The sequence below is a fragment of the Ruditapes philippinarum genome, unplaced genomic scaffold, assembly GCF_026571515.1.
Source record: "Ruditapes philippinarum isolate M1 unplaced genomic scaffold, ASM2657151v2 ctg88_1_1_1_1, whole genome shotgun sequence".
NCBI lineage: Eukaryota > Metazoa > Mollusca > Bivalvia > Venerida > Veneridae > Ruditapes > Ruditapes philippinarum.
This window is the reverse complement of record NW_026865440.1, coordinates 225,452-513,809: the sequence shown is the minus strand read 5'-3', so window position 1 is coordinate 513,809 and position 288,358 is coordinate 225,452. Positions and strand designations below refer to the sequence as shown.

The following is a 288,358-nucleotide window of genomic DNA, read 5'->3' as shown; positions in this document are numbered from 1 at the left end:
ATGAATATTTCATAATAACAAATTAATATTTCGTAACTACGAAATAATATTTCGTAATAACGAATTAATATTTCGTAATTACGAAATAATATTTCGTAATAAGGAATCAATATTTCGTAACTACGAAATAATATTTCGTAATAACGAATTAATATTTCGTAATTACGAAATAATATTTCGTAATAAGGAATCAATATTTCGTAATTAAGATTTTATATTTCGTTAAAACGAAATTATATTTCTTATTGGGAATTATTATCTCGTAAAAACGATTTCAATTCCGGGAGAAAGTGTGCAAAATGTCACTTAAGGTGTTCCGTAATTTTCAACATTATTTGTAGCTATGATTTTTTTTAAGATGTTCATTTTGTTTTCATTTATTTTGCACTTATTAAAGTATTTATGGTTTAAAATTAATATTTAATTTAATTATTTTGAAATGTCAAAAAATGTCATGTGTTTTAAAATATATACTGCAACCGACCCCCCCCACCCCCAACCCCGACGCCACCCCCCCCCAAAAAAAAAACAAACAAAAAATAACAGTATGTCTTAAAAAAGGGAAACAGTAGGAATCGAACCATAGACCTCTCAAACATCAGTCAATCACTTAACCGGCAATGCTACTGCGGTAGTAACGATAACGTTTACATTTTAAGCAGATATGACTTTCACTAACATTAGTTTTATAGTTTACTATACTCGTGGGAATACTGTTTTTAAAGCCCACTCGATGAAATAAAATTTCATCTTACACACAAACAAACAAATATCCTCTATTAATTCTCGAAAACTTTACTAACGAAATCGAAGTGGAATCTAATATTTCAATGAGTGCTGTAATGTATTCATAATTGACCGGTCAATAGAATAAGATTACAAAATAAGCAATTAGGCTGTGTATACAAACAAATAAAATATTGTTGTTCCAACATGCAAAAGCGGGATTAAGTATGCGAAAAATCACCACAAAATCTTTTTAAAGGCGACATGTGACACATTATGAAATTTATATATAAAATAAAAGATACCAAGGCTTTTCTCTAGAAACTATTAACTAAAGACATAATAATAACATAATTGCACGTATTTAAAAAAAATGAATTAAGGCAGTACAAAATTTTAAGAATATGTTTATCCTGCTTAAAACATTATCAGGATCAAAAACTCCTGTTGTAACCCAAATATCTACGACATTATGGCTCTATCTCAATCTATGAAAGTTGTTTTCTACCTTAGGTTTATATATAAAAATGTGTCAATTGAGTGTTGAGCAAACTAGGTAAAAAATAGCCAACTTACAAATTTTTACAAATCCTACTTTTTAAATGGTTACAACAACATTTCTGTCCCATTCATTTATAAAATGTGTAACTTGCTGAAATATTGAAATTAATTAAGAGCCGTTTTTCAGCACATTGTGAACATTACACATGTATGCTGCATGTAAGTTTTTTGTGTGTGGTTTTGTTTGTATTTGTTGTTTTCTGTTGAAAATAATGTCTGCATAATTCATTTTTTAGATTCAATTATAACTGCATTAAGGTATACGATGGATAAAAAGTCATCTTAAACTTAGAAGTGTATACTTCATCACATTCTTAACAAAAATTACAGAAAACACCAAATGCTACCATCTTGTTTAAAAATAAGTGACTATTTAATTTGAAATTTAAAGTTAAAGTTAAAAACAACAACAACAATAACAACGCCATATTTTCATCGAGTCATAAATTGTCTGAAACCGGGAGATTGCTATGTGTGCTTGCTTTACCATGGCAGCTCTCGAAAATTTTGGAATTCAGTCACGGTTTTGAGAAAATTCTACAAGAAGATTATCACATCATTTGATATACATTAGAATTCCGGGTACCCTCCAATAAATCCAGGATATCTTAAAGTAACAGCAAAGTTATCTATAGAAATATTACTTGTAATAAATCGAGTAATATTTACTCTGACCATATATAAAAGTCACGTGGGTTGGCTACATAGTAGAGGTGTTAAAATATAATTGTAATACACCCTTTGTTAGCCATTGAAATAGTATTTAATGTATAAAGGACTTTCAAAAATGATTATTATTCAGAGCGGGCGCTATGGTGCAGTGGTAACACTGTCTGCCTACAAATCAAGGGGTCGTGAGTTCGATCCCCCGCTACTCCACTGAACGAATAAATGACTACAAAACTGACAAAACCAGGACATTGACACAGAATAACAGCAACCATAGTATACAAGAGAAGACCTTAACGGAACAGGAAACAAGTACCGAAAGTACAAGACCGAAGACGACGACCAATAACAGAAGGAAGAACGGAGACAAGAACTGACAACAAGCGAACAGAGACGTCGACCGAAAACAGAAGAACAGAGACAGGGACCGATAACAGAAAAACTGACAACAAGCGAACGGAGACGAGGACCGATAACAGAAGGACAGAGACGAGGACTGAAAACAGAAGAAGAGAGACATGGACCATGAACACAAGAACTGACAACAAGCGAACAGAGACGTCGACCGATAACAGAAGAACAGAGACAGGGACTGATAACAGAAAAACTGACACGAGGACCGATAACAGAAGAACAGAGACAGGGACCGATAATAGAAGAACTGACAACAAGACAACGGAGGAGGATTGATAACAGAAAAAAAGAAACGAGGACCAATAACAGAAGAATTGACAACAAGAAAACGGAAACCAGGACTGATTACAGAAGAATAGATTTGGGAACCAATGATAGATGAACGTATAAGAACGAAGACGAGAACCGATAACAGAAGAACAAAGACGACGACCGAAAACAGAGACGTGAACCGATAACAGAACATCTGACAACAAAAGAACTGAGACCAGGACCGATAACAGAAGAACGAAGACGAGAACTGATAACAGAAGAACAAAGACGACGACCGAAAACAGAGACGTGAACCGATAACAGAACATCTGACAACAAAAGAACTGAGATCAGGACCGATAACAGAAGAACAATGACGACGACCGATAACAAAAAACGAGCATCAAAACCCAAGAGTACTCAGAGAAAGGTGTCTTTAATTAATGTATATTTTGCATGCACATGTTTAACCTCCTCACACATACGCAGTAGGAATCTGAGTAGTCACGTTGTATGCTTGCATAGAGTGCCAGATAAAATACATGAAAGCCCTATATCAAGCAGATAGGGCAGGGAAGAGTGAAGTGTTCGCTGCGTAAACCCTCTTATGCTTAAATGCATTAAAATTTTCAGTACTATCTTTAATATTACTTCTATATTAGTATTATATTGGCATATAGAAAAATGTCCACCATCTTGGATTATTCGGCCATATTGGATTGTTTTGTTTTTTTAATTCTGGTTTGTGTCTAATTTGTTTTTACCTAAACATGCTTTGTGACAAATTTCAGGCTTTTCCTTTCCTTAAAAGTTTTATTTGATATATCATCCATTTGATATATCATCCATTTCATGTTAAAGAAATTTGGCGCCCATTTTAGTGGTCATTTCAAATGGCCATTTCAATGGTCAAGATCAAGTTTTTCAATTTGGTATTCACTTTTACCGGATTCAGCATACCTTAAATAGGTTAAATACACCAAGATACCACTTGTACTACAAAATGCCTCTAGCATCTTATAGGGAGCCAAATTCTTAAAATCAGTCCTGTCTATAACTTGATATTACAATTTCTATATAAGTTAATACTAGTATTAACCGGATAATTCTATAAAAAACACCGTAAAGTATAAGCTAGTGATAAATATTATTGTTGCTTCTATTAAGAAATATAACATGATTGATTATTTGTTGACACTATCGGAAAAGTAGATAAATATATTCCAAACAATTAGATTTCTGGGACGTGGTGGAAAATACTTATATAAGCTTTAAAGGTCCTTTGCAAATACTGAAATATTGCAGTTGTTATTATTTTGGTGCAACAGAATCATTTTAATAACAATAAAATGAATAAATAAATTAATAATACCGTCATTGAAAAAAAGCTCTATTCTCCAGTCTTAAGTAAATGGCAACATTTTTTTATTACACAAAAACAGTGGGAGTTATTGTGGCCGAACGGTTACCTAAATAATGTCTGCATGACTACCACTCCCCTTTCTACACGCACAAAACAAAAATGTTTATCATTTACTCTTTGCTGGTCATTTGTGACATCAACGGTTGTTAACATTCACAGAAAAAATACGAGGAGTGTCAAAAAAAAATTGCTTTATTCTTCTGGCAGTGTAAAACACTATTTCAGTCGGTGCTAAGGAGCTTACAAATACTGTAATATTCAACTTGTTATGCCCTGTATTCGTTTCGGTTTTACAAAATTAACTGTTTGTTTGACTCTGATCTTAAGAATCCATTCAAATAGTTTAATGTCTGAAGACTGAACGAACATATTTATTCCTTTATATTTTACGTCAGACTCAACAATATCAAAAAGTTCAAAGAATATTAGTCTATTTCCAATGTTACCATATTTAGTTAATGTATTTATATACATTTACGTGAATGTCAATTTATTAAATGACATTTGGAATAAAAGGTACTATTTCACAACCAGTCTTGTTTTTGTCACCTTTGTTATTTTCACTCAAATAATAGATACAGCAAACAGCTTTGTGACATAACATTCCGAAGTCTGAATTTCTCTTTGGCAAATGATTTGTACAAGGCTGTGAGTGTCATTTCCGAATATAGAACATGATAAATAATAGATAAAACAATATGACTAAATAAAAAATTCTGGTAATGTATTTCTGTAACTTTATCAATGAAATATTACTAACAAAAGACTAAAGGCGTGTGTTCTAACAAAAGACTAAAGGCATGTGTTTATAGTATATTAGTAACGAGAATATCATAAACCATTGCTATAAATTTAAGTTATTACATGTATTGTCTTTTGATTTTCAATAATGTTAATCATTTTATTTCATAATACTCTGACATACATAATCATAATATAACAAAAATCAGACACTATATTAATATTCTTAATATAGAAAGTAGTAAAAGTCTAAAAATTCTGGAAAAGGGAGACCGATCCCTCGAGATTTATGATAATATATTCAACATTTATTGTCTTTGTTCGCTACAGATAATGAAAAGTGCTCACCCGTAGCACCGCCTTAAGCAGTATTGGTATTTAACGCTTAATATTGGCAGAGTTAATAATCCTAAGGGACCGCAAAGTATAAGGGTGATCAAATGAAGTGCGAGGCAATGTTTTAAAACTGCCACAAATGTCTAATTACATATGCTCTTGAGTGTACAATGTATAATTATGAAGTTTTAGAAATTCATGATTTTCTTAAAAAAAAATTCAAGATGGTCCAACTGACATTATTACTTATTTTTTTTTATAAAAACTACCAAGAAACGAAACTCATCTCGAAGAATTTAAAATTTTGATTAAATAATAGAATTTGTTAATTGTCATCAAATAAATATTTTAAGAGTTATAAATATACATATAATATAAAAATTATGATTATTGTGATCGAGCTTTAAAAACAAATTAAGTTTTTTTTTAACTGACGATTCAACCAGATTTCTTTACAGCGATACCATGTTCAATCGTTAATATAATATTCTGTAAAGAAGAGGTAAGAATCAGTCACCCCCATTAAAAACAAATAAAAAACAAAACAAAAAACAACAACAACAAAAACAACAACAAAAAACAAAAACCAACAAACAAATTAAACAACAAACCAACCAACCACAAACAAACAAACAACAACATCAAAACGTGCCATTAGTAACTTAAGTGGAATGGTTAGATTATCTAGTAAGAAGACTACACTTATCAATTTTTAAATAGTCAAACAAATTAATGTTACCTAAAAAGTACATTATTTATGGTTGTAGAACCAAATATACGAAATGTCTACCTTTTGGCATTTATTTGCATTTGGAAGTTATTGTACATAAGTGAGCATTTTGTAATTGATTTTGATTGTCAAACATATGTCTCATCATAATTTTACAGAAACAGTCTATATTTTCCTTTGCAAGTCTGATATAAACATTCGTTATTCATTATCAAGATTACATTCTCTGGTTTTGTTCAGGTGGTAGAACTACTTTCAATCTTATCAAGTCCGGGGTTATTATTTATAAAAGCCGAGATGTTCCAATTGGTTAAATATGCTTAAAATGTAACAGGCTCATTAAACATGTTAAATATGAAAGAATATAATAAACTTGTCCGTTTTATCATTAAAAATAAAATGTATAGTATTGTTACAGGTTCAAAAGTACAAGTAAATGAGATAACAATTAATGTAAGGATAATTATATTCGACTTGGACAAAATCAGTGTTATTATTTTTGTTATCTTAATCTTAATTTTTACGTCTTTATTAATATTCAATAATGATTTATTTCCGAAAAATGCAATGGAATATGTAATAATGAACAGAAATTTATCAAAAACTAAATATATCATAAAGATTTTATTGGGCACGTAAAGAAGTTTTGCGCCACAAATCATTGTATTCGAGGTTCTATTTACACATATATCTGAAATGTCTGATTGTGACCAACACATTTGCGTTCGAGAATAACATATATAATCTATTTGCGTCCACAACACCGTTTTCATTAACGTGACATTCTGTCCAGAGTATCAATTATATATTACGTCTGTAAAACTCGATTTACATCAAATTTTCGCGGCAGCCGCACCTGAGATTTCTCATAAATGTGTCTTCCATTTTTAGCCGTGAAAGATAATATTCCTGAATCTTTGAAAATGAAACAATATTTCATCTTCAAGGCTTTACTTGTAATGGGTGTTATGTATTAAGGGTGATGCCATTATTTCTCAGTGAAGAATTTTCTGGGCGACGTTACTTGAACTCAGTGAAGAATGTTTAGGGTGATGTGAATATAACTCAGTGAAGAATGTTCAGGGTGATGTGAATATAACTCAGTGAAGAATGTTCAGGGTGATGTGAATATAACTCAGTGAAGAATGTTCAGGGTGGTGTGAGTATTACTTTTTGAACAATATTCAGGGTGGTGTGAGTATAACTGTGTGAACAATGTTCATGGCGATGTGAGTATAACTTATGAACAATTATTTATGGCTGTAGAAACCGAAAATACAGAATTCAAATTTATTTGGATTTGGTTATTATTGCATCATTGGGCATTTGAAATTGATTATGAATGTGAGACATATGTTCCATCATAATTTTACCAAAAACAGACTGTATTTTCCTCTAGATTTATACAAATATATACATTCGTTATTCATTATCAAGATTACACTCACTGTTTTTGTTCACATCTAAAATTCAGGTGGAAGAACTCCTTTCAATCCGCATTAATTCCGGGTTTAATATAGGGTTAGCGCACGTTTTTCCGTGTTATAGCGTCTGCAGAATCCCGAGGAACGGTTGGTGCCCGAGCCCGGTAGGGCTCTAAAAGTTTAGAAATAAACGTACGTTGACGCTATTATAGTATAAAATTTTAAAACAGATTCATGATGTATATTTAATACAAAACACATACATTAAATCCTTGTGTTTGGACGGTATTTTTCCTATTCTACATGTTTTACGTATGCGTTTAATTTTTCCGGGGCCAACAACTTGGGAAAAACAGATGCTGAGAACCGAACGAAATTTCGACTTTTAATTGATTTAACGTAGCTTAACATTGGAGATTTATTAACTCAAGGAAAAAAACAAACATTAAATTACTCTACCCAAGACAAAACTTGACTCCAGAAATTCCTAGAATGATTTCAGATTGACGGAAGAAAAAAGAACAGTGACATCAGAATTCAAAAAAAAACCAGGAACTAAATATTATTCTCTCAAAGAAATATAAAAAGCATTTATCAATATAAACATCAATAAAACAATATTTTCTCATATTTATTTTGTGTTATCTTGTTTTGTAAGTTAAGCAGAGGGTTAACTTTTAAAAACTGAATGACAGATATTTGTTTACATTCAATGATTGACAACTGTCCATTTCTTAGAAAGGGCGACATTACCAAGATAAGCGGCAATGTCTATACGCCGTATTGCCGGCATAGTAACTTGAATACTGCTCGCCGTTATGCGATTGAGGCCCTCGAATCAATAATTTCAATATAACAAGAGCGCATGACTCTTTGGCTAACAGGCCAAATCGTCATTATTTTGTTTGTTTACTTGGCCCTGTATGTATTACGCATAGGAAAAACCGCGCTGTAACAATAGCGCGTGACTATGTTAACACATTGTTTTGGTCCCGTTATAACATGGGCAAAAGAGGGGAAAATAGCCGATTTTATGCTATAATATTTATAAAACCCGAGATGTTCCGATTGGTTAAATATACTTAAAATGCAACAGGCTCGTTGAACCTGTTCATAGACGACATGTTAATATGAAAGATAAAATTGTCCGTTTTATCAATAGAGTATTGTTACATGTTCATAAGGAGACAATAAATGTAAGGATGTTTATATTCGGCTTGGAGGAACTTTATTTCTCAAAATCAGGGTTATTATTTTTTGTTATCTAAATCTAATATTTAACATTTTTATTAATTTTCAATCATGACTTACTTTTTACGATAAAAAAATGCTATGGAATGTTTAATAAGGTACTGAAATTCATCAAAAACTAAATATATCATAAAGATTTTACCAGGCACGCAAAGAAGTTTTGTCCGACAAAATCATTGTATTCGAGTATAAGCTTCTTTTTTTACACATATATGAAATGTCTGGTCGTGACCAACACCTTTGCGTCCGAGAATAATTCGTGTTCTCTTGATATTTTTGCATTTAGTGTTAAACATATCTCATCTATTTGTGTCTATAACACCGTTTTCATTAACGCGAAAATCTTTCCAGAATATCCATTATATATTACGTCTGTAAAACTCGATTAACATCAAATTTTCGCGGTACCCGCACCTGAGATTTCTCATAAATGTGTCTTCCATATTTAGCCGTGAAAGATAATATTCTTGAATCTTTGAAAATGTAAAAGTGATAAATTGACAATATTTTGTCTTCAAGGGTTTACTTGTAATGGGTGTTATGTGTTTGTCTATTAAGGGTGATGCCATTATAACTGAGATAATAATGTTCAGGATGATGTGAGTATAACTCATGGCTTTGGCCTCTTTTTAGTTAATCGAGACAAAAGTCAATACTTACAGGCATTCTTCCATTTTTATACACGATGGTCGATGAACTACGACTCAAAAGATATATTATATTTTAATGATGCATGCAAGTTATTTCTTACACGCAACATACCGGTAAGTGGTAAAAGTACGAAGAAAAGTACGGTGAGGTACGAAAGACCGGTAGCGCCATTTCGACTTCATGAATTCCCGATTTCATCTTCATGAATTCACATATCTAACTTCGTGAATTCACGTTTTCAACATACGGAATTCATGAATTCACGATTTCAGCTTAATGCATTCACGATTTCAACTTCATGAATTCACAATTTCAACTTCAAGAATTCACGATTTCAACTTCATGAATTCACGATTTCAACTTCATGAATTCATCTTCGTGAATGCACGATTTCATGTTCACGAATTCACGATTTCAACTTCATGAATTCACAATTTCAACCTCAGGAATTCATTTTCGTGAATTCACGATTTCATGTTCACGAATTCACGATTTTAACTTCATGAATTTCCGATTTCATCTTCGTAAATTCACAATTTTAACTTCGTTTTCAACAAACAGATAACAGAATTAAAAGAAACATACAATTTTAATATATTTTTGGTATTTTGGCAATGAACCTGTGGTTATTTAGCGGCGTTACAATGTTTTTTTTTGTATATTTTGCTCGACATTCTGGGTTATATATCATAATTGCAGTACTCATAATGTTTAAATCGAACGCTGCTCGATCCGATGTTAAGGTATGTGAAAAATAGCGAATTTTAACAAAGTTTCTTTAAACTTTACTATAAGGTGCATTATTTTCAAAAGAAATCATTTCTTCTCAAGATAAGTGTATTGGTTTTTTTTGTTGATACATTTGAACAGTATCGCTTTCCGCTATTGTTTAACGCATATATCATTTAAAGCATCAAATTTAATGTGTTTCTTTTTTCAAATAAATTTTAATTTACATAACAATTCTTATATAAATTTATAAATTGGTTCAATAAATTTGGTTATATATAACTCTGTCTTTAATTCAGTGCTTCGTGATAGAAAATCATGTACAAGTTAATCTTTTGAGGCATTATATCTGAATAATTTGTGATATAATATTTACAGCCCATTTAATATGTTCAATATGACTTTATATGCAAAGCCTTATTTCTTTTCATTAAAAAACCTTTCCCGTTTTTTTTTTGTTAAGATATATGTGATGATGTTCCTTGTAGACGTCATTATATGTGCTATATGTGAACAGATGTAATCATAGAACTGTGGATTGTTCATTAAACAAACACATGTTAATCGTAGTATCATTTTATAACAAACAACATTTTGGATCAATCATGAAAAGTTTAAAAAATGTTCGAGGGCGATGACAGTAAGTATCAATCACCAAAGGTTAAAGGCTTGTGATATAAATCATACTTCAAAAGTTAAGTGATATTGTGGCAGTAAGTCTGATAGTTGTTGACACGTTAACCACCGCCTGGCTCCGTTCTATTTACACTTTCCAAGAAGCCAGTTAAAACGAAGATACCACTTCAGATACATGTGCGATTTTGACGGCCTTCTTGATAAAGATCTTATCTAAAAAATGACGATTTGAATGAAATATACTTAGAATATTTCTAGAAGGAAAATATTATATTATTATTATTATTAATGTTGTGTATTTTATTCTTCATTTAAACCTGTTTTAAATTGACACTAACATTAAAACCTTTTAGCAACAAAACGTAAATCAAATGAATGTTTTGTAATCATGAAATATTAAAGAGTTTGACATTTAAATTCTAACATTTACAATAATATATGATCACTTATATAACTTATGTTTTTGTAATATGAAAAGTATGACATTTATATTTTAACATTTTACTATAACATGACAAACAGTCATTTGTGTTCAATAAAGAAAACAGGAAAAGTAAAATGTATGTTTATGAAGTGTATTTTTAGACTTTTCTGTAACAGTAAATGGCATTCAATTTAACCTTTAAATGCCTCCAGATGGTCCAAAATATTTCCAGAAAATCAAGCTTGAGTAAAATGTACACAGATTTTAAGGAACGTAGCAGAATTTAAGATTCAAGAAACGATTTACAATTTATGCATGATATATGACTGATTTTGCAGTATTTATCGCCATATTTCTGTCGATTGATTAACGCAGTTATGCCTGCTTTTGCATTTTGACTCATTTTTGTGTAATTTACGTGGACTTTAAGCGCTGTTTGCAATGTTTTATTTATTTTTTGGTTCACTTAAAAATATTTTACTTTGAAATTCAAATACCATTTTCCAAATGTTTATGAAAATAAGCATGAATTTTGAGAAGACATGCTGCTTTTCTTTAAGGTAAATTTGAAAAAATTTACCCCAAAAATTAATTTGAGTATTTTTGGTTTTAATTTAACGTCATATTAAAAATGAAATTTAATTATCATTTGTCTCCAAACACAGTTTTCTTTTTTTTGCCTTTTTTAACCCCCCCCTTTTAAAGAAAAGAAAAAAATCAAAATTTTCTTCAATACTTTCATTAAATTTCAAAATGGTCAACCGAGAAAGAAGTAAAACTTTTAAATTATTTAAAAAGGCCCTACAGTAGGATTTACTAATAATTTAAATTTTTTAAAATATCATTAAATTTTAATGCATGTACTGACTTATCTAAATTATTTCACTGGACTATTTGCGAACCATACATTTGTACGTATGTTAAGGAATAATATAATATTGACTGCGCACATTTAACATTTGCAGCTGTTTCATGGCAATACATATAAAATTCACCTGACTTAAACCAAAACTACAAGTTATTGATATAATATATTAAGTTTGGGACTGAGGAGCAAATTTTTTAAAAAATGGGCAGGTCAGTGATTAAGGTTATTACAATAGTTTACTTGAAGTGTCGACGATGTACTGTTTGATAAGAACGATTTTTTTACGGAATCGCGAGAAACTTTGGTAATCTGGAATATTACAAAACAGCCCGTCGCCAAATGTTATCAGGTCTTGTAAATTGTAACTCTAGAAAAATCAAGTGTATAGTATTTTATTTATCGACTTTACTTCGTAGTTAAATTTAAAGCTTTCACTTGCAGTGAAAAAAGACAATAATAGTTTATTGTATATATACACATGTACTAAAGTACATCGATAATGATTAGGAAACCAATTTGTTTTTAGAAATAATATTTTGGATTCATCTATCCCGCTGAAAGAAACACCCCAACACGTTTTCTTACTTGTGCGTTTAGTCTATTGTTGGAATACTTTTCGACACAGATAAGTTCCTAAACAACTGAAACAGAAAGCTGAATAAAATGACCTTTAAAATCTCATTTAATCTGTCACAAACCAAGACGCCGCGGCAAAGACATTAGTTTTTTTATTTTCTGATCGCAGATCAGGAAATACAATGCTGACATTTAATCTCAGGAACAGCGCTTCCCAACAATACTAACAACAAAAAGTAATTCTCAAAACAGCTTAAACTTGCGACAGTGACGAATTTAGGCAGTCGACGATCGATAATCAATTTATACCATAAGTATCGGTCTTATAAGTTAAGCACCCGATATTTTATCCACGTAAACACAGCGCTATTTTTAGATTTTTGCTAAATTATTTACATCAGTGTTAAGAACAAAATATATCGATTAATTAGGATTGCCCACCCTAATTAAGAATAATGTGGTTTGCTTCAGACTATTTTCTTATATATTTCCCGTGGTGCAGGGGCTACGTTACACGTACGCTCGTTTAGGAAGCGAGACGTCTGGGGTTCAAATCTCAGTCAAGAAAACTCCTGTTTTTTTAAAGTATTTTTAGCGATTTTAACATTCTTTCTTAAGGAATTAGCCACAACATATACGTGGATAAAGTTTGACTGTCATAAAAAATGTACATAAATAATTGCATAATGCAAGTTAGAAGCTCTGGTCATGCAGAATTCCGTATGTATCAAACTAAAACTGTTATAGTAGGAAATATAAACGCAGTCGCCGCAACTCGGTGCCCTGCAAGATGAATTTTAGTATATCAAAATAAACTTATACAGGAAAATACATGCAGATACTGTACGATTTAGATTGCAAAGATCAGAAAATACCACAAAGTTTGCAGCCCTTTGATTAGATGTGCAAAAATAAAATCGATATAAAATATTAAAAATGTATGCTAGGTAATATATAGTACAAGGGTTAGGCAATGATTGTCTGCTCTGAGATTACAATTTCAGTAAAAGGTTTTGTTCAGTACTTAATTAAATATACCAAAAGATTATTGAGCACATTTAAGATTTCAGTATCGCAATTCCATGACAGTATCGCAATTTCATGAAGATATAATATTATAAAAAAGACGTATCTAATTTCTTTATTCTAAAACATTTATTTGTACGGACCAACATTTTTGACAAAGTTGCCACTGATGTTAATTACAATAAATATGATTATTTATATATATTTTTATGACTTTTTTATGAGTTTTATGTTTTTAGTTAATGAATTCTTTACAGCTGCGTAGTTGACGCTATGTTCTAATGTTACGAGAACGAAATACTTTTTATATAAACCAATAAATTATACGTCATAAACACTCTCCCAATTAATCTCTATTATAAAAACATGATATTGTGAAATTGAGTAGATTAGTTGATTAATGAAATTTCCAGGAATATATTTTACGAGTCAATTAAGTAGTAGCGGTTTTTATGATGAGTCAACAAATTGATTAGTAAGTTAAGTAATATGATAATGTTACATTTTGCTTCTATGTAAAAATATTAGTTATTAAGATTTTGACTGGTTATATGGCCCTATTTAAAGATCCTGTATGTTTTGTGATTGATATTGTTACTGTGTGTATACCACACTTGCAAAAAATTATATATGTATATAATTATGCAAATAAAACAATTTTCAAACATCAAAGAATATGTAAAATGTGTACTGCAAATATTTGTACACATTATATTTAATCAATAAATTATATGCATTCATTTCTTATTGGAAAATTTGACTTAGAATTTATAGAAAATAAATTTCTAATTACCTCCCTTTATTGACATAAAATGTTAAATTCGGTAATATCTTTGTAAATAATGCTTATTGGAATTTACAATATTGACAAATCTTAATTTGAGCATCATATTTATGAAATAAAACCATGAAAAAAATGTGTTACATGATCTTTAAACGGTTGTTTTCATACATATAGCAAATATTCATTTATATACGGTCATATAACCTGTCGAGAATCTTTATAACGAAATTATAATACAGCAAACATTTTTTTAGAGCAAAAGGTAAGAATTCTTCATAATATGACAGCAGTCGTGTAAATAAATCTATGAAATCATCACAATTAGCCAATGGAAAGCGACGCTACAAACGTGCAGTATTATAACAAGATCTTTAGTGGCAAGTATTTTCCAAAACAATAGCTTATTACTCAGTGTGGGTATAATATCACTAAGCAATCGAACAAGGTAGCTGCCGTATAAAAATAATTCTAAGGCTTTTCAAAGACAATATCAATAATCTTTAGTTAAACGAAATTATTATATTTATTATTGCACTGTTTACTCACGTATTTGTAAACAGTTTTGAGTTAATAAAGGTATGTTCTGTTTTAAAGAATGTAGCTTATCAATACAATACACCAAAGCATCAAAGATAAGACATATTATGCAAAATCATATTTTTTTAATAAAGTTTTAAATAAACATAAAAAAATATTACAAGCAATTATAAAGATTATATTATTCAGCACATTCATTAACCAACAAAAAAGGCAGACATAATATTATATATAGTGTAGGTATATTGTCTATAATTAATCTTTCGATGATGATGATGAATAGGAAAAGGTAATGTCCTGTGCTGAAATTCATATACTGGTCAGAGAGATAACTCCGACACTTGATAAATATTTTTGTTATAAATTTGTTTTTAACAAACAAGCATATACCTAGTAGTATAGGAGCAGTACAGAATGTGATGATTTTTTGAGAGTTGGTAAACTTTTTAATAATTTTCAAATAACCTAAACTTTTCTTTGCAAAACGTTCTTTTTACTAAATTACATTAAGGTAGTTAGAACTGTATTGACCACAAGCCACTGACTTGAGAAAGATTTTTGAAAAATTGTTTTTATATCAACAAAAAATAGATAAAACATGTAAGATGTAAAATAAATTATTGATGCTGATTTTCCTGTCACTTTTACATTAAAAATCAAGTGTCATCTTTATCTACTGTTGTGGGGTTAGAAGATCATGTTTTGTATACCTCATTCAAGACCTTATATGAGTACAAGTTTCTATTTTCATATGTAATTCTTGTAGTGGAATGCAAAGCCTTTAACTGAACTTTGTTAAGGTGGTTCAACATTTAAAATATAAAGGAAGATAATTAAGATATTGCAAAAAAAAATATGTGATTTAGAACAAGACCAACAAAAACAAAAACAAAAAATAACAAAAACAACAAGTACTACAAGAAGAACAAGATGATGAAGAAGAAGATGAAGATGAAACAAAGGAAATATGAAAGATATGCAAAAAGTCCTGTACTTTGCTTAAATATCACAATAATTTTTTTAACGCAGGTGACACGGAAGGACGGTCAAATGTTTTTACAAAATTGAATTATACAGTTCAAAAATAATTCTTTCCATTTAAATTAAATTGCCAATTGTGGTCTTTGTCATTTAAACAATAAAAAGGCTCTTTCTGTTTGAATGACAGATGACTCGTTTACCAATTTTAAACATAATTGTCCTGCGCATTGAACAAAAACGACACACGGTAAAATGAATAATATAATTAAATGTATATATAAACGGCGCATAAGTCCTAATGGGCCAAATTCTTTGCTTTGGCGTTTTGCATTTTTGTTTTATTGTTATTTCTTTTTTATCTTATTTTTTTTCTTATTTATTTTATTTATCTTTTTATTTCGTAGTGTGTGTGCATTTCCTTAAAATAGAATGACACTATAGCAGCAAATAATCTGTTAGCCTTAATATTAAATCTAGTCAGATGCTTAAATAAAATGGGTTATTTTTCATTATCATATATTCAAGTTTGTGATAGACATATTGTTATATATATGCTAATATGACTAGACACCTTCAAATGTACTTTTTAAGGGGTTAAAGTTTAATTGATTCAGTGGTAATGGCAGTTTCTGGCTGTAACTTGCTGTATCAAGTCGTTTGACCTTTGCATTTGAAGGCCATTTATTATTGTTTTGTCCTTTATTCTCATATTTCTAGAAAAAAATATGATTTAATTTATGTCACCAACTGGGATCAAGACATTTCACATTCCATCTTCGAGGAATTCTTTTGTTTATTTCTTTATTATTATTACAATGACAATGTATTATTATAATTACCATTATTATTATTATTATGGCTAGCGGTAAAATGTTATATGATTTTGAAATGTATTCATCTATCTATCTTTTTCAAATATAAAGTTCAAAAGTTCAATCACACGTTATTCGGTAATAATTTACCCTGAAAAGAAAAGTCATTTAAAGCTTTAACAATGATTTAAAATATATATTTTTTTCTTATCCATTTAAATATTAAACATCATATGTTATACCGGTGGCAGTCCTTTCCTATAATAAATTAATTTCTTTAATAACACACAGTATGGTATATACAATAAACTATTAATATTAAAGTATTAATTATAAAACATATATTTCCTTAACATAATCTAACATTGAAATGATTTTAATTTATTTTCATTCTTCACATTTAATAATAATTATGTATGATATGTTTTCCTCTAAGATGTAATAATATCAAAATGCCAGACGAGGTTTTTCATTTCATATTTTCAATATGTATTTGAAAAGGAAAGATATTAAGCGATATTCCATTCAATGAAAAAGCTGCTTAAAGTTACGACCAATACCAAATGTTCCTCATCAATAGATCCGTCATTTTAACATGATATTGTTCTAATTACTCTTTGGAGGTTCTCATTATTTTTAAATGATGTACTCTCGATGAAATCGTTTAGGAATTTAACCAAAATATTTCATTTTAAATGTAAGAACATTTCAGTTTGTGAACAAGTGAATTGAGCAGTGTTTCTTTGCATTTTACAGCTTAATAAAGGCTCTGTTTCCACCCGCTCAAAAAAGGGATATTATCCCATACAAAATACTAAATTTCCTCCTGAAATGCCCAGTGCACATTTTTCTCCAGAACCATGACTTAACAGCAGCTGACTTATATTAGTGAGTGACAAATTTAATTGACAGAAAGACAGAAAGCTGTCACTTAAGATGGCCTCTGCTGTGTAACATGCATTATAGATGAAACTGAAATTAAAAATTTTATAAAATTTTTAGGCAATTTATCTTCTCATGTATTAGAATTTGATTTTAGGTTTCCCTCTTTTCTGACTTATTGCGCTATGTTTTCCCCTTCAGAAAACCATAGGTTGTTTTGAAAATTGAGAAAAAAGTCATTGTAACTAATACTAGCTTATTAACTATTAGATTATAAATTCACATTTAAATGCTACTCTGTTCATAAGAATAAAAAAACTCTTATTTAAGAGATATTACACCAATATATTATAAATTATCTAATAAATCCCAGTTACACAACACCCTAAACAAAGGTTAAATGAATAAGAAAAACTGAAGAGTTAAAAGAATGGAAACCTGATAACACGCTCTTAGAAATAACGGATAAAATTGAATAGCAATAGATAAATAACAACATCACGAACATCTCAAATTCTATTTAGTAATTTCAAATGATATTAGATGATTCATTTTAATTTTGGAAGAGGTAACCGTTGTTGCTGAATCTCGAATCAGCTTCTGTAATAAAAATGAAAAGGAGAAAAAAACAACACCAAAAATACCACTGGCACTGTTCATTTTCCCCCGTCTTTTTGTTAATCTTCTTCTCCTTCCAATTTGCACTCTTAAATCAATTGTATACTCTTGTAGTAACTGTCTTGAGTTAATAAATGTTGTTATGTTCTGTTCTGAAAAGTAGGTAAACCCTTAGCATTCAAAGGCTTGATAAAGGTGTTTAATCTCACCAAGAAGGCAAACAAACTCAAATTAGCAATAATATTGCCTACAAAAAACTATTAATAGTATATAATAATAATTTGTAAAGAAATATCTGTTGCATACAAAATGTTAGATATGAAAATAGAATGTAAGATTAACGTTTTAAATATCAAACAGTAGGTAAACCCAAGGGAATGATAAAATTTTGAGAAGATCATATTAAAACCTATTTTCAGATTGTCTGAAATAGAATCTAGGGTAATTAAAAGTACTAAGTGTTATTAAAAACACTTTGATTTTAGCTAAATATAAAGTGTCTTTTCATAATAATATATCTTGGACATTATTGTCAATAAGTCTTTGTAAACAAACTCTTTTTACGTTTTTCTTTCATTTAGAACGTGAAAAAACAAAATGATATTTTGCATATGAAAAGGTACTAAATCATTACATTTAAAAGTCAAGCCTAGTTCTTACATTCACACAATACCTTAATGAAAACGAAAAGCTAACAATAGATACACAATAACGCTATTTTTTTGAAGACGCATCTACTTGTTATTTCTCGTATTTGAAATATATTTTAAAATTTTACCTAAAAGTACACGTATAATTATTGATAATTGTCTTAAATATTTCTAAGCCATACGCCACTTTACGTCTTGGACTTTATAACCGGAATTATTGTGTAGTCATGAATAAATCCGTTCAATTCCTTTGTCTTCTTACGGCACCTGAACATACCAATGCGACCAATGCGACCAGTGCGACAATCTCAATACGTGCCGTCTGATTATGGTCTGTACTATTCGCTCTTCAGTCAGAAATTTGCCCCTAAAATTGGTGAAATATTGTAGTCAAATGTGAAGACAGTTTAAGCAAAACGCACATGTAAATTATAAGAGAACAAATTAGAATGTTGCTTTTATTTCGTAACAAAATATTCCAATATCAATTTAATAGATTCAGTAACCCTGTTGATAATAGGAAATACAAACATTTTAATTTTTAGATTTAGGAGCGTCAAAATATTGCTATTCATAAACAGGCATAAACATCTGGCCTATATAATTTTTGTATTTTCTGATCGCAGATCAGGAAATACAATGCTGGTATTCAATCTCTGGCACAGAATTTCACGACAAACCTAACAACAAGTAGTTCTTAAAATAGGTTAAAACTAATGATGTAAAAGAAAAAAATTGTTACAAGTATCCAACAGGTTACAACACATTCAAAGTTTAAAATAAAGAATTGTCAAAAAATGCACAATCACAAATTACGCTGATGAATATCATTTTAATCAATGAAAATGATATTTTTAGCGATGTCGATTACCGAATACTTCAGAGCGTATTACACAAATAAATATGACTGTCGAGTAGTGGAATATATACATGTCGGACTGTTTTGGCGAGAAGATTTTTGCTTAATTATTTACATCAGTGTTAAACAACATGTTTATCGTGAAATTAATAAAGATTACAAACCCGAAGTGAAAATTCAAAATTTAGAATTATTTGATTTTATTCAGACATTTTCGTATAACGTCTACGTGGTGCAGTGGTAACGCGCTCGTTTAGCATGTGAGGGGTCTGGGGTTCAAATTCCAGTCGAGGCATTTATTTTTGTTTGTTTTTTTCTTTTTTTTTTCTGTTTTCGTAAGTGTCTTTTTTAAGGAAGTAGCCACGATATGCAAGGATAAAGTGTGGCTGTCATAAAAATGAACATAAATGATTTTTTGATGCAATTCTAGTCATTCGAAATTTATCAAACTGCAGTCGCTGCATCTCGGTGCCCTGTAAGATGAATAATAGTATATAAAAATAAACTTATACAGGAAAATGCATACATATATACAGTACGATTTAGATTGCAAAGATCAGAAAATACCACAGAGCTTGCATCCCTTTGATCTATTTTGCCGTTGTAAGGCGCGATTGTGTATAGCTATATATCTGCTGCAAAGATATTGTTTGAATTTTGAACATGAGTAAATACAAAATGTCTGTATCAAAGAGTTATGTTGGTGTATTTACATAAGAAAGACTGGCGTATGCAGAATATTATAGATAAATGGTTAAACTATGGAGGGTGATTTATGCCAAAATTACATCTTGCTTTCTTACGTTACATCGTGCTTTCTAACTTGTACATCGTACTTTCTAACTTGTACATTATGCATTCTGACATATACATCTTGCATTCTGACTTTTACATGTTGCTTTCTTACATGCACATTATGCTTTCTGCTGTGTGCGACTTGCTTAATTTTATGTTGATGTCGTTATTTAACGATCAATTATTATTCATTTGTTGATCTGGTATTTTAATTCAATAATTTTACCTGCAACTGTTTGTATTTGGGTCTATTTACTCAGCTTGAATGACAAATGTCATAAGGTAGAATGCGCATAGCCGAAAGCCGAATGCAGCAAGCATAATACAACGCGACATCTGGTGTAATAATATGTGACACCCAAATTATGCTAACAGGTGGCGCTACAGTTATATTCTCGGTAAAGTCCGTATTGCGGTTCGGATTCAGTTTACCAAGTTACGTCCCTTTGTTTTAAAATTTCCATTTGCACTCATGGAGGAAATATACAAAACGATTTAACCAATTTTTATATTTATTAATGAAACTCTGTAGGTCAAATTATATTTCCAGCTGACAATGACAAGTTGCACATTTCCAAAATTTAAATTCAACTTGTCAAAAAAATGTCTTTTTTCACTAAGTTGAAATTATTCACTAAGATGCTTTATGAATACGGCCCCAGGTCCTTGTTCACAGTGTCAGCTAAAAACTGAAGGAACTGCTGCCAAAATCAGCTGATTCTGAGAAAAAAAGAAAAAAAAGGCAAAACTGTCTAGTCTGTCAATCTGTGAGAGTTTAGCTTTAGGACGAATGATTTCATAATATTAATTGATGAGTACATAAAAACAAAATGTACAAAAAATGTCCCAAGAAATGGTTATAAAATCAAATGAATTGTTTGTCATAGAAGATATTAATAAACATTTTTTTCTACATTCTCAGTGGTGTTTGTATTGCAAATACTATTGCCTTAAGGTATAAAACTTTTTTGTTTTAAATGAGTAAGATCTGCTATACATTTCCAATATCATGAACGCTATAATTAAAGAAAACTACTAAAAAGGCATCTTCAGCCAAACATGCAATATTCATTTTATAACCATTTCTTGGGACCATTTTTGTACATTTTGTTTTTATGTACTCATCAATTAATATTATGAAATCATTTGTCCTAAAGCTACACCACGGTGCATATCTATATCGGTACCCTCTTTGCGAAATCTGCTCAAACGGTACTCTCTTTACACATGCACAGGTCATTCTCTGCTAAAAACAAACCAGCGATGGATAACAATCCAGAAAAATTCAATGTAATAAGGAAAGGAGGTTTGACACGTACAAAAGATATATACCACGGAACACTAGAATGTTTAATTTATGTGCTGATTTGTCATGTGCCCGTTTTTCATGTACTGCAACTTCACAATAAGCTACAAAAAATCGACATGTCTTGCCTCGCCCATCACCTCGACAAACTTTTCGGGCTGCAATGAACCGTGGGCTTGATTACATATGCATCATACATATTTAATATGTTCATTTACATATCATCTTCGGACAAATGGCAGTATATTGTCAAAAATAAATGTAAAATTCATAAAAACACCCTACTTTCAGGCAAAACTGTCTAGTCTGACAGACTAAACAGTTTTGACATTTTTTTTAATTTTTTTTTTCTCAGAATCAGCTGATTTTGGCAGCAGTTCCTTCAGTTTTAAGCTGACACTGTGAACAAGAACCTTGGGCTGTATTCATAAAGCATCTTAGTGAATAATTTCAACTTAGTGAAAAAAGACATTTTTTTGACAAGTTGAATTTAAAAAATCTAACGTGTGTACAAAATTAGTTTGAAAATAGGCAAGAAAATGTCCTTATTAATAAAAACACATTAAAAATGTTGTGGATGGTCACAGGTATTGGAAATAACCCATGTCAAAATTTAAGAACTTTTCAAGAGGATGAAATATTTTAATAAGAAGTTTTTTATGGCCCATGTTGAACAACTGTTCTATTTTATAATTATTTTGTTGATGAAAAAAAAAATTCTAAAACCATTGATTTGGAAATGTGCAACTTGTCATTGTCAGCTGGAAATATAATTTGACCTACAGAGTTTCATTAATAAATATAAAAATTGGTTAAATCGTTTTGTATATTTCCTCCATGAGTGCAAATGGAAATTTTAAAACAAAGGGACGTAACTTGGTAAACTGAATCCGAACCGCAATACGGACTTTACCGAGAATATAACTGTAGCGCCACCTGTTAGCATAATTTGGGTGTCACATATTATTACACCAGATGTCGCGTTGTATTATGCTTGCTGCATTCGGCTTTCGGCTTTGCGCATTCTACCTTATGACATTCGTCATTCAAGCTGAGTAAATAGACCCAAATACAAACAGTTGCAGGTTAATTTATTGAATTAATATAACAGATCAACAAATGAATAATAATTGATCGTTAAAAAACGACATCAACATAAAATTAAGCAAGTCGCACACAGCAGAAAGCATAATGTGCATGTAAGAAAGCAACATGTAAAAGTCAGAATGCAAGATGTATATGTCAGAATGCATAATGTACAAGTTAGAAAGCACGATGTACAAGTTAGAAAGCACGATGTAACGTAAGTAAGCAAGATGTAATTTTGGCATAAATCACCCTCCATAGTCTCACGTAACAGTTTTTATTTCCACAATAATAAGATGAGCCCGCATAAGTACACCAAAAACTAAAACATAAAATTTTGTATTTAGAAAGACTAGACAAAAAAGTCTTAAACCTTAGAATTTCAATAAAACATCAATAAAAAATCTGTAATCTAAGCGTAACGTCGTCAAGGCTTCATTTAAAAAATAAAATTATTATCATATAAATTGTTTCCTAAATATATTTAAAGATGAAGACATGATGTATGATATGCATTCATTAAATATTGTTGGTCTGTTACATATTAGAAGTTAAAAGCTTTATAACTTAAGAGAAAGCATATAAAAAAAGAAACCAAAAAAAACCCCACAATTTTAAAAATTTAACACCATTAAAATTATTTGTTGACTTTAGCCTTATAGCTCTTTCTTTAAAAATTTAAAGCGTAGAATGTCAATGTAATTTAATATACCTGAATATTGTAAGTAAACAAAATAAAATGACCCGGAACAAAATATTCTACTGCTATTTTTAATAGATTTTGCGTGCCTCACTCGTTTTCGGTAAAATAGATTGACACACTTTTTTATTCTAGTTATTCTTTGGTCATTTAAATCACAATATAAACGAAAACAAAACGCAAGTCACAGACATCAAATATATAGATTTATACACTTTAATACATGGTAGCAATGCTACATTTCATAGCTAATTTTGTTCTCCAGTCATCAAGCAAATAAATTAGCAATCTAGTGCGTCTTACTTTACAAGTTGGTTGCATTTTCTACAAGTGCAGTGCAATATTTTTAATTATTGGTTTAATATATACAATGCAGTTTTAACATTTGAAACTCGATATTATTCAAAGAAATATGTTTTAACAGTATGTGGTATTAACCTACAAACATATTTTGCTTAGATTTTACATTGGCACATAAAAGTAACATCACCGCAAAGCAATAGCTGTAATAAATAAAAGTAAATATTTAATCAAATTAATTTATAAATGCGTCTTATTTTGCGAACGTGGTCACATCGTTCATTGAGGCAGCCAAAGAATATTGAATTTCTGATTTTATACAACATCTAAACATTTAATACGCAATACTACTGGAAGAAATGTGGTTCCGTAGAATTAATAAAAGCACCACAACATGCATGGTCATTCGTAATGTGCCTGAAGTAATGCACGGATTAGCCCCTGGGGCACCAGTAAAGCTGTAACATCGCCATATGACATTTACATTGTTGGTGCGACGTTAAAACAAACAAAACGTCAAATAAATACCACCTAATGTATAGTACAGCATATGCTAATGCATTCTTAAGACTGAGTCGTTAGCTCGGTGTAGAAAAACACATTGAATAAGTGAAGTAGTAAAATACATTGAACAAATACAAAAGTAACATATTACCTGCCGATGTCAGGTTTTTCATTATAAAAGAATTAATGTTATTGTTAACCTGACAATGGGTAGCCCCAGACGATAGACTTAAGTAACAAGGATTGAGTGGAAATAATGTACAAAAGAAATAAAGAAGTGGAAAAAAGAATATAATCAAAAATAAAAAAGTAGAAAACAACGAAAAAGCGAAAAAAATAACAAGAGAAAACATATAGAAAAAGAAACAAAAGACAACAGAAACACATAACAACAGAAAGTAAAACACATATTTAACAAACAAATTTAGGTGTTTTCGTTTTGGCGTATGTTATAGCAAAAATTACAGAACAAACAATGATTAAATATCACTCTCATTAAAGAAATAAATAGTTTGTGTTTGTCAATGAAATACAAAATGAAATGTTGCAAGAGCTTAGTTTAATTAATCTCCGAGATATTTCAGCCTTAAATAACATAAAGAACATTGTTGACTTTCGATTCCTTCCGCACAATAGTTTCAATAATATGTTAGACGAATAATCGTTGTATGAATTCTAATTAATAGATTTGATCGAAAAAAGCCATTTTTATCATTTTAGAAAACTGTATCTTTTCGTATATATATTATTTGCAATATATACATTATGCAATTTGACTTCTGTACAGAAACGCCACATGGCCTAAATTGTGTTGGTGCACCGTAATGCCAAACAAAACAATCTTTACAGAAAACAGATAATGGAAATAAAATTTAGTAAAAATGATTATCGTTGTCTGAAAAGAACCAAATTGCATATTGTGATAAATAATGTAATGTTTAGATTTCTTTGTCTAAGCTTCGAAACAGTATAGTCTTATATTACATTACAGCAACATCAAACCTGTAATTTTTCAAGGCATGCGTCGTCGTCCACAAGGAACAACAATACGCTTCTGTAACATGCAACGTGATATGCATATAAAAATGAGAACATTTTCCGGGTTTACAATTAGTAGATTGATAACACTATAATTTGTGAATTACATATCGTGATGCACGCATACAATCTGATATTCATGACATTCACGAAGCGTTCAAGGTGTTGCACTGCACTTGTCAGGCTATTGTACTTTGTTTGTTAACTTGCAGTTATATCATACTTGGAGCATTTAAGAGCGTTTATAGATTACATTATACCTTTGTAGGCGTGGTAATTAGTACTTAAGCCAAAAGGGTTAAAGTCTTAATTATTGTATGCCTCGAACAAAAAGTAACCCAACATTTACTGCAATACAAACTTATTATCAAAAATAAAAATGACAACAGCAACTCAGCAATGAAATTGTAGGGATTCAGCCATCCTTCATCATCTCAAAATTTAACAACAAAATTATGTAAATAAAATTCGAATTTATTTAGTTCCTGCTCTTATATTCTTGTATATGGCAATCACATTCTGTCCTTACGAACCATATGCCACTTTTGAGTGAACATTTTTTTTTAATTTGTTTTTTAATACGTTAATAATTCTCTTTAAGCATTGGAATAATGAAACCCAATTAAAAGTTTTGTTCTCTTATTTCCAAGTCCTATTTTTGTATTACATGCACTTGGCAGGTTTGTCCGCTTAGCTTAATTTTTCTAGAGCATCAAATCAGAAATCAAGATGTAGTTGGCTGGATCCTCAGCGAGGAGAAGTTTCTCCGTGACAATTTCAGCTTGAACATTGAAGCTAACTGTTCGCTGATTCATAAATCAGCCGGTCACTTACAGAGGAATTAGTAATCACTTACCGGACGGGTTGATCGGCCGAAAAATATGACCAAACATGTGTTAATATCGGTCTAAAACAACATAAAAATCAAACTTAAACTATAATTATGAGTATGATTAAAAACCTTAATGAACATTGTATTGAAAAGGCAATTTGTCGTCAGATAAATAGCTAAAATTATATATGAAATAATAAAATAAAATAATACTGAACAGTACATCTGTCTACGTCCACTTTTATTTGCAACCAGCATCTAAATATAAATCGATAAAATTGCTAATTTTAGCAGTATTACATAGCTTATTTTAGCAGGATAATATTATTTATTCATTCATTATACCCAAAACATGATAAACACTATTTTTTCCATGTTCACTGCCAATAGACACATTATCACAGTAATGATGTCATGCCTGTTTAGAATACGATTGCATTCGCGCGATTTTATTCTTCTTTAAGTATGTCACGAAATGCTACATTTATAACTCGTGAATGTCTGTAAAATTCCACAAAGAGATGAACGTAATGGTTGGTCATTAAGACGAGTTAGCTGTTTTAGCTGCTAATTTGCTCCATTCAATTGTCACAGTGGTAAACTATGTTAAAAGTATATAATACACATACCCGATATAGGTTTCAGTTAGCACACTTAGATATCACGAACGACAAGGACTTTTGAATATGTGATGCACGCAATTATGACCCTCACACACTAACTCCAATATAATCTAAAATTTCATAACATTGTCATTTAAATGATTTTTACAAAAAGAAACAAAGCTACGTTCTTTCGTTATGGACATTTAGTATCAGTCACAACAACAAGAGGTAGCTAGCGATATAATTGCTATCTGTCAAGACTTTTTAAACCGACATTTGAAGGCAGCATAGAGTTTTTTTACATGAGAATCAGATTAGAAAATCATCGCTAAATGATACTTCAAGTTGCATTGTCTGTCCGAGTTTCTTTATATTTAATTTCTTTGCGGGATTTTATCTTCAACAGACCGGCACATTGAATACGGTTTAAGGCGGTGCAAGGGGTCATGAAGATGTCACATTCTTACCTTATTCCTATTGAACAGACTCAATCCATACAAAGTCTGATATCTTAATGTAATATTGTTGTTTTCATTGCTTCTGAGGAACTTCCTGTTTTCCAGATTTTTTATGTGGAAAAGTAATAAGATTTTACGATTAAATATTTTATTTATTTTCTTTTATGGTATTTATGTACTGGCGTAACGTTGGTTAATGAACAAGATAATATTTTTAATTTGACATATGATACAAGAAGCAATACAACTATGGAATATACTGGCGGAGTTTGGTCAAATTACACTGGGTTTATGAATGTTTATAAATAACAAAAACCCTAAGGATGACATATGACTAAAAGTTCATCACCTTGTTATATCAGATAGAAAGGATAGGCAAACAGAAGACAAAAGCTAGTATTCAAATCATGATTTATTCTTTGCATTGTTCAGAAAAGAATGAATTCAAATTATAACTTTTCCTTGCATTGCTCTTTTAGATAAAATATAACAAAGGAAAGAAACCAAAATATACATTTTTATTACAAGCAAACAACCTCTTTTACATATTGAACTAACAATCAATCATGCTTACATAAGATTAGAGATATTTCGAATGTTAATATCACTTTTCATTTTTGGTGATAACAATTTGAAATTGCAAAGGGAATAAGAAACATATCAGGTTATTTGTCTTTATCGTGGTCGAGGGGTTAGAGTCGATTACTTCTCATCCAGTTACCTCTCTTGTGTGGGTCCGATCCCCGGGAGAAGCTTTGGTTGTTTAGCACGGAGGAAGGTAGTCTAGTACTGGTGTAACTCTCCATGAACGATGGTTAGGAAACTACCCGCCTATATGGCTGAAATACTGTTGAGAAAAGGCGTAAAATGAAACAAACGAACAAACAAAACTGTAACCGACATTAAAAGCCTTGAAGGTATTTGTATTTTTTTCTTTATCGAAAGTTTATTGTCCCTGGATATCAAATGAAAAATATGTAGTTTTGATACTCATGAGCACCCTTCATCGTCTTTATTTTTTGTGCTTCGCTTACGTTAATATTGAAATTTGACCGTCAGGTGACACGCTATACCAAAAGTAGTAAAAAAAATATTGCTTTCCAAACGCTGGTCAAGTTCGGGGGTAAGATGTTTCTGATTTTAGTATGCGGAACGTCATATCATCCCGTCGACTAATTAGAATTTAATGGAATACCAAGGTGTTTCCCGATGGTTTTGTAATTTTATTTAGTAAAATACAATCATTTTTTTATCGTTTTCTTTTGTCACAAAATATTCGGCTAAAATTTTCGAATTTTATGAAATTCATTTACTAAAAATCGTGTAGAGCCTTTGAACAAAAACAAAATGTCAATTACGGAAAATCAACAAAAGAAAAACACACACACTGTCAATATTCTTTTTTAAACACAGAACAAAAAATGGATTAACAAGACTTTCTTCAACAAACTGATTATCTTTTTACATTACAAATTGTTGTTTTGTTTGCATGCAATATCACATGCAAATAGAGTAAAAACAAGTTGGTTTTGTTTCATAGATTGACATAAAAGTATTTAATTCTTTGGTTTTTAAATGACATAATAAGCATTATTATAACACTTATTAGAGATTGCAAAATTTTGGCACAGTTTTTTTTTCTAACATTTTATTTATTTTTTATCATTTCAGAACAATGCTCATTTTATAAAAACATGAATATGACTGCAAAGATAATTAACTATACAGATTTAATTATTGACATTGTGGCCAAGACATATCTTTCATCTTAGCCAGTTATAGTATTTGTTAAAATTCCAACATACATGTATACTTTAACACTCAACTGAATTATATCGAAATTGTACATTTCGTTTACTTTTTAAAATTGTCTTACCGACTTGCCTGTTAAATTTACATTATTAAACTCAAAGTCTTTTATTTCTATCATTTTGTTTGAAGTAAACATTGATTGTATGAAACCAATATTTAGATGTACAAGCACCACCAATTACGTGATTTGGGTGATTATATTGATTGTTATCATCAACACCCCAAATGTCAATGTTATTGTAAGTTGATTCTCTGATAGTTATATTTTATAACTATTTGCTTAATTGGATCAGTATCTTTTTCTTCTAGGAATATATGTATTTATTTAGTTTTAGTTTGTTGTTGTATTGGCCATTGTTGAGAAAGAAAGATAATAGAACTACCTAACAGATACTGTTTTCCGAATAAAGGAATTCTGTGATAGACATGTTCGAGTTGTTTATTTGTTGTTATGCATAAAATACTGTGAAAACTAAAGTAAAAAGTTACTAACAATAAATATGATTATTTTTATTTCTGGTTTTATGACTGAATGATTTTGGTTTATAAACCCTTCACAGCTGCGTAGTTGACTCTATGCTCTGATGTTACGAGAACTTAATACTTTTGATATAAACCAATTAATAAAACGTCATAAACACTCTCCCATTTAATCTCTATTATAAAATCATGATATTGTGAAATTGAGTAGATTAGTAGGTTAATGTGATTTCCAGGGATATATTTCCCGAGTTAATTTAGTATACCCCTTTTTATAATCAGTAAACAAATTGATTAGTTAGTAAAGTAATATGACAATGTTACCTTCGCTTCCATTTTATCATATTAGTTATAAAGATGTTTTGACAGGTTATATGACCTTATTTAAACGGTTATATATATAACCATTTATAAACCGTCATATAATCTGTCGAGAAACTTTATAACGAAATTATAATACAGCAAATTTTTAAGAGGAAAAAGTAATATGTCTTCATAATTTTCAAAAACAATAGCTCATAACTTCGATGTTGCGATCAGTGTGGATATAACATAATTTGCAATCGGACAAGGTAGCTGTCGTCTAAAAAATTCTAAGGCTTTTCAAAAGATAAAATAATAATAATAATGTTTATTCAAATGAAATGATTATATTTACTATTGCACTGTATACTCATGTAATTGTAAACAGTTTTGAGTTAATAAAGGTATGTTCTGTTTTAAGAATGTAGCTTATCAATACAATACACCAAAGCATCAAAATAAGACATATTATGCAAACTCATATTTTTAAATGAAGTTTTAAATAAACATAAAAAATACTACAAGCACTTATCAAGATTATAACATTCAGTACATCTTAACCAACAAAAAAGGGAGACTTAATATTATATATTTTTTGATAATGATAAATATTTAAAGTTAATGTCTTGTGCTAGAATTCATATCCAGGCGTGTAGAACAAAAACAAAAACAAAAACAAGACCAACAAAACAAAACAAGAAGAAGAAGAAGAAGAAAAAGAAGAAGAAGAAGAAAAAGAAAAGATCAAAGTAACAAAAAATATAAAAGATATGCAAAAATTCCTTTCCATTGCTTAATAATTAATTATCACAACAATTTTGAACGCAGGTGACACGGAAGAACGCTCAAATGCTTTTACAAAATTGGTAAATTATACAATTCAAAAGTTAAATACATCGCCACTTGCGGTCTTTGTTACTCAATCAGGTAAGAGGCTATTTCTGTATAAATGATAGATAAACAGTTAACGAATTAAGATAAATAGTTTACCAATGATAAACATAATTTTCCTGCGCATTGTACAAAAACGACGCAAGGGAAAATGAATAGTAAAATTACAAATTGAATGTATAAAAAAACGTCACATGCGTGCTTATGGCCAAATTCGTTGCTTTGGCGTTTCACATTTTGTTTTCTTTTATTTCAATTTCATTTTTTGTTTCGTATTGTGTTACCTTATTATAGAATGACGTTAAACTGAATCTAGTCACATGCTAAAATAAAAGCGTTATTTCAAATTATCATAATTATATTCAAGTTTGTGATTGACATATTGTTATATATATCCTTATATAATTAGACACCTTCAAGTGTACTTTTTATGGGTTTAAAGTTCAATTAATTCAGTGGAAACTGGCTGTTTCTGGCTGTAACTTGCTGTATCAAGTCGTTTGACCTTTGTATTTGACGGCCATATATAATCAAATTGTCCTTTATTCTCACATTACCAGAAAAAAATCATTATGGCTAGCGGAAAAAGATTATATGATTTTGAAATGCATTTATCTATCTATCTTTTTCAAATATAAAGTTCAAAAGTTCAATCACACGTTATATGGTAATAATTTACGCTGAAATGAAAACGCATTCAAAGCTTTAAAAATGATTTAAGATATTTTTTTCTGATCCATTAAAGATTAAACATCATATGTTATACCGGTGGTCCTTCTTTTCATAAATTAATTTCTTTAATAACACACAGTATGGTATATACAATAAACTATTAATATTAAATTAATAATTATAAAACATATATTTCCTTAACATAAGATAAAATTGATTTTAATTTATTTTCATCCTTCACATTTAATATAGAATATGTTTGTCTAAGAGTTAATAATATCAAAATGTTAGACGATGTTTTTCATTTCATATTTTCAATATCCATTTGAAAAGAAAGACAAGTATTAAGCAATATTTCATTCGAGTGAAAAGGCTATGTAAAGCTACGTCATCAACAGATCCGTCACGTTTACATGATATTGTTGTAATTACCCTTTGGAGGTAATGATGTACTCTCGATGAAATCGTTTAATTTAACCAAAATATTTCATTTCAAATGCAAGTACATTTCAATTTGTGAACAAGTGAATTAATCAGTGTTTGTTTGTATTTTACAGCTTAATAAAGTCTCTGTTTCCACCCGCCCACAAAATAGGGATAATTTCCCATATTAATTTTCCTCCTGAAATGCCAAGTGCACATTCTTGTTCAGCACCATGACTTAACAGCAGCCGACTTATATCAGCTAGTGACAAATTTAATTGACAGAAAACTGTCACTTTAGATAGTCTCTACATTATTAATTAAACTGAAATTAAAAATGTTATAAAATGTTTAGGTAATTCATCTTCTCATGTGTTAGGCTTCCCCCTTTTCTGACTTATTGCGCTATATTTTCTCCAAAAGAAAACCATAGGTTTTGAAAATTGTGAAAAAATCATTGTAACTAATACTAACTTATTTTCTGTTATATTATACATTGACATCTAAATGCTACTCTGTTATTGAGAATAACATAACTCATATTAAAGAGATATAACACTAATATAGCACAGTTTATTTAAGTTAATCCAAGTTACTCAACATGCTAACTAGGGTTAAAGGAATAAGAAAAATAGAAGAGTTATAAAATGGAAACCTGATGACACGTTCTAAGGAATAACGGATAAATTGAATAGCAATAGATAAATAATTACTTCATGTATCATCTCATATGTCATTAAGTAATTTCAAATGCTATAAGAGATGTTTCATTTTAATTTTGGAAGAGAAAACTGCTGTTGCTAAATCTCAAATCAGTATCTGTAATAAAAATTATAAGGAAGAACAATACAAAACAACAACACCAAAATACCACTTGCACTATTAATTTCTCCCGTCTTTTTCTTAATCTTCTTCTCCTTAAGCAGCATTTCCAATTTGCACTCTTAAATTAATTGTATACTTTTGTAGTAATTGTTAATAAATGTTATGTTCTGTTCAGAAAAGTAGGTAAACACACACCCGTGTTTAAGCAATCAATCTCAAATTAGCAATGATTTTGCTTACAAAGAACTATTAATAGTATGTTATAATAATTTGTAAAAGAAAAATCTGTTGTATACAAAATGTTAGAAATGAAAATAGAATGTAAGATTAACGTTTTAAATATCAAACAGTAGGTAAACACAAGAGGATGATTTAAAAAATTGAGAAGTTCACGTAAAAATTTATTTTCAGATTGTCTGAAATAGAATCTTTGGTTATTAAGCGAACTAAGTGATATTAAAAACACTTTGTGCCATTTTAATACAAAATTTCTTTTCAACATAATCATTGTCAAGAAGTCTTAGCTTAACAAACTCTTTTTACGGTTTTCTTTCATTTAGAACAAAGAAAGAAACTGTGAAAAACAAAATGATATTTTGTAAATAAAACAGTATTAAATCAGAACATTTAAAAGTCAAGTCCAGTTCTTACATTCACACAATACCTTAATTGAAAAGAAATGCTAACAATAAATAAACAATTTAACTTCTTTTTCGAAGACGCATCTACACGTTATTTCACGTTTTTGAAATATATTTTAAAATTTCATCTAAAAATACACGTTTAATTTTTGATGTTTGTCTTAAATATTTCTGAGCCATACGACCTTTTTCTTGGAATTAATACCGAAATTGTGTAGTTAATGAATAAATCTGTTCATTTTCTTCGCCTGCCTATGGCACCTGATCATACCAATGCGACCAGTACAGACAACCCCAATGCGTGCCGTCTGATAATAGTCAGCACTATTCGCTCTTCAGTCAGCAATTCGCCCCTTAAAATTGGAGAAATATTGCATTAACATTTCAAGAGAAATTTCAATCACATACTTGTCATAATCCGATAGTCATATATGAAGACAGTTTCAGCAAAACGCACATGTTTATTATAAGAGAACAAATTAGAATGTTGCTTTTATTTTTTAACAAAATATTCCAATATCAATTTAATAGATTGGGTAATGATTTCTTTTATGTGCAACCCTGTTTATGATAGGAAATGCAAACATTTTAATATCTAGATTTAGGAACGTCAAAATATTGCTTTTCATAACATCTGGCCTATATAAATTTTGATTTTGCCGTTGTAATGCGTTCTTCAAAGTGTGCATAGCTATAAATCTGCTGCAGAGATATTTTAGAATACTTACAAAATCCCTGTGTTGGTGTATTTACATAAGAAAGAATGGCGCATGCACAACGTTATAGATTAATGGTTAAACCTCTATTAAAATAGCAACATTATATTTTGTTCAGTATATATACAATATTCATGTGTGTAGAATATGACATTCTATGTTACAACCTTTTTTTCGAGAACCGATCGTCTAACATTATAAAAACATCATGATGTAACTGTTTATAACTTTTATTTTAATAATTCATAAAGTAAAGCATCATATCCTTTCAATTTTTATATTTATTTTTTTTCTTAACATTTAAAACTTAATGTATCTATGATGTGTAATTTAAATTAGACCGTGAAAAACACTTTTATATTTATTTTACTTCCTTCAAAATAACAACAACAAAAACATTTTTTTCAAAGGATTGCATCTCAGAATATGTCTTCTCTCACATAGACCAAGAAAACAAAGCCACATTTATGAGAAATCGCAGGTGGAGTTATGGCGAACATTTCGTGTAGATCAAGTTTCACAGACGTGTTATGAATGATCATCTGCTTAGAATATCACGTTAATGAAAACGTTATTTTTTTACATAAATTTATTAAATATTTAAGTCGCATTATATTCAAACGCAAACACGTTGGTGTATATCAAAGACACTAAAGATATATGTGATATCTTAGTTGCTTAAAGTTTGAATCGTTTCTTAATTCTTATTGCATTGGTTGTCAATTACGTCATAATTTCTGTAAAATATCGAGCGGTTAAGATTTGCTGTCTTATTCGAATTCCTCAAACGACTCAATACTGCCATGCGAGAAACTAAATTGTTCTATATAGGGGCAACCAACACCGGGTTTCGCTAAATCAACTTTCAGTGTATATTCAGAATATTTTTCTTGGTTTAAATCTTTAAATATTTAAACTATCAATAATTCGCTTTTAACGCTTTGTAAGATACATTTTATTTCAAGCTACAGTCACAAAAAAGGCCTTGACTTTGAGTATTGTATTTACCATTTTCTACAAAACAGTTAAAAGCAAGCAAACATTTCAAGTGAATTAATAACTTGTCTCACGTAACTTTTTTTATCCACAATAATGACACAAGCACACATAAAGTACACCAAAAAATAAAACATACAATTTTGTTTTTAGAACGCTTAGACAAAAATTGTCTTGAACCTTAGAATTTTAATGAAAATTCTGTAATCTAATAAGCTTTATGTTAAAAATAATATTATTATCATATAAATTGTTTCCTTAATATAATGTTTTTCATTTAAAGATGAAGAAATATAAATGCTTATGATATGCATTCATTAAATATTGTTGGTGTGTTACAAAGCTATATAACTTAAGATAAAACATTTAAAAAAAACAACAACAAAAAAACAACAACAAAAAAACAACAAAAACAAAAACCAAAAAACAAAAAAACATCAATAACAACAAAAAAAAAACCAAAAAAGACACGACATTAAAAATTTAACACCATTTAAATTATTTGTTGATTATTATTTGATTCTTTAGCGGTTCTTTCTTGAAAAGTTTATAAAGTAGATCGTCAATGTTATTTTATATACATACATGGATATTGTACGTAAACAGAATAAAATGACCAGGAAAAAATTATTCTACTCCTATTTTGATAGATTTTGCGTGCCTCACTTGCTTTCAGTAATATAGATTGACAAATTTCTTTCAATCTAGGTATTCTTTGGTCATTTTAATCACAATATAAACGAAAACAAAAGGAAACCACATACAGTAATATATATATTTATACACTTTAATACATGGTAACAATGCTATATTTCATAGCTTTTTTGTCTCAAGTAATCATGCCAATACATGAGCAATCTAGTGCGTCTTACTTTACATCTTCTACCAGTGCAGTGCAATAATTAATATTATTGGCTAAATATTATACAAATATGTACCTTTTAGCTGTTGAATATGATGTGATATGTACTGAAAAAAAAAATTGACTGAGGCGATAGCCGATGACAATATTAATTTTTCAGTACATATCACATCATATTCAACAGCTAAAAAGTACATTTCTGTTTTATTATATAATTAATAATTTTTTATATGGTTTATCAAATCTGCCATTTTTCATCTTGTCTAATTTTTTCATAAATTGACCCTTTCTTGTTAAAATGAGCGCATAGGCACGCTTATTTGTATTGTTGGCGGTAACTAAAATAGACTAATTTGACTCTTATATACGAGTCACTAAATGTTTATTCTGAATAATTACAACAAACTTGACATGACGTCACGTCATAGTCTCGCGTCTTTCTTGGGATTTCCAGAAATTCTATTTTTAGAAGAAGAAAAAACGGTGAATATACTCTGAAAATTGCTTGTTAGCCAATTAGTGAAATGCTATTTATAGATTATATAATAAACAGTTTTAGCATTTGAAACTTGATATTATTCGAAGAAGGATGGTTTAACAGTTTATGGTATTAACCTATAAACACACATTACTTAGATTTTACATTGACACATAAACGTTATATCATCGCAAATCAACAGCTGTTATAAATCAAAATAAATACTTAATCAAATGAACAAATAAATGCGTCTTATTTTGCGAAAGTGACCAAATTATTTCTTGAGGCAGCCAAAGAATATTAAATTTCTGATTTTAAATAACACTTAAACATTTAATACGCAATACTACTAGACGAAACATGGTTAAGTAGAAATAAATATAAGCACCACAACAGTAATGCAGGGATTATCACCAGTACCAGCACCAGTAAAGCTGTAATATCGCCATATGACCTAGACAGTGTTGATGCGGTGTAAAACACGCAACAAAAACACCAAATGTAAAGTGATGCAGCAGTTGCTAATGCATTGTTATGATTGAGTCGTTAGACTCGGTGTAGTAAAATACATTGAATAAATACAAAAGTTACATATCATCTCCCGATGTCAGTTTTGTCTTGTATGAAAGAATTATTTTTTTAATTAACCTGTACCAGACGATAGACTTAAAACAAGAATGGAGTGGATATAATGTATTTTAACATTCTAAAAAAGAAAGAAAGAAGTGGAAAAAGAATATTACCAAAAATAAAAAAGTAACGAAAAGGCGAAAAAAATAATAAAAAGAGAAAACATATAGAAAAAGAAATAAAAGACAACAGAAACACATAACAACAGAAAGTATAACACATATTTAACAAACAAATTTAGGTGTTTTCGTTTTGGCTTATGTTATAGCAAAAATTACGGAACAAACAATGATTAAATATCAATCTCATTAAAGAAATAAATAGTTTGATATGTCAATGAAATACAAAATGAAATGTTGCAAAAGCTTAGTTTAATTAATCTCCTAAATATATCAGCCTTAAATAACATAAAAAACATTGTTGACTTTCGATTCCTTCCGCACAATAGTTTCAATAATGTGTTAGACGAATAATCGTTGTATGAATTCTAATAAATAGATTTGATCGAAAAAAGCCTTTTTATCATTTTAGAAAACTGTATCTTTTCGTATATATATTATTTGCAATATATACATTTTGAAATTTGACTTCTGTACAGAAACGCCATATGGCCTAAATTGTGTTGGTGCACCGGAATGCCAAACAAAACAATCTTTACAGAAAATAGATGATGGAAATAAAATTTTATTAAAAATGAGAATCGTTGTCTGAAAAGAACCAAATTGCATATTGTGATAAATAATGTAATGTTTAGATTTCTTTGTCTGAGCTTCGAAACAGTATATTCTTATATTACATTACAGCAACATCAAACCTGTAATATCCAGGACATGCGTCGTCCTTTGTACTAACACACGGATCAATAATACGCTTCTGTAACATGCAACGCGATATGCATATAAAAATGAGAACATTTTCCGGGTTCACAATTAGTAGATTGATAACACTATAATTTGTGAATGACATATCGTGATGCACGCATAAAATCTGATATTCATGACATTCTCAAAGCGTTCAAGGTGTTGCACTTCATTTGTCAGGCTATTGTACTTTGTTTGTTTACTTGTCGTTATATTATACTAAGAGCATTAAAGAGCGTTTATAGATTAAATCATACTTTTGCAGGCGTGGTAATTAGTACTTAAGTCAAAAGGGCTTAAGTCTTAATTTTGAATGCCTCGAACAAAAAGTAACCCAACATTTACTGCAATACAAACTTATTATTATCAATAATAAAAATTACGACAGCAACTCAGCAATGAAATTGTATGGATTCAGCCATCCTTCATCATCTCAAAATTATACAACAAAATTATGTAAATAAAATTCGAATTTATTTAGTTCCTGCTCTTATTTTCTTGTATATGGCAATCACATTCTTATGCCACTTTTGAGTAAACATTTTTTTAATTTGTTCTTTAATACGTTAATAATTCTCTTTAACCATTGGAATAATGAAACCCAATTTAAATTTTTTTTCTCTTGTTTCCAAGTCCTATTTTCCTATTAAATGCACTTCGCAGGTTTGTCCGCTTAGCTTAATTTGTAGAGCATCGAATTAGAAATCAAGGTGTAGTTGGTTGGGTCCTCAGCGAGGAGAAGTTTCTCCGTGACTATTGAGCTTGAACATTGAACCTAACTGTCATGTGTTTGTTATAAATAAGCCGGTCACTTACGGAGAAATTGATAATTACTAAACGGACGGGTTGATCGGCCGATAAATATGACGTAACATGTGTTAATATCGGTCTAAAACAATAAAAAAAAATAAAAAATAAAACTTACACTTTGAGTATGATTGAAAACCTTTATGAACATTGTATTGAAAATGCAATTTATCATCAGATAAATAGCTAAAATTATATATAAAATAATAAAATAAAATAATACTGAACAGTTCATCAGTCTACGTCCATTTTTATTTGAAACCAGTTTGTTAATATAAATCGATAAAATTGTTTATTTTAGCTGTATTACATAGCTTATTTTAGCAGTATAATAATATTTATTCATTCATTATACCCAAAACATGATAAAAACTATTTTCCCATGTTCACTGCCAATGTACATTATCACAGTAATGATGTAATGCCTGTTTCGAATACGACTGCATCCGCGCGATTTTATTCTTTTTCAAGTTTGTCACGAAATGCTACATGTATTACTCGTAAATGTCGTGAAAATTCCACAAAAAGATGAACGTAATGGTTGGTCATTAAGACAAGTTAGCTGTTTTAGCTGCTAATTTGATCCATTCAATTGTCACAGTGGTAAACTATGTGAAAAGTATATAATACACATACCCGATATAGGTTTCAGTTAGCTCACTTAGATATCACGTACGACAAGGACTTTTGAACATGTGATGCACGCAATTATGACCCCCACACACCAACTCCAATATAATCTAAAATTTCATAACATTGTCATTTAAATGATTTTTACAAAGAAAGAAAGCTACGTTGTTTCGTTATAGAAATTTAGTAAAGTACTTACATCAGTGACCGCAACAAGATATAGCTAGCGATATTATTGCTATCTGTCAAGACTTTTAAAACCGACATTTGAAGGCAGCATAGAGTTTTTTAACATAAGAATCAGAGTTGAAAATTATCGCTAAATGATACTTCAAGTTGCATTAACTGTCCGAGTTTCTTTATATTTAATTTCTTTACGGGATCGTATCTTCAACAGGCCAGCACATTGAATACGGTTTAAGCCAGTGCACGGGGTCATGAAGATGTCGCATTCTTACATTATACTTCATGAACAGACTCAATCTAAACAGAGTCTGATATCTTAATGTAATATTGTTGTTTTCATTGCTTCTGAGGAACTTTCCGTTTACCAGATTTTTTTATGAAGAAAAGTAATAAGATTTTACGATTAAAATTTTATTTATTTTCTTTCATGGTATTTATGTACTGACGTAGCGTTGTTTAATAAACAAGAGAATATTTTTAATTTGACATATGATACAAGAAGCAATACAACTATGGAATATAACGGCGGAGTTTGGTCAAATTACACTGGGTTTGTGAAAGAATGTTGTTAAATAACATTTGCTTAGGATGACATATGACTGAGGATGGGGGTTATGAGATCACACAATTTCATCACCTTGTTATCAGACAGAAAGGATAGGCAAACAGAAGACAAAAACTAGTGTTCAAATCATGATTTATTCTTTGCATTGTTCAGAAAAGAATGAATTCAAATTATAATTTCTTCTTTGCATTGCACTTTTAGATAAAAATAACAAAGAAAAGAAACCAAAATATACATTTTTGTTACAAGCAAACAACTGATGATACATTAACCTCTTTAACATATTGAACTGACAATCAATCATGCTTACATAAGATTAGAGATACATTTTTTTTATTTCGAATGTTAATATCAATTTTCATTTTTGGTGAGAACAATATGAAATTGCAAAGGGAATAAGACATTTATGAGGTTATTTGTCCTTATGTAACCGACATTAAAAGCCTTGAAGGTCTATGTATTTTTTTCTTTATCGAAAGTTTATTGTCACTGGAAATCAAATGAAAAACATGTAGTTTTGATACTCATGCGCACCCTTCATCGTCTATATTTTTTGTGTTTCGCTTACGTTAATATTGAAATTTGACTATTGCAGTGTTGACGTCAGGTGACACGCTTTACCAAAAGAGTAGTAAAAACATATTGCTTTCCAAACGCTGGTCAAGTTCGGGGGTAGGATTTTCTGATTTTAGTATGCGGAACGTCATATTATCCCGTCGGCTAATTAGCTTATTATAATGAAATACCAAGGTGTTTCCTGATGGTTTTGTATATTTATAAAGTGAAATACTATGATTTTTTAATCGTTTTCGTTTGTCACAAAATATTCGGCTAACATTTTAGAATTTTATGTAATTCACTTACTAAAAATCGTGTAGAGCCTTTGACATAAACAAAAATGTCAATGACAGAAAATCAACAATAGAAAAACACACTGTCAATATTCTTTTTTAAAACTATAGAACAAAAAATGGATTAACAAGACTTTCTTCAGCAAACTGATTATTTTTCTACATTAAAAATTGTTGTTTTGTTTGCATGCAATATCACATGCAAGTACAGTAAAAACAAGTTGGTTTTGTTACATAAAATTGACATACAAGTTTTAAGCTCTTTGGATTTTTTTTAAATTACATAATAAGCATTATTATGACCATCATTAGAGATTGCAAAATTTTGGCACAGTTTTTTTGTAACATCTTATTTATTTTTGATCATTTTAGAACAATGCGCAGTTTATGAAAATATGAATATGATTGCAAAAATGCTTAACTATACAGATGTAATTTTCGACATTGTGGCCATGACATATTTATAACCTTAGCCAGTTATAGTTGTTAAAATTCCAACATACATATATACTATAACAATCATTTGAATTGAATTGAATTATAACACTATGATAGTCTTGTCTATATCTTAATATATTTTATTGATATTTGTTAAATTACATAATTTAAAAAAGCAACGTGAAATAAGACTTTTTTGTGAATTGAATATCCATTCTACTTTCTACATTCAAATTTCTTCTTTTTTGAATTCCCTATCAATATATGCAACTACAAATATATGATTTAAAGGGCCATTAAGCCTCAAAATGCTATAATGTTTTTAGTTTTCAAAGGTAATTTTGGGTGTTAAAGTTTCTAAAAAGTTATTAATTGGCCAAATATTTATTCATTTCTGTGGCTAAATAGTATTTCAAAGGGTTGATTTTTATTTCTTTTTGATTATTTTCTACTTTTTAATTCGAATATTAAAATGTGTATGTCGACAGTATAAACTGTTTTATATAATATATAAATCGTAACAATCATATTATGAATATGAATATATATTGATAAGAAAATAGTAACACTAACATTCGAGGTATGATAATATATTATTATATCTGTAATTAAATAACAATTTAAACGATTTTTTTCTTTCTGAAACAACAACATTTTTTTTCGTTTTTAAAAACATAAACAAAACAAAAACAGTTATTAATAACAAAAATGTAAAAGCAAATACCACACATTTTTAAAATGTGTTTTCCATGACAAGATTGGTGTTTTAAGTAAACGTTTAATGAATGCAATTAACAAAGCAAATATCATCACAAAATTTGGGAATAAACAAAGTATTTATAAATCACAGTTTAGCAGTCATACAAATATCAAAATAGAAAATCATATGCACATATGCATTCATATATTCGTACATGTACTTAAACATTGCGTACCAGGTAATTCTTTTCCTGTATACCCATGTCAAAAACATGTAAACTCAAAAACGTAAAATCAAATATATCAAACGAAAAATATCACAGCGCCAGAGCTTTCTGAAAGTATTTTTTATCCAGCATATTTGAGGTCTGACTTTGTAATTACCGCTATATGTGCATACGCGACAATTTAAGTGTCCATACCAAATTAATGTTTAAATTACAGTAGTTTAAACCAAAATTGTTATTTTGGTGATATTAATATACATTACCCTAAATCCAAACGCTGAAATAAACCAAACCATATATGTCGGTCAAAACTCATACAGCATTGTTCATAAAACTGTACTTATAGGTTTGAAAATATTAAATATATTTTACATAGTTTTTATATCATTTTGAATATGTACCAACAAAACATAAACATTTAAAAATTGCCTTTATCAACTATTCAACCGTCTAATTTAATGATAATCAATATTAAAATACTACAAACATCAAACATTAGTTTCCTCAAGTTTTGGAAATGCACCATCATTATGTGTGTAGGACATATCAGTCATGTGAATTGCAGATGAATTTAGCGTTTCTGACTTATCAAACGATCCGCCTAATGGTTCATTTGTCGGAGTATTATAATTATCTGTGTCCCTTGATACACCAGAATGTTCTTCCATCACTTGAGACAAACTTGTCTCCCGCAGCTGAAATGCCAAGCTACCACTTGTCCGTTTAACTAAAGGCCTTATAGGTCTGAAATATAAAAAAGAAGAATATAAACATCTATTTACTTGTTGTGTCTATATTCTGCTTGATTACCAGCTATTTAACGACCCTCAAGGATATATTTACGTTCTGCCATTTCTTAGAAATCTTGAAACGTACAACTATGTTTATAAGACCATATACTTAAGACTGTAAACAAAATGCTATATGATTTTTGCCATTTAATAGACTTGCACAAACTAGCCAAAATAAAGAAAGCATGCCAGCTTCATAACATTTCTTGGACGGATGCAATGTAAGTGTTTTTGAAATAAAAACGTATTTGAGATTCTTTAATCACATGATGTAATTCGAACAACTCTAAAATAACATCTCAATTGACTATTTTTATTTGAGATGTGTGTGCTATAATAAATAAATTAGAGATGGTTGTAGTTGATTGTAAATAAGCGACGTGGTGTGATTTTGAAGACTTACACTCTAGTCTCTCCATCATCTGCTGACAAGTCGTCTTCCGAAAATGTGTGAATCGCACTGTCCTTAGAGTAGTCTTTCTTGTTTTGTAGACGCTTTAACAAGGCAAGTTTTAGGGCAGCTTGGTGTAAGTGTCTGTGAACTCGGTCTTCATTTCTTAAAATTAAAGGCCTATATCATTTAACTGTTCTCGATTTTACGAAATACTTTAACCGAATCATTTATGTTATCCCACAAACTAATGTCTGTTTGAAGCCTGTTGTAGAAATGTTAGAATGTCCATTATCTTTATTACACTTGTTATACTTAAGCAGCCAATGCAGTATTAAATTATATTTCATTACGTTCTATCTACATTGTGTTTTGAAGTTTGCGTTTACGTGTTTGTTGTACGATGAAGTGAGGGTTTAACCTTTTCCCTTATATAAGGGTGTTTCGACGGCTTCCCCCCCTTTTTGAGGCCTCAAACAATAAAAAAATGCCCTATTTAGATCCCAAACAGTGTTATTCGTTTGAGAAATGTTGTTAAAAAAAGTTACCACTTTTTTTGGCGCCGTCCCCCATCCAAATATTACATCAGGGGTTGCCAGAAGGGGGATGTGCCCCCTTCTGTTTGGGGGGTTTGAAGGAGGCGGAGTCCCCCTCATCGCCAAGAAAATTTTGGACATGTGACAGGCTAAAAATGGCCTCAGGTCGATCTTAGGGTAACTAGTAACCGACGCTGAAAAGCCTTTTACTCTATCTCAATTCATTGAGAAGTTGCAGCACTTTGAAATCAGTTTTGATGGAAAAAAACAATGCACAATAGTGATTTTTGGCAATTTTGAGACGTCCCCCGTTGCCATGGTAACAGGAAATTTACCATTGAGCATGCTGTTACAGAGGCTATGGTGTAGTCAACATTTGTGCCAAGTTTCATTAGTATTGAAGCATTTTTCATTGTTTCATAGCAGTTTGAACTTGTTACAGGAGGCTTTTCAATGAAAACGGCCATTTTTCGCAATATGCTCATGGGGTAAAAGGTTAAACCTTGCATATTTAAAGTACAAATGGTTGTTTATTCGTAATTTTCTTGCATATTAAGACAACAAAATCCATGAAAATAAACTTTATGTTTTTTTTTATCTAAATTTAGAAAAGATTTACGTATATTAGAAATTCCGTTAATATATACATACAAGGTGTTTGTAACGATATTTGGTATTGTTTATCTAAGTTGGATCCAAAGATTGCGTTTTGCTTTGATGCGTCCAATAATGTGTGAAATAAAATAAAATTGTATAATGTGTTTACTTTACCTGCTGTGGTTATCTTTGCTGTCAGATGAGTCACTTGATTTAGATTTAAGCGAATTCGATCCCCTGACTAAAGAATCACTGCTTTTGAATTTGTCTATTGAAGATTGTTTTGTCTGATATGCAGAATCTTTCAGCGTAAGTTTAATTTCATTACTTGTTGGAGATTTTTGACAATTTGTGTAATGCTTATGATTATTTTCATCTTTGTCGACTTGGTGGAAAGCAGGATTCTCCTCAAATGCATACTGTGCACCATTATAGTCGCTTTTATCGACACGCAAATACGATTCAATATCTACTTTTACTTCAGGTTCATTATAAGTACTACTTATTCCATCAAAGTCAGGTTTTGTTTCACCATTAGCTGAGGATGAACATTTAACATTCAAAGAGTTAACAGATGATATTGGCGAAACATCTAGTTTTATCACATTATCTTGAGCGATTTCAACAACAGTATCCGATCGTCTTTGAGTGGTTATTGGTTGCTTTCGGGGACTTTTTGGTCTTGGCGATGGACTTCTTGTTTTGTCTCTGGAACTTGAAAGTGATGAATTTTCTGGGGATCCTAAGAAATGTTTATAGTGGCAACAGCTCTCCGTAGCATCCGAGACAGAATAATTATTGCAACTGGCTCGATACGTATCTGACAAAAACGACCTCATTAGTTTTGACTTACATGAGTCATCAGAACGAAAATCTATTCTCGGTGATGAATCAAACGTTCGGTTTGATATATGTCTCTGTCTAAAATCATTTTCAGAAAAAGCTTCCTTTACATGATAATGTCTATGTCGGTACCTCATTTCCTGTGCTGAACAAAGACAGGAATCACTCTCTGTGCTCGAATTTAAAGGTCTTATGCTATGATGTGACCTAGTCGGCCAATACCAGTTTTCTCCAAAACTTTTTTGTTTAATAGAGTGCAGATATTGTTCCTTGTGTAAACGTACTTGTGGATCGTGAACATCACGGGAATTCATATCAATATCTCTACTATAACTGTGATGTTTAGAACAACCACATTTTCGTCTACGTCTATGCCGTCTTTGATGGCTAATTGAACTGTGATACCCTGTAGAATGTTGTCGTTTGTTTCTACACCTATGTAACATATCTAAATCAGTTTCATAAGAGTAGGCACATCTTTCTATTGGTGTTTTCTTGCAGGATCGACACCTTTCAGATTCAAAAGACCGAAATTCACCCGACGTTGAACGTTTAAAAGATATATCTCTAATCATTGAATCTCGGATCTCCTTCCGTTTTTCGATTTGTCTCGAATCATTTTCGTTACCAAGTTTATAAAATGAGGCGCTTTTAGCCTTTGAACTAAATAACTTACGTTTAACATTTGCAGATGCAATTGTTTTTAAGTTTGATTCTTCGATTTGTGAACTATCTTGAATTGTTGAAATAGTGGTTGATGGATAGCCACTATCATGTTGATCAGATTGTTTAACTTCCGCAATGTTTTCAGTCGGGTCTATTTTAGAAACTGTGTTATCATTTGCCAAAGCAACATCTAAATTATCATCACTATCACTGATGTTTTTTTCTTCACAATTATTTTCATTGATAATTCTTATTTCAGGGAAACAGTGTGTCATTTTTACCCCTGCGTTTTCATTAACTCTCTTAGAATCAAGCATTCGTGAGACAGTCGGAGAGCCGGAATAAGAGGAAGTTTTTCTCATGGACGCTTCCTTCCTAGCTTTTGATATTCTTGATTCAAAATCTCGTATTTCTGTGCTTATTGTGTATGACCGGAGTATTCCATGTGGATGATCTTTATGATAGTATTCTACATCAATGTCGGGATTTAATGTTACAGTTCCACCTTGTATACCACAAGACATAATATCTTTTGCTTTGATTTGTAAATTGTTGTCCTGAATTGCTGTAATGTTTGGTGATAATTCTGGCTTTTTAGTATTGTAGGCCGCGAAAAGTTTCATTGCTGCATCTTGGTTTTCCTCATTTACGACTGGCGTTGACGGAGCTGTTATGCTATCCAGCTGCAAAACCAAATTAGATGCTGTGTATTTTATTGTATTTATATTTTTGCAACATCTGCAAAATCTGTTATTAATTATTGATTGCCTCACTTAATATAGAACATTGTATCATTATTAATGTATTCAATAAGCAATGTCTGAAGGTAACAAGATAAAAAATCTACTCGTATTTCCAGTATCGCGTCAAACATATAAATTTGCAAAAGAATCATTTCTGATTGATTGTAAATCTTAAGTGAAACTAAATCAAGTTTTAATCCAAGGGAAAATGTTGCTTTGCTCAAGCGGAAAACATGGAAGCAAATTTTAATAGAATAACCTTTTAAAAAAAGATAAAAATTTAAATGTATATATACTAAACGATAGAAGGGACTACTTTAAGACAGTCCATAGGGTCTTACATTCTCACGGTATATATTTGTCCTTGTTGACCACCTTGATTCCCTGTCTACAAGTGTTGGTGTCTTGAGGGAAACTGTACTAACATGTTTGTCATAGTGATCCACACTTGCAGAAGAATTATCTGTTTTAGAATTGTCGTTTTCTGTAGTATATAGAAAACGTGCTTATTTAACTTTTATCACGCTATATATCTTATAGATGGGCCGCTTGTTCATTTTTTAAAATCTGGATGAAAGCATATATGATTTTTACGCAAAATCACGGATGGAATACTGATATAAAAGCGAACAGTGTAGACCATCTTCTGGCGACGAGTTTGTGTCTGCTGATCTTGGACTTCACTGGTCGCATTGGTATATTCATCGCCACTAGCTGCCTTAAGGTTACCGAACATTTCAAAAGGGCCTAAAGCAACATATGAATTGTTCGCTTATCAGTACAATTTAAAATGTTTGTTTTTTTTGCTTGACAAAAATCATACCAAAGTATCCAAATTTTAAGAAGAATCTTTATAAAAGTACGAATAAGTGGAAGACGAAATAATTGCTAAAAACAACTAAAATAGCAAGGGAACATGTTGTAAGCGAACCCTTTACAACCTCTTCTATATTATGCGGGCGCGTTTATTAAATTACAAACCCTTTTAACCTTTCTCTTTGGATGACACAGTTAGACTATGAAAACACATACTTACACAGTTTTTGTTTAAAATATATATTTCGCCATTATTTCCTTTAATAAACGTAGTATGTATGCGTAAATTTATTGTTACATTGTTTTCTGGTTTCCTTACAAGCAAATCATTGGGTTTTACATTTTTTAATATGATGCAAAAGTGTGTGAAACTTCAAAGGTATCCGTATATTTCATTTATGTATGTTTGATTCACTGGGATTTCCCTCATAATATTAAAAATATTCGTATTATTACTGAAAGAATTGTTTGTTAATAGTGTTAAACTGGTTTTTAAAACTTTAGTTGATGATAAAAATGAAAGCTGTCCAAAGAATATTTTCTCTAAAACAACTGCAAAGTCGATGATTATTGGAATTACATTGACCACGTATTTTACATTTATTTAGTTTAGAATCAAACGTAATAATCGGCTTAGATCAACAACGCTTTTCCGGTGTTTCTTTAAAATCGACTTACCTTTAGGACTACTGTTTGAAGTTTTCTTTTTGGGAAACAAGTTTGCTATTTTCTTCCCGCATTTTCTTCGGATCACATAAGAAACACAAAAGAAGAGAACAAGGTTCAGTATTACAATCATCCCTATCCAAATTGGTTCTTTTAACAATTTCTGGCCAATGGTTAGTTTTTCTTCAGCCTTTGGTATTTCAACACTGCATTTTGCTCCTGCAATAGAAAATTTGTGGTTTAAAATAAAAAAATGTTTATACAAATACCAAAAAGAAATCAGTAGCACAAAAACAAAATATGAACATTCTTCTTTTTAAATATCGTAAAATGAAGGATTAGGAACTTTCAAGGGAGTCAAACACTGCGATGTTGTTAACTCAGTTGGACAAAACCTACGTTGTGTCTTAAAAGTACAATGATATGATATTAGGTCTGCAGCATCAGTTAAATGTTTCATAAAGCGGACCATTTGTCGATGATTACTGATTGCTGCTTTGACAAGGTACATAATCAGATTTTTTTTTAATCAGAATTTTACCTACCAGTAAAATCGTCATTACAAAGACACCCAGTCTCCGTATCGTTGATCGAAACACATCTTCCATTCCCGGAACATAATCTATAGTGGCACATGTTGCTGTCCATACTGCAAGTTTTACCCCAGTAACCGGTTTCGCAATTACATTTGTAGCCAGAGAGAGTAAGCTGGCATTTGGCATGTTTCGGATCACATGGATTCAAACCTACGTCACATTTTGTGGCTTGGCAAAACAATCCTGTAACGGAAATAGTGATATAATTTACTGCCTACCATTTGTGTTATACCTTCGTTATATGAGCTAAATTCAACACAGAACTTTAGAATTATGTGTCGGATACAATGTTTTTTACTTGTAAATACGAGTTTTATATAACATACGATTACTTCTGTTACTGTAAACCGTTGCTATTTACAGATACTTGTTATATAAAGGTCGGTAAATGGAACTTTATAACCTGACATGAAACGTTTGGGTTAAAAATGCCTCTGTATGAGCAATGTACAAACCAACAGCGAGGCGGTATTTTCAATAACTGATAAATTATAAACATTAACACAAGCATTTAGATTTTAAAAGTAGGCGTAATTGTTTTATATTGAAAGTACGAAAGCTATACACTAGAGCGTTAATAGCATTGCTGAAACATGTGAACACATGTTATACAACCTTTAGGTTCGCCTACACCTTTTCAATGTCCTTACTTATCGTCAAAATGTCATAAAATAGTTTGGCAATCATTCTCTTTAGATCTTAATTCCCATTACAAGCAACATATGACAATATATGAGCACATCTGCTTATGCTTCAAACCATATTTCATAATGACCATATGTGATCGAATGGTAATATTATATTAATCAATTGTTTTCAAGTTTAGTACATGTGTCTTTAATAAATGTCTCCGTTAGAACAAAACAAACTTTGGTTTGATTGGAATGGTTAGGAGAAAACAAGAAAGATTTGGCATATATTTTGACACTTGAGTAGAACCGCCGGCCTTCCTTAAACTAGCTGCAAGCTTCCTCGCATGAAAAACTACAATGTTTCTGACGAATGTTCGAAGAACGGCGTTGAGGGCCCATTCAGGCTATATCGTATTTGATTAATCCGAGGTGAAATATACCTGTATATTGGGCTCCACATTTACACAAAAACCGCCCTGTAGTAAGATTTGAACACAATCCACCATTTAAACACGTATTTTCGTTGCATTCATCAAATGATCCATCTGTCTGTTTTGTTTTGTCTAGAAAGAACGGATCTGAAAATAACATTGAATATGCATGTAAAAAATGACTACAACATATTTTTTTTTGTTTCAGTATTGATCAAGTGGTACATCGACACTGTAATGGCCGGATGACAAAACCTTGAACTTTAATGTTTTTGCTAGCTTCTCCTTTGATCTTAATTTCGGGCACTAAAGTCTTATGTGTATCACACGTCAACCATAAAATTTCTAAGGAAGTTTCTTACTTTCTTAAAAGAATGGCAAACAGCCCTCATAAGTTTCGTTTGTTTAATAAGTCTAATTACTTATATACTATATCCATATATCAGCCAGCACAATTGGTTTTGTCGGGTTTTACCTCGCACCAACACAGTATAGGTCATATGGTGACATTCCAGCTTTACTATTGGAGGAGCTCAAATTTATTGATTTTTTTACCTTTATCTATGGTTTAAAATAATTATTATTCTGATTAATAGACATTGCATACAAGTGAACCTCGTTTATCTGTTCTAAAAGATTAATATTTCTTTCTGGCAATTGATTCAATAAATAATTCAATGTAATGGTTATTCAATCACCATGGTAACGTAATGATATTAATCTTTCTGCCGTAAAATATTTCTATTTTCAGATGAAGAATAAACATAGCTTAGGCACTCTTTAGTCATTTTCCACACAATTTACCTCAAACAAATATGAAGAAGTTTAGCTTACTCCGTAAGACAATTGGTATAAGTTTGGGGACAATAATTGTTCAATTATGTAATATATTTCCTAATAATTGTACATTCAAAGTGCCACCCAGATTGTGTATTTATAGTACATTTCTTGAAATACAAATATGTTTTACGTCAAATTGTTTTTCAAATATGTTTTAAGTCAAATTGATTTTTACCCACATTAAGGCCAGTGGCTATAAAAAGTAAAAAATATTATCTCATTAATTTAGCACTCACCTTTAATCGACGATACTGTTCCAGAAATCTTAAAAGATGATGATTTCTCGGTATAAGAAACACCACTAAATATAACTACCCTAACAGCATTAAGTGATGAACTAAATTCAATCTCCGTTGAATCATGAAGCCCATCAGTTAAATTCACACAGGGATACCATTTCAAACCGTCATAGTCGTTTTTCAAAGAGATGTCAATTAGCTCTAAATAATCCATTGAGCATTGGTTGCCTTTTTTGCTTGTGAAATTTAACGTAACATTAACCGTGTAGCCAAGGTTTGTTCTAAAAATGAGATCTTGTATGGCTCCCGAAGGAAACATCTCCGGAAACATCAGACTTGAAATTTGCATCGACTCATTTGCTGCAAGCGTGACAGTTCTATTTAGCTTGACATTGCCTATTTTAACTGAAAACAAATACAAACGTTAATTTACTTGGTCACGTGTTTGAATGGCACGTGTTTGAAAGATAACAAGACAAGTAAGCAAAGTATACAATACGTAAAACTGAAATTCAATCGTAGGTACTTTTAAGCTTTAGGTTTTGAAAATCAGCCCAATCAAGAAAAATATAACTTAAAGAAGCTGTACGCAAGTCATGAAACACAATACGTTTTGCAAGTAGTTTCATTTAATTCAAATTAACCGTTTTCACAACAAAAATATTTGAAACTTTCTGAAGCAATTTCTGAATTTCATCATAATTAAAAAGAACACAAGCGTCAAATTAACTGATTATTTTATCAGGTGGTTTTGTTTTCCAAACAAATTTAAACAAGTGTCGGGGAAAGTATTTTTTATATATCAAAAGATGAAAATTGAAACAACACTTGGTCTATATTCAAACAGTAAATTAACTCTATTTCGCGCAATACCGTGAAAAACGCAGGAAACTGTTTTAAACCAGTACGTGTATAATAAATTACATTGCAAACTATAAACCCCAAAATAACAACAATAATTAGAACAATAATAATGATGATGACGAAAATGTTGAAAATGTAGATGGTGATGGTGAAGATGATTATAATGATTATTTCTTAAACAAATTAAAAAAATCATTTAGTTATCAAAACAAGAATTGATATCTTTGTAATATTAGTACTAATGTTTTGTAAAACAATATCATGCCATAAAAACACAACACTAGCTTTTAACAGTCGTACAAATATAATACAAAAACATTATCCTAATATTAAAAAGTTCTCATCTAATTGTAAGATGACGCATTTCTTTATTAAGTATTACCTGTAATATTAACATCGGTCAAGCTGACCCGGGTGGATAGGGTCTAGATGATTCGGGTCCGATTCAAATACCGGGTCGAAGCTATTATAAATAGTTTTGAAATTATTCTTTATAAATATAACTAAATAGATAATATTACTGATGTGTCAAACATATAAATAAAAATTTAAAAACAAAGGAAAACAAAAATAACTAAACAAAAACAACAACGATAAAAATCAACAACAGCAACAAAAAAACAACAACACATAAGTCTAAAAAAAAGACACCGACCTTTATGATATTGCATAAGGATGCCTTCTCCCTCTTTGAACTGTGGGGCATCAAGACAGAAAGAAATGTTCCCATTTTCAGTCAGTATATATTGAGAGAAATAATTCAATCTATTGTATGTCGTTCCACCACAAAAACGCCTAGTTACGGTTGAATTTGATAAAATCTCAAACATACTATCTTTACAACTCTCTCCAGGTAGATTGATATCTTTTATTGTAACAAGTAAACGCGCATTGTCAGGTACAAAAACACTTGAGCAATTTTTTACTTTATCAGGAAACACATTAGGGTAATTTACCGAATGCATAGTAACAATAGATTCATCGTCACCTCTGTTTATTTGAAATGTTTCTCCACGCTTCACACTGTACCATCTTATATTAAATCCACCTGCTGTGACATCATCGTCCGTTTTGAACCGGATGATTGCAGTCGAAGATTTGGTTATCAAAGTTTCTATTTTTTCACCTCTTCCGCAATATCTTTTGTCATTTGTCATTCCACTGGTTTCGATGAAATCGTACAAACAAGAGTCTTGAAATTCAATGTCATACGATAACAGCTCAAAGATCATTCGATAACCATCTTCTACCTTGAAATGATAAAAGGCGTCAATGTTGTTACTATAGTTGCTACGATCGACTTTGTATGTGTTTAGTTGTCCGCTAGCTTCTGTGGATGTCTGATTTGATTGGCTTCTTCTCATGTCTGGAAAAAACACATGTATAAAGTAATAATGTTCTCTTCAAATCACTAAAATACAAAAAAAACAACATTGGCTCTTATCATGGTCCCAAAACATTTATAGGGACATGTAACGGTAGCGTTTACATATAAAACAATGATGTTATTGTAAACATATGTTTCGGAAATGCGGTTATTTATGACGGTAAATAAAGATTATTCCTGAGAGGCTGTTGATGGTTTGCGTGTGTGTGAGTCCTATACCTACACTATTTTTTAATTTATCTTGCATATCATGCTTAAATTTTTAGTGTTTGCACAGTTGCTCAAAACTACCTATACTGCAACCCATGATGAGGTAGGAGAGAAATGGCGCCTTTCCAACACCTTATATTGATGAGTTGTCTGCTTAGGATAATGTTACTCTCCTCTTATAAGCGAATGAATGAAATGCTACTATAAGGAAATAATTCTTAACTGTAGAAATGGATTACTTATTTTTTTTAGATCGAATTAAACAAAATAATTTTTTGGGTATATTTCGCATATCGTTCTGTTTTACGTGTCCCAGGTGAACTAAGTTAGTAAGGTATTATTTTTTTATGTTTTAATGCCTTTAGAATTCAACGAAGTTCCTTTGAATACTTCAGCATTATTCTACTTAGACCATACTTAGCGTCTAAATCTAAATTATAAAGTAAATTTTGTAATTAAAATTTTGCATTTTCAGCAATACGAGTATCACACTTGAGCAGATCAAAAGTGATGTTAGACGAAAGTGCTTTAATTATTAATGATGCCCTTTTAACGGAAATGTATTTGTAAATTAATATGAGCTGCATGCTTTTACATTATATTCTCCATTAAATCGTTCAGAGATCCATTAAATTATTATCAGGGGGGGTCGATTACGATTTGAGTATTGCGCAGATTGATGACAATAGGTTCGCAATTGATATTAAAGTTCAGATTAAACAAAATCACATCCACAATCACTTTACAGTGATGAAGCAACAAATCTATTTTAGAACTTGAATGCAGATTGTTAAATAATATTAATATTTTCTTGCAATATTGCAAATGTACTTTAAATAGTAGATAACTTTGCCATTTCGGTCGGTGCCAGGGAGGGGGCGTTTGTGTGAATGCCGCCTTTGCTATAATCTCTCATGATTAAATTCAATGCGCTTTTCCGTTGCTCCTGAGTTTTTTCCCTCTTTTTAAGAAGTGAAACAGTTCAAATGATAACATCAATGTTGGAAATCCATTCATGCACAAATGCCTCTAAAAACGTAATGTCAAATGACAAATGGGATAACAAAAAGTAATCTAGGATGAAATATTTACGTTTAGCTGGTTTTAGGCAGATGAGTTGGTTTAGAGATGAACATTGTACTTGTGTGACGACAGTGTCATAATCTAGCAGAACGTTGTCTTGGTTACCGTGACTTTCACAGATTTTAACGACATCGCATTTGTTATCTGCAGTATAAAAATCACACTGGTTTACGGCAAATGAAAGTTAGATACAAAGATTAATTTGCTATATCTATGTATATATATCTAATCGTATTTTTGACATAATTACGATATGTTTATTTATAGAAATTGTGAAGTTTCAAGTCAAGGTACGCCATAATTCGTACACATATTGGTTCGAATCCTCGTTAAATATTCAGCTTGTTTTGATTGCTTCTGTTTAATTTTAAGAAAAAATGACACTGTTACGTAAAAAGGTCAAATTGCGACTGCAAGTTAAATTCAAGGAAGAATACCTCGTGCCTCCTCCGTACATTATTTCAGGCACGAGAGGGCAGAATTACCGCACAACTTTCTAACAAAAGAAAACTCAGTCTCTAGAGGATTTCAAACCTACAGTTTAAAGGGCAACTGGCTCGAACTCAGCTGCCTTAATCACGCAGCCGCAGATGCTCCTTGGCTTGTATCAATAGTTCATAATGGCTTTTCATTATCAATATTGTATAATGTTTGTGAATCTTTTTTTGTAGTAGTCAATAATTTGGTCGTTTAATAAGTTATTGCTTCAAAAAGTCTTCGAAATTGTCTTACCCATGGTGGAGGTATTGGAACTATTTCTTTGTACCCAAAGGTTTGTACATCCTGAGAAAGAATGATAAACATTTAGTATCTATACATCTCATCAGCGCATTAATTTATAACAGCACATGCTCTTATAGCTAAATATGGCGTGCGAATCTTATATCGCTAATTGATTTTTGTACAAAAATGTCATTTTTTTTATCTAATCTACTCAAATCATGACTTGCCTTAATTACTAAGTAGCAGTTTTATCATAATTTTGTTTAATGTAGTATACGTCTCACATTAAACTGATCAAATGAGCGTCACGATGTAGAATCATTTGTCACGCAAAGCATATTTAAGATTGCAGCTGTCACGCAACAAACGCGGAAGAATCCAAAACAAAATTTTGTAACATGCGATTCTCAAATGGACAAGAAAAAGTTATTTTATTGTTAGTATACATAAGTATATACCTTCTGTTAAGTTAAGAAGATCGGCTGCTGCATATAGTATTTCTGATTGTCCCGCCGAGACAACGCTACCTCCATAAGAGCTACAAGTGTCTTCTGCTTCGGTAAAATTTACTGAATCATTTGCTAGTATTAAACAAGCACCGCCACTATAAGCTGCCGTAATGGTCGAATTAGCGTCGTTACACAGTATTGCTGTTACAAAATAAACAATTTCAAAGTGTACAGGAGAATGGAAATCAAACAACTAAAGAGTTAAGATAAGAAAGAAAGTAAAATGTAATAATAATAATAATAATAATAATAATAATAATATTATTATTATTATTATTATTATTATTATTATTATTACTATTATTATCGAATTGTATTGCATTTTGGTCTCGAAATATCAAAAAAAAAAAAAAAAAAAAAAAATAATTCGCATGTTAAATTTAAATAAGGGAATAAAACTTTGCATTTTAGTATAATGTAGATGGTGTTTTTAAAGAATGTTCACGAACAACAAAAAATGCTCACATTTATCAACAGAAGAAATATTTAGACGAAACCCTGAGAAGTGTTTGGTGCTATCACACTGGAATGATATCCTCACTTTGTTGGTTTGTGACGTCCACCTTAGAATCTTCAGTTTCCGGTTCCAGTTTCCGCAGTAGACAACACTTTTATCCTTCTTTGTTGGATAGACGTCAGATATCGTCAAATTGTCGTATTCGCAACTGAGATAAAAATAGAACCAGGGGAGGTCATTCATGAGACACTTCCTGTGATATTGTTTTATGTATAATTAGGGATGGGATTCTCTGACTTTCTTTCACATTTCTCAGACACACGTGAACAATCTACGGTATAAAAGACGCTAAGATTTTCATTTCTTTTCAAGTTGAAAGGTTTCCTTTATCAATGTCTGGGTTATGTTTTCACATGCTAAGATACGAAATTATATTTCTCTAATTATTTGCTGAAAGAAGCACAACAAAGGCCGACCGAATTATAACAATTGCGAGAAAATATTGATCAAAATAATTTAAAGAAGTCTTTTATGTTATTATTGTAGTTTGTTAAGCGACACATCAAAATTAGACATTTATTTTTACTTCAGTTTTAATATAAACAATGAAAACAGAACAAAAGATTGTTTCAATACCACAATGGAAATTAATTGTCACGTGTCAGTATTTTAATCAGTTTGTATTATAGCAAAGATTTCAGCATTATATACAGTATATAGTAGTTTAAAGATAAAACTCAGATTCATGTTCATTTTTTCCTAATATAACACAAACACTTATTGGTTCCAGTGCTGTCAAAAAATGACTGGTATGCTGCAAGAACTTTTTTGTCAATCGAGGGCTTAAAATACTATTTAAAAAAACCCATTGATTAATGAAAATTGTTTGAAAGTTTATTTTCATTTAAAGATACATTACGCTCATCTTTTTTTCATTGTCAAGTCGAGCTGAATTGACTAAATATTTCAATACATTGACTGATATAGTGGTGTTTGACCAACAGTTAATATATTCTGAAAACTGTTTAGTGTGAAAGAAAAACCTGCCTAATATACAAAAAGACTGCCAAACTCTTTTAATAAATTAAATGATACAGGAAACTACCAACAGAAAATAACAGAATGTTCCTTGAGCCACGTGGGCTATTTTTTGTTCATGCAAAGTAAATTATAAAATTGAAATGACTTATGGCAAAATGTTAATTTATTTGGCTTTCACTTGCTTACTAACAATAATCAACTTAATGGGCATAATGTCACTTTAAGTCTCCTTTATATTGCATCATGCATTTATGTAATCTTTTGTTGGGAGGGAAAAAGAAATAAAAAAGAAAAAGTATGTACTGTTTTGCATCCTCAATATCAAAGTGTAAAAAGTCGATGTATATCTGTTTCCCGAACGGTGCAGTCACAAAAGTATGACATGTAGAAAGGGGCGGGTAATTCCTGGGGTAGCTAGGGGAAGTAACTATCACATTTGGTGTATCGTCTGTTAGATGGAGCAATTTTCCGCAAGGTAAAGGCACGTGGTTGATAGATCTTTTACCTGTAAAATAGCAATGATAGGCGTACATGTTTTTTTCTACAATATTCATGTATTTGTTTTTTTTCAAAGCGTGATAATGACGTTACAATTGTTAAAACACTTTAAAATAAAGAAACCACAATTGGTAAAATAAATTAACCACAATTCACTGTTCGATGTATTTAACAAAATAGGACATAATGTGTTATTTTCATCACACTCTGTAACTATTGATTAGAAAATTTTTCTTATCAATTTTTAAAAAAAATTTACATTGATTAGAAAGGAAAATTTTTAGTTCGAAGACCGTCTCACTGAACAAAAAAATTTTCCATTTTTTTTTTCACACTTGAACAATTAAGTTTTAAAGGGCGTTCCCTGTTTTTAAGAAAAGTCAATTCATACTCAAATAAAAGATTCCATAAAACTTTACAAAATAAGTTAATTGCAGCAAAAAAAAAAATATAATCTAAACTATTACAGATTAACACAACAATAAAATTGTATCTTTATAGCAGCCAAAGATGGTTCGTGTTGCATAGCTCTTAAAGTATACGAAGCAATATCTCTGTTGCCTGCAGTTAACAAAATAAATAAATAAATAAAAAATGTGCATTATTTTTTTTTAAAAAAGGGCAAATTTCAAATGCAAGAAATCATTGTGAAGCGAGAAATGTCCTACTAAAAACAACAGTATAATATTTTGTTCCGGAACATGTTATTCTATTTATAGGCAATATCCAAGTATGTTATATTAAAGACACATCATATGGTACTAAACTTTCAAGAATGGACCGTAATATTATGGAAACAACAGCCTCCGGAAAAAATTTGCAAATCCGGAATTTTCGCAAACTCAACTACATTTTTTATATAGTTTTAATACATGAAGTTGAATCAAACAGTAATTTGGATGGAAATAGACGATAATTGGCCGTTTATACATGTATAAAGATATCACACACATTAAGCGCTGGGCAAGCATTCAAAATGTGACATCCCATGTTTTTTTGTTGTTTCTTTTCATTCTCCAATTGGGCTTTACGGGTCCCATGGGAGCTCCAGTGGAATTAAAACCCCATTTTCATAAAACAGGAGAAAAAAATCGTGGGAGAATTTTACAATGTGACATAATTGATTATAAAAAGAACTTGTACGGTTTCTAATGAACAATTTGAAAAGAATTTGCAAGCATTCAACCATTGGTCGGAAATTAAAACTATTTAAGGGAAATATATTTCCAAAATTAAGAATAACCCGCATACACGGAAAAAGTCCCCCATTACAGTACAAGGGAAATAACATTAAAGGGAAAAAAACCCCGTACTTTTTTGTTTAAAAATTAATCGAGAGTTTCAAATTTGTCTTTTACTTTCTTTTCGGTTCCGGTCTTTTTAATTATTTAAAATGAAAAAAAATCTAACAACATTATTTCACCCTTTTTTGTTTTTTTTTGAATTTTGTAAATTTGAAAATGGTTAAACTATTGTTATATGAGGCGAAAATGATTCGGAGTTGGAATGAAGATCCAACTTAAATCAACTAGTTTAGATACATGACTACTGAACATGTGTGTGTTTGTGTGAAAATCAATGAAGAACCAGCAGAGGGAATAATGGAAATAAATGTTGCCTTGCTTTTGCTTAAAGGAATCAAATTTCCTTGCATTTTGCCAGTCTCATTTCTCGAGTGTTGCCCTTGATTAAATTTGCTAAGATGAATTGCTTTTGAAATTCAATTTATTGTAATAATCCTTCTATTTTAAGAGCTTTATTTTGACAATTTTTGTTGCTTTCTAAATGGTGTTACTTTAAAGGGAAGAGATACTTGTCCTCCTGTATATGGTGTTTATGCAAATTTCACTGAAAATAGTTGGTAAGCATGTTTTATATATGTTTTATATACAGTATTTCCTTTACTCATATCTTAATGTTCATTAAACTTGTTTACATATGAATAGATGTTAAGAAAATTGACATTTAACTATTTTTCTCGTGAAACGATTACTTTGTCATTTCTCAAATACATGGATGCTATTTCAAAGAAAAATAAATTGCAACAATGCAGTCGATTTGATAAAAAGGAAATTGAGCGGAAAGTCAAATTCAAATCAATGAAGATATAAATTAGGACAAAATTCAATTATCTAATTTCTATGGCGGCTGATGTGTGCCATTTTGTATTTTGGCTCGGCGGGGCGCTGGACAAAAAATCGATAATGCGACAGTCAACAATTCATTGAACTTTCGCTCCGCGGTGTGCAAAGTCGAAAAAACAAGAAAATGCGACAAAATGGTGACTTTCACGTACTTTTGCAACGCAACGCGCATGGCGTGAAAACTTTATTATTTATGTATTATCGTGTTATCACCTGGCGCCCTGCAGAGCAAAAATACGACATGGCACAAATCAGCCACCTAAAATTTTCCCTTGTTTAAAGATGGATCTAAATGGTTTTTATATTTTGCTTGAAGCAGATAAAATGTTCTACAGTAACTTTAATCTCATTTTCACAATTGGCTTGAAGTGTTTCGGTAACACTATAAAAATATTTATGTTACAAATGTACAGTGGTCGTAAAAACATGTATAATAGTTTTCCATTACATTTTGATTTTATTAGTCGTCTGCTGATTCTTGGGAGACAGAGATGTTATTTATGTCATAATGTACATTTAAGTTTAACTGGAAGCAGGGCAAACTTGTGCGGTGCAGAATGAAACTTTTTAATGTAGACGTCAATTAATTTTATAACATAAAAAGTTATATTAGTTTATATAGTTAAACGAATTTTATGACATCATTTATTTAAAGCACGGCAGCAAAGAAAAGTAGATATTGTCGTAATTTCATTTAAGGCATGGTTGGAAAAAATGCATTATCATTCTTTGAATAAAAGTACGAATGGGGAAAAAATTAGGTATTGTCGTACTTTAAATTGAAACATGACTGAAAGAAATGTAAGTTAATGTCCTACTTTAAATAAGAGGACGAATGGGAAGAAATGTTGGTATTATTGTACTTTAAATTCAAGTATGACTGAGAAGAAATGTATATATTGTCTTTTTAATTTAAAGCACGGCTGGGATAAAATGCATGTATTGTTGATCTTAAAATAAACGCACGGCTGGAGGAAATATATGTATTGTCGTATTTGAAGTCAAAGCAAGACTGGGAAGAATATAGGTTATGTCTTGCACGGCTGGGAAGAAATGTAGGTATTGTTGTACTTTAAATGCAAGCACGGCAGGGAAAAAATGTAAAATTTGTCTTATTTTAAAGTACGACTAGGAGGAATTGCGAAAAGCTAACGTTTGAGTTGATCATTTTTCTACTAAATAACAATTTAAAAGAATTGATTTTGCTTTCAATAGGCCAAAAGTCTTTACCGCTTTGCGTATGAGTGATGCTAAATTGTCTAGAAATACCGTAAGATATTAATTAGCTTTTTGTAACAAACATAGCCCACAGCATAACAAATAAACACAAACTTATAACTGGAAAATTATCATGGAAGTATGTTGGACACACTTTGACTTACTGATATGTTTATCATATTGACAAAGAAAAGGATTTCTTTCTTCGCAATTCCTGTCATTCCAAAAAAATGAGCTCGTTTGACCGGCTCCTTTGCCGGGATATGCAAAGACTCGTCTTATTTCAACACAGTCTTCATCCGAATACCCGTCATCGCTTGGTTGTCTAGCGTGTCGTGATATACTGTTGTTAAAATGATGCCAACCCGGAAACCATTCTATGATAAACAACAGTTCAACGTTAAACATACAAAACATGCAGCAATAAAACTTGCAAAAATGTAAATTATTATGACATAATGCACATAAAAGCAATCTTTGACTGATCTCTAATTAACAATGCATGAACGAAAATGTAAATATAATACTGTTTTAAGACAAACATGTCCAATAGATGCTTAAAGTTTATTTTGATGATCGAATAGAAGAGTAAAAGGTTTTTCTGAAAAAAAGATCATTATTTCTTATTGTACAATGAAGAAATGCATTTGCTTAGAACATCTTAAAACAGGACAAGCTTGCAGAGCACGGGATGGAATGCTCAATGTTTTTTAACAGATTTCAAATTTTTTCGATAACGGCTTTTATCGTTGTCAGTCCATGTATATCGAAAATTCGAAATGTTAATGCTGTGCAACAATCTAATACAGGCATTATTGGATCTTACCGAGTCAAATGAAAAAACATATAAGACGGAGACAAAGTACAGTTCAAAAGCGGCTATTAGATGTTTTATAAGAAAATAAGTTATTAATAACGTAATATATATAGGATCAATAACCACGGGTAAAATATAGGCTAAAATTACTTACTATGAAATGTTATTGCAGATCTATCTGGCCACATAAAATTACCTTCGAACAAACGGTCATTGGCCCCTATCCAAATAGCATGGGAATGCAAATGGCTAAAAATAGAACACAATTATTTATTCTTAATGTGATAAGTTGAAATTCACACTATTCTCATGTGACTATAATATTTGAGTAGTCCAGTTGATCTATGTCAGACGTTTAATTTTATGTCCTCAGTCGTGCTTCATTAATAAGAAAGTTAACAAGCAGCTGACCGTTGTATTTCAATGGTAGCAAAAACAAAATTTTATGCAACAGTGCTATATGGCTTAAATCAAAGCTTCTGTTTCAATTGTCTTCTTTAGTGAAATATATTTGAATAGTTAATGTATAATTTCTACATTAAACAAAACATTGACAACCATAGAACTGACAAACATAAATTGACAAACGTAGAACTCAATAACTTGAAGTAAATCTTAATTTAACATAATATGACATAATTCTAGCTACCGATAAAGATAGCAAATTATTCTGGTAAAATCACTTATTTTCGCGATACAAAAAAAATTGCGAAATTGCTACTTTCGCGTACCAATGTAAAAATACAACGTGAGAATCACAAGTATAAATAATGTGCGACTAAAACGCACTGTCATATCATCAATATATTGCAGATGCCTTTTAGGGATAATCTATGCTACGTTAATTGATCATTTTATAGCCTTTATATCTATAAATGGATGCAATGATTATTATAGAATTTGTTTTTTTTATTGAATTAGACATAACTTGTAGTATAAGCTTATGTAAGAACACATTTTCTCCTGCTCGCCCGTTGTCATACCAACATTTCTATATGTAAATATATATTGATAAATGTCGTTTGGTTTCAAATGACAAAGTCGAAGACAAAAAGTACGTACAGCGTTTAAAGGAAACTAAAATTTTAAACCAATGATCTTGATTTATCTAATTGAAAAAGGAGTAACAGGAAATTATAAACAAAACAGGTCTTTTCATTCCGGTCTACTGTCCTAGTGAAAATGTTTCTTTATCAAGTATGTAAATCCAAATGTAAAGTCATGGTAAAATTCCTGTGAGAGTTCAATTGAAATCAGTTGACTGAATAAAGTACAGGAAATGATCAAATAGTAATCTTTCAAGGTATTTCAAAATGTGGTAATAAGACTCGAAAACAATACTCAGAATATTCAATGTTTAATCAAAAACACAAACACAACTATGATGAATGACATCATTTAGCTTGTAAGAATGATCTAAATGCCAAGATTCAGAAAGTTCTTTCACGCATATTTTAAATATATAAAGCGGATTGGTCTACGATTATCATATTTTAAATATTTAAAGTGAATTGGTCTACAGTGGGCATATTTTAAATATTTAAAGTGGACTGATCTACAATTATCATATTTTAAATATTTAAAGTGGAGTGATCTACAATTATCATATTTTAAATATTTAAAGTGGATTGGTCTACAGTGGGCATATTTTAAATATTTAAAGTGGTCTGATCTACAATTATCATATTTTAAATATTTAAAGTGGAGTGATCTACAATTATCATATTTTAAATATTTGAGATGGATTGGTCTACAGTGGGCATATTCCAAAATATTTAAAATGGATTGGTCTAAAATGGGCATATTTTATATTAGAAAAGGATTGGTTGACAATTGACGTTTTTCTTTCATAAGTATTTCAATTATTGATAACAACATTAAAATATATCATTTTGGATACTCTCATAAAATATTTCTTATACAAACAATATTAATTTATTTCAAAGTCGTTTAGTGTAACCATCTTTGTATAAATAATTATATTTTCTTCTAGAACAATTTCTTATCTTCAGTTTAAAGATATGTAATGTACCTCTCACCTTTTAACAAAGCAATATATTTTCTTAATTGTGTGTTGTCACAAATGATTCTTTATACTAAAATATCAATATAATTATTTATGATATTGCAAACTTTTCATTGTGAACCAATCCAGTTTAATCTATTGAAGAACCGACAGCTTCTGTACGTTATTTTTATAAGCATATTTATTAACAAAGCAGAATGAAGGTTATATTCTTTTCTTTTCGTAAGTATAATTCAATAAGTTCAAAACTTCAATCTGAAGCAAGATTTATTCTTTTGTTGTATTGTTGTAATAAGTCTTGATTAAAATATACTTGATTTGAATGCCGCTCTACATGAAATCGGTTACTTTCTACACTCAATATCATTTTCTTTTAATTGTATTTCTTCAGTAAACCAGATTCGTTTTATAGAACCCAGAAATGACATGGCCAGACTTCTCGGTTAATGGGAATCATGGTGTGAAATGAATCTTAGATATTTTTTTTAAAAAAAAGCGCTCATGCTGCTTCATAAATCAATCATAATTGCTATAGAAACAATTATAATGTATTGGCTTTCATCTCGCAGAGTTAATTTTAATAAGTAATCTTATTATTTTCTCTAATTTAGATTTAACTATAAACTACTAGTACCAGCATGACGATTGAAGATCTCTATAATTCTTAAACGATAAAATTTTACTTATAAAGAGAAGCAAAGTAATACTATTTAAGCGGTGCGGGTGTGGGTTTTGGTAATTTCAAATACAAAGCGCCTTTTTGCTTTATGAACAACAGTTAATAAATGAGATATACTTGTATATATAGTGCGAAAGGAAATGTGTTAACTGACCAGTCCTGGGGTAATCATCGATTTTTGAATCGATTGCATGATTACACTGTAATCATCATGTAATTGATTGCCTTCCAAAATTAATTATATTAATTGTAACTAACCAATTACAGCTTAAATTCAGGCAGTGATTGTGATGATTACAATTTGATTGACATTGATTACTATTAGTCTTAACAAGAAACTCTTTAAATTCAAAGGATGCTCTTATTTCACATGATACAGTTTACATTTTGTTTTACAGTTATACATTGATATTTATAAAATATCAATTAATTGTAATTATTCCCAGGTTTGCAACTGCCATACCTATATAATTCTCGTTTATGTTTATAAGTTCACCAAGCACATTTTATCTTCCGTAATACAAATGTAGTAAATACAGAAATGAGATAAAAGCAGATGTCGTCTGCGTATAAAAGTAAAAAATCAAAAAGGTATTGGAAAATATAAACGAACACCAAAGAAAACCATACTCTAATTTAACAATATCACACAGGTTTTTAATCAATTTTAACTGTTTTCATTCCTCTATAGTAACTGAAAGTTATTAATACGTTTCTATAGACACTGTTTCTGTTATGACTTAAAATGACTTTGTTAAAATAAGATTTTAAGAAGATAAAACCTCTTAAGCAATTTGACGGATGAATTATATTCAATAACATTACGAAGAAATCGCTCTTTTTGACTGTTTCTTACCTTTTCATAATTCTTTTTTCTAACTCGTTTTGGGTGTGTACATCATCAATTTTCGCGAGGTACGCACCACGTCGTCTGCATATATTATGTCCATCAAGCCAGTTTTCGGGTAAGGATACCATTTCATAACATGAGGTAGCAGTCTCAAACAAAGAATCTCTACATGTTGAAATTTCACTTGTAGCGTTAGTAGAGGTAGCGTCCCATTTTAATACAAAGCCTCGTTTTGAAATTCGGTCATTTGACCGGAACCGGATGCTGACTAACGGCGTGTTGAAAACAAAGTATAGCATTCGCTCTTTGCCTGTCCAATCTCCACAAAGTCGTCTAGATTCGTTATTTACAACTAACTCTAAATAATCTAATGAACACATTTCGTTTTGCAAGTTTAGATTTGTGAATGATTCTGTTTGGAAGACTTCAAAGGTTATCTCTATTTGAAAGGCACTTGGCACCTGTATATTAGTTACGCAATTCTCCTGATTGTTGTAAAGGTCCGGATAATTAGAGCTGTACAAAACTCCACTTTCAGATGTGATAGTAGAATTTTCACAAATATACGAACTATTTCCACCATAACTCAATCCATTTGTGAACCTTAGATTTATCACAAAGTACAAAATATAAGCCATTGAATACCCGAATTTAAACAACTCTCTGCCATTGAAAACTGGTATCATTATTTTAAACAAAATATCATCAGCTATTTGAATTACATTTTTCTACACGCAAACCAATGCTTGAATAATCATCTCGGTTATAAAATAGAGTTTTTAAACTATCAAGAGGCTGCTCCGTGTTTTTCATCTTTGAGTTATAGTCCCTACGGCGGCCTGGAAAAAAAGAATCACAACGTAATTAGGAGAAGATTTTCATGACATTAAGTGTCTACACAATTAGATTAGGGTCGTCGTTGTAAGAAACAAACTATGAGTCTGTCTGGAAATAGGTTTTAGATATATCTTAGAGGCAATGTCTACGCATACCGTGGCCGCTTGCATTGTCATTTCATAACGAGTTGGGATTTTTTTTTATCAAAAGTACAATCCTATTGACAGAGTACTCATTTAGTGCAAGATGTGCGTTTTCAGATTTGCAAATGTTAGTCTGCGATTATTTTGTCTAAGAGGTTATATGCAACAACCCATTTGTTTTTGTCGAATTGTTATATTCCATTTCTTTTCGTTTTTGAAACAGTTTAGATAATTTTGCCTGCACTCTCCTGCCGGAATAAAAGTCAATTTTGGACACAGACAAAAAAGAACAATTGCTTTAAAAGTTGTTTCTGAATTAAAAAACACATCTAGCATTGGAGAGAATATTAAAAAAACATATTCTTACAAGTGTCAGATATAGAATTTTATTATTTACACTTTTGTATATTTACATTAATGTATTTATGTATAATTGTGAAAATTCATGTATGTATATATATACGTACACAATAGAATATGCTTAAATTAACTTTTTTACATATTGTAAAATATCTAAATTTGTTTTTTTATCAAGCATATAATTGCAAAAGATTTTGAAACCGTTTTCTTTAACTGTGCCTAATATAATTAAGGTTATTAACTTATTTTTACAATTTTGTATTCAATAAAAATAGACAACAAACACACAAAAATTGTTTTAATTTCGATTGAGGGCTTATAAATATTTGGATTAATATCTTAACCTATTTTTTGTTTTGACAAGGTATCATGTTTGATAGAATAGCTACGACTGATTCATATTTAAGGTTCTGGGAATTTCTGAATATGACTGAATTTCTGCTACTTTTTAAATAAAAGAAACAGAACAAAATAATTGTAATTGATTTTACAGTAATGTCGAAAGTTATCTGAAAACAGTTTGCTTGTTTGTTAATCATTCATTCCGGTGTTTATACAGTTTAGCATTTACCTATTTATTTCTTATGGATTTTTATACAAACTTTGAAAATAAAACAACAACAACAACAACAATCATATACAAAAACCCAACAACAACAAAACAACAACAACAACACAACCATTTTTGAACCATACTCAAGTCAGCTTCCTTGAACTAACTAGTGCTCGTTTCATTTGAGGCACGTATAGATCGAACCCGCAGTCCCTTAGTTGACTTGGAGATATAAATAATCTTACAAGCGTATTTGTCGCAACGTCAAAATTAACAAGTTTATTTGCTAATGATAGATAAACGGCAGTTACACAAGAACATTACGTGAACTTGATGTTAGATATTCTTTCTATTTTATGTAAAATCGGTTAAATTAATGCTCTTTCATGCCAATCCCGCCTAAATCTTAAACCGGTGTTTAAGAGAATGAACAACGCCCTGCTTGTAGCGCGTTACGTAAAAACATTATACTTATAATAGTGACACGTGTTTTGCGTTAATGACTGAAGTCAACATATTCAGCAGTTCAAAATCATTTTTATAGTATAATTTTAAAAGTACATTTTTTACCAATTTTGAACAATGCAAACTTTTGTTTTGACAAAATGCTGAAAATGTCAATTGCAATTATGAAACAATTTTACACCGGTTAAACAAAAAATATTTATACACACTTTCATCAATTAACTTTTTAAACGAGCACGTTTTTGTATTCCATAACAAAATCAACAACAAAAAGAACAGTAATAACAATAGCCTTACAAGAAAATTTTATTATACAATTACAAAATCAGGCAAAAGTATTAAATTGCGTTCACTTTTTCACATTTTAGTATCAGTTAAGTTTCCTTTTAATGTTGTGAGGTTATTATGTGAAATGATAAATATGTACAGTAAATCAAAAAAAGTATGAACACGAATTAAAGGACCATCATATTTTGATATGTTAGTTAAACTATAGAACACAAATTATTTTACAGTTTTTTTTTAACTTTATCTTTTTTCTTCATAAATTAAATATTAAGCCAAATATATTTTATGAACTTTTAAATTTGGACTTTATCTACTACATTTTTCTCCAATATATTTTGTTTTCAAATCAGTTGAAAGACATTATTTTGAATACAAGAATTTCTTTTCACTGTTACCCATTTTGAAATAAATGTAATTCTAATTTAACTGCACATTTTAAGAAATTAAAAAAAAATAATGATATAAATCAACCTTTCGTGCTTGATTTAAAAATGATATAACATTATTACCGTATTAATTTAACATAATAATTATACTAGTAAAATCATTTAAAAGCTTTTTAACCAATACTAAAATTAAGTTTGGTTATATTGACAATGATAAAAAACTCTATTCAAAATCACTCACTGAGAAATAATTATTGTTATATACCTCATTTAATGCCAACTATCCATGTGTAAATTAAAATGACTAACTGTATTTTAATTCCAAAAATATTTCCATGATAAAAATGTTATTATTAAAAAGATTGTTAATAACTGTGTATACATTAGACGTCAACGAATGTTATTGTACAAATATTGGTTCTCTTTCAACAGACTGTATTATTATAATGTAGAAATCATTACCATGGAAACAATGTTTCATTTAGATCTCTAGCATGGTGGCTTTTATCGGAAATTACTTTTAAACGGTATTACTACCAAGCGCAATGTATATAATTTTACGTAACCTGAAACCGTTGTCGTCGTGGAACTATTCATTTGATGCCTAATATAGACTAATATTTTATAAATTTTCAAATATAAATTTAGGATGATGTCAATTAATTCAGGTTCTGTTATGTCGTTAAATGAATGTAAACATTATATCCACATGATGTGATTATCTTTAATCTGAAATAAAGTGTGTAACAAATGATATCATAGTAAACTGTTGTAAAAAAGAGCAATACAATGATGTTTCATGTATGTGGTCAATGAAATTCGAAATATACGGTAAATGAATTCGGATATGCGGCTGATTTGTAAACTGGTATTCTGCCAAATAATCATCGGCAAGTTTTTAAGTTTTTCATCCACAGCTAATAAGATTAGAATATAACATTATGTTTTATTAATTTATAAAACGATGTGTTATAAATTAAAGAAAAGATTTTTACAGATTGTTTGACCAACTATAAACATAAAAATGTTGACATAAACGTATTACCCGAAAAACCGTTCTGTTACCTCAATAGTTACTGTGTACCGTCGATACAAGTAAAAGTGAAAGCAACTAGTTCTGTTATAATGCGGTCACTGAACAGTATTATGGCTAATTCAAAGGGCCTTCTGTCAAGGTCCTGAAAGTAAACTACCAACACCACAACCATGTATTACACGAGCCACAAAGAGAGAGTTAAATTGCAAACAGCCCTTTATATACGGCCATATAACATGTCGAGAATCAATATATTGAAAATTTTCTTTATTATTGAAAAAATAAAGGAATTTACTTCGTCAGTTGACAGTAGCCGTGTATAAAGTCTATTATCAAATGAAAAGCCAAAGACGTGCAGTATTATAAAAGTTTATTTCATACTGATTAACACCCCCAAACCTCCCTACCTTCAAAATAACAAAACAACCAAAAAACAACAAAAAATAAAAAAAAAAAAAAAACAAAAAAAAAACAACAACAACAAAACATCAAAAACAAAACAAAACCAATGAGCTTCGAAAATGCGGAAGGTGAGTTTCGAATGTACGGGCAAAACATTCCGAAAAAAAACGATATATGTTTAAATCAAAAATAAAAGATTTGAGTTTTAAATTCACAGTGAGTTTCGAATGAACGGTCGTATTGCAATCCAAGCATATTTGATGTAAAACCATTGTATTATATTCTATCAATCTAAATGAAGGTTAAATTATTCCATTGTAATGTAAAGAGCCACTTCAAGAACCAAATGAAAGTAAAACAAATTTGTTTGTTGTTGTGCTGTAACAGAAAGTGTTTCAATTCAGTCTTCGGAAATGTTTAAATGTGCTAAAATCTACATTGATTTGCTTTGATAACGAGAAAAGAATAAATAGAATCATTGTAAACCAAAAATGGAATAATTATGTTCGAGATGCATATGATTGTTGAAACTAAATTACAAATGTAATCGAGGAAATAGTTGTAACAGTATTATTTGATAATCAATAATTACTTAACAATGTCAACTATAATTATTATAAATTTTCCATTGAAAAATATTTCTCGAAGTTGTGTTAAAGACTTACTTACATTATAGGTCCATTATGCCTAAGATATACTATAATTGTTAATCCTCATAACCATTTTGTTTTGTTAACTCGTTACAGTATGATATAAATACTCATTATTCCGCATAGATGAACTATCTTTTGCTTTCTTTGTTCTGTTGACAATTTGTATAATTATAGTGAATTAGTATTTTATATGGAAGTTAAAATACCATTTGTATAATTTTTGCTGCCTGTATGACTTAGTGTTCCATGCTACTTTCATAAATTGTAAATCATCTTATTAAAAACGTGTATTATAATGAAAATGTATAAAGTTCTGAGACAAAATGTGCATTCCAATTTTTTTAATAGTTTCTCATTTAATATACAAGCTACTCAATATTGTTAAAATTTTTAGACTGAAGCTTAAGTGAATTGGTTTATATATGGAATGTCTGTTATTATAATATAAATAATAAATAATCAATTCCCTATCATTTGGCACCATGATTTTAAAATTTGGTGTTATGTAGTTCACATTAAGATGAGCGCTGATAAAATGAATGGCATATATGTACGCACTCGTGATCCGAAATCTTGGGATATATCAATTCTTAAAACATATTCAAAATGAAGCAAAAAATGCAGTTTACATTGTTTTGGAGAGGTAAGAGGGTTGTAGAGTGGGTTAAAGGGCGGGGCAATTAGGGGAGGTGGGTGGGTAGTGACCAAATAATGCGCCGAACATTAAACAAAGAACTATGTATATCAAGTGAAATTTTAACAATTAAAGTGACATTATGCCCATCCAAGGGTATAAATGAGTGAACTGGTGACAGTCAAAATAATTTTTCTTTTGAGCCATAATTCCTTGAAAAATTAAAAATTATTTTACTTAAACAATAAACAATGCATTGATTCAAACGATTTTTTCGTGAATATCCATTAGAATTTACCTGTAACGTTCAGTTCATAAAGAGAGTGGAGCAGTCTTTTATATTTTAGGCCTATTGAAATTTTATCATTTTCCAATATGAACTGTTGGTCAATCACCATTTAATCAATAACCTTTTGTTGTCAATACATTGTCATTTCAGTTCATCTCGACTATGAACATATAAGCATAATGTGAATTATTTAGTGTTCATGAATAAGCGACAAAGTTTTCAAGTTTATACGATAAGAATGTCATTTTTTTTTGAAAATTGGAGCGATTTCATTGGTTGAGCACTAAGTATCATTCAAATAAATGCAATATCAAAATTAATAACAGAAACTGAAGGTCAACGAACAAGGTTCGTTATATTGCTATAATATTGATTAATATGTAATATATAAATATGCAGTTACGTCATAATCGCAACTATTTATCGTAAGGCGCGATAAATGGCAGATGCAAAATAATTAACCTGTTTATTTGCTGACGTCAGCATATACATCAATACCATTTTGTCAATAATAATTACTGCTTGCTAAACATACGTCCTAGAGAAAATGAATAACGAGGTGAAACAAAAATAACAAAACAACAACATAATATACAAGTATATACCCTACAAAAGATAAAATATATTTATTTACATTTTTTTTTTGTAATTATTTTTTTCTTAGATTTCAACTTAATTAATCATACTTTACTCTATATTTAAATAACATTGCAGTCAGTATTTCAGGGGAGGGCCCCCGATAATGTTGTTATAACTTTTGGCCCAACCCTTTTGTATATTTACATTAATGTATTTATGTATAATTGTGAAAATTTATGTATGTATAGATATGCAATAAAATATGTTTAAACTTTAAAAAACAAAAGATAAAAAAGCTAAACAAGTTTAGTTTTAGATTTCAGTTATGAAAGTTTGAGACAGCCTTCAGGAGAGGTAATTCATGTGTTTTGATATACTGACAGAAATTGGAATTGCCTGTGTGTAAAAATACCATTGCAAAATACCTCATAAATTTATTATACGTAATATTTTTAGTATGATTCTTTTTCATTGGAAAGCAGAGTGATGGAATAATCTTCAAATAAACCTCGTTGTTGTCTATTTTTTAGAACACTCGATCTGCACTGTACTTCTTATTATGCGTCAAGGATTGTTTTGTCACTCACATGCGCGCGCACATACACACGCGGGCGCGCGCACTCACACAAACACATGCACACTGCTTTTGCGTGCATCAAATAATTATGTCATTTTATGTTAAGGTAACAAAAAATCAAATCACGGATATTAATTACAATATATTTTTTCTTATTGTCATTTTGCTGTTCTTTTTGCACATAATAATACAATCAACAACAAAAATATAGCACACTTTATTTTGCATTGTTTCGCCATCTTTAAAATCTCGGTCTATTATATGCGTCTTTTTAAAAGTAACATGTCTCTTATATTAACGTAGCTGGGGCTGAACTTATTTATAAATTCATTTCTTGACCTTCTTGAAGTTTATAAGTGGACTGCTTGAAGCAGAGTCATCTAGGATCGTCTGACAACATCAAAATAAAATTATTTAAATGCTGACACTAATTTTAAGAAGAAAAAACATTTATGTATAGAATATAACAGCCTTAAAAAGGCCCATCCGTTAAAAATGCTATATGTGATGTCACAAAATCAAATGACGTTAAATAAATTTATCAATAATCTTTTGGCGGAAATGAATTGTTATTCATGTATTTAATGATTTTTTATCGCCCACCAATCACGCTTTGCGACTCCGTAAAAAAGGTACTACACGGCCTGTGACGTCATTTGCTTAATACAAATATAGTGTAAGGATGCCTAACACTATATGTATATGCTCGTCAATGAAAGAGTGATTATTTTTCACTGTAAACAGTTCATTATCTTAGGATTAAGATAAATAGAATAGTTTACATCGTTTAGATTCAATACTTAATTTATTGAACTCCTTGAATAAAACTATATAATGCTCACCAGAGGCACCTTTAACATGTGTTTATACAGCTCACCAGATGCACCTTAAACATGCGTTTATACAGCTCACCAGAGGCACCTTTAACATGCGTTTATACAGCTCACCAGAGGCACCTTAACATGCGTTTATACAGCTCACCAGAGGCACCTTTAACATGCGTTTATACAGCTCACCAGAGGCACCTTTAACATGCGTTTATACAGCTCACCAGAGGCACCTTTAACATGCGTTTATACAGCTCACCAGAGGCACCTTTAACATGCGTTTATACAGCTCACCAGAGGCACCTTTAACATGCGTTTATACAGCTCACCAGAGGCACCTTTAACATGCGTTTATACAGCTCACCAGAGGCACCTTTAACATGCGTTTATACAACTTGTTCGATAGATTTAGCGTGATGAACCCAATATTTTTTTCGCATCGGCACTGTAGGGGGTCATACGAGCCTTTAACTTCTCGAAAGATTATATTTCTATACTTATTTAGTTATGCAAGGCATTTATGCTGACGAAAACAGACACGGAAAGTCTACATATCGTTAAAATAACAAAATGGTGCCAGTGTATATCACAAGTCGGGGAATAAATTCAAAATACCTTACACTAACACTACGTGAGAAAAGAAAGCGACTAACATAAGTAAATCCCCCTAATTGTAATGCAAAGCGCTAACTCACTGTGATTTTTCTCTCTTATATTGTATATCTGTTGAAATACGAAGTTCTTCCTCTAAAATTAACAACGATTGTCGCCATACGCTAGAAGTTTGTTTTTAGATCTTTCTTTAGGATTGTATTCAATATTTAGAACGAAAATTGTTTATGAACTCTGCCATTTAAACGTAAATTACTAAATTAATATTTCAAAGTAAATAGGTTGATGCATATTTTTGTATGCTATTTTGTGTTCATGGTATGTATTTTATATGTTTTTAATTGTAGAAAAATAGAGAAGCGATGGCCTAATGGTTAAGGTGTCTGCCTCTCAACCCAGAGATCATGGGTTCGGGCCCTAATCGACCATGTTTTCTTCATATGACACCAGGACTGGTTGTTTCCAGGAAGTTGACTCGAAAGTGATTAATATAAGTTGCAAGAACTTGTTTCGTAATCGAGCTTAAATAAATGAGCTGAGTCACAACAAAACCAACTTAGTGGGTTTGCGACCAACATGGATCTAGACCAGTCTGAGCAGCCGTGCAGTCTGATCAGGATCCATGGTGTATGCTTACAAACCTTATTACAAGTAGAGAAACTGATAGCGAACAGCATGGATCCTGATCAGACTGCGCGGAGACGCAGGCTGGTCTGGATCAATGCTGGTTGCAATCCCACTAAGTTGGTTTTGTCGTGACGCGACTCAAATTTTTTTAAATCATTGTAATAAATAAGGTTATATAACCATATGTAAAGAGCTTTTTCTTATGTAATGGCAACAGTCGTTAATGCACTGCCCCATAACCTGTCAAAACATTTATATAAGGAGATCATTATACAGTAAAATTTCTTTATTCGAAGAGTAATGCAAATAACTTCATTAATTGGCAGCAGCCGTACATTTGAATAGATAATTTACACGCAACGAGTATCCAATGAAAAGCGACGCTACACAACGACCAGCGTTATATACATATAAATTAAAATAAATGTTACACGCGAACAAACCCAATGGCGCTATCATTTTATCATTGCTAATATTGTGTAATTGGTTTTATCTTTCGCTAGATATATTTGAAGGACAATTTTTTCAGTCCGGACAGAACCATTTATCATTTATAGGGAAAATGTCCCAATAAACAAATACTTATTTTCAAAACACGTACTCACTAGATTGACGGCAAGAATGTCCCGATTGATCTTGTATCGCTTTAGTAGGGCGGGTGCAAGCAACTTCCGTTGGCAGACTAATTTTTATTACTTAGCTCAATTGAATTAATTGGCTCTAATTTGAACCAGACTCGAGTAAGCTTTATAGATATACAAAACAGTACTTGTGTCGTTTGTGAAAACAAGTGATCCTACAGTTGGGTTGTGAAGCAGTTCGTCACCACCATTCCATTTTTTACTTAATAGTCTGTACGATGCCTTTTTTATTAGCATTTGTTTTGGTGTTTTTTAGTTAAAAATAATTTATAAGCTAATAAATAAACGACATTTGAAATGTACTGGTAAGATAGTTTCCACTGATGTCAACCAGACGAACCAATGTACTTGAGTCAAATATGCTCTCTTATATGGCAAGAACATATAAATGTTCATGCTTAAACCTAACGAAAATACTGTGAATGAAATTTTGTTGAGATCATATGAATTTAAACATTAAAAATGATGACAGGCTCCAAAACTCAAGTTAATTATAATTAAAGGTCTCTGTTGGCATCCAGCCAACAGAGTTGAGCAACAAGTGATTCGGAGTCTTTTTTCGGCCTCTTTGAAGTGAAAGAACAAATTTTCACAAGCTCTCTAACAGACAATATCTTTCCAAAGTCTGATTTAACGTATTCAATGTTTTGTCAAGGGAAATAATATTTATTAAAGGGAATGGTTTGATGCCATGCAAATAAATTGATAAAAATACATAATGAAAATAAAAATAATAGGTTTAGAAACATCCGTTTAAAAGGAATTAGATAGAGACAATGCAATCCTCGTGTGTATAAAGTTATAAACATCAATTGAAATTGATGGGTTTTAATTTTTAACTTGCAATAATAACTTTGTCTGAGAATAACGTTTAGGTAAGTTTATCTGATGGTTTTTTAAATTTTATAATAACAAAAGTCCTTCTTCCTGTTTTTGTTGTTTATAAAGTACCAGTAACATTACAAAAAAAAAAACAACAAAAATGTTTTCAGTGTAAGGTGACCATCCAAACACTATAATTGTATAAGTGCCATTTTAAAAATTAATGAAGTACGTTTTAATTAATTGAAACCAAATCAATGCTACAAGTAATAGATAATGTTCTATTAAAATTATATAATATTGGACTGTAAATATAGAATTATTCCAAATAACTTTGACGTCACTTTATTAAACATTTAACTATACTTTTCCCCTGGGAAGAACTGATGTGATATTAACAATAAGTGTTAACATAGATATGCTTCGAGGCCTAAAGTTGCATTAGAATGCTATAACTGGTTCGTTTGCTTAGAATATTCCGTCTATAAACGTATTAACTTTTTTCAAAAAAAATTATATAGAATTATACATCACTTCATAACTGAAATCAAACTGTTAACTTAGCCCCCCCCCCCCCAACCCAAAAATCAAAACAACAAATTAGGAATTTCAAAATGACAACTAAAATGTTTGAGTGGGACAATCAGAAAACCCGATGGAAACTGTATTGATGATCGTGCTAATTGCACTATAAGTTTACTTTCATCAGTTAATTTTGTTAATAAACTTCAATATACATCCGATGATAATAAAGAATAATGTCAAAATTTTGTCACCAAAATGCGTTCATGCAATAATAACTCGCAATGTCTTTATTTAATGCTACGCTTCAAATTTCCGTACAAGAAAAAATTCAGGCCATCTTCCAACCTTAGTTTTAAATGGGAGGCTAAAGTACAGTATGTGATTCTATGAGTGTTTTATCATCCTTTATATTATATTGTAGTTCTCATCAAAAATTTAAAATACATCACAAAATCATAAGATGACGTCATCACTTTGTTGAATACACTCATTTATTTGATTATCAGAATCAGGAAAGGAATTTTACGTCGCCTAAATGTCATTGACTTACTAGCTACGAAATATTTAAAAATATCATTTACCCGCTTTTACAATAAAATCGCCCAAACAGAAACTTAAATGGTAGCCCAACATTGTTTTTAATATTGTTATGAACATTGTATATAATATTTTTACATAATATTTATAAATAATATAAAGTTGCTCAAAGAAAAGTATTATTAACTCTTCGGTCAATGACTCATCTTGATTGATCCCGATACAAGAAACGTTATAGGATGGTTTATTATTTATAGGTTTTTGTAAATAAATAATTCACTTAGATATTTTATCAATTTCGATATTTGTATCTGATAACTGATATTTTTGTTGCTAAAATGACTGTTTTGTTTAACATTTTACAGCAACATGATCGATACCTCTTATTTGGAATATGGATGTGTTTGTAATAGAAAGAGTATCGAAACACTCGGCTATCTGATTTGTATGAGGGAGCGTAGCCTTGGAGTAAAAGTCAGATTGTCGAGTGTTTTGACGTTCTTTTTCTTTGAATCAAAGCCAATTTTAGTAAACACGTTCCCTTTCGTCACATTATGAAACCCCAGAAATAGCAACCAATGTACGATCATCTGAATTGGACTTTTCCATCGTTACCATTTTCCCTGTCGTCACAATAAGTAAACCCCAGAAAAAATGAGCATGCTCAAGTTTTGTCCCCGATAGAGAGTGAATTTGTAACTAATAACTTACACCTGCACTCCAGTTAACGCACTGTGCAAATACGAGTATACCATTTAACCCTCACACATATTCTATAGAAAGATCTCCAAGTACGATACAATTACTTTTGTCTTCTCTCCGAATCAGGTCAACATACTGAACATCTGTTATTTAATCAAAAATGATTTTAACAAAAACAAAAAAAAATCAACAAACAAACAAACAAACAATCAAACAAACAAAAAATCGACCCAAACAACGTTTAACAAATTTTGTTTTGAATAAGACATTACATGAAAGTTTACATTATCTGAAGTGTAGGCAACCGACAAATACTCAAAAGTATTTGTTTTTTTGCTAAATAAAGGTCAAGATATTTTGAAAAATGCGTAGGTAATGGAATTCATTTTCAATAACGTTTCATATTACAAAGGGTACAGCTGTCATTCAGAACTGTTGTTTGTGTTTCTGGAATAACATTCATGTATCGTTGAACCGATAATGTTATACTAGTTATATCTATATTTTTCATCATACACACAAATAATTACTGTGGTATGCTATTAGCACATTCGTATTTATCACTTCATTATACATGGTATTATATGCCCATGACGTAATAATTTGACCTTTGCGTGACGCAAATTATCAAGTTGCCTTAACGACATAACATGTGGAACTATAAAAAAACCACGCACAAGCTTAAAGTACTAGTACTAGTTTAGAAAATGTTCGTGTTTCGGGATTTCCGACGCAAAAGGATTTGATAAAAAATGTCCGCTGTAAAAAGCTGTTGTAAGTAAAACGAACAAGATATATTTGTAAAACATGTATGCCTCCGATGGGCAGCAAAGTAGTCATGTGATCAGGTTATTATGATTGACTTCTGACCCAGTGAACAAAAGTTTAATAAGGGTTATCTACTGGTCATGACTAGTCACAAGGTAATAATTATTTGTGACCCATAGGTTGTGTGCAGCAATTAAAGTTATTACAAATCTTACCAAATAAAATATGCATACATTTTATGAATCATGTAGGCCTCATTTATGACAGCCAAGTTGTTATATTACATAAGACCTTCAAATGTGTATACCAAAAGCATTTTTAGTTTAATATAAAAAATATCAACCAAGGCAACTTGACTTGTGAGTTATTGGTCAGAAACCATCTTTAAGTACAAGGTCAATTTCACAATGACCCCTTGACCCCAAAACCAATAGGGGTCATCTACTGGTCATGACAAATCATCATATAAAGTTGGAAGTTCCTAGGCCTAAGTGTTCTTAGGTTATTGATCGGAAACCGTTTTTACCTACAAGGTCAACGTGATCTTGACCTTTGACCCCAAAATCAATAGGGGTCTTCTTCTTGTCATGACCAATTATCATATAAAGTTTGAAGTTCCTAGACCGAAGAGTTCTTAAGTTATTTATCAGAAACCGTTTTTACTTACTAGGTCAATATGACCTTGATCTTTGACGCTAAAATCAATAGGGGTCATCTACTGGTCATGATCAATTACCATACCAAATTTGAAGTTCCTAGGCCTAAGCGTTCTTTAATTATTGATCGGAAAACGTTTTAACTTTTAAAGTCAATGTGACCTTGACCTTAGACCCCTTGACCCAAAATTCAATAGGGGTCATCTACTGGTCATGACCAATCACCATACCAAGTTTGAAGTTCATAGCCCTAAGCGTTCTTTAGTTACTGATCGGAAACCGTTTTTACCTACAAGGTCAATGTGACCTTGACCTTAGACCCCTTGACCCCAAAATCAATAGGGGTCATCTACTGGTCAAGACCAATTACCATACCCAGTTTGAAGTTCATAGCCCTAAGCGTTCTTTAGTTACTGATCGGAAACCGTTTTTACTTAAAAGGTCAACGTGACCTTGACCTTAGACCCCTTGACCCATAATTCAATAGGGGTCATCTACTGGTCATGACCAATCACCATACCCAGTTTGAAGTTCATAGCCCTAAGCGTTCTTTAGTTACTGATCGGAAACCGTTTTTACTTATAAGGTCAACGTGACCTTGACCTTAGACCCCTTGACCCAAAATTCAATAGGGGTCATCTACTGGTCATGACCAATCACCATACTAAGTTTGAAGTTGGTAACTTTAAGCGTTTTTTAGTTATTGATCGGAAACCGTTTTTACCTACAAAGTCAATGTGACCTTGACCTTTGACCCCTTGACCCCAAAATCAATAGGGATCATCTACTGGCCATGACTAATCATCGTACCAAGTTTGAAGTTCCTAGGCCTAAGGATTTTTAGTTATCACTCGAAAACCATTTGGTCTACGGACCGACAGAACGACGGACCGACAAGGGCAAAGCAATATTAACCCTCTTCTTTGAAGTGGGGGCATAATTACCAAAATCAAATTGCATAAAGTGATACTTTAAAGCGTCAATAAAAAAAATGTTTTTAACAGATTATTGTCTGAAACGAATGTCAAACATAGTCAGCTATTCATTAATAAGCATTTCCAAAAATATTAGTTAAACCCTACCATATATATCCATACTAATTGGCTATGAGATATGAGTGGTTGAAAGAATACATTGCACCTTTCCTTGTTGATCTTTGACCTCATACTATGATATAACGTTCCATTATTACCTGCATTTACCCCAGTCTGTCATTTTTTCACTTTTCGTTTTATTTGCATTCTTTAAGGTTTTCTTTTTTAAATATGAAAACACTTCAATGATTTCTAGATTTCAACAGCATTGCGTTATGATACTTAAAGCACCCGCGGCTAGAATAATAATTAATTTCTTCTTCCTTTATTTCAATTTAGAAATGCTTCCATATGAAAAGATTTTACAGTTCAACGTCTGCATAGCGATACTCCTTGAAGTTTTACATCTTAAAACATCGGAACCACTCAGCAACAAGCAAACAATGGTATATCAAAGGTATTTGCTGTGCAGAGGTTGTTCTGTACAATATTAATCTGATTATGTATCATAAACATTCAAGTGACTATGTCTATAATTGAAGGTCAGTAATACAAAAGTGAATTGTATCATAGTTTGGAGACCTTTCTGTTGAAAATATGTAAGGGTTAAATCGTATACATATACATGCACCGTGCGTTAACTGGAGTGCGGGTATTAGTTACCCTCACTCCAGAGCATGCCCATTGATTGGCTCATTTTTGCTGGGGTTTACATATTGTGACGGCAGTGAAAGTGAAATCGACAGGAATGTCATATTTAGATGCTCGTTCATTGGTTCATTTTGCCGGGGTTTAATATTGTAACAACAGGGAACGTGTTTTTATGTTTGACTATGATACAAAAGAGAAAGAACACCAAAACACTCGGTAATCTGATTAATACTCGGGGGACTACGCCCCCTCGTACAAATCAGATAACCTCGTGTTTCGGTGCTCTTTCTATTACATACCTTGATAGCATTGAGTGTCAGACATGTATGTCGTTGTACATGACCCGATACTATATATATTTATATAGCAGAAAATAAACAGTTACAGAACAAAATAAAAAAATTCATCATTTAAATTGTACAAACTAAAAACTCATTAGCATTTCTTTTTCAAACTACGTTTTATAAGAAAATCCAAAGTAAGCGTTTCTATCGTTTTAATTAATTTTTGAAATACTTATTTAAAAATGATTTTAAACATATTTATTTTTGCTTCGTGATCAACAGAGTGCTTATAAATTTACCGATCTTTTGAGAAAGAAAACAAAACTAAAACATGAGTATTATTAAAACTTTTGGCCAAATAAGCTTTAGGACCTACGTTAGTATGAGGCTTTTATACAATGTTGTGGTCAATACTGAACGCTTTTGGACAAGTGTTGAACCTATATTGGACAAGGCGATAGTAATTCATATTTTTCGACATTTTGACAGCACTTCGTTATTGTAAGTACAGAAGGATTTCTTGTTGTTTTTTTTACGCTGAAAATGATAATAAGGGTAGATGGAGCTCAGTTTGCACTTGATATATGTGTAGATATTTTGGACTCTAAAAAAGAAAACGAGGCTATTTGGTGGACGATTTTCATTTGATATAGATATTTTGGACTAAAATGTGAAAACAAAAAGACTAGATAGGGTGCGATATGCATTTGATAAATATTGGATATGCATTTTAAGACTTAAGAAATGGACACGAGTTTAAAAAAGATTGGTAACGATAGTTATTTAAATTAGAACAGCACGTGGTTCAAACGCTGACAGTTCATTAGTAACATTTTATAAGCTGTGAAATAAAGTAATTTATCATCTTACATGGCAGGACGATGACATAACTCCTTCTGAAAGTTCACGTAAAACAATCCTTTAATAATCCACTCAATTCGTGTATGATTTCTTTCGGCTTAAAGGAATGCTAAATGAAAAAAATCATGTTTATATGATATTCATAGAAATTATGTTTGTTTCAGCCCATGTATACAACCTATAAATTGGCATGTTATCAGATATTTAGATTATTTTTTTAATATTTTCCAATACCTTTTTTAATTGAATGACGTATCGATGTTGATGTTGAAAACATTGCCATAAACCGTTTAGTTTGAAACAAGGGAAAACGTATACTAAAATAAATCTTATGATTCATAATTTAAACGATGAATTGACGTCATTTCATCAAATATTAAACGATGCTATTCCTTTGAGTATAGATATGATATCTAGCAATTATGATAATGGTTCAGAGAAATGACACATCTTCTCAAGTATGTTCATTGAATATATTAAATTAGAAAAAAATCATTATATACCTAGAAAATGAAATTTTGAGACATATCGATGAAATAAAATGCGTATTTTCACTTTCCGTATTTTAACTGTGAATAAGTTATTTTTCACTGCAGAAAAACATATTTTCCTTATTTTCTTTGCTGTATCTGCTGGAGCTAAGTGATATTAACAGCTTCCACATCAACCATATATGTTTTAGACGACCCGCTCCATCTTTTCACACGTAAAACGTACAACTGCACTGGCATGGCACAACCATTCGCTGCAGTCAGAGAAAAAGCTTTTAACAAGTGTTACTGTTCTAATGCAGGACAACACTCATGTTCTCTGATTTTCTAAAAAATGCCATTACATTAGTTTTATGACCATTCACCGCTGTTTGTTGGTTTTTTTTTGCGATGAGGACGGGGTTGTCGTAGTTTATGAAATGAGGGTTATAAAAGAAATTCTTTTGGTAAAAAATCAGAATATGTAGTAACAATAACAATTCAGTCATAAGCCATTCCACCAGTAAGTAGCCATCTTTTAAACAATAAACAAACAGTGGTTAAGTTGTCGGACTAGGAACCTAAGGATTGCTGGTCGCGAGGGTTCAAACCCCAACATGGATAAGTCGCTGTTTCTGTGAACAAGAAACTTTATATTTATTGCTTAGTAATGCTTGATTCAAGGAGCGGATTTGAGTGTGTTTCAATAAGATTATAGATTCTAACACGATCGAAAATCACTTCTTATAAAAACACAATCAAGCCTCAGCCCAGTGTATTAGTACTCATAACGATAATATTACAAATTATTAGATGTGACAACCATTAAATATATTTTGACACACTTTAACGAAAGGCTTCACATTATAAAAGTATCATCTAGAAAATGATACAGTCTCTACAAATTATAAAGAAATTGTAAATGAAATTATATACGATATAATTCACGGTTGTCTTGAAACTGGTCTATCACGTGTTCATGATTTATGATAAGAGATTCATTGTAAACCTTAATTCTTGACTTACAAATGAGTAATGAGTATTGCATTGTATCGTCACCTTAGTGCAATAGCTGGTTAACTCCTTTAAAATCTAATAGGATAAAACCCGTTACTGAACTCAGGTGGCGATATTTATCTTTTATGTTCTCTCTGGATCATTTAATTATGGCAATAAGTAAGTGGTGAAGATTGACTTTTGGTTCAGCCGGTGCTAGTGGGCTAGAAAACAGTGCTAGTGGGCAAAAAGGTGCTAGTGGGTTAGAAAACGGTGCTAGTGGGTAAGAAAAGGTGGTAGCATGCTAGAGAAGAGAGGTGTAACACATTTGTACAACTCTTATGATAGGCTCAATCAAACCAGGAAAGTAATGGCCGCCAATCTTTATATCTTTTGTCCTTGTGCACGAGGTATTCCCCATCTTTCCATGACTGTCATAAATAATCGCTGCACGAGGGCCAAAATGTCCAACACATCTGGTATTTAATATTTAGCAAATATTTCTTATAACAAATAACGATATCAAAACATGTCAAATTAAAAGATCTTGATTCGGGATGATTCAGTCTGTTTATTCGTTTCTGATAAAAGCTATTTACATAGGCGATGCATACGATGTTTCTGAGACGGTGCGTAGAGCTGCAAAGACATTTTGAAATACATTCGTACATTAACGTGAACAATGTTTGGCTATTATTCAGGTGATCCTGGAACGACCGGGGAATCACCGGTATGAACCGTAGTTTCACCTGGGTTCTGCCCGGATGGTCCGGAGCGCAGCCTGGGTGGATATTTGGGAATAACCGTAGTGCTGCGTGGTAAGTGTGACCACAACAATAATTTCACCTCAGATTGTCCAGGATCATCCCAGCAACTTACCGGGGTGGTCCTGGGCTCTGTCGGGATAAAGTAAGACAGCAGCTTAAGATACAAAACTAGAGAAACTAAAATTACACAAACTAAAGTTACAGAAACTAAAGGAATTAAACTACTGAAGCTTACCTTAAAGAAACTTAACCAAAAAAGCTAAACTTAACTGAAGAAAATAAAACTAAACTAGTGGGTATAAAAGAAGAAAACATTATACCAGCAGATGTAGTAATAAATCTGAGCTTAAAAAACACAAGTTCAGCACTTGAAAGTCGTGAATATTAGACAATTTATGTACAGTTTAAGAAAAGAATATTGACTCCATTAAAACTAACCTTGAATGTGACTTTTATAATATCATTGCCTTAAAGATATATTATCTTAATAATCTCTGATTTAAATCAATGTATTGACTCCCCTAGGAAATCAAAATGAAATTATTTTAAGTTCATCCTGTAGTGGCAGATTAGGACGCGTGAACGATATGTATATATTGATTTATTGTTATTATTTCATTCATTTTCATATTTCAACATTTTCAACAAGTCAATACTATTTCGAACTTTGTAATTTTAAAATGTTCTATGTATTGTTCTGAAATATATTCCAATTTGAATATATCAAATACCTCTAAACTGAATGAGAAATTTTACATTTGCCGATGTTTAACTTCGATAGTTATAACCTATGACAAGTTTTGTTCGACAAAATTATCGATCAATAAATCGAACATGATTAATTAGGCTTATGAGCAATAACACAAATATAGCCATAAATCTGAGTCTAAAACATTTAAATGTGGTAAAAGGAACTCCACTGAGGTCCAAAAAAGTTCTAAAATATTAATTAAAAAACCTTTCATATATCAACTTAGAGAGGAAATATATAAAAAATATGATAAAGAAATATACTTAGAATTAATTGAATTAATAAGAAAGTACAAATTGATATTTAGTACAATTAATTGCCCTATTAAGATTGTTTACTGCCATTAACATTAACCATTCCAATTATTCTAAAACCACTTTCATTACTAGCTTAAATTGTCTGACTTTTATTTTTTTCAAATGATTTATTTTTTATTGCTCTTATTTGGATTCATGTTTGTTTAAACGACATCTAAGAGACTTGTTTTACTCTCTGATGGGTTATTAAATATAGAAATCCAATTCATATAAAGAGATTGAAAAGTCTTGAAACAAAGTGAAAATCAAAAAGGTTGATGTGAAATATATAGATTAAACGCACATTGACTTTCCCAAGAGGGAGATTATTGACACCGCAGATAATCACTTTGCCCCGAACTCATGGATAACCTGAAAAGTAGCATAATTTGTAAACAATAAAAAACGTTAAACCTTTTGATGAATAATGTATATTTAATCTTTTATATAAGTATCATCATTCATAACATCATACATAAAATTTATGTATACACATTGCACATAGACATTCTCATAGAATTGTGAAAGACTACTGAACATTATTAACGGATTTGTATAATATTTTACATCATAAAATAAAGATTATATTTTCCTAGTTAATCCTACAGTCACTTTATTCTTATGTTTCAAGGGTAACTGATATTAAGTTGTTGTAAAAACCTAAAAAAGAAAATAGAACACTATCCACCCATTTAAAGAATAAAATTTTATAATATCACCACTTGAGTCTAATAGCCTCTAAGAATCGTTTATTTCCGATTCTAATTAAAATGTATTTCTAACGTTAATCGTTGATTGGCGCAAATTATTTAACGTTACGAAAAAATGACGTAATTGTTTGTCATGAATTTAATAGGTAACTTCCGTTATACATATTATATGCAGCCGCGTTAAAAGTTAAAGCTGAAACTGTATTTTCAAGGTATTGATGTGAAAGACATTGTAGTCGGTATGATATCTGATTAAATTATTTTGATTTATTTATTTATTTGTTTACGAATAAAAATAATTTTCTAATTTATTAATTTTATTAAGAAAGTTCGTCATAGGAAATAATTATTTAATTATTCTATTCTATCATTTATTTGTAAAGTGTAATTCAGAAATGAAAGTATTCAGTAATTACTTTATCATTTGTTTCAGAGAATCGCTTTGTTTAATGCTAATGCGTGAAAATAAAAGATATATATAGAAGAGCATACTCGAAAAGTCTAGTTGAAATCCTTTAATAGCCAATAGTTTATAGTATGCCTATTTAAAAGTGTACTGTGTACATAGTGTGTGTAAATTTGTTTAAAATATTGTATCGTAATTTGTAACCGAAATTAATTACGCTCATAATAATTTTGCGATGAAATGGTATGTAATTGTGCAGCAAACAAGGGTTTGAAACACAACGATAAACAATATTCTTCAAGAGAAAATAATACATGTAGGAGGTAAGAGAACAATAAGATAGTTTTTAAATATATACCATCCGGCAAATGCAAACGTGATAATTGATTATTCTTGACCATCAATGAGTTTTATTTGTTCTGACCACAAATGTGATATACCTATATGCGAAGACAAATAAAATAACCTCAACGTCAAAAATAAATTGATATTTCTGATGACGTTCATTTTTATATTTAGTATTAAGGAAAAAACATTTATTTACTTTATTGTAAAAAACACACCAATTTTTTTTACATATCCGTGCCGCTTTTGCGACTCTGTAAAATCGGTATTACACAGCCAAGATTTCACGTTATACAAACATAACGTAAAACTCATTGAATGTTACCATTGCACTATATGTGCGTCAATAAAAGAGAGATTTGTTTTCCCTGTAAACAGTTTCTTATCTTGAGTTTAAGATAAATAGAATATTACATATCGTTTAGATTCTATACTTAATTTATTGAACTCTTTGAATAAAACGATATTATGCTCACCATAGGCTCCTATAATATGGGTTTATACAATTTGTTCAATAGATTTAGTGTGATGAAACCAACGCACTCGTTCAATATACTCTATTTACATAATTATCTTATATAAAGTCGCATTGGTACTGTAAGGGATCATATGAGCCATTAACTGCTCGGATGGTTATATTTCTATACTTATCTAATTGTCAAATGCTTTTACGCAAGTTTTTACACTGTTGACGAAAACAGACACGAAAAAACCGCATGTCATTAAAATAGCAAGATGGTGCAAGTTTTTTTATCAAAACACAGGAAAAAATTAATAGTACATTACACTATGTGATGCAGTAAGTATATTTCCCAAATTTTATGCAGCACTCATTCACTGTGATTTTTCGATTTGAAAGACATTATAGTCGGTATGATATCTGCTTAAATTATTTTGATTTATTTTTTTTATTTGTTTACGACCATCAATGAGTTTTATTTGTTCTGACCACAAATGAGATATACCTATATGCGAAGACAAATAAAATAACATCAACGTCAAAAATAAATTGATATTTCTGATGACGTTCATTTTTGTATTTAGTATTAAGGATAAACATTTATTTACTTTATTGTAAAAAACACACCAATTTTTTTACATATCCGTGCCACTTTTGCGACTCTGTAAAAACGGTATTACACAGCCAACAAACATAACGTAAAACTCATTGAATGTTAACATTGCACTATATGTGCGTCAATAAAAGAGAGATTTGTTTTCCCTGTAAACAGTTTCTTATCTTGAGTTTTAGATAAATAGAATATTACATATCGTTTAGATTCTATACTTAATTTATTGAACTCTTTGAATAAAACGATATTATGCTCACCATAGGCTCCTATAATATGGGTTTATACAACTTGTTCAATAGATTTAGTGTGATGAAACCAACGCACTCGTTCAATATACTCTATTTACATTAATATCTTTTACAGTGTATATCACAACACAGGAAAAAAATTCATAGTACATTACACTATGTGATGCAGTAAGTATATTTCCCAAATTTTATGCAGCGCTCACTCACTGTGATTTTTCTCTCTTTAAATAGAAGGCTTATATCGTATATCAGTTGAAATACGAGGTTCGTCCTCTAAAATTAACAACGATTGTCGCTTCCCGCCAGAGCTTTTTAAGATAAGCTGATAGATTTTATTCAATATTTAGAACGAAAATTGTTTTTGAACTCTGCCATTACAACGTATGTTACAAAATTAATATTTAAATTTCAAAGTAAATAGGTACATGTTTACTTTTTTGTATGCTATTTTATGTTTATGTGTTTTGTATGCTCTTAATTGTAAACAAAAAAGGTTATATAACCACACATAAAGGGCTTTTTTCTTCTTATGTTATGCCATCAGTCGTTAATGTACTACCATATAACTTGTCAAAGCATTCATTATACAGTAAAATTCTTTTATTCAAAGACAAATTCAAAGAACTTCATTAATTGACAGCAGCCGTATACTGGAATAGATAATATACACGCAACGAGTATCCAATGAAAAGCAACGTTACAAATTACAAATGTTATAACCAGTTAAAATACATTTATATACATTATAACATTATAATTACTGTAACATGCGATATGCAATATTTTACAATTACTATTGTTATGTATGCAACATATTACATGTATATAATTTATATCTGACCAGTTGGTATTTCCAATATTATCATTGTTCTATTTTTAGAACATAAACTACATGAATGTACTAGAACTTTCTTAACTGTTGTAGAAAATGCCAGATTATGATTCATGCATTATATTTAGATAGAAACTTCCGGAATGATCTTTATTGTTGAAATTGCTAGATTATGATTACTCTAGAACATAATAGACTTTTCTGGAATGTTCCTAGTTTATATATATATTACGGGATATTTTTCATTTCTTTTACCTTTTAAGTCATCAGTGATCTTTTAAGTTATCAGTTACCTTTTAAGTTATTTGGAGTATTATTAAGTGATTTATTGGAGCTTGGACTATTTTAAAATATATTAAGTTATTCTTGTGAATTTTATTGAGGGAATTTATTCTAAAGTGTTCTTGGATTTAACTTGGATTTAACTGTGCTATTAAAAAAGGGATCATTCCAGGATCAGACTAGACATTTGAATTTTACATTTTTATTTGGACTTCAGGTATTTGTAAACATAATTTGTTATTTTGATTTTTCTTTAATAATTTTTCTGTAATAAATTTGTTATTTTTACAAGTTTGTTGCTGGCTTTTCTTTCTCGTTAAGCCTGGCTCATAACACTATGATGTTATCAAAACTATCTAATTTGTTTAATCTTTCGATGAATATATTTGATGGACATTTTTTAAAATCATAGATGTGGCGATTGATCTTGTATCGCTTTGGTCGCATGGGTATAAGCAATTTCCGTTGGCAGACTGAGCATAAAAGTTATTCATCTCACTTAGCTCAATAATAGTGAAATAATGGGTGCTAATTTGAACCAGTCTCGAGTCAACTATATATAAATACAAAACAGTACTTGTGTCATTTGTGAATACGAGCTCGTGACCCTAATTACAGGTCAAACCACCATGGTCGCTGGGTTGTAAGCCGACAATGTTCTCAGTTTGCCACCACAATTCCATTATTTACTTACTAGTCTGTAAGATGCCTATTTTTATTAACATTTTTTTCGTGTTCTTTTAGCCGACAATATTTCATATGCATATAAATATACGACATTTGAAATGTACTGGTAAAATGGTTCCCGATGATGTCAACCGGACGAACAAATGTACTTGTTATAAATATGCCCTCTTAAATGGCAAGAGCTCATTAACGTTCATGCTTAAATCTAACGAAAATACTGTGATTGAAATTTTGTTGAAATAATATAAATTCAAACATAAAATGTGTTGACAGGCTCCAAAACTGAAGTGGTCACTGTTGGCATTCAGCCAACAGTATTGAGGAGCAAGTGATTCGGAGTCTTTTTCAGTCTTTTTGATTTGAAAGAAGCAAATTCTCACACGCTTAAACATACAATATCTTTCCGAAGTATGATTTAACGTATTTATTCTTTTGTCAAAGGAAATAGTATTTATTAAAAGGTGCTGTTTTGATGCCATGTAAATATTTTGATAAAAATATATAATAATTCAAAGAAAATAAAAATAAACGGTTGAGAACGCGATGCGTTTAAAAGAAATTAGATAGAGACAGATTAATCCTTTTGTGTATAAAGTTATAAACATCATATGAAATTGATGGGTTTTGTTGTTTATCTTGCAAGAATAACGTTTAAGTAAGCATATCTGATTTTTTTTTTTAAATTTTGAAAGAAAAGTCCACAGTGAATAACCGAACCGTCTTCCTGTTTATGTTGTTTATAAAATACCAATAAAATTACAGAACACCCAGTCACAATAGCGACGACAACAATAAAAACTACATCAGTATCAAAATAAAAAAGTTTTTCACCGTATTTGACAAGTATACTGCGAGCTGCGAACTATGGTATAATGCAATATTGAAGATTTTTTCCCAATCTTTATGAGTATCAACTTATCAAATTATTGAATTCATACATCTAAAATGTGCTCCATTATTAAATATATGTTTTGTTCTGTTATACACGTACACGTACTTGAAAAGGAACTCCACAAAGTTTTAAAACACAAAAAGCATAACGAAACAATATTTCTTACATAGATCAATTTTGACACTTACAACAGAAAGATGTGCAAAAATGAATTAAAAAATGTACCTAGAAATAAATTGAAAATAGCATTTTTTTGTGCTGTTCTTAGCCCGATTTGAATGAAAAGTGTTGCAACTGTTGTCAATATTTGGTCATTTTTCACAATGTAAATAATCATTCTGGAACAAAATAAAACTATAAGAGCTAATGATCATAAATTTTGCACACAAGTTATTGGTCTAGAAACACATGAAATGAAACATTTATCACGAGAAATTATTTCCAGTTCAGAAATATAAAAAACAAGTGCATTCCCTTTAATTAAACCAATACGTGTACGAAAATGGGGACTCTTTCAGTAATAAGTCATCATCAAACCACTATATTTTGTGTAAGTGCCATTTTAAAAATGTATTAGGCATTTTTTAATTATCTAAACATAAATCAGTGTTACCAGTAATAAATGATTGAATATAAAAAACTTATTTAATATGGAAGTATAAAAATAAAATTATTCCAGACAACTTTGACGTCACTAAATTAAACATTTAACTGTTCTTTTCCACTTGGGACGAACAGATGTGATATTAACAATAAGTAAAAACACGGACATGTTTCGAGAGTAAGCGTTGCATTAAATTGATGCATTTAGTTCGTTGGTTGAGAATATTCCATTTAAACATGTATAAACGTTTATCAAAATAAATTTGATATTGATTCGTGTCAATCAAATTGAAATCAAAATTTAAAGCAAACAAGTTAAATACATATACATGAAACATCACAATATCTTATAGATTAAAAAAAATCAAACAACAAAAATGTCTACTACCCCCGCAAAGAAAAACAACAACAAAAAAACCCCAACAAATTAGGAATTTGTAAAATGATAACTAGAAAATGTTTAATAGGGGCAATCTGAAAACCCAATAGAAATTGTACTGATGGACGTTCTAAAAGCACTATATAAGTTTACTTCCAAAAAGTTAATTTTGTAAATAAACGTCAATATACATCCGATGATAAGGAATAACGCAAATGTCACCGAAATGCGTTAACAACAAAATGCAATAATAACTCGCATTGTCTGAATTTAAATCTTACGCTTCAAATTAATTTGTTAGTCCGACATAAAATCTAATTGCCTACAAGTAAAATTTCAGGCCATCTTCCAGCCTTAGTTTTAAATAGTGACTAAAGTACAGTATGTTATTCAATGCGTGTTATATAATATTGAAGTTCCTATCAAAAATTTAAAATACATCACAAAACCACAAGATGAGGTCATTACTTTGTTGGAGAAATAGAGGATATTAAATGAGTGTTGGTTTAAAACTAAATTTATTGAACGAGTTGAATAAAATTATATAAGGCAGTCTCTGGCGAGCATAAAACATTGTTTTATTCAACGAGTTCAATGAATTTTGTATCGAATCTACTTTGTTTATCACAAATATAAAATAAGAACAGTAAACACATTACCGTTAAAAAGAGTCATTTTTTTCATTGACGCACCTACAGTTTAACGCTATCATTAGCGCGCATTAACGCTATGTTTATATATAACGCAAATGACAGTCATTTTACGACAATGATTTGACAGACACGATTTCTGCCGGAAACATAATGCAGTTATAAGATCAATCGTGAAATATTGACAATTTTATGCGATGTTATGCCATTGACTAACTCAAATGTAAATAAGAATATCCAAAAATATAATTTTTCTTCTTTTATAAGATTAGGCGCCCTATTCAAAGAAAAGTATTCATAATAACTTTTCGGTCAATGACTATTAGGCTTAGTTATAAATCATCATTTATTGATCCGTTAAAGGAAACTTTATAGGATGGTTTATTGTTTACAGGTATATCTAAATAAATTATTCCCATAGATATTTATCAATTTCTATATTTGTACTTACTATCTGATATTTTTGTTGCAAAAATGACTATATGATTTATTATTTATTTTTACCCATGAAATATGGTGCTATATCAGTCAAATATATTTCATATTTTTTAAAAATAAATATGAAATATAAATATGAAAGTGGGCGGAGTCAAAACTCATATTTAGTTTAAGGGACTTCTTTCGGCGTTTTGTTTAAAAAATCTGATAAATACAAAACAACTTTTTCTTAAATTTTGTTTTGAAAACTATCTAGCATGATAGAAAATGGTCTAACTAAGAAAATTAATCCGAACACTAATATCTTTAATTCAGTAATTAACGCTGTACAGACGTTTAAAGAGTTGTTTACATGACGTCACAATGTAGCGCCAAACAGCGCGTGCTTACGCATAAATTACTGCGCGCTTTACAATTGCAGTTTGTAGCAAGCAAGGGGATTCGTTACAATTTTCTTTGATAATGAAGTTAAATAAAAAGGTTATTTTTTCGTTTTTCGTGAAATATGGTATACATTTCCACTCAACATGATAAAATGCCACATATTTTCACTCGCCGTACCGGCTCGTGAAAATATGTGGCATTTTATCATGTTTCGTGAAAATATATTCCATATTTCACGCACACGAAAAAATATCCTCGTAATATTTTATAGCAACACGATCGATACCTCTCATTTGAAATAAGGATGTATTGTTGATAAAAAGAGAATCGAAACACGAGGCTATCATATTTGTACGAGGTGTAGCCCTCGAGTATAAATCAGATTGCCGAGTGTTTTGACGTTCTTTTTCTTTTGTATCACAGCCAAAGTTAGAAACGCCTTCCCTGTCGTCACAAAATATATATGAACAAACCTAGAAAAAGTTACCAATGTACGTTCATTTGTATGTCAATTCTTCATCGTTACCCTTTTCCCAGTCGTCACAAAAAAGTAAACCCCAGAAAAAATGAGTCATTCAATAAGCATGCTCAATTTTTGTCCCCTAAAAACGTTGCGTTAATTGGAGTGCATATAACTAATAACTTATACCTGCACTTCAGTTACCACACTCTGCAAATACTAGTATACCATTTAACTCTGTCAGATTTTCTAAAGAAAGAAATTAGAACAGCACGTGGTTCAACGCTGACAGTTCATTAGTTACATTTTATAAGGCGTTAAATAAAGTAATTTATCAACTTACATGGCTGGGCTATGACATAAGTCCTTCTGAAAGTTCACGTAAAAACAATCCTTTAATAATCCAATCAATTCGTTTACGATCTTTTTTGGCTTAAATGAGTGCTAAATTTAAAAAAAGACAAGTTTCCATGATTCTTATAGACATTATGTTTGTTTCAGCACATGAATATAACCTTTAATTTTGCATGTTATAAGATATTTAGATTATTTTCTAATATTTTTCAACGCTGTTTTTTAATTGAATTATGTATCGACGTTAATGTTGAAATGATCGCCATTAACCGTTTATTTCGTATCATGGGAAAATGTATACTAAAATAAATCTGATCATTCATAATTTAAAGGCTGATTTGACGTCATTTCATCAAATATTAAACGATGCCATTCCTTTGAGTATAGATATGATATCTAGCAATAATAATAATGGTTCAGAGAAATAACACATCTTCTCAAGTATGTTCACTGAGCATATAAAATTATTACATTATAACATGTACCTAGAATAGGAATTAATGGGACATATCGAGGAAATAAGATGCGCATTTTCACTTTCCGTATTTTCACTGTAAATAAGCTATTTTCCACTGCATTGAAACAAATTTTCCGTATTTTCACTGTGGACTACTTTCTTCTAAATTCAGCCGATATATTTAAGGGGAAGTGTTTCAAAGTATGATGTTAAAAAAGAGATAATTTCATTTTTTCTATAAATACAGCATTTATTTTCATCTTGTGTTATGAAAATTATCATATTTCATTCGAGGGTCCCCCAACTCATGGAATATTTATTTTCATACTTCTCGATGAAAATAAATTCTGTGTTTATAAAAAAATGAATATTTTTCATTTATTTATATTTGAATATTACAAAACAACGCATTACGTTGGTTTTGTCATAGCGCGGCTCATATAATGGTTGTGATTTAACCATTTGTTGCTAATGAAATGCAGTTTTACTTATGCACCACGTAAAATTAATAATCATTGTATTTTTACAATTAAGCAATAACAAAAAAACAAAAACAAACAAACAAACAAACAAACAAAGAACAAAAACAACAACAAAAACAACAAAAACAACATGAGTTTCATTAACTAAGATTTGAACCATAGACCTCTCGTTTCCTTAACGACTACGAGGAAGTTATAAGAGAACATTCTAAAGCAAACCAAATTATTCTAAATTAGGGTTTGAAATCCTTATTGTTATTGTAAATAATCACGGGGCTCAATATAAGCACGTTTATTTGTGCAATGATATAGCAAAAATCTTTTCACATGTATATAATGTTTAATATTTCACTACTCTTTGTGTAATACGAGCTCAAGTGTGGCTAAAATAGCGCCTTGTTTCCGTGGAATAAATTATCGGGTGCTTAACTTATAAGTAGAAATTGATTATCAATCATCGACTGCCTGAATTAGTCCCTGTCCTAGAGTCAACATCCCTATTTTACTTTTCAGAAAGTCTAAAACAATTGAAATTTATGAATATTTAGGCGGTCACAATAATCCGAAACTTTAGAGAAATAGCCGAGCTATTTTCATTGATTGAATGATATTCATTCGCGAAACAAAAGTATTTGAATATATTATCGGTAATTTGCGGAACAGTTAAAGAATGGCACAATATTATAAAATCTTCGACCAATCGGGAACTATTTGTTCTTCCCAGAGAAGGTTTGAAAGGTATGCGCCTGTCATATGACAATCTTTACACAAAGAACTCCCTTCTTGACGGACTACTTGCAGATTTTACAAGGTCTGAAATTTCGCTTCCATTATTTGTTTGGTCTGACGACCCAAACAAATAAAAAAAAACATTGTAACTTATACATAAATACATTAAGAGGTTAAGAATTAAATAAAAATATACATGCAAAGGATATGACTTTATCAATATGCAACGTATTTAACTGTTATTTTTCTTAACACAAAAACAAACAAACAAACAAACAAACAAACTGTCTTGTTCAATGTTTTGCGAAAACATGTATTCCAAATTAAAATTAATGGATCAACAACAGCTCATATGTAATAATAACAACTTCCACATTAACCATATGAATTTATGACGAACATTTTCATCTTTTAACAAGTATAATGTACAAATACACAAGCATGGCACGACCATTCGCTGCAGTCAGAGAAAAAGCTTTTAACAAGTGTTACTGTTCTAATGCAGGGCAACACTTATGTCATTTGACTTTCTGGAATTGTCATTACATTATTATAATGACAATTATCCGCATATAATCAGCAACGTCGTTTATTATATATTGGGGGTGTGGGAGGCATTGTTTAAGGGGTGAGAGTTACAAATAAAATATTTTAAACAAGAATTAGATCACGCAATAATAATTAATTATAGCATTCCACCAGTACCTAACCATGTTCCATGTTTTAAACCGGCGTGGATAAAAGATTAAGACGTCGGACTGGAGACCTAATGATTACTGGTCGCAAGGGTTCAAACCCCACCAAGGGCAAGCCGTTGTTTCTGTGATCAAGAAACTTCAATTTTTGCTTAGCACTGGTTGGTAGAACGGATTCGATAGTGTTTCACTTAACTTAAGGCTTCAAAAACAATCGAACTAAAATTAGTCTTATAAAATACACAATCAAGCCTCAACCCAGTGTATCAGTACACAGAATGATAATCTACAAATTATTAGATGTTGCTATCATTAGATATTAACTGACACACCTTAATAAAAAGCTTCACATTATCAAAACATCATCTAGAAAAGGAGGATACATGATCTACAAATCATAATGAAATTGTCATTATATACGATATAATTCACGGTTGTCTTGAAACTGGTCTATCTCGTATACGTTATAAATAATGAGAGATTCATTGTTAACCTTAGTTCTTTACTTACAAATGAGTAATTAGCATTGTTTTGTATCATCATCTTACTTATTGTATCGTGCAGATACGGGTTTACTCCTTTAAAATATAATAGGATATAACCCTTTACTGAACTCAGGTGACGATATTTATCTTTTCTCTATGAATCATTTATGGCAATAAATTAGTGGTTCGATTGACTACTGGTTCAGCTGGTGCTTGTGGGCTAGAAAATAATGATAGTGGGATAGAAACGGTGCTATGGTGGTAAAAAACGGTACTCAAATTTAAAGATCTTGATTCAGATTATTCAGTCTGTACATAGACGGAAGTAGTAAATGCTTAAAAAGAAAAACAGTTACTTAAGTACATAAAGTTATACACCTCGAAAAACTAAACTTTAAAAAACTAACCTTGAGATACTGAACAGGAAAAACTAAAAGTTACAAAAACTAAATATACAGAGACTAAACTAGAGAAATTAAACTACAGAAACTTCACAAAGAGAAATGACCTAAAGAAAAATAACTAAAGAAACTAAACTAACAAAACTAAAACTAAACTAGTGGCTGTAAACTAAAAAAACAAAAGAAAAGAGTATACCAGTAGATAAAGTCAAAAATACACATGATAAATGATTCAGAAGTTCAGAAATTGAAAGTCGTGAATAGTAGACAGTTTATGTACAATTTTAAGAAAGAATATTGACTCCATTGAATATAGCCTTGAGTGTGTCTTTTAATATACCATTGCCTTAAAGATATATTAACTTAATATTCTCTGATTTAAATTCATGTCTCGAATCCCCAAGGAAAACATAATGAAATAATTTTAAGTTCATGCAGTAGCGACAAATAAGGAAGTGTGAACTACATGTATATTGATTCATAGTTATTATTTCATGTTTTTTTCTACATTTATTTGAAGTCAATGCTATTTCAAACTTTGTAACTTAAAACATGTTTAATGGATTATGTCTAATATAACTTAACTGAATTAGAAGTTTTACATTTGTCGATGTTAAATTTTAAAAGTTATAAACTAAGACACATTTTGTTCGATAAAATCACCCGATCAGCAAATCGAGCATGATGAACCAGTCTAGACATATGAAATCGAGCATGATGAACCAGTCTAGACATATGAAATCGAGCATGATGAACCAGTCTAGATATATGAGCTACAACGAAGATATAGCCATAAATCTAAGCCTAAATCATTTACATGTGGTTAAAGGGAACTCAATTGAGGTCCAAAAAGTCTAAAATAATAATAAAAAAACCTTACATATATCAACCTAAATTATAAAAATATATGAAAAAGATAATAATATACTTTAAAAATCAATTATGAATTGTAAATCTAGATTTAGTACTATAAACTGTCCTTTAAAATTGTTTACTGTCATCAACACCAGAATATTAATGTTTCTCTGAAACCATTTCAATCATTCTACAACCACTATCATCACTACCCTTTATTGTTTTGCATTTATTCTAAAAATGATTCATTTATTTATGCACTTATTTCGATACATGTTTGTTTTTTTTGACACCTATAGGACTTGTATTATTCTCTGAAAGGGTTATCAAATATAGAAATCCAATGCATATAAAGAGACGGAATAGTCTTGAACAAAAAGATTGTTGTTAAATAAATAGATTAAACGCACATTGACTTTCCAAACAGGGAGATTATTGACACCGCAAATATTTATTTTACTCCGGACTGATAGATAAGCTGAAAAATAGCATTCTTTGTAAACAATAAAAAAAGATAAATTTTCTGCCTAAAAGCATTGATGAATAATATGAAATTATATTTAATCTTTAAATTAAGCATCATAATTCATAACATCATACATACAAATTATTCATATACGTCTCACATAGAAATTCTAAAATACAGACTACTAAGAATTATTTACGGACCTTTATAACATCTCTACATCATTTCTTTAAGGTAAATTATATATATTTCTTGTTAAGCCTGTAGCATATTTGGTAGCACTCCCTTTCTTAGAAGTTTACACAACTTGGAAAATAACACACATTTTGTTGAGAACATATATGACATAAGATTGCAAATCAACATGACATTGATGACTCAAACGGGAATATTTTTTGTTGTTGATGCTTTCTCATTATTAAAAAAAATCTTTTTGTATACGACCAGTAAAATGTAAGACTAGATAATGGCTCACAAAAAACACCCAATACTGTAGACTGAAGTCGGTTTGTTCACAATAACCACTTAAGTCTGGCGAATGATTAACGATAACCGGACAATACTGCAATATTGTTTACAAATCAAATACTTTCAAAATTTCAGGCGGATGAAAAGGTCTCCATATCCACTCAAACAAAGTGGCTCACAACATATATTCAAAACTGCAAGATAGCTCAAAACCACCTTTCAAAATTGCAAGTAGATGGATAGGTCTTAATAAACAGCAAATCGATATACAATAACCACTTAAAACAATAGAATTCCAAACGGTACATTCTCATTATCAAGAATCAGTACAGAAATATATTAGAAATAAGGAAAAAAATAATGACTAAAAATGATGTGTTTTCGACCAGCTCAAAGCAAAAATGAAACAAAATTTTGTAATGTTACGTTATATGTTTAAAACAGACTTGTATTACTATCAGAGGGGCTATCAGATACAGAAATCCTATGCATATTAAGAGATTGCAAAATAGTGAAAATAAAAATTAACAGGTTAATGTGAAATAAAAAGAATAAACGTACATTGACTTTCCAAGAGGGTGATAATTGGCATCGCCACTATTAATTTAACCCACGACATTAAAGCTAACATAGATAACCTGAAAAATAGCAATATTTGTAAACAATAAAAACGATATTTTTTCTGTCTAAAAAGCATTAATGAATAATAAATATTTAATCTTTTATAAGCATCATCATTTATTACATCATACATAAAATGTTTAATTATACATAGAAATTCTAAAATATAATTGTACACTAGTTTAATTTGACTACTAAGAATTATTTTCGAACTTTTATTAAATTTCTACAACCTATCTTTATTCAATTGATTCCAAAAGCAAAAGCGAGTCTATCTGGGATAAGATTTTCATTTGATACAGATATTTTGTACTAAAAAATGAAAACAGACTAAATGGGGTACGATACATTTGATATGGATTTTTACATTTCAGAAATGGAAACGAGGCAAAATTGATAATTTAGGATCTGATAATTATTTTTGGGACATAACGTGTTTCAAAGGTTGACTGTTCATTTGTTAAGTTGTGAAATAAAGTAATTAATTCACTTAAATGGCAGTACAATGAGTATACGCCATCAGTCCCTCTGAAAGGTCATGTTCAGTACCTTGCAAAACAATCCGTTAATATTCCAAACTGTTAAATGGCCTGTAATTGTGCAACAAACAAACGTTCGGAATGAATTATAAACAATTCTTTTCAAGAGGAAATAATACATATAGAAGGTAAGAAAACAAAAAGATGGTCTTAAATATATACATTCCGCGATAATACACATATCATAATGGTCGGCATATGCAAATTGATAATTTATTATATTTGACCATCAAAGTGCCTTATTTATTTTTTCTGACCTCATATGAGAAAAACATATTTACGAAGACATATTAAATGTCCTTAACTGCAACAAAAAATTGATATTTCTCATGAAATTCTTATGTATCTATATTTATGATAAACATGTATTTTACTTTATTGTAGAAAACTCACAAGGGGCTGATTATGATATCTATGGCTCTGGTGAGAATAATACTTAATTATTTTTGTTTTATTATTTCTTCACTCAGACTGGATAATTGGTCATCATACACACTCAAAACTGCCGACTAACATCGGATTCGTTCACAATAATCACTCCAAACCGTAGCCTTTTAAATGACTAACAATAATTGAACGGAACAATACTGCAAATGTTTTTAAAAAAATAACAGTTTTACAATTTTATTGGTTTTTACATGCACTCGGATTGCAGAGTGGCTCACAATAGATATTCTAAATAGCTCAAAATAACCTCTTAAAATTGCAGCTTAGAAATGATACAGAACAACAGCACAAACAATAGACCGTTACATGGCACATATTCATAAAAATAAAAATTGCACACTTGCAAATGCAATATTTTTCATTAAATTGGTACAGAAAGATATATTTTGAAATAAAAAAATGATATCTTTCCGACCATCTCAAAGCAATTATCAAACAAAATTATTTGTTGATACGATATATCTTTAAAAAGCGAACAGGTTATATAAGTGAGGACGTGTACATTGACGCAGATTTAACGATAACAATATTTTTCTTTCAATTTTGATGTTGTGATTTATGTGAGAGATAACGAGGAGCAATAATGTTTTTTGCAGACAAACATATTCAATTTAGTGCTCTGTATAATGCTAATTTATATTATAAGAATAGATAGTGATAATTGATTGTTCTCGACTATGGCATTACGAGCACTCATTTGCAAAGATATGGGCATTGGAATCTATTATCGCCATGATATGAAAGTGTAGATAACTAGTCAATAACGTCATATGCCTTTACAGATTGAATTGCCATTTTTAAAAGTTCTCATTTGAAACAATAGATTTGTTATTTTAGGTTATGAATTTCTTATGTGAGAAAGGTACCCTATGTAGTATTATGTAATGTTTATGACTTTCATGTAGGCAGAAATAGAATATTGTGAAGGGATTTGTTTTTGAACAAGAAAAAGTAGAAAAAACACGTTTGGTCTGCCACAAACAAGGAGACTATTTTATTCCATTATTTTGCAACTGTAAAATATTGAAAACGATTGCATACGGGTATTATGTCTTTGAACAACTGTGGCCAATTTTTATCCGTATTTGAAGTATTTCATAGCATCTATATTTTTATTTAATAAAATGTACCTTTGTGTGCCCATTTTTTGTACAATTTTAGTAAAGAAAATTGACACAATTGAGTCTAACCCGGAGTACGTCTTTTATGATAGCATTGCCTTAAAGATAAATCAACTTAATATTCTCTGATCTAAATCAATATCTCCAATGCCCAAGGAAATCACAATGGAATAATTTTAAGTTCATCCAGTAGACAGCGTCTGATAAGGACACGTGAACTACATGTATATTGACTTATTGATATTATTTCATTTATTTTCTACATTTTTAAGTCAATGCTATTTCGAACTTTGTTTATTAAAAAATGTTTTATGTATTGTTTTAAACTATATCCACATTGGAATATATCTGCTATTACAAAACTGAATTAGAAATTTTACTTTTGTCAATGCTTACTTTCAATGGTTATAGACTATTACAAAGTCTATTCAACAAAATTCTCAATCAGTAAATCGAACATATTTAATCAGTCGAGACTAATGAGCTACATGCAGACATAGCCATAAATCTTAGTCTAAATCATTTACATGTAGTTAAAGGAACACCACTGAGGTTAAAAAAGCCTTAAATAATAAATAAAAAATCCTAACTAATATCAACTTTCAGCGGAAATATATGGAAGATAATAAATAAATATAATTAGAATTCATCAGAAATTGTAAATCGATATTTTAAATACAATTATTAAATTGCCCTTTAAAAAAGTTTACTGTCATCGCCATCAAAAATATACCTTTAATTGATTAATGTCGTTCTTAACTATAATACATGTTCTAGAATACTATCACCACTACCTTTAATTGTCTGACTTTTATTTTTGTAATGATCTATTTTTATTGTTCTTATTTTGATTCATGTTTGTTTAACGACACCTATAGGACTTGTAGCACTCTCTGAGGGGTAATCAAATTTAGGAATCCAATGCATATTAAGAGATTGAATAGTCTTGAACAAAGTGAAAATCAAAAAGGTTGATGTGAAATAAAAAGATTAAACGCACATTGACTTTCCCAAGAGGGTGATTATCGGCACCGCAAATATTCAATTGCCCCTAACTCATAGATAACCCGAAAAGTAGCATTATGTGTAAGCAATAAAAACGATAACTTTTCTGTCTTAAAAGCATTGATGAATAAAATGTCTAATCTTTTATATATGCATCTTCATTAATTACATCATACATAAAATTTATACAGGCACAGAGAAATTCTAAAATATGATTATACAGACTACTTACAATTATTTACGGACTTTTAAATCATTTCTACACCATATCTTTAAAATAAAGGTTATATATTTCTTGTTAAGCCTGTAGCCTCTTTACAACATTACCAGTGGTAACTGATATTAAGTTATTTTAAAGGTCACAAAAAAGAAAGAAAAAAATTGTAAAAAACAAGACTATCTAGGTCTAAGATTTTTATTTGATACAGATACTTTGGACTTAAAGATGGATACAGACTACATGGGGTACGGTACATTTTATATGGATTTTCAGATTTCTAAAATGGAAACGAGACTAAATTGATAATATTGGACCCGAAAATGATTTTTTTGGAATATCAGTGTTTCAAACACTCACAGTTCTTTAGTTTAGGTGTGAAATAAAGTTATTTATCAACTTACATGGCACTGTACGCCATCAGTCCCTCTAAAAAGTCATGTTTAGAACCTTGCAAAATCAATCCTTAAATAGTACAAACTGTGAAATGGCCTGTAATTGTGCAGCAAACAAATGTTCGGAATACAAATGAATTAATTCTCCCCAAGAGGAAATAATACATGTAGGAAGTAAGAGAGCTATAAGATTGTTTTATTTACAATGTATATACATTCCGCGATGAAACATATATATCATAATGGTCCACAAATGCAAATTGATAATTGATTATTCTTGACCATCAAAGTGCGTTATTTATTTGTTCTGACCTCATATGAGGGAAACATATTTACAAAGATATATTAAATAACCTCAACGGCAACAATTAATTGATATTTCCGATGACATCTCATTATTTCATTCAAGAAAAAAATCACAAAGGGTAGATAATGATATCGATGCTTATAACGGGAATAATAATTTTTGCTTTTGTTGTTGCCCAACCCATTTGCTTTTGGTTAAATTCTCATCATTTGTATAATATTTAACGTGTATTTAATGCAATGAAATATGTTCAAACTAATTACTCTATATAATAAATTTATTTTAATTATTATTTCAGTAAGATTAATTTATAAAGCAATCTTTTTGTTAACAACCACTAAAATTGCAGAATTGATATTACATGTTCACAAAAACTACCAAAAAATGCAGACTATATATTTGTTTCTTTTTTGTAACATTTGTTTGAATAGCCACTCAAAACTAAAGCCTTGTAACGCTACGGGCTAACAGTTACCGAACAATACTGCACAGTGGTTTACAAATTACTTTCAAAACTTCAGGCGGATGCATATGTCTTGATATCCACTTGGAATGCAAAGAAAGTAGCATACAATAAAAACTGCAAAATGGCTCAAAGTCACCTCTAAAAATTGTAATTAGATGGATAGGTCTTTATAAACTACAAAACCATATACGATTAACTGCCAATACAATAGACTGTTAAACGACACATATAAATAATCAAAATTGAAGACTTGTCAATCGCTAGTACTATTTTTCTTTGCAATAACTACAGAAATATATTTCTTGAAAAATAATTACTTAATATGTTTTGTTTCCGACCATTTTAAAGCAATCATTCAGCGAAATTATGTATTGATATGATTTATAATTCTAGAAAAGCAGGTTATATAAGTTATGACGTATGCAATGACGCAGGGTAAACAATAACATAATTGTTTTTCATTCAAAATGTAATTATTTATGTAAGAGATAACAAACAGTTACAACGTGTTTTGAAAACAAACATATTCTATTTAGTGTTCTGTATAGTACCAAATGAATTGTCATTAGCAGAATAGTAAGTGATAATTGATTGTTCTTGACTGACAATTATTTGCAAAGATATGTTTTTTTTTGTGTGTGGCATTTAAATCTATTATCGCCATGATAATGAAACTGTGGATAATTAGTAGATAAAACCACATGCATTTACAAATTGAATTGCCATTTAAGAAGTTCTCATATTTGAAACAAATAATTTATTTAGATTGAAATTTGAATTTCCTATGTGGTAAAGGTACTTTCGTTATATTTATGATGTTCATGTAGGCGGTTACGGATTAATGTGCAAGGGATGGACACAAGGTGATGAACCGGTGCCTTGAAATGGATCAAGGTATGTCATCATACAATCTAAAACAGCAGTCTATTATGAAACAAAACAGAATAAAATGTGTGCTTGAACTAAAGATAATGAAGAACTTTCTTACCCGAAAATACTTTTATTACTTGCAGGACAACGTAAAAAAATGACAGATAAAGATTCTCGAGACATAATTTAAATTCACAAAGGTTTATTTAATTTTGATATTCATTATTCATTTTGATGTCTGTGTTTGCTTCTTATTTTCTTTGTTTTTAATTTGTATATTTTGTTTTCTGTTTTTTTTTGTTTTTGTTGCTTACAATGTTCTGAAACTTTGAAAACAGTAGTTCGATTTTTTAAAATTAAACCCGTAATAATGGAGACAAAATTTTAATATGAATAATTAATTATTCAAATTGAATTAAGATAAAACATTTCCAATATTGATATTAATTCTAATCATCACACCCCTTTATATTTCTGTGATAAAAGCAATGATATATGGACACCAAATATCACTATTTAACAAACTGTGCTGTCGAAAGTCCTTTTGTGAGAGGAAAGACAGACATTGACAAATAAATTGTCATAGAAAGTCGCACCTCAGCAGACAGTGAAAAAAGGTTTTACCACCTCGACTGTTCTGATCCATTACCTGGTTTCTATTCTAGTTTTCTAAAAACACCAAACATTAATGAATGATCTTATGGCAATTCCATAGCTTTCTTTACAATACTAGTAATTTATTTTAAACACTGACAGGGCATTTTTGAAATGAGTTTTATAACGAATTATGTTTGACATTGCTTGCAATATCTACGTGCATAACAAAGTCCTAAAAATCAAATATGATATATTATACATCAGGTGGTGCCTGGGGCGTACATGCAAGCTTGTACATGTACCTACAGACCGAGTCCAATAGAAATCTGCATCGTTTTTAAGTTTGCAATGCTGTGTCTCCTTTAAAATTCTGTTTCTTTAAGGAGACTAGTCTTATTCCACTTTGCAATTGTAAAACATTGAAAACGATTGCATACGAGTATAATATCTTTGAACAGCTGTGGCAAATTATTATCCGTATTTGAAGTGTTTCATAACATCTATATTTTAATTTAATAGAATGTACCTAGGTGTGCCCTGCAAAAATTATCATTAAAATTATAAAAGGATTAACAAATGTACTAGTGATTGGCGGGAATTTAATGATCTGACCGTTTATACTTTGTTTTCCTTCTTCAAATGGTATATAATGAGATTCGTTTAGAAATTTTTTTATTGAGTTTCAACTAAAATCTCAATGAAACTATTGTAATAAATGCCTTGGCGCACATTATCAAAAATAAAATTTTGATATTTTTTGACGTTTCTATTGCCTTTTCACTAAATTTTGTTTGTATTGGATGAGTACACAGTTGTCAAGGGGTACTATTTTCCATGAGCAACTTTAACCTTTTTCGGGAAATTATTGAATTTTGTTGTTGCTTTAACTGGTCTATTATGTTAGTAATATAGGAATACACTTCTATACATAAAGACTCTGACTTTTCTGATAGGATTAACCTATAATTATTTGCAGAATACGTGGCTTTATTACAATTATTATCATCTTAAATGTTGTTTTTATTTCACACAAAGAGGTCAGCATATCAATATAAAAGTTTATCAAATGACGAAGTAATGTGATTAAACGGGCATGAACCATTCACTATAGGGTGCTGATAGATCATATGTATAATATTTATCACATGGAAAATACCTCTTTGGATAACAGACATCATTAAATATTGTAATACAATATTCTGAGCACGTTAACAAATCATCAGAACCTGCGATTTTCTATCGTTGTTGTTCTATTTTGTTTGGTTTGGTTTTACTTTGGAGCTATGAACTTTGGACAACAACAATAAGCAACAAAAATTATAACTACATTTAAATATTTTTGTTATACACAAAGAAAAATATTTAGTAAGAAGAGGTGTACAACTCTACCTCATAATTCATAAATAAATAAATAAATAAATAAATAAATAAATAAATCATTTCAAAATGAAACAAAAGAAAACACGGATTATTTAGGATTTATTATGCCGAAATCGACAGAAATTTGTTTTTTCTGTTCGGATGTTCACAACACAAAACAATAATATCTACTTTCCAAAGATTTGAATTATATCAATATCATTTTCAACATATGTATCACACACTATTTTTAGTAGAATCTATAACGGCTGATGAATCAAATTTTATAATATTCAGAGCAATTATAGAGCCAAACTCTGTATTAAATAGTTATATCTGGACATGCCAATGTGATGTAAATTGCCTTTTTGTAGAAAAAGTTCAAATACAGTTTTGTTGAAATGAATACGGCAGTTGCAAAAAATAACAATATTGCTCTATATGCATACTTCATATGTAATCAAGGGCAATAACTCTATACTGAAGGGTCTGGTCCAAACAAGGCACCGAATTATGCACATCTCCTCATGGTATTAATGGTTCCCATAAAATTTTATTGAATTCCAGCCGGTTGTTTCAGAGATATAGCGGGGAAAAAAATTATTGCTCTATATGCATACTGCATTACTACTCAAAGGCCATAAGTCTGGGTTAAAGTGTCTGATCGGACATTGAGAAGATATGGCATCTCCTCTTGGTATTGAAGGTCCCCGGTTCCGTTGAATTCCAGCCAGAACTTGTAGAGATGTAGCGCAGAAACGATAATTGCTCAATAAGCATAATGCAGAATTTATCAGATGCCATAACTCTGTGTTAAAAGGTCTGACTGGAACAAGCTGACGATATGCATCTCCTCTTGATATTGATGATTTCCATAGACTTTTGTTGAATTCCAGCCAGTAGTTGTAGAGAAGTAGCGCGGAAATTATTTATGCCCAATATGCATACTGATTATCATATCAAGGGCCATAACTCTGATTTAAAGTGTCTGACCGAAACAAGGTGACGATATACGCATCTCCTCTTGGTATTGAATGTTCCCATAAAGTTCCGTTGAATTCCAACCAGTAGTTGCAGAGAAGTAGCACGAAAACGAGAATTGTTCTATACGCATAATGCATTACTAATCAAGGGCCAAAACTGAGTTTAAGTGTCTGACTGAAAGAAGCCGACGATATGCGCATCTCCTCTTGGTATTTAAGGTTCCCATAAAGTTTCGTTGAATTCCAGTGAGTAGTTGCAGAGAAGTAGCACGGAAACGAGAATTGTTATATACGCATAATGCATAGCTAATCAAGGGGAGAACAAGCGCGGAAACGAAATTTGGACGGACAACGCCAAAACAATTCCCTGTCCCGATTCCATCGGCGGGGATAATAACAGAAGACGACTTAGGCTGTATTAAATATAATTTAGGTTATAAGGTAAGTATTTCACATGAAGGTCAAAATACATGCTACCTCGCACTGTATCACAGCAATTGTGATAATTTTTATTTGCGGACATAAAAATGAGATAGCAAATGTGTGAAACAGAATGACTTTTGATGTAGAATGACACTATGTTATTTATTAATTATCTGAGGTACAACACCGCACTTTGGGGTCAGATATACTGTAGGGTACTTTAGTGTTCACGCCATTTTGTACTTTGCGTTACAAAAGTACATTTGCATTTTTAACATCAAGCAAACGACAGATCTTTAAGGTCATACAAATTCAATATGAATGGAAATTAGTGATATTTTTAAAGATATCTTGTAGTTAATGCAAATTGTAAACTCAAAATTAGACAGGAAGTAGGTGAATTGCAATAAGTCAGTTCACAATAACAGAAATTAGTTGCAAATTATAACTTATCATATATATGTTTTAGTTTCTCTATTTTATTTTCAAAAATTGCTCTCATAGAATTGTAACCTTAAAGTTTAAACATATTTGATGTGAATTTTATGTAATAATACATTAGATAACATATTATCTATGCCTTACCTTTGAAATGGCGTTGTGTGCCGATAATTGCTACTCATATTCCGATCTAATTAAAACCAGTTCCTTATCCTATAGGATCTGGTGGGGATCCATTAAAATCGTGGTTTACCCTATTTCTTGTTATATACTACACAACTTTCGCTAAGCGTCACATGATTGAGTGTAATTTTTTTTGACATCATTTATTAACGCCCTGCGAAAAGTTTTAAATGTTGATTTATTGTTTTATCCATTTAGCTGAAGAATAAATCAAACCTTATAAATGAGTTTTACACTGATTTTGCGCTAGAGAAGACGATGAAACCCTTCTTGAAAATTTCAGAACATGCAGCGTGTTTTCCAATTTATAAAATTGGTATTTTTGTTAACAGTTTTAGACTTCAGACTGCTAACTATGACCTGTGACTATCAACGACAACTTGGCAGCGCCTTCTCATACTCCTTATTAGGTTTCAGATCATTCTAACGGGTATGGCTGCCCATTCTTGGACTAACATGGCTCCAAGCTCATTGATGGTTATGTGTTGCAGCTGACAAGCCGAAATTTTAATCTACAGCTCATTCCACATGTGTTCTATTGGATTTATGCCAGGTGAACGAGCTGGCCAGGCCAGTCCATGCACTCAATAGACTAGCTCCTAGGTAGTCCTGGACCACCCTTTCCCTATAGAGGCGAGACTTATTGTCCGCCTTCTCCAGCATGGTTGTATTAGATGTCGTCTAACATAACCAGGTCGGTTCGTCTATCCCAGGTGATGCCTGTTGATGCCAGTAATTATTTCAAACAGTTTATAGTTATTTTCAAAAAACATGAAAGTCATTTCGTCTGTTTCAAAATATCAGTTTTGGTGGCACATAAATGATACCTTAAATATTACCCAAAAATAACCTGCAAATTTTCATTGATTCCGAATGTAATCTGTCTCTTGCTGTAAAATATATTACCATGAATATGTATTTAATCAATCCCTGACATTTAGTTGAAAAGTGTTTTGGCTGGATCACATTTCTAAAAAGCAATCAAAATATACAACTGAGTCCGACTCTTTTGATAGATTATAGATATCAGTCAATTATCTTGCTGACGCATACAAAATGAACACAAATGGTGCAAAACTAACACAATAAGTGCCATCCTATGTTTACAAAACAGTTATGAGTTTAAGAGGTGATATTCATTTTTCGTTTCCTAGTTCTAATTATTTCAAGATCATTAGTGGTGTTTACTTGTGTAAACGTTGTTATTGAATTTTATTAGTGTCATGTCGATTAACTTAAAATAGTCACTTTATCTAGTAAATTATTATCTTTAGCTCTGTTATAGCCAGAACGGTACATAAATGTATGTACGTAAACAAAGTCAGACACTAAAAGTGAATAAAAGTAAATAAGAATCGTTGACTCCAAATCACTTGCCCTTCACCTCTGTAGATTCGAATCCCGCCAGGAACTTTCAATTCTTTCTTGTGAGGAGGCCTAACTCGGGTCCCGGTGCTTGAAACATTAAAATTAACGGAAAAGCAACTGAGGTCTTCCTCTACCAGTAAAGCTGTTAGTCGTCATATGACCTCTACTGTGTCAGTGCCAAGCAAAACCAAACCACAACCAAACAAAACGAAGAAAGCAAAAGTTTTTTCTTCTTTAAAATCTTAAAAATCTATGTTTTATCCTAAAAAGTTCGAATTATATGACATTTCCAATGAGAAATATGGAAATACAAAAGTATAGACCAATATTAAGTCGCAAGGATAAATACCAAATTAAGGCAATACTATCAATACTTTTGCTTTTTTGCTTATATAAACATTGTTTTTTGGTAATGATGATGATTGTTATTGCTGTTTATAAAGGATATTTTTATAAATGTTTTGCTATATTTTGCTGGTCATTATAAGTTTTATGTCAAAAAGATAACAAAAACGTTTTTAAATGAACAGAAAATCTTCTATTTGAATAATTAACAAAGGAATACATCCGGAAATTGTTTCTCAGTCATAATGTGCCTTTAAGCATTGTATCATGGATTTAGATATATAATGTTTACTTATTACGTTGCAAGCGTAAGTTTAATGTTGTTTTGATTCAATAGCAGACCATAAAACACAATATGAATGTATAGGTTTTTGCAAAAAGTTATTACTTTGGACAAAAGGGTTATTACTTTGAACATGAGGGTTATTACCTGCAAAATGGTTATTTCTTATTACTTTGGTTAAATTTTTTATTTCTTTTTATTCGTGGTTACATAGATAAGTTGTTTTTTTTTAAACCGGTAGTCTGTTACAGTACGATGAAAAACTTTCACATGCCCCTCACTCGTACCAATCTACCTAATTCTTAATTTCCTGTATGTTAAATAAATTGTTTGTAATTCCCTTTTATATTTTTCAATATGTACTTATTATAATCACGACAGAATGCACTTTTCATCCAAATTATGTCATTTAATGCCCTGTCATTTTATAACTTTGTATTTTGTAGATGAGAAATTATTGCCCTTTGTTGTTGTTTTAACTGATCTAATTTGTTAGAAATTAAAAATACACTTCTGTACATAAATACTTTGACTTTTCTGATAGGATTAACCTATACTTATTGACAGAAAACGTGGCTTTTATACAATAACTATCACTTTTAATTGTTTTTTTTCACAGAGGTCAACATATCAATGCATATCATATTTCATAAAAAAAGAAGTTATGTGATTAAACGGGCATGAACAATTCCCTAGAGGGCATTGATAGACCATATGTATAATATTTCCCTCCTGATGAATACCATGTAAATATTGTTCTCTGGAAAAACAAACATCATTAATTACTTAAAATTATTTGAGTGCGTTAACAAATTATCAGAGCCTGCGATTGTCAATTTTTTTTGAATTGGTTTTACTTTTGAGCTATGAACTTTTGACAACAACAATAAGCAACAATAAAATTGTGACTACATATTTAAATGTTTGTTATACACAAAGAAAATTCCATGTAATATTTACTAAGAACTGGTGTGCAATTTGTCTCCTAAATAAATAAATAAATAAATAAATAAATAAATAAATAAATAAATAAATAAATAAATCTTTTCACACTAAAGAAATCACGCATTATTTAGGATTTATTATGACGAAATTGACAGAAATTTGCTTTTTCTGTTCGGATTCTTACAACACAGAACAATTATGTCTACTTTCCAAATATTTAAATCATATCAATATTTTTTTCAACAAATGTATCACAATTTATCTTTTATTAGAATATATACTGGCTGATGAATCAAATGTATTTTTACTATCGGCTTTTTTCCAAGTTTTGTCAAAGACGATGCTAAGGAGCATGCGTGTAAAGAAACATTATTGCTGGAAATGAACAGCCTGATATATAACCTACACATATGCTGGCAAGCGACCTATAATATTTTCATTTTAAATATTTTAACAAGTCCATTTAGCTGTAGCAAACAACTTTACATAAGAAACAAAAACAATTAATACAATTAATCTTCTTCTAATATCTTTTTAATGTATCATTTCGAAAAATGTTTAGCTAGTGACATTATAAGAACTATTTATTAAGAATAAGATTCCACAAAAATTTGCTTCATACATCAATTTAAATGATTAAGAAGTACGATCATTGTTTATATACCCTAGTACGAATTTATATATGTTTGCTATAATTTTATGCCGGATTGCTTTGCATTAATCGTATCATTTTTCGGATATAACCTGGCTCCTGAATAAAAATGAAACTTCTCTGTGGGCGTTAGCAAGGCGTCATAGGTTGTATTTAATGCAAATGAGGTTATCAGGTACATATATCACGTAACAAGTTCAACTACGTGCTACCTCTATCTGTATCACAACATTTGTGATAACTATAATTTGCTGGCATAAAATTAGATAGCAATTGTGTGTAAAGGAGTGACTATTGATGAAGAATACCACTATTTAGTTAGTTATTTAGTTAGTGTGTTTTTGTTGTTGCGGTTACTGTACATGACAAAGTGTGACATTGGAGGTAGGGACTAATGATTTTCATATGACATATCATCTAATTATTGTGATTATTTGTGGCAAGTATTGATAAAATCCCTTGATCTATGAAGGAGTTATGGACGGGACACAAAATATACCATATTACAGACTGTAAACATTTGACCTTTAAGTGTGATCTTAACCTTTGAGGTAGGGTGCAGGTGTTGTACTTCACATATTGTCTTATTATTGTGACTATTATGCCAAGTTATTTCAAAATCCTTCAACAGACTTTGTCAATTTTTTACCACTAAGTGTGACATTGACCTTGGAGGTAGGGATGCAGGTGTTATACGTGACACATGGTCTTATTATAGTGACTATTTGTGCCAAGTTTTTTTTAAATCCTTTGATCTATGAAAAAGTCTGGACCGGACACAAAATAAATCCTTTAACAGACTATGTTAACTCTGATCTTAAAGTGTGACCTTGATATTGGAGGTACGTGACCGGTTTTGCACATGACATATCGTCTTCTTATTGTTAAAAATTGTGGCAAGTATTTACAAAATCCCTTCAAAATTAAGAAAGTTATGGATCGGACACGGCATAAACCTTCAAATAGACAATGTTGACCTGGAATGAGCAAGTGCGACCTTGACCCAAGCGGTAAGGGTCTGGCTATTATGGATGACACATCGTCTTAACAAATATTTGTGCCAAGTTATTTAAAATTCCTTTGATAAATGACAAAGTTATGGACCGGACACGAAAGTGTGACGGACGGACGGACGGAAAACGGACATTCTAACGGGACAGTAATAATTTTGCTACTTTATTGTTCTCTCTATTGCTCTTTTTAGCGACACAAAAGAAAATAACAACATAAAAGGATTAAGCAATGAAGGCAACAAAGATAAAGAACACTTACCTATTGTCCCCCTAGCCACATTATCACTGTGAGAGCGGACGGACGTACGTTCCTACTCTGTTGACATTATTGTTTTTTTCTTTCATCCCCTTTGATCTCTCAAACCCCGTAAGCAACGTATTTGCACCCTATAAGAAACCTTTTTTCCGCAAAAGTACAATCTGTACGAAATGAACATGGATATTCACCCAATAACGTCACTTGAGGTCGTACGGACAGACGGACGGAACCTATTTCTATATCCCCCTTTTTTCTTCGAAAAGGCAGGGGGCAATAAACGCTATCATTATTTTACTATATGCCGTTTATTTGTCTAAGAGTCTTAAAGCCCCACTATTTTATTTTACAAAATAATTAAAGTACATATTATCACGATTCCAGGTGTTTTTATACCCCCGTGTAATGTGGTTGTCAACTTAAAGTACATTTAATCAATATGCCAGTTGTACTTTTTCCAAGTTTCGAATAGCTGGCAACTCTTTATAATTGTTATAAGTACACTTGCTACAAATTGTTGCTAGTTATTTGCAAAACAATTCCACCTGAAATTTTGTATTACTGGTCAACGTCTCATCAGATGGAATTAATTTTTGTGATTTGGAGGGGTCAAATTAAACCAATACAAAAGAATGCTAAGAATTTATTTTATTCCTTAACTTAAAAAGTCAATAATAGTCAATATCATAAATCAATTTCCATGCAAAAACGGGGGAGGGGAATAACCATTACAATTCATGCAGTGCTAGTGTTGAAAATGCATAACTTTCGCCTTATTTTGTTTTTGCATGATCATTAACTATGATAATAGAACAATTCTAGAAAGCAAAAATCAACAAACAATAACAACAAGCAGGTCCTTTAAAACTCACATACAATGCGACCAGTAGCCTGGGATTCAGGCGTTTATATTTTTTGATTATACGCACTATTTCATACTCGATCGTGTTTTGATAATACTGTATCAATGTCGATTTTCCGAAGAGAAGCACATAAAAAATCGACAGACTGGAACCCAGGCTATGCGAGCAGGTGTGTCTACAGGATCTTTTTCGGTAAATACATTCCTGTTCACAGCTTTTTGGTCCTGATCACTTATTCTATACATTATGATATGATTATTTAATCAATCCCCGACATTTGGTTCTGATTAATCGACGAAAAGTGTTGTTGAGTGGTTCACACTTTTACAAAAGCAATCAAATACACAACTGAGTCCAACTCTTGCGATACGATTGAATATCAGTGACGCATAAAAATGAACATTAATGGTGCAAACCTAACACAATAAGTGCCATCCAATGTTTACAAAACACTTATGACTTTAACAGGTAATATTCATTTTTAGAATATATTAAAGGTTTCCTAGTTACATCTTATTATTTAAGATCATTAGCGTTGTTTACTTGTGTAAAGGTTGTTGTGATTTTTATAAATGTCATGTCGATTAACTTAAAATAGCAACTTTATCTAGTAAATTATTCTTTTTAACTCTGTTATAGCCAGAAAGGTACATTTGTACGTAAACACAGTCAGACACTAAAAGTGAATAAAAGGTAAATAATCGTTGACTCAAAATCACTTGCCCTTCACCTCTGTAGCTTCGAATGCCGCCAGGAACTTTTGATTCTTTCTTGTAAGGAGGCCTTACTCGGGTGCCGGTGCTTGAAATAATTAACGGAAAAGTAACCGAGGTTTTTCTCTACCAGTAATGCTGGAAGTTGTCATGTGTACTGTGTTGATGCGACGTAAAACCCAACCAAAACCAAATCTTAATGTAAAAAACAGAAGTTAAATGACATGTTCGTTTATTCTTCTTCTTCAAACTCATATAAATCTATGTTTCATACTTACAAGTTCGAATTATATGGCGATTCCATTGAGAAAATATGAAAATACAAAAGTATAAGACAATATTTAGTCGCAATGACAAAGACCAAATTAAGGCAATACTATCAATACTTCTGTATATATTGCTTATATTATTATTGTTGTTTGTGATGATGATGATTGTTATTGCTGTTTATAAAGGATATTTTTATAAATGTGTTGCTATATTTTCCTAGTCATAATAAGTTATATAGCCATTTTTTTATATCATAAAGATAACAAAAACGTGTTTACGTTAAAACTTAATTATTTTATTCGCTGTCTTTTGAACAGAAAATCCTGTTTGAATAATTCACAATGGAATACATCAGGAAATTGAAAATATTAAAGCATTTAAAGAACTCGCAAAGGAGCACTTAAATTGTACATTTCAATGCAGAAATGTTGTTTTCTGAAATGAGGTATTTATAATCTAAATACAATACAAAAGTGCGAAAATTATTATTGCTCTGGGAATCAATTAAATGTCAGATCAAACCTCTTTTTGAAATGGTGTTATCTAAATTCATGCCGTCAAATGACTAAGTTGTATTTTTGTTGCTTTTATAAATGTAATAGAATGTAAAAATAATAGTTATACAATAATGGAATATCATAATTTGTTATATTATCATATTTGCTAGTATAGCAACATAATTATATTTATGTCATATTCTACTAGTTTAGCAGTAAATTATCACCCCGTGTAATGCGTTTATATGTGGCATTGACGCAAAATGTCGCACTTGCCGATAAATGTCGCACTATTGCCGCTTAATGTCGCAATTGCCGATTTATATTTCATAATATTTTGCCGTTAATTGTCGCAATGATGGCGTAAAAATGTCGCACTATTTTTCCTAACCGTTAAATGTCTCGAAACTACCGTTAAATACCGTAATATCTAAATTCAAGTTAAACAACATGTGTTATGTCAATATGTAGGTGATCTGGTGACTGAAAGTTAAGAAAGAATTTTCTGTGACGTTAAAACTAATTGGTTGAAATAATAACCATCTTAGTTCAGAGTTTTTTTTATACCTTGTGCAGGCTTTTTACCTACAAGCCTGTTTGCCTGCGGTTTTATCGATATTAAAGGACTTATACTAGAATTATGTGTTTTTATTTTGCTACTACATGCATCATATTACATTTTAACACTTTCATTGATGCACTCATCAGTTAAGGTCACGTACCCAGTGTGTCTTTTCTTGAGAATGTTATCAATGCTGCCGCTGTAGACAGACATATATTTTATCTTAAATTTGCTAACATTCTGACAAAAAATCAAGCTCACACTTTTATAATTTTTGATCCGTATAGTACCTTTATCCACAAATGAGGCTAACATTTTTTCTGATGACAGAAACAATGTTAATGTGAAACGTGCATCGAAAAAGTTTTCATTGACACTCAGTTATCTATACAAAGGAGAACAGATTCGGTACGACCACATTTTCCTATGTATGTAAGTAATTTATTATGTCACTCAATGTTAAGTTCATAGATGTAGGGTTGTTATTCGTTATACTTTCAGATAGTGTGAAATAGCAATAAATTGATGGACTCTGAGTGATTTGAAATTAAGTTTACTGTTTGCATCCATCCCATTAATAACTTTTTGATCTTGAAAAAAATTAATAAATGAAAGTTATATGTCACTATTACTTATGCCTAAGTCACAAATGACAAACTTCCTCGGGGTGGCGTCTATTTTAACAAAAAAAACGTAATATCGCCCTATGTCCGTCCGGCCACCGTGACAATCGGACGGAAACAGCTGAAAATTTTGGTCATCGGGTGCCGTCGTGTCTTAATACTTCTGAAAAGCTAACGGCGGTCGGCGAACGAGTATCGCACGGTACGCGGGCGATTCATGCACAGCCACCAGCAGTCATCGTTTTGTCGTACGGCGATCGAGCGGCTTGAGTTTGTTATTATTACGGCTTTGACTTGCCTAAAAATGTATCTGTGAATTTCTTTGGATATAACATTATCTTTATGGTCGAGCAAGAACGTGTTCGCGGATGAGTATTAAGGTAAAGGCAAACTACAACTGTTAACGCTAGAGAAATGAATAATTGACATAACCTGATTGTTTCAAAACAAGGTTAGTAAACAGTTGAAATGCAATTATGTCATAATTAATCAGCTAAGAGCGTGCTCACAATTTACATCTGATTTCCCATGACAAAACTTCATTGTGAATCATAACAAATTTAATGTGAATCACATACGCCAATCCAATACAAATTTCCAAACCATATCTCTATATATATCCTGCAATGAATGTTTTTCATATTTTGTATTACTTAAATATTTCTTCGACATAACACTAATTGTTTTTCAGTTGCAAACTGTAGCAAAATCTACGTCTTCCTAACGTTGACGTTGTCGTTAGACGTATCTCTTTATATAGTATTGCATTCTTAATGTATATATCACCATTTCCATTTTCCGTTTAAATTCATTCATGTGTTTGAGTAATATCCTTTAAAAACTATTTAAATCGTACGTTTCTCTTAAATATTCGAACGTGTTAGCGGCAATGTTTCAACCAATGCGACAAGTGTAGGCCAAGCTGTTCTGTCTGCTCACTATTTAGTTAGTCCACATTTTGAATCTGTCAAATGAAATGGTAAATGGTTTTGTCCAAATTAAAAGATGGACAAGTCAATTTAAAATATTTGTCTTGGTCAGAATTAAAAAAGATGACCTGTAAATAGTATAAAGCAGCAAAATATTTTATTCTTTTTCCATATTTTAAACGATTGTTTATGACATTTCTCTTAATTAACAATTACCGCGAAAAGTTAGTGCCGATTTATTTATGTATTCCCGCATTTAAAAATGATATTATGTTCTGTCTTATCCAAAGGTAAATGGTACGAACGAGAGAATCAATAATAACAAGGTAATATTTCAAATGCTGACAGCGAAGACTTACACTAATATTCTTTTTCTAAAATCTCATTATCGCCATTAAGAAATGACCTTCATTTTTTTGCAATTTATTCAACGCCCAACACGCAACAGTTTGCCAGTTATTTCAGTTTCATATTAAATATACTTACGCTAACAACATTGCTGCTAGCGCCATGGTCAATGAAATATTTAGTCATTTCTCAGCAAATACATACATACATATATATATATATATATATATATATATATATATATATATATATATATATATATATATATATATATATATATATATATATATGTCACTATGCACACACACACACGCACACGCACACGCACACGCACACACACACACACACACACACACGCACGCACCAACGCACGCACGCACACACACGCACATGTGCGTGTGTGTGTGTGTGTGTGTGTGTGTGCGTGCGTGCGTGCGTGTGTGTGTGCATAGTGACTTCGAAGATGTTGGTAGTGTTGGTCTTAGAAATAAGGTTCCCGAGATACCAAGATATACATAATATTACAGTGCTCTATTTTTCAAGATTAATAACCATTGATACATCGTACCAATTATTATTATCTCAATTTTAACAAAAGTATTCTTACATAACCACGGTCTTTTACGTCGTCTTTTACGTCGGATTTTCTGTGTGGTATTTCCCTCTGTACGTGTTTAAAAATTCGTGGATTTATTATACCAACAAAACGTTCTCATTAAGAAACGTCCTGAAAATTTATATTTTATTAAATTTCGATTGTGTACGTAATTCTTTTAAGATCTAAAATGGCATTCTAAAATATGTAAAGAAACTATCGAGTAAAAAATAAATTGTTCTATCTGTAAATGGAATTGAAATTTGGCGTCAGACCCCAAAAATTCACAAATTTTTTTGTGGATCGGCCATTAACCTCTTTTAGGTCCATCTCTAGTTATCAAAATTGGTTTTGCTTGTGAAACCAAGACCGGTTAAAAAATTTTAACAGTGGTTCACAGTTTTCTTTTTCATCATGGATGTTTTCTTTAAATTAAACATTAAACATTTATCAGTAGTTTGTTGATTGTATACTATCCATCATCCTTTGACTTCTATTTACAATATTTCAAGTGATTCTTTCAATAATTCTGCCAAGTTTGCATATAATTTCATAATTTATCAAGTAAATAAAAGATCGTAAAATGGCATCTTATTAAAAACTGTAAAATAGAGGTTGTCCTACTTTGTAGAGACGTACATTTTAATATGCTTATAACTTTGTGTTTACTAAATTTGTTTAATTTTTCTTCGCTACAAGAATTAATTATGTCATTGTTATGCAAACATTTCTCACATTTTAATTTATATCGAAATCTTAGAAAAAACATACGTAAGATAACAAGTTTTACTTTGGCCGAGTACTAGTATCATTTTAAGATTCTTATTGTTATTTTTTTTATTCTACTTCGCAAATATGATCAACAACCCACTTGACCCAGAGGAAATTATATAAGTATCCTTAAGAATATATCTGTAATGAACAATGGATTTAAAAAAGTGGGACAGTCCTTTTATATTAAAGGCAGATGTTTTGGTTTGGCGATTTATCGCTTGACATAGTAACCGTTTTTTTTCGAGATTGCGCAGTCTACTCTGTTTGTTGAAACCAACCCATCTGTCGGAAACCTAATATCATTCATGTCAGCGTACGCGTTCGAAAGTAGTTTCAATAGACCTATTTTAATAAAATTACTTCGCATCGGAACTCCACGATTTCCTGCTGTACTTATCAGGGGAATTTATCGTTTTGATACGGTGTTCCGTTAGGAACAATGCTTTTTTTTCTGAGAACGAAAGCTCGAATCATGATGGTGACAGTACGACAGTATGATAGCGAAACACGACAGTACTATGGTGATAGTCCATCGTTTTGTCACAGCCATATAGCCGTACTGTCACAATCGTGCTGTACCGCATCACCATCGTACTGTCACCATCGTTCTGTCGTACTATTGTGATCTCACATTGGAATTAAGCTGTAATTCATAAAACCACAGAACGTTATTTGATGTTGATTGCATTAAAATCCTATTAATTTCCTTCTAACAGACATCCTTGTGAAATAATTCCGAGAGTCAAAGTTCATATACGTTTTTTTATTGAACGCATATTTATTTATTTTATTTATTTATTTATTAATTAATTAATTACTTAATAAATTAATTAATTAATTAATTACTTAATTAATTAATTAATTTATTTATTTATCTATTTATTTAACAGAACAGAACAGAACAGAACATATCTTTATTCAGACTTGTACATAGTACATCATCTTCAACACACATATATATATCACAACTAAATATTCTGCACATGATTAAAGCGTTACAAATCAATACAATTTTAATTTTTATTTTCATATAAACTGATCTACAAATAACAGGAGAGTGAAAGTATATTACAATACAACTTATCATAGTTAATAAACATGGTGAAACGGTCTCCATAAAATACAATTTGCATGTGACAGTATTGTACTACCATATTTATATTATTTCTATGTTTAAAAGCTTCTTTTAGGTACATTGCTAAATTACATAGTTCTTTTTTGTCATTGCTGTTTAACAATTCATAAAATTTGAATACAGATGGTCTTTTATATATATTATCATTGACATACTTTGCTCTAAGATTTCGATAACAAGGACATATACATACAAAGTGGTAAATATCTTCTATGTCATGTAAGTTACAGTTTAAACAAATTCGTTCATGTCTAGGTATTCTGTTTTCCCCGAATCTTCCGGTATGAATGCGAAGAGAGTGAGCAGAAATACGTAACCTGGTAATGAAAAATCTTAAATTAAAGGGTACTATGTCTAAATAGTTTTCATATGTAAAGGATCTTTTAAAATGTGTGTATTCATCAAGGATACCATTTCTGCTAACTGCTCCAAACCATTCTTGTTTAAAACAATCAATCATTCTAGTTTTAAATACAACTTGGAAATATTTTAAAGATAAACTATCATAACTATTTACAAATATATCAGAAAATCCATAATCGTCTAGAATCTTTTTTACTCGACTTATCCAACTCATATGACCTTCTATACTATCTTGCATCGCTAAATTATACAATTTGTTAATAATAATATTTTCAGAATTAACAATTTTACACCAAAATTTAATAATCTTACAATAACGTAAAATATACAAAGGATATCGCTCAAGCTCACCATAAACAGCATTATTGCTCGAATTAATAGGTACTTTAAGTATACGTTTACAAAACTTTAAATGTAACCGTTCGATTTTCTTTGACTTGCTAAAACCACATACTTCGCTGCCATACAATAATATCGAACCTACAAAAGAGTCAAACAATTGACAGAGTACTTTTAATCTTAGCGGTAATTTTTTACAATTATATAATAACAGATTTAAAGCTTTTAATGCTTTGTCAGATAAATATTCATTATTACAGTCAAAATTACCATTGTAGGAAAATAACGTTCATAAATAATTAAAACTGTCTACAACTTCAATGTCTGCGCCATTATATGTCCACTTTTCATCTCTTTTTAATCTTCCTCTTTTTCTAAATACCATAATTTTTGTTTTTGACACATTAACTTCAATGCTCCATTTAGTACAATAGCTATATAGTAAATCTAGATTGTGCTGCAATTCTTCAGGTGTTTTTCCAAAAATAGCCATATCATCAGCAAATAACAATAAAATAATAATTATGTCATCTATTAACAAACCGCTGTTTATACTATCCTGTAAAAATAATTCTATATCGTCGAGGAATAATGATACTAAAACTGGTGACATTATCTCCCCTTGTCTTAATCCAATAGAGTATTCAAAAAACTCAGAAAAAGAATTGCAGTGTTTAACACATGACTTTACAACATCATACATATCTTTAATTATTCTAAGAACTTTACCTTGGACTCCGGATTTAAAAAGCTTAAGCCATAGTGCGTTTCTGTATATAGAATCAAAACATTTCTTTAAGTCGATAAAACCTACGTACAACCTTTTATTATGATTAAGATAATGCTCAATTAAAGTGTATAAAGAAAATATTGCATTTATAGTTGAACTACCTTTTTTAAAACCAAATTGTGCATCTGTTATTCCCTGATTTATTTCACAAAAAGAAACGATTCTATTATTCAATACTGATGTAAATAACTTTGATAAACAACTTATCAGTGTGACACCTCTATAATTGTTGTCGTCATTTTTATCACCTTTCTTGTAAATGGGTATAATAATTCCTTCTTTCCATTTTTCTGGAAATACTCCAGACTCTAAAATAACGTTAAAAATATCACATATGTACGGCATCAAATTATCAATAGTTTCTATAAAATATTCATTTAAAAGACAATAATTTTAATATGCTTTATTTGTTTTAATTTCCTAACAGCTGTCATGATTTCGTCAGAACATATGGGGCGGTCCAATTCAACATAAACAGAGCAACTGTCAAAATCATGAGTTTTACCAAACTGTTGAGCTTCATCGTTTTGAAAAAAGTAAAACAATTCATCTTGCGTAATTTAATTTGCTGATTTAAAGTTCTTCTTTTTAAAGTATTTCCAAAAAGCCTTTTTGGTTTACAAAGTCTAAGTTTTTCAATTGCTTCAATTTTCTAATCTTATGCTGAGTTTTCTTTTTTTGTATCAACTTCTTATACTTTTGTTTACAATCACAATAATGAATTCTACTAATATTTGATTTACAATTGTTAAAAACCCTTAAAGCCTCTAGATAACAGTTTCTAGCGCTAACACATTCTCCATCAAACCACTCAGCGTTACTAACAGAAGGCGAATCTATAAAACATGTTGTTTTTGATTCTTTATAAGTTTTCAAAAAATATTTGTCAGCAGCATCTTTAACAATATTCGTAAACCCTGATACAACTTCATTTATACAATTTTCTGTTGGTTCAATACCATGTACTAATTGATTTAATAGTGGCAATTGGCCAATAAGACTGGCTCTAAATGAATCCCTATGTACCTGTGAACAACATGTTCAATAGCGTTTTACACAACTTGTGACAGTAACTTATAAAAAAATATTTACTTTATAATTGTTTCAGGAAATAGGAGTTTGATTTAAAGTAAATATTCTAGAAACATGGATTGGCTATATAATAAATGTAATATGTCTGGTGTGTTAGGTGATAGATGATGACCGTACGACAATACGGTTGTGATTCGCGACAGTACGATGGAAGCACTACGTACTGTCACCATCGTTCTGTCTTCTCAGAGAAAACGCACTGGTCCTAAACTTATATCGTACTTTGAGGTAGTCTACTTATCTAATGGACATTTAACAGGCTGTGTATGGCATTTTATTAGCCCTCACTTTTTTGAAATGTTGATTTCCCATAGGCCACTGTGAGTTATTTTTACTGTTAAACCAAGTGTACCATGTGACTAAGAAATGTTTACTGTAACAGGTAATCAGTACTTTTTAACATCGCATGTTGTGTTTTTTTAAAACTTTCAAGGAAGGGATAGTTGAGTTATATTGCTACTCTTGGTTCAATATTGTTACAGTTAATTTTAGTTGAAATTTAAAATGATTTGTTTGGGGCAATAAAATAAGAAACGCATATGTACATAAAGTTAGTTCCCTATTCTTTATTCCTTTTTACTTTTTTCGAATAAGGAATAGGGAACTAGTTCCTGATTCCTTATTCAAATCTAAATAAAGAACAGCAGAACTAATTATTATTTAAAATAAAATTATCAGAAAACTAGAACGGTTCTTACTTTCACAAATCTGTTGAAAAATGCACAAATCAATCATCAAAATCATAGAATTAAGTAACCGCATCGACCTATTTTAAAACAATATTCAAATCGAACAAGGATTAATGCACCCGTTCCTTATACCTTATTCAAATCATTGCATAAAGAATCTGCATTCCTTATTCCTTATTCGAAAAAGGAATAAGGAATAGGGAACTAACTTTATGTACATGAAACGCATGGGTTTGTGTGTTACATTGAAAATATCATCTCTCGTAAAAAATAAAAATACTGTTAAAAAAACTGAGATAGCTAAGTCGTGGCCACGAGTTACTAAGTCGTGGCCACGAGTTACAAAGTCGTGCCACGACTTAGCTATCTCGTAGCCACGACTATTTACTCGTGGCCACGACATATTGGGTAGTATGATCACATAGTATGTCGTGGCCACGAGATAAATAAAAATACACATGTCACCTTTGTGCCACCGTACATAAAGAATCATGGTACATTTCCTACATCCCCTAGAGCCTATAATTGAAAGACATGCAAATGTATGATGCCGACTTTCGAGAGATTGATTGTTGTAACCGATAAATCATGTGAATTGCACTCAAAACCCTTACAATGTTGTTTGAAATGGGCTTTAACTGACCGAACAATTTAATCTTGAAGTAGACTATGCAATGCTTTTATGAGGCAATAAAACATTTCTACCCTTCCGACTGGACAGAGAGCACTATTTAATTGCGGAAATCGAAGAAATAAAATAACCAAGCAAAAATAGCATTCATTGAGGAATAACATATTTTCCATGTCATTGCAGTAACTAAACTTTTCTGTGTTTTTTTACGTTTTGTTCATTGATCACAAATAATTTTACTATTTTCTGTCGTGTGCAACTATTCAAGTGATGACTAACACAGTTCTTCCTTTTCACGAGAAAGAAGAGTAATATTTTACAAATATAAATGTTTGACATCAAAACGAAAATAAAGTATTTATATTTGTTGGTAAAATTATGATTGAAACTGTGTCTGGCAATAATAATCAGTTTTAAAAAGCACACAGATGAATAAATATAAACATATTCGAATTAATGACGACATCTAGACATTTTGTTCGTTCTGTTTCTGCAACCATAATTTTAAGTGTATAAAACATGTACTGAATTGAAATAAACTTTTACTCGATATATTGGAATGAACTTGGTGATTAACTTCAAGCATTACATTATTATTTGTTTAGTCTCTTAATGTTCGAGGTTCTTAGATGCAGGGGACATATTCGAACTTTGGCCCGGTCAAATTTATAAATAAGACAGACACTGTGTTTTGAAATTCTTTGTTATTTATTTGTAGGAATTGGTCCGTTTTTTAGGTATTTAACCGAAGCTTTACATTTTGGTAGCTTTGTATGTATTTGTGACTTCGAATGGATGTTTAAAAATTGAAAATCAGGCATTGACAATTTGCACTAAACAAATAAGAAACTTTGGATAAATTTTGTGAAAAAAATCTACACATATGACTGACAGTTAATTGGGCATTTTTGAAATTGCAATTGATTAAACTGTGTGTAAGTAATATTTCTAAGTGAATCGCGTAGAATCTGGAGTATCCTGCATGATGTATCATCAAGATGGCCCATATTGGTTTTGTATTTTTAGGCACAATGCATGCAAACTGTATTTTTTTCAATGTTTTGCCTGTGTAAAAGATTTTGAAATATTTCGAATTGATTTTTTGGCCACACTGAACTTGAAAATTGCTTATTTTAGGTAAACTGATCCCCACCCCACCTTATCCTATGTTTGACGTAAAGACCAAAAAGATGCCTTTGCTGTGTTAATACTGATTAAAAGTACTTTTTACACATGACTTTACATGTAAATGAAAACAGAGAGTATAATCTTTGATAAGGTATAACGAATGGACATATTTGACATCAAGAAAAAGATAACGTCAGTGTTCCGGTAGACAATGACAGAAAATATTTCTGAAACTCATGATTAAAAACTACAACATTTTGACAAAAAGTTATGCATACTCCGAGGCATGTGACGTCGCGTTTTACTTGTTTTCCAAAAGGGGGTCATGAGAGAATTTTGTGTGTGGGTGATTTATACATAAAAAGCAAACACACACAATAATACGTAAATAAATGTTCAAATATAATAATAACTATTCTAAACAAAATCCCGGTTGGGGTGTCATGACACTAAGCTCCCGTGGATACGTACATGTGATATTGATGTACAGGGGTAAAAAGTTTTTGTTCATTTTCACTTTATGATCATATATCTTAATTGATGTAAACTAGAACCCATCAAAAATTTTAGGCCCAGTTAAGTCATTGGCAATTATTGTTAAAACAAATTTACTTAATCCTGGATTTTTTTTTATCTGCATACAAGTTTTTAAGCTCCGCCTACAATATGTGGACACGCTACTGCAGTTTCTATAGCATATTCAGAAAAAACTGTAGGAAAGGGGTTACCCCCCTTTCTCTCCGTGTTTTAATTTTTAAAATTTTATTTATTAATGCGTTTTAAAATTTTATATATACTTTTAAAATTTAGCAATTAAACCTTTTTTTTTAAGTACAAATTTTGGGAAAAAAAAAAAAAAATTGGGTTTTAAAAAATTGTTTTTGTTTTCAACATCCCCTATTGAAAAAAAGGGAAAACACTAAAGAACGCCAAGCCCGGCAAAATTTTATAATGTTTCCAGGCCCCGGTTGGGTTGAGTTGTTTATGGCCAGAAGCTAGGGGTCTACCCCCCCCCCCCCAACCCCCCCCCCCCCCCCCCAGCCCCCCACCCCCCTTTTTAATTCTGAAACAGATTTTAATTTTGTCTGGGGTTTTTAATGCTGAATACACAAGCTTAATGTATATGGTTGCTTAATGTATGGCTTTAAATAAAAAAATATTCGAAAATCCCAACACTAGACTACGGTGGCATAGAGGTGACATTTGCAGTTTTATTTTATCTCGTGGCCACGACTTATAATCTTGATGCCTCAAGTTATTATCTCGTGGCCACTACTTATTATCTCGTGGCCACGACTTATTATCTTGTGGCCTCGAGATTTTATCTCGTGGCCACGACTTATTATCTCGTGACCACAACTTATTATCTTGTGGCCTCAAGATTTTATCTCGTGGCCACGACTTATTATCTCGTGGCCACGACTTCTTATCTTGTGGCCTCAAGATTTTATCTCGTGGCCACGACTTATTATCTCGTGGCCACGACTTATTATCTTGTGGCCTCAAGATTTTATCTCGTGGCAACGACTTATAATCTCGTGGCCACGACTTATTATCTCGTGGCCACGACTTATTATCTTGTGGCCTCAAGATTTTATCTCGTGGCCACGACTTATTACCTTCTGGCCACGACTTATTATCTCGTGGCCACGACTTATTATCTTGTGGCCTCAAGATTTTATCTCGTGGCCACGACTTATAATCTCGTCGCCACGACTTTTTATCTTGTGGCCACGATTTATTATCTTGTGGCCTCAAGATTTTATCTCGTGGCCACGACTTATTATCTCGTGGCCACGACTTATTATCTCGTGGCCACGACTTATTATCTCGTGGCCACGACTTATTATCTTGTGGCCTCAAGATTTTATCTCGTGGCCACGACTTATTATCTCGTGGCCACGACTTATTATTTTGTGGCCTCAAGATTTTATCTCGTGGCCACGACTTATTATCTCGTGGCCACGACTTATTATCTTGTGGCCTCAAGATTTTATCTCGTGGCCACGACTTATAATTTCGTGGCCACGACTTATTATCGTGTTGCCTCGTGGCCACGAGTTATTATTTTGTGGCCACGACTTATTTCAGCCAATGAAAATAGTCGTTTTATCTTGAACAAAAGTTAATATCACACTGACATCAATTTTCACAGGAGGGTCGGGCCAAAAGCACCACCTTAGATTCACTTCAGTAGTTACCTACGCATTTACCCAGAGACGTGCTGAATTTCAGTAAGGGCTTATCAGCTTGTATATCACTATAAACTGTACACATCGACTAATCAGAGATTTGTCATCATTTATTTGTTCTCTGTATTCTTATCTAATGGTCCTAACGTTGAAGGATCAAGTTTCTACAGATGCATATTTTCATAAAATACACTTACTTTTATAAGTGATAATAACCGGTAGGAAGTTAGCAGTAGCAGTGAACAGTAGCAATAACACAATTATAAAACATGAAAATGGCAGTAGCAGTAGACCATCAGTAATAGTTGGGAAATTATAAAACGTGAAATTGGCAGTAGCAGTACTAGTAGCAAAATAATAAAACGTAAAATTGGTAGTAGCAGTAGCAGAGCAGTAGCAATCATAAGAGGAGATCTTAAAAAAATTGACATTTGTCATTGAAACATTTATATGTCAGTTTTGATAAAAATGAAAGAGAGTCAGAAGGCCCATCAAAGTTAGTAATTTGTCATTGTGGCATCGTTATATATCTTCAATAATAACTATCTAGCTACAAGTCTTCACGGGATTCAAATCCACAGGGAAAAGCGTCAAGAAATTGATTATAATTGATTATAGTATACATCAACCGCTTATATTTCTTAATTTAATCCTATAGATATACTGTCCTCAGCCTTGAGTAAAATATCTTATATTAATTAAATCTTTTAAAGATATACTGTGCTCATCCTTGAGTAAAATATCTTAATCACAGAAATTTATTTAAATCTTTGAAATTCTAACTTAATGCGTTTAACTTGAATAAAGGAATCAAAAAACTATGTACCGGAAGTTTCTTATAACAGGTCAAGTCAGTTGATCTTTTCTTAAAAAAAAACCTGACACAATATATATTCATGGTGACCACCTATATCGTGTAGAATTTTAAACATGACACCTACTTTCTGTGAAGTCAAAACATGTTTATTTTATGTTTACAAAGAGCGGGAGCGCGGGTGAAGTTTTATTTATTAAAATAATAATTTATTATGTCGCCGTTCTATTTCTTAAATCTCGCTCCCGCCCTCGCGGGATGACGTTTTATTTATTTAACTGCGCCCAGCGTCCTCCCTAATAAGCGAGCTTTCGCTCCGCGCCCCCGCGGTTTTAAATTGCTAATTCTCGACTTTTCGCTTTGCAGGGTCGTTTGGCGAAAACACGAATGCCTGGCAAATGACGTTTTAAAAACACCAAGCTTCTGACATATATTGTTAACAATACACTTCGAAAATAAGAAAGTGCATGAATAATATCTAGTTTTGGCGTATCTCCTAAGTTGAAAAATCGATGGCGGTAGTTTTAAGATATGGCTGTATATGACCTACTTTAAAGCGTAACAAGGTTAGCTTTTAAAAAAGCTAGTAGCGACTCGCTTCGTAATTTTTTTCAAGGGGTGTGTTTAAATGTAAAAATGACAGTTCTGTTAGCTGAAGAGACTTCAGCGAACATCAAAATAAAAGTGAAGTCAACACTGGCCCGGTGCCCGATGGCCAGTGTATATAAGTTCAGGCCAGTGTAAATTTAAGAAAATTTTGTTAATTATTTAGTTGAATAAATTCAAAACTGGAATTCGGGCCAGTAAATTCAAAATCTTAAACTCATTGACTGAAAGTGACATATAAAGTTCTCTCAGTTTAACCAAGATGAGTATGAGTATATATGAAGGTGCATGTAAAGATAGAATGAAGAACCTATGTCTATGCACATTTACTATATGGCCTGTTGACCTTGACCACAAAATGTTAGATAGGTAGATTTCATAAAGATGTCTCTTTATACAAATTAAGTTGTAATACATGTATGTTATTTAGTATTGGAATGAGAGGCACAAGTCCTAAAGTAAACACAAGTTGTCAATCAATTCAGCCAGAAAAGCCGGGATCCTATTAAAAAATATAGGGATCCCGGAAATTGACCAGTCTAAGAAGATGTTTTTCAGATAAGCCGGGATCCTATTAAAACATATAGGGATCCCGGGAATTGACCAGTTCAAGAATATAGTTTTCAGAAAAGCCGGGATCGTATTAAAATGTAAATAGATCTCACGGATTGGCCAGTTCAAGTATATAGTTTTCAGAAAAGCTGGGATCGTTTTAAAACATATAGGGATCCGCGGATTTGACCAATTCAAGAAAATAGTCTTTGATTTTTCAATTAATTAGGCATATAATTACAAGTATTGTGATTTCCGCATTTTAAGTTTGTTAATAAATAGCTCTAAATATATCTATATTCTAAGTTAAATTAATTTAACGTTCATTATATACAATAAAAAAAATTAGCGTTTAATGGTCTTTCATTACGACAACAATCAACACAAATATAGTTCATTAGGTTTTTCCTCCATATCTTATACGATCCCGGATCCCGGGCGTCCCGGATCCCGGCCAGTAAATACATACACTAAATACCGGAAAGGATAAAATGACCGGAAAAAGGGAAAAATAAAAAATGCACAGAACCAGATGTACACTTATGTTAATTAACCAAACGAAAACTTACTACAGAGAAAACAGGTGAAATCGCTAAATCAGAAGTCAGTGTAAATATGATTTATTGAAAAGAATTCATAAAGACAAACATTTTAATCATCATTATATCTTTGCGCTCAAAACAATACTTGCTGATTTTTAAAAATGGCGTGAAAATTGAAGGTTTTTTGACGCTATGTAAGATTAAATTTGATTGGCTAAATAATTTTGGATCCTAGCCCTGATAGATAAATTTTGTAGAAAGCTGGAAGCCAAGCGTCGATTAAATTTTTGGATGGCTTCGGAGTTTTAGGTTGTTTCTCAGTAAAATCCTACCGTAATACCGGCTCGCCGTGGCGAGCCGGCAAAAGCGGTGATTAACTTCCTGACAAAACACTCGCTCAGTCGTATTTTTCTACATAATTATATATGGAAAACATTAAGGAAAAAAATTGTAGGCAAATTACGAGTTAACAAATCTAATTGACACTTGATAGATTGACCTTGCAACAGGGAACACTTTCAGTTTTAGATTTCCGGTTTCAGGATGTCTTCTAAGTATTTTTCTTTATCTATTGTAACATGTCGCGGCTGATATATAAATGTATATAATTTGAAGTAAACACTTTAATGTAATTAAAACCAGGAAGAGATCAGTTCACATGGATATCACTGTTTAAAATAACGGACACTTTTGTTCAATGAAGTGGATGAATGCCTAAGACCCTTGCAGTTATTTAATCCTGTCCTGCTTCATAAGAAAAGCAAAGAAAAAATAAAAGAATATATTTTGTCTAATCTTTTGCTGTTTAAATCAGCACGCCTCCAGATTCATGTTAATTTTCATATTTATTTTGAAATGTATTTAAAAGTAAATTAATGTTAAGTGAACAAATAAAGTAATTTACATATTGCACTTACAATCCATGAAAATTACCATAGTGGTTAATATACGCAAAAGCAGCCCTTACTGCGTTAGTAACACAGTAGAAATAAGTTGATAAAATACTGCAAATTCAGTGTTAAACCGCACATAACATGTAAAATATAAATTGGATCTTGAATGTTTTTACCGTTCTTAAAGGTTTAGTGCATTTTTTCTCAATATTGATTTTCCTGAAATATTTTGGCTCATCTTGATGCGTGCAGCTTTAGTTCGTTTATTGAAAATGGCATTTTTGTAGAGGTGGCTCTGAGTATATGATATCTAAAGTAGTTAAAAGAAACAATCACGTTAATACTCAGTACTGAGTGAAAAATGAGTAATCTTGAATAAGTCAGTGGGCTAATTTCAGTAATAGTAAAATTGCAGGATCCCGTCAAACCTTTGTACATTGTATAATAGTGTGAGAAATAAATCAAAGCAATCCTTAATTTAGAACTACATCATAAAATGTAATGTCATGATGTACTTGAAATAACATTGATTAAACATAATGTTATGATATCGTTAAAGCAGATGCCTTATTTTCTTTAAAACATGCAATCTACGTTAAAGAGACATTATGTCCATCCAAGGGTAGTGAGTGTTCAAGAAAAATTAAGAAAAGCTTTATATGCTATCATTTTTGTTTTCATTTTTTTTAATATATGTCACCGGAGTATTCAATTATCCCTATTACCCACATAAATATCTACAAATATCCTTCCAAAATCTTCAGATATCTTCAATTTTTAGTCGGGCCGTCCTTTTCGGCAATGTTTAAATTTTATTATTACATTGTAATTTTCAATAATTAATCGCCATTAAAATAATCAGTCTTTAGAAATAAATGTATATAATTTACCTCAACCTGACTGAAAGAAAGGGGGCAAAATGTCACATTAATTACCAAAATAGGTCACAATATGCAAACATTGTCCCTACTGCATTAGTCACGCAGTATAAATATATAGTGATAAATGCTGCAAAACTTGTCGTTAATCGCAAATGATAATAAATTATATATCATTTTATATCACAAGCATTTTAATAAACGCAGGGAATTAATTCAGAAGAATCTTCAGACATAATTATAAAACAAATGTTATTTTGTTGGTAATATTACTTTATTTTCTTTCATTCTTAATGTATTGTTAATACAATCCAAACATGTATTTGTATCATTATCGGACACTTTGCTACAAAATATTGTAAACTTTGATGATAACGTGATGTTTAATTTAATTTGAATGTATGTTTTTTTTGTGTGTGACCATGTGCATTTTGTACACGTCTTATATGAATAAACTACCTACAACTAAGAGACTTTTAATTTTTATTTAATTTTTGCTCATTTTCAATGGTAGGATACTACGTAATCGCGCATCTGCTGAATGCTCCCACTTGGACCATTTTTTCGTCGACTCGAAGGTAAAATACAATTTTATTATAAGAAAATGTAAGAGTATCAAAAAATCATGTACCGCACCAAAGAATGGCTATAGTACTTGAGATAAATGTAAAAAAAGTTTATAGATTCATTGCCTGGTTTAGGCCGGAAAACGGGATAAGTGTTTTTCTCTGAATGCTCCCACTCGCACTTTTCCCGAAACATATGAAGAATAAGGTTAAAAACCTTCTTGAAAATTATTTTTTACGTACCGGAATATAAACTGAGTCATGTTTACACATTTTTCTGGATACGTTTCAAATATTTATATTCAAAAGTCAGTTTTATAAAGTTTATTTTATAAAAATGGAAAATGCTCCCACTCGGACTCGATTTCAGAGATGCTCCCACTCGGACCTAAATATATACATTTTGAAAGCACATTGCTGTGTTAAGCTTTTATGGATTATTCTCACAATTTTTACACCATTTTGTCAATAACTAATGTGTTTGGCGACATTAACTTTTTCATTCTTTTTATAGAGATTACTTCTTTGATTCTTCGTTGGGCATAAACTAGGTGGCATGTCAACGTTTCAACTGACAGGATCACTTTACAAAAAGGTGCACTTGGCTTGTGTTGGACTAAAAATTATTGCCAACAACAAAGCTAGGACTATAAGGCTTTAAATGGACTGTTTTGATCTCAAGAATAAAGTTTTGTTGAGGTGTTAAAAAAATGGTGGTGTTTTATAAAGAAGTCATTATACATTGTTTAGTACCATACTGGATTAAGATTCTGTTGGACTCGTACACATATTAGAGGCCTGCATTTATTCTATAATTGCTGACTTTAATATCTTGTTAATAATTTAAAACCCAATGATTTGCGTGTTTGTTAAACTTGTAATTTAGATTTTAAAACAACATAATAGTGCGTTTATGAACATAAAGAAGTCAATATATATCGGTTGATTTGAATAGTTTATTTAAGAACATCCTTTTTTTGTCATGAACTGGTTAAGACGTCAATGTACTGCCATACCATGGCACATAAAGCATGCATCACAATTATTGACAACTTCGACAATTTTAAGTATGAAAGTTATCATATGTACGTATTTTTACCTAAAATAACAAAATTAAATAAATAAGAAAACAAAGATCACAGTTATTTCTTTATCACAGTCTTTACCATATCTTGGTAATTAAAGATCCTGTAAGTTATATTTCAGGTTGTTACCAATTGAAATTTAATATATATATGTACATTATTATGCTACTAAAACAATTTTCAAACATTAAGGAATATGTAAAATACGTACTGCAAATGCTTGTCCACATTATATGTAATCACTAAAATGTATATGTATGCATTCATTTCTTATTGAAGAATTCAACTTATACTGAATAGAAAATGTATTTCTAATTACCTCCCTTTATAAAATGTAAATTCGGTATTATCTTTACAAATAATGCTTTTAGGAATATACAATATCGATAAATCTTCATTTGATCATTATATTTATGATATAAACCCATAGAAAATTGATTTCGGGATATTCAAATGATGTTAAAATAATAACAATCATACAAGAAGGAATCACAGACAGTAAAATCCCCCGCCGAAAAGGAGGAAAATTACATTTCATAGGGGAAGTAACCCTTACATACATGTAAAAATCCAAGTTATGGCACTCGTGAAAATAAATGAAAAGTTATAGCCTAGACATTATAAATCATGACATAAATAACACTCCCATGAACAACAAGAAGAAAAAACAACAAAAAAGCATTAAGTGAACACTTCTGGTCCTTATGCTCTGCTATTCACTTTTATTAAACATGTTAAACATGTTCAATTAAAGTTTCAAGTTTATATCTCTAATACCTTTAGAGGTATAGTCCTTGCAAATAAATCATAGTGAATATAAAGAGCAATAATTCCAAAAGGGAGAGTTGTCATTCTTGTTTGCGGTATTTACTTTATTGAAATCTATCCTCCTAAAATGATACTTTATGACACATTGACCAAAAATTAACGCAAAAACTGAACAAAAGACAATTACTGCGAAGAGCTATTATTCTTTAGTTTTCTAGAGTATTCCTCCTCACTGAGATATATCCTAAAAATCTGGAAACAAAGTGATCCTTCGGAAGCATTAATCACAACAAAATAACATAAAAATTGCAGACTCGGTTTGATTGAGTCTGTACATGAGGGATAATGTACAAGTGCAACATCCCTCACGCCCCCTAGCACCGGCTTGAGCGGTACTCAATTCTCAACACTTAATAGTGCTGGCATCAATGCTCCCGAAGGACCAGAAAAATATAACAACACTGACGTGAAGTACGGGGCAACTTTTTACAGCTGCCACACAGCACTTGACACCTGCTGTTGTAAAGTATAAAAATCTGGAAACAAAATGATCCCTCGGAAGCATCTAAGTTGGTATCTAAAATATTTGCTCCAGCTATGCCGTGCCAAGATGTCCTGCCATGTGCTTCCTTACGTCGCAATGTGGTTTATACCTTTTCCCATACTGCTCACAAACACAAATACTTTCTGCAAAACAAAACGTTATTATATTTTTAAAATGTATAACCAATTTGTTTCTTTTTTCAACGACTGTATTTAGCGAGGAATCGTTTCAACACAGCATTTTTTCTTATTCTTAGGCCGATAACTGATCCTCTAAGAAGACATATTTACGAGACTTATGATAAAATATGTCACAACTTTAGTGATCTAAATATTGGTATCGTATTTTAAAAATGCTGTTTCATTGAATTCTGATTATAAAAATATATGAACTTGAATATAAAGAGGTTTTGAAAAAATAATAATATCTTAACACAGCAATATCTAGGTCCGAGTGGGAGCATCTCTGAAGTTGAGTCCGAGTGGGAGCATTTTCCATTTTTGTAAAAATAATTAAGAAAAAATGATTTCTGAATATAAATATTTGAAACTAATCTAGGATAATGGGTAAACATGACTCGGTTTATATTCCGGTACGTTAAAAAACATTCAAGAAGGTTTTCAACCTTATTTCATATATGTTTCGGGAAAAGTCCGAGTAGGAGCATTCAGAGAAAAAACACTTATCCCGTTTTCAGGCCTAAACCAGGCAATGAATCTATAAACTCTTTTTACAATTACCTCAAGTACTAAAGTCATTCTTTGGTGTGCTACATGATTTTTTATACTCTTACGTTTTCTTATAAAAAAATTGTATTTTACCTTCGAGTCGACGAAAAAATTGTTCAAGTGGGAGCATTCAGCAGGTGCGCGATGACGTAGTATCCTACCATTGATTTTCTCAAGTTTCATTTTTCTTGAAATATTTCTTTTCTCATCTGGAGGCACGCAGCTTTACAATGGCATAATCAATTATAATGAAATTGTAGCCTACCCCGGAGAATTACATCAAATAATCATTAAAAACATTAATCATTTCTGTGTTTTACTTATGTTTTACTCATATGGGGGTTGCGTTCATTGAACGCCGCCTTTCCTTGTTGATCTTGTTTATCATATTTTACTTATTTCACGTGGTGTAACCATAACAATTGTTTGAATTTTGCTTGACGGGAATTCATTATATTAACATTGCCTTGTTTAAAAGCAAAAATTAAGGGCTAACAGTGGTGTTTGGTGCACCATTAACCAATTAAAACTCCACAGCAATGCTTATACTTCTAGCTGTTCCAAGGCAGCGCCCCTTTGTGTTTCTCAGATGTATATTTTGTTTAATGTTACATACACTTGTGTTGGCACTTTTTTGTCCCTTCTGGTTTTCTCGTCCACTGTGAGTGTCTTATCTTTCCTCCTAAATTTTTTTAAATCCCCCCCCAAATACCTTCCCCCCTTCCCGGCCCACTTCCCCTGCTCTTAAGTATAAAGCGTTTTTTGAATGGGCCCCCCTTTTAAACCCTTGGGCGCCCCCCGAAAGGGGCCCCTTTTTAAAATTGTGAAAGGGCAATTGCAACTTCTAGGGCATTTTCGTCGGCAGTAATAGCCGAACATTCCGATTGGTATGAAGGTGTTTAATTATCAAAAATGAAATGTCGCGATATGTACAATGAATACTAAGCGAACAGGATAATTTCGCAATAGCGGTGGTTATTGATCCATATATTTGACTTATACAATACTTTACTAGCAGCTATAATAAATGTGTAAAAGTTTTATCTTATAATAGGTTTTCTTAAACTTAACTTTACAAGATCATTATTAATATATCTTCTAGGGAATAAAATTTTTTATCTTACTTTAGTTGATGTGAATGATAATGTCATATTATCACTATTAGACACTTTTTGAAATAAATATTTATGAAAGAAAAATTTAATAGCCATAATGATAAAATCTTAATTGAAATTTAAATAAACATGTATATGAAATCACCTTCCAATAGTACTTTCAATACTTTATAATTAAGTTCAAATTTAAATACATGACTCATATTTTAAACTATTTGTACTCCATAAAGAGTTCACTGACTATTTTTGTGTATAACATTATAAGTTGTTTGTCCTTTCTTTGCTCGCAGGTAAAAAATATCTCGGTCTACTGTATAAAGCGTCGCTACAAGTTAAGTATACGCCTTTACAAGTAAATTATACACCTTTACAAACTAATCATATGGTCATTGTTTTATCATTTTGTCCATCTTTGAGTTAAAAGCAAACATCTTTATAATTGGAGATTTTTATCAAGATTGTTGGACTGTAGAAACTCGCTATCCAGTCTTATTCAGTTGGTGTAACAAAGAATACCAAAACTAAAACAAGCTTAATCATATCCGCTCATATTTTCTGTTAAGTCGGTTCAAATACATAGAGATAAAAATGAAATTCAAAAAAAAGAAAAAAAAAAGAAATTTTTACTTTGTTAAACGCTTTTTGCTCATTTTCATGAAAGTAAAATCTTATCCTTTACAAGTTATTAACATGATATGGAGATAAGGAGTCATTTATTTCTTTGGTAAGTTGTACTTGTTTTTACTATAAACAATAAAACCTTTAACAACTTTGATTGTATTCATTTAACCATAAAAAGAATTTCAAGATTTCACAAAAAATAAGAAAGTTGTCTCTTAAAGGGATTATTGATGTCTTCATAAATTTTAGAACAGAAGAATCAATAACATGTTTAGGTTCTGTATTATACACACTTTCATTGCTTACAAGAATGTCATTATATTGTCTATAAACTGAAGATCAAAATATGTACATTTTATAAATAAAAATAACAACTTGAGAAACAATCATAACTTTTATTAAACCATAAATCAATAAAAATTTAAATGTACATATAATTGAGCAAATGATTTATATATCATTAACAACAAAAAACAAACTATTAAACATTAAAAAGACATCTTATATGTGGGATTTTTTAAAGGTTTCATTGAAAAAATCTTCAAGAAAAAATGCAATAAAACAAGATGAGGTATATCATTAAAATGTTAAACAAGTATTACTTATAAAATGGGAGAAAGTAAGTGACTGCAATCTAAATGAAAAAAATTAAAACCAAGTTTCTATTATAAAAATATTTGAAAAAGTTTCCATTGTATTATATATTTTAATATTAAAAAGTGTTCTTAATCTTTTATTACCTTTTAATATATATGCTATAACTTTAATTTGACTATAAATCAATAAAAAATTTAATGTACAAATAATTGAACAAATGATTTTATATATTAACATCAACAATAACAATAATCTTCCTGATTTTTTAAAGTGAGAATAAGACAAAATAAAACACTACATATAATCTCCTTGATTTACTTTAAATGATCTCCCTGATTTTTCCTAATGAAAATAAACATAAATAATAGACATGATAACAAACACAATGAAACATGACAAAAAAAAAACTAATTATTATATTTTAGTCTATCTGGCTCTCTTCTTTCCCTCAATGGATATCTATGGAGCAGAATTTGGGTATTTATTCGCTGTTTATCTTTAAATTTCTTTTTTATCTTATTTATATTCGTATTCATTAAATTCTTATCTATAATCATATAAATTTAAATTGATTTAAAAAAGTTTAATTGCTACTTTTTAATTGACAGTTAAACATTTGTATTTTGATACTGCAGAATGTAAGGATCAATTGTTTCTACTTCCTGTTTAAACTACGTGATAAGATCTTATGATGCATACTTTTTCCTTTTCAATTTGAATAATTTAGTTTTAACTTATGATCTTGAACGTCCTTTCTTTTAAGAATACAAAGTGGGTTACATAACACTGAAATAAAATCTACACGAATGCACCTAGACGAATACGAACTGCAATAACACGAATACGAAATTACATTTATACATCTGGCCGGGAACCAATATTTCCGTACAAGTCCGTAATTTCTGACGGTGTAACCGTTGAAATATTCTCTTCAAAAAATCCACGAAATCCAGGGTAGCACTTCACTGTTAAGTTCCTGCCGTCAATGTCCTACAAGCAATACGTCTAATAATTCTGATACCAAACTATACAACCTGGAAAAAGAAAACACATTTTGTTGAGAACATATGTAATATTTTCTGTTTTGTGTACGTATACATACAGCTTGTAATTATACGGAGTTCTGAAGTAAATTAATAAGAAGAACACAGATGTGAATTAATCTAGTTTAATCTAAGAACTGGTAAATGGCGGGAATCGCCTGTTATATATATGAGCTGCCCATTCAGGCATTCATGGAATAATACTGTGCTAACATATAAAGGTCAAGGTTAATGTATCAGAGTTAAACAGATATCATTACAACATATATGACATAAGATTGCAAATCTACAAAGAAATCATCCCATCTGCAATAGGCAGGCAGTCAAAAAAGTTGCAATTCATTCCGTTGAAGCCCAAAACCTACAGTGGCCCGAGACCCAAAACAACACATTTCGTCCCTCTGGCAAAAAATACCTGCAAATATACAGGCTAAAGGAACACCGTCTCTGCTTTAGCAACTCCCTATACATGCAAAATATCACAAAGAAACTGGTGCTAAACCTTGTAGATTTTTTGCTACTGCTAAAAGTTGGTAACCGTGCATGCTGTTTAAAAGCAATGTTTACAAAAATGGCGGCCTTGACATCTATTATCAACAGCATGTGATTTCCGGCCTTGTTTTCGAATTTGCCAGTGATCATATTAGATGTCACAAGAACAAATTTCATGCTGCAAATGCACTTTAAAGACAACCAGTCATTTAACCCTTTTCCTTATATAGACGTGTTTTGACGGCTTTTTGCCAACCCCTCCCCCTTTTTGAGGCCTAAAACAGTGAAAAAATGTCCTATTTAGGCCCCCAACACGGTTTCTCATTTGGGAAATGTTTTTTTAAAAAGTGACCACTTTTCGGCGCGGTCCCCATCAAAATAGTACATCAGGGGGTTGCCAGAAGGGTGATGTGCCCCCTTATGTTTGGGGTGTTTGAAGGTGGCGGTAGTCACCCTCATCGCCAAGAAATTTTTGGACATGTGACAGTCGAAAAATGGCCTCAGGTCGATCTCAGGGTAACTAGTAACAGACGCTGAAAAGCGTTTTACTCTATCTTAATTCATTGAGACGTTGCAGCACTTTGAAATCAGTTTTGATGGAAAAAAACAATGCAAAATAGTGATTTTGCGCAATTGTAAGACGTCTCCCCGTTGCCATGGTAACAGAAAATTAACGATTGAGCCTGCTGTTACAGAGCCTATGGTCCAGTCAACATTTGTGCCAAGTTTCATCAGTATTGAAGCATTTTTCATAGTTTCATAGCAGTTTGAACTTGTAACAGGAGGTTTTTCATTGAAAACGGCCATTTTTGCGACGGACGCGCCCTCAGGCGCGTTCAGAGCTAAGTCATCTACACATGGGATTTCGTCGGCTACAATCGCGCAAGGTGTCCTCAACCGATTAACAGTCCAAGAAATAGTACATGAATTTGATCGTTTAAAACTCCCATACTTTGTCGGGATATCTTAATATCTTCCATATTTAGCCTTTTCAATTTCAAATTAAGTTATCCAAGTTAAAATGTGAACGTATATGATTGATAAAAACGTTGTAGTCCCGTAGTATTATTGCGCAATATGCAAATTACTGCCGAAACGATTTACCGCTGTCGAAAAAGTAGGACAGCAAATTATACTATAATTAAGGTGTAAGCTCTGAGTTCCAAGAAATTATTAGTAGGAAATAAATATTTCTACATTATACAAAACATTATTATTAACAAATCAAAAGTTTTTCGTGACTCTAGAATTACTCGCGCATTAATAAAAGAAGAACTATTTACGTGACTCATACCGCGGGTTTAGCTGAATATTCAGCATTTATTAATAAATTAGATACAGTACAATGGTTAGTATAAATATCTATTTTTGAAAATGCATGTAACAAGAGAGTTTTTCAACACTTTACCACCATGTAGTCTTTCTTGAAGGAAGTTATAATATCAGTTCTACTTCCGAGTCTTGTGGTTTTTTTACATATTTTTCTAGGTCACGACATGAGTTAACCTTCGCTATTCTAAAAATAGATTCTTCTTCACCTGTGCTGATTTTTGGACAGGCGATTAGGGATGTAATAAACCAGCGGATTACATGCAATACTTTAAGAAATTCTATACGATTGTAAGAAGCAAACAAGCTGAAAATGGAATTTAGCGTGAATTTGAAAAGGACAACTAAACACTGTAGTGCTTAAGTGACATTTAAATTAAAATAAAAACGATGTGCTCTGGCCTCTTGTAAATAAAAAAAATATAAAAAATACACTATTAATTGCTGATGATTTTAACCAAAAAATTTTTAATGAGACATATCCAAGAGAAATGAAAATACAAATGACTTATATTTTATTGTCTATATGCCAACTATGATAACACGAAGCAGTTCTAAATAGCATTCTCACATGTATAATGTATTATGCTTGAAGTTTATTTGCATGGTTTTATTTTAGAAATATTTCGTTGACAGATTTTTCTTCTATTTACATATCATTTCTTGGAATAAATCGATAAGGACACTGATTTACAAGTTTGACCAGAGTTTTTAGGCATAAATTTCATTCTGTATTTATAAATGCTTGAAAGTAGAAAATCTGAATTATATCAGTTTTTGACACAAAATATATTGCTCTACAAATCTCGAACTTGTATGGAACAAATTTTCTCTGTTATTTATTTTGTGTTTTGTTTTTGTTGTTTTTTTTTCTAAAAAAGCCTTAATGTCTATCCAGTTGCATGTCCGTCGCATTCAGTGCTGCAGCACTTTGATTCACAATATGCTCATTGGGTAAAAGGTAAAATCCAGAATATTCACAATATCCAAGAAATCCTCTCTCCCTGGCCATTCAAAGCTTTGGCTTACATTACTGTGGTGTGTTACCTATAAACTTGGATTAAATCGCCGCGTAGCATTGTTTCCTCACACCTTGTGCTCACGGAAAATACCGAAGCGATACATGAGTTATCTCCCGTCACTAAGATTTTGCGCTAGAATTTTAGGTCTGGTACCAATCTAGGACACAAAAAGCAAATATTTATCACGTGCTTTCTAGTTTTTATTGAAATGAGTCAGTTTTATTTCGCTTAAGGTTGTTTAATGTTAATAATTTCATAAAGTTAGAATATGGATAAGTCTCTATAACAACAATTCTTATAGCCTCTAAATACAAATTTATTTTCAGTGTGAATCGAATGGGAATAAGAGTTGCACAAATACATTTGTAAGAAACAAGTTCGAGAAAACACACTTTCTTTTAAATAAGTAGAAATAGCACATTTAATTATTGGTATCTAATATTAAATTTAACGAATTAAGATGAAGAACTGGCATTGGCTTTAGAATATTACAATTTACTATAAACATAGTAAGAAAGAATAAATAAATAAATATTTAAGTAAAGAACTTTGATTTACTCACAGATGAATCAAATTTGTAGGAATATGATTTAAACTTAAGCAAATGAAAACTACAAGTAGTCAAATGAATAAATACCCAAATTCTGCTCCATAGATATCGTCTTTCTAGTTCTTCCATGTTTGCTCCTTCTATCTCTGGTTCTATTCTTTCCGGTTCTATTCTTTCTGGTTCCATTCTTTCATTATAATAAAATCCATATTGAATATAATATAAAAAACTACAATAAATGTCTGCCATAAAAATGCATGAACTAATCACTGTTGTGAAAATGATGGTGATGATGATGGTGGTGATGACTATGAAGATAACTTAACAAGAGGGCCATGATGGCCCTGAGGTCGCTCACCTGTATATAGCCACCCCACCACCCCCCGGCCAATTTTTACCCAAGGGCTTTTATTTGTTTATTTGAACAGACTTGGTAGACACCCATAAGAAGATGTTTCATGCTAAACATCTAAGTTCTATCTCATTTGGTTTTTCAACAGAAGATTTTTTAAGTTTTTACTATACACATATAGTTAAAAACAATGACACCCCTGGGGCAGGGCCAGTTTTGACCCCAGGGCTTTTATTTGAACAAACTTTGTAGATATTTACTTAAAGATGTTTCATGCTTAATATCTAAACTCTATTTTTTGGGTTTTTTCAAAGAAGATTTTTAAGTTTTTTGCTATACACATATAAGGAAAATCAATGACCCCGGGGCGGGGCCAGTTTTGACCCCAGGGCTTTTATTTGAACATACTTGGTAGACACCCATTAGAACATGTTTCATGCTAAATATCTTAGCTCTAGCTCTTTGAGTTCTTTAAAAGAAGATTTTTTTAAGTTTTTACTATATGCATATAGGGAAAATCAATGACACCCTAGGGCGGGGCCAATTTTGACCCCAGGGCTTTTATTTTAACAAACTTGGTAGACACTCATAAGAACATGTTTCATGCTAAATATCTTAGCTCTAGCTCTTTGGGTTCTTTAAAAGAAGATTTTTTAAGTTTTTACTATATGCATATAGGGAAAATCAATGACCCCCTGGGGCGGGGCCAATTTTAACCCCAGGGCTTTTATTTGAACAAACTTGGTAGACATTAACTAGAAGATGTTTCATGCCAAATATCTAAGCTCTAGCTCTTACGGTTCTTTAAAAGAAGATTTTTTAAGTTTTTACTATATGCATATAGGGAAAATCAATGACCCCCTGGGGCGGGGCCAATTTTGACCCCAGGGCTTTTATTTGAACAAACTTGGTAGACACTCATTAGAAGATGTTTCATGCCAAATATCTAAGCTCTAGCTCTTAGGGTTGTTTAAAAGAAGATATTTAAAGATTTTTCTTTCGGTTGCCATGGCAACCAGAGTTCTGCATGGAATTAAATTCTTTGAACAATTTTTAAAGGTGACCACCAAAGAAACATTCCTGTGAAGTTTGGATGAAATTGGTTCAGTGGTTTATGAGGAGATGTCATTTAAAGCAAAAGTTTACGGACGGACGACGGACGGACGACGGACGGACGGACGGACGCCAGACGAAAAGCGATCACAAAAGCTCACCCTGTCACTTTGTGACAGGTGAGCTAAAAAGATGGAAAAACATTTTAATTTTGTTTCAGTCTCGAATGCAGAGATGGTTGTGTAAATGAAAAAAGTTCAACAATGGAATCTAATGATTAATTTTATTGCAATAAAATAGGTGCTGATGATGTAGTAGTTGATGTAGGTGGTATGTTTGATGAAGAGTGAGGTAAATCCATATGGAATGGGTCTAATTCTATGTTTTCGGGTAATCTTGTTGTTGTTGATTTACAACATTTGATTTTTGTTCTATACTTGATGATGATGAACACAATGAATATCACAATCATAACACAAGCAGGTACTATGATGATGATGATGATGATGATGATGACACGAGCTATAAATAAAAATACATAACATGCTAGGTTGTTTATTTGAAAATAAATGATTAAATGGCTACCTCATAAATATTTTCATTATTTTCTGTAGTATGATGGCTAGGTTCGAGATAGGTATCAGTAGAGGAAGCTCTAGGTATTGAATTTTTGAACTAATCCCATTTCAAATTGCACAATCTCACTATTATTATCACCTTCGTCATGAATTATTATGTGTTTAAAGGATTTGTGATATTTTATATAAATGAATGTAGATAATATTATTAAAATCAAAAGTAATATACTTAGAGTACCAACTGTAAAACCAAAAGCTATGTTTGATACCGAGTCTTGATTTTTTTTAACAATTAATATTTTACATGAAACAGAAGTTGTTAACACATTGTTAAAGTCAGTTTTATTATTTTCAGGAATAATATACGAAGGAGTGAAATTACCTTTAGATGAGGGGGCATGTGAATCGGAAGTTATTGGAAGGGTTGTACGTGTAACAGTTGATGGTGCAAGGGTTGTAGGTATAACAGTTGTAGGTGCGGGGGTTTATTCTTTAATTTTAATGTCATCTCATTATCAGTGGTATAATCATCAACTAAAATGATAAAATTAATTAAACTGATTAATATATTAAAACAATAAATTACACTGTTGTTAGTTATCTTATAAATTTACTTTAAAGAATTGATAAACAAATATAAAAAATGAATAGCATCTGCTGAAATGAACTTATATTGTATAAACACAAAAAAAATGATTTTCATAGAAGTACTTGTTGAATTTCTATTTCTGTTTATTATCCCATAAAACTAAATGCGTTATAACTTTAAGGACTAAATATTTAAGATATTAAAAAGTATAGAAAGTACATGTATATCTGGTGTTTTTCCTGCCATTGGTGTGTTTTTTACAGCCTGCAAGGAACAATGAGAAAACATTTTATGAAAAAAGTAAATATATGTTAAGTTCCATTTATACATTTCATATACAGTAGAAAGGTGTGGATTTTCAATATGCATGGTTTAGTCAAGCCAATTTTATAACAAAATTTTACCACTCACATGAACAAAGGATGCTAATAGTTGCTTCAATGCAATGTTATATTAACAAATTAAATAGCATTATATAAATTTTTAAAATATTCATTGTACATATCCATTTCTATTACATGATTTTTTGTATGACAACAGTTAAGCTTATATAAGTAGAAGAACTTATCAAATAAAATTTAAAAAGCTTACAAGTGACAGTATTGTGTGTGATTAGATAATTATACACTTAATTTATTACTATTTGGCAATAAATATATCGATAACTATTGTTTAAGTGAATAAAATATTACTATAGACGAAAGTGTCTATTACTATAGATTTTCTATAAATATTTTACAGAACAGGGAAAGCGCCCCGATGTGTTGTATAATTCAACAGCATGTCCTTTTATGTCTGCATAACATATGTTACTTTATGTTACAACTGTGTCTACATAAGGCAAATTATGCACATCGACTTGACCTCCCATCCGACCCTTAAATTGCACCCTTGTGATCTGCTCATTTGAAGATGAATATATGAAATTGTGAACCCCAACATTAACACAGGTCAAAATACCTAGACTTTCATCACACACGTGTTTTACGTCAACTGTTTCCCCTGTTGCTGTACCAACGAGCAAGAAAGCGAACAAGAAAGACATGTTTTCAATGTCTCTTGTTTTACGCAGTAACTTATATAAGAGTTCAAGGTCATAATTGTTATTATAATAAGTAACTCAAAGAAATTAATGTAGCGGAAAGATGTTAAAGGTTACAATGTACTAAATTTTTGGGTCCCCATTTTATAAAATGATATATTAATAATATTTAAATCTTTAAAGATGGAAGAGAAAAACGATAAAAAACATAAAATCTACTATGTATTAATCAAAGTGAGGGAGGGGTGGGGTGTGTTTGAGGGTGTACTACAAAAAAAAGTAACACAAGGAACCAATCAAAAGTTGTCAAATCGTTTAAAAATACTATTCAACATGATGAAAAAAGTTGAAAACCAATCAGAAGGTAATTCATTTTCAAGATGCTATATTTTTAAAGATTGACCAATAGAAAAAAAGCAATGAACAACAAGCAAGGTGATATAAGATGCATTTTAACGCTATTTTTTCACTTTATCTTTTACTATTTAAGAGTTTAAAGTTTTATATTTTATTTTTTAAAGTAATACTTTAGAGTTATATTTATAAAATGGCTAGTTTCACTGAAAAACGAAATTACAATAGTGTTCTAGTGAAAGCTTCGACTAAGTTTGGAAAGAATAAAGAAATATGTATGACCCCTTTTCATGGGAATACATATATCCACATATCCGACGTCAATGATTGTTTTAACAACCCTAGCGGTAAATTTGACTTTACTAAACCAAATCTATTTCCTTCAGCAAAGAGGAAATTGATGAACTGAAAAAGTTGCTAGGTAGAGTGGATTATTATCATGATAAATTTACCAACACGCAGGTTTGTCACTTATTTAATTTGATTTTATTATTTTATTATTTTATAGCATTTAGATATCACCTCGCTTGTTGTTAGAAATTATTGGTCATAGACAAAATAGCATTTACTCATTGAAAGGTATATACTTAAGATGTATGTATCTAAGTATAAGTGCTAACAATTTTAGTAAGATGTATGTATAATGTTATAGTATATTTATATATATATAATGTTATGTTATGAATGGAGATTGCATGTTTTAGACATCATCATCACTAGCAACATCGCGACAACCACTACAGCAACAACCACTTCGACAGCAGCAACAGCAACCGGAACAAACACCACCACCTCAGCAACAACAAATTGTTGCTGCTGCTGAGGTCACTGGAGTATCACCCCCTTATGTAAGTTGATTAAGCCATTACTGATATGAATCAAAATTTATATACTAATTAATACTTAAACATACGTATCATATATGCTAATTATAACTTGAGTTTATCTTTCATTTTAAAGATATATTAACATAAAAAAAGAAGAAATCTGTACCAGCATGTATCAATGCGAATATATTTTTGTTACCTCCAGATTACACTTTATCCTCAAGACAAGTTTGATGGGAATGACGAGTACTTCTTAGCCACCCCAGTAAGACATTTTCATTTTTTAAAATATAAAAAATGCAACATTTCAAATTAGACATTCACGCAGGTTTGTTTTACACTTTATAATGATGATGTTAGAAATTATTGATCATAGACAAAATAGCATTTACTCATTGAAAGGTATATACTTAAGATGTATGTATCTCAGTATAAGTACTAACATTTTTAGTAAGATGTATGTATAATGTTATAGTATATTTTTATATGTATAATGTTATGTTTTAAATTGAGATTGTATGTTTTAGACATCATCATCACCAACAACATCGCGACAACCACTACAGCAACAACCACTTTGACAGCAGCAGCAACAACAACACCAACCACCTCAACAACAGCAGCCAGCTAAACAGCAACAACAAAAACATAGTGTTCAAAATGTAAGTTTGATATACTTTTTAGTCTATCTTAATGAAAACATAAAGCTACATATTTACCTCATACTACTTTCTTTTTTACAATTAATAGTATAAGATATGTTATATTTGTAAGTATCATTGTTGCCATAATCATACCTTTGCATCTTTAATGTTAGATAATATCACAGTCTGCTGAGGCGGCAGTGTCACCTCCTTTTGTAAGTTGATGTATTTTATTGAAGTTATATGAATATTAATGTTTTGCATAAATTTTTTATAGAGCTCGATTTATTATTTTTATTACATCATACGTTTTTTAAGACAAAGTTTTTCCATATTATAAGTTTTATGATTATCATGAATATTGATTACACACCTTTTTGGTTAGATACCAGCTAATAACAGCCAAGCCGGGATAAATCAAACATCTCCTCCATTTGATTGTTTTCTTTATATTATTGAAATGTTATGTAAATAGATAAACATAAACAATATTTTTCCCAGACAAATAAGTGAATTAAATTCAGTTTTAAATACTTTTAGTAAAATGTTAAAATATCTTAAACATTACAGGTTACTATCTATGCACCTGGTGCATCTAATGATGATTTTGAAGGGGAAGATGAGATGTTCTACGCGATTCCAGTAAGTCTTCTTATAAAAATAAAACTTTTTTTTATAATTAATGATACTAATTTAATATAATTAAAAATAAGAATTAATATATTTTTAAACTATTTATTTTCTAAATCACAAAAAGACATTTCACATACATATACATATATAATAAAAAACACATTGATAAATACACATCAATATTAATAATGATATATATTTTTAGGTCACTCTTCTACAATAAAAAAAGAAAGAATGAAATTTGAATTTTGTGTGCTGTGACTGTAATAGCTGAAAGAATAAATACGTGTATCTAATTACTGTTTTATTTTGTAATGTCCATAGGCTAGTGAAGAAATGCCATCATTTAGTAAATATCGCTTATCATCAAAGCAAGACAGTCTATTTTTCTTAATATTTTCGAGATAAATTTCATGATTATGACTGCGAAATGTATTCATTTGAGAAACTAATTGTGAATCATTGAATAATGTGTCTTTATAATGCCGTAAGCTTAAATCTTTTTTGACAACCACCTTTGATATGCCTTTAGCACTTTTGTCTTCTTTACCACCACAGCTAAAGGCATACATTTTCGATCTGAGACCACAGTATTCTGAAATACATTTTTCATTAGTTTCACTCTTCATTTTCCCCATGACCTTTTTATTGATATCATTGTGTAAAAAGTGTTCCTTGGGAAAGTCTGAAGTGTCAAATAAATGAGAGTGATTATACATATCATTGAATAAATATTTCGTCTTACAGTAAAACAAAAAAGAGTCAGTGTCTGTCATTTGTAATTGCACTTTGTCTCCATAAAGTTTCTTTAAATGGTTGTAATAGAAATCATACATAGTACGTTTTGATAAATCTAAAACAGTCATTCCAATGTATATTGGCTTGTTTAGTTTAACTTTCAATCTGTTTAATTCAACTCCCACAAGATCTTCTGAAAACATCCGATGCATTTTGTATGTCGATTTGGCTGATACCTTCTTCAGTCGGACCTTTGTATGAACAAGTTCAACAGATCTATGTTTCCTAAGATTTTCCATCGTCTTTCCTGAAAATAAAAATAGCAATAAGTAAGGGATGAAAATAAAATAAGGTAAGCATGTTTTACAGTTATAGAAATATTTATACATATTAACACAAAATTATTTATTATCTGAAATGTTTATTTATATAAAACTATATACTATTTACTGTTAAAGAAATATTTATACATATTAAAACAAAATTATTTATTATCTAAAATGTTTATTTATATAAAACTACATACTAACCAAAAACTGAATTGTTCATTAACTTGAAGAAGTTTTTCTCGAAAGTTGATTTGGCTTTTTGTCTCATGTTTGTATTAAATTCCATATAGGATTGCATGAAAGCTTCTTGTTGGAATTCTAGTATTTTGTGAATCTTTTTCAATTTTAGACCCAGTTGAAGATACAATTGCAAATTCCTGTAGTGAAGTACATAGTTTTCCTTGTCTTCGAGAGTTGTGAGTAATTTTTCAACCTTTGCTCTAGATGGATATGCATCTGTTTTGTTGTGCATTTTTTTTTCACACATTTTGTGCATATGGTGATAGTTTATTATTAGGTTTGAATTTTCTTTCAGGGGCTAGTGGATAGTCATTGTAGTTGTCATGTAAATTCTCTGGATATTCTAAGTCTACATCCAATATATATCCCTTAGATCCATTCTCTGGTATTTGACAAACATTGAATGTATTTATTTCTTCCTCAGGTAGAAACCTAAAGAAGCCTACAGGTAATTTGTCTGATAACGAAATCCCATATAAATTGTTAACATCAAAATAAGCTAAATATGAGTTTTTTTTAGTAGAATCATACTCCTTAAAATAAGGATTGTTTGCTTTTTTATATCTATTTGAAATTTGACTTATTCCTCCTCTAATCCCCTTTTCAATAAACAGAATCTGATCTATATCTGTCATAAGTTCTAAAGTAACATTCGTCATTTTAAGCATTGCTTGCCAGCTAAGACCAGGACTGGTCTAAAAATGACATGGATCGAGGTCATAACATCTTTGAGACATATTTCTAAAGTTCTCAAACACATCAGCTAACAATAAAACATCTGTTTTAAGATAAAGGTCATGATACTCTCCAAGCGTTTTTATCCCACAAGTATTGTATACAGGTACCGGTAAAGCATGATCGTACTCTTGCTGTGAAATACATTCATTTTATATGGTTGAGTAAAAATTATTTTTTGGTGGGAGTTGAGTTTCATTGAATTTTTCCCATTTATCCATGTATTCATAGGGATAAACACCCTTTCCGAGCAGCAACTCTGTGTGATTTTTTATTTCACTTTGAAAATGCTGAAAAGATGATAATCCATCTTGAGCTAAATTATTAACAAGTGTCTCTAATGAAGATGGTAAAAATGCAAAGGAGTCAATAAATCTAAGACTTCCTATACTAAAACTGATATATTTTTCCATTGTTTGCGGAATGCATTGAATTTTCTGATTTTTGAACGATCCTAAACTTTGACATAATAAATGTGCATCAAAATTTTTTAAGTTATGAAAAATTACGGGAATGAAATTAACTTGTTTACATTGCAAATTACAGTTAATGTGAGCTGCTCTAATATATTTTCCAGTAGTATGATCATGGTATCTGGCTTTTTTTATCTTTGCTTATAAAATATTTTTTACATAAACAACACCTATCGGTTATGTGAAATGCTGTTGCTTCCCTAGAAGACAGAAATAATGGTTTTATATTTTTGAGATTCTGTTGTATTTCCTCACTTTCTTTTCTTTTAAAAGACATTCAATTAATTTCTTGGGAGCATCAGGACCTCTATATACAACTGTTTCTTTACTAAAACATTGGTCTGTGGAAATAACTTTGTAACCAAAAGAGCATGGTTCTAATAACTGTGTTTGTGTTGTAGAACCTTTAGCACTTCCATTTAAGGGTTTGTTTAAAGTTTCAAAATCAGCGTAAATAACGTAAGGTACACGTAAGGTTTTTTCATAGTCTTTAAATTCAAGAAAACAGTCTTTGTTGGAGGGTAGTTCAATTTTTTGTTTATCATGAACTTGACAATAGGGGATGTGTTCTTCAAGTAGAACTTTCTTGATAAAACCATGTAAACAAAATGGGCAATAGTAATAACCAGTCCTGCTTGTTCTTTGACTATCTAAAAATTTATTAAGGTTTTTAATGAGAACATAATGGGATTTCGTTTCGAATTGTAAAAGTAATAAGTTAATTTGATGTTCTCTATCATGTCGTTTAGTGATGCGATAAGGTAAAATATCTTTGTCTTCATATGTAAATACATTAACGGATATAGATGGATTCTGGTTCTCAAATTTATTGATTTGATTAACTGAAACGGGGTAATCAATTCCCTTGCATTTTTAATTTGGTTTTTCATATTTTTCAATTCATTCTAGAGGAGAATTTTTAGATTATGGAAGCGAACAACTCCAAAAAAAAACTTTTTTGTCTATTTTTTCGATTTTTAAAAGACTTGCCTTCGTTTTTTTCATTTTTTTTTGAGGAATTTTTTTTCCAAAAAAAAAAACTTGATGGGCAGATAAAGGTGAAATTTCAAGTATAAGGATTAAATGAATTACCTTTTTTATTACCCATCCAGATGATTCTCGAATATATTTTTCAAAACTCTCAAACATTTTCTGGAAACTTTCATTCAAATCCTCCTCATCAAACGTGGTTAAGTTTAAGGCAGTGTAAGTTCTACTCCTGAAATGAGGCGTTGTTGATAGTTGATTGTCTGGAGTATCTTTAATTAATTCCACTTGAATTGATAAATAATATTTAATTCCACTGTTTTGTAATCTTGATGATAAAATATCTTGAACTCGAGGTTTAACATTAGCAAAAAATGTTAACATATCATATTGTTCATGTTGATTTGGATGAATTGTATAATCCCGAATTGTTTGATTCAACGCAGTTCAAGTTCTAACATTATTATGGTTTATGTTTTCTATTGAATCTCTGGAAGATGGTAAAGCATTATCGTTTGTAACCTCAGATGATGAAGGATGTGAATAATTGTGGTCTCCTCTTTCAACAGAATCATCCATGGATGATGAAGGATGTGAATGATTATGGTCTCCGCTTTCAACAGAATAATCAATGGATGAAATGTTATCATCATTACATTATGAGAGGTGTTTGCAACTGTAGAGGAAGTAAGTGCATAATCATGATCATATAACTCTGTGTTTGTTGGTCTCACTTTGGAGTTGATATCTCTTGATCTCATCACGTAAAGCTTTCTGTCTTCCATATTGTTTATGCTTTGTTTTGATGTGCTTTTGTAGATAATCGTTTCTTCTGAATTTAGCATCACAAAACACACATTTTAAGAAAGTATTGTGTGATAAAACATGTCTTGTTAAATTGTTTTTTAAACCAAAACTTTTCGAACACATATCACACTGAAGTTCAGTTTTTTAATTTTTGTATTGTTTTCCTTATCAATCTCTAATTTCCTTTTCAAAGATTTAATTTCTTTCCGTAATTTTTCACAATTATCCGGATATTTTTGTATGAGTGTATCTAAAAGGTGTGCCATGATTGCTAGTTTTTCTTAAACTAAATTATTTAAGACTGAAATAACTATCATAATTATAAAGCGCTAAATATTCAAAAATTATTATTAACAATTCAATTGGTTCTTTTAAATTTCTTTTTAAAGTTAAAAAAAGCGCTAAACTTAAACATTGTATTATATCCATTTACGTTTTGTTCTTTTTTCTGAACAATTGGTATTGTCTTCTCAAAATCACGAAATGAACGTTTTACAAAAAGTTTTTTATCTGCTATTTCATGATTTAAAGGATTAATATGCTTTTCATTGTTTTCTGTGGAAGTTAGTTCCACCTGTTTGTTCTTGAATATGTTTTGATGATAATCTTTTTTTTTCATCAGTGTTTGTTATTTTCACTTTACCTTCATTATGATTCCATTGTTTATTTTCACAAATGTTTTCATTATTTTTTGTTTTTAAAAGAAAATGTTCATACTTTGATTTCGGTATGAGAACTAATTCTTGAGCCATTTCTCACACGGTTTGATTAAAAGAATTACCTGTTTTAAATGTTTTATGATTAATTTTTTTCCTTTTAACACGAGATAATCCTTTTGATATAATTTTTCTAATAACCGTTTTGTACCTTTGTAAAGCTTTTTTATCATTGTTAGAAATTGTTAAATTTCCAGCTAAAACATTGAAAATGATTTCAATGATTACATCCATCTGACTCTTGGAAATATGTTGAATCAAAAGTTTTTGTTGTTTTTTATCAGTATTTAACAAATATTTTAAAAAGTACCTTTCTTTTTTCATTCGTTCACTCATATTTTTCTTTTTCTGGTCGAAACACAATCACTGTCTGATTTGGGAATATATCCGTCCGAAGCTTATAAAGAGAGACTGTGTGAGGGCTTATATCTATTAATAAATAACCATACTTTTTGCTAGTAGCCTTTTTAAAGGCGTCCATAAAATATTTAGTTTCTCCTGGAAACATCTGTCTGGCCAATGTTTGGATCTGAAGTTGATCACGTTGATTACTGAATAATATAAAATAATGACTATTCAAGCTGATTGTACGAAAATATTTTCCTCCTGAAAATAAATTCTGTACTAGAAAAAACACAGAAAAATTATGATGATGGCTGTATATTGTAAATAAGTTAACAATATCTACACTTACAGACGCTTTTTGTGCTAAATCATCTATCACTAATATTTTAAATCCCTCCTCAAATGACCATACATCCATATCATCTTTTGATGGTAATCCCTCGAAAAACGTAATATCTTTCACCATCTTTTTCATTTCATCATAAAGAGATTGATATGTTGAATAACAATAAATAATTTTCTTTGGAATTTTCTTAAACATAAATTGTACATTTTTTAGAAGTTCAAATATAAATGATGTTTTTCCACTTCCGCTAGCTCCTGCTACAATACATGTAGCTGGACATTCAAATTTAATTATGGTATCCTTCATTGTATGAATACTTTGAATGCAGTCTATAAAATGAGTCAAGAATATTATTTCATACACATTTTATTATGGCTTTACATATTTGATTATTTACACAATGATTTTCTACACACTCTGGAAACATATTACTTACAAAATTATATACAAATTCATCATTACATTCTATGTGTTTCGTAAACATATTAAGAACATCAACAAAAGCAAAACCATTTAGTCTATATAATAAGAAAAATAAGCAATACATTCCACAAACATTACTTTTAAAACTTTGTAATTGTTTAGAATTTTTAATGACAACAGAAAAATCAGAAACATATCTAGTAAAATATGTATTATAATAGTTTATAGGTTTTCGATAACTATCAAAATATTCCGTAGTGTTTGAATTTGGAATGAAAAAAGCACACCAATGAGACCCTTTCTTATCATGTGTGTCTGTATTTGCAATAAATCCATATGGAAAATTTACATTTAATGGTAATTCATCAGCTGCAAACACACTTAGTATGTATTTACGCAAAACAGGGCTACAATCTATACAACACTGAATTTCAGATGTATTCATTCTGTAATAATATCTCTTTCTTTATTAACCTGGAAAATTCCTGTAGATTCACTATACACTATACAACTAATTGTTTCTGTTAGAGCTGTTTTGAACTGAACGTCTATCCGCACATGTCCTGTTTTCATCAATGAAAGAAATGTATTTTCATCTGAAAAGTTTGGTTCCAATTGAAAAGCAAATAGAGTGGAAGTGTTTGCAAAATCTTCTCTGTTTAAATTTAATCCCTCATTTGTATTCCACATTCCATTTGCTAAGAAGAGGTTTGTGTAGGCTCTCATCAATGTTTGTCCTTCAGTTTTACTAAAGTTCAGTTTTAGAAAGTCCAGCAATAGGAACACCATCCGCATATACACATATGCTTTGAATGTTACAATTCAAAGAGTAAAAAGGATTTGATTTATAATCTCCTGATAAAGCTTTTGATTTTACAAATCCAACCACCACTCTGTTAGGTTTTTGCCCTTGAAAGATATTATCCCATGTATATACTGTATTTCCAGTGGCTATGCTCTGAGATTTACACTCTACACGATTAAATGGATACTTTGCTGTAGTTTCTTTTAATATTTCTGAATGTGCAATAATTAAAGCAGGGTTTACTTTAATTTTCTTTGCTAGAAAGTATATATCTAAAATTTCAATTTTATAGTCAGGCAAAACATCTCCAGAAATTAAACAAAATGCAGCAGAACTAGGATAAGTTTAAGTTTAACATCAACCTGATTTAACAAGTACTTTTTAGTTGTAAACAAACTATGATACACTGGACCTTGTAGGTCAAGTATTTTATATCCTTCTATATATTTCGCTCTTGCATATAGTCCAGTGTTTCCACCGCCTGCATCACAATCATTAGGATGTTCATTGCTGTCTTTAACATATAATTGAGATAATAATTGAGAGCTTGTAGCATTATGTCCGTCCATTATATAATAAACTTTGTAGCATAGCATTATATGGGTTATAATTATATGTTATAATAGCTTTGTTTTGTAAATTACTTCTGTAGTTGAAAACAAGGCTTGTAAAAATAAATTTACAGGTCCCACCTTTTTACTGGTAATGTTGCTACCATTAGGATTTGTCACCTTTAGCTTTATATATATTTGTGTCCCATTTAGATGAAAATAGTCCATTGAGTTTTGTCCACTGATTTGAAATTCAATTGGGGTGTCTGTTGAAACTTGAGATAGTGGTCGAACTTCTTGATAATAAATATCATTTACAGCTACATGTGTTGATGGTAAATCAAACAAAGCTAATTCTTCGGGAACACCTTCAGAAAATCCATCTTTTATAAGGAAAGACATCTTTACTTACTAAAGAAATTATTAATTAAAGCACTGTTTTCTCCCTTTTTCTCACTTCCACGTTTCTTGGTGATTTTTAATCCTTTTTTTTATTGACAATTTTAAGTTCTTTTTCTTTTACTTTTTTTAATTGATGTAACACTTTTTTGATCTGTTTTAACACTTTTTTATTTTTTCCGTTTTTCACAAATTTCTGTTTATTTTTAGGGTTCCTTCTAGATTTCTGTTTATAGAGCTTATGAAGTAAAGATAAAATTTCTGAATTATTTATATCCTCTCGTTTCAGCTCACTTTTTGCTTGATTCACAGTTTGTTCTGCAGGCGATACTAATTCTATAGGAACAGCGCTAGTTTCAGGTTCGTTAAGACCTTTACCTATTTGAGACATTGTTTTATCCTTCTAATACTTAATAAATCTTCGAGAATCTGGTATATATAAATTAGATCGATTCATAATTAGGATAAAAAGAATATCGCTTAAAATGAAGAATAGTGTACACTGGTGAATCAATAAATGAAGCTAAATCACCATCCACTGTTTTTATAATTAACTCTAAGTCCTGAACATCTGGTTTCTTTAATGGTAAATAAAACGGTGTATTAAATATAAACATCCATTTATTTTTTGTACTATTTTCAAATCGTCTTAAAAGCATATGTTCCTCACCGTTGACTATGCTCTCTTTACATATATTAGAAAATAGAAATAAAGTATCGGTATTCGTGCTTTCATGTTCCTTGTTGCAAAAACTTTACATACAGCAACTTTCCAAAAACCATCAAATTTTAGTGGATATTTTAACTGTATTTTAAAATGATATGGTTTGTTTTCAGGAAATAAATGGCTACTTTCATTATCTCTAATATATACATAACGTCCAATATTATCTATCTTTGACTTGATTAGCATCAATCCAACTTTCAAATGATTTAGGAAAACCATCCCATCTCACAAAATACTGTAATTTTCCCTTCACTTTTCTCCTTTTTAAAATTTTTTCAATATACCATAGACTTTCTTCATTTTTATCTATAGATATCATTTCTTGTTCTTTCATGTAACCTGTTATAGGTTCACTATTAAGATCAACAACTTTATATAAAGGAATACCTTGTTTAAAAATTCTACTCTTGATTTTAAATATTTCTGTTGTGTATTGTTGTTGATATGCTCTTCTAAAAGGATGTTTTGTATAACTTAATCGAACATAGCTACCTACTTTGAATTTATAATGTGGTGATGTTTTTGGAAATTTATACGGTTTTAGATATAACATAGTCCAAACATTGACTTCATTTTCTTTTGTTATTTGGTTTGGAGATAAACCTTTTAAACTTCTGTGTGGTGAATTATTGTAGCTGCTGACAATCCCTTGAAGATTTTCAATATATCTATAAGTACGATTATGTCTCAACATTCTAAAAATCATACTTCTTAATGTGCGTATAACTCGTTCTGCATAGTTCGCTTTATTGTTGCTATGTGTGTTAAATAAGTAAATGTTTTCTTTTTTCATGAACTTTTTAAAGTCATTATTAATGAATTCTGATCCTTTGTCGGATCTCACTTTTGTAAAATTTGGAACTTTTAAAATATCTTTTATAGCTGATAAAACAGTTTTTGTCTTTTTATTTACAAGTGGGCGAACAAGAAGAAAGCGTGAAAAAATATCAATGACAATGAGTAAATATTTCACACCATCGTTATATTTTGAAATATTTTCAACAGACATAAGATCAATATCAGCCTGATCGTTTAAACCCGCTACTTGTACATTTGATGTTTTATATCGATGTCTAACTTGTTTTTGAACTGCATAAGAATCTTGATTGTTTAACCACTTTTTAATAAAATTTAAACTTAATATCCCTGGATACTTTCTATTCATTATAGTTAACATTTTTAGCACCTAAATAACTTCCAACATTTTGTGGATTGAAATAATATTCCGAGAGAATGCTTTCCTTCTGTGTCTTATCCATTCTAAAGCTCAATCTAAAACAAAATTATTTTTGAAAATGGATAAAGCAAGACTGAAAATATTCTCTACTCGACAAAACAAATCTCAAATAACGATAAAACAAATGTTTCAAGACTATTTACCTTAATAAAATATTTTCTCTACATAATATACATACTCTTTATATTTTACAGGTTTCCATTATTATAAATTTATAAATACACAGATATAGATTGAGAAAATGGTAGGTACATAATATAATTATGTTTTTCTAAACATTTTATTTAGAAAATAGTCTATGTTTAGCATGTAAAATTGTTTGCATTGTTTTTTTCATTTTTTCTTCCATATACTGGTTTTCATCACTGCTAGGAAGTCCTTGTTTGAGATAACTTGTTTGTGTAATTGTATAACATTTAATGAAATGTTTAGTCCTTGCACTAATTCTTCCCATGCCAGCAACACTTTGGTTTCATCCACTTGTTCCAACATATCTTCAAAATAAAAGTCATATGCATGTTCATCATCATAAATTAGATCGTTCATTATACAATCATGTTGTAGCTGAGAGGGGTGATCAATGTAACAGCCATAGCATTTCTTCTTTACTACTATATCTTTAACATTAATCAATGCTTTTGCATACACAAATTGAAAGTATGAGTTCATAAGCATTACGCTTGTTGAAGATGGTAGTATGTTGTTTACTTGAACGTTTCAACATTTGCTCGTCATCTCTTTAAATTCTTCTTTATCAAAATTTGTTGTCATTGAATTCCATTGTTCATCATCATTATTTGCACTACAATCTATGATTTCAAATCTTGCAAGTTTTGGTTTATTGCCATTTTCATTTATATCCATATTTTTCCAACTGACTAATTTCAAGTCTAATTTTAGCTATGTGTATAGTTTGAGTTTTAAAACACAAATGATAAATGTTAAGTAGTGGTTAGTCAATATATATATAACAAATGATAACGGTTATTTTCAAATTTTCAAATTTGTATATTTTCAGTGCTTTTTACCGCCAATCCAACGAAGAATTCCATGGACTCCATTTAAAATCGTTATCAGCAGCAAAAGAAATGTTCGAACATTGATTTAACTGTCCAACCATTTGTAAAAATAAACATTGTTTAGAAAATTTTCTGTGTTCTTTCATTGCTTCGTCTTCCTTTTTCCATTGATTTAATCTTAATGAGCAAGATAGACACTGAACAACATCTCCTTTACCTGTGTAGTAAAAACCCGCAGATGCCAACTCGTATTTATTAGGTTGAATTTGGTGAGACCAGGATTCGAACGTTTGCAGTCTATTCTCATACAGTTTAAGCTCTGGTGATTTAAACTCTATACCTAAACCCGTACAATCCATTATGACTGTCCTTGTAAAAATGAACCTAATAACTGAATGCTTTCCTTTAAATCGCACAAAGATTCAAACTGTTTCATGTCTATAGATAATGTGGATTTTCCTTTTTGTAAAATAATCACCGTTTTACTTCGTTTTTTCTTAATAGTTAATAAATGTTTATTATCTAAGCTACAACGAACCTCTTTTGTTTTTGGACACCAATTAACAGTTTGAAAGCCACAAGTTTTCAAATAAGATAAAGATTCCTCACTAAACATCAATTGTGCTTGAGCCATGCTTTTAGAAACAAATAAACAATCGTCTTTAAATATTACGAAGCATTCCTTCTTCTAATGATTCGTCTGCTATTAAATTTGGGGTAAAATTACACAACTCGTGCCACCAATGTCCGTTTTCTAAATACCTATTTGCCGCAAAAGTAAAGCGTGATGGATAAGCTTGTAATAAACCAATCATATAATAATGCGACCAACGAAGGCTATGAAAAACATCTTGTACTTCTGCATCTACCCAAGGATATCTTTCATCTTCATTTAACAAAATGAATCACTGTTTACAGCATAACGTCTCAAATCCATTCTGATGTTAAAAAGACAATCATTAAGTAATCTTTAACGTAAAGCATTAAACAACCTTAGTTTATACCCCTCGCTCAATTTCAAACTGGTTGCTTACATTTAAAAAAAGATCGCTAGTTATTTTGACTAGCGATATTTGACCACCAACTGTTTGCAATACATACACTCCCAGCCACAATCAAAAGTCGTGATGAAAAATAGGTTCTATACACAAGATAATGCATAGTTTTCAATGAGCAATCACAACAGTACTTCAAAGATTTAAGTGTTTTACTAAAAAAACTTGTTTCGAAAGTCAATTTAGAAGTGGACCGATTTATTGTCTAGGTATAAAGTCTTCTGTAAAAAGTTGCCACGTACTTCACTTCAGTGTTGTTATATTTTTCTGGTCCTTCGGGATCATTGATGCCAGCACTATTAAGTGTTGAGAATTGAGTACCGCTCAAGCCGGTGCTAGGGGGCGTGAGGGATGTTGCACTTATTCATTATCCCTCATGTACAGACTCAATTAAACCGAGTCTGCAATTCTTATGTAATTTTGTTGTGATTAATGCTTCCGAGGGATCACTTTGTTTCCAGATTTTTCTACATCATAAGCTTGATTGTTCATTAAATTTGAAGTAAAATAACATAACTCGTGCCACCAATGCTCACCCTCTACATATATGTGAGCTACTGCATTAAATTCTGAGGGATAATGTCTAAGAAGACCAATCATATAAGACCGTGTCCATCCAACATTATAATTAACATTGAACACTTCATCATCAGCCCATGAATGTCTCTCGTAATCATTCACCCAAAAGGATTCAAAAATGCTACCGTCTATATCATAACGTCTCAAATCCATTCTTAAAAGTTAAACTATATCCAACACCACTAATGGCTAATTGATACCCTTAGACCGTTGTCAATACAATAGCTCTCCACCAAAAGCTGAAAGCTGATCGTTTAGAATTCAAATTGATCGTCAAATTTCAAACTGGTTAAGAAGGGTGTATGTTTAAATTTGAGAAAAAAAACCGCTATACTAGTTTAAAGCGTTATGGTTTATAAAAATGCGCTAAATAGACCCTTCTCAAATTGCATACCTGGAATTCCAGAACCAGAACGAGGTTTAAATGGCACGAATGTAAACACACTGACCACTCTTATCTCACTATATAGCCACGATGTTGGGTGTTAATAAAGAAATGTTCTTATTATCATTTTTGTGTCCCAATGTGCTATTCTGATGGTAAATATAATTTACCATATTCCAAAGGATAAAGATTAAAAAAAACACACAACAAATTATGGATGACTAACTTTCTAAGATAAGAAGGGATAAAGGGTCATTGTAAAAGGTAAGCACCCTAAAAATAATATTTTGTAAACTTTGACCACTATATGAACAGAATAATATTTTTGTAAAAATACAGATTTTGTAAAGTTAGAATAAAATAATGGGAGAACTGCTTTCTTTTAATCTAACAGTTATAACAAGTGAAACTTGTAAATTGTAAATTATTATCAGTTCAAATATATGTTACAAATAGAGGATTGAAGCTGACTAATAGTTACCATATCATTCCTTATTATAAATATATGTTGTATATTTTAGGGTCACTGCATCTACTGTGGTGTGTTCCAAACATTTTACACTGAGGATTACAACAGGACTCCACTTAAAAATGGTTCTATTCCATCAGTGATTAATTGATGGGTTGAACAAACAACTCCAAATAAGAAGGCCACTTAGAAGAAACATTCTTTCACCAAAGAAAATGCTCATTGATAGGTAATCGTTATGATAAAGTCACTGATTTAACAAACATATTCATCATTTCATTTAAAAATACATATAATATAATGCTTATTTATGTTTAATAAATGTATTTGCTTTAAATATAGAAAAAATCATTTAAATTCTCACTGATATTGAATAAATAATATGTTTTGGTAAAATATATATCTTTCAGCATTGTCTATAATGAAGATGAAGAAGATAATGCAACAAGTACCACTGGCCAACCATCCTACATCTTATGGGTCTACAGAAACACAGGAAGAAAATTATATTTAAATGCTTCATGAGGCTTGAACTGGAGGAGACCAAACAGATGTAAAGACCCTGCAACTCAGCTGAGTTTGTATTGAAATTAGAAAGGAACATGCACACGTTTGCATTTGTGTCATTGTTACATGGATGCATGTGAGATGTTGAGATCTAATGGAACTTTTTGAAACTGGTGATGATGTGATGGTTTTTATATGTATATTTAAATTGGTTTTCAATAAAAAAAGGATAATAAAAACAATATTATATTAGGAAGTATTAAAGTTTAGTCTTTATTAAATTTTGAAATAAATAAGAAAATTCATTCTTTCTCTGTAATCTATGGTATTTCCCTTAATTATATTGTAATCAGTATCTGCTGGTAGTATTGGAAGTACAACTTAAAATTCATAAAGTACATGTATGCATAGAATTTGGCTAGGCAGAAACTATAGTAAACAGTCTTTATAACTGAGTCAATAAATGTTTGATATAATCCACCCAATTCACATCTGATAAAGATTTACCACAGGTCATTAGGGGCTTATCTGTAAGATTCAATTTGCAATTACCTTTATGCTGGCATCAAAAATCCATAAATAACAGAACAACAAAGATTATATAATACAAGACACCACAGATTTATATCTATAAACCTTATATTATGTTAGGACAGCAAAATTGAAACCGAAAGTAAAAACAAAATCTCTTCTCTTACTCACTTCTTAAACCATAAATGGATACCTCATAAATATAATTGAATTCTTTATAGAGGGATTCACTTTGTCTTGATTAATATATAACTCTACAAATGAGAAATTAATGTTAGGAACCAAAGATAAGTCGATTTCATTGTATACACAGCTTATACTGGCTTATCAGCTTGCCAGTTACGCCTCGTTCAGGTTCCTGTTCTAAAAATAGCTGTATAATATTAAGAATGGTCTATCATATCATCTACCACGTCGTCTGCTAGACCGTCAAACTGTTTACATTTATGAAAAACCTACCTATTCTAGTTTAAATCGTTATAGTTTAAAAAAAGGCGGTAAATCTCGTCATCTACCACGTCGTCTGCAAGACCGTCAAACTGTTTACATTTAAGGAAAACCCGTCTATACTAGGTTAAAGCGTTATGGTTTAAAAAAGGCGCTAAATCCTGTCATCTACCATGTCGTCTGCTACACCGCCATCTTGGAACCATAATACATATATCCGCCATCTTGTGTCCACCATCTTAGGTATGGCATGTTGATCCGTCGGATCTGGCGGATCAAGATGGCCGCGAAATTCCTTTTTCCTCCCTACTTGTATGATATTATCTTATTCCTCTTTGGTAGTTTTATTAATCATTCTGTAGTACACATTATGTTATTATGTGTGTTATTGCTTTACCTATAAATAGAATGATGACCTTAACATTGTGAAAGTCCGAACATTTATTTATAGAGGTAGTTTAAGTTTACCGAAACAGTCATTCGTGAAGCGCTGTGGCATTTCGACTATAATTTTGTATGTTCCAAAGAAAATACCACACTATTATTTTGTATGTTCCAAAGAAATACCACATGAATTTGAAATTCTATCAAATAACCAATATTAATGATAATATCCCAAAATACCCCCTATATAGTATAAAAAAACTTATACCATATAGGGGTATATTTTGTAAATTATAGACCTGTATATTTTGGATATTACCGTTAATATTGATATAATTAAAGTTCCTGTAGAAAAACATTTAATATTCAAATCTCTAGCATGCCTACCAAAGTTCATGATGAACAATGTCTTTCGTTCGCCCATTCATAAATGATATACAATACTAGTTAAAACCAATTAACCATTGAAAAGTTTATAAGAATATCTGGTCATGAGATGTCTACTAGTTCAACTTCACTTGCTGCATTTCTTGCATGGGTGCCCTTTGATGCTTTGCATAAATGCTTTTTTTGCATTATTTGGTAGAGAACACATATAAACTTATACTAGCGAAATTCAATGATAATTCTCGGACTTTGTTTCTAACATAAAGACTCACTCTTTCGCAAACATTTGTTACAATTGAACAATGAAGAACACAAATAGAGGAACCGGTGTGGAGGGACCGCGGGGTTTTAACTGTTAAAATGTCCACTTAATAAAAACCACGTTACGTAGCGTTTAACCTCATTTGATCCCGCTGGAATGCCTGTAGCCTACAGAAAGTTGTTTACAATACAATGGATCACATTCGTTTTATGAGTTATCATGTCAATCAGTATATAAATAGCAAAGGTACATGTACACAATTCACATTGTCTACCGCTAAATTTCCTTCTGAAAAATATCGGACGTAATTAATGTATGTATTTTATTCTCGCCACGCATTCGGGACACCTCGGCCATCATTCGTAACAACCCCGGCCACGCGGTCAAAATGAAATTCAACACAGAAAACAAACATAGAAAGTGTAATCTTTAATAATGTATAAGAAATTTATATAATTGACATCCTTTGAAAAAGAAAGTATTTTCCGGTATGTCTGACAATCATAATCAATAAAAAAAACACACACTGATGTACAATGATTAACAAAAACAGATACACATCCTACACTTTCGTAAAAAATATGTTACAGGATCTTTAAAAATTATTAGTACGTATTAACAAAGTAAAATAGGTCGCGCGGCCAATTTAATTTTGTTAATACTTTAACCTATACTTAGAATCATAAGTAAAAATATGCTATAATTTAATGTTAATTGTTACAAAATGAATATTTTCTTTCCCAGTAGGCACATCAACGTTGTTTCAACGTTGAATTATGGTCAGATTTGAACGTTGAAATAAGGCTTGATTTATATTCGGATTTGAAAATTTAAACAACGTTGATACAACGTTGCAGCTTCAACGTTGGAACAACGTTGAAGATTTAATGTCATTTCAACGTTGAAAACCCACCATACTTTAACTTTTGGATATAAAGCAAAGTAACCAAGTTTTTTAAAATATCAAGACAATATTAAATACTTCAGATATTTTATTTCAAAAATACAGTTCAAGTGCAGCTTAAATTCACTTTAATAGTTTAACAATAAAGCTACAATCTCTTCCAATCTTTTCTTCAAGATCTTTCTGGGTATGTCAATTGTTTGAGTACTTCTTTGGCTGTCACTTACTGCTTCTGCAAATAAAAATAAGAAGTTTGTAGTTAAAAGTGACTTGGTCAAATATCAAATTATACATATAATTACTCAACTTAGCGATTTGTTTTTATCTTAAAATGCTTATCTCTAAGATTTACATCATAAAACAGCATAGAAATATATACATAGCTAAGTTTCATATTGACAGCAAAAACTGTACACAAGACAACAAAAACTTTTAAAAAAGAAGCTATTAGAAAGCCTCACCTATGATTGGGAAGAAAAACGGCTCCCCGTCAGTAACTTGCAGCATATTCCCAAGAATTTAACAATTTAGGCTCTAGCTAAGACCATTTTATGCAACATCCTGATATCAACAAACACGTAAATTTTATATTAATAATGTTACAGGAAAATTATGAAAATAATGACCCAGTTGTTCAAAACTTTTGTTAAATATTTAACAATGAAATCATAGTTAAATTAACAACAAATTGTTAAATTCTGTGTTAAATTTTGTTGTTAAGCGATTCTGTTGTTCAAACATTGTTAACGTTAAAGTTCTGTTAAATTAACAACGTGTTGTTAATTTTTTTGTTAAATATCTTTGTTAAAAAAATCAGTTGCTCAGAAAAAAATAGCGTTATCTTTTTGTTTAAACATTGGCTTTAACAAAGATTTAACAAGAAAATTAATTCACCTCAATAGGTGAATTAATTTTATTGTTAGTGGCACAGAAAGTTTCTTGTTCCCTTATTTTACCCCTATCAACTCCAAAACAGTCAATTTTAACATTTTAACGCCATTGGGACATCATTCTCAATTATAAAAAGATTCTAAACAATTTCGAAGGAATTTAAGAAAGTCCCATTTACTATCAATATCCTCCATGTGGTATAAAAAACAAATTAATTTTCATAAAAAGTCTGAATCTGTTCAAGTGTCATACTGATAAACAAGTTTTAAAGTAATATAATCAGTATTAAGATCATCTTTTAAATTCAGCATAAACAAACATAAATTTATTCCTGCCTGTGATTTAATTGACTTTCTTGAACTTCACTTAACAAATGTAGTTACCTCATTCTTCCTTATTTTGGATCATTCGAGTAACAAGCTGACAAAATATTGTACTGCTGGTGTAAAACCATATATAGGATTGATTACCAAAATCTGACACCACTGGTTCAATACTGCTTTGTTCAAAAACCCCTCTACTTGGTTGGTTAACTATTGCCATTTTTTTGTTTGTTTTGTCAGTTTAAATCTTCACTTTAAATATCTTATCAAAATCATTCAATAACAAGAATAAAGATCAACAAGGCAAGGGCAACGTTCACAGGACCATTGTCTCATATGTTTATTTGTATGTTTTTTGTCTGATGTCAGTTTCGTGTCAAATAATAAATTGTCAAATGTGGTATTACAGTGTGATAATTTGTAGTTACTATTATCTCGTTATAAACTGCTATGATCATCTGGAAACCAGAAAATATGTTTGTAATGCAATGGTTAAATACTTATAACTAACTGGATTTACACTCAGACAATGCTCACATTTTAAGTTACTTTAAAAAGAGCATTGTAGTATGTTTACAATACTGTTATCTTATACTGTTGTTTTGGGTATATTATTATGACAGAATATTATCATATCATTTAGATAGTATATGATTTAGTTTCCTAAATTCATATTGGGATTCATACATTAATATTTTATACATAAAAGGACAACTCTTGAGTACTGAATACCATGCAGTTGCCCTTCCTAAATTCTATAGAACAACAACTGACCATATCAGTAATGTTGAAAAGTGTTTAACTTCCTATTATTTTTACAAAAGTCTGTCTCATCAACTTTAAACATTATTTTCATTTTTTACCAAATGTGAGAGTTGATTAAGTCATCTATATAAATGTTATGTAAACCATGGATTCAAATATGAAGTAATATAAAGCTAATGATTCACCATTTCATTATTTTCAATAAGGCCAAAATGAATAAAAATATGTCTCCCCTTTCCAACTCAAATAAAATAGGGTTTGGCATTTATGTAGGAAACTTCTTCTAATTTTCTTTTTTTATATGAGTGCATTAAAAGCAAGTTTTATATTTCAAATTTAAAGACATTGGACTTTAACTGTACAGTATTCAATGATATTAATGTTGACAGTAACAGGTCATCATGCATTATGTGTAAACAGTGGAGTATTTGATAATTTTGAGATCTTATTTGTAATTTTGAGATCTTATTTGTACATATCATAATTTTGAGAATAATATTTTGGAAAAGAGGAAAATTCACTTTGTATTGTAGGTGGGAAGAGAAAACAAAACACATTTCTAATTTATGCAAGTCAATAGTGATTCTTATAAAATGTTAAAACTATAGTGCTGGTTTGGATCAAAATCTCTATCATATAAATACATGTAAATGATGTCCAAATTAAGTTTTTAAAAGTTTAATCTACATAATTGTAAAATAACCATGCCAACCTGTCAAACAATAAGAACATCTTTAGGAACTTAACAGTTATGATCGCAATACTTGTGTGTAGTAAAATTGAGCACTAGGCATTATATAGATAATTATATAGATAATTAAATTAAAATTGTATAAACGGGCTTACATATTGCTGAAAATTTGAGAGTAAATGTGTGTATTTTGAACCTAATGCTATGTTATTCTTGCTTTCACTTTATCCTAGCTGTGCATTATAGTATACTGCAAATTATACTATTTGTTAAATATACTTCATATCATAATTGTTTGATAAATATACAAAAACACTTAACATTTTCTTCTTTAGACATTTTAAGACATATATCTATTGAAATGAGGAAATAAGATAGCCTATTGATATTTGCATGCACAAACCAGTCAGATTCAAAAATACAAATTGGTTGTTAATACAATACAATACAATACAATACAAAATTTTATTCAGCATAAAACATAAACATATGTTTAGAGCCAATACAAACAAAAATGTTCAGCGACAGACATGACAAAAGAAATGAAATTTTATCCGAAGAGAGTAGTTCAAATTACATAAATAATTCTCACAAATGGTCTAGATATACAAAAAATACTAAATATATTGTTACATACATATATTAAAAAAGAGTTATAGTTATTTAGGAAAAAAATAGAGTTAGTAGTAAAGATATTTAAATTTGGAGAGTGTATTATGGTTTTTCATTGCAAAATAAATATATTTTGCTAAGTTCAGTAGAACAGATTTCGATTTTGATGACATTAATTTTTCGAATTTAGTGATATTTGGCCATCGACAATAATATTGTTTAAAAATTTACTTCTTAAGTCACGGTGAAATGAACATACTAGCAAAAAATGGTACTCATTTTCAATGGTTTTCATATTGCACGATTTGCAGAGTCTCTGTTCTCGTGGAGTATCATTATATCTTCCAGATTCTATAAAAAGATTATATGATGAAGTTCTAAATCTTGACATAGCAATTCTATATTTCTTATCAGTAATCACTTTCAGATATTCCTCTAATTCGAATTCATACTTAAAGACACAATATGAATGTAAACGATTGAAGTTATTGATATCAGAATACCATTTTTGTAAAAAGTTATTAATAATTCTCTGTTTAATCAATGAAAAAGGAAAATCGATTTCAAATTGATCATTCCATATCTACAATAAACCGTGTTCTTGTAAATCTTTTTTATCTGAAACATAACACTGCATTTCTTTTGCATTATCCATGTTTGTATCTATAGAAATTTAAAGTTTATACATGTAGAGTAAAATTACTAAAACTTACAAAAACATGAAATCATATGAGTTTGTCAACTTAAATTATTTCAAGGTGCTTTCATTGTTTACATAATCTTACTGCCATTTATTATCATTGGAAAATTTATATGCATATAACATACAAAAATAAAAATTAAAATGTAAAATCTGCCAATAAAAAATAATTGACACATATTAATTTTTCATTTAAAATTATATTTTAAATTGCGATCTGCATCTACTTTTAAAATTAGATAGCTTCTTCTAACCAGAGCAGTATCATTCTGTTTTAAAATTTTTATCCAGTACTTAATCATATTTATTTTTCGAATGAATAAAAAAGGAATTCTTCCTAATTCTCCATAAAGTTTAGATAAATTTGTTGACTTTTTGACACACAAAATGCGTACTAAAAACTTGGTGTGAATAGACTCAATATCCTTAGCCTCATGTATACCCCATATTTCGGATCCAAAATTTAGAATTTAGGATACTAGTGTATCGAATAACTTACACTTCTGATCCATTGGTAGTTCTACATCGTTAAATATACGAAATAGATTATTCATAGCAAATGATGCATGTTGGGCGATGCATTTTTGCGTACGGTACCAATTACCATTTTTAAATAATTTATAGGTATTTAAAACAGGTTACTGTTTCTATAATATTATTATAAATTTTGAAGTTATACATGATGTGCCTCCCATTTTCAAAGATCATCGCTTTTGTTTTTGAAATGTTAATTTTTAAACCCCATAAATTACAATAATTTTCCACATCAGTTAACATAGACTGTAAAGTTTCAGGCGTTTTAGCAAAAATTGCCTGATCATCTGCATACATAAGAATGAACAGTTTTAATTCATTCATAGTAAAAATGCCATCAAGATCAGTATTTATATTATCTAAAATGTCATTCACAAAGAGCATGAAGAGCAGAGGTGAGCTGGGGTCACCTTGCTTCAAGCCCACGTCTGAGTTGAAGAATGCAGATGTATCTGACTTATACCTTACACAAGACTTTACTGTTTTATACATTGATTTTTTGGCCATAACAAATTTACAACTGACATTATCTGACAAAAGTTTTTGCCACAAAAAGTTTCTTTCAATTTTGTCAAAACACTGTTGATAATCAATGAACACACAATACAGTTTTTCACCAGAATTTAAAACTTTAGCTATTATAGAATTTAGGATTAATATTCAATCAATTATCGATTTTCCTTTTTGAAATCCGAATTGGCTTTGTGTAATCTTTTCGTGTTTTTCAGTCCATTTCGTTAAACGGTTAAGTAATAATTGTGAGTACATTTTTGCTATAACATTAATTAAAGTAATTCCACGATAGTTCTTTGCATCATTTATGTTGCCTTTTTTGAAAATTGGAGTAATAATCCCTTCCCCCCACGAGCGCGGGTATTCTCCTGTATTAAAAATTCTGTTATATAAATTAAGTAATACTGGCGAGATAATGTCATATGTCGATTTAAAGATTTCGCTTGTTAAATTATCGATACCTGGCATTTTATTATTATTCTGAGAAAAAGTTGCTGCGCGGAGTTCTGCTTCTGTGAAATTCATATCTTCATTGATTATATTTTGGGAAAAGTCCGGGTCCGGTTGATTATTCAATAATGACTCACCAAACAGACTTTTAAAATGGTCATGTAATTCATTAACTGTTAACGTTTCAGCCTTTGTATGTGTTCTATTTAAAGGTTTTTTGATATTTTCCCAAAATTTACGTGGTTCGTTTTTTTGCTAAATTATTAATACGATGCCCTTCTTTTATTTTAAAATCTCGTTTTGCCGTACGCTTTATCCTATTGTACTTAGTTCGGGAGTGTATAAAATTATGTCGCATTTCTTCATTTTTTGTTCAATTAAAATTATTTCGAGCTGCTTTCAATTCTCGTTTGGCGTTGTAACAATTAACATCAAACCATTTAGTGCTCACTTTTTTATTCGATTCATATCTATTTGTTTTACAAATTTTCCCAAATATGATTAATGCGTTGTCATATAAAAATTGAGTAAAGTTGTTTACCGTCTGGTCAATCGGGCTGCTTAATGCACCATTGGTTAACATTTCAATGTATTCATGATTATTCATAATGTGTGTTCGGAACATTTCGGATTTTTCACTATCCCATATAATTTTAGTCGATTTATTTTCGTATTCCTGCGCATCGTTGTTCTGCGACTGAGTTTGTTTTGTCATTATGCTAAATGTTAACGGTGCGTGATCCGAATGTTCATTAAATTCCAGTACAGAGAAATGTGTAACTGTTTCGAAGTCGCATTGATTTAGTAACAAATAGTCCACCGTGCTTTGTCCTCTACACGAACAATATGGAAAACAACCTTCGTCACGGTCATTCAACAAGCGGCCATTGGCTATTAAAAGCCCGGTAGCGATACCAAATTAAACCATGCTGATTTTTCTCAACAATTTTAACATAGTTTTTAAGATTATTTTTATAATAAAACGATATGCCCCCACTATAGCGACCTTTTCTAGTATTCCTAGCTTTGTTCCCAAAAATGTGTTCACAATGATAATCTTTTACATCAAAATTAATATTTTCTTTACCTGATATCCAAGTTTCGTTAAAAAATAATAAATCATAATCAGTAATAAATTCCAAAAAGTCCTCATCACTAATTTTACGTTTAAGTCCGTTAACATTCCAGAAGAGAATGTTTAAAGATTGCTCTTCTCGACTTGCCTATTGTTTCATGTCCTGATATTCTTCACCATTAATGAAAAGTTTTTTTCCTACAAATTTAACTGTTTTATGTTCATTTTATTGCCTTTTTCATCACTGGATATAGAAGTTTCCTGGCCTCACGTACACTTCTCGGAAGTTGAGCTCCTACCCCTTTCTTAGCGGCTCTCAGCGTGTCTGCCCTGTCAAATGAAGATTGACGAACAATTTCGCGTTCAGCAGGATAGTGGAATTTAACCACTATAGGACGGATCTTGTCGTGTCTTTTATCCCCGAGTCTATGGGCTCTGTCAAAAAAAAAGTCGTCAACCTTTTCCACCTTCAAGATATCCCTGCAGAAATCCTTTACAATATCCGTACAATTTTCTGTAACATTGTCCTCCGGTATGCCGTAGAACAGAAGATTGTCTCGCATTGAGCGCATTTCTATATCTGTTAATTTTTCATCAATTTCGTCTTGTTGTTGGACGATCGATTTAAATTTTTTTTCTAAATTCTGGAACGATTTTTTCACTTGTTTAATTTCGTCTTTTGCATATTAAATCTCATTTTTATTAGATTCATTTTCAGACGCAACAAAGTCGCATGCTTTTTCTGTTTCTTTAACTCTTGTGTCCAAAGTTTTCATTTTACTTTCTAAATCAGTCACCTTAAGATTAATTGCATTAACGGTTTGTTTTATTTGTTTAATTTCATCCAAAAGTTCTGTTGCCCATGGTGGGGTTGCTGGTTGAAAGTTCATGCCCCCGTTGTTAAACTGGCTGGGTGGGGGGTGGTTTGGGGGCGGGCTTTGTATATAAACTTGTTGCGACATGGCAAATGGTTGCTGTTGCTGTTGATAAGTCATATCAAATTGTTGAAAAAAGTTGGTATAATTTGGTACACTACCTTCACAATCCTGTTTGTACTTTTTTATTGTCCCGTTATTCTCGTGTAATTGACTGTGTGTGTAAAATGGCGCCTCACAATTATTCAATGATGAACTAGCTTGACGTTTTTTCTTTCGATTTTTCTTGTTTTTAGTTTGTGTTTTTGAAGAAATTTCCTTTTCCGACATTTGTTGTACAGTTTATGCTACCACTTAGTCTATATATATTCCAAATTATCCATCTAAAACACATTTTTTATTATTTTTTTTCTAACCACGTAAAAACATGTCTTCACTGAACAAATGACCTTGACCTTTTTTCTATGTCAATTAATAACTTCATTAATAAGATAAGAAATTGTTAAGTTGAAGGTGTCTTTTGATTTAAGACAAGATATACCATCACTCATGAGCTTTTGTAATTTTGTGAACAAGCTTTTACCTAATGCTGTTAAAATGGGCATTTTTCAGTTAAAAGCCATGTCATGGTAATGGGTCTTTGTAAGGAATTTTAATTTCAAGACATGAATGAAGTTTTGTTTCATTTAATACACTCAGCAATTTTGAATATTGATGATGCATGCACAATTTTAACCATACATTGTTGTAAGATGAAAATGTTCATAAATAAGTCAAAATCCATGCAATGATTGTGGACCTTAATTAGTGAACTTCATGTATAATCCTTAAGACAAAAAAAAAGTTCACAAACTTTTAACAAAAGGCCATTATTTAGTAAAATCGATGATAAAATTATCAGCTTAGTCTTTGACACTGACCTCTACACATGCTTATAACATAAGCACATGGAAGTAAAAACAATAGGGTAGTCTGACCCGTAATTGACTCATCATTTACCACAATGCAACAGCCAAAAATAAAAATGGCTTCTACTGTAAGTTGTTTACTGTCAACAGATACAATTATAAGTGTTAAAAAGTGTTTAAAAATGGAATTGATCATTCAGACTTGGCTAACATGTTTCCTATCACCCAGTTTTGATATTTCACAGATGGATTTAACAAACATTATGGAATAAACACTGATAAAGATGCAAGAACGAGGAAAATATATACATGTGGGAAAAGGTTGTAGTGTAAACGCGGGAACATTTTAAAAAGATGAAATGGCAAACACTGTTTGTTTGATATGCAGGCTGGCTGGTTAATATTTATCATAGACACTTGGGGTTTGGAGCTCAAAACGCCTTTAAAATCCAAATAAAATGCATATTTGTCAATCCCAGCACATGTACTGATCATATATATCAAAAAAACTTAATAAAAGCCGTTTTGAAAAAAATTCATATTTCAACATCTATAATAATACACAAGATAAAAATGTTCGCCGGTAAAAATCCGCACCCCTACCGTCATAATCACCATGTATTCTATTCCATTTCCAATATTTTCACATAATCCTATGGTCCATCGACACAGAAGATATAATTCTTCACGATAATGGTCAATTTAAAAGGTTAAGACAAGTCAAAATTTCCTGTAGTTAAAACATTTATACTTTGTAATGTAAAGAAATTCAAATATATCAATTAATAAGAATTAATTTCAATTTACCAAACCTGACAGTCATTTTCATGTTGAATGTATGGTATACAGGCTACAGCAGCAATACCCTAAATTTCAGCCAGGACCAGGATCTAGAATATTAAATAATATATAATAAAATAGAAATAGATTTATTATTCCCTATAAATTTACGAAGTTTAACACTAACCTTTGTAATGTAACTTCAAAATAATGTATTTTTTCAAACTAATTAACACTGTATTATACTATCACTAAAATATAAACATAGTAATATTGACGAATCGTCTTGGGATGTAAATTATGTGGGCCGAACTACTTTAAAGGTTTCAATTTTATAAGTAATTAAATTGTAATTAGGATATAGTACAGAAAAATGTTTAATAATATGTTAAATAAATTCAAGAAAGATTGTCAATTACCACGGAAATCAATAACTTCGTGTTTACAAGGTCTACCGAACCCAAATCATTCAAAATTTGGGTCGCGAAAACGTGTCAAATCAACTCAATCATGTGTTTTCATCTCTCATTTCTTTCATATTTAGTAAATTAAAGTATAATTTTAAGAATAAATAATAATGTTTTAGAAAATAATCAGTAAACTTAAATGAAACATTACGTAATACCTTCGAAAGCCATATAAATTGCCGAATCGTGTTGTTTTCCAATGTTTTCAAATTTACTCTTAGTTAAAATTTTACTTTGTCTGCAGGTGTTGCTGGTAAGCTCAAGAATGATACACATACCGCTGATAAAGCACCAGTTTCTGCTACAATTGCAGAAAATAATATTAAAGCACAGACACATCCCGATGACACGAGTGCAGAGCACAATAACATTGACCGACCTGGTAAGGCGAATTTCTAAACAGTTACAACTCGTTTACTCGAAGTCGATTGAACCAGTCTAAACAATTTAAGTTAGATCTTGCTGAAGTTTGGTCAAACATTTTCAATTTTCAGTCATAATAAATCAATTTTGATTTGATACTGAAAATATGTTGGACTTAAGCGGACATTCAAGTTAAGAGAGTTTGACTTATAGAGTTTTAACAGTATTCAGTTATTTATTGTACATTTTATGCAATTATTTTTTTTTATGTAGTAGTTAACATCTTATTTAGAAAAACAAATGCATTTACTGTTTAACGAATGTATGAAAAAACTGAAAATTTCTTTCTTTTAGATTCCAGAAGATTTGGAGTTCCAGTATCATCACAACAGATACGTGAACGTAATATGAACAGTATTCCGAAAAAAAACAAGGGATGCTAATAAGTGGGCTTTGAGAGTTTGGGCAGGCTGGGCTAAGTTCCGTAACAGTCAGGAGTCTACTCAGATAGAAAGTGTCCATCCTATTCCTGAAGATGTTTGTGCTTTAAATGATGACATGATTGACTACTGGGGTCAGCGCTTTGTCATGGAAATTAAAAGGCAAGACGGTAAAGAATACCCACCAAACACTCTTACACAAATTGTCAGTGGTCTGCAACCTTATCTTAATACAGAGTGTCAAAGACCTAACATTAACTTTTTTCGAGGAGAAACACAATTCATTGATTTCAGAAAGTGCTTAGACACTCGCATGAAAGAACTCCATGCACAGGGAATAGGCATAAAAACAAATGCAGCTGATCCTGTGACAATCGAAGACGAAATTCAGCTATGGCAATCAGGGGTGTTTACCTTTGATACTGCAGTAGGTTTAAGCAATGCAGTTTTCTTTTACAACGGGAAATTATTTGGGTTTCGTGGCTTTCAGGAGCACGTGAGCTGCCAGGCTGATCAGTTTGAAATTTTAAAAGACAGTGCCAAGGACTTGCGTTATATTAAATTTACACCAGGGTTACGTAAAAATTCTCAAGGAGGGCTGAAAAGCCGAAATGCATCTCTTAAGCCCATTATTCATTACGAGCAGAAAGACAGAGCATATTCTATTATAAATCTTTATGACTTGTATTTGTCCTTGATACCGCGGGTGGGTGCTTTCTATAGGAAGCCAACAGGAAGTGTAGATGAAAACGGATCTCCTAAATTTGGTGCTGCAACAATAGCCCAAAATTCTATTAAGTCTATGATTAAGAGATTTTATAATGAAGCAGGCATTGATATGACGGATAGAAAAATTAGTAATCATTCTGCTCGGGTTGCACTTTGTACCACATTATATAATAAAAATTTCCAAGACAAGGCAGTAATGAGTAGAAGCAAGCATAAGAGCAATGCGGTACAGTCCTATCAACGAGAGCAGTTTGAATTTCTAAATGACATCAGTAATGCTCTTGAGCCTAATTTGCCACCTCTAAAAAAATAAGAGAGAACTTCACTTCCATGTGAAACGGTACCTTACAAGGATGTTGTTCCGGTAAAGCAACTGCCTGACATAAATAATAACAGTCTGACAACAGACGAGGAGGCTCTGGTAATAAATGTGCCCGTTAGTGTGAAAAAAATAGTTATTGTGAAAAGACACGGAAAGAAAATGATTATTGAGGTGTAGATTTAATAAATCTTACAAAAGGATCATGTATAGTAAATTTCACTGAACAGTTTTTTGTCAATGTAACTAAAGATTTCATAACTAAAGGATTTATAATGCCATACAGTTAACTTTTCATTCATTTTCTCAAATTCAGTGTTTAAAAGTAAATCTGTTATTGAAAGAATTGTTTTAATAGACTATTTATCAATATGGGATAAATAAGGAATTTCATGAGATTAAAGGTAAGGCCTTTTTCTAGATTCGTAATAAAGAAATTTTTATTGAAATTTTGTGTTGGTTTATACATGTGCATTATCATTTTTCGTGAAATCTGAACTACATGTATATCCTTTATCCATAATACAAATTTAATGCAGGTTGACCTTTTGACGTCATTTCAACTTACTTAATATTCAAAAACGCATGCGCAAATTTATGCAAATGACTATTTTTAGGAACGCAGTACTATGAAGCACTTTGAAAAATAGAAGACGACTATGAAAAGAATTTCATATAGTATCGACTTTTGTCTTTCTATGAAAATTAACACACACTATTTTTAAAAAATACAGCGTTTTCATTGGATGACAAGTAAAGTTGGACACTAAATAGCGGTTAAGTTTTTTTCGCACCGTGTATTTATCAGTATAGTTTTTTTCACAGATGCTCCAATGGGGCAGTGGTAACGATTATTCCCAGTAGCAAAAAAATGGGAATCAATAAAATAAAATAAAATAAATGAATACAATGAAAAATATAAACACAGAATGAAATGAAATTTACTCTCATTTAATCAAAAGGTACATCAGCTGAATGAATTATTTCCACTGAAAAAAGTCCATTAATCTTGAATCAATATTGATAACAGTTTACAATCCGCCTCTATCATTGGATGTCTTTTGTATATCTTTTTTTTTGTTTGCGTCAGCGAAAACTTGAAAAAAACTTACTTATCATAAATAACTGTAATGTAGCTAACGATTTATTTATTTATTTATTTTACAAAAAAAGAAGACATTATGCCATTGCGATCGATAAAACAGTTAAAGTATATGAAACTCGTTCTAACACTGGCTGGGCGACATCTCGGGATGTTTCTGCAAAAAATTGTCAAGGCTTAACGGCCTCGCCAATTTTTAGCAGAAATATCCCTTGATTTCGCCCCAGCCAGTGTTATATCCTCGTAACGTACTATAAATATTACATAAATTGTGCATGTTTTAAACTTCTGTACACATTAGTCACCGACGGAGAATGTGGTAATATTCTATTTTTAACAGCGAAGTGTCCTACTTTCTACTTGGCCGAGTATGAAAGTACTGGCGTAAGCGTAGATTTCGCCCATTCGTGAAAACAGTTTATATAATGCTGGTACACAATCGTTTATATAGTTTTATACGCGTATTTTTTGTACATATATATTTACATGTTTGATCTTGTTATATTATATTTGGATATAAAAATTCATATGATCATAGTATTCCTATCAACAAAGGACAATTGACGTGTAAAATGAAAGAGAAACATTGTGATTAAAAATGAGGATTTGTGTAAGTAGTATTCCATTATAACATTTCTATTAATAGAAATTTTTGCGCCGTCTAGTAGATATGCATTTGTTCATATAGCAATGGGGAAAATTTAAGACTTGATTGATTTTGTGCATTTTAATCTTGGTTTAACAAAATCACATTGTTTTCAAATTTTCTTATAAAAATAGCTTTTCTGATGTACAACATGTCACAGAGCTTTAAGGGATTAAAATAAACGTTTAACTGAAGTGATAGTGCCATGTTTGAATATCATATTCTTTTTATAATATCTTATTTCATCTACCTAATAAATGTTGTATTTCCTTAAAACACTAGGTCTAGGACCACTAAATCATTTCCTGCATTCACAACATAAATAACTTGCCAATGAGCCAGTCTATAGTCGATCGTTCTAGTCTAATGACGGGAACCAAATTTGGGCAGGGAACAAGAGGTATCAATAAAATATGCAACGGAGATTTTATTGGCGATACGGACACAGCGGAAATATTTTTGCAAAACAGGCAAATCGTGTTCGACATGTAATTCATGAAAATAATTAACAGTTAAGTTATAAAACAAATAAACTGATTGAAAAAGTACGTTTATTTTAAAATGTATCACAAACATTTGCAATAGATTATTTTGAAGGATTCTGTGACTGACGATTGTTCTCTATCACCTTGATTCTTTATTACATTTAGTGGCCCTATACCTAGATTCTGGGTGAATATGCAATCTTTAGTTTAATCAAATAGTTTAATCTTTTATAAATAAGAAAACAAAACGTAACTAAGAATTGATTATTATATATATAACTATTATTTAATATTACAGACAAATTTTTGCTATTTGTAAAATAAGAGACAGTTCGGCATCAAATTCATTCGAACGAACATTATGCAATTAGCACCGATATTTAAATGGACATATTCTCGGCACATATTGTCTTGAATTCATTTTAAATTTACCAATCATTTTAATTTTTCTTGTTATGCAATTGATTTTGCTTCGACCAGACGTTTCAATCATTGTCAAACATTTCAGTAACAAGAACATGGAGGAAAAATTGATTACAGCACGTAGTGCTTCGGATATTCAACTGTACTAGAGAACGATTTTGTAAATTACCTGTAACAATTCATATCATTTGGCGGCGTCTTTGATATGCAGCATCAACATTTAACTTGTACCTGTTTATCAGGTTTAAACATAGTGACACTAGAACGTAAACTAGACCACAGGAGGTTCCTATTCCATTATATGAATATGTTATTATATACATATAGGTATTGAAGTTTTAGCTCACCTGTCACAAAGTGACAGGGTGAGCTTTTGTGATCTTTTGTGTCCGTCGTCCGTAAACTTTTGCTTCAAATGACATCTCCTCATAAACCACTAAGCCAATTTCACCCAAACTTCACAGGAATGTTCCTTAGGTGATCACCTTTGAAAATTGTTCAAAGAATTTAATTCCATGCAGAACTCTGGTTGCCATGGCAACCAAAAGAAAATAACTTTAAATATCTTCTTTTAAAGAACCCAAAAAGCTAGAGCTTAGATATTTGGCATGAAATATCTTCTAGTGAGTGTCTACCAAGTTTATTCCAATAAAAGCCCTGGGGTCAAAATTGGCCCCGCCCCAGGGGGTCATTGGTTTTCCCTATATACATATAGTAAAAACTTAAAAATCTTCTTTTAAAGAACCCAAGGAGCTAGAGCTAAGAAATTTAGCATGAAACATCTTCTTATGGGTGTCTACCGAGATTGTTCAAATAAAAGCCCTGGGGTCAAAATTGTCCCCGCCCCAGGGGGTCATTGATTTTCCCTATATGAATATAGTAAAAACTTAAAAATCTTCTTTAAAAGAACCCAAACAGCTAGAGATAAGATATTTAGCATGAAACATGTTCTAATGGATGTCTACCAAGTTTGTTCAAATAAAAGCCCTTGGGTCAAAATTGGCCCCGCCCCGGGGGTCATTGATTTTCCTTATGTGTGTATATAGCAAAAACTTAAAAAATCTTCTTTGAAAAAAAACAACAAATAGCTAGAGATTAGATACTAAGCATGAAACATATTCATGTGAGTGTCTACAAAGTTTGTTCAAATAAAAGCCCTGAGTCAAAATTGGCCCCGCCCCGGGGGTCATTTATTTCCCTTATGATTATGTGTATAGCAAAAACTTAAATAATCTTCTTTGAAAAAACTCAAATAGCTAGAGTTAAGATATTAAGCATGATGCATCTTTTAGTGAGTGTCAACAGAGTTTGTTCAAATAAAAGCCCTTGGGTCAAAATTGGCCCCGCTCTGGGGGACATTGATTTTCCTTATATGTGTATAGCAAAGACTTAAAATCTTCTTTGAAAAAAAAACCGAATAGCTAGAGTTTAGATATTAAGCATGAAGCATCTTTTAGTGAGTGTCAACAAAGTTTGTTCAGATAAAAGCCCTTGGGTCAAAATTGGCCCCGCTCTGGGGGACATTGGTTTTCCTTATATGTGTATAGCAAAGACTTAAAATCTTCTTTGAAAAAAAACCTGAATAGCTAGAGTTTAGATATTAAGCATGAAACATTTTCTAGTAAGTGTCTACAAAGATTGTTCAAATAAAAGCCCTTGGGTCAAAACTGGCCCTGCCCCAAGGGTGTCATTGTTTTAACTATATTTTTAAAGAAAAAACTTTAAAAATCTTCTTTTGAAAAACCCAACGAGCTAGACCTTAGATGTTTAGCATGAAACATCTTCTAATGGGTGTCTACCAAGTTTGTTCAAATAAAAGCCATGGGGTTTAAACTGGCTCTGCTCCAGGGGCCTATATTCAGGTGAGCGACTTCAGGGTCATCATGGCCCTCTTGTTTCTCGATGGACTTGACCATAGGCACTTGATGGCATATTTTTTTATCGACTACCCCTTTTGACCGATTACCCGCCGTTAGTTTTATAATTTTTTCATCTTTAATACACACATCATCAATTCATTAAAAATCTACCGACAAAACGTTGTTTTATCTTCTGTGTATATAAAGTAGTAATTTATATACACAGTAGATTAGTCCAACTAATTGTACTGCGCGACGAGATATTGTGCTATTTTCGTGTCTGGGCAATATCTCGCCTCTACGTACAACATAAGAAGTACCTTTTCTGTTGTGAAATTTGCGCCGGGATTTTGAGCGCAAGCTTTGGACCGTTTAAAATCGTATAAGAATTCATATTTGAATAAATTTGTTACGATACCTTTAAAGATTATTCATTTCTACATCAATTTCAGGTTTTATTTGTGAAAATATTCCTAACTAACGATCTTGATAGAATAGTAAAAAAATAAAGACATCGCCGCTAATGTCACGTGACAAATACACTGTTGATAACCACACTGGTTTGTATGCAGTACGGCGTTACTGAGAAACGACGAAACACTTAGTAAAATATCAAGTTTAATGTTATATTTAAGACATCCATTTATGCAAAAAATTAATAACTATGAAAGGATGAAAATATTATTTTATTGGAGCAGATGCACAACTTATTCGTTATTGTCAGAGCGTTCTTAGAAATATCAGAATCATCATTATCTTTTTAGAAAAGCTACTTTGTAAATGGACTCCTCACTTTAAAACCGTTTTTTATTTATAAAAAAAGTATTTTGTTCAGCTTTCCAAGTAAATATAGGACATAGGACCTATTGGTATCTATAGATTTTTTTCCCTCGATTATGATGAAAATAGGGATATGTTAAGAGCAGAAACATGAGGTTTATATGTTTAAAGAGCAACGTACGGATTCCTAGTGCCTTAGCGACTACGAGAAGACACAATTCTAAGGAGTTTGACAGTTATTTATATTCAGGTTGATTAACAATTAAACGATACTTTCAATGTTCAAAATAATTTTTATCAATAATAAAATGAATAAATGACAAACACGGTCCCTCGCATTATAGACATTATACATGTATAACGAAAACAACATTCCATGTAAATTTCTTCTTCTTTTTTTTTTAATTTCTCATCCACGCAGGTCCATAATTCTGGATAGTTTACTCCAAAAAGCTTTCTGAAGAAAAAAAAAACACACATTAATTGGTATGAAAATTGTTTTAAAGTGACCGTGGTAGCTGGAAAAAATACTCGGAAATTTGTTTCATGAAACAGGTGCCCGCTTCATTTTAGTTGTGTTGTTTTAATGCAACCGCAGCATCTGCGATGCGGTGGCATTTAGCGATTCACCTGTGTGTGTGTGTGTGTGTGTGTGTGCGTGTGCGTGTGCGTGTGCGTGTGCGTGTGCGTGTGTGTGTGTGTGTGTTATATAGATTATATAATGAACTTAAAAAATCTTCTTGTGAAAAACCACTAGTCCAATTTCAACCAAACTTGGCAGGATTGATCCTTGGGTAAAGATCTTCCAAAGTTGTTCAAAGAATTTCATTCCATGAAGAAATCTGGTTGCCATGGCAACCAAAAGGAATTATAAGAATAAATTTAAAAAATCTTCTATTAAAGACCCAAAAGGCCTAGAGCTTAAATATTTTGCCTAAGGCATAGTCTGGTAGACCTCTACCAAGATTGTTCAAATTATAGCCCTGGGATCAAAATCGGTCCCGCCCCGGGGGTCATTGATTTTCACGATATGAACATATAGTAAAAACTTAAAATACCTTCTTGTAAAGACCCAAAAGGCCAAGAGCTTAGATATTTTGCATAAGGCATTGTCTGGTAGACCTCTACAAAGATTGTTCAAATTATAGCCCTGGGGTCAAAATGGGCCCAGCCCCGGGGATCATTGATTTTCACTATATGAACATATAGTAAAAACTTAAAATACCTTCTTGTAAAGACCCAAAAGGCATAGAGCTTAGATATTTTGCATAAGGCATTGTCTGGTACACCTCTAGCCAGATTGTTCAAATTGTAGCCTTGGGGTCAAAATCGGCCCCTCCCCGGGGGTCATTGATTTTCACTTTATGTATATAGTAAAAACTTTAAAAAAATTCTTCTAGCAATTGACAAATGCTAGATGTTAGATATTTTGCATGAAACATTATGTAGTAAACCTCTAGCAAGAGTGTTCAAATTACAGCCCTGGGGTCAAAATTGTCCCCGCCCCGGGGGTCATTGATTTTCAATATAAACATAAAGTAAAAAATCAAAAATCTTTTTGTCTGAAGGTACAAGGCTTAGAGCTTTAATATTTGTTAAATGATATCATCTATAGGTACTCTTCCAAAGTTGTTCAAATTTTGCCTCTAGTGTCAAAATTAGCCCCGTCCTGGGGGTCATAGGTTTTCCTTATATGTATATAGTAAAAAATTAAAAAATCATTTCTCTAAATTTACAAAGGCTAGAGTTAAGATATTTTGCATGAAACATTGTGTAGTGAACCTCTAGCAAGATTGTACAAATTATAGCCCTAGGGTCAAAATTGGCCCCTCCCCCAGGGGTCATTGATTTTCACTATGTTAATATAGTAAAAAATGAAAAGAAATTCTTGTCTGAAGGTACAAGGCTTAGAGCTTTGATATTTGGTATATAATATCATCTATGGGTCCTCTACTAAAGTTGTTTCAATTATGCTCCTAGTGTTAAAATTGCCCTGCCCCAGAGGCGATAGTTTTCCTTATATGTATAAAGTAAAAACTTGAAAAATCTCTTATCTGAATTGACAAAGGCTAGAGGATATATATATATATGTCATCAGACTCTGTGAAGTGAACCTTTACTTATAGCCATGGGGTCAAAATTTGTTCCGCCCCGGGGCTCACTGATTTTCATTATGTACATATAGTAAAAGATGAATAAAAAATATTTTTGTCTGAAGGTACAAGGCATAGAGCTTTGATGTTTGCTTTATAATATCATCTTTAGGCCCTCTACCAAAGTCGTTCCAATTTTTCCCCTGCCCGGGGGCAGTGATTCTCATTATGTAAACATAGTAAAAACAGCAAATAAAACAATGAATGGGATAAAGCTACAGCTTGTTTGGTGGACCTGTATCAAGATCGTTTTTAATTAAACCCTTGGGTCAAAATTTTGTCTTGTCCAAGGGGACAGTGACCTACTTTTGACCATGTGCACAGTTTTAGTTGTAACATTGTAACATTGAACTTTAATATCAGGTGACCTAGATTTTGATGATGTGACCTACTTTTTTGTCCTTTGATGTACAGCTTTGAAATTTGAACCATGTGCACAGATTAAGATGTAAAGTGAACTTTGATATCAGCTGACCTAGATTTTGACAAAGTGTCTTACTGTGTTGTACTTTGATGTAGTCAAGAAATTTAGACTGTGTGAAATATGACCTTCACCACCAAATTCACTAGACTCAAGAACATTGATATATTCCTAGAAGGTAAAATCGGATATTACTATAAAGGGCGATTTATGATTAGACCTGCTTGGAAAATGGTAAATGAAAACAATAATCAACGAAAGGAAAGTGTTAATAGTGAAAAGTTGGAGAAAAGTAATTATAGTGAAGAATATGGAGCAAGCATGCAAAGAAAGCAAATGGATTGGGAATTGCAAGTTGGAGCTGATGAGGAAAATACAGATTTATACATGGTTATAAACGATTAATGTGATAATTCATTTGCAGGAATCAAAAGTGTAAACAAAAATGCTTCTGGCAATGATAATGGTGTTTTATAGGGGTGTGGCCAAAGCATATTACAGCTTTCAGAACTTAAGTGTGTTTGCTTGAATATTGAAGGATTGAACAATAAGATATTTGATAAAGATTTGATTGATTATCTTAAATCTTTTTATATTATAGGTTTTGTAGAAACATGGTTGTTAGAAAGTAACCAATTATTATCAAATGAATTGTATGAATATAATGAATATTTTATACAAGGTGTAAAACATTCAAAATATGGTCGTCCAATGATAGGAATAAGTATTTTTATTAAGAAATCTTTGAATATGATTATAAAATAAGTTGTAACAAATTGTGATTTTTGTTCATTTATTGTCATTGACAAAAATTTGTTTATTGATAGCTTAAAAGATAAAGTTATTTGTATTGTTTATTTACCTCCGGATGGTTCACCCTACTATGATAGACAAGAACTTAAAGGTAGTGACCTTCTTGAACATAAATTATTAGAAATACAAGAAAAATGTAATGTAGATGTATTTGTTGTGGGAGATTTAAACAGTCGTATTAGGGAAATTGATAATCTTGGTTGCATATATAATGCTCCTGTTTATGATGAATATAGTGATATATTAGATGATGAATATATACAAAAGAGGGTTAGTAACGATACAGGTGTAAATAAATTTGGCAAAGATTTTTTAAATTTTTGTAAATGTTACAATTTTATTATTGCAAATGGAAGATTGTTTAATGATTCTAACCATGGGGCTTTTACTTATATAGGGCAAAATGGTAATAGTGTTATTGATTATTTAGTTGTGAGCCATGACACTATAGATGATATTAGTGCATTTGAGATAGGAACAAGGAGTGAATCAAGTCATATGCCTATTGTATTTTCTATAAAAATAAAAAATCTATGTAGAAATAATACGATGGTAAGACTGAGTAATGAACAAATTGTTAGATATAGATTTTCAGAACAACGTAAAATACAATTTTTGGAAAATATCGAGTTATTACTCAATGACAATGTTGTTGAAAATTTAATTCGAGAATGTAGATGTACTAATGTGGACGAAAATCAAATAAACTCTGAAATTGTTGAAATTCTTCTAAAATAGGTGAATGTTGCAAACAAGTAAATAAAATATCCAGTAATTATCAACCAGGGTGGTTTGATCAAAGCTGTAAAACCGCAAAATTTGAGAGAAATAAGCGCTTACGTGAGTATAGAAGAAATCCAAATGACAGTTATTTAAGTGATTATAATACTGCACCTTTGTTACCTTAATTTTCATTGGATAATCGTGACGTTTACATTTTTCCTATACACGGCTTTTTCTTCCATACACACGGCTTCCCTTCAAGAACCCCCGACAAACCCCCATTTTGATTGGTCTAGATACTATAAACAATATGGCGGCCATAAAATCGCTTTTTAGCCCCGCTAGAAAAGTTTACAGCGAGAATTTCGACTACGACTGATTAATTGGTCAATAATCTCTTTTTTTAAGAAAATAAATTGATGTAAACAGCTATTTGCTTTGTGTTTTTATTCATCTTTCAGCTGTTTTATTCATAGAAACGAACAGTATTTTATTCTTGTTGACCAAGCGCTTGTTTGATCGAGCTTACACAGTGCAGACGATCTTTGTCAAATTTGAAAGGTATCCTGAAAAGGGGTTATTTAAAAAGAAGGTAGTTTGCCATCAACATGTTTTTTTATCACTTGTGTGTGACTGGTGTTTTGTAACCATTCTGTTAACCCTTTCGTCTTTTATGTACATATTGATACATTAAATCCAGTCTATCAAATGACAGTATTGGCCTGATACAATATTGACACTGAAGCCTGTCAACCAATTTTACAAAATTAGTAGATTCTAACTACCATCTCCAGGAATGGATATAATAACAAGGTGGAAATGCCTGGGAATGAAGTATATTATGCATTTAATGCTAAATAAATGACAAAACATACTTTGTTATTAAGAATATTTTTTTATTATGGATTGACAAAATGTTGAACTTCAGAACAATATTGTTAAAACATCATAGTACATGTAGATATTCTTCAATGGAAAGTGATATAATAACACATACATCTAAATAAAAATGACAAGGATATAGTTCTGTTTTATAAATGTATGTGTACTGCATACAAAATTGTAGAAAACAATTGGAATTACTGTCACAAACTTATTTTAGAATTTAATTTCACTTACTAGATCTATTCAAAATTGAATTAAAAATCATGTACTGTATAGTATACTGTAAACAAACTTTATGTTATTATTGCAGAAAAAATATTCAATAAGTAAAGGTTCAATACTGAATTTACTTAAGCTGTTGAACACAACAGAAAATATTTTATGGAAGCCTCTTGCAAGCATGATCATTATTAAATAGATGTACAAATAAAATAAATTTAGTAATGAAGCAAAATATAATATTCTTTTAAAAACAAATAAAAAAATTCAACTTTCATTGACTGTGATAAAGTAATACAAACTAAAGTTACAATATAATTGTATAAAGCAAACGGCATTACATCACATAAATATATGTGTACAGACAAAATGGCCATTGCAAAACTAATTAGTATGGTAAATATGTGAAAAATAGAACAAAAAAGAAAAGTACTGGTTAACATCAATATAACATGAACTTTAAAAATATACTGCTCTATGCTCAAATTTGATATTAGTAAATATTGTTGATTGCTTATATATAACCTGCCAACATTTTTTTTTACTTCAAACAAAGTAAAAATGTTTAAAATTCAACACACAATAGTTAGTCACAATAAGATTATATAGTGTTGTTAAAAAAAACTGGCATTTTCTAAAAGAAAATACCAATATATAGTGTATTCATTCTGCTATTTAAATTATGCAAAGTCAGTAAGAAATTCATAAATTTAAACAAATTTCTGTTATTAAAATATTTTACTCAAGCATGAGCATGGATATCTTTAAATATAACAAATTTAAAACAAAACAAAACTAAACAGGAGAACTGAATAAAATATGATAGACAAGATCAACAAGGAAATGCAACATTCAATGAACACAACAATTAAAGTAATTGTTTACTACTTTAATAAAAACAAATCAAACATACTTTCACAAGAACCATACAATATTCTTTCCCCTTATTTAATAAATAACTTTTGACAAACTTAAAAAATTAACCACTTAATTTTTAAGCACAAAATTTACCGATTTTCATATTTTGAAATTAACAAATAAAAACAATTTTTAACCAAATTTAATGAAATTTAAAAAAAAGGCTGAAGAAGATGAAAGGTCATTACAACAAAACAAAAAAAATCTTATGAACAACTGTTTGCTTGATCTTAACTTACATAATGTAAATTTCTAAATTTGCTATGTCAATATACATTTACTTATTTAATTTAAACTTATTAAGACTTATTAGTCTAAGTTTAAATGTTATATGGCTATTACCCTGAATTATACATAATATATGAACAATCATTTTTATATATAAAGAACATATAACTTTGGTTATATGGCTATATTAGTCTCAATTATACATAATACATGAAAAAATATTTATATATTAAGAACATATAATTTAGAAAAAAATATTTATATTTAAAGTAATACTTTATAAAAAGTTGAAGGCACACAAAACATGACTTGTTACATAATTTTTAAATAAAAATCAACAATTTTAACTAGCAAAATCATATATGAAAAAAGTTACATTTACTTATTACAAATAAAATTTATATTTAAAGCAGCTTATTTCCTGATTAATCATTTAACTTTAATAAGTACTAAAATTATTAAATTTACTATTTAAAGCAGCATGCATCTGAATTTAATTTAATATTTATCTTGAAGAATATATAATTAAGATTGCCTTCAGATTTATGCAATGTTCCATAATAAAATGAAGCGTTAAAATATGTATTTAGTTAAAATATTCACTGTGAAAACATTTCTTCAAATTAAAAATACTTGTACATTTCTTTGTATTTTCTTTTTCTTTTTTGAATTTTTGAAGAGAAAAAAATATTCATAATGATGTACTGTACAGTATGCTGGTCTAAAAGCAAAGGAAATTGATTTGACATTTTACATTTATACACAAGCCTACTAAGCAATATTTAAAAAATAGTCGATAATAGGACAGGACTGGAAATAATTTTTTGGGATTATAATAATTGTTCTTTTTGATTTAGGTATTTCATTTGATTAAAATATGAAGAAAAGATTTGCAAGTCACACTGATCAAGAAATTGAAGAGAAGAGAAAAAAAACTGTGCCATATAACACTCAAAAAATGAACACTCACTGTGCTGAAACCTTTAGGAAATATCTTGAAGAAAAGGGTCTTGAAACTAATTTTGAAGAGTTTGATGAAACAAAATTAGCTGAAGCATTGAGTCATTTTTATACGGATGCCCGTACTGTGAATGGGCAGGCATATAAAACCTCAACACTTGAAAACATTCGGCATAGTCTGAATAGATACTTGAAATCTCCACCGTTCAATAAACATTTTGACATTATCACTGGTCCAGAATTTTTGGATGCAAATGAATGCATGAAAACAGCTTTAAAAGAGCTAAAACAAAATGGGCAAGGATCTATAAATCACTACCCTAAGATTACAGATGATGACCTAGCAAAGCTGTACATGAGTGTATATCTCACTCCAAATACACCATCTGGCCTACTTAATAGAGTGCAGATGAATATAAGATTATTTTTTTGTAGAAGAGCAAATGAAAATTTCGATCAGATGACAAAAAGCACATTTCAAATTGGAAAATACCCTGATGGAACTAGATATGTCTATAAGTCAGAAGATGAATTAACAAAAAACCATCAAGAAAAACAAAAGGCATTAATAACAGGTCACATGCCAGAAGATAAGATTAATAGTGACCTATGCCCAGTAAGACTGTATGAGCTATACACATCAAAATTGAATCCATCCAACAATCGCTTATGGCAATACCCAAGAGATGCTTACCAATATGGAGATGAAAGCTGGTATCAAAATAGACCAATGGGAAGAGACAAACTTGCATCATTTCTGAAATGTCTATCACAAAAAGTGCCACTTTCGCAAGTATATACGAACCATTCAATTCGGGTCACTGGTGTATCTATCCTTGGGCAGGGATTTTCTATGCCGCAAATCATGGCAGTGTCCGGACACAGATCGACATCGTCCCTAGCTTTATACCAAAGGGTATCAGATACAGAGAAACAACAAATGGGAAATGCTATTTCCAACAAAATCATAGGCCAGGAGAATCTACCAATGCTGCCAAGTACCAGCCATACATTACGCACACTGCCATCTTGTAGTAGTTCATTAAATCCAGAACAGAATGTATGTAGCCTGGTGCCATTCAAACGCAACTTACAATCAAATTCAGGTCAGTGCAAATAATCTAGATAAAATTTGTACTTCAATTAGAATACATGTACATCTAAATACGAAAATATCCATTCTTTAAAGAAATTGAGTTTATCTTATTAGAAACATAATAACAAACCTTTTCCTAATAAAAATTTAAAAGAAATTAAAATAGATTTGTATAGAATTTAGAAATCAATTTTGTGAAGACAAGTAAAAATAGCAAATGATTTTTATAAAAAAATGTATGTATTCATAGGTTAACTTTTCTATAAATATATTCTATTACCAAATTTCAGTGTCTGTATTGGATTCAGATAATGGGAGGAATGCATTGTATGCAATGGATGATTTCAATCCTGAAGATTTCTTCTCAGATTTTGATTCACTGCCAGATGTGTTTGCACCAGCCCGAAATTCAATGATAACAAACCAAAGAGGTCAAGGAATTTTCAACAACTGCCATATGTCAGGAGTCACAATAAATTTCAATTTTGTACAAAAATAAACTGACAAACAACAGTTACTGATGTTAAAAAATAGTTGACAGACACTTAAAATTTCAATATTATTTCATGTTAACAGCAGTTTGTTTTAATATCTACAGTTGTCCTTATTGACCTATTATTGTTTACAAGTTTATGTAAACTTTATATGTAAGTTGATTACACAAACCATACTGTAGCTGAATAATTTGATTTTTTTTGGGGAGGGCGGCTTTTTTGTTTAATAAGTGTTACCATTATTTAATATGTTTGGTTTTCACATTTTTGTATTGTTCACCTGTTTATGAGTTTATATTTATAAAGTTATTGCGCATTAAAGTTGACAGGTTTGATCATCTGAGTGACTCACTAAGATATAAAACTTCTCCATAAATTCAGAAGATTGAGTCTGTTTCTTTTTCCAGTATCCTGAGCAAACTGTCATTTGTTAAATTGTTCTCTCTCAAAATCTGCAACAATAGAAAAGAAAAACAAGTTAGATCTACTATGTACACATGTATTTTTGCAATATGATGAAATAATAAATTAATAATTTTAAGAACTTACTGTACCTTAATAATTACATAGTTGCATGCCATCCACTCATCAGCTGAAACATTTTATTTTACCTTTCTTAGGAAATATATCTAACTGAATTTGTATTATTTTGTTTGGATAAAAGAATAAATTATGTAAACACTGGTAGGTTCTTTGAGCTATTAACTATTGAAAGAATTGTGAAAACAATTAATAAGATTTATTAGATGTTATACTGTAAAGTATAATTTAAAAGGCAACATTCATGTACATATATGCAAGAGGTTTATCAAGTACATTGAACCACCATCATTGTCATTGATTGAACTTGCCAATTTTCTTGCAAAATGTTGAAAAATAAAGACGTTTTAAAGTTGAAATTGTATTACAAAATTTACTTACTGCCCAAATTAAATGTTGATCAACATCAGTATACGCAGCAAATCTCCAAATATAATTATATTCCAATAATTAACGATTCCCGCTTCCAATTTTCCACGCCAATACACACTGAATCGTTTACATGTGACCTTTGAACTATGCTGGAAATTGATGCCGTCTTATTGGTTCGTCGAGGACTCGTGATCATATGACAGCGTAGAGTTCCGAAGGCGATTCGGGACATTCCGTTCTTATGAGGCTCTCAACGGGGAATATTACGACGCAAAAATAATAAATCGTAGAACAGTTTCCAGCGCGTTTTAAATAAAATTATTACATTTAAAGGTAAATTAACATATGTGCAGTATTATAAATTCGTTATAAAGATCATTGACAGGTTAATGGCCCTATATAAACGGGTGTTTGCAATATAACCCTCGCCTAGCGGCTCGGGTTATATTTACAAACAGCCGTTTATATAGGACAATATAACCTGTCAACGATCTTTATAACTAATAATATAAACAGGCTAGGAAGTTTTTAAAAAGTCAATGTGAAAAAAGTAAAACAAATTTTTATAATAAACAATTAGATGAACTTACTGAAAATGTTAAAGACTCTAAATCATTTTTGAAAAGATTTAAGAAAATGGCAAGGAAAAAACAACAAATTACAAATGCTATTTCTTATGATAATTGGGTACAACATTTTGAGGAATTGTTTAAGTCAAATAATTATGATATTGAATGTATTGATATAACAGAAGTAGTTGAAGGTTTAAATTCTGAAAGTCTTGATGAAATTAAGGAAGATATATTTAATGAAGAAATCTCATATAAAGAAATCTTGAAAACTGTTAAATCATTGAAAAAAGGGTCTAGTAGTGGGGAAGATCGTACTGTTCCTGAATTGTTTATTTTCTCAATTGACAAATTATTACCTATTTTGTATAACGATTAAAACAAAATTTATAATAAAGGTTTTTTTCCAGAATCATGGACAAAGTCCGTTATTGTTACAATCTATAAGAATGCTGATAGAAATAATCCAAATAATTATAGAGGAATATCTTTATCAAACATTTTGGGAAAAATATACACTGGAATACTCTCTAGAAGACTTAACTTTTTTGTAAATGTTTTATGGAATAATCAATGAGGGACAAGCAGGGTTTAGGGAAGGGTATTCTACTGTTGACAATGCTTTTATTTTGCAATCTATTGTAAGAAAACAGTTACAAAACAATCGTGGTAAATTGTATGTAGGCATGATTGATTTAAAGAAAGCCTTTGATATGGTTAATAGAGATAAGCTTTGGACAGTTCTGTGTAAAAATGGAATTGAAGGAAAATTATATAGGGCAATAAAATTTATTTATCATTCAGTTAAATCTTGTGTTAGAACTTCAGAAGGTATGACAAACTATTTTAATTGTGACAATGGACTTAAGCAAGGCTGTTTGATTTCTCCAACACTTTTTATTATCTATATAAATGAACTTTAATATCATAAATTTGAAAAATAGTGAAATAAAAGGAGTTCAGTTATTTCCGGAAAATACAGAAATTCTGTCTCTACTTTTTGCAGATGATTTAGCCCTTATAAATGAAACAGTTGTAGGTTTACAAAGATTGCTTAATAAACTTTTTGTGATGAAAGTGCCTTAGAGGTGAATATTGAAAAAAACCAAGATATTAGTATTTAAAAAGGGAGGTAGACTTTCTAATAAAGAGAAATGATATTATGATGGTAAACTATTGGAAACTGTCTCTAAATTTTCATATGTTGGTGTAACAATGTCAAGACAGATGTCAATATTTAAAATGGCTGATGAACAAGCCATTAAAGGAAAAAGAGTTCTTATTTCTATTTTATCAAATCTTTACAAATATGGTCAGCTTAAAAAACATGTATATTTTAATATATTTGATACTAAAAAAGTTCCAATATTATGCCATGGATCTGAATTGTGGGGGTCAATTGAACATAAAAGTATAGAAACCGTACATAATTATGCATGTAAAAGATACATGTGTGTTAAACAATCAACTGCAAATGCATCAGTTTTAGGAGATTGTGGCCGTTTTCCATTGTACATAACTACTGCATCAAGAGTGTTAGATTATTGGTTAAAGATATTAAGTTTACCTAATGATCGATATGTGTTATAATATGTTACTTATATATGATAGGAATGGAATGAAAAATTGGGCTACTAACATTAAACAACTACTATATACAAATGGTTTTGGATATGTTTGAAATAACCAGGGAGTTGATGATTAGAAATTGTTCCTAAAAATATTTACAAATAGAATGAGAGATCAATATAGGCAGAACTGGCAAGAAAAAAATTAATCAAAGTAAAAAGTTAGATTCATATCGTTTGTATAAATCTGAATTTATCCATGAGACATATTTATCTGTTGTTTTAATTCGTAAATTTAGAAATGCACTTGCAAAATTACGTACCTCATCACATGATTTAAATATTGAAAGAGATAGATATAGACAAGAAGAGAGATCTGAGCGTATATGTAATTTATGTAAAGTTTCAGTAGAACAAGAATATCATTTTGTAATGGTATGTACGACTTATGAAAATTTAAGATCAAAATACTTACCAAGCAAATATTTTGTTAATCATAATATTCATAAATTTAATATCTTAATGAGTTGTCAGGCTGAAAATATTATAGATAATTTGGCAAAGCTTGTGTTCCATGCCTTTGAAGAAAGAAAAAGATTATTATGTGTTAGAACATGAATAAATATGATAAACACCACTAGATAGTAAGAAGATTTTGTTTAACATAATGATATAATGTACTATATTCCATTGTATGAAATTGTATTGCTATCTATATGTTGTTTTGGGCTAGAGGCCTTGAATCAATAAACTCTTTGTCATTGTCATTGACATACTCTGATCTTTTATTGGATTAACAATAGATTTAACCACTAATCTGATAATAAGAATGAGATAGGTCAGGGATCTATGCATTATGACATTCTAAAATTTTATAGAAACAAAAAAATCTGTTCCTACGTAGTGTTGTATTAATGCGGTGGCATAGCAGTTTTCTCAAATGCAATCTTGTTTGTTTTGCAAACAACTTTTATAATGTTGGTACATGTATGCAGTTAAAATTTATTCCATACATTTCACTTTTATGCCGTCTAAGGAATTATTTTCTTTTATAAAATACATGCATGGCGAAGTGCGATTTGAAGAATCAACGCGGTTATTTTACATAAACAAAACGCTGCGCCGCTAATTTCTTTTCACAGACACTTGGTGTGTGGAGCTCAAAACGCCTTTAAAATCCAAATAAAATGTATATTTGTCAATCCCAGCACATGTACTGATCATATTTATCAAAATCTTAATGTAAGCCGTTTTGAAAATAAATTCATATTTAAACGTCTATAATAATACACAAGATAAAAATGTTAGTCAAAATAATGTTGGCCCATCGACAAAGGAGATATAATTCTTCACGATGATGGTCAATTTTAAACTTCAACGTCAATATAAATATCGCAACAGGCGGGCGAAATAAACATAGAGATTATCGCCGTTTTACTCCATTTACAAAATCTGTCGACAAATTCAAATGTGGCTCCCCAAGCTTTGACAAATATACATTTTATTTGGATTTTAAAGGCGTTTTGAGCGCCACACCCCGAGTGTCTGTGATTTCTTTGATTCTTGTCCAATCTTATAAGATTTAAGGGTTATGCAACACGTTTACTCATTTTAAACAATAATATGATACAGATTGTTACTGCCCCAAATGTAAAAAGGTATTGCTTTAGAAAACGAACTTATAAAATCGGTGAGAAATTATGGCATCTCTTCAGTTTTTTCCTTTTTGATATAGAACGAAAATTAAGATTTTAATCTTCTAGTGAATTTAGATAAAAAACCAGATAATAGTTTCTAAATATAAAATGTCACAACTCAAAACTTAAAAGTTGGATTATTATGCATAAATTCAGAGCAAGAAACAGGACTGCCATCAATTATTAATAGTGTCAACATTTCCGAAGTGTATATTGGCCAGCGTACCGGTGTCTGCGTTGTGGAATAATTGACACATTTTAAATATAAATATTAGGTTGAATATTATATTTTCTATACCGGGACAAAATCTTTTCTGGAACATCGCTTAAACAAAACCCAAATATCTAGGCCATTACGGCATGCTATGATGTTAGTCTTTTATTACACGGATAAATGGTTCATGTACACAGGTTCTTTCAGATACAGACAAACGAAAAACGGGAGCTCGGAGTAACGAGTTTTACTTTTCTGAAAACTGTTGAGGAATGGAAAATTAACGATAGAATTTACCATTTGAATTCAAAAAATCATAGCGTAATGCACGTTTGGAAAACGAAACTTTCCTAAGCAATGAGATGCTGTTTTAATACGCAGCAAGTTGTGACTAACATAATTATGCTTACATAGATAATACTACAGAGTGGTGACAATATAAATTTTAATGAAATACAGTATTTGCTTATCCTTAATAAACAATTTTATATAAAATAGGACTAAATTAAAAGTTTTTCCGCATCATTTTAAAGATTTCAATCAATTAAAAAATATTTAAAGATTATTTCCTGGCGATTTATTTTAATGTACTGTAGCAATAACTATAATTAATAATTTAAACATTAAAAAAATAATTAACACTGTTTAATAGTTTTTCATATTTTTTTAGCCACGCAAAAAAAAAAAGACAACATTCACGCACGGTACCGAACAATATCGATTTTTAGTGTACATGTTACATTATTGTAGCAACGGCGTTGGTACACAAATGGGACGGTGAAATGAAACTAACGTGGTTTACTTTCTTCTAAGTTGATAATCTGGCACTTTTTGTGCTGTTAATTCCTTAAAATTGTATTGTTGAATAAATTCTTAGTTTGAATTTTCACATTTACATCGTCACAATCTATACATAACTGTTGTTCTTTTGACCGTTAAAGAGAATACACCATTTACAAACTGTATCACTATAGATTACTAATTCTACTGTCTTATTTGATTGAGTATGGAAAAAAATTGCATACTTTTGAAAACAATGACACATATTCCATATTAAAGGTAGTATCATCTATACATATAAAACATAAATAAATATACAGAGGGAACAATTTTTAGCCATAAAATACTCATCATGTTCCAGATATTTTATTTTCGCAGACTTTAGATGACGAGTTTGCGTGTTTGTTTATACAAAAATGCTATTATGTGCGTGAGGCATTTAACTTCGTAATTAAATAACTTAAATATTTCGAGTAAAAAATGAAAGAATGGAGATGAGAAAAAAAACTGTTTAAGACAATGATTATTTCTTCATTCACATAATACACATTTAAAATATTTTTAAGGGACCTAAATGATCACGCCATATTACATTTTACATGTAAATACAATAAATTATTCTTACACTAAATTATTCAAGCTGTTCTGTTTATATTATCGTTATACAGATAATTTTAAGCAAGTTTTCTTTGATCATATCTCATGTTACGCTATGATGAAATAAAAGAAAAGAAACAAAGAAAAAAAGGAAATAAAGTCCATCTTGATTATAATAGAGACACCTGGCCATGTTTTTTTTCTAATAGTAAACTCTTTTGAACTATTCAAAACAGTGTACACGTGTAATTTCTCTAACATCCAATACATGTACTTGATGTTATTTTCATAACTATAGATGAAGACAATAGTAGTACAATTAAATGACATTCCATCGCTTAAACATCCCCTAAATCCCTGGTTATAGAACACATCTATGTTTGACATAAGTCTCTGGCGACCTTTCGGCCAAAACCTGAATTCGATGTATAGTCAAATTAAACTGAGGTACGCCCTTGGCTTGAGGTTAAGAATGGCGTACGCGATGTGACCTTGAAACTTACGTCTGCATTATAGTGTACACGGCTGTAAATATAAATACATGTATATCACGTTACAAATCATTGTGTGTGCATGATTTTATATTTAGTTTTACATCCGATTTGTAAGTATTTAAGATCTTTAACGTTAAGCTTTAAATAGACAAGTGTTTGTTCCCCCTGCCACTACCTGCCCAGCAGGAAATTAATTAACGCATATATGGTTGTTAAAACATTACAATTTCAGTTTTTAATTACAAATATTTGCAGGAAAGTGTTATTTTTTCTAGATCATTTATTAACTTGATTTTGATATTCTAATTTACTTTGACATTTATCTTATGTCAGAAATATGCGTTATATTTGCGATACAATAATGTTTCATACATTGTACTTTAAAACTTTCGCTAATTTTTATTTATTCGGAGCCAAAACAATTCATTACAGCAATCAAAACTTTGCAGCCCGTTCCGTCAGTCTTCGGATAAGGACCCCCAACACAATAGTAAGAATACACAGAAAGGATACGGTATATCAGTCTAACGTACGCACTCAGGATGATTACAAATAGTAATTTGATGCTAGTATAGTTGTTGACAGTTATGTCCAATACATAAAATAAAAGTCCACCTAAAATAAGTAAATTCATAGGTTTAAAAGAAAAACAGGTTACATTTATTCGCCATTTTTTCAATTTTGCTTATTCAGCCTTTTTATGGACAGATGACTTTTATATTTAGTAGGAATATTTCTTGCATTGTCTTCTTCTTTTGTATGGAGTTATGGGTCAGTGGGTCAAGATCAGGGGTGCCAAAAAAAGATTTATTCACATAAGCATACGCAGCCTTTATTTTTTGACTGATGGAATATGATTTACCCTTGATGGTTCAGTATTGGGAGTCTGTTTTATACAGGATTTGCTTTTTTACCAATGTCTCATATTTACAAGGAACAAAGTGGTCCTTAAAGTTTTTGGGGTCACTGGGTTCAAGGTCAAGGTCTTACATTTATAAATATTTAATAAAGTTTAATTGAATAGTTTTCAACTACATTGCATGGCAAAGCATTGACTTGCATAACAACTGTGCATAAAACGTGCTAAAAAAAAGGTTGTGTTTTTCCAGCTGGACATATTTTCAGGACGATATGAGGCTTGTAAACACGAATGTTTCGGTGTTATACAATTTTATTGTATCAACGCGCAAGCCTTGAATAAGATTACCGCAATTCTTGTCTGGTTCCCATCAAGACGTTAAAGATTGTACCTCAAGGTATATTATTTACTGCTTCAATTTATCCTTCATCAAATTTGAATATGGGTTACCTGGGGTTAAATTCTAGGTCACAGCCCAAATATAAAAAATCCTTGTGAACACTTAAGGGGCTACTGTTTTAGTCCAAATATCCAGGATTGGTCAAAATAGTTGTTTTGATGATTTCTAGGTCAAGATTGAATATGGGTCACTTGGGGTATATAAAAAAGGTCACACAGTCCTAATATGAAAAAAAAACAACATTTTTGATCACTTTAGAGGACATTGTTCCAATCCAAATATCCTGGAAATTTGGACTGAAACCTTATAATAAATAAGAGGCATCATGTCCCTCTAGTTTTTAATTGTAAAGTATTATTTGCGATGACATCAATATTTCACCTTCAATGATTTTGAATGTGACCATTAAAACAAATGTTTTACCTTTTTTAACAATTGATCTCAAATGAACGATATATTACGCGGATATGGTTTTCTTGTTGCTATACTTTTCTTTAGCGCATCGAGTGTTGCATCGAGTATTTTTCTAAAAGTTTTCTTAAGGTCATTGTGTTGTATCTTTTGTATTTGTATTTAATTTATCATTTCTGTTCTTAAGTTATTGACAATGGACAATTGTAATGTTGATTAATTGTATTAACACTCTCTCGCCAAATAGGAACATATTTGGGCTAAAAACGAGGTTTGTCGCGTCTACAACCAGGTTAAACTCACCAGTTTAGGTTTTTGCTTCTTATAGTTCCAATGCGTTTCCCTTATGCGTTCTTCTCAGTCACATGTATTTATGTCTTATCAATTGTGATAGGTTCTGTATGGTGACACGTTCTATGATGTCTTATGTTGTAAATTGTTTTCAGCGGTTTTAGCAGCATTAAATTTCAAATCTCATTCATATACCATTTGATGCTTACCAAATCCTTGTTTCGTTAGTCCTCAAGACAGACCTTTTGATTGATAACTGTCCCGGTTTTTGGTATGTCTCTTCCTTTCAATTTGCTGCCTTTGTCATCTCCAATGTTTTGGCTCGGTACCTTTCTGGGTACCGTTCAAGTGTGGTTTGGTTGCGTCGAGGCTTTGTTCTGTTTATGTCACCTTTCATTATTGATATTCTTCTCATTTTTTGAGTTATCATCGCTACTTGATAAATAAAATTCAGCCGTGAGCACTTAAAAATCAATAAATCCTCTCATGTTTTTTCTGCTTTTATTTGGTAGAACTACACCAAAGATATAATATTGTCTCTTGCAAAGACTTTTAAAGAGTATAATTTAAAAGAAAACTTAAAAATAGTTATAATACAGTTAGTGTGCATTTAAGTACCCTTATATGTTTAATATGATATTTGATAGTTCAATCTAGTTGACAAACTATTATCTCACGTGAATATGAATGTAATATTATACAAAACAAATACACGTGTAAGCTGGCATTGATACTATGAATCAGTAAAATAGGTCATTTATGTCTTTTCTTCTTTTGCATCTGTTTTATACATAAAAGAAATAATTTAAGCAACTAAATAGTGTTAGCTCACAACTAGTCACAAATCCCCAAAAACAACACTGCAGGGAGAATACACTTATAAACGTCATCTCAATTTCTTTTTGTGTGCATGTGTCCAATAATGAATCAGTTACGGAAGTGTGTAAGATAAAATGAAGAAATCGCTGCGATTTCACATGTAATGCTATGTCAGTCGCAGTACTTCAAATCATTAACTTAAATATCAATCTGTCTGCGCCCTTCAAATGAGTTGAATTGTATCATATTTCTTAGTCTCTCTTGTAATGAATGTAAAAAATAAACAATGTATTGACAGATTAATGAGCGTGTAAACATATTAAATACTGGCATAATGCGTTGTCAATCGAAAAAATCATCTGTAGGTACTTAAATTTGTTTCGCCTGATCAAGCCACTAATGTATGAATTGATTTCAGTAATTCCCTATTGGTAGTTAGAGGTTATAATTAGCTTTGTTAAAAAACGACTTTAGACTACCCACTTGCTAGTGCAACACTAAATTTATGGATATGATTTAGACATTTTTCCTGTAGTATTGCCCTGTTGACATCCACAATATTAATAATTTTTAATATTAATATTAATCAAATATTTGTATTGCTTTTGTGGTGCACTGTTTCTGGTCCTTGATTACTTAAAAAAAAATTGGTCCAATCATGTTTCTTGGATCAAACTAGCCTTGCCCTTGGGTCAGTTAAATGTATGAAAACAAAATGTAAAACAACTGTTTTCTCAATTTAAATAAAGGCTTGAAATGCAATTCTTAAATGTCAAGTATTCGTTATGTATCGTCATCGTCTAATAAGCCTCCATAGTTAAAGAACTCTGATAAGATATCAGTTTACCAAGATTGTTCTACCTGAATACCTATTTCTCCTTTTTGAAGCTTTTTTAATCATAACACAATAAAGTATAATGTACTGCAAATGTTTATACTTGAACAAAACGGATGTAATTGTTGTCCTAGACTACAATAAATGATATTCAATTTAGTTTTGAATTCTTTTACTATAAATTTATTTTTATTGATCACATAAAATGATTATTGAATCATTTTCTCTTTAAAAAAGGTTATTTTTGTATTAAATGAATTAGAATAATAAAGTCTTAATCTGAGTTATTTGACAGAAACACAATCTGTCAACATTTCTATTTTAAAGAATCGAAATCATTAACATAAATTGTTTATATAATGATAACGATTCTAAGCATAATTACATGTATAAGAAGTGTTTAAAGCAATTGTTTAATTTTTAAAATAACTTGTACGTTTCATCATTTACAGATGTGGCTATAACAGATGTAACAAATCAAAGAGTAAACAAAATGGCAACCGGAGGTCAGCCAAAGACGCTAGATAACCGTATATTTTTGTTTCGGTTACAAATACTAGTCATTGATGGTGGTCTCCTGGTATTGAGAAATATACTGGACCAGTCCTTGACATCTCAATGCATAACGTTCAGTGCGTGGTTGACTCAAGAAAAGTCAACAATAACACATTTGAAAAACCGCGGCATTATAACCCAGGTCCAATATGACCTATTGTTTCCAGCGGGTTGTAAAGTCCCAACTTCGGCAGATTTGGACATCACGCTGATTATTTGTCTTCTGAGAAACCTGAACTGTTTTGGATTAAATACAAAATTTAACTGGAGGGCAACACCAGCACATACCGATGTAACAATGGAAGCAGACATATGTCGGTTAAGGAATTTCCGAAATAAAGTAAGTATATTCGAAATGCAATTTGTAAATTCATGCCTTGGCAATACAGAAGAATAAAAGTAAATGTATATATTGGCAATATAAATATCTACGTATTTTAAAAGTAATGAAATTCTGCCAAACTTTAACTTAAATATAATTTAATCAATCATCATACTTAAACATATATAATAGTACAACTTTTAATATTGTCTAGACAAGAACTAATTCGGTGTATTGCAAATCTTTACAGTAGCTGTGTAGTCGTACTTTAAAGGTTAAAACATGAACATCTTAAACATGAATTGAATTTTTTATCCTACTTTTCCGATGCATTTTTTTTTCGAGCTATCATTACTTTCATGAAAAACTATGGACTTCTATTTTTGTCATGAAGTAATCCATCACGGCATTATCCGAGGTTATATTGCTTTCTTCAAATAGGCTACGATATTGATACTTTCATAAAATAATTCAGAATAAAACTGACGTCATGAAACAATCCGAGATATAACTGACGTTAAGAAACCATCCAAGATAAAACTGCCATCATAAAACAATCTGAGGTAATACTGCCCGCATGAAAAGAATACGAGACAATCCTGTCGTGGAGAAACGATCCCAGATATTACTGCTGTCGTGAAACAATCTGAGATAATACAGCATTCAGAAAAGAATCCGGAATATTACTGCAGTCAAGATACAATCCGAGATAATATTGCTGTCATTAATTAATCCGAGATAAAACTGCCGTCAAGAAAACATTCCGAGCTTATATTCCATCATGAAACAATCCGAAATATAACTGCAGTCATGAAATAATGCGAGCTTATACTGCCGTCATTAAAAACAATCCGAGATTATACATCCTTCATGAAACAATAAAATATAATACTTCTCTCATGAAACAATCAGAGATAATAATGTCACTTTGAAAGAATCCGAGATATTACTTCCCTACTGAAACAATCCGGGATAATACTTCCCTCATGAAACAATCCGAGATAACACTGCCATCATAAAAGAATCCTAGATAATATTGACGTCAAGAAAACACTGCGTTATAAAACTGACGTCATGAAAAATTTCGAGATGATACTGCCCCTATGAAACATTCCAAGTAAATACTTCACTCACGAAACAATCCGATAACACTGTGAACATAAAAGAATCAAAGGATAATAAAGCCGTTAGCATGAATATTTTTTAAATATTATCTGACATTTTGGATGAAATTTTTCGAGCTATCATTACTGTCATGAAAACCCCTAGGTGTTTTATTAATAACATGATAAAATCAATCACGACATAATACGAGGTGTTACTACTATCAGCAAATCTGCTAAGATATTACTACTATCATCAAAATAATCCAAGATAAAACTGCTATCATAAAAAATCGAGATAAAACTGCCTCCAATAAACCATCCTAGGTAATACTTCCGTCATGAAATAATCCGAGATAAAACAGCAGTCATAAAATAATCCGAGTTAAAACTGTCGCCAAGAAACAATCCGAGATAATACCGCGTCATGAAACAATCAAAGATAATACTGCTGCCAAGAAAGAATCCGGGATAATAATGCCGGTATGAAACAATCCAAGATAATACTGCCGCCAAGAATCAATTTGAGTTAATACTGCCGTCATAAAACAATAAATAAGATAATTATGCCGCCATGAAAAATGCGAGATATAAGTGCAGTTATTAATCAATCCGAGTTAATACTGCTGACAAAGAACAGTACGAGATATTACTACCGTAAAGAAACAATCCGAGATAATACTGCCGTCAGGAAATAATCAGAGATATTTCTACCGTCATGTAACAATCAGAGATAATACTTCAATCATGAAATAATCTGAGATATTGCTGCCGTCATGAAACAAACAGAGATATTTCTACCATCAAGAAACAATCCAAGATAATACAATCTTAGATAAAACGGGGCTAAAAAACAATTTGAGATAATACTGCAGTCATGAATTTAACCAAGATAATACTGTCATCATGAAATTATTCAAGATAATACTATCGTCAAGAAACAGTTCAAGATGTTATTGCTGTCATAAAACAATCAAAGATCATAAAATATGCAGTCATTAAATAATCCAAGATAACACTGCCGTCATGAATTAATCTAATATATTCCTTTTATCATAAAATAATCCGAGATATTACTGCCGTCATGAAAGAATCGGAGATTTTACTACTGTCATCAAATAATTCGGGATATAACTACAGAAATGAAATAATTCGATATATTACTGCCTACATTAAATAATCCGAGACATAAGTGCCGACATTAAAATAATCTAAGGTAATACAGCCATAAAGAAACAAGCCATGATAATAATTATTGCACTCATGTAATAATCTGAAAAATTACTGCGAACATGACAAAATCAAAGTTTATACTGCCGTTACGAAATAATCCGAGATATTTCTGCGTTATGAAACAGTCCGAGATAAAACGACCGCTTTAAAACAGTCTTAGATAATACTGCGTCATGAAACAGTCCGAGATAATACTGCCGTCAAGAAACAATCCGAGATAATATTGCACTCATGAAATAACCCGAGATAATACTGCAGTCATGAAATAATCCGAGATAATACTGACGTCATGAAATATGAGACATTTCGGATGAAATTTTTAGAGTTATCATAACTTTTATGAATAATTATGGGTTATACGAGTTAATATTATTACCATCAAAAAGGCTAATATATTACTACTATACAGTCATGAAACAAGCATATATAATACTGTTGTCATGAAATAATCCGAAATATTACTGCAGAAATCGAATCCGAGATATTTAAGCAGTAATTAAAAAAATCTGAGATAATACTGCAGTCATTAAAGAATCCTAGATTATACTTCCGTCAAGAAACCTTATCCGAAATGATAGTGCCATCATAAAAAAGTCTGAGATAATTCTGCAGTCATGAAACAATCAGGGATATTACTGCAATCAAAAAACAATCCGAGATAATACGTCCATTAAAAAAACAGTTCTAGATAAAACTGCTTCATGAAACAGTCCGAGTTAATACTGCCGTCATGAAATATTCCGGGATATTACTGCTGTTATGAAATAATCAAATATATAACTGTTGCAATGAAATAATCCAAGGCTTTACTGCCGTCGTGACACATACAGAGATTTTACTACCGTCATGAAATAAATCCGGGATATAACTACAGTCATGAAATAATCCGAGATATAACTGCAGTCATGAAATAATCCGCCATATTACTGTCGTCATTAAATAATCCTAGATATAATATCGTCATGAAAAAATCCGATATAGTACTGCAGTCATGAAACAGTCCGAGAAATTGCTGCCGTCATAAAACAGTACGAGATATTACTGCCATCCGTCATGAAATAAATCGAGGTGTAACTACAGTCATTACATTATCCGTGATATTACTGCCTACATAAAATAATGCAAGAAATTGCTGCCGTCATAAAACAGTACGAGATATTACTGCCATCATGTAATAAATCGAGGTATAACTACAATCATTACATAATCCGTGACATTACTGCTTACATGAAATAATCCGAGATATTACTACAGTTTTGAAATCATCCGAGATTTCACTTCCGTCATGTGACAATCAAAGTATTTACTGCCGTCATGAAACAAAGGGAGCTTTTACTGGCGTCATGAAACATCCGAGCTCTTATGCCGTTTTGAACTAATGTAAGGTTCTACTGCCACCATGAAACAATCGGAGCTTTGCTGCCGTCATGAAATAATCCGAGATACTACTGCAGTCTTGAAACAATCAGAGATATTTTGAGTGATTTGGTTCCTGGTAGTATGGACGTGCTAAACCGCAAACTTTAACATTTCTTTGAAATTTCTAAATGAATTTTCGTCATGCTGTAACACACTAGCCCTTTTGACAAAATCTTTAAGCATACCATATTTAACTAGATCTGGAGCAATCAATTACCTTGACCTTAAAGAACAAACGATGGGATTTAGCTAAGTTTTGTATAATTTTGTAGCATTTTCCTTTTGTACTTTTTCCATAAAATGTTTAACATTTTACTTAGTATGGGCTTATAAACTTCGTAAGGCATTATATCTTATTCATAATAAGTGAATTGTGATGTTTTCTGCATATCGCACTCTTTGGGTTTTATACCCCGCATTTTGTCGAAAGCAAAACCTGTATAACTAAATACACTTATAAACAAATTTGGCATAATTTGCATTCTATCGTTCTTATTACTGCGGACGTAAAAGGGGTCTTAAATCTATGTAAACAAAAAATCTACTTTACTTTCATATTCAAAATTATCAATGTCTCCCTTGACAAAATGGTCTGTGTTGTTGTTGGTTTGTTTTGGAAGGGGGGTAGTGGGTGGTCTGTAGAAGCAAAGAAAGAAGAGGGGGATTGTTTAACTCCAATTCGTTAATTTGAGCTCATATTTCAGGTGAAACATATTGTTTTTTTTATTTCAGATAAGTCATATACCAACAACGACTGCAATACAACAAAATGATTTCACAGTTTGGTTGAATGATATTGAACAGGTAAGCACATTTCGCTTTCATAGTATTATTATTATCTTTGTAACCTTTCAATCAACTTTTTAAATAAAGAAAGAGTTTTATATATGGTAAATGATGTATTCTTAAAGAATTGAAACATATTATAGGATATTCAAATTTAATAAATCATATAAAATCATAATCCATATAAGCATGTAGCGTTAAACATTTATAAGTATACATGTTGACGCTACATATACGTCAAAACAAGCAAAGAATTTCAAACGAGCCAATTTCCCCATGGATTCATTTGAGTATTGAAATTATTTACAGCACTTCTCGCTCTACCTAAGTGACACTATTGAGGCTTTTAGACATGACGGGACTGGAAGTGATTTTTCGGACTATTGTTCCGTTTGAAGTAGGTCTCCGTTGCTTCAAGAACAACTATTCTAACCGTGTAAATCGACTCGACTAGTTATTGAATAAAGCAACGCAAAAAAGCAAAATACAATTTTGAGCTTACCTCTCAGAGGTGATTTCTGTCAAAATGTCCAATTTGATCTACGTAGGAATTTCAAATTTTATAATTCAGACTTTACTTCCACAGTGAAGATCATTTGATTGGAAAATATTTTTTTGTAAATTTTGGAAATCTTTAACACTAACTGAATTATTTTGACTTACCTCTGCGAACGCTTGGTGTATTTAGACTTAAAAAAAACATTTACACTTTCAAGTATCAGTACTTTAAGAGCGTCACGATTTTCGGGTGTCAAGTGCATTCAGTGCTTCACAATTTTCAGGTGTCAAGAACTTTCTGTATTTCTCGATTTTCAGGTGTCAAGTACTTTCAGTGTGTCACATTTTTCAGGTGTCAAGTACTTTCAGTGTTTCACGATTTTCAGGTGTCAAGTACTTTCAATGTTTCGCAATTTTAAAGTATCAGTACTTTGAGTGAGTCACGATTATTAAATGTCAAGTGCTTTTAGTGTTTCACGATTTTCAGGTGTCAAGTACCTTTAGTGTTTCACGACTTTCAGGTGTCAAGTGCTTTCAGTGTTTCACGATTTCAGTGTTTGACTAAGTTTCGACGTACAGTTTTTTCAGTGCGTTACAATTTTCAAGTATCAGTAATATCAGTCCTTCAAAATTTTCAAGTACCAATTATTTCAGTACGTCACAATTTTCGGTTAATTTCATTGCTTTATAGTGTTTAACAATTTTCAGGTTTCCCGTTCATTCAGTGCTTCTCGATTTTCAGAATTCAAGTAATTAAAAAAATCACGATTTAAGGGTTTCATTTAGTATCTACAGTGCGTCACAGTTTTAAGGTTGTGCAATACTTTGAGTTCTTCACTATTTTCAGGTTTTAAGTTCTTTTAATGCTACGAAATTTTGATCTTTCTAGTTATTATAGTGCTTCAAAATTTCCAGGTTTTCCAGTACATTCAGTGATTAAATATTTCATGTTTCCAATACATTCAGTGCTTCAAAATTGTTAGGTAGTTTGAGTGCGTCAATTAGACAGCTTAGATATTTTACAGGGAACATAGTTTAGAGGACGTCCCTGGTGTTAAACTTGCCACACCTCGGGGGTCATAGATTTCCCTTACTGGGGCTTGAATTTAAAAGCATCCACATTTGAATCCACAATCGTTACTTTGCTGTCATTAATGACGATATCAGATGCAGATGTTACCTTTGTGAAAGTAAAAGATTAAGACGTATTTTTTCATTGATGGTAAACAGTGTTAATTGTCCCTTGTCATCAAGAGCCTTTATAATAAAGAGGATCGTCATGACTCTTGTGCAGTAAATTTTGACTTTCATGTCTAATACTTTTATTTACATATAAATTGTTGTGTCAACATCTTTGATAAACACAAGATTATCAAACATTGGAACTGAAATGATAAAGTTATTCATTTCCGGTTTTAGATACTTGTTCGTCTAAGTTCTCCAGCTTTGAATATTCAGCAAAAAATCGACGAATTCAAAACTTGCCCTCTTGATCTGGAAGAAGAGAAAAGGATACAGAAAGAAATAAAAAAGTGGAAGTATGAAGACGATGTTGACCGACTAAAACAGGAAATGACAGGCGTGAAAAAAAATGTAACTGACGTGAAGAAAGACCTTGAAGACATAAAGGAACATGTAACTGATGTGAAGAGAGATGTTGATGAGATCAAAAGACGGCAAACGACAGGTTTGTTATTTCTTAAGCTTAAATATTTTATTTTTTAATGAATACTTCATTATTGAGATATCTTTAGAAAGGCTGATAAAAGAATATACTAGAATACTAAAAAATGTACTTCTGTAGCGTTTTGATCCCGACGTTTCCAATTTTTGATAAGTATCAACTCGTTTATTTTTTCGTAAATTGCTTTGACAAACTTCATAAATCTCCGTTTGTCTGTTTGATATGGCAGATAATTGCGTTTCCAGACCATTGTCATTGCCAGAAACGTCAACAATAGAACAGTGTTTAAAAATGAAAATTGTCTCTTTCGGAGATTATAATCGATTTCTTCCACTTTGCAGATAAAACAAATTTAATATCTTGCGGTAAATATTTAATGTAAATCTACAATATTTCTAGGTTTTCAGTCACAATCAACTTCAAGAAAATCTTAAAATGTGCCGCAGTATCTATCAATGTAACCGAAAGTTCATAACTTTTGTGTGGAAATTGTCAAAAGATACATGCACATCAATCAATCCCGTGGATGAAACAAGTGATAAATAATTATTTAATAATCTTAAGATCCTTTTACTGATTTTATATGGTTTTATATCATAAATATAATGCTCAAATGAAGATTTATCAATATTGTATGTTCCAAAAATCATTATTTGTAAAGATATTACCAAATTTCTATTTCATGTTAATTTGAAATTTAGTTCCTATAAAGTCTAAGTCATTTCGTTCAATCAGATATGAATGCATATATTTTAATGATTACACATAATGAGGACAAATATTTTCAGTACATATTTTACATATTCTTCGTTGTTTGAAAATCGTTTAAGAAGCATAATTATATACATATATAAATTTCACTTAAGTGTGGTAACAACCTTATTTATGACATACAGGATCTTATATAATTACAACAAAACGGAACGGTTTCTTTCTGTCTTGTGTCTTAAACATGCTCGTTAAAAGCTTTGAAATGAACTGTCAACGTTTTACACTTTATAATTGACCATATAACCCCTTTCAATAGGAAATACTTATTCATTTATTATTTACATTACACGTTTTGTTATTTGAGAATTATGTACATAAATGAAAGATCACCAATGAGCGTACTTATATGATGTAATTTTATTGATAAACCCTGCACAACAAAAGTTGTTAGAGGACTTAGACGCCGGCATGAATAATCAGACGGTTTCAAGGCACTGTTGATTGCTAACTTTGACATAATGAATTATTTTCGTAAAAGAAAACCAACAGAAATGCATGTGTACCAAAAAAAGACAACAACAATGGCAACAAAAATTTATTTCGTAAGTGCTGTCCGCATGGATAATTTTATTTTTCGAGTTTTCTTCCTTTTGGTTAAAATTTACAATATTGCCCGTTCACAAAGCTGGATCCTTAATAACGCAGAAAGTACCAAAGAATATTTTATTAACTTAAAAAATATGGGTAGATGGCAGTCTTGAGATTAAAAAAAAAGGTTGTTGTGGCAACAAATAGACTCAAAATAGTGAAAATATTTTAATGAAACTTGAAATATAGATAAATGACAGTATAGAGAGTATGCACATAATTTTAGCTTGACTCTGGGGTGTATATGTAGATGGGTCCTACTTATCAAGTGTCTGCAACAGCGTCCTGATTTTGACAGATTTTATTTCATAAAATCTATGTTTCACTAAAACTTCTTTATTTCTAAAGGTATTAACTTTAAAATTGAAATTTATGTTTCTTATTATCAACATCATATGTGACAAGGATCATAAATTTAGCAGAATAACCCCCTTAAACTTACAACTTTCATTAAAAGCAATATTGTTCTTTGTGTAACTTCTTTATTTCTAAATGTTTCTTCTTCAAAATTCATTAATATCTGTCTTATCATCACCCACCTTTCTTTCTTTCTTTCTTTCTTTTTTCTTTCTTTCTTTCTTCCGTCCCTCCTTTCTTTCTTTCTTTCTTTCTTTCTTTCTTTCTTTCTTTCTTTCTTTCTTTCTTTCTTCTTCAACCTTCAAGTATATGTTACTTTCTGTAAAATTACTTGTTTTCACCGAGCATGCTGTTTAAAAGCAATGTCATTTAAAACCACAATAGTCACTAATTCCATGAAATCCTCCCTGGCCATTCGAAACTGTAGCTTCAATTAGTGTGGTGTGCTGCCTTTAGACTTAAGATATTCGTTCTTTGGCACCACTCACATCATGTTTGAAGAGGCTCAGAAGTGTAGCATCTTCATTATAAGAGTTATCTCCTCCTTGGTTTAATGATTATTCTTTTAAAAATATTATATACTGGTTTAAACCAGGGATGAATAAAGGTTTGCCCTCTGTTTACGCGTCCCTAAAAACTGTAAATCGTGATCACTTTTAACAACTATGTATGGGAAGCTGAGTTTCCTATAACATGACTGAAAAGTTGGTATTTTCTTTATATTATTTGGCGGTAAAACAAACAAGAGGTATCTTTAAAAAGATACTCGGATTTTACTTTCAAAGGTTGTTTCGGAGATTTTAAAATGAAGAAATGTTAACTCGTTTTTAAAAAAAAACCGTTTAGATTTAAATGTGCAAATTCTCAGTCGCTGAAGGCACTTTTTCAGACTTTGAAATTGGATTGACTTGAAACACAATACAAAAACGACAGCAGCTTTAAGAAAATAACAAAAAAGCAATATTTTCTACACAATTTCCATTTATATACCCCGTCTTTACACAGACTATCAGAGTTTTTAAAGTACGTTTTATATGATTTTAGTATGTTTATCTTTTTGTGAATGAAGTTAACAATAATTAGACTAAACTGAACACTTTATTAACCAATAAATGGTTTGAAATGTTAAAAACCCTGATCATTAGACGACGTGTGCACACGGCAGCTAGTAGATATGCATTCGCCCATTCAGCAATGGGGGAAATTTTAGTTATTTTTGTTTTAACAAAATTACACTGTGTTCAGATTCTCTAATACAATATTACGAACGGCACATTGTCCATGTCAATAATGGTCAAATTATCATTAACAAAAACACCCCTTGATCATCAACAACATAATTACTATCCAGCACCTGTTTACTATGTAAAGGAAAGAGCATCGAAACACGAGGTTATCTGATTTATACGAGGGGGCGTAGCTCCCGATTATTAATCAGATTGCCGAGTGTTTTGATGTTCTTTCTCTTTTGTATCATAGTCAAACATAAAAACACGCTCCTTGTTGTCACAATATGATACCCCAGAGAAAAATTACCAATGAACGAGCATCTTAATATGATATTTCTGTCGCTTTCACTTTCTATGCCGTCACAATAAGTAAACACCAGCAAAAATGAGCCAATAATGCTCTGGAGTGCGGGTTACTAATACCTGCACTCCAGTTAACGCACGGTGGATATGTATACGATTTAACTAAGACACATTTTCAACAGAAAAGAGCCCAAACTATGATACAAATAATACATATATACAAGGTATGTTACTCGACGTAGCTTATTCACCCGATACAGTAAACGTTTTCCTCTCGCTTTTTTAATATAAGACATATTCTCATACTTAAACGTGGAAACATAACACAATAGATATATATGTCGGTAACTGTTAAAAATATTAAGCCATCTATATTCATTGACGATAAATGATTTATCAAACGTGAAAAAATACGTTAAAATTGCGACGTCGACATGTTTTGTGCCACGGAAATTTCCAAAATACCACAAGTAAACATACATTTAGCTGTTTCTCATTCGTAAGAAAGTATTCCAAGCATGTTAACTAAAACATTGAATTCCAGTTATTATATAACGATTGTCACATATTTAATGTCACATGTAAGCACGTTTTAACTAAATTTAAAAAAACTCTTTTTTTTCTTTCAAAACTCCGCTGTCAAATGAAATGGTAAGTTTTCATTGGTTAATTTAATGTGTGTGACCTTATAGTAGCAATCATGAAAACAAAGAAGAAGTATATAAAACTGAGTTAAAATTGCATAATTTGGATATATAAATTGTTCACAAATAACATATTTCAACTTGAATTTAATGTTTGAACGTGTTTTTGGAGTTATTGCCCTCTGTTCATTTTGACACATTGAACTTTGTCTGGGACATTACTCTAAAACTGTAAGAGATATCAACATGAAACTTTGTAAGTAGATAGATCTCATTGTGTAAAAGTGCAATGCTAAAGAACCATAACACTTTCTTGTCTAATTTTGGAGTTATTGCCCTTTGTTTATTTACAGTTGAACACTTGAACATTGTCCGGGACATTACTCTAAAACAATAAGAGATATCAACATGAAACTGAAGAACCATTACTCTGTCTTACCTAATTTTAAAGTTATTGCCCTTTGTTCATTCTAACACTTTGAACTTTATCCGGGACATAACTCTAAAATTATAACATGAAACTTTATAGGTTAATAGATCTCATTAGGTAGATGTGCAATGCTAAAGAACCATAACTCTGCCTTGCCTTATTGTGAAGATACAGTTGACCCCACTTATAACGAACTCACTTATAACGAACTATCGTTAATAGCGAACTAAATCTGAAATCTGATTCCTTCTTTATTTTATATTAAATACCATCGCTTAATACGTACTGGCTTAAAACGAATTTTCGGCTATAGCGAACAACGTTTTCTAGTAAACACATAAATTCCCTCGGTTTAAACAATCTGTTATAATTGAAAGATCGGGATTCACTCGTTTAAAGACCAGTACATTGTTACTGCTATCCGATAATCAGTCAATTGAGTTATTGCACAGTTAAGTTATGGCTTCAGGAAATAAGAATTTTGATAAAATGTTCTCACAACATAATTTCCTACTTGTTTTTCGCACCCTTGTTAGAAAAGTAACCGTAAATACCCGATAATTACCAAATTATCGATTCTATGTATGAAAATTAACCAAATGATAACAAAACAAATAGCAAAATAGTTGAAATAGTAATCATTTTATAACAACAACAACAACAACAACACATCTTTTATTCACTCAAACATGCATACAACATGTAATATGAGGATAATGTCAAAATATTTAACGAGGCATTTATACAAATTGAGATCAGAATATAATTACTAAACAATATCAACATATCTATTACATATTATTAAAATTATATGCATATTTTGCTTAGGAAACAATTTTTAATTATTTTTAACTTATTAAGAAAAAAGCAAAACCTTGAATTTTACAAACATTTAAATACTGCTTGAACAGAATGTAAGATATTTATTACTAGGAGAATGTAGCTATAAATTGTGATATAATTTGTCATAAAAGTTTGTAAAATAAATTAAAGTAATATTTTAATTTCCATACAAAAATGCTTATTTACTATAACTTGTAACTTATTTCTAAAAAAGCAAATTTTGAAATGAAAAGATGATTCATGAAATAAACCAGTGATTAATCGTTTAATACTATAAAAGTACAGCAAAAACTTAGTCTTATGAGAAATGAAAAAAAGTATATGTGAGGTAAAAAGGACCTTTGCTGTATAGTAAAGAAAGTGGTAAGTGAATATCATTAAAAAAAAACTATATCTCAGAACATTACAAAATAACAACTGACTTTTAAAATGAAAAATAAATATTTGATTACATTCTTACATTTCTTTATAAAAATCATTAAGAATTTGCATAGTTTATAAAATGCAGGCGAATCTTTCATTGTAAAAAGTTGTTCTAATTTATACATATTAGGACGTCTATAAAAATATGGTTTTAATAAATTGTCTTCTTTCATTAGAAAAATCTATTACATTCGAAAAGATAATGAAACTCATCACCGATTATATTTCTACAATAAATGCACATTCTTTCATTGACAGGTATATTTGACCAATTTCCAGTTTCAACTGGTAATCTATGGTTTCTTGTTCTGAATTTGACATAATCAAAAATCATTGCATTTTGGGAGTACGAAAGCTAAGGTTCTATTCCAAAAGATTTTTTAAAAATTTTGTAAAAAGAACTATTGCTCGATTCATTTATCTTTGAATACCATTCATTTAAGAAAACATCTTTTAGCTTTTGTTTTACTGTTAATTTTAACCATTTGGTACCGGGAAAATTATGATCAATCCAAACATTGTTGATACCGCATTTTATTAGTATTGATTTTAAATTATAAATCCACGGATAATTACGTTCAAAATCATTATCATTAATATCTACTGTATTTCTTAGCATATGACGATACACAAAGTATGATAATTTATTTGGTATTAAACCATTTTCGTTCTGAAGGAGACGCGCCCAAAATGAAACTATTCTTTCTCCGATATCTATAGACAATGGCATGCATCCCGTTTCACCGTATATGAAATTACTGGCCGTCGAACGTTTAAGTTTAAGGATATGTTTTAAAAATTTGAGTTGTACGCGTTCAATAACGTCAAGATTACCGTATCCCCAGATTTCAGAACCATAAAGTAATATTGGTTTAACAGTTTTATTAAAAAGTTCAATTTGTAAGTCAATTGGTAAATTTAATCTATTTGAATTTCTTATCAGGCTGTACATCGATCTTGTAGCTTGTTCTGCAATATGTGTCTTAGTTTTTAGCGAAAGAACCACTTCTATGAAAAAAATATGCCGAGATATTTATATTCATTTACTATTTCGATTTGTTCATTTTTATAAGTGAAATGATAATTTCTTTGTCTCCCTTTTGAAAATACAACTATCTTGGTTTTAGAAATATTGACTGTAAGTTTCCAAATATCGCAATATCTTTCATATGTATTAAGCGCTTCTTTTAAGTCATTTTGCTGTCTCGGCCATAATAACAGTGTCATCTGCGTATAAACAGAATAAAGATTTGTAAAAAATTGTATATAGCTCGTTTATATTCTGATCATTATGAAGCAAAGTTCCACGTGTATTACTATTATTTTGAAAAATCTTTAAGATCATTCAAATACATCGAGAAGAGCAAGGGAGATAAATTTTCCCCTTGACGAACACCTATATTACATGAGAAAAAAGTTAGATAGTTGACAATTTACCTTCACACATGATTTAATTCCTTTGTACATATTTTGTATAACCTGCAGACATTTAACCTTGTATATTAGCATTAATTAATTTTTCCCATAGACCATTTCTCCACACAGTATCAAATGCCTGTTTTAAATCAATAAATGAGCAAAATAGTTTTTTCCGGTATTATTTGAATATTGAATGATATGGTGTAGAATGAATATATTATCTGAGGTTGAAAAACCTTTTCTTAATCCTGCTTGTGTGTTATTAACAATATCATTTGACTCTACATAACCAGTGATTCTTTTATTTAATATGCTTGTGAAAACTTTGCCTAGGCAACTAAATAATGTAATTGGTCTATAAGTTTCTGGTTTAACAGGATCACCCTTGTTTTTATAGATTGGATTGATGATTCCAACTGTCCAGTGTTCTGGGATGAAACCCATATCAAGCACTTAGTTGAATAATTTGACATAAACATGTTTCATCAAAGAGAGAGAGGCCTTAATCTGTTCATTTACTATGTTATCATAACCACTCGCTTTGTTATTTTTTAGATTATTAACTGCTTTAACGACTTCATTGATATCAATAGGCATATTAAGTAAGTAAGTTATTATTATTATTATTATTATTATAATTATTGCTATTATTATTATTATCATTATTATTATTATTATTATTATTCGCACCTACATTGCTTTCACCTGTACTATAGTTTACTCCTTTGAAATAATTGAATAAATCTGTTATATTTGCTTCAGTTTTATTTTCCTTTTTGCCTTTTAAAATTTTCCAGTATTTTCTAGAGTCATTGCCTTTTATTTTCCTTAACTTGTAAACATTAGAATATTTGTTTTTGTCATGGAATTTCTTCATTGTATTTTTGTATATATTTGCTTTTCTTCTAAGATTTTCTTTTGTTTCATTGTTTTTCCGAAGTTTATATAAGTATTTAGCAGTATGAAAATTTCTTCGAGCTTTCTTACATTTGGGTCCGAACCATGAGGGATTAGATTTATTGCTTTGTGTATCATTTGTATTATTATAATTTAATTCATAGCCAAACGCTGTACGTGATGAAAAGAGTTGATATTTCGTTAACTAACATATTTAGATCATTTTGACCGATGTCGTCACTTACTATAATGTTATCAAGACTGCTGTTTAACATTTGTATTTTATTTTGATCAATGATATTGATAAAGTTATCAGCCCTTTTTTGATCCCAAAGCTTCACAGTCGGAGCCTCGTCGCACTGTGTTTTGATTAGATTATTTAGCTTAAATGACAATTTCAGTTCAACCGAACTATGGACGTCTGAAAATAACGGGCAAAAATCACATACCTGTAGAGATGTGACATACTTGAATATTTTCGAGTTACAAATAAAATAATCAACTGTACTCAGGCCTTTACAAGTAACTTTTCCAGGCATGTCATTAGTAGTACGGCCATTTAGTATATATAAGTTATTAAGAAAGCTTACTTCCATATGTATTCAAAGTTTTGTCGCAATTTACCTGCAACTTATGTACGTATAAAGAACTATCAAATCTGCTCATTTCAAACTCATATTCGTCGGCGATATCATCTAAATGCTGACTTTCGAAAAGTTCGGTATCAAGCGTTATATAATCTTTTAGACTTTTAGTTCGAGAATTGAAATCTCCAAACAAGCATAATGAATCAGTATTTCTAGAGAAAACGTTTAGTTCATCTTGAATTTCTACATAAGGCTCATCTACAGCATAAATAGAATTATACTGCGCATAGTATGTCTGTTTCTAGATTACATAATTCTTTCGAAATGGTAAACCATAGTGCCAATTTACTTTCTGATTCTTTTATGTTAATATATTTAGAGATATCATTTCTTACAAGCAGAGCAATTCCTCCACTTTTTTATTCATGATAGACTTCCTATTTTTTCATAATAAACGTCAAAACCGGGAACGCTAACGTAACTCAAATCATCACATTTAGTTTTCCTGTACTGCCTACTAAACAATATTTATTAATATGGTCAATAAATTCTTTGATACTTTAGTCGAGACATTAATCCTCCCACGTTAATTGTAAGGATATTGAGACAGTTATCATTATTTTAACGTACGTTGGTCAGGCGTAACTTCCGAAAAATTATTCAATCGAAGTAATGGATTATCAAACTGAAAATTGCCGCTTCTAGTCATATCAAACGAATTAACATTTCGATACACTCTATTATAGTAGGGGTTGACCGTAATTTCATAATAATTTTTTATAGGTTAATATGAAAGAAATATAGTTGTACAATGCATAATTGTAGCTACATAAAAACATGTATCTCTGCAGGCTAAAAGGTATTAAACTACCATTAAACAGGTTTCGATAAGTATTCATGAAAAACGCTTGAAAATAAAGTAGAACGTACCATGATTTAATAAGTCCGATATACAAGTAAAAATAGTCCGTTTACCTATAGCCATTGTCATGCACAAACGAGTCATAGTTAATATTTAAAATCCAGTTATAATACACTAAGTGAAAGTTTTTAGTAACATATAACAGTATTCATACGGTACATTTACCGAATGTCTATTGAAATCATACGCATACAAATTGTCTTGTCTAGTAATATGGGTCATTGTCTACTGTCTGAGGCCCCGCATAGGGGTCACTGGTCTACTCTGTGATTCGTCTTGTTCGTCAGCACTGGATGTCGGCAATATGTTTGATTGGTAATTACACAAGTCCTAAGTTTCTAAATTCATGTACATAATAATTATATTGTTTAATAGAATGCATCGCATAAAATTACAACTGCCTTAAAAAACCTATTACAACGGTGACAGGTATGTCTTTTTCAAGGCGAATTTGCCCACTAAACAATTCACATGTTTTTGCTACTTCGATTTAAGCGAACTTCGGATATTACAAACGATATTTAAATGTCCCATTAAATTCGTAATAAGCGGAGCCTACAGTATTGCCCTTTGTTTGCTTTAACTTTTTAACTTTTGTCCGGGACATAAGTCTAAATCTGTAAGAGATACCAACATGAAACTTTGTAGGTAGATATATCTCATTGGATAGAACTGCAATGCTAGCAACCAAACATAGCCTTGTCTAATTTTGGAGTTATTTGTCTCATTGAATAGAAGTGCAGTGCAAAAGACCATTACTCTGTCTTGTCTAATTTTGGAGTTATTGTCCTTTGTTCACTTTTTAAACATTCCTGTGTCCAAAACCTTCTCGGGTAGCATCATATAGTAGCGTATGGATTTACAGCTTCATATATAAAGGCACATTGACGTCATCATAACTATGCAATTCATTCATAAAAGGTGCGCGGCAATGACGTCATTTAAAGCACGTGACTAGTCTTACATAGGGGAAGTAAAACAAGTTTTTTTAACCACCTGTATAAACGGTAGATACTCCTCTCTTATATATATTTTGTCACAAATGTCAATTCCACAAAATGTCTTTTTTATTAGCTCACCAGAGCCGAAGGCTCAGGGTGAGCTATCAGTATCAAAGGGGGATACTCCAGCGTCCGGCGTCAGTCGTCATGCGTCAACAATCATCTTCTTCTCTGAAACCGCTGAAACCATGAACAGGCTCAATCAAACCGAGCCTGCAACATTTTCAATTTTGCCGTGTTGGGCTTTCTTTAGGGATTCTGTATTTATCTATCTATTTTACTTCAAATTTGGTCTGTAGCATCCTTGTGACAGTCACACCTAACTTTGCTCATATGATTTCAATAGGCCCCTTTTAGGGGTCAAGAGAGCTAAAAATAGAAAAAACCTCTAGATATCTTCTTTTACGTAAATTGAACATAAGTGGTTACAGATTGTTGTCAGACATATTTTCAAGCATAAGAGTACCGAAACAGACATTAGATGTCAAATATATACATTCGTTTTACATTATCTCTGTTTCTGTTTACATCTGAAACCACGTGGTAGAACTACTTTCAATCCGTATTGTTTCCGAGGTTATTATAGATAATAGCCGAGGCAGTTCCGAATGTCTCCTGGATTAGACCCCCTAGTAAAACTTGTATTTAATACACTAAAGAAAACGGAATGAACCTAATATATACTCCTGGTTTAGACCCGGGGTCTAATCCAGGATATAGCTAATCAAGGTAACTGACAAAATTACTGAATAACTTACAATTTCTTCAAAATATTCTGGATGTCTGCAGTTGAAAACAGCTTGTTTACATCGAAGAAACATGGCTGACCTGTCACGTGATCGATTCAGTCGCGCATTCATATAATTTTTGTACACAACACAAATTTACTGTAATTTTCGATATCATGATACCCAGTACATTTCAAAATGTATGATAATCCTCCTGTAATGAATGAATGTACGGATTTTCTAAATTGTTACCGAACATACGGAACTATTTACTATGATCATGCATGTCTATTTTAGCCGAAAATTCGGTTGGTAGTAAGCGTGGTTGTGTAGTTATTACTTTGGCACGCGCAGCGACCCAATAAAGAAAATAATTGCCCTTTCTGGGGTTTAAACTCATCTCCCACAGTTTCAATGCAATTGACAGTAATTCTAGCCAATATGAATACTCTTTAAGGCGGAGGTAATGCATTATGGAGATCTTACCTTAATGTCGCAAAATCAACGCTAAATATCGTAATTAGTTTTTTTTATACATTTAACACTCCAGTAAACGTTGAAGTACTAACAAAATAGCATGACCACAGATGTCTGTTTCAAACTTTGTAATGTGCTCTAGCAACGCCTCTAAATGTCACAAGGATGGTCATAAATGTCACAATCGCCTTGATGGTAAATACTGAACTTTCAGAGCTGAATGTCACACACAAAAATTCAGGACCGTTAATTGTCGCAATGTTAACGCTAAATGTCAGTTTTTTTTATAAATATCACTCTCCTGTAAAAGTACTCCAAAAATGAGATTTCCTTTTTGAAATTGGTGCGACGGGATCCTTGCAAAGGTATGGCACCACTAAATTATCCGATTTCTAGTCATTTCGGCATCAAGACATTTTATCACCAATCAAATGAGCCATTTACTACATCGGCCCACTTAAACTTATTATAATGATGTCTATCATAACTGTACTCGTTAACTCTAAAAATAAGGGGATAGTGTCATAATACAATATGACAAATACATGATAATAACAAATCATAACTATTAACTTAATGGAAGATATATTTTGTATTATACAATAAAGATTGAACTGTTCGATGACTATGTTCGACTAATTATTTAAGAGTTATGTTATGTACTATAATTTATCTAAAGTTCCTTATCTATCTCAAAATTGTAATAATGGTATTGATTTCGAAATAATTAAATCGTACCTGTGCACCACATTATTGAATAGCACCTTAATTATTATGTTATTTTCATTATTGTTAGTTGATACATGTGTCAGTATATAAATAAAACATGGGCTTGTGGGTAACAGTAAAAATATCATCCCGAGGAAAAATACTGTTACCCTCGGCTACGCCTCGGGTAACAGTATTTTTACGAAGGATGATATTTTACTGTTACTCACAAACCCATGTGTTATTTATTTTATCACCCCGAACAAAAATACTGAGATGATCTAAAATTGTCAACTAAATCTAACTGTAACAAAAATAAACCAAGAGTAACAATAACTAAACTGTCCTTACCTTTTAAGTTTTAAGTGTACTTTACTGTAGGCCTACTTGAGAAGTTTTCTTTTTGTTTTATTCTTTAAGGAAGTGATGATATCATAAACATACAATAAGCTAGGTTTTATTTAGGAAACAAAACACTAACCCATTTACACGGTTATGATCTGTGAAATCTGAATCCAGAATATTCTTAGCATGGTTTTTGACAAATAACGATGATATCCTATGTCCAGTTTGACACATAATTATTTACATTGCAATTACTTCCGTTGAAAACGGATGTTCACTGTTTGACAATTCAACAAAAAGATATTTTATACGCGAAAAGCACACCAGGGTGCAAACAACTAAATTTTATGAGTGTCATAGTGACTCCAGAGTAGAAATTGATGTCCTATCGGGGTTTAACGTTGAATATAAGAATGAATCGAGAGAAAAAATGGCGGCCATTTTATTTCATTTTATTTAGGAAATAGACCATGTGACCTCTAAAAAAATACTGTTACCTATGTAACAGTACAAAATTCTTAGTCACGTGGTATACTTGCAATAACAGTAAAAATAACTCCCAGAGGCCTATGGGAAATTAGCATTACGGAAAAAGTGAAGGGTAATAATATATAAATAACACATGGGTTTGTGGGTAACAGTAAAAATATCATCATGAGGAAAATACTGTTACCCGAGGCGTAGCCGATATTTTTACTGTAACCCACAAACCCATGTGTTATTTATTTTATTACCCTGAACAAATACTGTGATGATCTGACTTTGTCTGTAACAAAAATAAACCAAGAGAAGCAATAACTAAACTGTCCTTACCTTAAAATTGCAAGTTTTAAGTGTACTGTAAGCCTACTTGAGAAGCTGTTTTTCTTTAATTCGTTAGGCAAGCGATGATATCTACCAGTCATAAACATAAAATAAGCGGTGTTTTATTTATAAAACAAAACACTAACCCATTTATAAGGTTATGCTCTGTGAAATCTGATCCTTCTGCTTCCAAAATATTCTTCGCATGCTTTTTGAGAAAATAACGATAATATCCTACAGATGTCTGTCCAACAACTCTATCTGTAACGTTTCACTGGTTAAAATTCTTAAATAATCCTTTTTGCATGCTTTAATCGTCTGCATGTTCCAGTTTGACACAAAATTATTCACTTTACAATTACTTCCGTTGAAAACGGATGTTTCCTTTTGACTATTCAACAAAAAAATATTTTTATACGCGAAAGGAACTCTAGGGTGCAGAGAACTAAATTTTATGAGAGTAATAGTTTCTTCGGCGATGCCCTATCGTCGAAAAAAAAGAATGAATCGAGAAAAAAATGGCGGCCATTTTATTTCATTTTATTTAGAAAATATACCACGTGACCAGATTTTATACTGTTAAAAAATACTGTTACCTATGTAACAGTACAAAATTCTTAGTCACGTGGTACACTTGCATTAACAGTAACATGCAATAACTCCCAGAGGCTTATGGGAAATTAACATTACGAAAAAAGTGAGGGGTAATAATGTCAAATACCACAGTGAGTGGTATGCATATCAAACTGATCTATATCAATCTATATCTATATCAAATTACCCACGCAGTTTTATTTTTTTTAATTATTTTATTGCATTTTTGTTTGAAATATGAAATCGCGTTATTTTCATTTTATAAATTAAGAAAAAAAAAAAACAGGTAAAAGGGTTAAGGGGTTAGATATTTTATGTTGCAATCTTTGACAATATCTCCTTCCAAATCTGGTTCCTTTTTAGGCAGGTGTTCTAGATATTACATGTGACAATCTTTGACAATGTCTCCATCCAAATCTGGTGCCTGTGGATATAGTCGTTCTATATATTTCATGAGCAATCTATGATAAGATATCATTCTAGATATTAAATGTGGCAATCTTTGATAATGTCTCCAGTCAAATCTAGTGCCGTTGGAGATAGGCGTTCTCGATATTTCATGTCGCAATTGCTGAAAATGTCTGCAGCCAAATCTGGTTCCTTTTTAGGCAGGCGTTCTAGATTTATCTAAAACGCTAACTTCAAAAGGTACCAGATTTTGCTAGATACATTGTCAAAGATTGCCATATGAAAAATCTACAACGCCAATCTCTACAAGTCCCAGAATAGGCTGTGGACATTGTCGAAGATTGCCACATGAAATATCTTTAACGCATACATTTACAGGTACCAGATTTGGATGGAGACATTGTCGTAGATTACCAAATAAAATAACTGAAACATCAATTTCTACATGCATCAAATGTAACAGATTTGAAAGGAGACATTGTCAAAGATTGCCTAATGAACTATCTACAACTCCAATTTCGACATGTACCAGATTTGGCTGTAGACATTGTCAAAGATTGCCAAATGAAACATCAATAACGCATAACTCTAAATCAAACAGATTTGACTGGAGATAGTGTCAAAGATTGCTACGTGAAATATCTAGACGCATATCTCTTAAGGCACATGGTTTGACTAGTGAAATTGTCATAGATTGCTACATGAAATGTCATGAACGCATATCTTTATATGTACCAGATTTGGTTGGAGACATTATCAAAGATTGCCACATTAAATATATACAGCTGATTTGTCTACAGATATTGTCAAAGATTGCTACGTGAAATGTCAGAAATGCTTGTCTGTAAATGTACCAGATCGGACTGGAGACATTGTCGAAGATTGTCACAAATTATGTTTAAAACAATAGTTCATACAGGTACCAGATTTGTCTGAAGACATTGTCAAACATTGCAATATAAAATATCAGAAAAGCTTGTCTGTAAATGTACCAGATCGGACTAGAAACATTGTCAAAGATTGCCACAAGTTATGTTTAAAACAATAGTTCATACAGGTACCAGATTTGTCTGGAGACATTGTCAAAGATTGCTGCATGAAATATCTAATATGCATTTTTCGAAAGTCAACATATTTGACTGGAGACACTGTCAAAGATTGCGACATAAAATATCAGAAAGGTATATCTGTAAATTACCAGACCGGACTGGAGACATTGTCATAGATTGCCACAAGTGATGTCTAAAACAATAGTCCATATAGGTACCAGATTTGGCTGGGGACATTGTCACAAAATGCCACATAAAATATCTAGAACGTCTTTCTGTAAAGGCACCAAGTTTTAACTGGAGATATCGTCAAATGTTGCAACATGAAATATCAAGAAAGCATATTTCAAAATGTACCAGATTTGGCTGGATATTTGCACTATTGATATTTCATCTGGCAATCTTTCACAATGCCTCTAGCCAAATCTGGTACGTATATCGATGGCGTTCTAGATATTTCATGTGGCAATCTTTGATAGTGTCTCAAGCCAAATCTGGTACGTATAGATATATGCGTTCTTGATAATTCACGTGGCAATCATTGACAATGTCTCTAGTCAAACATGATGCCTTTAGAGAGATAGGCGTTCTAGATATTTCATGTGGCAATCTTTGGCATTGTCTCCTATCAAATCTGGTACATATAGAGATATGCGTTCATGATATTTTTAATGTAGCAATCTTTGACAATGTCTCCAGCCAAATCTGGTACATATAGAGATTTGCGTTCATGATATTTTTAATGTAGCAATCTTTGACAATGTCTCCAGCCAAATCTGGAACATATAGAGATTTGCGTTCTAGATATTTCATGTGGCAATCATTGACAATGTTTCTAGTCAAACATGATGCCTTTAGAGATAGGCGTTCTAGATATTTCACGTTGCAATATTTGACAATGTTTCCAGCAAAATCTGGTACATATAGAGATATGCGTTCATGATATTTCATGTAGCATTCTTTGACAATGTCTCCAGCCAAATCTGGTAAATATAGAGATATGCGTTCTAGATATTTCATGTGGCAATCTTTAACAATGTCTCCTATCAAACCTGGTACATATAGAGATTTGCGTTCTTGATATTTCATGTAGCAATGTTTGACAATGTCTCCAGCCAAATCTGGTACATATACAGATAGGCGTTCTAGATATTTTATGTTGAAATCTTTGGCAATGTCTTTTGTCAAATGTGGTACATGTATGGACTATTGTTTTAGACATAAATTGTGACAATCTTTCTTTGAAATTAGGAGACATTGTCAACGAATGCCACATTTTATGTCTAAAACAAAAGCCTATACAGGTACCAGATTTGACATATGAAATATCTAGAACGCTGCCCCTAAAAAAGAACCAGATTTGGCTGGAGATATTGTGGAAGATTGCCACATGGAATACCTGGAACTTCAACATCTATATGTACCAAATTTCACTAGCGACACTGTCAAATAATGTCAAATGAAACATCTAGGACTCCAATGCGTAAGGGAACCAGATTTGGTTGGGAGCATAGACAACCATTGCCACATAGAAATATCAAGAACACATACCTCTCCGTGTACCTGATTAGGCTTGAGGCATTATCTACATGGCTATATGTTATATCTAAAACATCAGTCTTTACAGGTTCCAGTCTTGGCTCGAAACATTGTCAAAGATTGCTTCGTGAAATATCAAGACCGCCTATCTCTATTTGCACCAGATTTGAAAGAAGACATTGTCAAAGATTGCCACATGAAATATCTAGAATGCATATCCCTATATTACCAGATTCGATAGGAGACATTGTCAAATATTGCTACATGAAATATCTAGAACTCCTATCTCCATATATACCAGATTTGGCTGGATACACTATCAAAGAATGCCACATGAAATATCTAGAACGTCTATCGATATATGTACCAGATTTGGCTGGGGACATTGTCAAAGATTGCTACATGGAATACCTAGAACACCTATCTCTAAAGGCATTATGTTTGACTAGTGACATTGTCAAAGGTTGCTACATGAAATGTTAAGAGCGCATATATCTATATGTACCAGATTTAAAAGGATTGCCACATGAAATGTATAGAACGCCTATCTCTGTATGTACGAAATTTGGCTGGAGACATTGTCAAAGATTGCTACATGATATATCTAGAATGCATATTACAAAAGGCAACATATGTGACTGGAGACACTGTCAAAGATTGCCACATACAATACAAGAAACGCATATCTAAAAATGTACCAGATTGGAAAGGAAAACATTGTCAAAAAATTGCACAAGTTATGTTTTAAAAAAAATATTCAAAACAGGTACCAAAATTTGCCCTTTGAAAAAATTGTTTAAAAATTGCCCAAAATGAAAAAATTTGGAAACTTCAATCTCTTTTATGTGCCCCAAATTTTTTACTTTGCGATAAACTGTTCAAAGAATACCTAATGAAATATGTACAACTCTAATCTGTACGGGAAACAAATTTTGCTTGAAACATAGCCAAACATTGCCTCAAGAACACATTCCTCCACATGCACCGGCATTGTCTTGAGACATTTTTCTAGATGGCTACATGTTATATCTAATGCGCCAGTCTTTACAGGTACCAGATTTGGCTCAAAACTTTGTCAAAGATTATTACATGAAATAGCAAGACCGCCTATCACTATATGCACCAGGTTTGAAAGGAAACATTGTCAAAGGTTGCAACATGGAATATCTTGAACGAATATCTCTATATGTACCAGATTTGGCTGGATACATTGTCAAAGTTTGCCACATAAAATATCAAGAAAACATATCTCTATATGTACCAGATTTGGAAGGAGACTTTGTCAAAGATTGCCACATGAAATATCATCAACGCATATCTCTGTATGTACCAGGATTTGGCTGGAGACATTGTCAAAGATTGCGACATGAAATATATAGAATGCATTTTTCAAAAGGCATATTATTTGACTCTAGACACTGTCAAAGATATTAGATATCAGAAAGGCATATCTGTAAATGTACCACATTGTACTGGGGACATTTTTAAAAGTTTCCACAAGTTATGTCTAAAACAATAGTCCATACAAGTACCAGATTTGACTGAAGACATTGTCATAGATTGCCACATGAAAAAACTAAAACACCTATCTCTTAAGGCATCAGGTTTGACTAGAGACATTGTCAAAGATTGCCACAAGAAATATCTAGAACGCCTATCTCTAAAGGCATCATGTTTGACTAGAGACCTTATAAAAGATTGCTTCATGAAATATCTGGAACGCATATGTGTACCTGATTTGAAAGGAGACATTGTCAAAGATTACTACATGAAATATTTATAACGCTTATCTCTAAAGGCATCATGCTTGACTAGAGACATTGTCAAAGATTGCTACATGAAATATCAAGAACGCAATTCTCTATATGAACCAGATTTGATTAAGAGATCATTGTCAAAAGATTGCCACATGAAAATATCAAGAAAAACGCAAATCTCTAAAGGCACCAAGTTTTACTGGAGTCATCGTCAAAGATTGCCACATGAAATATCAAGAACGCATATCTCAATATGTACCCGATTTGGTTAGAGAGATTGCCAAAGATTGCCACATCAAATATTATACAAGTGCTATCTTTACAGGTACCTGATTTGTCTAGATACATAATGTATATTGTCAAAGATTGAAACATTAAATATCAAGACTGTATATCTCTACATATTCTAGATTTCACTTGAGATATTTCAAAGATTGCCACATTCATTATCGGGAACGCCTGCCTCAAAAGGTTGCTGATTTGCCTGGAGATATTGGCAAAGATTGCCACATTTAATCTATACAACTGCTATCTTTACAGGTACCTGATTTGTCTAGATATATTGTCAAAGATTGACACATTAAATATCAAGACTGCATATCTCTACATGTTTTAGATTTCACAGGAGATATTGCAAAGACTGCCACATTTATTATCGGAAACGCCTACCTGAAAAGATGTCAGATGTGCCCGGAGACATTGTCAAAGATTGCCACACTAAATATCTGGAAAGTCAATCTCTATATGTACCACATTTCACATTAGATTTGAAAGGAGACTTTGTCAAAGATTGCCACATAAAAACATCAAGAAAACATACTTCTACCCTTATCGGATTTCGCTTGAGACATTATCTAGAATGTCACATGTTATATTTATAATGCCAGTCTCAAAAATATACCCAGAATTTGGCTGGAGACATTGTCAAAGACTAACACATAAAATATCTAGAAGGCCTGTCTAAAAGGAAAATCAGATTTGGCTGGAATTACTGTCAGAAATTGCCACATGAAATATATGCAACACTATCTATCTAAAGGCACAAGGTTTGACTGGAAACATTGCCAAAGATTGCCACATCAAATTACTAGATCACCTATTTCTACATGTACTAGATTTGGCTTGAGAACTGATTGCAACAATAAAAAAAATAGAATGCATGTTTTTTAAAGAAACCAAATTTCACTGGGAGACAGCTTCAAAGATTGCCCACATCAAATTCAAGAAGGCGTATCTCTAAATATACCAGTCTTAACTGCACAGTCATTGACCAAAGATAGCCCACATTGAAATATCTAGAAACGCCTTTCTATTTAGGCACAAGGTTTGACTGGAAGACATTGTCAAAGATTTCCACATGAAAATATCTGATCGACTCTCTCTACACGTAACTTGATTTGGTCTGAGAATATCGTCAAATATTGTCAAATTGAAATAACGCATATCTCTACATGTTCCTAGATTTCTTTGGAAGATATTTAAACACAATTTGCCGCATGAAATATCTAGAACATTGCTCAAAAAGTGCGAGATTTGCCTGAAGACATTTTGTCAAAAGATTGCCACATGAAATACCTGGAGCGTTTAATGTCCATAATTATGTACAACATTTCAGTGACGATAAAATCCAAAATATTGCCACATGAAATATCTAGATCGCCTATTTCTACATGTATTAAGATTTGGCTTGGTGATATTGTCAATGGTTGAACATAAGATATCTAGAAATGCATTGTTTTTAAAAAGAAACCCATATTTGAAGAGGAGACACTGTCAATTTGATTTGCCAAAATAAAATATCAAGAAGGCGTATTCTCTAAATTTAAACCAGGAGTTATTGCCAACGATTGTCACATTTGTTATATCTTTAAAACTCAAAGGTTTAGCATATTTAGGCTGGAAATACATTTCCCTAAGACACATAAAACATAAAGAACGCATAATCTTTTTACACATAACTAGATTTTTTTGCTTTGAGACATTAAATCAAAATTGGGCTCATAAAAAATAAATAGAGAACGTCTTATCCCTAACAGGTTCACGTCAAAGATATTGGGGCATGGAAGAATTTTTGTCAAATTTTTGCCATATGAAATATTTTAGAACTATTATCTCTACAGGTTTTGTAACCAGATTTGACAAGAAGATATTGTCAAAAGATTGCCACTTTAAATATTGAGAACGCAAAATCTCTACATATTTTTAAATTTTTCGATTGAGATATTCCAAAGATTGCCGCAATAAAATATCTAGAAACCTTACCTGAAGACATTGTCAAAGATTGGGTCACGTTGAAATAAAAGAAGAGCCCCATATTCTTTATAATGTGCCGAGAAGTTTTTGCTGGAGAACATTGTCAAAAATTGCAAGACGTGAAAATATCTAGAACGGCCTATCTCTAAAGGCATAATGGTTTGACTAGAGACATTGTCAATGAAATTTGGCCACGTGAATATCAAGAACCCGGTATATCCTCTATAATTGTACCGAGAAATTTGGCTTGCAGAAATTTGTCCATAAGATGATTGCTAATTGTGAATATTTATGAATGCTATATCTCTATATGTACCAGATTTTGAAAAGGGGAGACAGTGTCTAATATGCTAAATGAAATATCAAAGATTGCACATTAAAATATCTAGAACATCTATCTCTTAAGGGGGCACCGAGGTTTGCCTGGAGACTATAGTCTAACATTGTCACATAAAATATTCAAGAAAATACATATCTGTACATGTACAGATTTGGCTGGCAGATATTTTTCAAAGATTGCCAAATAAAAGTATCTCTAAATTTCTAATATTTTCAGGCACATATTTGAACTGGAGAACCTTTGTAAAAGATTGCCACATATAAACAACAAGCAACGCATATTCTCCTCTAACATGTAACCAGATCTGGCATGAGATATTATCAATGGAAATTGCCAAAATGAAATATACTGAACGTCTATCTCAACAGGTACTGTTGATTGCACTGGAGATAATTTGTTTAAAGTTTGCCACATGAAACATATAGAACGTTCTATTTCTTCGGGCACCAGATTTGACTGGATACATTGTCAAAGAAATGCCACAATGAAATATCTAAAAAACGCCTGTCTCAAAAGGTACCAATGATTAGCCAATTTCCACTGAAAATCAAGGGGGAGGGGGCAATAACTCTGTCAATTACTGACTATTTTTATTTTATTTTTGTTTAAAATATGATATTATAATCAATGCTGCGTGAACACAATTGTATTATTCGTAATGAAAAGAATGATAAGTTTAAAAAATAAATTTTATTAAGCTTATTTCAGTCTTATTTTATGAACATACAAGAAATACATTTACATATCAATATTCAACATTAAAAATGTAAAAGTACTTGATCAATCTATAACAAATTTTATAGGTGATGTATTTTTATTTTAACAAATCATAATGAACCTTCCAACCTCTTACATCTAACCTATCTATACACATTCATAGTCTATTTCCTTCTTTCTTTAGCACTTTATTTAATCTTTTTAGCACTAACAACACAATCTTCTTTTGTACATTACAATGTAATAACGTTTAAGCCGGCAATAGATGTGCCTTTAAATGTAAATAGAACTGTTATTTAATGTGACTTTATTACCCCTGCCAACAAATTGATAGTTAACACTATGACCAACTTACATGGAGTTGACTAAATCGCAAAGAAAATTACAAACAGACCGACAAAACAATGTGTCTTGTACATCTTGAAACCATCTAAACGGAATACAATTTAATTTGAAAATGTTTTCTCAAAACATGAAAAAAAAAATTGCGAAACAAACTTACACAGCATCTATATTATTTTATATAGTGACGGAAATACCAGAAAATATGTTCGAAACAGGTCGACGAAAATATATGTGTCTTGCACATCTTTACGTACAAATTAAATTTTAAAATGAGTGATGAAAACCTGTATGGGTAGTTGGCGACACAAACTTACACAGCAATTTTATTATGTTATATGGTAACGGAAATGGCGTAATGTAAATTACAAAACAGAGTGAAAATAAATGAGTCTTGTACATCTTCATCCCATTTGCAAGACATATTCCAAATCTGAATATGTTTGCTCAAAAACTGTGGGAGAAGTTTGTGACACAAACTTGTAGCGAAAATGTAATATGTTGTTCGATAACAAAAAAGAGAGTAACGTAATAACAAATTAAGCAGTAAATATATGGTATGCACACCTTCAACCCACCTGAAAGACATATACAACAAAATGAACATTTCAATAATTTGACCTTCAAAGTCAAGGTCATTTATGATTGAAGGTCAAGGTCTGTCTGGTTATTTTTCAGGGATATCCTTGAAGATTATTATGTTCAAGTTTTAAGACAATCCATTCAAAAATAATAAAGTTACAGCAAATAACAGCATGAACAAGCAAAATTTGGACTTTTAACCTTGAAGGTCAAGGTCATTTATGGATGAAGGTCAAGGTTAGTGTGGTCTACTGAAAGGTCTTGTTGTTGTGGCCAAGTATGAAGACAATACACCAAAAAATCAAAAAGGTATGATCCAGGTACAAGTTTGCGACTGCAACGCCGCCGCGATTATAGCAATACCTCTACTTTTTTTTAAAAAGTCGAGCTAAAATGAACTTTTATTTGTTTGTAAATTAACCAATGAACTTTAAAAAGCCATTTTCATTTATGTTTTGAAATTAACCGAATTCATAAAATGAATTTCACAAATGATTTTATTTTCAAAACTTATTTAATTCTAGTCATTATTATTATAACAATATATAAATTTAAAAAATAATATAGATGCCCGAATAAAAAAAAAATCCAACTTTTTTTAAAATATCAATTTATATCTATGCTTATCACACAATTTACGCAAGCACAATGCACGTTCAAACACAAATGAATACCAGTTTATATGAGAGAATAACGCTATAAAACTATCTGATAATTTAGTGGTAGCACACCTTCACAACGATCCCTTCTTTGCAAAAAGTGACACCCCAAAAAATGACTAGTGTGACGTCATGCTATCATCATTTTGAAAAGCTACACGTCATCGTGCAAGTAGCTTCCGGTGAATTCACTCCTGATAAATGCTTATACATGTACGAAATGTACGAAAACTGTTCTGAAACTGAACATCATGTTTAAAATAATACAGGGCTCACTCTGTCTTAACCTGAAATGTTGCTCATTGACAACAATGTTTTCAAGTTGCTAACAGAATTTTGCTAATTTGTAACCACTTTTGTTATATAGGGTGCAAGAAGTAAATTTGGCTACACAAAAATTCTGGTCAGTGCAGGCCCTCTCGTGTTTTTCCTTTACCTTGTCATCATTAACATCATCATCTACATCATCATCGTCATTATCGCCATTATCTTCGACATTATCAGAATCATCCATGATCATCATAATCAGCAGGAGCATCAGCGACATCCTCATCATGATCATATTCATCTAAGTGCACATTTGACATTTCATGATTTTGTTTAACGACTTTAAGGGGCTACCTGTGTAATTTATGGTGGCTGATTGGTGTCATTCATGTTTTCGCCGCGCGACCCTGACAAGCGACAAGTCGAAAATTAACAAGTTATAATGTCCAGGGCGCGGAGCGAAAACACGCTTATTAGCAGGGGCGCGGGGCGACGTTTCATTTATTAAACTAATTAGCTAATGAGCGCACCCCGCCGTTCTATACACCTCGTTTCGCGCACCTGCTAATGAGCTTGGTTTCGCTGAGCGCTCCTGTCGTTTAATTTTTGCATCTCGTTCCGCGCCACTGCGGGGCGACCATTTATTAATTAATTATTTGATTTGTATTATAAATGCGCTTTAATTCTTAGTAAAAATGATATAATAAAAAGAAACAAATATAATTGTGAATAAAAAACCTAAAAGGATTCTTTAAACCACATGTAGTAAAACGGTTTCAAATTAATTATTGTCCGCTTCAAAAAGGGGAAAAAGAAACTTCATATCGTGGTGTTGGTAACGAATAGAACCAGATAACTTCAGATCTATACCAACACACCACACCGCACTGATGTGTGAAGCTTACAAGTATATCAATATATTCGTTAGATACCAGTGTTTATCCAATGATATTTACGAAAGTTAATGAAGTGCCAGATCAATATTGTTGGACAGTACCAGTATACAAACTGTCTATATTTCCTTCAATATCCAAAAAGGAAATTACACAATTATACTAATGTAGATGGCGATTGAGTACCTTCTTATGTACATGTACAATATTTGACAAGTACTGTCTAATGTTAAAGTGCCGTATCATTTTACGTGAACACAAGTCAAAGTTCCATAAATTGTCTTTATTTATTTATTTTATTTATTTATTTTTATTTATTTATTTATTTATTTATTTATTTATTTATTTATTATTTATTTGTTTATTTATTTATTTATTTATTCATTTATTTATTTATTTATTCATCTATGTCACCTATGGAGGTGAATTAATTTTGTTGTTATATCTTTGTTAAAGCCGATGTTTTAACAAAAAGATAACACTATTTTTTTCTGAACAACTGATTTTTTATTTAACCTTTTCCCTCATATAGACGTGTTTTGATGGTTTTTGCCAGGCCTCAAACAGTGACAAAATACCCTATTTAGGTCCAAACAATGTTTTTCGTTGTTAAGAAAAGTGACCATCTCTCCTATCCTATCCTATCTAAACTGGTAATACTGCGTAGTGCAGTTCGACAACTAATCAAAGTGTTGACTTTTAGTGGCTACTTCTATTATATAGCACAGATTCAATTACAATGGTTCAAGCCTTGGAAAGTAGGTATCATAATTCTTATAACTGATTTTATTGAATTGTTAATGTTTCAATTATTCTTCAGATGAAACAAGGCAAAACAGACAGAATGAAGGAAACATTTTTCAGAGATTTTTAGAGAGGAGACGTTATAACCGGATGAAAACAAGTAAGATTTTATTTAAATACGCTATGCATGTGACTTTCTAGCTTAAGGTCTTCAGCGTACCCGTTTATATACTATGACATGAGACAACCCCGTAGGGAAAGTCGACCAATAATCGTTGCCAGGAATCTGACACGCTCGTATTCATTCATCGAACATGCCATGAAGTAAAGTGAAGTATACCTTGATAACACTATATATAATATGTTGATAAGCCAAGGATGGACAAATAAAAATCTTATTATGAACATAAACTTCCTAATAGTTTCCGACAGGTAAAAATTTCGGCACTTGGCCGCCATATTGCCAAAATGTTTGACCACGTGATTACGAGATTGACCTTTACGAACCCATGTGCTTCCAATATTTTTATAAATTACTTTTTTTAAAGATATTGAAAAAGGTGATTTAGTGACTTTTATATTCAATAAAATCATATGTAAGTACTAAAAATTAATGAAAATAAATAAAAACATCATTTGAATAAAAATATCGAAATCATGTCAACAAAATGTTCTAAATATAGTACACGACTCTATTCAAATCGGTTCCCGCGAATGACGTCATACGAGGTCTCGCGTGGCATCTGAATGTCATGGCTGGCTGTAATCGGCGTAAATTGATGTTTTACAGTTAAATAGACAATTTTAATGACGGTATTAATATTTTGATACTTTACTTGGTATAGAACGATATAAAAATAATTGTTCTATCGTAAAATGCACAAGAATTGATTGGGTGAAGTGTATTTGCAAGTGAAAAATAAGAATAAATCAACTTATGTTATTCTGGTTAGGTTTTGTTACGGGTCTAATCCAAAACTTTAATGCCGCATCAGATGAAAAAAAAAGTTAAATAGCGGCTTATAAAATTTTGGAAGCCAGAACTAGTGACTTTCAATAATTGATACACAGTCAAACCTTGATTAGAGACAAACTCCGATTTAAGACCACCTTGTAGTTAAAGACCACTTTTTTGAGAAACCTGCATTGAAAAATGGACATTCCTAATAAATACCTTTTGTCATTTAAGGCCATGCATGTTCTCTCTTTGGATGGTCCTTATTTACCAGTTTGACTGTACTGTGTTATAAGCTTAACTTTTTGCGAGAAAAATCATGTTTTCCGTTCCCGTTCCAGTCCATAATAATACATTGTTGTTAATGTTTTGTTGGAGTATTCCTTACTTTGTGTCATCCGATGAGTCAGAACATTTCGAGTATGACTCCCGCTAGGCGGTGTTTATTATTATTTTTATTATTGTATTTTTTTTATGTACACACGATTTCATCACCTGCCGAAACATAATAACTGAAGACGTGGGATTATTTTAATAGAATTTAACTTGATAAACAACTTTGCTAATGTCTTGTATCAATAAAGTACAGGAAAATTCAACAGCATCCTTCCTAGAATAGAATGAGCCGCGTCATGACAAAACCAACATAATGGGTTTGCGACCAGCATTGATCCAGGCCAGCCTACGCATCCGTTGAGTCTGATCAGGATACATGCTGTTCGCTATCGGTTGCTCTGCTTGAACGAACAACATGTATCTTGATCAGACTGCACGAATGCGCAGGCTGGTCTGGATTCATGCTGGTCGCAACCCAATATGTTGGTTTTGTCATGGCACGGCTCAAATGACCTTCCAATAAATGAAAACATGTAATGCTAAATTGTTTAACGAGAAATAGTTGGAGTTAAAAGGATATAACATCAATATAAAATGTTTGTTCTTAGAAAGATTGGAATTGTACAAATTATTCAGAACAGTAGTATAGGGGTCGGTTTGGCGTCACGTCTGCGCATGCGCGGCGGCCATATTGGATTTTTTATTTAGAATGACATCATTGTTCTATTTTGAGAATGTGATCATCCGTCTATTTTTAGAAATCTATTTTTAATCTCCCGGAAGTATACGGAGCTGACTCGTATACACGATTTAGGGCTTGAATCGCGGACATTGAGGGTCAGGTCCTCGGCCCTAGACGGAGAGATAATTACCATTATGACAGATAAAAGAAATGTTTGTAAATAGATACGTACTTAACATTTTAATTTATAAAAAATAGTTTTTTAATAGGTTCAAAATAATATTGATACAAATATAACTCGTTTACTTACCTACATTTAGTAAGGAAATGACTGTCATAGCGTAACGTTCTTGTAGACTGCGCATGATCTATTTTTAGTCGCGGTATTTCACAACCACCAGGAGCTATTTCATCAGCCCCACGCGGGTGTCAATGAAAGAAAAAGGCATTAAGTACAGTCGCCGCTCAGTCTAGATTCACAATACCTAGCGGCACTATGTTGAACAAAAACCCTTTATCCTTCGTTACTAAATATAACTTTTTATTAATCACAAAAGAATCTATTATCCTTTCAAACGCAGCGACCGTCGTACCCCCTTAATTAGGTTCCTTTCAAGTGCATACTACGGTCAACTGATTGCATATTTTAAACACGGTTGCCCTTAACAACTTGTCAAATTTTGTGATTTTTATGAACACTTCAAATTCCCGTTTTTTTTTTACGAAAATTGATTTTGAATGAATACACTTATGTATACGAAAGTTGTAAACTGATTTTGAATGAATAACTTATGTATAAGAAAGTTGTAAACTGATTTTAAATGAAATTTATAATACATTTAAGCTATAAACCGGTTTTTTATCGTTTGGGCAACCGTTTACGCTCAAAATTTTCGAGATAAAGTCGTTATAAGATAGAATAAACCGAAAGCTAGAATAAACCGAAAGCTTTCGTTTTGACCCGGGGTTCTCGATTCGATTTTCAGCCGTTTTTGAGTTATGACGCAAGAGCGATTTTAAACCCTAAATTGCGAAAGTCAATAAAAACGTTAGAACTGTTTACCAATCGATTCGTCTCGTCGCGCTAATTAAGAAAATATATAGTTTTATGGGTTTATCTTTTACCGTTTTCGAGTAATTCGAGTTTAAAGTCACCGGAAGTGACGTCACGGAAATTTCAAAATCGATTTTTTCCGTTATTTCTTGACCGAATATACTCTTGTTTGGTATCGTTGGAAAGCATTTTACCACACCTGTTACCGGACCCTATTCAAAAAGCCATTGGACCGGAACTGAAATCACTGAAGCGTAAAAACGTGTTTTCTGTACCACGTCCGGACCGAACTAAGGCGTGTTTGGTATCAAACGAAATGTCTTAAGCCGCTCTTTATGAATACGGACTAAAATCGAAATTAAAATCACTCATACATAAACGCTTTTTCTTTTTAACATTTTTCACAGAAACTAAGATATGTACTTAAAATAAAACTTAACTTACTACATCATGATGTTTACTCTATGACGTACAATCACTAAATGGCTAAAGTCATATTTACGATGCATCTTACGCATGCGCTGATCTAAATTTAGAATTGACATTGTCCAATCTAACAGCAGTTTCTCTTTTATTACAGGCTGAAGGTAACCAATCAAATGCTCGGAAAAAAAATGACCAATCAGAAGAGACTTTGATCTATAAAAGACGGTGTAACGATCACCTATGTCATTAGAGTTCTGACACTCGACGAGCAAACATGGCAAACAATTCAAGATGCAAGTACAGTCTTGGAAACCAAAGATATGTGCAAGTGAATGAATGGAAAGGTGAGCTTAGAGTTGACATCAGAGAATGGCAGGACGACAAACCCACAAAAAAGGGTATTTGGTTAACATTAATGCGATGGAAAAACTTAACAGATGCGATAGAATACGTTGACCAGACACTTCAAAACAGTCAGACCTATAACACTCATCTTGGAGGTAACGTGTTCTGTAATGTGGGTGAAGGCAGTGTATGTGTGGACATCAGACAGTTTTGGAAACCTGAAAATGACGTAGTACCGACTAGGAAGGGGATATGTTTGAGACCCGCCGAGTACAGTCGGTTGAAAGAGTTGATGCCAGAGATTGGCAGGAATTTACCAGAATTAGACGCAGTGGTGCCCTGTTATTTACAAAGCGACCACATGAATCAGTTAGGAGCCCTACAATGTTCAGAGTGTAACCCCAATGATTGCAGAAACTGGTAAAATCGTGTGACTATAAATAGCAATGACAAAAGTTCTATAAATAGATCGATAACCTCATTCTAAAAATAACATCCAATCAGAAATCAAACCGTGTGTATATAAATGAAAACACCACGAAGCTTTGGCATAAACAAGATGAACGTCACTGACTGCAAACCCCTCAACAAAAATATGGAATATTATGATAACAGACTGAAGACGTTTGAAACCTATCCGAAACAAATGTTACCAGATAAATACCAGTTGGCAAGTGCAGGATTGTATTACAGCGGCAAAGCTGACGTGTGTGCGTGTTTTCGATGTCACGTGAAATTGAGTGCTTGGGAAAGGTCGGACTGTGCATTGAGAGAACATTACAAGTGGTCTCCAAACTGCGAATATATAAGAATAGTAGGCGCTCCTCAACAAAAACCGACCCCAATAGGCGGATTTGGCGCGTTTGTATCAACAACTAGACCAACACCTTGCGGTTTTGGAGGATTCAGTTCAACTACAACTGCAGCAAATTTGTTTGTCAATAATAAGGCTATCACGACCCATCAAAGGCATTGAATATGTTAACACTTGTCTGTATGGTTTGGATATGGCTTAGACACTATCAAGTGAGACGAGAATATCGCGAAGCTACAGAACATTTACTTGACATTTTGGAACGTTATATAGAAGACACCAGAACACATACTTTATACTCCACTGTATTGTAATATCTTGTGGATACATTTGTTATAATTTTGTAAGAATGTGTATTTGTATTTGTTGTCAATAAACATGTCTAACTGGAAACAATATTTGTCTTCTTTGTATTTTGACACATCCAACCCAGCAAGCTATTCAGGTGTAGAAAAATTGTACCAATATATCAAGTCTGAGGGAAAATTTAAAATCGGGAGGCATAAAATCCGAAAATGGCTTCAAAGTCAGCAGGCTTATTCCCTGACTAGAGGAGCCAGAAGGAAGTTTCCTCGATCACGCGTCATTGTAGAAGGGATAGATAGTCAATGGGACATGGACTTGATGGATATGGTTGACTTGGCCAAACACAATGACGGTTATAAATACGTTTTAATGGTAATAGACATTTTCTCCCGCTTTGCCTATTGTGAACCTATCAAAACCAAGAAAGGGGGCGATGTTGTTAATGCATTAGAGCGAATTTTATCCGGGTCTAGAAAACCAAAGACGGTGAGAACAGACAGAGGCATGGAGTTTAGAAGCAAAGAGGTCAATAAGTATCTTCAGGACATGGACATTCATCATTTCTACGCTTTAAATACGGAGACAAAGGCGAACTTTGCGGAGATATGTATCAAGACGCTAAAGCATAAACTGTTTAGATATATGATAAAAAACAGAACCCAACGTTATGTTGACGTGCTCAGGAATATTGTACTTTCGTATAACTCAACTATACATAGAAGTCTCGGCGATAAACCAATAAACATTACCAAAGAGTCAGAAGGAGAAAGCAGACTTCAGCAGTACTTACTTAGGACCAAAGGCAGGCCAACCAACAACAGGATCAGACATTACAAGTTCAAAGTAGGTCAGACAGTACGAGTATCGCACGTGAAAAGCGTGTTTGACAGAGAGTACTCTCAGAAGTGGACTGGCGAAATATTCAAAATCAAAAGCCGTTTCAAACGAGACAATGTATGCGTATATACCTTAATAGACTGGGCCAATGAAGAGAAAATTGATGGCACGTTTTACGAACAAGAATTACAGGCAGTTAGTGTGGACGAAAATACAGAATACCACGTTGAAAAAATATTAAAGAAAAGGACGCGAAACAAACGAAAGGAAGTACTAGTACGTTGGTTGCATTGGCCTAAGAAATTTGATAGCTGGATCCCAGAAAAGGACCTGACACAGTACTCTTAAGTCACGTGATCATTTTTGTATATAAAACAGATATACCCCCCTAGAAATCGTCAGTATTGATATTGAGATTCGAGACTTCACATCATGATAATTACCAACGTCGTGTGCAGCGCTAACTTGAGCTGTTCCATTGACTTGAAGCAGTTATGCTATCGTATAGCAAACGCTCGTTATGATCCAAAAACATTTCCCGGATTGATTTGGCAGCACAAAACCATTGGCGGGAATTGTTTAGTTTTCTCCAATGGTGTAATCAATTGCAACGGAAAAGCACTCAGTGTTACAGAGGGGCGCCAGAGACTACGCCAATATGCAAGACGTATACAGCGTCTCGGATTTACTGTGCGGCTGAAAGAGATCAAATTGATAACAATATCGGCTAGTCACACCCTAAGTAACGCGTTAGATTTGCAGTTGTTGGCGAAAGAAAGACAGGTCGTATATGAACCCGAACTGTTTCCATCCCTTAATTTTAAAAGAGAAGGAGCCCATTTTTGTTGTTTTCACAGCGGCAAAGTGGTAATCACTGGTATCAAAAACCTGTCACAAATAGATGACGTAGTCTACCCTGTACTCATCGAACTGGAACTCTACACACGTAAGAAAGAGTGAACGTCAAGAGAAATCAACCATGAACCAGTCTCAAGTGTACCGTAAACTCAACTTTCTTCTCCAGTTAAAAGATGCCACTGTAGCTGTCAGAAAGAATATGATCACTAATATGACAGGGGGTCAAATGAAGGCTATAGCGCAAGTGGCCAAAAGATTGGTAAATGGAACCATTAATCCCCCGAGAAGAGATGTTCAATTACTTGAAAGAAGACGAAATTTGCTACGATCCCTAGCTTCTGAAAATGTGTCACTGACTAGAAAGAAATCGCTGTTAAGACGTCATCACTCGCTCGTACCCGTATTGTTAAGACCGCCGTATCTCTTTGACACTATTATGGACGAAATCCGGACAACTAGAGAAGCGTAAGAAGACCGTGGTCATATGTATTTGTGAAAGCAAACAAACATGTCAGACTTTTACCTTTATCTCAGTAGTAGAGATTCTCAGGACATACGTAAGAACAACGACCCCGCAGACTTTTATATTCAGTTTCCCAAATCGTACACCTTTGATGGAAATTGGATTTGCGCTGTCACAGAAACTTCTCTCACCTGTGACTTTACGCCGAGAAGCAAAAGACTGTATTTATGCTGCAACCTGATACAACAAACTTACGTAAGAAACACGCAAGTACCCGTACTTAGAAACGTTGAAGTCGGTTCGAGATACAAGAAACTTCAATTTGTAGAATATAGCCACCCGGTATACGTACCTGTGACTGTGAATCATTTCAACTCCTTACATTTGTATTTGAGAGACGAAGATTTAAACTCAGTTGAGTTCAAATCCAACGATCTTCATTGTGTATTACATTTCAAAAAAGTATGGGCTCCATAGAAGTCTACGATCATAAACAACAGAAATGGGTTCCCTATACACCCGACCCTGAGAAATGGTATCAACATTTCAAGGACTTGAGGGACGGGTACGTTAAAGCCGATCATAAAGGCCGTTACATCGTAGGTAGCGGAAATCATCTCAGAAAAATGGCCGAAATGAAACAGTCACCTCCAGTAAAACTGGTCTCACCCGTCGCACAAGCGATAGAAATAGCCAAGTCAGAGGTCAATCGTATGAAGGTTGAAGAGGGCGAAGAGCGTAAGAAGGGGCCCCAAAAGCGTAAGAAGGCACCGACACCCGCCTACAAACCATCTAAACGAAAGAGACTAAATCCAGAATTTCAATTCTAAACATGGAAGATTTTCATCAGGAAGAACTGTCTTTGTTCGTTACACCCCCTACAGACACGTCATTACAATCGAGAGAATGGATTACATACCGTCCAGTAAATCAAGTGACGAATGCATCAGCTCTCGAATTTAATATACCGGGCCATACATCGGCGTACTTGGATCTAAAAAGAAGCGTGCTCAACCTAAAGCTGCAAATTGTCCACGGGGACGGTAGTGCAGTAGACCCGGACGAAATAGTTGGACCAATCAATTTACCATTACACACCATATTCGGTCAAGTCGATGTATCTCTTCAACAAACGCCTTTATCTCACACGGGAATCAATTATCCCTACAAAGCGTACATCGACACGATATTACAGTCCAACGAAAATATGCAAAGTAACCTACTGACCAGCCAACTCTTCCATAAAGATACGGGAGACGTTGGTACCAATAATGGTAAAGGAAGTAATAACGGACTATATATCAGATACAGCCTCACTAAAGGTAGCAAAATTGTAGAAATGGAAGGACCATTACACGTTGATTTGTTTCAACAGTCGAAGCTACTCATTAACGGAGTCTCTGTCTGTATAAAACTCCATCCTACCCGGGACCCATTTAGACTCATCACAGACACCACCAATCCCGATTATCGAGTAAAAATAGTGGACGCTTATTTTAAACTATGTATTCAGCGACTCACTAGTAGCGTACTTATAGCGCACGAAAAACTCATTCAAGACATACCAGCCATATACCCTTACTTACGCACAGAGATCAAAACGACAGCCATTGCTACGGGTCAATTCAGTTACAGCGCGGACGATATCTTTCAAGGATTAGTGCCTAGTAAACTGATTGTAGGTCTAGTCCCGAGTGCCGCGTTTAATGGCGATTACTCGAAGAATCCATTCAACTTTAAAGGGATACTCAGGCAAAATAATGACAAAAATATAAAAAATGATTTTCTGTACTCAAATCACCCTAAAATGACATTTCTTAAAGTCCCAGCATGAATTTCTGTATAAATTCTATATATTTTGGGTTTGAAGTTTAAATATATCTATATATGTTGAACGAAAATTTGACGCCAACAGAATCACCAAATAGTTTAAAAACAAGTCCTGCGATTTAAACAAACCCTGGAAGTTACAATAACAGGTATTGTGGATATTGTATGATTGAAACAAGTCTAAGTAATTGATTTGACATGTTTTTTAACGTTTCCAGAGTACACAGTGACAACTATTGTGAAATTTTAGCGCTCTAACCTGACCCACGCGGGTCAAGTTAGGAAAACACCATTTTATTCTTTATATGGAGAAACGTTTTGTTCCTTTGACTGTTTAGTGTATTCATTTTGAGGACATTTACAGAATAATGAATGAAAATTTCAAAACTAAGAAATGAAAATTTTGCCTGTGTCTCCCTTTAAACATTACAACTGCAGTTTTGTAGGACTCTATGTGGATGGACAGTCTTTACCTAGCCAGCCGATGCAACCTAATTATGCGGCGGATCAGTATGTGGAATGTTACAGAACATTAGCTCTCTACAGAAGCGATTTGAACATTTCAAAACAAGATTATAAGAAAGGGTACTGCTTATATGCCCTAGATATTGACCCCTACTATTCATTCAACACGAAAAGGAAGGGCCACTGTCGGCTAGAACTTAAATTTTCGGAGGCTTTACCAGAGAGTGTCACACTGATTATGTACGCCACCTTCCCAGAAGTACTCAATATTGACAAAGCCAGGGCGGTTTACGTGAAATGAATAATCTAGAACTGGAACGTTTACTCGAAGGGTACCCCGTAAAAGTGTGCGCTGCTGATCAAATCCGTAAACAAATAGGACAATTCGTGATCTCGAACACAGACACGAGCGATGGGCCAGGGAAACATTGGGTTACTTTTTATTTTCCGAGACAAGGGCCGTACGAGTTCTTTGATTCTCTCGGAAAAATACCGAGTGACTACAATGTGGGCTTAGAAACCGTATTAACGAACAAGTATTGGACGGTGTGTGATCCTATTCAGGACACTAAATGAGATACCTGCGGACTGTATTGTGTATATTATATCACGGCCAGATGTACAGGAAGGACTATGAAAGACATTGTCAAACCTTTTGATGTGTATAATAGACAATGGAATGATATATATGTTAGAAATACTGTAAATAAAAACAAACTCTGAAATGTATTTTTTGTATTCATTTATTTTGTATATAGCAATAAAAATATATGAAAAAAAACATTGTCTTTGTTTTCTAAAATGATATTCAGTCTATTGCAGTTTTTTGAGATTTTCCCGCCTTTTTCCCGCCTTTTTCCGTTCTCCCGGAGGTGGTAATGACAGTTTGGTAGGCTTATATTCCGTTACTTCTCCGAACCCTTTGGTTTTCAGTTGCAGCATACGTTGATATTTTTCGTAAGGTACCAAAATAAACTTTTCCATTATGCCAATACCGGTTCCAAATACGCGAAAGCAATTTTCACCAGGGTGTAGATCACTCTAGGCTTATGTCGAATGGCCTCCCTCTTTTGTTTGAAACCTATTGATCTGTTTCCAATTAGATGAATGACACGTCTTTGACGTTTAAGTTGAGCTTTCTCCGAAGGTGTAAGGCGTATTTTAAAGCGCAGAATATTATAGGCAATTTGAGTAAGAGCTTTCAATTGCTGTTTAGTAATTTTACTCAACAATGCCTTCCTTTGTGTCGTTGTAGTACTTTTAAGGAGATGTAAGAAGTGACGACCATGGTTACTCTTAGAAGTTTCACACTGCTTCTTACGTTAGTTTATAAACTAAAGGGTCCTCGCCGGGAAAAACATGCGTTCTTAGACGGTATTTATCCTCAGCATGTGGACTCATGTCTACCAAAAAATAACCGTGTTTTGTACTTAAGGCGTCCTCATAGGCTTTCACAAATCCTTTCGATTTACCGGGATAGAGCTGACGTCCCAATATTCCCACCTGAGACACATCTCTTAAATTTTTCATCAATACCATATACCAAGTATTTAAGGCAATTGTCCTGGCATGTTTACCTCCTGGATACAGGTTTTGCGTGATAAGTATGACAGATACTCTCCTGTGGTGGCAACCTTGCGTGAAGAGTAGCTCCATATCTTTGTTTTTCATCACTTCATGCATGAGATCATCAATGATAATCAGCTTATGTCTTTTGTCTTTGGTAAAGTCATCCATTTCTTCCGCTGTTGGTAGACCTCGTTTACTGTAAAAATTTGGAATGGACCGTTCCATTTCATCAAATAAGTCCTGATGAATACCATAAGAATATAAGATGTGTGATGGTGGGTCTTTAGAATACATATCTCTCAAGTTAAGCAAAAACTTGTACACCCATTGCGTTTTTCCGCTTCCCGTCTGTCCACTTATACACATACTGGAGCATGGTTCGAAAGGTAGAGATGCCTTCATTATTATTTCTTCAGCTTAGGACTAGGTAAGGCGTATCCTATACAACTGCTTAGCAAACTTATCCACAATTCGCTAGTACCGTTTTGAAGGGATAGATTTATAATTGAGACGATGATAATAATGTAGACAATAATCATTTGGCAAAAGTAGACAATTTCAGCCTGGGGTACTCGTGTACCTAATAAATGCCACTTGTCTCCGTTAGAACGTATTTCTTCATCCGCTTTTGAAAAGTGAATAAACGTGTCCCTTTCGGGTTCATGGGACTCGGTATCGTTCATATTCTTACGAAAGATAGAATGAAATAAGCAAGACTGCATATTCTTACATACTTTTATTCAATAATATACATTTTTAATACACATGTGACAAAAAACAGAATCATACGTGACAAATATTGAAAAAAGTAGTTACACTTTTTGAAACAGCAATGACACTTTTTGACACATTAGTGACACTTTTTGAATAAGCAGTGACACTTTTTGACACAGCAGTGACACTTTTTGAAACATACCCTATGGAAAATTACATGTAAACGTGCAAAAACTGAAATATGCGTAACACTTTTTGAATCAGTAGTGACAAAAATTGAAAAAGCAGTTACACTTTTTTAACGCATGTGACAGAAAACGAAACAATAAGAACAAATATTTACAACAGCAATAATTTATTCTAATATCCATATGGTACTGTATCATAATTGTCCAGTTTTCTACGCTTGGTATACACCATCTGATAACTTTTCTTTTCTTCCCTATTGTACAATTTTCTTTTTCTTTTATCTCTACAAATTTTACTAGGGTTTGTTACTACGATATTTGAATTCTTTTGTGGGTCTGTTACTATATCTTTCACACTTTCAAAGTTGATGAGTTGGCTATTTGTATAATTTAATGTGAAACCCCTGACTTTACAAGTTTCGTTGTTTTTATTGGTTCTATAGGCATAATTTTTAGGACCACCCGACACAAATTCTACAATATGCTCCCCTCCACTCAGCTCATCCGTGAGTTCACCCAAGTAATCTCCTAATGGCGGATCATACTGTCCAGGGCGACTCACATAGATGACGCTGTCCGTATCGTAATACAGCACTCGTCTATCGAGCTTTTCGAGCACACTGTAGAGTTTGAGTCTTGCCCAGCATGTAGTAAACGTAGCTAAGTAGATGTTCGTTTTATTATCTTCGGGTTGGCAGTCTTGTTTATATTGCCATTCTATTTGTATCATGTCATTGGTAAGTATATGAAAATTTAAAGGTTCTTTCGTCGGATCGGCAAACAACTGGAAAAAGAGGTTGACCTGTTGTTCGTGAAAGAACTCTGTCTGGCGCATATTGAGTCTCTGACCAAACTTACCCCAAAAACTGTTGAGACATAATTTAGCCAGAGCTCTCAAACCTGGGTTCTTCGAGATGTTTGCCCGATCCAACGAAACTCCCTCTTTCTGTAAGTATTGAGACACATAATTGTCATATCTTGCTGACTGTGTATCCAGTCAGGAGAACCGCTTGCCTCTTGCTTAAACTTTAAAAACGTGTTTATGTAATTGGCAAACAGTCCCCCTGATCTGGTCTTTGGGTCATATTGTGTGGATTCCTCCCAGTGGTATACTTCGTAAATCTTTTTAAGTTGATATCCTAACTGAATGGCCGTTTGAATCTCCGGAGTACACCACGTACCAGTCAACTCTCTTTCTTGTTCAGAACATGCGCATGGGTTTTGATTTTCATATCGGCGCAGGTCCTACATAGGGGAAATTTCAACTTGTTATTTGAGCGATACGGTAGCACGGGATGGTATAATCCTCTAGGTGGAAGTATTTTGACCTTAGCTATACCGAAATAGTCCTTAATGTCTTTTAAATCTTTGGTTATGATGGTAGGATGTCCTACGGGATATTGATAATACTTATTCACCCATGGATACAAGCTCGTAAAATCCACGTACTTAGTTTTTTCCTGTTCTTCCGCTTTGTAATAAAGTTGACTGGCATTGGTGCGACCCCCAAAGAAACTTTCCCTCGGGTCTAACCTATCAATTATATCTAAGCTTTCTACGAATTGTTTCAGTTCAGTATTTTGAATCTTTTGTTTTTTGAATTCGTGGTCCCAAATGCAAACGTATTTCATGCCTAACTGTTGGATGTAAGCTTTCTTTTTCATCGTTAACGCGTACAATTCATCTAATGATTGGTTGGTGAGTGGGTGACGCGTTTCTTCTCGGTTATCTGCGAAACAATCAGGGCATCCATGAAAGATACAACCATGGAACTCATAGGCCGTGTTTGTTTCCTCGCAGTAACCGTCTAATTTGTAACGTGTTCCCAGTAAAGATTTCTTTCCCTTATTTAAAGCGTGCTGAATTTTGACGTTTTTTGTACACGCCACCCATTCTAACCATTGTATGGACGCTTCGCTATATTGATCATTATAACCATTAGGAGAAATTTTCGCTATGGGTGTCCTTACAAATTCTGTCTCACTTACTTTCTCACCCGTGAGTTTGGTTTCGAGGATCCATTCGTTTTCGCGCAACACATAAAGCTTTCCGTCTATTAATTTTGAAGGTATCCAATCATCCCTGCCCTCTAATTTTACTTTCCATTCTTCTTCTAAAAATTTGGTTCTAAAGACATTCATGCAGACGGAAGCTATGGTCACGGAATCGAATGGATCCACGGCTCCGACCCACGTTTTTTCTTTCTTTCCTTTTTCATTCACCACCTCTATTCTTTCACCCGTAGCACTCATTAACAACTCTCTAAATTTCAAACACGCTTGTCTTAAAATATCTACATCACTTCTACAATAATCCAACATTTCTTTTCTAAAATCAAACACGTCGTCCTTTCTCTCACTCAACCACACTAACAATTCAGCTCTCTCTTTCTCACTCATAAAATCATGACCATAACACTGAGCATCTGGGTACGGGCCTACATAATTCTGATTCTCGCTAGTATTGAAGTAATGAGGAAACCAACCTTTCTTTAATTCAGTCAATCCAAACGCTTTAGGGAGGGCGGACAATTTCATAGGTAAAAAGTTGAGACTGTCAATCACTTTGATATGTAAATCCGACTCTATTGTCATATACATAATTTTGGAGCCACTGTAAATAATCTTGTCCGGTCTCATGGATTGGTCTATTAAGTACTCTAACAGAAAATAGCCGTCGTAACCTTTCATATTATGAGCAAATACTTTGAAATATTCGTGATGAGGGGAAAACAACCATTCACCAAATTTTTCTGCAGTGTCGGCTCCTTCGAACGTGACTTCTCTGAATCCACATTTACCCGGACACGGTCCTGGGTCTTCATTATCATGTAGCTCAGAGTTGTCACATTCGTCGCACCGCGTACCGCATTTTTTACATATAGATTCGGGGGTCAATGGTTTATCGATACATTTTGGACATACAGTATGTGCTACTACGAAATTGGGACGATGAGTGGCTTTTCCGCACCAAGATGATTTACAGTGTTGACATTTAGAGCAAGATTTACATACCTCATGTGATTGACAGTCTTTACAATCTCTTTTTCTACTCGCTACATATCCATTTTCACACTCTGACACTTCATCCTGACAACATTCAAAATCAAAAAATATAAATTTAGAATTATAATGTTCCTTGGCTGGTATTGATCTGAGATAACATAAATGTCCTTCCATTACATATTGTTCGCACGAGTTACACAAATATTCTCCGCACTCATGGTCTTCTTTTTTCCTTTTGTCGGTCCTTATGACTTTGTAGCATGTTGGGCATTTCCAGTATTTTTGACATTGGGATAGTCCATTGGGTTTTCCTTTACATTTTCCTTTTTTGTGTACCGGTACTGTCTTGTGTTGATTATAGCACTTTTCTGATCTGCATGTCATATTGCAGTTATCACATTTGACTGTATTTTCTGTTTCCGGGCAATTATCCGTCTTACATACTATACACGAGGTCTCACACTGATGTCTTTCTCTATGGTCGTAGTGTTTGAGGCATTGGTCGCAGAAATACATCGCGCTGAAGAATCCCGTGATGCTGGTAATGGCATGAAAGTGGTCGTCGTCCACGAGATACAGGTAAATACATGGACGCTTGTCCTTACTAGGGCTAGTTATGAACTTGTTACCTAGTCTAGCACTGACCACCATCACGCGCACTCCCAACACTTCTTCAAACGCCTCTACATCGTTTAAACTAGCGGACCGATCTAAGGGCACTCCGGCTAATTGGCTGATGGCTACCGCTAGTTGTCTCTGTTCATCGCGAGATTTTGAACGTAGATGTTTATAGTAACTCTCTGGCACTTGCTGATGTTCTAGTATAAGCTGTATATTAGACTTCTTTTGGCGGTTTTTAGCAATTTCTTTCCATTCGTCTTGGCTACATCTGTTTAACTTGGCCCAGCTCACCCCGATCGCCCTGGCCATACACATTTGGTCATCATTTTCGATGGTCACTATAGAGGTTTTCAACTTTAACGAATTATTTTTTCCTTTTAGTTTAGTGATTCTTCGTCGTGGACCACCGCTTCCTTTTGGTAATTCGATGGAGCCTATAGAAATATAGAAGCTTTCATCGATGGACAAGTTTTGGTTGCTATTCAGTACCTTTTCGATGATTTCCATCACTTTATTGGCGGTCAACTGGTCCCAGGGCTGGAGGGGCACAATGATGGGGTCGTGTAATCCTTGATGATGAATAACGACACGACCCAAATCGTTCCCCGCCAAATTGCCCCGGGCTTCTTCGAGCACGTCTTCAAACATTTGGTGAAGTCCTTGTCTCACATCTTGCAGTCTCTGTCCATTATACTGTTCATCAATTTTCACTTGATATGTACGATCCACCGCTGCTTTTGTTGCGTATGTCCTTTCTGATTTTTTACTTATCGTATACTGAAGCTCCCGTGGGGCGTCGGGCCTATGAGAGGGTCCCGCTTGAGGCTCATCCCCACTCCCTACTTGTAGCCCTGGTGATTGAGGGCTCCACTCCCCGTCTTCCACACAAGCAGTCGCCATCTTATCCATTTCTTCGTCAAATAATAGTGCTCTTACTGCACCCTCGATTTCCTCTTGCTCTCTTACGTACTCTAGCGCCAAATCAAAATTTTCCGTGTCTTCTCGGTTCTGCATTGTGTCGTTTAAACTGTCGAGTAATCTTTCCATTTGTTCATTCACAAAGTCATCTCCATATTGTGGGTTCCTTAACTGAAATAGTCGAAACCGCACCCCGGGGGAATCCTGTATCCCCCATGTCGCAGCAAAATTCATTAATTCTTCAGCGTCGGTGAAAGAATTCACCATCATTTCGAAAGTAGCTGCTATGTTTTCCATGTTGTCGGTTAGAGTTCTGAAGTCAGAATGACGGAGGGGGCTAAAGCGCTCTCTTATATACTCTCCGTTGCGCGAGTCATATCTATTTTTGGTAAGAACGTCATCGTTCTCCATTTTGATTGGTTAATGAAAAAGAGTGGGTTCAAAACGAGGCTGTCTATTTTTAAACGTCATCGTTCTCCATTTTGATTGGTTAATGAAAAAGAGTGGGTTCAAAACGAGGCTGTCTATTTTTAAACGTCACCGTTCTTCAATTTCATTGGCTAATCAAAAATAGCAATACCGGTTTAAACCTGTCGTAACTGGACCGTTTAACGATAGGCTATAGTAACTTGTCATAAATAGTTTGATAGGCAAGGAGTAAAGACTGGGGGTAAGCTTATTTTAGTTATTTTAATGATTTTTACGCATGAGTGATTTTAATTTCGATTTTAGTCCGTATTCATAAAGAGCGGCTTAAGACATTTCGTTTGATACCAAACACGCCTTAGTTCGGTCCGGACGTGGTACAGAAAACACGTTTTTACGCTTCAGTGATTTCAGTTCCGGTCCAATGGCTTTTTGAATAGCGTCAGGTAACAGGTGTGGTAAAATGCTTTCCAACGATACCAAACACGAGTATATTCGGTCAAGTAATAACGGAAAAAATCGATTTTGAAATTTCTGTGACGTCACTTCCGGTGACTTTAAACTCGAATTACTCGAAAACGGTAAAAGATAAACCCATAAAACTATATATTTTCTTAATCAGCGCGACGAGACGAATCGATTGGTAAAAAGTTCTAACGTTTTTATTGACTTTCGCAATTTAGGGTTTAAAATCGCTCTTGCGTCATAACTCAAAAACGGCTGAAAATCGAATCGAGAACCCCGGGTCAAAACGAAAGCTTTCGGTTTATTCTATCTTATAACGACTTTATCTCGAAAATTTTGAGCGTAAACGGTTGCCCAAACGATAAAAAACCGGTTTATAGCTTAAATGTATTATAAATTTCATTTAAAATCAGTTTACAACTTTCTTATACATAAGTTATTCATTCAAAATCAGTTTACAACTTTCGTATACATAAGTGTATTCATTCAAAATCAATTTTCGTAAAAAAAAAAACGGGAATTTAAAGTGTTCATAAAAATCACAAAATTTGACCAGTTGTTAAGGGCAACCGTGTTTAAAATATGCAATCAGTTGACCGTAGTATGCACTTGAAAGGAACCTAATTAAGGGGTACGATATATAAAGCGTAAATTTGTGAATGCATGCGAAGAGAAAAGGTCCGTCAATTCTATTAATCTTTTGTGATTAATGAAAAGCTATATTTAGTAACGAAGGATAAAGGGTTTTTGTTCAACATAGTTCCGCTAGGTATTGTAAATCTAGACTAAGTGGCGACTGTACTTGACGGTCGCTGCGTTTGAAAGGATAATAGATTCTTTTGTGATTAATAAAAAGTTATATTTAGTAACGAAGGATAAAGGGTTTTTGTTCAACATAGTGCCGCTAGGTATTGTGAATCTAGACTGAGCGGCGACTGTACTTAATGCCTTTTTCTTTCATTGACACCCGCGTGGGGCTGATGAAATAGCTCCTGGTGGTTGTGAAATACCGCGACTAAAAATAGATCATGCGCAGTCTACAAGAACGTTACGCTATGACAGTCATTTCCTTACTAAATGTAGGTAAGTAAACGAGTTATATTTGTATCAATATTATTTTGAACCTATTAAAAAACTATTTTTTATAAATTAAAATGTTAAGTACGTATCTATTTACAAACATTTCTTTTATCTGTCATAATGGTAATTATCTCTCCGTCTAGGGCCGAGGACCTGACCCTCAATGTCCGCGATTCAAGCCCTAAATCGTGTATACGAGTCAGCTCCGTATACTTCCGGGAGATTAAAAATAGATTTCTAAAAATAGACGGATGATCACATTCTCAAAATAGAACGATGATGTCATTCCAAATAAAAAATCCAATATGGCCGCCGCGCATGCGCAGAAGTGACGCCAAACCGACCCCTATACTACTCAGAACAATGCATTTTGAAGATCATTAAGTGTTTTGAACTGCCGTCCCTTCAGCTCTCCTTTGATGTGTAGAAAAGTATAGTGTACCAAACTAAATTATTCTTTATATAAAGTTACGGCGTCATTTAATAGATTAATTGATTTTAAAAAAATGATTACAAAAAATACGATACCTTAATAACTATCTATCAACTCTTTGACGACCACACGAAAACGTTACAATAGGGCAAATGACGTCATATTTTCTAGTGACGTCAGGAATACGTACACACACTTTTCCCGGAATTTTGACGCTTATATGTGATGCATCAAAGGAATGAACTAAGCCATTTTCGTCGTGTGCCGGTTTAACGTTACTAAGGTAACTGTATGATGAGACGTTTTCACGACACGCTGGATACCGGGCTTTTTCTTTTGGTTTCTTATTTGAGACATACATGTATTTCACCTTCAAGTGATATATAATTCATGTTTTTTTTTATCAATTACTCTCACGACAATAACTGCAGTGCACGAAAACTGTACGGGACCGGGCAATACAGAATTACAATCGAAAATCTGTGAAAAATATGTTAAAAGCATATCGACCTAACGGAGGCAGGTAGGCAGTCAGGTAGGCAGGCAGGTAGGTATGCAGGTAGGTAGTAAGTAGGTAGTCAGGCATGTAGGCAGTCAGGTAGGTAGCTTGGCAGGTAGGTAGGTAGGCAGGTAGGTAGGCAGGTAATCAGGTGGGTAGGTACATATGTAGGTAGATAGATCTCTGTACATCACGTGATGCTCAGTTGGATTTAATAAAGAAAGGACATTGGTCGATCAACGGCATAAACCTTAAGGTGACTCACATCTAATATTAAAATTGTTATATCGTTCTCATATTTTTTCTACGTCTATATGGCAAAAATCAAAATATCAGTAGAATACTTGAAGATGACCCCAACCTCATTAAATGTAGATAAAGTTAGTGCATACTACTTCATATTTTGCTGCAAACCATATACATGTATTTTGTTTCGGCAGACCAATAACATATTGTTACTTAATGTTCTTTTTTAGCCTTTTTTCAGTCTACAAAAAATGCGTGATGATGTATTCTCACCGCCTTTCAGATCAATTCGATCAAGCACAATCAAGCGATCGGGAACCAGTCTAGCTGTCAAAAGACATGTCAAAAAAATTCAAGTAGCGATCGAGTAGATAAGACGTCGAGAAGCGATCGTATAGTGATCGAGTAGAAGATCTAGATGATCGAGAATAAATCGTGTAACGATCTAGTTTGGTCGGGTTCATACATCGGGTAAACAACTCTTACCCGATCTGTACACAATCATCTTGACTTCTACTCGAGCATCATCCGATCTGGTCGGGTGGAAATCTGGCAACAATCGAGCAGAGGTCCAGTTAGTCTAGTTGAGATCGTGTATGGCTCGCGTATAGGTCTGGGTGATCGAAAAGAAGTCGGGATGTTGGCCGGTTGTCGTAGAGAAGAAGTCGTAAACATGGTCGACTTGAGGTCGTGTAGGATTCGTGAATTTGCATTTAATCCAGCTTGGTCGGGCTTCATCGGGGAATTAATGTTTTCGGGACGATCGAGTTGATCTGATCGGCGGTGAGAACATAGCTTTAGCAAAAAGTTCTATAAATTGAGAAAAAAATACACACAAGAAACGGAGATAAGAAAAACTATCTCTTGAACTGTAGTACAACCAAAACCAACATTATATATCCAAATTTGTGTGCAAATGATAAGCGTACTACGTACTATACGCTTCATAATGATTTACCACTTATTAGATAAAAAATACGCTAAAACGTGCCGTAACATAGCACAATCTTGAAACACACTGGCAGTAACAAACGTTATCATAATTAAGAACTCTAGGACAATTGCAGAGTTATCGCATGAACTCCATGACATTTGGAAAATCGGGTATAAATCTATTAGCCTGGGCATAACATTTGAAACTTTCCATTTTAATAAGGTAATAAGGTATGGCAACGAAAGAGATCATAAATGAAAAGGTCAATACGTTCGAGTGCGCAAGTAATTTGGAATTTTTACACAAAATTACGAGATTTAAACAAGAGGCGATGACAAATGGATTTTAAAGTGTTTTTTTTCTGAAATAAAATACAAATTTGTAAGGCAAGCTTAATAATCAAAATTTAATTTAGCACTTGAACTCCCCATTTAACTTTATTTCAATGTTTCACGTGTTTCTCTAGTATACAATAAAGTTTTCTGACGAAATATGTTACGTTTTCCATGAACTCCGTAACAAGTTATCATAATAAAATCCATCCTGCGTGTAACCGTTCCTCCCCCTTGATAGTATGCACTGTCTTACCTTAAATCCTGGCTCCTCCCCTGTTTGGCTATGCTTGTCAAAAAGTAATACATTTCTTATTTATAGATATATAATGTTTGTTTCAGTTGTCCGCGCTTATTCACCAGTGATGGAACATTTTAAACATTTTTCTTTTTTGTTTGTTTTTGATGCGAATTCTTTTGTAGTAGTGATAGAAATGGTAAGATTTTGATTTACTGAAAATTTATTTATTCTATGTTTTGAATGTTTTAAAAAAATGTCTTTACAATATGTTATTATGTCAAGGAAGTGAAAGCAGACGACAATTTATTGTTTTATTTTATTTCAAATTATTGGTGACTTATGATGTTATACTAGTCCAATTAGGACTCGCGACGAGATATTGTGCTATTTTCGTGTCTGGGCAATATCTGATGAGATTCTGCTCCAGAACGAAAATATCTCAGAATCAAGCTTTGGCACGTCAATATATTTTGACTAGATGTTATACATGTATAATTATAGTCCACTGTTATTAACGGTTTCGATTAGATATTTACCACTCATTTATATTTGAAAGCTGAGTTATACGCTGAAAAACCAAAGTCTAGTGAGCTTCAGATGGCTTGAGTTTCATAATTAGCCGTGAAAAAAATTATTTAACTTTTCATATTTTTACATTTAATATTATCAATGAAAAATGTAAAATATCAGATAATGAAGGATAAACATGAAATAGGTTAGAGTCACCGGACCAGTGCTCAACCAGTATTTCACAAAATCCAGAAAAAAACTCTTTCAAAACAAAAAGATTGCTCGGAAACTTATTTTTGTTACAAAGCCGGGCCTTTCAAACTTAATAAACAAAAGCGTTTTAAGGACACTGATCAGGATATTGTCAAACAATATTGACCTAGCACTTCATTAACTTTCATAAAGGTCATTTGAATAAACACTGACCAGTATCTATCGAATATATTGATATAACTTCACTCGTCAATGAGGTGTGGTACATTGTTATAGATGTCGGACTACCGATCTGAAGGTCTCTGGTTCGTTTCCTCACAAACACCATGTTATGATATTTTTTTTAAGTTACTTGCAAGAATTAATTTGAAATCATTTTACTACACCTGGTTTTAGAATACCTTTTAAGTGGTGTTTCTATACACAGTTATATTTTTATTTCATTACAGTATCTTTCAACTGTTCTCTTTGTGACATTATGCAGTCGTATAATGTTTTGGCGCATATACACTATAAAGGCAGTTATTAAAAATACTACATGCCTATTGTACACACATCAAAAAGGTTTGCAATAATGTCATTTAACAAATGGATATTTACATTCTTCTCGATTTACAAGTAATGCGTAACGTTTTCGGAATATACCGACTTCAGGGTCAAATGCAAGAGTGCCAGGTCAATGTTGTTGGACACGGAGTTGTACATAGGGCATAAGACCACTATATTTTTTAAGCAACGTAACCAGTGCTCGACCAGGTGGTTATATTTTTATCAGAACTTTTACTTTTGAAAAACAGATATGACTTTTGTGTTAAACAAATTTATTTCAAAAATATTTTGGAACATTTATGTCTTAGTGTGTATGTAAATATAAGATAAATATGAAAGAATGGAAATGTTAGAGATTGACAAATAAAGTGTTTTAAAGATGCTTTTTACTTGGGAGTTTGAGATTACTTATTCTCATATTCTATCACTGCAAACATAGTAAAGTGGGATACGGGTCTGCCCTTTAAGTGATGTGTTCCTTATTTGTAATCGGACAGCTGACATATTTGTTTACATGTTCATAGCCATTGCCTTGTATGGGAAGCCGGGTTTTGATGATTTGTGGGGGCCCTTCAATTGAAAACATAAGAGTAAAGGAAATTTAACAAAGCATTGTCCAAATTTGCCCTAAATTATCATTATTTCAGTCCTTTAAATAGTTTTTACTGCAACTTTTATTATAGACATATATTTTGTACTGTTTATTATCGTCTGCAAAATTGCCAAGTTCTACCAAACTTTGAGTGTAGAGGTTACAGGTCAGGTATAAATAGCACACATAACTCCGAGCGTTGTTTTTTTTCACTTAAATAACGCATAAATCGTACGCAAATAGAAGTATTGGTCGAGCAATGGGCTGGTCGAGCACAGGTACGGTGACTCGATAGATGATGTGTTTTAAAGTAGACATTATTCAATAAGCCATTTTAATGTCACGTGATTGTGTTTGGCCATTAAAATGGGTAATTGAATATTTGCCTACTTTAAAACACATCATCTATCATTCTTGAATAGTATGTATATGGTATTTTGGTCTAACCTAGCAATTTAAAATTAAGTAACAAACCATGTAAATAGCAATTCAATGCTGGGGGTTGATGACTAAAGTCCTTTTTTTCTGCCAAATTATCGAGCGTTAGTCTACCAAAATTAAGTAAATTCATAGGTATAAAAGTAAACAATGCATTATTAAGCTTATGGCTTTAAGAAATCGAAAGTGCAAAATGTCAACCTGTTTACATAGGGTCCAGTATGTTTTCAACATGGTTGTCAGACATTTCAATCAAATTTGTACCGAAACTGACTTTTTTGAATGTCAAATATTTACATCGTATTTTTTATCAAAGATAACACTCTGTGTTTTACATATAAAATCACGTGGTAGAAATACTTTTATAGTCTGATTTTATTGACCTGTCAAATATGAATACTGTTATGCGATGAAAATTCGCAAAATCTTTATGCGATAAAAATTCATGAAATAATCTTTTTTATATTTTTGTAATTGTCATTTTTGTATTCAAGCATATTTTTTAAAATTTTATAAAATCATTTTGTTGCCACATGCTAAAGATGCCATTCATTTCTCAATTGGAGGTTGAGCAGTCTAAGAAATTCATATTTTGATAAGTAATCTGTTATACAAATTCTGGTGATAAATCTTTATTGAAATAGAAAACATACATTCCGGCTTAAGACAGCCATTCCGGCCTAAGCCATGTTTGTTTGATAAGGCGAACAAAAAGTGTTTTAGCACTTTTTTCGGCACAAGCCGCCGGCAGTGGTTCGGGATATTTCGATATATAATTTTTGATTGGTTGTTTTTTTTTGTAACGTCAATGGTTATTAGTTCGAATCTTTTTTGGTCTTTCTTTAAAAAGTGTGTCTTTCCTTAGTAAAGTCACTTTATTTTGGACTTTACATGTGTTTTATTCTTTAAAATAAAAAAGGAAAGTAAACATATTCTTCTTGATATTGTAGGTAAGAATTTTATATTTTGATTTACTGACAGATTTTGTTAAACTTGAATTCTCAAAATGTTGTTAACATGTTCTCTCAAGATTACATTTTATAAATTGTAAATGTGTCTATGTTTTTGTAATAGTTAAACATTTTTATTATTTTTGTTTGTTAACGGACCCAGTGTAAATTGATAATTCAATTCCGAATCCGCTTATTTATCCTTTGCCTTGATTAGCGCCTCTTTTGGCTAAACTGATATTGTAATGACGCACCTAAGGTTTATGACACAAGTAGATTATACTGAATCATGTTTATAATTAATTGCAACATGTTTTATAATTCATTGCAAAATGTTTTATATTCTTGACAACATGTTCTATATTTAATTATGTAATTTTAACATGTTTTATAATTCATTTTAACATGTTTTATATTTCATTCCATATGTTTGTTGTTATCATTTTCACTTTATGTTGGACTTTACATGTGTTTTATTCTTAAAATAAAAAATGGAAAGTACACATATTCTTCTTGATATTTAAGATGTCTTGGAAGAGAGTCACAAACAGGGGCAACAACTCCTGAGTTACGTAAACAATAGAGACCGTGCATCAAAGCACAAAAATACATTTTTTAAGATTAATTTTAATATTCGATCCAACTTCGGTTATATCCATGTAGTTAACGATAATTAATATGGAAAATATAAATAATGTTTTGAAAAGTCACAATATATAAGTCGTAATCACATCCTGTAAAGTGAGTGCCTGGTATACGAGTGGTCAGTGGTCAGAGGATAACTGTTGTCATAGTTTCGTTTCTTTATTTATTTTTTTAAGTATTTTTAATAGAAATGACCAAGTGTTTACAAAAATGTAGAACTAACCAGCTAGTGGTACTCCTTATTGCGTTAAGACGCTCAGTATAACTACATGTATATTACAGAAACAAATGTAATCACATGTTATAAGGTGCTTTGCCGAAAATCTACAGTATATCTATATATTGTGTGCTTTGACCGTATAATCAGTCTCATAAGTATGCTATCGTCAGGTTAATAAAATCAAACAATACTGTAGTCCGTATTAAGTCTGATTATGAATAATAGCCGAGGAATTCCGATATGATGGAGAAATCAGGAGGAATTACTTCCTGTTCGAGTAAAAATCCCCCCTTCTTATTTCCCCTCCGTGATAACTATTTGTTTTCATATTTTCAATGTAAATTTATCATTTGATCAAGATTTTTTTTTCATATTTTTAATGTAAAAATATCATTTTAAAACGGTTCAAACATGTTAAACATATATCGTTCTTGGTGTCTGTTCATGCAATGAACTATAGAAGAAATATTTTCTTAATTAGCTTGCCCCCCCCCCCACCATTTAATGAAGAACGAAAATGTTTATTTTCAAGCATACAATGTATTAATTATTACAGATGGAAATACTTCGTTCTACATATGAATTTATGCAATTATTAAATCAAAGTTTAGCTTTAATTGTTAAACATATCATCTGAATACAATATTACATATCTACTTCTTATTTGTCAATTTATGCATTATTTGTTCCTAACCATGCAAAATTGAAGTTATAATAACACTTCAGCATTTCATATATTATATAGAAAGATTGTCACTGATTTACCCTTTTTCCTACTCTCTTTGCAGAACTTCAAGGCGACCTGATTAAATTCTACAGAAAAAGGTGTAGTTCAATACCTCTGTCACCGCTTCTTGAAGAAATAGAGACACCGCTAGCAGGGTTCTACGTGATGCCAGATATAGTCGCCGTCAAAAAGAAGTCCTTAACTTGTCATGAAGAGGAGAGAACACCGATTAAGTCTTTGAAAGACCTGTTTTCAACCGGAAGTCGAGATCAACAAGAAATTTATCTATCAGCTGATGCAGGTTTTGGAAAAACTGCTTTCTCAAAATATCTTGCAGTCACGTGGTGTCAAGCTCATTGTCACGATGAAAACTACGCCTGCTTTAAAGACGACGAGTTAAAGACGTTATTTGACTTCAAGTTCTTATTTTTGGTTTTATTAAGAGACAGTACCTCTGTTTGTAACATTGACGATATGATTGAACAGCAAATTACGACGAAACTTCCTACTTCTACAATACTATATGAAGTTTTACGTAGAGAAAAATGCTTGATTATATTGGACGGTCTTGATGAATGGACTCACCCTGATAATAGCTGTAGCGAAGTAACAGAAAAAATCCCACATCGATACGTACGCGATAATTGTGTTATCTTAACGACAACTCGACCGTGGAAGCTTGGAGTTGCAAATCTCAAAACAAGTCAAATAAACAAAAAAGCAGAATTGGTTCAATTAAGTGCAGATTCTACGCGGCAACTAGAAGAAAATGCTATAAGAAAAATGACCGGTGTCCATGACGATAGAATACTGAAGAGTAAAAGACAGGACTTTAATAAAGTGATACGTGACCGTCGCCTAGAGCACATGCAAGTGATTCCACTCCTCCTCATGTATATAGTTTGCTTATGGTGCAACAAGATTCCTATAGGAAATTCAAAACATGAAATTTACACCAATATCATTGAATTTCTATTATCAAGAACGTCAAAGAAACACCCGGAAGTTCAACCAGCTGGTGAATCGTCTGCCGGTGAAATTTCAGAATACTTCAAAGGTCAAAAATTTTGTAAAAAGTTTTACAGTCTTATAACATCATTAGCAGAACTAGCTTACCAAACATTATTCAATGAAACAAGAGAAAACACGCTTGTATTTGATAGAATGGTTGCTGATATATATCTCAAAGCAGACGACATGAAATTAAGTCTTCTCTCAGGAATACTGTCAGAAAGTAGAAGTAAAACTTTAATTAAAGAAATTATCAAAGTATCCTTTTCTCACAAAACAGTGCAAGAATATTTTGCCGCCATTTTTATAAGTTCTCAAAGTGACGCTCAGAAAACTGTTGTAGAAAATTGTAGAACTGTTCAAGATATTCTAGACATGTCAAAAATTTGTGAATTTATAAGTGGAATGAATGCTGACTTGATGTGTGCAATATCAAATGATTTGATGTCTGTGATAAATGAAGACGAGAAAACACGCTACTATAGAACTAGGACAGGTTACGAGTTCTCCATGTACAATACTCCATTGTATAACATACAGGAAATGTTCATGTCGTGTTTACAAGAAATGCCTGAAAGTGAAAATATTCAATTATTTTTACAAGATTTCTTCATTGACCGGCACACCGTGTACAGTAAGCAGTTACAACGTTTATTAAAACAGAATAAAGCCAACATAAAATCACTTAATATAAACAACGGCCGTTCTTCCAGCAGTTTACGTGAAATTACAGATTTATTCTCTCTCACACATCTCCGTCATATACAGAAACTTAACTATAAGGATGACATCAGGGAGAAGGAGGCTGAGATAACCCAGATATTGTTTCCTAGTTTACAGTACGTTACTTTGTTGTCTGGCACATGGACAAATGATGAAGAAAATCTGAGTGAAAATTTAGCGCGAGTACAAAACTTACAATATTTAGATATTCACTACTATATGTTATCTCACAAAATACTGGAAACATTTTTCAATTTTATCTCCGGTCAAAAATCAATGAAAGAGATAACATTGGACGGGTTATGCTGTAAAGAACATGGGGACCATGATTGTAAGAGATGGAACTTGGACTTGTCTCAACATTCAAATCTATCAAAGTTACACTTGGTAAAATTACCTGGGAGACCACAATTAAATATAACAACACCGTCATTGGTTAATGTTAGGTTGTGGGGAATCAATCCAAATGAAAGTTCATTGTTACTATCACGTGACATGTTAAATATTGAACGTGTGGATTTGAGGGATATAGAAATGTCTGCAGAAAGTTTACAGAACTTTATTATCGTGCTGAAAAATCTGCCGCAGTCAGTTACAGTAAAGATGCACGAAATTAAACCGAGGACAGAATATGACCGTGTTAGAGTAAATATTCGGAGTTCACAAACTTTTCATGTGATACAAGACAATGACGACTGGTGGTTTGAGTTCAAAACAATAAAACCAAGTAAAGAATAAACAAAGAAAAAACATTGTAAAAATTTTATGATTTTAATTAATAAAAACAATTTAAATATGGACACTGAGAAAACAAAATGGCGATTTTTTTTCTACGTTATACATGTACTGTATAGACAGTGTATTTAATTTACAAACATTTATTTCTACTTAAAGTTTAATTAAGTGACAGTTGTTAATAAATAAATAAATAAAATCAATTTTAAGAGGAGAAATAATTCAAGGAAGTTTTTTTACCGGAAGTTAATGGATAACTTGGGATTAGGATTTGGAAATAGTTTACAGGTAAGAGATTTTATATTGAATTTTTTACTTTTTACAGTATATTATCTTATTTTAGACACCTAAGTATTGAAATAAAGCATTCTAATTGAATAATAAGATTTACTTTTAATTAAATAAAATAATGCTTTATAAAAATTCCACTTTTAATATTTTTAATATTTTTTTTTTATTTTATAGTCATAATAAAACTTTAAACTAACTTAGTCAATGAAGACACATGGATATATGCCTAATTGTTAAATAAACTACCATCTTAAATATGTTCAAAGTCCATTGACATATGGCATTGTTACTTTGTACACTTATTCACCATCATGATCCGCCCCCAATCTGTAGACAGGTGGAGGTAACTTTATTAAGCATTTTGACAGAATTATCCCCCTTTTTGATATAGAATTTCTGCTTAAGTTTACGTACCACCTCAAACAGTGTCAAAGTCAATTGACATATAGCTTTGTTACTTTGCACACTTGTTCATCATCATGCCTCCAACATATAGACAGGTGGAGGTAACTCTATCAAGCATTTTGACAGAATTATGTCCCTTTTGTGACTTAGAATTTATGCTTAAGTTTGTGTACCACATCAAATAGTGTCAAAGTCCATTGATATATAGCTTTGTTACTTTGCACACTTGTTCACCAGCATTCCCCCAACATGAAGACAGGAGAAGGTAACTGTATCAAGCATTTTGACAGAATTATGTCCCTTTTTCAACTTAGAATTTAAGCTTAGGATTGATTTGCGTACCATCTCAGATAGTTTCAAAGTCCATTGACATACCCACTTTGAAAATATTTGAGATGGTACTCAAACTTAAGCATAATTCTAAATCAAAAAGGGCCATAATTGTATAAAAATGCTTGATAGAGTTACCTCCTCCAGTCCACAAGTTTTGGTCCTGATGATGAATAAGTGTGCAAAGTAACACCATGATGGCTTTATATGTGTATAGTAAAAACTTATAAAATCTTCTTTTAAAAAACCCAGTGCTAGAGTTTCGATACTAAGCATAAAACATCTTCTAGTGTCTACAGAGAGTTTGTTCAGATAAAAGCCCTGGGGTTGAAATTGGTCCCGCCCCTGGGGGGGGGGTCATTGATTTTCCTTCAATCTGTTTAATTATTTAAAATTTAAGAAATTTTCTTTTAAACAAAACATGAGCGCTTGAGCTTAGATATTTAGCACGAAACATTTTTTAGCAAGTGTCTACAAAGTTTGTTCAAATAAAAGCCCTGGGGTCAAAATTCGCCCCGCGATTGAGGGTCATTGATTTTCTTTATATATATATATATATACATTTTTAATAAAAAAAACTAATGCTTATACACAGTCATGCACTATTTTAGATACAAATATAAACTTGTGACATCAGTTTAAGATTTAGATTTTATATTTGCTTTTGTTTATAATTAAATATTCAACTTTATTTGTCATGGAGACTTACTATATACAGGTGAGCAATTTCAGGGCCATCATGCCCCTCTTGTTCACTGCGCCTCATATTAATAACAAGAGTATTTTGATACCCATTGACAGAAAACATAAAACATTTATTCAAGTATGCAAGACTTTTAGTCATAACGTCACAATTAAATCTACATGTCAGTATTTTGCCGCCTATAAAAACTTATTTTCATGGAAATCAGTTTATCACATGTATACATGTAAAATGTTGAAGTAGATAAGACTGTAAAATTTCGTCAAACATTCACAATTTTCAATTTATATCATATGTGTTATTTCTCGTTTCAGTGGCCTAATGGATCAAAATTTCCGATTCTATGTTGTGCAGAATCTCCCATGACATTTTTTATGGAGCATTGTGTGATAATAGATCAATTTGTAGATATGTATTTGAAAAACTTCCTCTTGTCTTGGTAAGACTTCTTAAATATCTTTATGATGGACAGCCTTATAAACTGTATATGTAAATTAACATAAGTATGCCTCCTTAGAAGAAGTGGGGATATATTGCACTAAGTTACTAATTGCATCACATTTGTCAGTTGCTGGGTTCTTCTGTCAGTCAGTCTGAAGACAAAACTGTTTACACTCATTAACCTAAGAACAACTTGCTTTATGAACTGCAAACTTGGTATGGAGATTAGTTTTGACCTGCGGATGAGTTTAATAGGCCAAAGGTCATGGTCACATTGAATGTCAAAATCGTTTACAAACAATAACTAAATTGACATCAATGGCCCTCAATTTTCACAGCTGCATTAAAGTTATGGCCAGTAGATCATTCCTATTGCTTTTAGTGTCTAAGTGATCATAGGTCAAGGTCATATTAAACTTGTTTGTCAAAACAGTTTCCAACCAATTACTTGACAACTAATAGACACACCGATATAAAACTTGCCAGGTGCATTGGTCTGGCATAGAAGATGATTCCTTAATATCAGTATTGGGCCACCAGGTCAAAAGTCAATGCGCAATTGACCTCACTAATTGGCTGCCAGTAGGGGACATACATGCTTTACAAACATATCTTGTTAATTAGAATCTTGGAGATGATCTCAGTGAAAATCTGCAGAGACAAATCATTCCTGCGCTTCTAGACTTTGTTGAAGCACTGTAATTAATTCAGTTTAAAACGTATAGACGATTCTATCAATATCATAATGATACTAAATATTAGTGAAAAGTTTATATGTTGAGTAAAATGTATCCATATTTCACATTCATACCCTTTTACATGATACATGATTTCCCTATCATGAATGTCTGTCATTGCATTAAATTATGATTTGTACTGTATATCAATGCATACTGCATGCATGCTCAGTCGTCTCCTCCTCACTTAAAGACTTTGTTAAGTACTAATTTCTTTACTATCAGTTTTTTATTTATCTTTAGGTATCAACTTTAAAGCTGCATGCCTCCAGATGACCCAAAATATTTTAAGAAAATTAAACTTTGAAAAACCATACTAAAACTTTGAGAAAAGTAAACAAATTAAAGATTCAAGTAATAATTTATATCTTATGTGCAATTAATGACTGTATTTTGTAGTATTTATCACCATATTTCTGCTGCGTTACTAACGCAGTAGAGGCTCTTTATGCATATTTTGACCTCTTTTTGGTAATTTACGTGGATTTTAAGTGCCGATTGTAATGTGTCAAGTACTTTCTTTGTTCATTTCACAATATTTTTACCTTTAAATACATTTTCAAAATTTTCATGAAAATTAGGATGAATCTGGAGGCGTGCTGCTTTAAATATATTGTTATTTTTGGCACTAACCTTTTTAAAAAAATTCAAGGATTTACTTCAACTTTTAATTTAAGTGTCATATAAACCACATATCGTAATTATATGACATTTTAGATTCATTTCTCTTGTATTTTCCCCTTTAACTTAGAAGTTTTCTCATTTATTATATTTTTTATTATAATTTATATAACTTGAATATTTTTTCATGGATTTAATTCATTTTTGAAAACTATGTTTGTTATCAGAGGATTATCTTGTGAAATTAGAACTCTGGCTCCTGTATAATTCAGGTCTATCTCCATTTAATTTTTGATAAATATTTCTAAGAATTTTATCTTTTTTGTTATATAAATAGTATCTAATTAAGTTCTTTTTCAGTATTCGCATGGTGTATGACAAAGTTCATAATTCTAGCATCTTTATTTCAAGAGTAATGTCTTCTCTGAGCTTTACATTTATTTAAAAAATTTCTTTTGCTCTTTTCATTTTTGTTACTGAAGGGAAAATGACTCAGATTGTTGCCTTTTTCATTAGAAAATGTATGTTTATTGACATGGTGTCATGCAAATTATGTGATGCAAATTTATTGAACATAGGAATGTTTCTTGATACCTATACCAAAATGTATTTGTATCATAATTAATTTTTTTCATAGTTTTGTCTTGCTTTACATAATGATTTATTTAATAGAGTGTGCTGTCTCCTCTGCCAGGTCTTGTTATTATCATTGCTATAAAATATGTAAATTTACAAAATAAATAAAATCCATCAAGTAACAACAGTTACTGCTAGTATAGTTTTAGATGTGCCCATTCTTATGTTTATATGTTTTGCTAATTTTAGCATTCCTAAACCTTTCATTGATGATTGTATGCAAAAGAATTGTTTTTATTTCAATTCTTCTGTATCGGTAATTGATTGACCGAAAAATATCAACTATACATTAAATAGAGGATATTGAATGATTGTAGGTTTAATACTAAATTTATTGAACCAGTTGAATAAAATCATATTATGCGAGCCTTTATCGAGCATAACATTGTTTTATTCAACAAGTTCAATAAATTTGGTATTCAATCTACACAAATATAATATTCTATTTATCACATATATAAAACTGTTAAAGAGTCATTTTTGTGTCGCCTCTACGGAGTAGTGGCGACATATAGGGATCACTCCTCCGTCGTCTGTCTGTCCGTCTGTCCGCACTCACAGGACAGTAATTATGTGGCAAGAGGGACAATAGGTAACTGTTCTTTCTCTTTGATGTCATTCATTCCGTAATGCTTTTATGTGGTTATTTTCTTTTGTGTGGCTAAAAAGAACAATAGAGAGAACAATAGAGAAGCCACATAATTACTGCCCTGTGAGAACGTTCGTCCGTCTGTCCGTCCGTCACAAAACCTGTCCGGACTACTCTTCATAAACTACTGGTGCAATTTCATCCAAACTTAGTTTAGTTGTGCATATTGTCAGCATTTTCCGGTTCAAAGATTTTTGTCAGAGTAATGCCCCTTGAATAATTTTTATTTTTCAAGTTTGTCCGGACTACTTCTCTTATACCACTAATGCAATTTCAATGAAACTTTACAGGATTGATCTGTAGCTCAAGTCCTTGCACATATTGCACGTATTTTCTGGTTGAATGATTTTTGGCCGAGTTATGGCCCTTTGATAAAAAGGTGTTTTTATGTGTGTTGCCAGATACACAAAAGCTTGTCCGGACTACTCCTCATAAACTACTGGTGCAATTTCATCCAAACTTTAGAGGAATGATCAGTACCAAGTATAGTTTCTGCACCGTCCGTCTATCTGTCCGTCTGTCACAAAACTTGTCCCAACATGAAATTGGCCATCACGAGGCGACACATGTGATCACTGATCGCTCTTGTTCATTGAGGCGCCTATAGTGTAGTAACACTAACAAATACACGCTTTTATGCCTTTTTTGAAGATAATAGCGCAATTGACGTCTCATCAAAGTGTCATAACACTAGTGTTTGTTTGTTTGTTTGATTTTACTCCTTTTCCCAACAGTATTTCAGTCATATAGGCGAGAAGTTTCATACCCATCGTTCCTGGAGAGTTACACAAGTACTAAACTACCTTCTCCCTGCTAATCTACCAAAGCATCTCCCGGGGATCGAACCCACGCCAGAGAGGTAACTGGATTAGAAGTCATCGACTCTAACCCCTCAACCACGGAGGCGGTCATTACACTAGTGTCATATAATATTGTTTAACATTTTTTATATAATGGCTTTATAACACTCCTGCGCCGTTTTTACGTGATAATTTACCTTATGTCAAAGAATACAATCAGTAGCAAATCACAAATTATATGTGATGTGTTTACAGTTTTTACTTAGATTACAATAACATTTCTTTTTATTTGCTATACAAGAGGTCAGTGAATCTACTTGAATACTATCTGGTTCGGTTCCTTAACTCTAAGCCTCCTGGCGATAACATATTCTATACCCATGTGACCAATGAAGACCACGATAAGCTTGCATATACATGAATATTTTAAGTTTTCCCTAATATGGTGAATGGTTCCGTCCAGACTGAATGATTGACAAGTCTATTAAAGTCATTTGGGATTTGTAAGCTTGGAAATTGACAGGAAAAGGTCAGTTTATTCAAAACACATAAAATTTTAATATACAGTTAAAATAGGAAATTCCTACTACATGATCTTATAATTATGACTTCTTGCTTTCCTTTATTTCAGAATATCAGCTGTAATAAACCTACAGGGACAATGAGAACAATCACAACTGTTTGGCTTTTTGTCCATCAATCTCCAGATGATTATCAGTGGGATGTTCTGAATGACAAAGAAAGTTGTTCAAGTTCTTCAATTGTTCGATATTATGATTTCACACCTGATACCTGGCTGTAAGGGGACAGACTTGGATTAAATTTGTGATTAACAGCAGCAGAAAAATCCCCCAACCATCATTACTTACCAATGCATTGAATAATATTCTGGTTCCTGGCTTAATGGAAACATTAAAGAAAATGTTTGCATCAAAAAGATATCTGGTAACTGTTTTGTACAATTAGAATTTGAATCTCAAAGGACAATTACACCAACACCACTGTCAAATATTTCAGTATTCCTTTGAATACTGTTTAAAAGATCAATGAAATAATTTGATTTAATAAGATATACAGTACATGTATAAATCTGTTTCTGCAATTTATGACAGATTTTATATATAGAGAATTAATAAATATTTTTTTATTGAAGGCCTATTACGCTTTAGAAATTCTATCAGTTTTATTTCATTTTTTTCAATACATTTTATTTTAGTTATCGTGTTACAGTTTCCAGAAATAGACCCTTAATTTGTCAATTATACATAATTTCTCCAATGCTGATTTCGTTATGTGGGCACATGCTATAATAAAAGTTAATTAATATTAGTATGGAAGTCAAAATACTACTTTGTTATTTACGACTTTAATAACACATTACGGCAGGTTATGTGCTAGTTTCACTTGTTAAACATCTAAACATGCCCTTAAACCATTATAAAATCATTTTTGTTAGAAAAGGCTTGAATTTGCTAGAGAATATTTATTTTCTGAGGCATAATGTGCCTTAAGGGAATTTCGTCGCTCTGGCCTGGCACAGCCAAGTGACAGATTTAGTATTGACAAATTTAGTATCGGTTAGACTGTTGATGTTCTGAGCATAAGGAAACTCGTAACATTTTTCTAGCACGACACATTTGTGCAACTAATTAAATGGTTTGCTGACTTAATAAACACTAACCTATTTAATAATTGCAATTATGTTTTAAATATTAACTCAGATGATATTTGTTTGTTTTGCATGTAAGATTGAAATACATTTCATTGAGTGAACACCGGCTGTAATATTTTCACGAGTGGCGTAGCCACGAGTGAAAATATAATAGCTGGTGTACCTTCACGAATGAATTATATTTCAATCTTAGATGTAAAACAATAAATTGTCTTTTAATTTCATGCTTTTTATGTGATTTTAAGTATTTATTACTGATTTTGCCACATAATGTCGCGCATTATCCTTTATGACATCATCATATCATGACGTCACATCCTCAATTATTAAAAATAGTTTTGCTAAATTTTTCTAATTTTGTTACATTTTTAAAATGATGTATAATTGCATCGACTTCCTTTTCCTAAAGAAGCAAAATTTACGTTTGACAGCATTTATTTCTGCCTGTTATTCCATTCATTAATGAAAATCTTTTCATCTTCATTCAGATATAGTCTGGTGGAAAAATTATATTTTATAAATTTCACTAGTGGTTTATCAGAATATAATTATCTGATATATATTACAGTAAAACTCTGGAAAGCATGAAATAAAAAACAATATATAATTTAAGCTAATTATTCTAGAAATATATATGTATTACAAATGTATAGTTTTGTAAATAGTTTTTGAAATGTGTGTGATATTTACATATTTTCTAACAGTTCTGCTCTTATTTTTAATAATTCAGTTTTCTGAACAAACGTTAACGTAACATTTTTTTTTATTTTGGCGATACACGGAAATTATGTATATGAAGATACATTATAATTCATTCTTATTCTGACAGATTACATTGCCCACTATTACGAGCATTAAGTATGTAACCAAAGTCACAAGGTGTTGGTTATATAACGAACAACATTTCATGCACGGCCATATATAACAGTTCATAAGTATTTTTAACCAAATTTTGATAGTGTTCTACTGCTCTCTTTGCTTTGAAACATTAAATGATAATTTGCAGCGTATATTCTTAGTTATAACGATTCTGAATTTGTTACGACTGTTTGCATATATAATCCAATCTGTTAGGTGAGGATTATATTGCTTACAACTGTTTATATATGGCCATATTACCTGTGAAGAATCTTATAATGAATTTACAATGGAGCAAAATTCCTTCATAACAGAAAAATAAAAGAATTCATAAATTGACAGAGAGGTGTATATAGTATTTATAAATGTCATGATTATTCCATGAAAAGAGAAGTTTCAAGTGTGAAGTATTATTTAATTCAACTGTATATTTGTGTTACCATTGATTTATTTTTAGCTAGTGTATGATTTATTCTTATTTGTAAATAATCATTGTGATAACAATTTAGAAGGCTTGAGTATTTTAATACAGAGTGCACTTCTGAACAATAGCATTCGTAATATCAAATTGCACATTTTTTCTCAACTGTACAATACATTTATAATGGATATATATGATACGAATCATCCGAGCATGCTTTTCAAACAGCATGCATGCCTCCGGATTCTTTGAACAATCTTGAAAATGTATTAAAAAGTAAAAGATTGTGAAGTGAACAAAGAAAGAAGTTGACACATTGCAAACGATGCTTACAATTTCAATTAATTCAAGTAATTCACTAAAAAGAAGTGTAAATATGCTGCAATTTTCCTCCCTAAGTTAGCAACGAAGCAAAAGTATGGTAATGTATTCTGTATTTAAATTAGTCATTAATCATATAAAACGTGTAAATTGAATCTTAAATGGTTTTACTTACATTTTTCTCAAGCTTGATTTTATCAAAATATTTTGGCTCATCTGGAGGCATGCAGCTTTAAAGATCTGAATGGATGTTTTTATTGGAATACGTTTATATTAATATGCTTATTATATAAATTTCTGTTAATATTTGTATAGAATGTAAATAATAAGAGGCAATTTTTGCGTTTGAGTGAAATATTATATTTATTTTCAGGAAACATGATGAAATTCCATAATATTATATTTTCTCAAGCCTGAAAGGCGAGTGAAATATATAGAATTTTATCATGTTAAGAGCAAAATATATTCAAGAGCAAATATATTCTAAATTTCACGAAAAAGTGACATCTTTATATAGTTTAAACTCCAAATATAAATGTTGTTTACGAAAACACCTATTTTCCTGATGCAGTTACAATTGTACAGAGCGCAGTCGCGCATTTGTTATCTATAGATGCGCGACGTGGTTCAAATTCAATACACAATTTATCACAACATGCCTCCAGATGTTTATATAAATTTCCCCCTTAAGAATGACCCCCATTTTTAGCTTGACTTTTTTTTTAGAAAAGTAGAGATATTGTTACAGTCATGTTGGCATTGTTGCCATCTGCAAACTTGTACCTTGATCATAACTTTTTAAGTTCTTGGTGTATTGTCTTCATACTTGGCCACAACAACCCTTGGGACAAAACCTTTTAGAAGACCAGACTAACGGTGACCATCATCCACCAATGACCTCGAACTTCAATGTCAAATGTCAAAATTTTGCTTGTTTCTTGCTATAATTAGCTATATCATTGTTATTTTTATAAATTGGATTGTCTTCAAATTTGAACATAATAATCTTTTAGGATAGCCCTTAGAGTTAACCATACAGACCTTGACCTTCACTCATAAATGACCCTTACTTTGACGGTCAAATTGTTGAAATTTTCATTTTTTGGCTGTAACTGGCTGTTTCTTTGTTATTATGGAATGGATATATATTGTTAGCTTTTTATCTTCTGTGATGTATAGAAACAAAATACAAATGTATATATATATATATATATATATATGTATATATATATATATATATATATATATATATATATATATATATATATATATATATATATGTCGCGCTGAATATCTGATTGATTATGTATACAAAGAACATTGAGTTCATCACAAAATACGTTTTGCTCTTTCCAAGTATGGCAGGGCCACATTGAATGTTTTTGAATTATAAATCTACAATCTAACGTTTCTTAATTGATATTGAATCAATTAAATCGTGATACAGATTTTCTTCCTATTTTAATAAATGTGTCAAATTTGTAACGTAGCTGATACCCATTCCGCGTTGAAAGATTACAATTGAAAGTGCTTGTGATTAAACACTGAATAATTTCTTGAAAAAGATGTGAAAGTAGCAATATGTTGTATAAATACAAAACTATTTACTATATAATATTCTTACCATTTGTGTATTTGTTGTTTACTTTGATATCATTTACAAGCCATACCTATTAAACCGGTTAATACTTGACAGTTTTCTTGATAATTTTCAGGATAATAAAATACGAGGTGACTTGAAGATATTAAGTTACATTCAATGGAATGATTTATGAGATTTATAAGTAGGATCGGCATAAACATAACATCTATACGGTTATTACAGAAAAGGGGTAAACAAGTTTCTCCAAGAATATTTGTAATACACGAATGTACTGAAACGATGCCACACAAATGTTCCTAAAATAAGAATATTTTATATTTTATTTGTTACACGGATGTGGAACCCCATATAGATGCGGCAAAAAATATATTTATGTGAATTTCCACTGATCCAGATGTGAACTTTAACACCAAATGTGAAAGACAAATTTAGTTAAAAAAGCTTTGAATTTTACGCAAGTGTTTAAAAAAATGAAAACTTACCTTTTGATTGACTAATTTTCTCTTTCACTTATGGCGTTATAGTGCACATTCACATATGTTTTTTACCGATGCTCAATTTTGAGATCCATATGGGGTTCACCACCGTGTGTAGGCAAACCTAAACCTAAAATGTGCTGGTACATGGAAAAACAAAACAAAAAACAAATTAAATCAAATTTAATTTCGGGACTGGACAAAATTGCCGTATATGTATCATTTAAAACTGCTTTTTAATCATCAAACAAATTTTCCGCAAATTAGGTCAAACTGAAATATCATGGACACACTGTAGCACCGGCTAGACATTTTTACATGAAAATTGTGCTTGAGTTAATATTAAGAATAATCAAGATATGTGTCCATGTGGTCGTGACAATGGAATTATAACTGTCTAAATACAAATTCAAAGCTTATTAAAAAACAGGTAATAATAAAACCAACAATACTAAACTAAGCAATTTTCAGAATTTGCTTTGGTTTTCAATGATAACTTATAAAATTTTGTTTTAAATTTGTTATGATGGTTAGTTACGCTTAAAATGTAGTCAACATGGTCTCTTAGACTATGATAATGTTCAGTTCAGATGAAAATACATAATATATATGTACCATATGTACATATGGAATTAATATTATCTTTTTTTTGCTTGTTATTTAATGCTAGTGTTTTACGTCGTACCAGCACGGTATAGGTCATATGGCGCCTTTCCAGCCTTACTGGTGTAGAAAGACCTTAGATGCCCTTCTGTGTAATACTTCAGGCATGAACGGGCAATAATGTAGAACCACCAACGTTCTGTAAGCTAGCTTGGATAGCTTCCTCACATGAAAGAATTTAGTATCTTGAATTGGTTGCATGCCGATATCAGACATCGTACGTTACCAATATTTGCAAATAGAATTAAAGATAGAAATAAAATTAACTGCAACAGATGAGTTTTTATGAACTCAAAGAAAAGTATTGTTTATTATCAAAACATCTCCATAACATGTTTTCAAGAAATAAAAAAGCACAAACAAAGCTAATTCTTCTCGTGTTAAAGTTTTAAATTTAGAAAAGTATAGTGTTGGTTTTATTATTACCTGTTTTTTAATAAGCTTTGAATTTGTATTTAGACAGTTATAATTCCATTGTCACTTATGAAGTGTTATAGCAAATCTACTTCGGTAGTTGTAAACTTATTTATTATCTCCTTTGTTTCCTTATAAATGACTTGTAAGAAACCATTACTGGTAATGAAGTACACAAAAACTGAAGATTAGAGTTTCCAAAAGTAAAATTTACCCGTAATTAAGAGTATTGTAAAGATTAAAGATGTGAAAACATCATAAAAATGAAAACATCCTTTACTTCAAGTAAATTTGATTCAGCAATGCATCCACTTGTTGTAAATTAATGCAAGAACGATAATGGATTGTAAATTTCCAAAGAGGATTTCGCCAGTAATTTCAAGTATTTTAGGGTCAAATGTGATAAAACGCACCAGAATTGTGGATATACGTCACGGAAATTTGATTCCATAATGGATTCTTCAATAGTAAATATTGCGTACTTTTTTAGGTGAGAGAAAAATGTTCGCAGTGACATTTGACGAAATAGCTACTTTTAGTTATGGTTGTGCCATATGTAGTTGGTGACCGACCCTGAATTACTTGCCGCTCTCGGCTGTTGGTTCGAATCCTACCAGGAAAGTTGGGTACTTTCACGTTAGGAAACTATCTAGGAAGCTACAACAGATAGATGGTTCTACGCAGGTACACCCTCTTGGTGTCGACAAAAATACATGAAGGGATTTTTTTATAATTTTTTATTACCAGTAAGTCAGGAAAGTAGAATTTGATAGTTTAGTTGTTATCAAAACCTGCTTTTGTTAATGAAAGACAAAATGGTATTTACTGTAGCATTCAATAATATCGTTTCTATATTGGTAATAAAGTTATCTCCCATATAGTTAGGGGGAAGGCCATGTTTTATTTAAAAAAAACACATCCAGATTGTAATTTGATAAACTTTTGTTAGATTGGCAGACAAAATAAAACTTGTTTATAACCAATATGTGACTTATGACCAAGATTAAGGAACAAACTTTATTAACTAGTTTTATGTGACTTGGCGTTTATCCTTCCAGTATTAAGTAACCCCGGGAAACCAAAAACAACACACATAATCAAACATTGGATGAGGGCTATAACCATATAGTGAGTGAACAGGTGAAAATGAAAATAAGTTTACATCGAACGTATAACTTCTTTGGCATGAAAGATGAATTACTGGCACAGCCCAGTGGAATTTCTGAAAATATTGGTCAGAACTTACCTGTAAAGTTCAATTAATAAAAAAGAGAGCGACCGTCTTTTTATAATTTAGGCAGATTTTTTTTTTCAATTTTACCCTAAATATTTTCGAGTATCAACAGTTGGCCAATCACCATTACAACAGTCAGTCTTTTTGAAATAAATAGTAAAATCAGCTTAGCTTTACAATGAAAAAGTAGCATAATGTCTCATTTACATAAGCATAAATTTTAGTCCAAATCCAACAGTGCTAATAACTTTACAAGTTAAAATGTTATTAAGAGGGGGTTAAAATTGATAAAATGTCTCGCCATATATCTCAAACTAATTGATCAATTTCTTCAAGGGAACACAGTTAATGAAGTTAAAGTTACTGCAAATTTTGTTACAAGTTGACTGACAGAAAATGCTCTTTATTTACTGTCAGTAAAATTTGATTTTGAAACAAATCCGAATGAATTAAAATTATTTTACACTAATGATACATTATAGATGCACTATAATAACTGATGCTTTTTCTTGCAATTGTTTTGCATACATTTTGACTATAATAATTTATTTCTTGTAACAACATAGAATTATGCGACGAGACGTTTGAAATTACATTTGAGGTTTTACTTTAAAAGTAATAATTCAAATTTTAATTTTTGAATGTTACACTTCGAAAATAATGGGAACACAAACGAATTTAAAACACTGCTCTGCAGAGGTTGAACTGAATCTAAACAAAGGAGTTGTTTTTACCGTTTTTACATTTAAGACATTACATAATTTGCTTTACTTAATTTTCACTGTATTATCAATTTGTTTGGTATATCATATAAATGTTTATATTAGATACCTTCACAAAAATGATTTACATAACGAATTCATCCTGGTGAAGAATTGTATCATTTTTAGTTATTCATTTTATGTATTCTTTATCATCTAGTGCATAAATATCTAATAGATATGAACATTGTATAAAGATACCCGACTCTCCGAGCGATAACAAAGCGTTCGTAATCCATGCTTTGTCCAAAACTATTCACTGTACGCAATAAAGTAATGAAACCTGAATACTCTAGTATTTCATAAAATATTTTAGAGTGTATTTTGTATAAATTTGTACAGATTTGTGTTAAGGTGAGAAGATGTAAACGATTATTAAAACTGAGGTATATCTATTAATTTCTTTACGAAGTTTATCAAATAAAACAGTTTATGAACATAATGGGTTTGTTTTTATCTATTTTGTATACGTTCCAATACCGATTCTTTCTAAACATTTTTCCTCTATCTCATCTTAATACAGAACCAGTGCGTAATATAAACATAATTTTCTGTAATCAATATTATAACCATCAAAATTGTATGCATTTTAATTATTTCTATACTTTTATGACAAGTAATTTTATAATTTATATGATGAAATTATCCTATAGATTTTATTTTTAAAGAATGCATGTCGTTAAAAGATCGCTGAACTAAGTTCCTGCATAAACATCTAAATTGTTATATTTGTCTCTTTTTATCATAACATAAATGACTTTAAGTTATCTTTCCAATGTAAAATATCATTTAAATGAATGGAAAAAGCACGAATGAAATAAGAATTCTTTGTTTAAATTCGGTATTTATATGAGACTCAACGTCATTTCCTGATAATTTAAGCACTATTTGATATCTTCATGACTTTAACCAGTACTATATTACACTAGATATATTCTAAAGTCACATTAACAATAACAAAATAAAAAAATGGGACATCCCTCAATGAGCAAATGAGAACAAAATTAAAATTATGACATCACTCAATGATCAAATGAGAACAAAATTAAAATCGTGACATGACTCAATGAGAAAAGTGGGAACAAAATTAAAATCGTGACAAAAATCGTGACATCACTTAATGAGGAAATGAGAACAAAATTAAAATCGTGACATCACTCAATGAGCAAGTTGGAACAAAATTAAAATCGTGACATCCCCTAATAAGCAAGTGAGAACAAAATTAAAATCGTGACATTACTCAATGAGCATATGAGAACAAAATTAAAATCGTGACATTCCTCAATGAGCAAGTGAGAACAAAATTAAAATCGTGACATCTCTCAATGAGCAAGTGAGACCAAAATTAAAAAGAAAATGACATCAGACAATGAACAAGCGAGAACAAAATTAAAAGAAAGCAAGCGAGAACAAATTTAAAAAATCCTGACAATATACAAATTTTTTTACGTTTCTCATGAGATTTTTCAATTATCAAAATATACATTTTAGCATGTGGGATATAATGTCATAATTACCAATATATACATTATATAGAACACACAATATTGTATGTTGTCAAAAGTAAAACATAATATAATTATTGAATACCCTTTTATTACATATTGGACAAAACTGTTTTTATTATGATAATACTTTAAACTCATAATGTGCCTCAAAAAAATCACAGCAAATTAAACTTGTTTTTAGTACAAATAAAGTAAATGAAACGTTATGATCTCTTCAAACTACTGGCGAACACAGTATGAATGCAAGTGCAATTAAAAAAAAACTGGCAGTTTTATTTCAACAAAATTTTAGAAAATGTTGAGGATGAACTTTAAATCTGCCTAAAAAATAAAAAGACTGTCCCACTCTTTTTATGAACTAAACATTTCAGGTAAGTTGTAATTAATATTCACAGAAATTCAGTTTTGATCCTGGTGTTATTTATTGTTTAAATGAAGTAAATTATTAAAGTAAACGAAATTATGGCAATATTAAAACTTATTTTGACTTTCACTTGTTCACTCACTGTATACCATTGAATGGGCATAATGTCACTTTAAGGATGAGCCTTTTATGTCTTTAAAAAAATGTATTATTGGATTTACAAATTGATTTTCATGGAAAACACCCATTATCCACAATAGTTATTAGGCTCTTATGCGTGTTCTGCAATAAATGTAAAGAAATCTTTAGTATCAAATTCAATTAACCTTGCATAAAAAGTTCCTTGATATTTTCTGAAATGTCAGTTGTGACAAATATAAGACACATATAAACGTTTATCTCTTTTTGATGTTATTGCAAAGAGTTAAAATTCTACTTAGTTGTCACACAAATATAACAAGGTGTAACCATATTGCATGCTTTTTAAGATTAATTCTGTTATGGTATGAAAGATTCCACCCACATAAAGTAAACATCACAAATTCTGCCAATAAAGTAACAAATCATATATTAAAATGTCGTGCAATATAGTTTTACTGTAAACTATGTTTTACAAGAAATTGAAAATATTAATAAACGGTTTGTATGTATTAACATAATTATACACGCTCTTGTTTAAATGATTGCTAAAATAAGATATTTATAAGCTGTGGTTATCAGCTTTAAGTACTCATTTATATTTTTCAATCAATTATTGAATGACAAATTCTCATTTAATGTGTTAGATCATTACTTATTCAATATTGTTTACACGTTATATTGCCACACTTTCTCCTGACATGGCTGTTTGCTTCAGAATGCCATTTCAAAATGTACCTGTTAAAACAAAACTGTGTATAATTTTTTTTCTCGTTTTCAAAGCACACTACAGCATATATTTTTTTTTAAAAAAATATATCATATCGTAACTTAATATCATATCCATAATAAATAGTTTTGAAGATATAAATATATTAAAAATATATTCTCATGTTTATGGCATGTGTCATAAATGTATGTTTTGCCTCGCATTTGTAATATAATGTAAAGTTTGATATGGTGTTAAACCAAAATAAAGCCTCGGTTATGTTATGATGAAATTTGAGTTTTTCTCTCGTTTTCAATACCAAACAGAAAAGTTTATACATAAACTTTATTTATGTAGCTGTTGTAACACAATACTAAAAGATACTATCTATGTTTATAAAGAAGAGTTTCATCAAGCGTGAGCAATACATTTGTTATACATTTGTTGCTCAAACCATTACATTTTACGCAATAAAGTAAAACGTTCTGAATCCTTTTTTTTTGAAAAGGTAGTAATTTATGAATATTTTGAAAGTGTATTTTAAAAAGTAAGTATATTTGCACACTTTTGTATAGTGTGTGAGTACATTAAGGATCATTGAAAAACTTAAGGTATATAAATCCTTTTCTTTATAATTATGTCAAATCAAACAGTTCTTACTAAATTGTATAATACTAGTAAGGAAGACGTGTTTTTATTTACGTACTATACTTTTTTATACCAGTTATTATTGCATATTTTCGTATATTTTTAAACACTGAAAACGAAGCATAATGTAAAATGTAAACATTTTGCTTCTGACAAGGATTTATTCATCCTGAAATATTTGTTTCTCTTTTGGCTTTAATTCTTAATTTAACCCAAATAATTGTGTTGACTAGTTTGAACGAGATCAATGCAATATCAATCATTCAATTCATAATTTTATTTCCATTACTAGTATTCAGCATACAATACAATCACTTTTTGAACAATTTGTTATAGTTAAAAATCTTTATGATGTATCAATTTCGTCATTAACCATCGAAATATCTCAAAAAGAGATAATTGGAGTCACATTCACAATGAATTCAAAACCTATGAAACAGTCGTTGAACTCGTAAGGATATAACCGTTTTTACCAACATGTTATATGATATGATGCTATAATCTTCCATTCATTATTACAAGTCACATGGATGCTTTTGATAATAATTTCCATATATCTTCAATAAAAGTAACAAGTTATTTTGTTGAAGCCTTTTAATTTATATTTAGTCTAATGCAATGCAATAGGCAACATCAATAATGGTTAATGGTGATGATATTGTTTCTATAAATCAAACGATTGTTCTTTTTTTAAATATATTGATTCTTACTTGACATTCATTAACATCCTTTATTCTTCATTGATGTTCGTGGTCAAAGAAAATTGAACTTCTCAGGGATTGAACTTTCGAACAGCAATTTGAAAATATTTAATATATCTAAGCGTTGTCAAAACAAGTTTTATTTAAACTTTACCTACCTGTTACACAACAAAATGATGAAGACTTTTGCGGTTTGTTCATTATTTTTGAGTGCATGTGTATGATATTATATAAACAATAATAGGTTACTGTTAAGATTTTCTTCAAGCTGACCATGTAACTTTGTCATCAATAGAATATTTTTAGTTTGAGACTGTGGATATAATTGAATATCATAATTGAGTCTAGAAAATTATGTTAAAATCGTCTTTGAAAAATGTAATTCGTATTTAACAGTGAATTTAACATTCCATCACAACATTCATAAACATGTATCATCTTTAACAAATTTTAAAGTCATTTTACAGCAAAATCGTACAACCAAAACATTATTCAGTGCATAGTGTTCTAATGCAGTCATTCATCTTGAATAGTTACAAAAATTAAGAAATTGTGGGAAATTCTCAAATAAAATGTAGTCAAAACGTAATGTTTTTTTTATCTTGAAAAACCTGATACAGTATTGCATTTATATTTTACTTAATGTATACAAATCTGTGATCAGTTATATTACTTTATGGCCGTCATCTTTATGCACTTGACCATTTCCGTATAAATGACTTGACTTCGAAAAATAAATTTATTATAGTAGTAGGTTCATCCCAATCTCATTTAAAATCATAATTTAACTGTTGTTCAAATAACTTTTGCTACAAGATAATATTTATGAGGTTGGGAATCACCCTTACATTACCATAAACTTTCCATCACACCACTGTCATCCATACTCAATCATTAGACTTTGCAACATTTTTTTCTATTGTTTCCACTTTATCAAGTTTGCATTTTGATTTCATTTTTATAATAAAAAGATCTTAACATCACAATCCAGCATAAGGTTTTAACTATTTACCTGGTAAATTTCTTAAATGGATTTGCTGACCACTTATTTTGGGATATGTCAATTATCAGTCTTGGGAGTGTTAAGATGAAAATTTAAAACCAGCCAGCCAACAGTAGAGAAACTGGTCAGACTGTATTGGCTCTATACTGGTGGCAAAGGCTAGTGACTTTCGGTTCCAACTGGGCCAAGTTTAATGTACTGTTGACCGTAACGTATTTGCCATAATGTCAACATTGAAAGGTCAGTTCAAAGACCAAGAGCTAGTACATGAACATTACTAATTAAATAAGTAATATCCAACTTAAGGTATTAGCACCCTAATGCATTACCTCCGCTTTGAAGAGTATTCAAATAGGCTAGAACTACTGTTAACTACATTGAAAATGAGGGCCATGGGTTCAATCCCCAGAAGGGTCAACTTTTTTTTTCTTTCTTTTTTTCCTTTAACATTATTTATGTATCTCTCATGTCCCATTTGGAAAGAAAAAGGTGTTTAATTTTGATTTTTTTAATTTATATAGGTATTTATTGGCTAAATTATGCTAAATCTAGTAATAAATATGGTACCTGATATTTTCAAAGTGTAATATAATCAAAACTAGACGGTAAAAGTATTTCATATTTTACAAGATCAACCAATATACTTTGTTAAAAATTTAGGGAAACTTTGAAAACAGGAACTCATTTGGGTAAATTTAAAAAAAAAATTAAATTAGGCTCCCTAAGTAGAAAAATGGTCAGACACGTGGTAAAAATGGGTGGGGTAGGGTAACATTTTTATACAGATTTCATAAATTTTAAGTAGAAACCATAATTTTGCTTATTTGGATTGTTAGCTGAATGGTACTATTTGTTTCTTACCAAAAATTAATGGGAAAACATTTCTCATTAGAATGTTATTGCAGATTATTTAAAGGTTCATACTTTCTAAAAAAGAGCCCTCAAAACATCCTAGCTTGAGTTCAGAAAAGTGGCCATAACTTGATTTCCGTACGGTAAACTTTGTTTAAATTTTGCATACAGGTGTACTTTAAGGTATACATCTGACTTATGATGTCAATTTTTTAGTTCCTGATAGTGCCCATTAGGGTCCTAATACCTTAATGTCATTTACTAGAACTTACTATATACGTATAATCATGTAAATTTATTATGTATGCAGGTGGGAGCATTCGTGGTATTTCATCATAAAATAATCAAGCCTACTCAAAGATTCAGCTTTCCATTTCATTTTGTTTGTCAATTCTGATCATTTTGTTCTAATTCTAGGTCAAGGATTTATTTATCAATCCATGATTAATTAATAATATATACAGTATATCAGAACAAAAGTGAACATACAGTCGAACTTCGTTCGCTCGAACTCGGAGGGTCTGTGCAAATTTGTTCGAGAGATCGGTAGTTCGAGCCAACCGAGGTTGAACTATTATTACGTTGATCATATGCCTTAAGGTTTTCCTAGCTTACATCAGTCGAATGATAAATGCGTCATAGTACATCTGTTCGTCGAATATTTCATATTCAGAATTATTATTCCAGTGTTTTAATTAAGTATTAACAGTACGCTGTGTTAATCTATATTCATGCATATTATAATTGGTTGAGTTCGATTGTAGTTTATTTCGTAACTTGTACGCACATAGGTACATCGTTGATATGTTGAAATATCATTTTAGGTCACATAAAATTTACAATATATATTATATATAAACATAAAAAAAACTAATCAACGCAATACAGAGCAATATATCTACTTCATTTGTTGCATACTTTTTTGAGTAGCTAGCACAAAATTGCTCCATCTTCCTTTTCTGAACACAATTTCCTACTTGCGTAAGCATTTATTTGAAATAAAAGAAAATAACAGGTTTGTCAATGCGGCTTTTAAAATCAATAAAGCATAACTTTATGGGTAATGACATTTCTAGATTTACAAAGATGCGTATTGCCAGCCTTACATTCAACTGATATTTTTGCTATAGGGAAATAATGCTTGTCAAGCAAACTTACGTAAAGATTTACAGATTTGTTATAAAATCTTTTGTTTAATTTGATTTAATCAGCATGTGTTTATTCATATAGAAAAATAGTTAAATAAACGACATGCAAAAAATAAATTTTCATATTAAGATATTCTGATTAGACGAAAAGCAGGGGATTATATTTAATCATTGAAATATTGTTTCTTTGTGCGAGCGTATGTGCGTGTTTGTTTTTCACTTGTTTAAACACAGCCATAACTTGTACGTTAATGAACTAAAATAAGGGAATCAACACTTTTGAATATGTACAGTCCGTTTTTATCACCACGGAAAGTAGTAATGAAACATGACAACGATAAAATATATTCTACAAATTAAGAAGAATAGGAGCAAATAGTATTAAGTATTAATTGCATGAGCCATGGGATGCATTTTTATCTACATTTTGAGACAGTAAAAGCATAAATATTCACACTATTTTACAAGAGCAGATTAGTATATGTCCAGACAGTATTATACTGTTCCGGTGGTTTCGCGAGTTTGATGTTAAGCAGATGAGTACAAATATTTTGTTTCGGGTTGATGAGACAGAGAAAAAAACGTTTAAAAATCTGGAAACAAAGTGATCCCTCGAAAGCATTAATCACAACAAAATTACAAGATAATTGCAGACTCGGTTTGATTGAGTCTGTATATGAGAGATAATGAATACGTGCAACATCCCTCACGCCCCCTAGCACCGGCTTGAGCGGTACTCAAAACTTAAAACAAAGCAACGGCTTAAACAGAATTCAACTTTAACATGGAATGGTAATATTTTGAAAATAACATCATCCGCAGAAGTGTTCATGACAATTTTATAATAATTTATGATTATGACTGATATCACTGTTACCTATTACTTGAGAGTGCTCTTGATTTTCTTTTAGAATGATAGCCACTTGCTGAGCGTTTCTGTCACCATCGGCAGCCTCTCCCCGTAATACATATCTGAATACAACTGAATACAACTGCATCATTTATTCATCATTTAGGCGCCTGTAACATTCTCAAGAAAAGACACACCGGGTTCATATGTGCTAAGCATGGTCCTAATGATGACTGTTTTTAAAATGTAAATAAAACCAAAATATTTTAGTTTATTTCAAACTTGAGATATTTTTAACAAAACAAAAAAAACAATGCATCCAAAAATTAAGACCAACCTGAAATAATCAATAAATTTTAGATAATTGTCATAGCTGCAGCAATCTGCCATCACTCAAGCCGGTATTACGTGTGGTAAACATAATTGAGAGGAAGAAAGACATTTTACTTATCTTTTAGCAAGAAACTCCTTCGTTTATAACAAAAAACTAAGAAGCAGACAAACCAACAAAAACGACTTTCTGAACTTTGAAAATTTCCTGCTTTGTAGGTTGTGTAATATTAAAGAAGACGAAAACCATTTTACATTTTTGGTTTGATATTCAAGGAAAAGGACATTATGTAATGCAAACATTAAACTGCCTTTGTATCGACACAGGAATTCAGTAGTTAAAATTACAATTAGAAGAGCTAGAGTTTATACGGAATTACCTTAACATAATAATCCAAATAGAATACATGTTAAAAGTCTTAACATAATAATCCAAATAGCAAACATGTTAAAAGTCTTAATTCAAGCGTTTAAAATACATTAAATCGAGCGTTTGACATTCCTTTAATAAAGCGTGTAATAAAAGCCGTTTGTCATAATGCTTTATGATGCGATAGCGTTGTACAATCATAACGTTTGTTGCGGTCAGTGGGCAGAAATAATGTTATCATCGTTTGAACATGGTTATTTTTTTCTTTCTTAAATTTGGATATATGTATCTGTGTGTGTTATGCTTCGAACAAGAATTTTCCACTGGAATTTATATAGTGTTTTGATATTTAAAAGGTAAGATCAAACAGTTTCCTTTCCACTGGTCACATACGCAGGCTGTTCTCACAGTTATCATTCAAATGATTAGAGTATAGAATAATGAAGCTCATACATTCTAAAGTCACACTGTCACTGTAAGTATTACTTTGCGACTTTTCAGCTTTAATGGTAGCTGGAAATTCAGGTAATCTAGCGTGAGCTATTTCAGGCATGGGCTGTTACCTAAAACTACCTATTTTCCGTAAGGAAGCTGAATAGGTTCTTTAAATTAAAGAGCCTAAAGCCCTTAGGGGGCACTTAAAATTGAAAAATCTGCAGAGAAATACATAAAATAAATTTGTATAAATTAAAAAACTAAAGAAAAACAGAAACAAATATAATTTTAAATACCGATTTTTGGTCTATTCTTAGTCATATTTGAGTGAAAAGCTTTGAAACGCTTTTCATTTTTTTGTGTAAATGTTCACGATTAAGAAAATGATTTTTCTGGAAAAAAGAGATAAGAAAATAAGCTGAAAATAAATTTTGTTACAGGTCTAGACCTACATCAAATGGTATATAAATCTCGGAAAATTGATTATCGTCCCGTCATGTCAAAAAACCTGAGTGATGTTCTTTGATATCTTACTATTCTTCACGATGAAGAAATATGGTAAAAGTCGTATGCCTGAATCGCTCAAATGTCTATTGGAAAGGATGAATGTATTCTGTATACGGTCTACAGGTTTGTAGGTTTGTTGCAAGCTTTCATACAAGTAAATCACAGTTAAAGTACTTAAGAAAAATGGAATGCAAGAAACATTTTCTTTTTAATGTTTTTTAGAAAGACAACTTTTTTACTTGGGAGAACAATGATACATTGTAAGTTTGCCTTTTTTATAATACATTTGGTAAGTATACAAATTCCTGGTCAATAATGAAACACTTGTAATGATTGTACATATCTTACTGTAGTTTATAAATCTATTACAATCGTTACCAAAGTGAAAGTGTCTTCTGCAAAATGTGACACTATGAACGATATTAAATTTACCCTTAAATAAATAGACGTTATGGACTTATTATAGAATAAAAGTAAATATCATGGTAAATAAGAATGGAATGATTGAAAACAATCATATAATTTGAGAACAGTGCTTGTTAGATGTGTTATTAATTTCAAGAACTGCAACGAGTTCAGGTCTTGCAGTGAGCTTGCCCTTCTTTGCAGACCATATGTATGGGACAAAGATGTAACCAAGTTTTATCGTAGACAATGACATAGAAGCAGCAACAAATGTTACAACAGAAGGTAAATTATTGTAAAAACTGTGACTGTGTTAAATTGCCTAATAGTCCTATAAAATACACATTAAATTTTGTAAGTGTTCATTTAATTGGTTAGTTTTTATGTCGCGCCAACAATGTTAAGGTCATATGACGACTTTCCAGATATACTGGTGGAGGA

At 31.5% G+C, this 288,358-nt stretch overlaps 5 protein-coding genes and 3 long non-coding RNA genes across 9 annotated transcripts; 5 read left to right on the top strand and 3 right to left on the bottom strand.

Annotated features, from left to right (window-relative positions):
• Positions 1-41,634: 41,634 nt before the first annotated feature.
• LOC132729024 (uncharacterized) lies at positions 41,635-68,900 on the bottom strand. The gene is made up of 18 exons (XM_060714761.1): positions 68,767-68,900; positions 65,476-66,308; positions 62,069-62,163; positions 61,262-61,474; positions 57,541-57,742; positions 56,205-56,404; positions 55,689-55,880; positions 55,240-55,290; positions 54,517-54,651; positions 52,483-53,193; positions 50,961-51,368; positions 49,894-50,031; positions 48,771-49,004; positions 48,238-48,444; positions 47,085-47,227; positions 44,666-46,683; positions 43,371-43,523; positions 41,635-42,920 (listed from the first exon to the last, which is right to left on the bottom strand). The coding sequence occupies exons 2-18, from the start codon at positions 66,153-66,155 to the stop codon at positions 42,665-42,667; spliced, it is 6,036 nt and encodes a 2,011-aa protein (XP_060570744.1). The 5' UTR covers positions 66,156-66,308; positions 68,767-68,900; the 3' UTR covers positions 41,635-42,664.
• A 68,749-nt stretch (positions 68,901-137,649) lies between these two features.
• LOC132729020 (uncharacterized) lies at positions 137,650-147,030 on the bottom strand. 2 transcript variants are annotated; one of them, XR_009625558.1, is made up of 4 exons: positions 146,926-147,030; positions 145,759-145,910; positions 143,481-143,580; positions 137,650-139,991 (listed from the first exon to the last, which is right to left on the bottom strand). It is a non-coding gene; the product is annotated as an uncharacterized LOC132729020 (long non-coding RNA). The 2 variants fall into 2 exon arrangements; XR_009625557.1 differs by lacking the exon at positions 137,650-139,991 and having other exon boundaries at positions 142,397-143,580.
• Positions 146,995-150,043, top strand: LOC132729019 (uncharacterized). The gene is made up of 3 exons (XR_009625556.1): positions 146,995-147,371; positions 149,403-149,474; positions 149,671-150,043. It is a non-coding gene; the product is annotated as an uncharacterized LOC132729019 (long non-coding RNA).
• On the top strand, positions 148,070-149,026 carry LOC132729021 (uncharacterized). Its single transcript, XR_009625559.1, has 3 exons — positions 148,070-148,209; positions 148,394-148,453; positions 148,716-149,026. It is a non-coding gene; the product is annotated as an uncharacterized LOC132729021 (long non-coding RNA).
• A 24,270-nt stretch (positions 150,044-174,313) lies between the features above and the next one.
• On the top strand, positions 174,314-177,681 carry LOC132729026 (zinc finger MYM-type protein 2-like). Its single transcript, XM_060714764.1, has 3 exons — positions 174,314-174,323; positions 176,081-176,218; positions 176,615-177,681. The coding sequence occupies exons 1-3, from the start codon at positions 174,314-174,316 to the stop codon at positions 177,679-177,681; spliced, it is 1,215 nt and encodes a 404-aa protein (XP_060570747.1).
• Positions 177,682-179,143: 1,462 nt separating this feature from the next.
• On the top strand, positions 179,144-274,007 carry LOC132729007 (uncharacterized). Its single transcript, XM_060714731.1, has 7 exons — positions 179,144-179,399; positions 202,791-203,233; positions 207,703-207,774; positions 209,674-209,941; positions 235,635-235,718; positions 261,506-264,201; positions 265,957-274,007. The coding sequence occupies exons 2-6, from the start codon at positions 202,832-202,834 to the stop codon at positions 263,914-263,916; spliced, it is 3,237 nt and encodes a 1,078-aa protein (XP_060570714.1). The 5' UTR covers positions 179,144-179,399; positions 202,791-202,831; the 3' UTR covers positions 263,917-264,201; positions 265,957-274,007.
• LOC132729025 (uncharacterized) lies at positions 190,220-192,778 on the top strand. Its single transcript, XM_060714763.1, has 2 exons — positions 190,220-191,408; positions 191,689-192,778. Exons 1-2 carry the CDS (start codon positions 190,220-190,222, stop codon positions 191,895-191,897), a joined length of 1,398 nt encoding a protein of 465 aa, XP_060570746.1. The 3' UTR covers positions 191,898-192,778.
• Positions 246,247-252,311, bottom strand: LOC132729008 (uncharacterized). The gene is made up of 3 exons (XM_060714732.1): positions 248,819-252,311; positions 247,744-248,346; positions 246,247-246,738 (listed from the first exon to the last, which is right to left on the bottom strand). Exons 1-3 carry the CDS (start codon positions 252,239-252,241, stop codon positions 246,247-246,249), a joined length of 4,518 nt encoding a protein of 1,505 aa, XP_060570715.1. The 5' UTR covers positions 252,242-252,311.
• Positions 274,008-288,358: the final 14,351 nt, after the last annotated feature.

Bases quoted from the DNA above. Each gene is read 5' to 3' on its own strand.
- LOC132729024 (XM_060714761.1), bottom strand. From the start codon at position 66,155: ATGATACCAGTTTTCAATGGCAGAGAGTTGTTTAAATTCGGGTATTCA. The intron at 57,743-61,261 runs GTAAGTCAAAGT...GCTATTTTACAG, and splicing joins TCAATATGATAAACATATCA to GTAAAAGATCTATCAACCAC. The intron at 47,228-48,237 runs GTAAGTCGATTT...TATATACTACAG, and splicing joins TTCAAACAGTAGTCCTAAAG to AAAACGACAATTCTAAAACA.
- LOC132729026 (XM_060714764.1), top strand. The intron at 176,219-176,614 runs GTAAGGCGAATT...TAATATGAACAG, and splicing joins CAATAACATTGACCGACCTG to TATTCCGAAAAAAAACAAGG.
- LOC132729025 (XM_060714763.1), top strand. From the start codon at position 190,220: ATGAAGAAAAGATTTGCAAGTCACACTGATCAAGAAATTGAAGAGAAG. The intron at 191,409-191,688 runs GTCAGTGCAAAT...ACCAAATTTCAG, and splicing joins CAACTTACAATCAAATTCAG to TGTCTGTATTGGATTCAGAT.
- LOC132729007 (XM_060714731.1), top strand. From the start codon at position 202,832: ATGGCAACCGGAGGTCAGCCAAAGACGCTAGATAACCGTATATTTTTG. The intron at 203,234-207,702 runs GTAAGTATATTC...TTTTTATTTCAG, and splicing joins TAAGGAATTTCCGAAATAAA to ATAAGTCATATACCAACAAC. The intron at 207,775-209,673 runs GTAAGCACATTT...TTCCGGTTTTAG, and splicing joins GGTTGAATGATATTGAACAG to ATACTTGTTCGTCTAAGTTC.
- LOC132729008 (XM_060714732.1), bottom strand. From the start codon at position 252,241: ATGGAAAACATAGCAGCTACTTTCGAAATGATGGTGAATTCTTTCACC. The intron at 248,347-248,818 runs GTGAATAAGTAT...CAATACTTACAG, and splicing joins TTACGAGCTTGTATCCATGG to AAAGAGGGAGTTTCGTTGGA. The intron at 246,739-247,743 runs GTAACAGACCCA...GGTATTCATCAG, and splicing joins TTGAAAGTGTGAAAGATATA to GACTTATTTGATGAAATGGA.